Here is a 257,912-nt window from a genome sequence, read left to right as displayed (position 1 = left end):
TTCCACCTTCTGGTAGAAAGCTCATTTTTATCTACAACCTGGGCCTCTCCACAGAAATCCAGGCTTGTATAGCCAATGCCGACCCAACATCTCCACTGGGGCATCTAACAGGCACCTCGGTGTGAATGTGTCTGAAACCAAACCCTACGTCTCCAGCTGTTCCTGCCTCACTGTGCCTCAACTCAAGTATTGCTCTGCCAGTAATACAGTTCTCCAATCAAAACCAAAGAGTGGTTCTTGAGTCCTCGTTTTTTCTCATGCCCACGTGCAAACCCTCAGCAAATGCAGACAGTTACACCAAATGTAACCCAAAGCCACCCACTTCTCACTAACTTCACTGTTCTTCCTCCCACCTCCCAAGAATCCAGGCCTTCATTATTTCTTACTTGTGGAAGGAACAACTGCAGAAGCCTCCTCCCTGGACTTGCCACTTCCACTTTTGCCCCTACGTGGAGCAGCCAGAGGGAGCCTTTAAAAAAATATACATCTGATAAACCCTCCAGTGGCTTCCCATTAAATTAAAATTAAATACAAAGCCCTTGGTCTGCAAGGTCCTACGTAAGCTACATCCCACCTGGCTCTCCTTGGGTATCATCTCCTGCCATTCTCCCCTTCTCTTACTCCCTCTGCCACCTGATCGTCCGCCTGTTCCTTGATAATGCCCACAAGACCCCACCCCAGGGCCTTTGTACTTACTGTTCCCTCAGATATTGCCTGGCCACTACCTTACTTTGTTCATTTCACAGCTCAAAAGTCACCTCTTAAGAGACCTTCCCTGCCTGTCCTAATAAAAATCACATCCCCCGGCATTCTCTATCTCCTCACCCTGCTTCATGTTCCTCATTGCCCTTTCAGCTATGGTGTATTTTATTCATATGTATATTTCTTTTATTGCCTGTTCCTTTCACTTGAATGCAGTCCCCACAAGGGCAGGGATATTTGTCTGTTTTCTTCCCTGGGATATCTAGGGTTGCCAAGTTTAGCAAATACAAATACAGGATACCCAGTTAAATTTGAATTTTAGACAATGAATGATTTTCTTAGTAGAAGTATGTCCAAAATAGTATGTGGGACAGACATAAACTAAGAAGTTTTTCACTATTTACCTGAAATTCAAATTTAAGTGGACATCCTGTATTTTTATCTGGCAACCCCAGCTGTATCCCCAGATCCTAGACTGGTACTCAGTACATGGTAGGTTCTCACTAAAAAGCAGCTGAAGGAATGAATGGAAGAATGGCGCCCAACAGAGCTTCTACTTGAGAGATCAATCAGTGAATAAAACTGCACCACTAGGAGAACCCAAAGTCCCTTCTTTGCTCAGCTTAATGGGACTCAACAGGGATGTCCTGAAATTTAGCAGTGTTTTGTAGCCTTGGCAGCCCAGCCTCTAGCCTGGTTCCAATACCTGTAGTTATTTGTAGAGAAATAACATGTCATCTGACTCAATGGCTTCAGGGAAATTCTACCTGCACATGTTGCTTAAAAAGAAAAAGAGCCTGGTACAGTGGTGCACACCTGTAGTTCCAGCTACCTGGAGACTGAGATGGAAGGATCGCTCAAGCCCATGAGTTTGAGACTGCAATGCGTGACAATTGCACCCGTGAAAACCACAGCACTTCAGCCTAGGCAACACAGAAAGACCTCATCTCCAAAACAAGGAGTGAGAGACAGAAAGAAAAAAGACTATTATAAAACACAATGTTCTGTTACAGAAAATATGTAAATAGGTTCTTGAGGTTTTTTGGGTTGTTTATTTGTTTGTTTGTTTGAGATGGTGTTTCGCTCTTGTTGCCCAGGCTGGAGTGCAACGGTGCAATCTCAGCTCACTGCAACTTCTGCCTCCCAGGTTCAAGCGATTCTCCTGCCTCAGCCTCCCGAATAGCTGGGATTATAGGCATGTGCCACCACACCCAGCTCATTTGAGTTCTTTATAACAAGGCTGGTACATTTGAACCCCTTCCACCCCTTCCAGGCTTACTTTCCTGCTGAAGGTCAATGGCATGAAGACATAAATGTTTGACCAAGCCTGGAGTGATCTTGTGATACGTTAAAGAACAACCCAGAGCTGGGAGGCCCAGGATCCAAACTGAGTTCTTCGTCTAACTCTGTGACCTTTAAGCAAGATACCTTCAGTGCCTCAGTTTCTCCATCTGTAAAATGGGTGGAGATGAATTAGATAATACCTGAGTTACCATTTCAGCTCTAAAATTCAAGGATTGTTCAACAAGGAAAACCAAGCTTATCTGAGTAGCATCTGGGGCTCGCCTCATGGGATGTGACATGCAGAGTCACACAGCACTCCGCACCTGGAACAGCCTGTGCTTAGAAGGAGCCTGCACTTGGTTGAATGCTCTGCTGTTGACATTTTTTAAATTCTGAATACTTTTTGAACAAGAGGCGATGCATTTTCATTTTGCACAATGCCCTGAAAATTATGCAGCTGGCTCTGATAGTGTACAGATGCTCCTCAACTTATGGTGGGTGATATCCTGATATATCCACGATAAACTGAAAATATCGTTGGGTTGAAAATGCATTTAGGCAGGGCATGGTGGCTTATGTCTATAATCCCAGCACTTTGGGAGGCTGAGGCAGGAGGATGGCCTGAGGCCAGGAGTTTGAGACCAGCCTAGGCAACATAGGAAGATCCTGTCTCTATGAAAAATAAAAATACATTAGCTGGGCTCCCATTTGAGCCCAGGAGCTTGAGGCTGCAGTGAGCCATGATCACACCACTGCATTCCAACAGAGTAAGACCCCATGTCTAAAAAATAATAATAACAGGCCAAGCACAGTGGCTCATGCGTGCCTGTAATCCCAGCACTTTGGGAGGCCAAGGTGGGTGGATCAGGAGTTCGAGACCAGCCTGGCCAATGTGGTGAAACCAGTCTCTACTAAAAATACAAAAATTAGCCAGGCATGGTGGCAGGCACCTGTAATTCCAGCTACTTGGGAGGCTGAGGGAGGAGAATCGCTTGAACCTGGGAGGTGGAGGTTGCAGTGAGCCGAGATCGTGCCATTGTACTCCAGCCTGGGTGACAAGAGCGAAACTCCATCTCAAAAAATAATAACAATAATAATAATAATAAATATAAAGAAAATGCATTTAATATGCTTAACCTACTGAACACCATAGCTTAGTCTAGCCTACCTTAAATATGCTCAGAACATTTACAGTCACCTACACAACTGATTTTGGGCAAAATCACCCAACACAAAGACTACTTTATAATGAGGTGTTGAATATCTCCTGTAATTTGTTGAATACTATACCGAAAGAGAAAAACAGAATGGTTTATGGGTACCCAAAGTACAGTTTCTACTGAACTCATATTGCTTTCACACCATCGTAAAGAAAACCTAAGTCAAACATCATAAGTCAAGGACCATCTGTATAACACATAGGTCACAAATGTTCATCATGAACTCCATGTCCTAACAATCTCCCATTATAATAAAACACTGCTTATAAAAGGCAGGCATTGAAACGTTTTAAGTCGGATTCAAAAAGTGGGACCATTCTTTACCAGACTCCAGAAACAATCTCCCTTCAACGGAAGCATTCCCTGGGACTCATGATCACTCTAGTGTTAATATATAACTTATACACAGATGCATTTGACTCCAGCAAGGCTGGCATTAGGGTGAGACAAGAGAGGTAAAATGAAAGAGGGCACCAAAAACTAAGTAATTAAATTATATCTTCACACCATGTTTTAAAACATCAAAATGAATGCAAAAAAAAAAAAAAATCCTTGCTGAACAAGCTATTATAATTTTAATAAAGACAGGGTCAGTAACAGTCCATGTGAGCCACGCTGCACCCTAAGGCCAAAGGGAAAATGAATAATGTTGATGTTGTCTTTATTTAACATTTTTATTTATTTATTTTTTTGAGACAGGCTCCCACTCAGTCACCCAGGATGGAGTGCAGTATGGCTCACTGCAGCTTCAACTTCCCCAGCTCAGATGATCCGTTCACTTCAGCCTCCTAGCAGCTGGGGCTACAGGCTCCTGCCACCATGCCCTGCTATTTTTTTTTTTTTTTTTTTTTTTGGAGAGACAAGGTCTCACTATGTTGCCTAGGTTGGTCTGCAACTCCTGGGCTCAAGCTACCACATCTGGCCTTTTTAAAAAAAGTTTATCATGGAGTTTTGGCATTAATTTTGTTTTAAAAATATTATATTAGGTCGGGCATGGTGGCTTACGCCTGTAATCCCAGCACTTTGGGAGGCCAAGGTGGGCAGATCATGAGGTCAGCAAATCAAGACCATCCTGGCTAACATGGTGATAACCCTGTCTCTACTAAAAATACAAAAAATTAGCCGGGCATGGTGGCGGGCACCTGTAGTCCCACCTACTCAGGAGGCTGAGACAGGAGAATGGCATGAACCTGGGAGGCGGAGCTTGCAGTGAGCTGAGATCACGCCACTGCACTCCAGCCTGGGCGACAGAGCAAGGCTCCACCTCAAAAAAATAAAAAATTATATTAAAATATGGTTCATCCTGGGCTCACGCCTGTAATCCAAGCATTTTGGGAGGCCAAGGTGGGAGGATCACTTGAGCCCAGGAGTTCAAGACCAGCCTGGGCAACATAGTGACACCCCATCTTTATGAAGCTGAAACAGGAGGATAGCTTGAGCCCAGGAGATCAATGCTGCAGTGAGCCATGTTCGTGCCACTGCACTCCAGCCCAGGTGACAGAGCAAGTACCTGTCTCAAATATATATACATTTCATATACGTATGTGTGTTTGTGTGTGTGTGTGTGTATATATATATGTATATATATAGTTCATCCTGATTACTGAATTTCTTGCCTTTTGCTCCCCCAAATGCCTCATTGGCTTCCTTATGCTCTTGCAAAGCCATTTTTAGGGATGAGCTCCTTATAGATTGAGAAAACAAGACAGTTTCAAACCTGACTTGCACTCCAATCTATCATCTCCTACAGAGTCTTTTAAAGCCCGAAGAGGACTTCTCTGTTGTGAGAAAACTATTTTCCATGAGGGGATTGCAGCAAAAGGCCTTTAGTTGAATATGCCACCCTCCCACTGGGCAGGCACTGATGGGCATCGGTACCTCGTAAGACAGCAGGGTTCTACTACAAGCCAGCACCCAAATCAACATGTGGACTGTAGGAAGATGCCCCATCTGACAGCAGGAGAAGTCACAGGTCTGCAGGAGCTCCGCCAAGTCCATCCTGCAGGCAGATTATGTTTGGCCTGCCCAGTAATTTCTTTTTAATCTGAACTAACATTTTTTTTTTATTTTATATTAAGTTCTGGGATACATGTGCAGGACGTGCAGGTTTGTTACATAGGTAAACATGTGTCATGGTGGTTTGCTGCACCCATCAACCCATCACCTAGGTACTAAGCCCCACATGCATTTGCTATTTATCCTGATGCTCTCCCTCCCGCACCTTCCCAGCAAGGCCCCAGTGCGTGTTGTTCCCCTCCCTGTGTCTATGTCGAACTAACATTTTTAAATTGGGAGATTTCACATAAAAATCCAAATTTCCAACTTCTAAAAAAAAAAAAGGCAGGCAGATCCGACCACTCCAGGCCTGCATTCCCGTATGGACCAATTGGCTGGAGGTGAGTAGAGGCTGTTCCCCGGGGACGTCCCCCTCAGTTTGCCCCAGCCCCCACCTGGCTGCCTTATTCATTTGTGCCACCTGCCGGGAGCCTGTGAGCTTGAGCACCCAGGCTGCAGGTTCTTGATTCCTTCCACCTGGTCCCTGCACAACCACTTTGCCCTGGTTTTGTTTCTCCTCTTTGTTCCTTGCTTTCTAGCACATTCTCCTCTGTCTTGGGTAACAGTGTTTAGAAGGAGGGCAGGCATGCCGGGTGCGGTGGCTCACGCCTATAATCCCAGCACTTTGGGAGGCCAAGGCAGGTGGATCACGAGGTCAGGAGATCGAGACCATCCTGGCTTAAATGGTGAAATCCCGTCTCTACTAAAAATACAAAAAATTAGCCGGGCATGGTGGCAGGTGCCTGTAGTCCCAGCTACTCGGGAGGCTGAGGCAGGAGAATGGCATGATCCGAGATCACGCCACTGGACTCCAGCCTGGGCGACAGAGCGAGACTCCATCTCAAAAAAAAAAAAAAAGGAGGGCAGGCTCAGTAAACCTGCCTCCCCCTTAAACGACGGTCCTTGATCTTAACTGAACAGGAAATGCCGCCATCCCTCTGACAGGGAGGCTCCATCTTCTACTAAGGTAGAACCTCAAGGGGCAGGGTGGGTAGGGCTGGTTAGTTAGGAGATCGAGTGTTGGTTAATATCTGCCCATCCCCACAATCATTTCTCACTCAATGTACCTGTCACCCTCGGCCCACTGTTCCCCCTCGGTCACCCAGGCTGTCTTCCCCTGTATGCCCCAAGATCATTTCTCTCTCCATTCTCTTCCCTGCCATATTCTTTGCAGACTCAAATATCTGTGCCGATTTTCTAATCTTTGAAGTCAGGGAGTGATGAGGACAAGCTGGCTGACTCAGAGGTACCCATCATCAGCTCCCATCCGCACGAACAAACCCCGGAGCACACAGCCCCACCGCTTCCAAAAAAGCACAGGACATCGGCTGTTCTCTCCCTCTTTCGCTTCTCCATCAACACAATCACTAGACCTCACCTAAGCTCATAGCCACTTAGCTTGTAAATGACTTCCTATGAGTATGTCTCCCCCAACTTCACAAAAACATCTCTATCTGACTTTCAAATGCAAACGGGCATGTCTCATAGACGTTGGATTTTTCTCCCCAGCACCTCGCCAGGAGCTCTGCGTCTGTTAGACTCTCCACAAGCACCTCTGGACTCACTGGCTCAGTGATTGAAGTGGGTAATCAGGACCCTACAGAAAAGACCCCAGAGGCTTGGTAGAAAGTGGATTTGTCCCTATCAGGAACTCCTGAAAGTTATTGAGCTAGAAGAAAGAAATAAATTGAATTTAAAACAATAGTAAAAATGGAAGCTAACAGGAACTGACCAGTTCGTCTTTGCTGAGAGCTTCACAGACACGATTTCATTTCAACCTTAAAGTACCCTCATGTGTAAGAATTACTAATAGCCCACTTTTCAGTTAAGGAAATGAGGGCGTACAGCAGGTTGTGATGTGACTTGAGAAGTCACACGTGCACCATGAAAATGGTTTTGTCTCGCACGAGTCTGATACTCATTACTGAGTCATGCTATTCCTGGGTGATTAGCTAAGGGTGGATTTGCCGAGGGACATTTTTGGATCAAGATGAAACCCTGAAAAGTCTCATGACTGCCGGTGATAGTGGAGGGTGGAGGAAGAGCTGACGAGGGGAATCCAGGCGGGGCTGAAAAGAAAGCACGTCTGAAGCGGTTTGAATATTCACAGGATTGATGGCATCTACCCCTGGGTACCAAAGCCAGGGACCATCCCTGTGGAACCCTGGGGCTCGAGGGAACACAGTTTGAGAACCCTAAAGGAGAAAGCTCTATGGACTGGGAGGCACTGCTTCTGAGCACCTCTCCTGCCCCACACTGGCCCCAGCCATCTTCATCTCCTGCCTGAGCCACTGCAGCAGCCTCCTGTCTGCCTGCCTGGCATTCACTCTTACCTGGCTAGAGGCTGGTCTCCCCTTAATGGACAGTATGACCATTTGAAAAGATTCGTTAGACCACACACCACTGCTGCTGAACATTCCCCCAGGGGCTCCTGATTACCCCAGGAATGAACTTCAGACTCCTTACAAGATCCTATGTGGGCCGGGTGTGGTGGCTCACATCTGTAATCCCAGCACTTTGGGAGGCCAAGGCGGGCAGATCATGAGGTCAGGAGATCGAGACCATCCTGGCAAACACAGTGAAATCCTGTTTCTACTAAAAATACAAAAAATTAGCCGGGCACGGTGGTGGGCACCTGTAGTCCCAGGTATTCGGGAGGCTGAGGCAGGAGAATGGCGTAAACTCAGGAGGCAGAGCTTACAGTGAGCTGAGATTGCGCTACTGCACTCCAGCCTGGGCAACAGAGCAAGACTCCATCTCAAAAAAAAAAAAAAGATCCTATGTGATCCTGTCCTGCAATCTTGTCTCCATCATGCTCCTCCTGCCCTTCTGGTCCAGCCCCACTGGGCTCCTTGCTGTTCACTGAGCGTCCCAAGCACATGCCTCTCTTCAGGGCCTTTGCGTGTATCGCTCATTCTGCCTGGAATGCTCTTCCTCCAGATATCTTACAGGCAGATTCCTCACCATTCAGGGGTCAACCAAAAAAAGATAATCACCTTAGAGAGGGAGGGCCATCCAGCCTGAATGAGGAATCCTACTCTTGTGGATTGAATCATCCCTCCCCACCCTACCAAAAAAATATATTCAAGTCCTAAGTCTAGATCCTGTGAATTGGAACTTATTTGGAAATAGTGTCTTTGCAGGTGTAATCAAGTTCAGATGAGGTCATGCTAGACCTAAAGGGGTCCAGGCCAATGATGGCTGCCCCCGTGAGAAGAGGAATCAACGCACATGCACTCCGGAAGAAGGTCACATGAAGGCAGAGGCAGAGATGGGAGTGACACAGCCACAGGCCACAGAAGGCCAAGGGTCTCCAGGAGCCACGGGAAGCTGGGAGAGACAAACAAGGGTTTCCTCCTAGAGCCTTCAGAGAGAGCATGGCCCTATGACACCTTGATTCAAACCTCTGGCCTCTAGAACTATGAGAGAATAAATGTGTATTGTTTAAAGCCATTCAATTTGTGACCATTTGTTACAGCAGCCACTGGAAACTAATACACCCACCCACTCACCAGACACATACACACCCCAAGTCATTTGCAACCCCATTCTCCTTTTAACAATGACAGTGGCCTTTTGACTTCCTTTGGTCCCTGGTCCTTAATGGCATCTGAAGTCATCCTGGCTATTTCCTGGCAAGCCTCATGAGGGCACACTCTGTATCTGCCTCGTTCACCGCTGAATCCCCAGCATCTCGGAAAGTACCTGGCACATGATAGGTCCCTAAACATCTTGATGAAAACACATTAAATGGTCAAGGGGGCAACTAAGAGGAGATGGAAATTGGGCTGGGCCTTCAAGAAAGATGTGAAGAAAAGGAGAGAAACCCAGATAGGAAGCCTCGCTCAAGCACAGACAAAGAGAGGGACCAAGAGTGCCCATGAGGACGAGTAAGAGCACAGGAAAAGGCCAGCATAGAAAGCAGCGATTTTGCCGGAGGTCGGAGCCCTGGAGTGTCAGGAGGAAAGAAACACCCAGCTGGGCTTCAGCCACCCAGAGAAGCTCCGAGGAAAGGAGCCCTGGATAGGTCCATTGTGATAGAGAGCCAGAGGGAGGGGATGGGGGCTGCTAGGAGTCATTGCGTGGTGCAGAAAGTCAAGCAGGAAGGGAAGAGATTCCCCTGACTCCAGACTTTGTGGCAGGCTGGCTCCTTTAGGGGGCTGGGGCCTTCCTCTTCAGCTCATCTTGGCTGAATAGTCCTGCTGCAGGAAGCAGTAAAGACTGGACCGTGGAGCCCTTAAAAACGAAGCTTTTGGCATCAGCCGGGCCTAGGGCTGCCCCATGAAATGCCTTGACCACTCCCCGTGTTCTCTAAAAGGAGGGTCCTATTCTATACCAAGCTCTCAGGGTTTTTTGGGTGTGTGTGAGAATCCAATGAGATAATATCTGTAAAGTGGCTGGCCTTAGGGTACACGTCCAATAGGGAAAAGATGATAGCCCTATTATTATTATTCAGCATTACAGTCAGGGAGCGACAGGGTTTGAATCCAAGCTCCACCCCTCGCTAGGGCTGCTACCCTGGCGAGTGACTCTATCTCCCTGTACAAAATGGGGAGGACTGGAGAGAGGATGCTTGAGGTGGCACATGAAAGGCCTTGGCATGGTGCCTGACACACGACTGACCCTCAGTGAGTGGTGGCTGCTGTCATTGTCATTGTCATTTGTGGCTTGTTGCTGTTATTGGGGGCTTATTTATTCCAGAAAACAAGAGGAATGTGAGTACCTGTTGGATGGCCCAGGAGAAATCCTACTGAGGTCACCAGCTCCAGCTGGGACAATGTGGAAGTCAAAGGTCACTATCATTGTTAAAAGGAAGCAGAAGAGAGTGAGACACAATGAGAGTGCGGTCCTTCAGCTTGTCCGAATGCTGTGGTCTTAACAAGCCGCAGAACTTCTCCTGTGCTGCACTCATTCCTAACTCATTCATCCATCCATTTAACCAAAAGAATCACTGAGCACCTACTAAGTGCCAGGCACTCTCCTAGCACTGAGGATATGGTGGTGATCATAGGTGTGGCTTCTGGTTCCTGGAGTTCAAATCTGTTGGAGGACATGGATAAATAGTGAGACAATTACCATCAGTGTGATTAGTACCAGGATGCAGGCAGGACAGGACAGAGGCCAGCAGAGCCCAGAGGAGGTTTCCCATCCAGGCTGGGCTGTCAGAGATTCTCAAATTCCTGTTCTAGCAAAGGAACAAAAACAGGAACCTGGCCGGCCATGGTGGCTCATGCCTCTAAACTCAGCACTTTGGGAGGCCAAGATGAACTTGAACCCAGGAATTCAAGACCAGCCTGGGAATCATAGGAAGACCCCATCTCTACAAACAATTTAAAAAGTCAGCCAGGTATGGTGGTGCACACCTTCAGTCCCAGCTACCCAGCAGGCTGAGGTGGGAAGATTGCTTGAGCCCAGGAGGTCAAGGCTACAGTGAGCCATGATCGCACCACGGCACTCCATCCTGGGCAACAGTGTGAGACCCTGTCTCAAAAATAAAAAAAATAGAAACTTGACTGGCTTCTTCCAGTCAGGAAGTCTAAATAATCAGTCATGTACATATTAAGTGTGAGTTATCCAATGAGAAAACACATGAGAAAGTATTTAGTAATTGGATTTAGGCATTGGTTTTTTGTGGGGGGAGAGGTGAGGTAAATGTTGAAATAATAAATTATACCATAGTAATGACAGCAATTATTTTTTGAATGGGTATCTTCAGGATTATACTGTTTATTAAAGGATTGAGAACTTCCATAGATTATTTGCTGTTTCCCCTGCTTCCTACCACCCTCCAAACAATTCAGCAAATAAATAGTTAAAGCCTGGCCCAGCAGAGAAGTGTCTAGGGACCCTGCTCCTATGGTTCTGATTGGTTTATATCTGGTTGTTACATTTATTAAATATTATTCCGGGTAATATTAATATCACTCATAACATGGGGAAACTGAGGCACAAGTGAAGTGACTCATACAAGTGGCCAATATTTGAACCTCTGATTCAGACCTCAAGCTGTTAGCCTCTTGAATAGTAGCAATGTTACCTGGGCCCCAGTGGAGACTCACAGAAATAGGAGACCCAATCCCTGGCCTCAGGGGGCTTGTAATCAAGCCAAAGAAAGTTCTTAATAAAGTTAATCAGGGGAGTGTCTGGTGAACGTGTGATTCTCTCTGGAGTCTGAGAAGAGAGGCTTGCAAGCTGGAGGGGCTTCCTGGACGAAGGGCCACCTGGGTAGCAAGGGAAAGACTAGCCAGGAGGAGGGGTCCCTGGGAGGGGCTCTCAGTACAGAAAGCAGCATGGGCTTTGGAGCTGCCACACTGGCTGGCTGAGGACTTTCTTCTTCTACCAAGAATGGAAGCCTTGTGCTCTCATTTCCCCGAGGGAAGTCAAAGCAAGGAGCCCTCACTAAGGCACAAATCAGCTGCTGCCTCAGTTTCACCATCTCTAGCAATAAGACTTGTACCCTCTACATCCTCCCATATGTCTCTTTCCCTTCCAGCATATGTCAGGGAACAACGTGGTATTGGGGAAAGATCCCAGAACCAGGATCTGGTCCCACCTCGGTCACCTCATCTGTCAAATGGTATAAAAAATTATGATGATGTTATTGAGCTTCAGAGACAGCAGAGCATATGGTGAAGAGCCTGGGTTCAAATAAAGGCTCTACCAGTTTCTTCCTGGGTAACACTTGGCCCGTTGCCACACATCTCTGTGCCCAACCCCTCCTCCAGGAAGGAGACCATGATTGCAGTACTTATAATCTACAGTGTTATAACAATTAAAAGGCTTAATGCTTGAAGAGCACTTAGCCCCTTGCCCTACTCCAGTCAATGATAAATTTATGTTTGCTGTCACCATCTAGGGCAGGAATTGAGCACTCACTGTGTGCCAGGCACTGTGCTTCTTATCTGCTATGTGACCTTGGGCAAAGCTGGGTCTCACTATCCTCAACTGTCAGACCATACCATTTGGTGTGTATTTACTGCATGTTAAGCACAGAGCTGAGCGTTTTACATGCATCATTTCATACGATGCTCTTGACAATCCGATGAAGTTGATACTATCATTATTCCTTTTTGCAAATGAGAAAATTGAGGCTTCACAAGCCAAGATCTTAACCCTATCTGTGTCATTATAAAGTTCCAGTAAGTTTAAAAGTACTTTGGAAAGTAGAAAGTACTGCATCTCTTCAAAGAATGTTTACTGTCAAATCCAGTTTCTCCACAGCATCAGTTATTGTTTTGCATCTTTAATATAACAGGATTTGCAGCTAATATTTATGGAGCATTGACTACGAGCAAGTCACCATTTTCGGTGCCTTATCTGTTTTGCCTCATTGAATCTCATAACAACACTGGAAGACAGACATAATTATTGGCTCCATTTTACAGATGAGAAAAGTGTGGCACAGAGAAGTTAAGTCACTTGCCCAAGATCACACAGTTGTGATGCGGCCAAGCAGAAATTCTAATGCAAGCAGAAGGCAGGGAGTCTGGGTTCGGGAGAGAACAAAGCTCACCCTGGGTTTGTTTATTCCTGAAATACTTTCCATCATCTCACTTCAGATAAAACTGAACACACCTCTTTCAGATCTTCAGTTGTTCGCAGGGCCAATGCTGCTTTCTGTGCAGAAACTTTGGAATTTTTTTGAATGCAAATATTTCTCTTCTCTATTTAATGACCCCACCCATTGGGTGGGATATTGGGCTTTCCCTCAAGAGACCACTGTGCAGGGCATAGTGGGAGCATTTGGATCAGCCTGTGTCGAGCCAGCTGTCTCCGATGCCTGGAACTGCATTCTATGTGCCCAGTTGCCTTGGCAGACCAAGTGTGGTTCGCCTGGAACAATCTGGTGCCCTTGTCTCCCACATGTACACACACACGCACACTGGTGTGCACACACCCACAATCCCTGCACGCATGAGCATGGGCTGGGGAGGGTAGCTATTGAACATGCACACACAAAATACACACACTTTGAAACAGCAGAACTAGTTCACACACCTGGGGCACAGAGTTAGCAGCCTCAATAAAATTCGAGGCTTGTGTTAGATCACTCAGTAAAACAGAAGCCCAGTTTCTCCTCCAAGTTCTCTCTCTCTCTCTCTTTCCAAATAGAGCTAAATTTGGCATTAGGCTGACCTCCACCCCCACCACGAGAACATCAAACACCCGGTTTCAGTATTTATGACAGTAAAAACCCTTTCTCGCCCTTAATATATCTGCTGTCTGTCTGAGAGCACTGCTTTTACAGATGATACGATATCAGTAAATATTTTTTTGCCATTATGTCATAGGCTTGACCACTAGCAGAGGACAGGATAAACTGGTACCGGTGAAAACGTTCGAAGTCCTGGCAGGGTCTTGCTTTTAAAAGCGCAGCTCAGCTAAAAATATGTGTCATTGAGGTCTGCCGTGGCAAAGCACACCGTTTACCTAACCCAAGGCATTTGGCTTCAATCTAGTTAAAAAAAAAGAAAAAGAAAAAGAAAAAGAAAAAGAAAAAGAAAGAAAGAAAGAAAGAAAGAAAGAAAGAAAGAAAGAAAGAAAGAAAGAAGGGAGGGAGGGAGGGAGGGAGGGAAGGAAGAAAGAAAGAAAGAAAGAAAGAAAGAAAGAAAGAAAGAAAGAAAGAAAGAGAGAAAGAGCGAGCCTCTCAGGTTTATTTACTGAAACTGTCACTTCTTCCCCCCGCTCCACCCCCCGAACTTTAATCAGCCACGCAAAGCACAAAACCTACATTCAACTCCGATTTTATGACACGAGGCTAACTCCTCCTCCGCGAATTTATTTCACTTAACTCTGGAAGCCCTTCCCACTTGGCAGCCAGGCCCCGCAGCCCCCAACACAGTGCTCCCCTCTGAAAAACACAACGCTTTGCCCATTTCCACTTTTAAAGACCGATTCGTTATTGTGGAGCCAAAGCCCCCTCGCAATCCCGACCAGATGGGATATTTTCATATCTTATGTTCCTTATAGTAAACCCCCTCCCATAAGATCCAAGCGGTGTGATACCAGGACTAAATCCAAGGGAAGGGGGAAAGAAGCAGAAACAGGGAAAGTACAGTGTAATCAGATCCCCAAACAAACCGATGGTACATTGCACTTTAAAGGGGTAGCTGGAGGGCTCTATCCAGCAGGCACATCAAAAAAAGGGGAAGAAAATGGTTTAAATGTCCCAGAGCATCCGCTGCTTCTGTAACTGTTAGAAAGCAAAGTCTTCCTTACTATACTTGCTGTATAGTAAAATGCCAAGCCTGTTCTCTTAAAAGAAAAAAAAGTAATAATAATAATACTGCAGCGTTATGGCATTTGCTGTCAAAAGCCGAGTGCTGAAACGGTTAAACAGCCAGCGGTTAGTAGCGAGAATCCCTCCCGGTGTCCCGTGGAGGGGAAAATCCTCCCGACAGACTGGCCTAGGGAATCCCGGCCCGGGACACTTCCCTGCCCCCGCGCAAAGTTGTCCAAAGTCGCCTTCCCAAGTGTCCCTTCCCTGGCCGGGGCGCGGGCGCCCCTCCGCGGGCCACGCTACCTGTGCGCCTAGGGCGAGCGGGGTCCCCAGGCCTCCCGCACCGACCTCTGCCGGGAGCTGAAAGTGCTGCCCGGGAAGGGAGAAGCAGGAAAGGGCCGGGAGGAGCGAGCGGAAAAGGCTGGAAGGGATCGAGAGTCAGTTACCTTGGTCCACAGACCCCATGATGCGGAGGGGATGGCAGTGCCCCAGTCTGAACGCAGCCTCTCTCTGCATCTGGAGGGGACGGGGGCTTGGCGCGTGTTTGGAAAGGGGGATCTGTTTGTATCGACCAGCAGCCGAGGGGACGCCGTCTTCTCTACCGCGTGCCCGCGGGGCTGCCCTGGCCGAGGAGCCTCAGAGCGACCCGGGAGCTGCGCGCCTCCCGGCTCCCGGCTCGGCGGAGTCGGCGCGGCTCCGCGATCCGGCTTACTCCAGAGGCAACGCGACTTCCTTCCCCGCGCTCCGTGTTTATAGGCTTTCAATGCAGTAAAATAACGGGATTCCCTCACTGTTTCCTCCTGTTTATCCAGCGCCATGGAAACCACTGGATCCCGTCCATCTCCAAAACTAAGGGCTTTCCTGCAAACTTCACACTCAGGAATCCATGACGTCGCCTCCTCCGCGGCCAGCCAGCTCCGTGGCTCCTTCGGCCGCCAGCACAAGTCCCTGATTGTTCGGGAGAAAAGTCTGGGAGAGGGAGCGAAGCGGGCGACGGCGAGAAGAAGGGGGTGGGGGCGTGCAAGTGTCCAAGTCAGCCCTGCAGGAGCTCCAGGCGGCTGTTTGCAAGGAGTGCCCAGCCACCGCCTTCCCTGGCCCGTGGCAGTTTTTCATAAATCAAGCCCGAGACTCCCAAGCCCCCCATTTGCCAAGCGGGCGCCTCTTGGAGAAAGCTGCCCAGGGTTCAAACCAACACCCCAAGTTGTCCAAGCTCCTGGACGTTTGCCCAGGGGCCCTTCCCAGTCCCTCACGGCCTCTGGCTGCCCAGATTTTTGTGTGTTCAAGGATGGTGGGGAGGAGGAAGAGGAGAAGGAGGAGGAAGGAAAAGAAATAAATAACGGTGCCTTGTGTCAACTCTCCAACTTCGAGAATTTTTTTTCAAAGAGTTTATTTTTAGATTCATTTAGAAAATCCAAGGTTTCCAGTGATGCTCAGAGGCTCCAGAAATAATGAAATGGCCAAAGAGAAGCTGAAACCAGGCAACCCATGTGTTTACACATGCTCTGAATAAACAGGAAAATAAAGAGAAAGGATATCATGAACTTTGCACAGTGTCCAGAAGAAAGTCCTTGCAATGCCACGCATGGTTAACAGCAATAGGCCACGAGACCCCCAGAAGGTCCATGGGGAGGGGGAGAGGGAGAGGCGCAGCGGTCAAGATGCCTTTTCTGGACTTGGACTAGGTCTGCCTCTTCACCTGCCTGCAGGGTGGGAAATTCTGAGCCCAAAGATAAAGCTGGCTTTGAAAATGGACTTCAGATACTGTTGTGAGCTCTGATAAAATTGTGGATAGCAACCAAGGCTGGTGACTCATCACATACAACCGCCCCCCCCCCCCCACTCTCACAGAGAGACTTGAACTTAAAGAGGCATTGAGAGGCAGCTGGCTCCATCCGTGGGACCACTCTGTTTTCCAGTACTGGCCCACAATAGCTTCACTGGGCAGCTCGCAGACATAACCACTCCTGCTGGAGATAGATGCTGGCCCACAGAGACCAACTGGAACTGGGCCTGAGAAAGCCCCACCCCCAGCCCCGCCCAGGGGACTCTCTTCAAGCCTGCCGCAACCAGGGTGGCCTCCAGCAGGACAGTCTAAGTAATGCTGTTCCGCAGAGGGCAGCCATTATCTGTCCACCTACTGTGTGCCAAGGAATTCAAGGTAAGGAAGTCTCATTGACTCTAGAGTAACTCAACAATCGTGGCGCCACCAGATTTCTTGCAACCACCCTGCAAGGAGGAGATCCTCTCCCCCACTTTCCAAAAGGGAAACTGAGGCACATAGACGGCAGGTGGCTTGCCTGTTGATTTACTTGGCAAATTCTGGGGTGCAGCCTTTAAGGGCGTAGAGAGGATTCTTTTCAGTGGAGCCTATTGAGGAAGACTCATTCCCTGAGGCCTCTTTCGCCAACCATCTGAAGAAAGAACAGGATGACCAACCGTCCTGGTTTGCCTGGGACTGAGGGGGCTCCTAGAATGTAAGACTCAGTTTTAAAGCTGAGAAGGTTCCGGGCAACTTGGGACAGGTTGGTCATCCCAGGCATGAATGAAACTCAACTTCCTTTTGCCACTATCCAGACACCAAGGAAGCCTGCTAACCATTGTCTTCTGCAGACAGTTACTACACTTAGTAACGCTATGAACGGCAACCCCTCACTTAGTACCTACTAGGTGCCAGGCCCTGAGCTAGAGTCATCTATAAATTCCCACTCGCAATCCCACTGCAAAGTAATAGACTAAAGCTGAAAGGGGTTAGCCCTGTGCCATCCAATATGGCAGCCACTAGCCACATGTGGCTATTAAAATATTAAATAATTAACAAATAAAATGTAGGTGTCAGCTCTTCAGTTGCACAAGCCATATGTCAAGTGCTCAAAAGCCCACATGTGACTGGTGGCTACCAAATTGGACAGCACAGAACAGAATGTTTCCATCAGCGTAGAATGTCCTCTTGGGCAGTAGTGGGTTAGACAACCTGAGAGGCCATTTAAAGCTCAGCCTCTGCAGTCAGATGCTTGCCTTTGCCATGGCATCACTCACCCCACTCTGTAAAATGGGGACACTAGGAATACCCTGCTTAAAGACTTGCTATAAGGATTCAATGAGTTTCTTTAATTGAAGTGCTAAGAACAGTAAAGCATATAACAAATCCTAAAAAAAAAATTTTTTTAAAGAAAACCTTCCCACAGTCAAGAAATGAGTAGTGATGAAGCCAGGAGTAGGATTATTGGACTCGGCATTCATGCCCTTCGTCTCCAGGGCTCCCTACAACTGCCATGTCCAGAGCATCAGACAAGCTTGGCAAGGTCTGTTTCCTTTCACCCTCCCATTGAGCTTGATGCTGTGAGCCCCATTTACAGATGAGCAAACTGAGGCTCTACGAGTTGATGTGCACACAGCCAGTAAATGGACGGCCCAGAGTTGAACCCAGCTCTGTTTGGCAACAAAGCCTGTGTTCTTGGCACCATATCCCCTGCCTCCCAGAATCCTCCCTTGGTACCGAGGTTTTAGAGGCCAGAAGCGAGAAAGGAAACCGGCTTGCTGGGCCCTCCTCTGGCGGACTCATTATCGGGGATAAATTTAGACCCAGTCCCACCCAACTCAGGCCTCTGAGGCGATTCCCCAACTCCACAGGTGCCCAGAGCTGCTGAGCAGGGGATGTCTTTGGAACTCAACAGAATCAGCATTAGCCACATTTTTATAGAGCCCACTCTTTGTCACGGTTAAGCGTTTTTCCCTTTTAAAGCACATTAATACTACAAGGGCTGGAGCTGGGGCAGTTGCAGCTGAGTCACCTAATTTGCCCTTCTGGGCTGCAGCTTTCGGCTTCTTAGTTTTGCCGTTCTTTGGTTCCTCAGACAATTTCTTTCCTCTCCCAGTGCCAGGGCAAGAAATATTTTGTCCTTTTGAACTGAACCACCCACTGTTTTTCACTTCTCTCGAGCACTCTCCCTTTTTTAAGGGATGCTCCAAGGGGGGTGGGTGGGGAGCTTCCGCCCACTAAATTATCCACGAAAACTCCCAAAAATAGAGGCTCTCAGCTGGGGTGGGAATGCACCAGCAAGTAAGGAAAAAGCAAAAGAGAAACCGAATCAAAGCAAATAGAAGGCGTCCAGGTGGCCGTAGGGGGAATGGTCCAGGGAGGCTGCAGAGACATCTGGGTTGGAGGAGACCTTGAATCACTGGGGAAGTCTTTTATTAGATTCTCTTCCCTCCGACAGCCTCATAAATCAGAAACACAGGTATTTCTGCTGAGACACCACTTAAGTGATGCTGCCCCAAACAACTGATTCAACACCAGGGTTATTTAAAAGGACTAGGGCAGCTTAGGTGAGGGCCCTTCTCTGCATCGCTCAAGCGTCATCTCTGTGCCAATCGGTCCCCTTGACTGTCAACCCCTTCCTGGCTGAAATGTAGATGGCAGTTGAGAATTGTTCTAGATTTCTACATGTCTCATACATAGAAAGTAGGACCAACGCAGGTGTCTGAAAGGTTTATTGACCTACCTAGAATAACAGTGAACATTTATAGAGCAATTGCTATATGGTAGGCATTAACTCATTAAATCCTGCCGACAACTTTATGATGATCATTTTCCAGAGGAGAAAACTACAGCACAGAGAGGTTGTGCAGCTTTCCCAAGGTTGCACAGCCAGTAAGTGGCAGAGGTGGGATTGGAACCCCAGTCACCTGGCTCTCGGGTGTTTTCTCAATTGCTCCGAAAAGCTCCCTATCAAATATCTGTTTGCCAGGCTTATTCCATGGGCACGGCTCAGGCTAAGTGGTGGGGATGGGGTGAGGACACAATTAGAAGTCATAGCCCTTGCCTTCTACTTGGTTGACAAGGACACCACAAGGCCGGACCAGCAGGAGTGATCAACAGCAGCAAGAGGAACGTGCACTGGAAATGCTGGAGGTATTCACGGAGGGTGGTCAGTGCATCCTGGTGAGCTCTGACCAGGGGTCTCCACCCTCCCAGCTGCCTCAGCCAGGAATCTGGTGGTTGCCATTCCTGAACATCCTCCCCTTCCATTGCCACATCTTACAGATAGATCTCCCAGCTCTGAACACCTTCCCTCGGAAAAATCTCTCAAATTCACTCGTGGCCATTAAAATTTTAAATAATTGCAGGGCGTGATGACTCACGCCTATAATCCCAGCACTTTGGGAGGCTGAGCCAGGAGGATCACTTGAGTTCAGGAGTTCGAGACCAGCCTGGCCAACATGGTGAAACCCCGTCACTACTAAAAATACAATTAGCTGGGCATGGTGGCAGGCGCCTGTAATCCCAGCTACTTGGATGTCTGAGGCAGGAGAATCACTTGAACCCAGGAGGTGGAGGTTGCAGTGAGCCGAGATTGCATCACTGCACTCCAACATGAGTGATGGAGCAAAAAAATTTAAAAATAAAAATAAATAAATAAAATGTTAAATAATTAACAATTAGATAAAATGTAAGTGTCAGTTCTTCAGTTGCACAAGCCATATGTCAAGTGCTCAAAAGCCCACATGTGGCTGGTGGCTACCAAACTGGACAGCACAGAACAGAACATTTCCATCACCGTGGAAGGTTCTCTTGGGCAGCCCTGGGTTAGACAACTTGAGAGGCCAGTTTCTCAGAGCGACTGAGAAAACACTTGAGAGCCAGGTGGCTGAGGTTCTAATCTCTGCCACTTACCGGCTGTGCAACCTTGGGAAAGCTGCACAACCTCTCTGTGCTGCAGTTTCCTCCTCTATAAAATGATCATCCTAAGATTGTTGGGAGGATTTAATGAGTTAATGTCTATCACATAGCAATTGCTCTATAAATGTTCATTGTTATTCTAGGTAGGTCACTTCTCTTCCTCTCCACAATACCAGCCTTGCCAGGACCCCCATCAACCTCTCTCTCCTGGTGACTCTTCAGCCTCTTCGCCTCCGCTTCTCTCCTGTTCCTTCCCTGAGGTCTATTCTTTCCTGCACAACCAGTGAGATATTTTCTCAGCTTTCGAATCTAAAGGGGACATGTGACCATGTCATCCTCCACTGAATCACGATTACCTTGTGGGTAAAGTTCAAAATCCCGTATGTGACCAATGACCTATAAAATCTAATCTACCTTCTTTAGTCTCACCACCACTCACCTCTTACACCCTTCAACTCCACACCCCTGCCTACTGAAACAGCACACCACCCCGTGCCAATTCTCCCTGTTCTTCCTCACTTCCAGGCTTTCCACCAGTCTGTTCTCTCTCTCCTCCTATCCTCAAGCTCCTCTCTGTGCTTGGGTAATTCTAGTGGCCTCCCAATCTTGCCTTGGATAATATTTCTTAGGGAGAAGTCTCAGCTTCCTCATCTATAAAATGGAGCTACATCTACTTCTTACAGAGTGATATGGTTTGGCTGTGTCCCCATCCAAATCTCATCTTGAATTCCCATGTGTTGTGGGAGAGAACTGGTGGGAGATAATTGAATCAAGGGGGCAGGTCTTTCCCGTGTTGTTCTCGTGATAGTGAATACATCTCATGAGACCTGATGGTATTATAAGAGGGAGTTTTCCTGCCCAATCTCTCTCTTTGCCTGCTGCCATCCATGTAAGACGTGACTTGCTCCTCCTTGCCTTCCACCATGATTATGAGGCTTCCCCAGCCACATGGAACTCTAAGTCCAATTAAACCTCTTTCTTTTGTAAATTGCCCAGTCTTGGGTATGTCCTCATCAGCAGCATGAAAACGGACTAACACAGGGAGACATGAGCATCTGAGAGGCCAGTGTATCTAATGAAGCACTAAGCACAGTGCCCAGTACACAGCAGGTGCTCAATAATGGTAGCTACAGTTACTATCATCTTGCCACTACAAACACCTGTCATGCTTTATCACCCAGCTCAGAAGTGCCCTATCCCTCTTAGAATAAAATTCAATTCCTCACCAAGGCTGATGTAGCCAGCCTCTAGAAGGTCCTAGTGGCACCCACCTTGGTGTTCCTGCTCCTGGGCCATGCCCTCCTAAACGGGCAACACAAGGCTACTGCAGAAATGAGATGTGTGACTTCCAAGTCTAGGTCATAAAAGATGTGTGGCTTCTGCACTGCTGTCTTGGATTACCCTCCTTGGGGGAAGCTGGCTGCCGTGTTGTGAGGACACACAGGCAGCCTTTTGGAGAGGCCCATGTAGTAAGAAACTGAGGCCTCCTGCCCACAACCAGCATTTCAGTCAACCCTTCAGATGACTGCAGCCACAGCCAATGGCTTGACTCAGGAAAAACCCTGAACCACCCAACTAATCTGTTCCTGAGCCACAGAAACTATGAGACGATAAATACTTGCTCGTTTAAGCCACAGTGTTCAGGGGGAAGCAACAGAAAACGAATGCAACGGCCTCTGAGGTCCGGCCCTACCCACCTGTCTGGTCTCCCATCTACTCCCCATGAGCCAGACACCTCCTGGCTTTTGTGCTTCCTTCCCTTTGGCCTGGGACCCTTTGTCCCTAGATGTCTATGGCTGGCTTCTTCCATCTTCTCAGCCTCAGTTGAAATGCCATCCTGTGAATGCATTCTTCCATGACCCTCACCTCTGAAATAGGCTCCTCTGCCCTGAAGCTCAACCCCACCCCACAAATCTCAGTCCCAACGCCCTGTCATATTTCTTTATAGCATTTATCACTTACCACAAATAAATTACATATTCATTTGTGTATTCTATGTCTCCTTTGCCTCCCAACTAAAATATCAACTCTACGAAGGCAGGAACTTTGTTTTATTCCCTGCTGTGTCCTCAGCACCTAGAATGATGCCTGGCATATGGTCGGACCTCAAAAATGTTTGTCGAGTGAACAACACAATATGAAATTGTCTCATCTGTTTGTTTACTTGGTTATGACTCATCTCCCCACTAGACTAGGAAAATAGGGCCATGTCTGTCTTACTCGGGACTTGGCATGGTGTCTGGAACGGGTGGTACTCAGTCAATTATCCTATCTAGCATCTGTGACGGACACAGGAACTAACTCATTTGGGTCTCACAACAACTCTCTAAGATGAAGGCCACTATTATCCCCATTTTGCAGGAGGGGCAGGGGAAACTGAGGCACAGAGGCCCAAGGTCAGCAAATAGTAAGCGACAGAGTGTGAACGTGGAGAGTGGCAGCCTGGCTCCAGAGCCAGACTCCCAGGTCCTGTCTATGTTTGGTGAATGAATGAATGAAACGCACAACCATGATGGTCTGGCCACCTGCTCAGCCTGCTGGGGAGAACCCTCGCTCCGTCACATGGCCAAGGAGGTGGGTGAGGTGTTCAGCTGGGGTTGGCAGAGGAGAAGGAACGGGGCGGTGGCTGGCAGCTGGGGAGGCCTTCCCCATCTCCTAGCAATGGAAAGGTTCACCTCATCCGGAAAGAACTCCCAGTTCCATGGTTGTGGCAGGGAGTGAGGTGTCTCCTCAGCCTGGTTTGTTTCAAAATACATTGTCTTGCTTTTAATAGCCTCCCTGATCAGCTCTTGGAGGTTCTCATGACTGACTGTTCCCAAAATAATACCCGGCGCCGCTTTTTCCAACTCAGAAGTGCTGAATCTTGCTACCTCCCAATCAGCCACTGGCTGCTGCAAAGAACTGTGGTAATCCCAGGGTCCCCCAAGACAGAATGTAACCCAACAGGGAGGTTTCTGAGGCATTTGGAGAGAACCCCGATGTTCCTCGGCAGCTCACAGGGCTGCTGACAGCAAGTTTCCGGTGACAGCCTGCCCATCCACGGGGCTCCCTCGCTGCTCCCAGCTGCTGAACTGAGATGTGACAGTGGCCAGCGGCAGCCCTAGGAACGCCCTGGCCCTCAGAGATGCAGAAGATTTTCCTAGAAGCTGGAGAGCTGACGTGGAGTGAGAGGGAATTGGCTTTTGGCCCTAGAGGCTGCGATCAGCTTGGCTTGTCTTTCTCACTCTGTGGGTAGAAGAAGGGGGGCGGTATCTCGTTTGCGGTTTTTTGAGAGTGAACCTTGAAACATCAAGCATCTCTCCTATGAAAGGAAAGGACTGAAGTACCTATAGCTAGACTTTTTTTTCTTATATTTTAAAAATCAGATGGGCTATCTTCTTCCTTTGGGTATTCATTCAACAGACATTGTCATGTACCTAAAATATTCTAAGCACTTGGGATGCAGCTGCGAGCAAAACAGATGCAGGTGCTGCCCTACAAGGCTTTCAGTCTAGCGGAGAAACTGAGAGGAAACACACAAATATAGACAACACAGTTGAGTGGTGACGTGTGCCAAGAAAAACACATAAAGGAGAGCAGGAAGATATGGAGGGCTGGGGAAAGAAGCCTGTTTTAGTCAGGGTGGTCTGGAAGACTTCAAAGAAGAGGTGACACTGAGGAGAACTGAATGGCTTCAGGGAGCTGGCCATGCAGACAGCTGAGAAAATGCATTGCAAGCTGCGAGAACAGGACGTGCAAAGGCCCTGAGGCAGTATCCTGTAAAATAGGGAGCCTGCCATCACCAGAAATATTCATTTTTTTCATGCATTTTACAAGTTTTCTGGGCACCTGCCATGTGGCCCTGAACTTGATGCTGAGGATACAGAGAGAAAACAAGACAGAAATTAATGTCTTCAGGGAGTTCATGTAGTCGGGGCGAGAGAGGTCAACTGACAGTACAAAACAGTGGGCAAGTGCAAGGACGGAGGAGGCTTGGGAGCCGGGAAACACGTGGGAGGGCACAAAACCTGGTCATGTTGGGGTGTTGGGGTAGGCCTTCAAGAGCAGTGACATCTAAACAGAGTCAATCCATAATCATAGTCGCTAAAATTTGAGTATTCACATTGCACTTTGTCCTATTCCAAGTGCTTGACATGTGTATTGGTCTGTTTTCATTAGACATACCCAAGACTGGGTAATTTATAAAGGAAAGAGATTTAATTGACCTCACAGTTTCACATGGCTGGGAGGCCTCAGGAAACTTACAATCATGGCAGAAGGGGAAGCAAACATGTCCTTCTTCATAGGGCAGCAGCAAGGAGAAGTGCTGAGCAAAAGGGAGAAAAACCCCTTATAAAACCATCAGATCTCGTGAGAACTCACTCACTATCACAAGAACAGCATGAGGGTAACCAATTCCACGATTCAATTACCTCCCACTGGATCCCTCCCATGACACGTGGGGATTATGGAAACTACAATTCAAGGTGAGATTTGGGTGAGGACACAACCAAACCATATCAACATGTATTAACTCGTCTAATCCTCCTAGCCTTTGAAAATTCAAATATTTCCCCTTTTCACAGATGACAAGAGAGGCCAAATGACTTCCCCTAGGCCACATAGTGGAAGAGCTGGAAATCAAACCTTTAAAGAGGTGGGACATATTTTCCGCTTTCCCTTCTCTCCTTCCTGCTAAAATATGGATTTGATGGTAAGAGCTTGAGCAGCCATCATGGGCCATGAGGTAGAAACTGTGTTAAGGAAGACAGAGCTGACAGAAGGAGTTCAGGTCCCTAATGACCAGGAAGCCTCCATAGCAACCCTAGATCTCCACCCACATTCTTCTTGAGAAAGAAATAAATATCTAACTTATTTAAGCCATTACCATCTAGGGATCTTTAGTACAACAGCTAAACCTGTGCCCTAACCAATATGGATTTTAAAAATAATGAAGAACCATCGAGTATGGGGATTCTGAGTGACACGAACAGATATGCACTTTAGAAAGATGGCCATAGCTGAAGTTGAGTCAGGCTCGGCCAGGCACAGTGGCTCACGCCTGTAATCCCAGCACTTTGGGAGGCCAAGGCGGGCAGATCATGAGGTCAGGGGTTTGAGACAAGCCTGGCCAACATGATGAAACCCCATCTCTACTGAAAATACAAAAATTAGCCAGGTGTGGTGGCAGGCACCTGTAATCCCGGCTACTCGAGAGGCTAAGGCAGGAGAATCGCTTGAACACAAGAGGCAGAGGTTGCGGTGAGCCTAGACTGTGCCATTGCACTCCAGCCTGGGGGACGGAGCAAGACTCCATCTTAAAAAAAAAGAGTCAGGCTCCAAGGCCAGCTGGTCTCTGTTCAGATCCCAGCTCTGCTTCTCCCTAGCTGGGTGGCCTTTGGCAGGTTACTTAACTTCTCTGTGCCTGGGTTTCCTCGTGTACAAAATGAAAGTAATATTACCCATTGGAGAGCTGTTGTGAGGATTAAATGAGTTAGCACATGGAATGGTGCTTAAAATAGCACCTGGCACATACTAAGAACCTTAGGCTCTGTGGGTGCCTGGGACCACAGCAAGCCCAGAAAGATGTCTAAGGAGTTCCAAGCCTTCATTAGCACTCAGAGGAAACAGGCCATGAGGGAGAACATGTGGATGGAGCAGTGACCCAGGAATAAAGCCAATGGGCCCTGAGGAGCTGTATCCAGAGTGGGGCATAAGCTGGTAATGGGCCATGTTGCAGAAAACCACCTCAGCACAGTCCAGCCCAGGAAGCCGTGCCTGGGAGCCCCACATGGAAACGGGGCGGTTGCTCTGCCAGGAGAAGCGTGCTGCACTTTTCCCCCCCGTGGGCTCCCTGGAAGATAAGAAGGCCAAGCTTCCTGAGGATATGCTCTGAACCCTCCTGCTGGCTCCTCTGGGCTTGTCAAAATATTTCTTTGTGGAGCCATCCCTGTTTTTCCATTAATAAAAGTATTTTTGGGCTCCCAGCAACAATGAGTGAGTGTTACAAAAGAGGTTGGGCCTTCCAAGGTAAACAGAGCTCATCCCCAACCTCAGCCGGTGGCTCTGGGCCACTGAGCAGGGGAGTGGTTGTTCTTATTCTGGAGCTGTCTGTGCTCTGAGCCCTGATTTGGCACAGGGAGAGCAGGTTCTAGGATGGGCTGCCCTATCCACAGCAGAGGGCCCTGCCAGTGCTCTTCAGGGTCCCCTGGGGTTGCATTGCCAGGGTATGCTGCATCCATCTTCCCTCTAGTTGATTGGTCAGTCAGTCAACACACATCTGTTGAGGTCCTGCTCTGGGCCCAGCACCACACAGAAAAGACACAGTTTTCCACCCTGTTGCAGGGCAACAGATGTGGGAGCAGGTGAACCCACAGGTGCCATGGTAGATGTCTCCCTGGAGACAAGCCAGGGCAGAGGGGAGAGAAGCACCTAGTGCAGCAGTGATCACTATGGGCTCTGAGTTCAAACTGGGATCTACCACCCACGGGCCATGGGACTATAGGCAAGTGACTCAACCTTTCAGGGAGCAAGTCTCCTCATCTGCAAAGTGGCAATACTAAGTAAGTTAATATAAGAAACATGCTTAGAATAAAACTGTACACAATGCAGAAGTGTTAGCTATTAAATCATGGTCAAGAAATCAATATTTGTTGAATGAATGAATGCATGAATGAGGAAGTAGATGGATGGATGGATGAATGGATGGAGTCAATGTGTCAGTAACTATTAGTAATCTCTTGCTGCATAATACATCAGTCCAAAACTTAGTGCCTTGATGCAATCATAAACATGTATCATCTCTCATTATTTCAATGAGTCAGAAATACGAGAGCTGCTTAGTTGGGCTCTGGGTTCTTCATTGTGTTGAAGTCAAGATGTCAGCCAGGGCTGCAGTCATCTGAAGGTTGGACTGGGGCTGAAGAATCCACTTCCAAAGTGGCTCCCTTTCATGGCTGTCAAGTTAGTGCTGGCTATAAGCAGGAGGCCTCAGTTCCTCCCCATGTGGGCCTCTCCTCAGGACCGCTTGAGTGTGCTAACAACATGGCAGCTGGCTTCTCCCAGAGTGAGTGATTGAAGAGAAAGGGAAGCAGCAGAACCAGAAGCTGTGACCAGTGGTCAGTTTTACCACATCCTATTCCTTAGACGCAAGTCATTAAGTCCAGCCCACATTCAAAGGCAAAGGAATTGGCCTTTATCTTTGCCCTTTGAAGAGTGGAGTGTCAAAAAAAACTTACTAGTTTAATCATGACAGTGACCAAATAGATCCCCCAAACAGATCACAAAGGCCTCAAATACTAGCTTCCCCAGACCAAAGGAGTACGCACTGTAGGAATCCATTTATTCAAAACTTTGGAACAGTCCAAATCAATTTGCAAGACAGCAGTCAAGTCAATAGTTGGTTAGGTCGGGGAAGGAGGGATCAATTGCAAAAGGCAACGGAGATGTTCTGTATTTTGACTGGGACGATGGTCAAAACTGATTGAACTGTACCTTTAAAATATGCATTTCATTGTATGTGAACTGTAATTTATTAAAGTTTATTTTTAAAAATACCAGGTTCCTGACTTTGAGTAAACCATTCCTATAATTTCTTTGGTCTAGGTCAGAGATTGACAAATTTTTACCAGATCTGGTCCATTGACTGTTTCTGTAAATAAAGTTTTATTGAAACACAACCACTCACATTTATTTACAGATTGTCTATGGCTGTTTTCACACTATAATGGCAGAGTGACACAATTGAGTACAGCATATGGCCTGCAAAGCTGAAAATATTTACTATCTGGGTCTTTTACAAAAAAAATGTTTGCTGGCCGGGCGCTGTGGCTCATGCCTGTAATCCCAGCACTTTGGGAGGCCAAGGTGGGTGGATCACGAGGTCAGGAGATCGAGACCATCATGGCCAACATGGTGAAACCCCGTCTCTACTAAAAATACAAAAATTAGCTCGGCGTGGTGGCGTGCGCCTGTAGTCTCAGCTACCTGGGAGGCTAAGGCAGGAGAATTGCTTGAACCCGGGAGGCAGAGGTTGCAGTGAGCCAAGATCATGCCACTGCACTCCAGGCTGGGTGACAGGGTGAGACACTGTCTAAAAAAAAAAAAAAAAAAAAAAAAAAAAATTTGCTGACCCCAGCTCTAGAGGGAAAACTAGGAGAGTTTAATGCTACTTTAGATGCATCCATTTTCAGGGCCAAATATACGCCAATTTGTCAATCTTTTTACCCTAAAACTGTAGCAGCCCTCAGCTCATGTGTGTGCACAGCAACTTCTCCCAGTAGCAGACAGATGTGGGAAGATCCAAGTTCTCCCAGAAGATCTCACGACTTGGCTGCATTTGGGAACTGTTTGACATTTCCTTAGAAGTGCTTTCTACAGCCCACTTCTTAGTGTCTGGGACCCCTGCCTGAGCTGGTGAATCAAGAACTCGGCCCACGGAGCGGGAGACACGGGCAGCACTTTCGGGGGAGTGTCTACATTTCATTAATTATGTTTATCTACATTCAGTTCTTTTCCTTCTTCCCTTTCTTCCTTCCTTCTTTTTTTCTTTCCTTCTCCAAAGACACATCGGTCCACCAGGTTGGCTGTGTGGGTCAGATTCTCTCAAAGTGATTCTGTTTCATGGTGTTGACTCAATTTGTAGTCAGGCTGGCAGTATAAAATTGCATCTCAATCAGCTTTAAGAACAAAACTTAAAAACCAAAATGGGAACTACAAATGAAAGGCCGCAGGGAGGGCAACTGTCTGCCACTAGCGTCTCCCATTAAAGCTAAAAAGTCAGAGCATGAAACAGCAGGAGAAAGACCGTCTCAGGGTTTCAGTCCCAGAAGACCCTAAACCCAGACTGGAGAGGAGGGGCCTGGGGGTGAGCCTGCTAGGGGGATCCGCCCTGCAGGAAGGCCCCTGTCAATAGTTACTGTCTTTGCCCCACCCCTTCCCCCTTCTTCTGGAAATAGTGCCCCAATATTTACTTTGAGGTCAGACCTTTCTGACTCTCAGTTTGTGCAGTTGGAGAGGGGCTGACTCTCTCAGCTCTTGGGATGGGCACATGACCCAAGTCCTCCTAATCAGCGTCAGGGTGATGGGCTCAGGTCAATGAGAATAAGCCTGTAGTTTGAACTGCTAGGAAAGCAAATGTCTTTCACGCAGACGTTCTCTCTCTTTCCTGCTGAGATGTGAGGATGTAGATCTGCAACTGCTCTCCACCAGCTTGCTGCACTGCGTTCTATACCGCAAGATGTCACAGGAGAAGATGGAGCCAGGAGATGGAAAGAGATTAGGTGCTGCTGACAACATTTGAGCCCCTGAATCCAGCCATCCCTGAAGCTAGAGGAAACTCCACATAGCTTCTCACATATATAAAAACATTTCTTCCTCACTTAAGCCATTTTGAATTGGATATTCTGTCACTTGCAACATCTCCTATTTCATCCACAGGAGTTTGAGATCTGGAGACCTGGAGAATCGGAGCCCCAGCTGCTGGTTACTGGCAGTAGCACTTTACTGCCATGAAGAAAGCCAGGCAACGCAGAGGGGAGCAAACCAAGGGAAATGCAGAGAAATAGAACCAGAGCCTCTTTGATCACGCAATTCCTGAAGCCCACTTTTCCCCTAAAGTTCCCGAGAGTGAGGAGATACAGTTCCCCAAGGTTAAAGCCAGTTTGAGTCAGGTTTTGTATTACTTGTGGCCAAAAGAGTCTCAAGTGACACATTCGGTCTTCTTCCATGTAACACAGAGATAATCACACTTATCTCAAATAGTGGCTCTGAGGAATAGAGACCAGATGTGCAAAGGCTCCCGCCCAGAGCCTAACAGACAGAGCAGGGGCTCCACAGATGCATTCCCACTGCTTCTCTGACTTATTTTCTCCCCAATCCTCACTGCTGGTCTGGTGCAGGGCAGGCTGAAGGCCATGTCATTGCTGATTCAGGCCGGGTAGGACAAGGCCTCAAGGTACAGTGGTCACTGGTCCCACAGATGGAATCAAGTGCGATACCTTTCTGCAAAGACAGGGCAGTCCAGGGGCAACCAGAGCTGGGGCTTCACCCAGTCCTCCCAGTAGTGCATGTCAGTTGACTCCCCTTCTGGTAACACAGTGCCCCCATTTCTCTCTGGCAGTCCACTCCTTCCTACCTCTGTACACTTGGAGGGGGCTTCATCCCCAGTTTAAAGTTGAGTCATGTGACCAAGGTGTAAGTCAATCAGCCTATCACATTTCCCCTGACCACTGGTGATTGGTTCAGGGAAGAGCACATGACCCAGGCAGGGCTAGTGTTACCCAGGAGTCTCTGCTGGGCTCTAGATAGAAGCTCAGTCTTTCCTGCTGGAAATGCAAGGGGAAGAAGAATGTGGCTGTCATGGAAGCAGGAGAGGACAGGTAGGGGAGAGTCAGTACAGCAGAGGTGAAACCAAACCCTATCCACGTTGTCTGAACTCCTGAATCCAACCAAGTCTGGGGTCTACCCTGGAACTTTTCAATAAGAAATTCCTTTTCATTACTTAGACCAGTTGGTGAAGTTGCCAAGGTTAGCAAATAAAAATCCAGGCTTCGGGTTAAATTTGAATTTCAGATGAACAACAATATTTTAGTATATGTGTGTCCCATGCAACATTTGGGACCTACTTACGCTAAAAAAATTATTCATTGTTTAGCTGAAATTCAAATTTAACTGGGTATCCTGTGTTGTATGCAGCAACCGAGTTCGGGCCAGGTTTCTGATTCTTTGAATGCAAGAGAGTCTGAACTGAGGCCCAGTCCCACCCTCTTCAACAAGGGCACAGAAGTGCTACTCCCCCTGCCGCACTTCACAGAACAGGACCCCCCACTGCCCAACCACAGGGGTTAGCCTCGGCCACTCCATCAGCCTCCTTTGTACCTCATTTCTCCTGCTAACAAGGGTGCTACCCATGGCAGTAAAGAACCGTGGCCACAATTCCTACTGGGGATGCCTACTGTGTGTGAAGGGCTAACCTGTACCCTTTCACCTCCTCCCCACAGCACTATTCTAAGAAGCAGGCAAACTACAGTCCTCATCTTATAGATGAGTAAAGAAGCTCAGAGGCTCTGTGACCCACCCAGGGTCCCATAGCTAGTAAGAGGTAGGGCTATGTTTGATACCAAGCCCAGGTTCTAGGAATGACACTTCCAAGCCGGAGGGGATAGGGAAGGAGCTGCCTCTCCACGGAAGAAGGATCCTTCTGAGGAAGCCCTGTGGCCGCCCTCTGGATAGAGGCAGGAGGCCTGGGGAGGTCTGAGTCACTGTGGTGTGGCTAGAGAGGAGGGGTGCTGGGATCAGCAGAAAACCTAGCAGACTCTCTCCCTTAGAGATTTAAAAGGACTGGGCCCAGGGAAAGGGGAAGGACATTGGCCAAGCCATCCTCAGACAGCCTGGAGAGCAGAGGAAGCCGGCAGCTGGCGGGTCACCTGGAGGCAGGTGCCTCACCTCCTGCTTCTCACCTCCTTGTCCTTTCCCGGGCTCCTCTCCTGAAGGCCTGCTCACTCTCGACTTCTGTTTTGCTATTTTGCTTTGTTTTTTGTTGTTTTTTTTTTTTTTTTAAAAAAAGTTCCTTTGTTGTTACCACTTAAAACAATAAATAAATAAAGCAAACCAACAAAGCAGACATCTGGAAAGCTTTGTGGAAAATGGCATCTCGTTCAGAGGACCCGCCCTCCCTGGAGTCAGAACACAAGTGCCCACGGGACTCTCAACTGGCCCCCGAATGCTCTCAGAGAAGTGAGCCCCCCTCACCGTTCTCCTACCAAATCCCTGTCTTCCCCTGGGGGTCATGGCCTTCCCAAACACCACCACCTCCATGGGCATGGCTCTCAGCTCCCATCCTACATCCTGACCAAGCTCCTGAGCCTCCCTGACTTGCGCCCAGCACATCCCCGACCCCACTCCATCATTTTCTCTCCCACTTGGGTCTCTCTTTTTCATTCTGGCAGCCATGCCCCATCTTGGACTTATGTCTCATTTCTGACCCATCACAAAAACCTCTGTTCCCCTCATTCACCTCTTCTCCTTCCACTCCACCAGACCCTTCACCCCACCACTGCTAAAGTATCTTTTCAAAGTACAGCTCAGATCATAATACCACTTTCCTCTGCTCAACAACCTTCTAGGCCAATGAAGTGGCTCACGCCTGTAATCCCAGCACTTTGGGAGGCTGAGGCGAGTGGGTCACTTGAGGTCAGGAGTTCAAAACCAGCTTGACCAACATGGTGAAACCTCAGCTCTACTAAAAATATAAAAATTAGCTGAAGCGTGGTGGCGCACACCTGTGGTCCTGATTACTCGGGAGGCTGAAGCAGGAGAATTACTTGAACCTGGGAGGTGGAGGTTCCAGTGAGCTGAGATCACGTCACTGCACTCCAGCCTTGGCAACAGAGTGAGACTGGTCTCAAAAAACAAAACAAAAAAAAAAACCTATGGCTTCCTAGTGTCTCCTGAAATAAATACCAGCAGCTCCTCACTGTGATGTTAAACCTTCCTGCAATGGATGTCTTTTGTTTGTATTTTTCTAGTGTTCCTTTTTTCTTCTTTTGGTAACTCCACCCTTGGTGGTTTTCTTGAGGGTCAGGGAATCGCATCTCCCTAACTTTGAGTCCAAGTGTTTTAGGGTCTACCCACAATCCCAGGTCCCAGAGGAGGTTGTGTGACCCAGGCTGGGCCATTGAGTGTGCAGCATTCCCCTGAACAAGGAGTTGGTTCAGGGTTGGCTACATGACCCAGGTCAGGCCAACCACAGCCAACCACAGCCAACCCTAGGTCTTTGGCTAGAATGGAGAATGAGGGGCTCTCTCTGTGTTGGTGTCACCAGGCTGAGAAGGTCAGGAGCTGATGAGGGCCATCAAGCCACCACAAGGGGAGAGTCGAGGGGAAGCAAAGCTGTAAGATCAAGAAAGAACTGGTATTTAAAACATCTTTAAGTTCCTGCATACAGCTGTGCCTGAAGCCAGTCGACCCACCCTATTTTTTTTAGGTTTAAACTAGTTTGAGATGAGTTTCTGTCACTGGCAGCCAAAGGCATTGTAATGAATATAGTCTCCAATCATGGGTTCCGACTTCCTCTTCTAGCTTTACTCTATTTTCCTACGTGTGTCAGTGCTTCTGAGAAAGTGGTCTCTTGAACAGCCAGTGAAACATATCCCACATCTCAGCCTCTGTGCCTTTGGTCCTGCTGCTTCCTTGACCTGAAATACCCTCTTCTTTGTAAATACTGCTTTACAAAGCTCTAATCCTCCTTTAGGGCCTTTCTCAAGCTGGTCTCTTCCATGAGAATGTCATCGCTGTCATTTTTTACTTTCTGTCCCCATAATGCTCTCCAAGAACTTACTGCCCTTCCTTGAATCCTGGTCATTTGTATATCTCCTTTCCCTTCTCCGAGTTAGGGACTCAGACGACAAGGAGATATTATTGTTCAGCTCTTCCTAAGCACAACGCATGCATGGAACAGAAACTCAGGAAAAGCATCTCTGTGCTCATGGCCAGCCTGGTGAAGCCTCCCAGGACCCACTCACCTGAGACCTTAATTTTGGGTCAGATTTTCTGCCTGCCTGCTTCACATTCATTATCCCATCTTTTCATACCAGTACCCCAATTTTCCTTTGTAGGACCACTCCATCTCCATCTTCAATTTTTTTCCATCACCCTTTCCTGGTATCCATCCTCATTCTTAAGACTTAGGTAGAGGCCGGGCGTGGTCGCTCACGCTTGTAATTCCAGCACTTTGGGAGGCCGAGGCGGGCAGATCACGAGGTCAGGAGATAGAGACCACAGTGAAACCCTGTCTCTACTAAAAATACAAAAAAATTAGCCGGGCGTGGTGGTGGGTGCCTGTAGTCCCAGCTACTCGGAGAGGCTGAGGCAGGAGAATGGCGTGAACCTGGGAGGCGGAGCTTGCAGTGAGCCGAGATCACGCCACTGCACTCCAGCCTGGGCGACAGAGTGAGACTCCGTCTCAAAAAAAAAAAAAAAAGACTTAGGTAGAGCCCTTCCCTCCCTCTCTCTGGCTCCACAGATGCCACGTGACCCAGACCTGGCCAACCAGGGCACTGCACACTCCTAACCCCAGTGATTGTCTCAGGTTTGGACATGTGATCAAGGCCAGAGATTCAAACATAGAACTTTTGCTGGAACCATTGAGAAGGGGACACTCTGTTGAATGGGATCAGAAAACTAGGGGGATGTGCGCCTGGGCTGCTGGAGCCAGCAGGAAAAGAAGTTCTGCCTGAGGGAAAAAAAAAAAAAAAAAAGCAAACATAAAGCAAAACAGAGCCAGGACCTAGAGGCAGATGCTTCATATCATTTGCATCCTAGATCCAGCCATGTCTGAAGCCAGTCCTACGCTGTACTTTTAGATACATGAGTGAATAATTCCTAATGGATTGGGCTTCTGTCATCTGCAACCATGAGTCTCAACTGATACAAGGTCCAAATCTTTCTCCCCTTCCTTATTCCTAATCCAGAGCATATCAGGTGGTCTTTAGTTAGTGATCCGCTGACTAAGGGCAGGACTTGCTCTCTGCCTTGTCACTGATCCTTTTCCCTCCACTGCACACCCCAACTCTTACTCTAGTTAAGACCTACCCATCCTTCCAGTCTCGGCTTAACTGTTACTCCCAGAAAGACCTTTCCTGACACTCGCAGAAAAAAATTGATCTCCCCCTAACACCTGAGCCTCAAAACACCCCGGGTTTTCTTTCTCACAGTTGATGATTCCATAATTGTTGGAGAAATTAAGTTTTCTATATCTGCCTCCTCCCAAACCTGCAAACTTCACCAACCATACATAGTCTCATTTGCTTCTATATTTTCAGGGCCCAGCAGAGCCTGACATAGTAGGTGCTCAGTAAATGGCTACTGAATTAATAAATGTACTGACACAACTCAGGAATCAAAGAATATGTCTCCCAGGTTTCTCAACTTGAATAAAGATGGTAGAACCACGTCTCTTACTAGTACCTGGTCCATTGATGGAGGGTTCCAGGAGAACCAGCCGTGGGAGGGCTTGAAGAGAAATTGCCTCTTTGTGCAACTCCACAGAGGTATTAGCATATTGAACTTGATCAGAAAGTCCAGCACAACTTGCGATTCATTACTGGAGACCTTAGCCACGCCCTGAAGCAAATGTCAAATTTCACACATTTAATGAACTCCATACTTGAAATATGTGGCCTGTAAAATCTGATTTACACTGCTGTTAAAATCCTCAGTGCCTAAAAAGGAAAGTGAAAAGTATGTATTTGTGCTAAGAGAAGGGGCTTTTTTTTTCCAAGACATTAATTCACTCCAAGGCATATAAATGTTCCCTAAAGCATCATTTCAATTGCAATATTTCTTTCAGCACCTCAAATTTAGTTACCAACTTTTAAGAAGAGGGGCTGTGTTAGGTTACACACGAATGGAAAACTGCCACCATGTAATTGTCAATTCTCTGGAAGGTAAGCTGAGTTGACAGCTGAGATGGGGACAGCCCCGAAACAGGCAGAGCAGAGCTTACCTGGCACTATAATTAAGACCTGCCTTAAGTCAACACCGACGCGGCCACGGTGCCTGGCAAGATGAATTTCTTTTTTCAATTCAGCCACAACTTTATTTATTTATTGGATGCTAACACCTGGTATTTCTTTCGTCTGGAAGTTCGCGGCTTGCTTTGGCACGTCTTAGGTTCAGTACCGCGGGGTGGCTGAGCTACCTGACGGGGTGACAGGGGGCCTCCCTCTGAGGTGATCCATGGAGCAGAGGCAACACAAACCAACTTCCAAGGACATAGTCTAGACCGAAAAGGACACCTTGACCCTCGTTTTCAAGCTTTACTGGCTAGGAGAATTCCGTCCACAGAACCTGCTATCCTTGACAGCGCAAAGCATAGCCGATCATGCGTGCTGGGCACACAGTCATCCCATCCCGGCTTGCTTCCAGAAAACTAGGGTTTGACTCTGATTGGTCTTTATCCATTTCCTTCTCACCAGTGATTGATCTAGGGGTGGGCGTGTAACCAGTGCTGACCAATGAGATGTGAGAGAATTTCCAGGAAACTCTTTCAAAGCTGATCAAAAGAGACGGCCTAGAAGAGAGCATCCTCATTTTTCTAAAGTTCCACTGGAGATACTGAGAGTTACCCTGGTGTGGAACTCAGTGCCTGCATTGGACAAAGTAGAAACTGAAGCTTATAGAGAAGTGATAGTCTTCACCACAGCGAGTCCAGTGGCAACGCCAACATTATTACTGTAGTGGACATGTGTTACTCTTTGACCACCAAACATCTAAGTCACCCTTTCTCCTGGGGAAAACAAAAACAATCTCTCTGGGGAATTACTTCCTCCCCATGGCAGGCAGTCTTGGAGGAACTGTCAATCAAAATACCCTGCCGTGTAACCCAAACTTGGCCCATCAGATTCTCACACGAGGATGTTGACCCTTGAGTGATGCAAGATGGGAGTGATGTGGTGGGGGTGGCGGGATGAAAAACCTGCAGGTGATAAAACAGGCTGCAGGGACCTGGTTGCACAGCATATTAGCTCCTGGTACCTCCCATCTTCGGCATGCCCTCATTCTTGTTCATAGCCAGAGCTCCAGTCCGTGAGCCACTCCACATCCTGGCAATAAATTTCCCCTCCCCGTTTCTTGGCTGAACTTTGCCAGTTCTAACTTTCGTTGTGTGGAACCACAGAACTGTAACCAATACGGAACAATAAGTTGATTGTGACCACGCCAGGCACATCACATACATCACATTTATTTTTCTTTCACAATATCAATTATGGAGTGGGCACACATGCACACAGACATGTGCCCATTTTACAGATGAAAAGTCTCAGGGTCAGACTGCAACATTTGCCCAGTATTTCATAGTTAACAAATTGCCAACCCTGGAATTTAACTGTATCTTGTTTTGCTTATCTGTGAGATGAGTTTAATTCCATTTAGCCTGCAAGGTTAGAGTGAGGATGCAAGAAAATACAGGTCCAAGTGCCTGGTACACACTCTCATTTGGAACTTCCATGGCTCTCAGAACTGTCTTTTTGAGAGGCTTTTCCTAGGCCCATGGGAGATTCTCTCAGGAGCTCAAAGAGCTTTCTCATGGATTGACTCACCAAAAGCCCCATCCCTGAACTTGGAGAAAGAAACAATCATACTTGGGGTAACAGTGTGGTCTGGAGTATGAACCATATCCTTGATGTCTCTGGCTATGGGAATCCACGATCCCGGGATCTGGAGTCTCTCAACGTGACATATAGTAGGCCCGCTCTGCACACTTATCTCCGAAGGTCAGAGGGTAGCTTGCTGCCTGGCATGGTGGGGACCGACTCAGGGTACATAGAAGCCTTCCTACTAGGCAACAATACCCATTTCCTGCCACTCTTCAGCACTGGCTGCCATTGCTCTTCTTCCTGTTCCTGAAAACTCTGAACCCTTCCTGCCCCAGGGCAATTTGCACATGCTGTTTTCTCTGCCTGGAACACTGCTCCTTGCATCTATGAATCCTGGATCCTCTCATCTTTCAGATTTCAGCTCAAAAGCCAACTCCTCAAGGAGGCCCTCCATGACCACCAAGTCTAAAAATAGCCTCACATACCCTCCCCACTCCCAACCCCCAACCTCTACCCTGATTGGTCTCCCGGATGGCATCCTGACTTAACTTTATGATAATATTCATCACTGTGCAATGAATTACCATATTTGTTTATTCATTTATTCATTTCACGTCTATTGAACACTCACCATAGGGCCCATCTTTTTCTAGGCATTCAGAATAGCAAATGAGTCAAAGTCCCTGTCCTCACAGAACTCACATTTTAGTGACCAAGACTGAGGCTAAGCACCTGAGGACAAGTAGAGCAAGCCAGGGGCTAGGAAGTGACAGGGCTACAAGTCCAGTGGGAGGAGGTCAAGGAAACCCTTTTTTTTTTTTTTTTTTTTTGAGACGGAGTCTTGCTCTGTACCCCAGGCTGGAGTGCAGTGGCGCGATCTCGGCTCACTGCAAGCTCTGCCTCCCGGGTTCACACCATTCTCCTGCCTCAGCTTCCCAAGTAGCTGGAACTACAGGTGCCCGCCACCACGCCTGGCTAATTTTTTGTATTTTTTAGTAGAGACGGGGTTTCACCGTGTTAGCCAGGATTGTCTCAATCTCCTGACCTCGTGATCCACCCGCCTTGGCCTCCCAAAGTGGAAAACCTCTTTAAGAAGGTACAACTAAACGACAACCTGAAGGAGGCCTGTTTATTTCTCCACTGCCTAATATAGACACTCCACTCAGTAAGAAAGCAGGACCCATGAACATCTAGATCATCACATCCCCAGTGCCTGGAAGCTGCCTAGTATCCAGTAGGTACTCAATAAATATGCATGCAATGGCTGTCTACTGGTGCTTCCAGACAGTGCTGGGCTCCTCCCGTCCCCCAGGGTGACGACATCTCCACAGTGACTCATGGTTCAAGGCCTCTACCCCATTCTGAGGTTGGCTCTGCTCTTAATTAGAAGGTGGGAACAGCCACAATGACAGCAGCTAGGGAATGTGGCAATTCCCTGGGAAGTGCTATGTCAGGGATGGAGGTGAGGATGGCCCTTGGGAATGATGGGATTCAGATAAATAGAGCATTCATTTGTCATCTGCGTTGGCATTTCTCAACCTCCTGTGACATGCCATAAAAGAATGCAGCTTGCTGGAGAGAAGGGAGGCTGTTGCTTTCACCAGGAGGCTTGAAGTTGAATTGGATTATAGCTTAAAAGAGGCAGCTGCCTCTAAGTCTGCAGACCTGAGCACCAATCCTGGCTCCACCTCTTACAAATTGTGTGACTTTGAACAAGTCACCACAGCTCTTACATCCTCATCTATAGAAAAGACAATGAAGGCCGGGCACGGTGACTCACGCCTGTAATCCCAGCACTTTGGGAGGCTGAAGCGGGCGGATCACGAAGTCAGGAGATCGAGACCATCCTGGCCAACATGGTGAAACCCCATCTCTACTAAAAATACAAAAATTATCTGCGCATGGTGACGTATGCCTGCAGTCCCAGCTACTTGGGAGGCTGAGGCAGGAGAATCGCTTGAACCCGGGAGGCGAAGGTAGCAGTGAGCCGAGATTGCACCACTGCACTCCAGCCTGGGTGACAGAGCAAGACTCCGTTTCAAAAAAAAAAAAAAAAAAGGAGGAAAAGATAATGAAAATATCCCTCTTTGAAACGATTCTGTAGGTAAAGCATTTTGCCTATATCCATAGCTGCTGTTGAACCAAGACTCCACAAACCAGACTATGAAGTGATTTGATGCAAATTAAACCACAATGACATGACAGAACACACCCACCAGAAAGGCTAAAATTAAAAATATTAACAATAACGACAATGAAAAGGCAAGCTATAAATGGGGCAGGGGAATATGCAAATCACTTATCCAACAATATATATAGTCAGAATATATTTTTAAAAACTCTCAAAACTCAAAAGTAAGAAAACAATCTAATTCTTACAAATGAGCAAAAGACGTGAACATTTCACCAAAGAAGAAAAGTGGATGGCAAACAAGCACATGAAAAGATGTTCAATATTATCAACTGTTAGGGAAATGATATTTAAAACCATGGTGAGATACCACTGCAGGTCTGTTAGAATGGCTAGATCAACACTGACAATGCTAAGCGCAGACAAGGATGTAGAACTGGAACTCTCATACAAATGCAAAAATGGTATAGCCACGCTGGAAAATGGGTTGGCAGGGTTTTAACACCTTTACTGAGATATAAGTTACATGCCACAAAATTCATTCATTTAAAGTATACAATTCAATGGTTTTTAGTAAATTTACAGACTTGTGCAACCATCACCCCCAAAAGAAACTGCCAGACTGTTTTCTAAAGCAAGCAAACCATTTTACATTCCCACCAGCAGTGCGCGAAGGTTCTGATTTTTCCACATCCCCTCGAACACTGACCGTGTCCTTTTAATTATAACCATCCTAATAAGGATAAAGTAGTATCTCACTTTTAGTTTGTTGGCAGTTTCTCATAAAGTGAATCAGACACTTTCTCCATGATCCCAGTAGGGGTTCCATGGGCGCAAACCTATGCAAAAATGTATCATTATGCATTTCATATTAGCCTACTAGATACACGTTGCTGTATGTATTCTATACTTATTTCTTTTTAAACAAACAGACAACAGGAGAAGAAAAACTAAGAGATTCAGGGAAAATTAAGATGGAGGAAATAAGGAATGCAAAAAAAGAAAGGAAGAATAAAATAAAAAGAAATAATGTGTCTGGCCAGAGAGTGCCTAGTGAGATCACAGCTACTGCTCTCACAAGAGGGTCAGTTCACATCTCGTACCTGTTCACTCACCTCTGGCACCCATTTAACTTTAAGTGTATGGTGGCCAGGCACGGTGGCTCGTGCCCTAATTCCAGCACTTTGGGAGGCCATGGCGGGTGGATCACTTGAGTCCAGGAGTTCCAGATCAGCCTGGCCAATATGGCGAAACTCTGTCTCTACTAAAAAATGCAAAAAAAAAAATTAGCAGGGTGTGGTGGCAAGCACCTGTAATCACAGCTACCTGGGAGGCTGAGGCACAAGAATCACTTGAATCTGGGAAGGAGAGGTTGCAGTGAGCCGAGATAGCACCGCTGCACTCCAGCCAGGGTGACAGAGTGAGACTCTGTATACCAAAAAAAAAAATAGTATATAGTAAGTAAATGAAGTAATTTAAGGTGAAGTTTCCTTAGAATCCCACGTCTTTCCCCTGTCTAGTGTAGAAACTGCTGTTTGCCCACCTCCTTTTCCCCTCCTGCCTCAGAAACAAAACCTCGCTTTTCGTCAGCGTTCTCGTTAGACAGCTACAGTTCCCAGCCTCTTTGCAAGCCAGGTGTGGTCATGTGGTCATTTGCCCAAGATGTCAGCACAAGTAATGTATGGGAACTCTGGGTAGTCTCCCTCAAAGGACAGGGCTCCCTCTCTTTGCTCCTTCCTGCTGGCCAGACTTCAGGCATGAAGGAGGATAAGGGCAGCAGCCTTAGGACGGGACAGTGCAGAGCTGAAGAAGCCTTGGTTCCCAATGACAATCCAGGCCAGCATACCTCTCCTGGACCTCCTAACCCCAGTCTTCTTTGATGTGAGAGAGAAAGCACTTCATATCTTATTTAAACTATGTTGTTTGAGAGTTTTCTGCTATAACAGATGTTTTTTTCTCACAGATACATCCTCTGTCAAAATTCAACCACAAAATTCGATCATTTAAGGTGCTACGTGGGCCTGGGTCAACCTCACCCTCTCTCGGTGTTGTTTTTCTCATCTACAAAATGGAGATAATGACACCTGCCTCACGAAATTGTGAGGTCTAGGTGGGAAAGTACTCTGCAGCTGTAAAAAGCCATCAAAAGGCAAGAGTCATTTTGTTCAGTCAGGTTCCTGAATCTTCCAGAATGCACTTTTTTTTTTTTTTTTTTGAGACGGAGTCTCGCTCTGTCGCCAGGCTGGAGTGCAGCGGTGTGATCTCCACTCACTGCAACTTCCACCTCCCAGGTTCAAGCGATTTCCCTGCCTCCGCCTCCCGAGTAGCTGGGACTACAGGCAAGTGCCACCACACCCAGCCAATTTTTTGTATTTTAGTAGAGACAGGGTTTCACCATGTTGGCCAGGATGGTCTTGATCTCCTGACCTCATGATCCGCCCGCCTCAGCCTCCCAAAGTGCTGGGATTACAGGCATGAGCCACCGTGCCCGGCCCAGAATCCACTCTTAAAACTCAAGAACTTAGTGCCAATGAACTGTACACTTAAAAAATAGCTGAAATGCTGGAATGAAATACAGGCTGAAATGCTCACGCCTGTAATCCCAGCACTTTGGGAGGCTGAAGCGAGCAGATCACCTGAGGTCAGGAATTCCAGACCAGCCTGGCCAACATGGTGAAACCTCATCTCTACTAAAAGTACAAAAATTAGCCGGGTGTGGTGGCGCATGCCTGTAGTCCCAGCTACTTGGGAGGCTGAGGCAGGAGAATCGCTTGAACCCAGGAGGTGGATGTTGCAGTGAGCTGGGATCGCACCACTGCACTCCAGCCTGGGCGACACAGCAAGACTCCGTCTCAAAAACCAAAACAATCAAACAAACAAAAAATAGTTGAAATGGCCTGTAATCCTAGCACTTTAGGAGGCCAGGGCAAGAGGATTACTTGAGGTCAGGAGTTCAAGACCAGCCTAGGCAACATAGCAAGACCCCATCTCAACAACAACAAAAAAAAATTAAAAAATTAGCCGGGCACAGTGGCTTGGGCCTGTAGTCCCAGTTAATAGGGGTCCTGAGGCAGGAAGATCACTTAAGCCTAGGAGTTCAAGGTTACAGTGAGCTATGATTGTGCCACTTTACTCCAGCCTGGGCAACAGAGCAAGATCCCATCACACACACAAAAAAGTTTAAAATAATAAATTGTATGCTATGTATATTTTACCAGAATTATTTTAAAAACCAACTCAAATGTCACAAAGGTTTACTGAGCCCTAACCATGGGCCAACCGCCTCGCTTGCTAAGGATAAGCCAGTTCCTCTCAAGCTGCACCTCTAGATCCTATGAGCAGAAGCCAGTAGTGAAGCGCCCCCTACCCACCCACGTGGGCACCAGCCACCCCCTCCCCCTCAATTCTCTCATGCCTTGTGTTTTTTTAATTGAATTTTAAGTTCTGGGATACATGTGCAGGATGTGCAAGTTTGTTTCATAAGTAAACGTGTGCCATGGTGGTTTGCTGCACCTATCAACCCATCACCTAGGTATTAAGCCCCGCATACCTTAGCTATATTTTTTTAACACAAGTAAATTCTGCTTTCTATTAATAAATTTGTTTTAATGTAAAAAGAGAAGTTTTTAATGATTGGCCAATTCTATGACTTTCATTCTCCCTTCCAGATCCCTGAGTACATGGATTCTTGAGGAGTCCCTTTGCCTTCTCCTTTGTCTGTATGTACCCTGCCCCATGAGGGGTACGTTCTCCAGTCAAGGATGCCCAGGCCAGCCCAGCATACTGGAGGCACGTTCACCTCCAACTGAGAACCACGGCTGGGGCCACAGGACCCTGGGCAAGTTTGCAAATCCCTGAAAGGTACACAGAGAGATTCAAGGTCGAGGCCGGGTGCAGTGGCTCACACCTGTAATCCCAGCACTTTGGGAGGCCGAGGCAGATGGATCACCTGAGGTCAGGCAATCGAGACCAGCCTGGCCAACATGGTGAAACCTCATCTCTACTAAATATACAAAAATTAGCCAGATATGGTGGCACGCACCTGTAGTTCCACCTATTCGGGAGGCTGAGGCACAAGAATCTCTAAACCCGGGAGGCAGAGGTTGCAGTGAGCCAAGATCTCGCTACTGCACACCAGCCTGGGCATCGGGACTACAGAGTGAGACTCTGTCTCAAAAAAAAAAAAAAAAAAGATTCAAGGTTGGATATTGCCTCTCCCCCAAACTTTGAAATCTTCTAAGAACTCTAGCCAGCCAGGTGACTGCAATGTTTGGGGGAAACAGTAGCATAAACCCATTCTGATGAAGGGCTTTTGAGCTTGGAGGGAGACCAGGCCTCCCTCCATCATCAGCAGCCTCGAGTGATAATGACAGCTACTGTTTCTATATCTGCACTGCTTCCAATGCCATCAGCCTCATGGCAGATCCTCACAAATGGGGTTCCTGCTCCAAAATACAGGCAAGGAATGGGAGGTCAGAATTTAAGGAATTGGCCCCATCTCACTCACCAGTAAGTGGGGAAACTGGTGTTCAAACCAAGTCTGTGTCCATCCCAGCAAGGTCCACGCCACATTGTCTCCAACTCCAGCACAGCCCCCTGGAATGGCTCTGATTCATTTCCACTCCCAGCCCACTCAGCGCCCAGAAGAAAGGCAGTGCTTTCTCTTGAGGTCTTCCACAAGCGTGAGCAGAGGCCATTTTAGAGCAAAAGCCTCCACATCTGCATAAGCCTGGCTCTCAGATTTTTTTCTGGCCTGATTTTCACTAATTCTGTTGGTGATGAGCTGCCTAATAAAATTATGCTAAGTTATGTGCATAAAGAGTAGCATCTTAAACTCTAATTATTGGCCACATCTTTGAAGAATTCCTGTGCAATTTCCAGGGTAATCAACTCACCTCTTTCTTTGGGCCTGATTAGCTGTTTGGGCCAATTTAAGCCCCCACCCCCAGTCCTACTCGAATCAACGGGGTTCTGGATGTCGTTAGCTACTCCAATTGCCTTTTTAAAAATCTGTTTCATATAAAAGGACAAATGAGAATGAATATTTGGCCATCTTTAAGACACTAACTACATTCTTTTCCACAGCCTGTTCTCGTTATTCTTTCTTCAGGAGGAATTTGAACACAGCCTGGGCTCCCGCAGTTCATGACTGCAAAACGCTTCGCCTTCAAAATTTGACCCAAGTGGGCATATTCGGGAAATGTGGTAGCTTTGAAGAACATGAGCCAGTTAAGTTTTCTCTACCTATTCTTCCTCCGCACTCACCTCCCAGTTCTAGGCAGCTGGTTTATGCAGCCTGCTTTCCAGGACTCTCGAAGGAACAGGCACCTCTGCCAAAAGCACCCCAGGCTACAGGGCTGAACAGAGACCCTTCGTATTATTCACTGGAAAAAGCAAGAGGAAACTTCATTCAAGGACTGGCTTCTTCTCTCCTTTATTTACTAGTGTGGTTATGTCAATAAAGTCATGCAGAACCACTGGGTATGGGAGTGGGTTGGTTCCAATGGAAAGGGTTTCACCTGAGCCTCCTCGGATATTGACGCAGAAATGAGAACAGGTGGGAAAGGGTCGGTGAGGCGGGGTAGAAGAGAAGGAGTGAAAACGGCCCTCGGACGTGGTTCAGTGTAGAGGGCTAACTTTAATAACGTTTGCTTGTTCTGCGACAGACTCCTTAGTCTGAATGCCAAGGTCTGCAGGCCCCTCCCTATCTCCCTGACCTCATCTCCTCCATGCCCCACCCCCTCGGTCTCAGCACCCCAGCCCTGTGCCCCTCCAACCCGCCCAGCCTTTCCTACCCCAGGGCCTTTGCACACACTGCAACCACAGTGTCACTTCCCCAGCTCTCTCTGAATGACACTCTGCCTTTGCAAATTTGCCCAGGGTCCTGTGGCCTCAGCCATTGTTCAAAGTTAGAAATGAACCTCCCTCCAGTATGCTAGGCTAGCCTGGGCATCCCTGACTAAAGAACATACCCCTCATGGGGCAGCCCAAGGAGAAAGCAAAGGGACTCCCCAAGAATCCATTGACTGGCCGGGCACGGTGGCTCACGCCTGCAATTCCAGCACTTTGGGAGGCCAAGGCAGGCAGATCACTTGAGATCAGGAGTTTGAGACCAGCCTGGCCAACATGGTGAAACCCCGCCTCTACTAAAAATACCAAAATTAGCCAGGTGTGGTGGCACGCGCCTGTAATCCCAGCTACTCGGGAGGTTGAGGCAGGAGAACTGCTTGAACCTGGCAGGCGGAGGTTGCAGCGACCCAAGATCGTGCCACTGCACTCCAGCCTGGGTGACAGCGCAAGACTCTGTCTCAAAAAAAAAAAAAAAAAAAAGGAATCCATTTACTTGGGGATCTTGGAGAATATAATAGAATTGGCCAATCATTAAAAACTTTTTTTACATTAAATCCACTAATAGAATAGAAGGCAGAATTTCCTTGAGATAAAAAATAAATAAACCACAAGGCATGAGAGAATTGAGGGGGAGGGTGTGGCTGGCACCGACGTGGATGGGTTGGGGGGCTTCACTACCAGCTTCTGCTCTTACAGGGTCCAGAGGTGCACAGCACCCTCCTTCTCATCCTGCAGCCCTCTGCTCCAGTGGGCCCATCTCTGACTCCCAGCACTTTCCCCACCTTTATTCTTACCTGGTTGTCACCCTCTGCCTAACCCTTAGGCTGCTTTATCTTAGGAAGCTTTCTCTCCACCTGATGTTAGTCTTTATCTGTTTGTCTTTCACACACATACACACACACACAAAGTGTAATCACTATGAGGGCAGACACTATGCTTGTCTTGTCCTCTGCCACGCCTCCAGCCCCAAGAACGGTGCCTAACACATAGGAAGTGCTCAGTAAATATTTGATCAATGAAGGAATAAAAATGTCAGCATATTCTGCACATCTACCCATCCCCCAACACTTTTTCCATTTCTTCTAGACTCTGCAATCTTTCTCAAAGGAAATAAAAAATAGTCCTGGGCTTATCTGGACCTGACCTGATCAAAGAAAAAAAAAATGCATTTCTTTTAAATCTCTTGAAAACAAACAGCACAGGCTTAGAACACCAAGTTCTTAATGTGAGCAAACAGAACCTGCTGGCTGAATTCTAAGAAATGAGCCCTGGCTTGGTATCAAGAATAGGTTGTGGGGCTGATGACTTCATATGTGACTCAGTTACCCCAAATTTTAGGGGGAATCCGTTTCAAAATCAAAACGTCAACATGGAAAGTGGAGGGTGGCTTTGTTTGGGCATTCCTGCAAGAAGGCAGGCTTTCTGAAAAGATGCTATGTTGTAGATAACTCATCCACAAAGCGGGGCAGGAGGGATGGGGAGAAACCCCAGGATTGGGTGTATTTCTCGGCTAAGGCTTTGGATGCAAACTGATCCGGGAATGCGTGATCCTCCAAAAATCCACCAGCCCCCAAAGTGCTTGAGTTACCCCTCCAACCACAGCCACATGGAAAATGAAATTAAATCCCATGGAAAGATTTGACTTTTTTAACATTATGCAATGTTTGGGTGAAAAAAGGGGGGTGGGGAGAGGGAGATCAGAAAAAAAACTCATCTTTTTCCCAGAGTTTAGCAGAGCTATTTCTAGCTTTTAATGATACATTTCACCATCACTTCATGGGTAGTTTTCAGAGGCGCGAAGGCGGGACCGGTTCTGTTATGTAACCCATTTAAAGTAGGAAATTAGCAAGTCCTGAATGAATTCTGTCACTGTGCTCCCACTTCTGGAAAATTTGGAGCGACTACAGTTCTATTTTGAGGTGAGCAAATCCATCATTTATAGACCTCCTCACAAATACCGCAGGGCTTCATGTCACCCTGAAAAGTTTCATAACAAAAACACTAAAAGTACTTGGGGTGTTGGTACATTTCGTCTCAAAACCTTATTAGACTGAACAGTGAATTGGCAAAGCTTCCTACTTGCCAATTATTCAAAAATGCAAATATCCAAGAGCAAATAAATATTCATCTCTCACCCTCCCTGCTCTTTTTTTCCTTTTTTTTTTTTTTTTTTAAACTAAGTCCAGCAAAATATTCTGGTCAACAACATGAAAAGAAACGTCTGTTTTTCACGGAGCCTCTGGCCATGAAATAAATTCTGAAGCTATGAAAGCACCGTCTTGAAACTCAGGGCAGTTGGGCACGTGGGGTCCAGCTGGTTGTGGAAAACAGGAAACAGCAATGTCTTTCAGTCCTCAAGTTCCCCCTAGCGGCTCGGGCGGAGGAGTGTCCGCACATGGACGGAATTTCACTGCAGGCAAATGCAGAGGCTTAAGGTCGTGCAGGGCTAGCACACGTTTAAGGAAAAGCATGGTCCGTCCCTACCTTTACCAGCACATACCTTCCTTTTGCCGCTGTCATGAGAAAACACAACTAAGTTACAATTATCTTTCTAATCTATATACTGAGGATGGTCCTTTCCATTGAGAACCAAAAAGAGGGAACCACACTGCAGCTCACACTGCAGACAGCTACTAATTAACACCATTTGGTATAGTATTTGGTATAGTAGGCGGAGGCATAACTTGCCTCCTGAGACACACGAGCTTGTACCTCTGGGCCCTTTTACAAATACAGACAAATGGTACAGCTGACATGTGCCAATTAAATTAGGGTTTCTCTGGCTGGGCGCAGGGTCTCATGCCTGTAATCCCAGCACTTTGGGAGGCCGAGGCGGGCGGATCACCTGAGGCCTGGAGTTTGAGACCAGCCTGGCCAACATGGTGAAACCCCGTCTCTACTAAAGATACAAAACTTAACTGGGCGTGGTGGCAGGCCCAGCTACTCAGAAGGCTGAGGCAGGAGAATCGCCTGAACCTGGGAGGTGGAGGTTGCAGTGAGCCAAGATTGCACCACTGCATTGCAGCCTGGATAACAGGGCAAGACTCCACCTCAAAAAAAAAATAATTAGGGTTTCTCAATGTTGGCACTTTTGACACTTTGGGCCCTGTCGTGGGGGCCACCCTGTGAATCACAGAGCGTTCAGCAGCATCCCTCGCCTGTGGCACTCCTCTTCCCCGAGTTGTAACAACTGAAAAGGTCTTCATACCGCCACTTGTCCCCCAAGGGACAAAAATCACCCGATTGATTTCAACTACTTCCTACACAAAAGCTTTTTTTTTTTTTTTTTGAGATGGAGTCTTGCTCTGTCGCCCAGGCAGGAGTGCAGTGGCACAATCACGACTCACTGCAGCCTCGACCTCTGAGGCTCAGGTGATTGTTCCGCCTCAGCTTCCCAAGTCGCTGGGGCCACAGGCTTGAACCAGTACACCCAGCTCGTTTTCTTGTATTTTTTGTACATGAGTTTTGCCATGTTACCCAGGCTGGTCTCAAACTCCGGGCTCACGCAATCCTCCTGCCTTGGTCTCTCAAAGCTGGGATTACAGGTGTGAGCCACTGCGCCAGGCCTTAAAATTTTTTCTGCCTAAAACTTAACTGACTGTTCCTAAATGTTCCTAAATGTTCCATCCCTTGATTAAAAAAAAAAAAAAAAAAAGATTCCAGTCATCAAGGACCATGTATAGAAATACAATATGAAGCTTATGGTTTTCATCTTATTTTCCATTTATATCTATCACCTTTTGAAATTCTGACACATCTGGGATGGACAATAGTACAAAATAATAAATAACATGCATTGATTTGGGGTTTTTTTGCCAAAATAAAAATAATTTTTTGAACTGGAGTTTTCTTTACATGAAATAAAGAGAAATAAAGAGAAAATAGGAACATTATAATAAAAAGTCCTCATTTTGACACCAGAATTCATGTTTCTGTACAAATTAAAATAATCCCCCAAGGCAGAACGTACACAAGCTTTATTGGGCAACAGCAACGAGCCACGCTGGCAAACAATGAAAGTAGAGTCGCTCAGAAACACGAAAGATCACATGTGTGTCATCACAGCATCAAGAATTTAAATCATCTGGAAGTTCCTGCTAAATTAAAGCATACTGTGCCAGAGCTCCTCTCTAATCAAAAAACGCTGTCCTGGTGAAAATTTGCAATGAGGATTACAGAGAGGGAGTTCACTAATGAGGAAATCACAGACTCTTACATGAGTTTACAGTTAACCCCACTGCAACAAAATAATAAATTAGCCATAATTTGTTTTTTTGCAAATACCATGCCCCCCACCTGACCCCACAAACACAACAGTCACTGACATGGCCCAGCTATATTAACATACTGCGCCTCAAACCATGCTGTGGCGGAGAAGACAGATTCACGGGTAATGACGCTTTGGCCTGAGAAGATGCTTCGGAGCTCCAGGTGGAGAAGCTGCTCACGCTGCAGGATGCTTTGCAGTTTCATTCAAAAACATATTTTTTTCCAAGAAGAACTGAACATAATTCATGGGAATATTTTAAGTATATATAAGCGGCAAAAAAAAAGCTGTACATTAAAAGAAGGGAGAGAAATAAAATCCGTTTTATTTACAAAGCTCTTTGTATATTTTTTTTAAATGAAAACAAAGCTGGGAGTGATAGAATTTTAATGCAATGAAAACCAAATAATTCTTCAAAAAACTTTAGATGATATCATTCTCTCGCTCTTTCTTACACACACACACACACACACACACACACACACACACCCCACACACTTCAAACATACAGAAAAGGTTAAAGATAAAAATAGCTGATAGGTGTTTAAGTAGGATGGAGCAGAAGAATGTACATGTCCCATTTGCAATTTTGGCAAAGGTTTAAAATGTTGCCCTAAAGGCATGCACGCATGCCCAGCCAACCCCAGTAAAAACAAGACAAAGTACAAAAAGAAAAGTCTGGCAGAGGGTGGGGGAGGCATTAGCATATCAATTTCCAGTGAGCACAAAATTCAAAATACATTAAAAAGTAGCATGGCTTACATTTTCAGCAGAGAAGAAACTGAGGAAATGTTCATAAAGAGACAATGATTTTTAAGATTTACTGTCGCAAAAAAAAAAAAAGGGTTTCACTCCAGGGGAGCGGAACTGGGATGGGAATTTTACAATGCTAGTTCCAGCACGTGGTCTACTGGCCCCAAGGGCTGGAAACGGGAGGTCTGCTCCAACTTTAAGATGCTCCCTGGGATGCCTTCCAAGCAGCTGGAGTTAGTGCCACCTGTCTCACCTGGCACCACAGGCAACACACATGTGCACACGCATGCTTTCAAAATGAGGATCAAAACTGTCCCATATAAGAAATTACTCAAGATGGAGAAATTAGTCTGGTGATTTTCTTAGAGAGAAAAAAAAGAGACAAAAAGGAAGGGGGGCGGGGAAGAAACCAAATAGATCCTGCTGCCCCCTGTCACACAACCATCATCAAAAGACATATGAACAAGAATAAAATAGTAATAGAAGTTCTTACTCTGGCAGAAATAGCTAGTGTTGTCAGAGGGCGCAGGGAGCTGTGAGTTTTGCTTTCAGGAAAAGTGTTCAAACAGTGCTGACTGTGTACCTCAAGGCCCTCTGACCTCAAATTAAATTGGCTGTCAAAGATTTAAGGCCCATGGAGCTCCCAGGTGAGAGTGTCAATGGCGCTTTATGTAAGTTCTTTCCAGATTGATGAACCAAGAAAAAGGTCAACTGAATCCTTACGCTTAAGGTTTGCAAACTCAGGAGAGTTTCTTGTACAGTAACTCTAGTTTCTTGTTTGCTTATTTCTTTGTCTTCCCCACCACAACTAAGATGATCTCCGAGAAGTGCCCAGGCGCCCCCCTGGGGTTCTCTGCTGGGCTTACAGTCCGATTGTGCAGGTAAACATTGCGTCCTCTCACCGGACTGCATCGCGCTGCCTTTGCATCTCCGGTGTTTTGAGAAGCACGGTGTGTGCATTCCTAGGTGCTCCGGGACCGTCCAGTGAATGGCATCAGCCAGCTGCCCACGGATGGGATGGGCCAACGACGTGGTAGTTTGCACTTGAGTTTTGGTCCTTCTCACCCTTGACCGCCTCCGCCCCAGTGCGGCTGAGACAACAGAGTAAAAAGGTTTGTGGAGAACACTGACGAGTACCTTCCACTTCCAGCTATGGCTTCTTCAGCCCCTCCTGGGAGCATTCTCCCTTGAAGATGTCAACCAGCATCTTAAGTGTTGGCTTTAAAAGTCAACTTGTGCACCTCAATCAAAATTGAGAATTAAGGAAAAGGCCAGGGAGACCATCTTCATTCTGCTTCTGCTGGAAACCTCGAAAACTTCCAATGAGGCTCCCACATGCCCTGCCTGCAGGATCCAGCATCCCGAATCTCCTAGCAAAGCCAGGTACAGGGTTTGCAAAGTCTAAATGGGACTATCTTAAGACTTCCCAGCGTTACAGAGCCAGGTTCAGCATCTGCAAACTCTAAACGGGACTATCTTAAGACTTCCCAGTGTTACAGACTGACTTCCAAGAAAACAGAGGCTTAAAAACTTCCAGCACAACTTTCTCCTCCACCTTTGAAAACACAGAAACTCACTCAATGAAGACGTCAGATTTGCTCAATCTTTCTGAAATTTTTGGACAAAGATCCTATCCTTAACTACTCATTCAACACATCTTTTCTGCCGACCTTTTCCCTCTGGCAGAAATGGCTGAATCAGATAGAGAAAAGAATCGTAAGACAAAATAGATGTGGTGTCAACAGCCAATTTATCAGTACCTGCAACGTAAAGTCATTCTAGAACGTTTTAAAAGGGCAACACAAAATACAAAAGCTTATCAAGAGTGTTCCAAAGGCAAGGGACTAACTGATCCTCGTGTCTCCAGCTCTCCAAGAGCAGGAGTTAGTAGGCATCAGAAACCAGGCTGTAATGTACATCTCTGAAGCACACAGAAGTAGCGCCAGGTGGAGGGTTTGAAGGATATGTACTCATCAAGAAGTAAATGCAAATCCAAGATCCCAACCACACTTGGCTCTTAAAGCTCCACCAACTTAACCCTTATGGCATGCATATGTGGCTTCTGCAAGAAGTGACTTGAAAACCCAAGAATGCCTTGCTCTACCACGTCCAGCGACTGCAAACTCCCTTCCTCTGAAACAAGCAGCCACAGCTTTTTAAGACACATGCACGCGTGTAGTCCACCCTGGGAGGGGAGAAATCTTCACCACTGGCTGCCTTTCAGCAAGTTCCCCTTGAAATCTGCCGGCAGTGGAACAGATCCCAGATCCCAAAGCTGCAGCTTGGGCGTCCTCCCACCAGGGGTTCCTTGTTCTGAAAGCTGCCACCAATGTTGTTCTGAAAGATGCCTCTGCCTTTGTGGGGTCATCTTCCATTATGCCTCCTAACAGGAAACAGGCTTCTATGGAAGAGAAGAGTCCCAGCCCCCTGACCTTTCCGCTTTGGTCTTGGAGGATCTGAGTCACATCTGCCATGTTGTCTAAAGAATTAGTTGAGTCTCTTATCACACTGTCGACACATTTAGGGGCCATTCAGTGGCACGTTTCCTGCTAAAACAACTCTGCTGAAAATGTCTGAGGTCGTTCTCAAACAGCCACTGGCTTTGTAATTGTTACCAGGTCCCAATAAAGCGGGATCACACCTCTGAAATTCTTTTACGAGGTGGCAGGTGAAGTTAACTCACGCACTAGGGATGCTGAATCAGATCAAGGATAACGGATTGGATTTAGGACACTCTCTCTCCCTCTCCTCTCATTTACTGGTTACGATCTCAGGAATCCAGTGTAACCTGGATAAGCAGGGCTGGCTGGAGACGATACTGAGCATTTCTGAATGGAGATTATTGGGTGGATAACTTTTTACCAGATGTCACTGTTTTTTCCTCCCAAACCGACACCAAGAGCTTTCTATTTTTCTGACACCTCTTTGTAAGAGCAAGAAAGACATAAAGAGTACATACACATTAGGACTGTTAAAAAAAAAAAAAAAAAAAAAAAAAACATAACACAAGCCTTCTACAACCTTCAGCTACACAGAAACTTTTATCATGTGACAACAAAATTCAAGTCATAAGGAAGCTCGCACAGTGACCCATATAAATCTCCCAGCTGAGCCACCAGCTTTAACTTATTCACATTCACCCAAACATGAAGAAGAGGGGTTCAGATAGGCCCAGATGGGTCTCTTTTAGGACCCTCCCTCCTGTTGATGCAGTGTTAGGACCCTGTTTAGGCGCGGAGCCTCTCTTCCCATTAAAACTGCACGTGTTAGCAATTACTGCAAAATCCACAGGTGGCGGTTAATATAAATGGAACTTGAGCTCTGTCCATCAGGGAAGCGCCGAGACCAGGGCCCCCTCCAGCGAGCGCACAGCCTACGATGTGAGCTTTGAGTAGCTGGGGGGAGAGAACCGTCTTCGCAGGTACTTGAGGACATAGAGGGGGAGGCAGCTGACCAGAGTGATGACGGAGACTTTCCACAAGAATGACAAGGTGGCGATGAAGTACACATCTGCAAGCAAACGGGAAGACAGCAGTGAGCAGGCGGTAATATTCCGGAAGGCGCATGCGGTCCAGAAACAGGGGCCACAACTATCAAAGGGAAAGTCATCTTCCATCACAAACCCACAGCCTCCTGGCATTGGCTCTCTTCCTCCATGGACTGTAAGGGAAGGTGCCATGGCTAACAGCACACAGCGCTGCCAGCTTGATTTTCCTCGCTCTCTTTTCTGTAGCTTCCTGATAGTGAAATGCTACTTTCAACACCCAGGAGAAGAAAACTATGGGGGCCACCAGATGCGGTGGCTCATGCCTTAATCCCAACACTCTGGGAGGCCAAGGTGGGCAGAAGACTTGAACCCAGGAGTTTGAGACCAGCCTGGGCAACACAGCAAAACCCCACCTTTACAAAAAATACAAAAATTAGCCAGGCATGGTGGTGCATGCCTATAGTCCTAGCTATTCAGGAGGCTGAGGTGGGAGGATCATTTGAGCCCGGGGAGCTTGAGGCTGCAGAGCTTGAGACAAGATTGCACCACTGCACTCCACCCTGGGCAACAGAGTAAGACACTGTCTCAAAAAAAAAGAGAAAAAAGAAGGAAAGAAAATTACAGGGGAAGAAAACAGAGATGCTTTTGATTTGGTGTTGTCTAACAGTTGAAGCGTCTAAGTCCCGGCCACTGGCGAGCGGAAAGTGACATTCAAATGCACCCTCTGCTTCCAGTGATGGTCACAGAAAGCCATGGGATGAATCTGGGTCATGGTGCAAAGTGTTCAGACCCCCTTGTCAGACAAAGGCTTAAGCTGACTCTCAGGGCCTCTGATGGAAGGTGGGGGGGCGGGCATACTGCCTTTCCTGCTGCAGGATTATAAACCCGGTTATGAGGTTTTCTTAAGAGAGGAGTGACAATTTGTGGCTTTCAATATAGCAGAAGCCAGAATAAGCCCCTTCCCCACTTTCTGAGCACAGGATGCTGAAATGCAGCTGGCACTGAGGCAGCACCTACTAAGTGCCAGGCCCAAGGCTCAACCCACCCTGTGGTTTTCCTACACCTCTGACCCGGTCCTGTGGTGTGTCCCTATCAAAAACAAGCTGAGCTTCCTGAGCAGGGGCCACATCTCTGTGACCACCTCAGGCCAAGCCTTTGAGCACATAGTAGGTCTCACAAAACGCTTTCTAGAGACTAGTGACGAGGGTGAAACTGCTTTAAAACTCCACTTTTCACAGGGATGCTCCTTTAGTTCCTGCAGCGCACAGTAAATGCTCACAAATCCTTTCTAGAAACCGGGGTCGCAACTGTGAAACCTTTACTTTTCAGGGGATGTTTCTTTTACCTTGACTAAAACCTTTTTTTTTTTTTGAGATGGAGTCTCACTCTGTCACCCAGGCTGGAGTGCAGTGGCACAATCTCGGCTCACTGCAAGCTCCGCCTCCCGGGTTCACGCCATTCTCCTGCCTCAGCCTCTCTGAGTAGCTGGGACTACAGGCGCCCGCCACCACGCCCGGCTAATTTTTTGTATTTTTAGTAAAGACGTGGTTTCACCGTGGTCTCTATCTCCTGACCTCGTGATCCGCCCGCCTCGGCCTCCCAAAGTGCTGGGATTACAAGCGTGAGCCACCGCGCCCAGCCGACTAAAACCTTCTTAAGGAGCTTTGGAAGCTGGCAAAAGAGCCGCGATCAAAGATGCTTCCAGGGTAAGGTCGAGTTTCTCTGCCTTTTTCTCGTTATTGCCCCTTAAGGAACACTTTTAGACTTTTCTTCTTCTCCTAATCGACCACCTCCATGAAATGTTAATGTCACAGGTATACTGTGTATCTGTTTATAATATTATATATACATCTCCTTTATATGTAAAAGATTAGGGTTTGTTCACACCCCACCAAAGACCAATGTTTGTTCCCCAGGTGGTGGGGGCCACATCACCCCCACTGAGAAAGCCTGGGGCAAAGGAGCAAGGGATGGGCCATTGCTAGAGAGCCTGGGCCCTGCAGGCTTCCCATGGAGGATGGGGTGTGAGGGGATCGTCATAACTGAAAGTTTCCCCCAGAGAAAGTCTATCTGCAATCTTGAACACACATGAGTTTCTTAGCAGAGAAGCAGCCTCCGGGCCCTGCTCCCTCAGCTGATAAAGGAGAAACAGTATCACTCTGAGGGTTTTTTGTTTAAATAACACAGACAGAAAAGTAAATGCTTCTACTGAGGAGGAAAGAGGTGTGAAGAGGGCTGTCTGCTGCACCAGCTAACCTTTGAGGATGACCCCTGGCCCTGAGGTTCCAAAGCCATGCGGCTTGAGTTTGCTCCGTGTGGGGGAAACCAAGATTAGAGTTCAGAATCTATCCACAGCACAACACAGAAAATGCTGGGTCATCTGAACAGTGCCCGTGATGCAAGTTCTAGTTGAACTAGAAACAGGTTTCTAGACAGGAATTAAAGCCCGTGTCAGCACCCGATGGGGTCCGTAGCACAGCATGGGGTCATCTTGGTGGCCCTGCAGGGACTTGTGGCTCAATCAATTGGGAAGAAATTAACTGATATGGCAAAGCAAGTGAGGTCAGCATGGAAGAGTGATGAAGCCAGGCTTGTCCATCTAGAGACAGTGGCTGATGCTGGACAAGCCCAAGAGTACCTGGAATCACTACTGAGGTCAGAGACATCTGCCGCCACCCCACCTTAGGATGCAGCCGACACTCCCCCATCTCTACATTCCCATAACATTTTTTATTATTTATTTATTTATTTATTTATTTAGAAATGGAGTCTTACTCTGTTGCCCAGGCTGGAGTGCAGTGGCGTGATCTCAGCGCACTGCAACCTTTGCCTCCCCGGTTCAGGCGATTCTTCTGCCTCAGCCACCCAAGTAGCTGGGACTACAGGTGTGTGCCATCACGCCCTGCTGATTTTTGTATTTTTAGTAGAGATGGGGTTTCACCATGTTGGCCAGACCGGTCTCAAACTCCTGACCTCGTGATCCACCCGCCTCAGCCTCCCAAAGTGCTGGGATTACAGGTGTGAACCACCGTGCCCGGCCTCCATAACATTTTTTATTTGGGGTGTGCCTGGGCGTCTGCACCTCACCCCGTTTTTCTCTCTTGGTAACTTTGATCACATCTGATACTCCTGTGCTCACACTCACTTATGTGTGTTTATCGTGTGTTCTCAACGAGAAGGGCAGCTCCCTGGCGAGCCCGTCCACCTCACCTGCCACCATAATCCTGGCACACGGTAGGTGCTCCCACGTCTACGGAATTGGCGAGTACCTTCAGCACTTGGTTTGCTGTGCGGAGCAGCAGATTTTATTCTGAGATCCCTGGAGTCCCTCAGGAGCTCTATCAGGACACAGCAGCAAGGCAGAGCTGCATGGGCAAAGTTCTGGGGCTCGGCACCTCCCAGCACTGCCACTTTACCATCACAAGTCCCCTTTTACCAGCTTCATAGGTTGAACTTCAGATTAAGATTTCATGGGAACAAAAAGATTTTGTGGCCCAAAAAAGGCGATAGAGCAAGACTCCGACTCAGAAGAAAAGAAAAACACTGTCTACTGCAATCACGCCCTCTGTCCTCAATTTCACACCCTGAAGCACAACTACCACCTGTCCCTGGAGAACACCTGGAAGAAAACGCGGACAGCTGACAGGGAAGGACTGCTGGAGGAGGAAGAGCCCAGGCCGAACACTGGGAGACCCCCTTCCCCCATACGGCAGTGAGAGACCTCTGGGCCAGATTCACTGGGGGTGACGGACGGGGTTTAAGCATTCAGGGGTCTTACCGATGAACTCGTGTAAGAACACCAGGGAGGCGATGTAGCAGGCCAGGCTGAGCAGCTCGGCCACTGTCATGAGCCAGTGCCAGGTCTGGATGGTCAGCGCCACCATGAGCAGCTCGGTGAGGATCAGCGAGGTGAAGGAGATGGCCACGATGTGCACGAACTCCGACTCAAACAGCAGCAGCGCCCCGTACATGATGGTGCTCCCTGCAAACGCCAGAGAAGAGTGTTCCCCTCACCCTCCCTGCGAAAGCCGTGCCCTGCTCACCTACACCTGGCTCCTTTCCGCATTTTTCATTTAGACATTTTTCATTTAGACATTTCATTTAGACCTCCACTGCCCAGGGTCTCACTCTGTTTCTATATATTATAAAAAATACATTTTATAAGTATATAAAATCTATTATGTGTACTGCAAAACATACATAAAAATAGAAATACTAAACAAGAGAATTCTGGGCATGGTGGCTTTGCCCTGTGTCTCAAAAATATATAAATAAATAAATATATATATATATATATGTAAATTTAAGAGAGTTAGAAAAAGTAAATACAAACAGAAGTTTTGCTATTTTCTTCTTATATTCCAATAGGTCATCTTACAAAGCCTCCACAGTCTGGGAGACCCCCTCTGGAGGCCACTGAGGTAAACATGTTTTTCCAAAACTACGACTTGACCTGACTCTCAGAAAAGGTTTCAGAACATCCCAGAAAGCATCCACTTTTTGCCTCGTGAGTGGAGCAGCCCCGCAGGCTTTGATTACTGTCCGCTGCCTTCCTCTGGCTTCACTACCTCATTTCTCACACAGCAGCACTGCGCATGTCTGATGTTCAAGTCCTTATACAGGGTGAGCATGCTCTCCCCTGGGTCCCACTGCCACCCTCCTTCCTGCTATTTCAGATTCGTTTCTTCTCTTCTTGTTCTACAGGCAAGAAGGGGACACCCTGAGTCAGTGCCAGAGCATAAGACAAACAGGTGTCTCCACTCATCCTTACCTTGATAGATGCTAATCAAAACCCATATTAAGAATGTCTTGTAGGACAACGGCCGTCCCTGAATGAGAGACAGAGAAAGGTTAGAGCCGGTTTCGTGGGGGGCTCACGCAGCATGCCATCAGCATTCATGTTATTCTCCCGCTAACTAGATAAGGCAACCCATCTGTCTTCAAAAAAGTGGTTCACACACATCTGAACACATTGGAGGAATTATTTCTTTAAAAAAAAGAACTGGCCAGGTGCGGTGGCTCACACCTGTAATCCCAGCACTTTGGAAGGCTGAAGCAAGTGGATCACTTGAGGTCAGGAGTTCGAGACCAGCCTGGCCAACATGGTGAAACCTCTTTACTAAAAATACAAAAATTAGCCAGGCATGGTGGTGCACACCTGTAATCCCAGCTACTTGGGAGGCTGAAGCAGGAGAATCGCTTGAACCCAGGAGATGGACATCGTACGTTGTAGTGAGCCGAGATCGAGCCACTACTCTCCAGCCTGGGTGACAGAGTGCGAATTAGTCTCAAAAAAAAAAAAAAAAAAAAAAGAATTAACATTAAAATTAACATTAAATGGGAATAAATCTTCCCTTGGGTAAAAAACCCTTGAAGACAAATAAAATTATACACATGCCTAGGCACACGCCACCACACACACTTTTTGGAAGTGTACACAAGAACATCTCTGGGAGCAAACGTAAGTTGCAGCTGCAAAGTGGAACTGTCACGGACTTTTTGAAAGTCGTGAGTTGGTTTGTTTTCAGTTTATCTATTACTGTACTCTTTCACGTTCTTTATACCAGTGAATATATTACTGCTTTAAGAAAAAATGTAAACTCCCACACCTTCCCCCCAAAAGTAAGAAAGCTACCAGTTCAAGTGTGTTCAAATCAGAAATGGAGGGTCTGTGTGAAATAAATTCAAAGAAACAAAGCAGGGAGGGAGGGAAGGAAGGGCAAAGGAAAGGAGGACGGGAGGAAGGAAGGACTGAGAAGCTAACAGAACCTTGAGAAGATCCTTGTAGAGCTCAGGATACAGCATGGCAACTTCCGATTTGACATCTTTGTCCAGGACCAGAGAAAACACAGGAAACATGGTGTAAATTGTGGAGTACCTGGGAGAGAAAACCACCATCAGTAAGACCTGGCTGACGCAATAGGAGCTATGTGCTGTGCCAGCCTCCAGCACCCAAGTCCCAACCATGCCTCTAACAAATATTTACTGCTTGTCTATCATGCTCCAGGGCTGGCTGTAAGCACCAGAAACCCAAGAGGAAAAATGGACAAAAATGTCTGCCTTTAAGAGCTTTCATCCTGGTCAGCAAGTCAATAAACAAATAACTTAGGTAAACTCTATGTATGTTAGAGAAGTGCTAAAGAGAAAAATATAATGGGGTAGAGGAAATAAGACATACGTGTGTGTGTGTGTGTGTGTGTGAGTGTGTGTGTAGGGGGTGATGGTACAATTTTAGAGGCTGAGGAACAGAACATTTGAGTGAACACCCATAAAAGGTGAGGGCCAGCCAAGCCAATCCCAGGAGGAAGAGCATTCCAGGGAGAAGGAACCACCAGTGCAAAGGCACTGAGGCGGGAGTGGCTGTCATGTCTGAAGAACAGCCATAAGGCCAGTGGGGCTGGGGCTGAGGGTGACGGAAGAGGAAATGAGGACCCACGGGGAAGATGGGACCAGACCACGGAAGGTCGCACGGCGCACGGCTCAGGGAACCCCTGACTATATTCTGTAATGTTCTTGTACTCTTCCAGAACCCGACAAAAGACAGCCCGCTTTTCCAGTTAGAAGCAGGCAGAATTCTAGTGCCTCCTCTCAGGCTGAACTCCTCAGCCAACACAGTAGGATGGAAAGCGGACTCTGTGAGACTCTCCAGAGCGCAGCTGACCTTCCTGCGCCCTCCGTCTCCTCATAACCAGGAGTGGCCTCAGCTGCGTGTGTTTCTATCTAGGGCACTCGGTAACCAAACTCCACCTACCTGGGTGATTCAGAGACTGAGCACATTCTCTGAAAAGGTCAGAAGGATCATCCTGAAGTTCCAGGTCAGTAATGGGGGTGGGTTTGCGGGCTGCAAAGGCCCAAGTGACACCATCTCTGTCACTGTGGCACAGCAGTCAAGCTCTGTTACTTGCACATCCCCAAGGCAGTGGACTCTGGCCCTCCTTGGAGCTCCAAAGATGGGACTTCTACTGGGCTCAGTTCAGGCCAGGAGGGCATTTTTCAGATCCCCCACCCCTTTTTATTAAGACCCCAGTGAAATCACCAAGTCTGCAAACCTTCCACCTTGCTCTCCTCAATCAACTGATAACCCTGGAGTATTTTTTCAAGACCAGGTACAAATGGCAAAGTGCAACACACCACACACATCTCCAACTCCACTTCCTCCATCTGGTTAAGGGCTTAACAGCTCAAAAAATTCAAGGAGGTTCTAAACCATGGTGCTGTGCCTGCATTCGCTGGGCCTGGGAATCCAATGTGGCTTGGGAACCCAAGAATTTTTCCACCATGTTTCTTCTCTCTGCTGCTGCATTTGAAGAAGGTTTTGTAAACAATTAATTCCTTGGCAGGATTTCCTTACCCAATGATGAGGAATCCTTGATAGAGAGGGACGGAGGCAAAGTAAAACACGGAGGAAAAGACAGCCTGTGCCAAGGAGAGAGGAGGATGTCACCAAAAGTCATGACAAAATCCCTTACATTTACAGAATAAAAATAACACCTGATACTTACATAACACTCACCCACGCCGGCATTGCTGTAAGGTACTTTACATGGATTTGCTCATTTCATTCTCACAACATCAACAACCCTACGAAGTAGGTACGATTCTCATCATCCTCATTATGCAAAGCAGAAAGTGAGGCACAGAGAGGGTACGTGGCTTGCCCAAGCCCACACAGTTCCTAAGCGGCAAATCTAGGAATCATTCCCGGGTGGGGTGATGTATTACAGCTCCAGGGTCTACTCAGCCTGTTGTGAACATTTATTAAGTTCCAGGACCCAGGAATGCTTTGCACATGAGCACAGCTGATCTCCAGAGCAGCCCACAGGATCAAGTCCTACTATCACCCACACTTTACAGAAGGGGAGGCTAAGCAGGTAAACAGCCCTGCAGGACTCAAGCCCAGCTGTGGCCACAGAGCGCACACTTCTAAACAGCTCGGAATCCCCACCTCTGTAGGCACGCACACTGCTAACCAAGCTGCCGGAGGTATGGAAACACATACGGAAAAAGAGCCTCTGAAGTGTCTACGGGGCCTGGGATGGCAGAGAAGGCTTCACTTCTTATATTACATGTTTCGGTATTTGGGGAAATTTTTGAAAAGAGCATGGTGACAGATTATTTTTGCAATTAGACAAACGCAATGAAGATATTTACAAACCCTCGTGGAAATGTCTGCTTCCTGCTTTGGAAAATATTAGCTGCTGGTAATGATGAATAGGCTGGGGAGATCCAATCAGGCTTGAAGCTCTGTTAGCTCCGTCTCTGGACCTCTATGGGCTAACAGAGGAAACATGGTCTCCAAGCTGGTATCTATTCGTATAAAGCTGAAGGAAGGCCAGAGACAAACACTGCCTGAAAGCTTTTAGAAAGCAGAAGAAAGCAAGGCAGAGATACCCTAGTCATTAGAAATAGCATCAGACCAGGGCTAGCTCCCCAGAGCACCTTCAATGGACATAGAGAGAAAGCAAGTGAGAAACACGTGTTTTCTTGGCACAGAGCTCATAGCGCAGGTGCTTCTGAGCGCCACGGCCACAGGAGGCCCCAGTTCACCCTGGCTGCGCCAGAAAAGCCACTTTTCCAGTGACTTTTCACCCAGGCTGTGCCGCTGCTTAGGAAGGATGGTTGTAAAAATGTCAAGAATCTGTTGTTTATTTTCCAAACCAGTATCAGGAGCCCCTTCCTCTAAAAGGGTCATCCTAACCATAAAGTCTTCATCTCAACAACAGCACTTTGGGAAAAATAAAAACACTGTGTTCTCTGACAGACTCATGTCCCGGTGCAATTCTAACTGGGACTTCCCCTTGGCCATTTTCAGCACAGTGGACAGGGGTTAAAGGCATTTTTTTTTTTTTTTTTTTTTTTTTTTTTTTTTTTTTTTTGAGACGGAGTCTCACTCTGTCGCCCAGGCTGGAGTGCAGTGGCGCAATCTCGGCTCACTGCAAGCTCCGCCTCCCGGGTTCACGCCATTGTCCTGCCTCAGCCTCTCCGAGTAGCTGGGACTACAGGCGCCCGCCACCACGCCCGGCTAATTTTTTGTATTTTTAGTAGAGACGGGGTTTCACCGTGGTCTCGATCTCCTGACCTCGTGATCCGCCCGCCTTGGCCTCCCAAAGTGCTGGGATTACAAGCGTGAGCCACCGCGCCCGGCTGGCATTTTCTTTAGCACAAAGAACAATGCCTCATCCTGGAATTCTTTTTCTACATCAATGTTAACGGTAACATCCAGTTTTTGAAGAAGTCAGCTCATCCCGGCCAGCTTTTGTGTGTGTCCAAGGATGGGCTAATTAATCTCCCAGTGATTAAAACCACAGCATTACCCCGTTCAATTGGTGAGTTAACATAGAAGTACAGATGTGGTCTGGTGAACCACAGCAGCTGTTTGGGTTTAGATCATTTTGATGAAAGTCACTTTAAGGCTCCCCTACTCACAATTGCAATAGACATTTAAAACATAAAATCACCCCCAAAAAACTGGGGTGTAGCCAGTGGATGGTGAATTCTCATGTACCCAAAGCAGCACTACCTGATACATTGTACAAGGCAGACCGCCTTTCAAGTATGATTAAACATTCTCACAAATTAAAATATCACCTGATGTTTACATATTACCTTGTTTCACTCCTACTAATCATGGTAAGGATGCCTTGGCACTGATGCCTTAAAAACTTCTCTGTTTTTCGCAGTGGCCCTGTCCGAGGGCAAGGAGGGTCTCATCATCCCCGTTTTACAGGTGGGAAGACTGAGGCCTAGAGTAGTAAAGTCATTTGCTCAAGGTCTCACAGACCGTTAGTGGTATGGCCAGAAGGAGACGTGAGTTCCAGGATCTACTGCGCCTACATTCTCACCACTCAACTGGGAGCATTTTCACCTCAGTGCTCAAAAAGGAAGATCAATCAATAGCTTTTCAACACCAAAAATATTTTCCTTCCCTCCTTTGGCCTCCTTTCTACTCCACACTTAATAGCTACAGACTGATGGCAAATTTTGTTGTTGTTGTTGTTTTTGAGATGGAGTCTCACTCTGTTGCCCAGGCTGGAGGGCAGTGGCACAATCTCAGCTCACTGCAACCTCCACTTCCCAGGTTCAAGTGATTCTCGTGCCTCAGCCTCCCAAGTAGCTGGGAGTATAGGTGCATGCCACCACGTCCAGCTAATTTTTGTATTTTTAGTAGAGACAGGGTTTCACCATGTTGACCAGACTGGTCTCGAACTCCTGGCCTGAAGCAATCCGCCCACCTCGGCCTCCCAATGTGCTGGGATTACAGGCATGAGCCACTGCGCCTGGCTTATGATGACAGATTTTGAAGAAGTTTGTGAGAGAGAAGGTGGGAAAATATATACTCTAGAATCCTTTTATGAAAAAGCAAGATGGGAACAAGATGTTAACTTCCAAGGGTATCCGTGATCATAATAACTAAACTCATTTCCCCCACTGAGCTCTGCTGGGAGACAGAACCGTGATGCCGAGTCAACCTCAGTGCCAGGTGTCATGCTGACCCCTGCAAGTGGACACGGTCCCAGGCCCTCCAATGACAAGTCTATCAAGAAGGATACTCAGATTGTGACTGCAGGCTTTGAGGTCCACCTGCCTAAGCTGACTGAATCCCCGCGGGACACTGCAATTTCTCATCCATACTCAGCCTCAGCCTCCCCATCCGTAAAATGGACTCAGGCCATTGTGAGGCTTATGTGAGACACTGCATTGTGAACACTTAGCCTGATGCCTAGGGTACAGGAAGCACACAAGCAAAGTATGTTCTTCTTTAGTGGTTGTTCTCTGATGGCCCTTACCTCTGCAAAAGGTGAAAAACCAGGGCCTGAATAGTCATTCAGCATTTAACTCTGCGTCTTTCACTCCAGCAAACAAATTATAACAACCTACCCACAATTAAAATAACTCATGTACACTCCACTTGCCCCATGCCAGGCACTGGATGTCACCACTGCTAACGCACACATCCTCACCACATGGCAGGAATGACCAGCACCGCTTAACAGGGGAGGAATCTTGAGCACCAAGAAGTTCAGGGACTGGCTCAAGGTCTATCAGCTGGAATGCAGCCAGGTGGGGGATTTAAACTGGCCAGGTAGGGGTGACAGCTCCAAAGCATAATCTAATTCCCAGGCTTTTGCCATGATAATTATATAGCCATATGCACCCGTGCAGAGGGACCAGCTGCCCACTCACCTACATGGTACAGCCACATGTACATGTGCAGAGGGACCAGCTGCCCACACACCTACATGGTATAGCCACATGTACATGTGCAGAGGGGCCAGCTGTCCACTCACCTGCATGGTGCTGATACAGAGGCTCCTGTGAATCACGAACTGGCTGAGGGCGGCTGACCGCTTGTAGCTGTTCCGGCCGTGCACCATAAGCAACCGGCCAAGATGCTTAAATTGAGTGATGGAGAAGTCTGCAGCCAACGAAGCCTGTTTTCCTTCCTAAAATCCAATAAAATTAGGCACCGTCAGAAGCACAAGAGGTCAGGGCAAACACATTTTCTTTCACTGAAAAAGCAAGACATTGTAAGGAGATCTTTGAAGAACTTCAAGGAAGAAATTCTTTGGTTTCAAGCTATACGCAGTTGGTGGTCCAAGTCTAAATTTGATTTTAAAAGGGGAGTTTATTTAAATAAAAACCAATCTGAATTGCATACAGTTATAATTTGGAGGTCAAGTGGATCTAATATTAAGCCTTGGGAGTTCAGCCCACCCCATAAGTAGCAAAGAATCATTTAAAGATAGATATTTTAAAACATTCAGTTCCCTTCAGAGCTAATTAAACATGAGGCAAAAACCCAGAGTTACTAACAATATTAGACAGGATACTCCTGAATACACAGCTCTGCACACTCACAGAAGTGGGAATAACTTGCAGTGCAACCATATAATGGAATTCTCTCATTCTGTATTTTTTAATTTTTATTTTTTCTTGAGACTGGGTCCCACTCTGTCACGCAGGCTGGAGTGCAGTGGTATGATCTCAGCTTACAGCAACTTCTGCCTCCCAGGTTCAAGCGATCCTCCCACCTCAGCCTCCCGAGCAGCTGGGAGCACAGACACGCACCAACACACCTGACTAATTTAGTTATTTTTGGTAGAGATGGGGTCTCTCCACGTTGCCGAGTTTGGTCTCGAACTCCTGAGCTCAAGCCATCCGCCCACCTTAGCCTCCCAAAGTGCTGGGGTTCCAGGCATGAGCAGCTGCACCTGGGCGAATTCTCTCATTTTAAAAGGCAGTGACAGCCAACAATAAAGGGACAGAGGGACATGAGAGCCTCTGGATGTGACGCAACAGGAAAAACACCAATTCCCTTTGTACGGTGCTCATGCCAAACCAGAATCGGAACCGAATCAATCTGACGGGTTGAAGGACTGCGTGCCGTGAGACACTCCACAACTGTCCTGAATGCTTCAAAAATGTCACTGACATGAAAAACAAAACACCCTCTAACCAAACAAAAAGAGAGAAAAGCGTTCTACAATAAAGAAGATCAGAAACACGAGGACATGCTAATAAATGTGATTTGCGATCCTTCCTGGAGCTTTTATTATTTAAGCTGTGAAGACACTCAGAGGACAGATGGGGGAATTTGAGCATGAATATTATACAGTACCATTATATCAATGTTACACGGGGTTGAGCATGAATATTATATAGTACCATTGTATCAATGTTACATGAGGTGGGGGTGGGGGTGGGGGCGGGCGGGGCGTGGTTATGATGTTACTTTCTTTGTGTGAGAGAATGTCCTTGTTCTAAAGAGATCCAGCTGAAATATTTAGGGGTAACATTACAGACAATTTACTTTCTACTGATTCAAAGAAAGAAAGATAATGTAGCAAATAGTAACAACTGGCCAAAGTGAAGCGTAGATGGATGCTCACTGTTCTATTTCAACTTTTCCATTGTTGTATTTCAACTTTTGACATTTTTCAAAATAAAAAGGTAGAGTCAGAGTAAGAAGTGATGGCTCTGTATGCTCTCATGTAGGAACAAATCCATGATGTAACAGATTTAAGCAAGCTGCATAACAAAATGTACAGTGTGTTTTCAATTTTAAAAAATACATGAAAATTATATATATACACATACATGTGTAAGATATGTGTATAGATAGCAAATATATACACACTCATAACCAGTAATATACACACAGAAAAAATGTTGAGAATAACCAGTGTTACTCATTTGATGCAGTTACCTAAAAGATGCGTTTTACTTCTAGATTCTTTTATTTTATGTTATATGTATTTTCTAGACAGTCTCAATCTGTCACCCAGAGTGCAGTGGCACAATCTCCGCTCACTGCAACCTCTGCCTCCTAGGTTCAAGCAATTCTCCTGCCTCAGCCTCCCGAGTAGCTAGAATTACAGGCACCCACTGCCATGCCTGGCTAATTTTTGTATTTTTAGTAGAGACAGCCAGGCTGGTCTTGAACTCCTGACCTCAGGTAATTTGCCCACCTTGGCCTCCCAGTGTGCTGGGATTACAGGTGTGAGCCACTGAACCTGGCCTAGATTATTTTAATTTTTTATAGTGAGCACTATTACTTTTATATCCCAAGAAACAAAGGAATCAGAATACCATTTTTAATTGAAGGGAAAATGCTTTAATTTTTATAAGAACTGGTAGAGAATTCCATTAAACTCAAAAACATGCTTCTTAAAAACTGTATTCAGGGAATCTATACAGACTTCTGATATATCTCATTCAAAAATCATTTCACTCTGCAACTTCAAATCATCATCATCTTGCTGAGAACCAGAGAACCAGAAAGGGTGGGAAAGAGGGGGAAAAAAAGCCCTATGGGTCAGCCAAAGTCATGAAGCTATGCAACAGGATGGACAGGGAGCATCTCTGCTGCTCCCTCCGGGCCTTGGCACTCCTATACTTCACACACACTTCTTTTCTTTTTTTTTTTTTTTTGAGATGGAGTTTTGCTCTTTCACCTAGGCAAGAGTACAGTGGCTCAATCTCGATTCACTACAACCTCCACCTCCGGGGTTCAAGTGATTCTCCTGCCTCAGCCTCCTGAGTAGCTGGGATTACAGGCATGTGCCATCACATCTCGCTAATTTTTGTATTTTTAGTAGAGATGGGGTTTCACCATGTTTGCCAGGCTGGTCTCGAACTCCTGAGCTCAAGTGATCCTGCCGCCTCAGCCTCCCAAACTGCTGGGATTACAGGCATGAGCCACCACTTCCGGCCCTTCACGCACAGTCCTAACAAACTCGGTGACCCATCTTCTTGCCTCTTGTCATTTAGAGGTCACAAATTAGGGCCGAGTAAACTATAAGAGGCAAGCGCACAATTGGCAAGGGGAAAAAGACAGAAAAAATATTTCCTAACATACCAACTTTTAAAAATTATACCTGCCAAGGCCTTTTGGTGAGAAGTGAACCAAGCCACACTCTTCCATAGCGCCCAAGAGATTAGCACAGAGCAGGATAACTAAGGCTTTTACTGACAATGCTGCCTGTCCCAGAGAAGTCTGAAGTATACTTACCAGACCCTAAGAATATAGAGAAACTTTTTTTTTTTTTTTTTGAGACGGACTCTTGTTCTGTTGCCCAGGCTGGAGTGCAGTGGCACAATCTCGGCTTACTGCAACCTCTGCCACCCGGGTTTAAGTAATTCTCCTATCTCAGCCTCTCAAGTAGCTGTGATTACAGGCACTCACCACCATGCCCAGCTAATTTTTGTATTTTCAGTAGAGACAGGGTTTCTCTAAGTTGGCCAGGCTGGCCTCAAACTCCTGACCTCAAGTGATCCACCTGCCTCAGCCTCCCAAAGTGCTGGGATTACAGGCGTGAGCCACCACACCCGGCCTAGAAACACTTTTTCTTTTTTTAAATTCAGGTCTTGGCAAACAAAAAGCCAACATTCATCTGTCTGTAAGATGTAGCAATACAGACCTCTATCTTCCCGGTGACACGAGGTAACTATGACACATGGTTCCTTATGTTTTATCATTCTTTATCTGGAATTTCCAGAAGGCTTAAAGCTGTGTCTTTGAGGGAAAAAGAACCAAGAAACTACAGCAAGTGGAGCCGAGCAGAGGGAAACACTCTCACCTTTCCTTCCACTCCTACGCCGCAGTCAGATTCCTGAATCATGCTGACGTCATTGCCTCCGTCCCCTGTGAGCCACATAGACCAGAGAGAAAAGATGTTTCATTCTTACCTTAAACAAGAACGTATGCTTGTCTTTACTGCACTCTCGTCTTTCACGGAGCGCTTGCTGAGTGCCTGGCCTGCCCTGTCCATTCCATCTCTCCAACCCCTTGCACTACCAAGATCCTGTTTCACAGGCAGAGTGGCTGAGTGTCAGAGAGCCCAGGCAGCTTGCCGAGGGTCCCGGCACTGAGCAGCAGCAGTGGGACTGTGTCCACATAGGCAGTTACTACCACCTGTCCTCCTCGGAGGCTGGGATACCCCAGGATTACCATCAGCAGCAACTTGTGGTGCTCTTACTGGACGCTTTCCATGCAGCGTGGCAAGCACATTTTAAAGGTGATCCTTTTTAGGCTGAGCACAGCGGCTCATGACTGTAATCCCAGCACTTTGGGAGGCCGAGGCGGGCAGATCACCTGAGGTCAGGAGTTCGAGACCAGCCTGGCCAACATGGAGAAACCTCGTCTCTACTAAAAATACAAAAATTAGCCACACATGGTGGCACGCGCCTGTAGTCCCAGCTACTTGGGAGGCTGAGGCAGGAGAATCACTTGAACCCGGGAGGCGGAGGTTGCAATGAGCTGAGATTGTGTCACTGCACTCCAGCTGCCCAGCGACAGAGTGTGACTCCGTCTTTAAAAAAAAAAAAAAAAAAAAAACAGTGACCCCTTTTAGTCTTCGTGACACCATTTAAGGAAGCCACAATTATTATTCCCATTCTACCAAAAGCAAACTGAGGCTCAGACAGGTGAAAGAAGCCACCTGGGGCACCCACTGGGAAAAGCCAGTGGAAAGATTTGAACCCAGATCCAACCCCACAGTGTGTGGTCTCCACCCCCTGGACGGCTGCACTCTTGAGCCACTGGCAAAGGAGTAGAGGCCTGGCACATGCTTATCTGCTCTCCAAGGGAAATATTAAAAATAATAACAAAAAGAGCCAAAGTCTGCGAGGTGGAGAAAAATCATGACCTGAACAAAGGGGCCTGGGGAATTTGAAGAACGAGCAGCAGTGTCCAAATATCCTTAGGGAAAGGGAGCCTGGCGCACCGGCAGGCCAGGGCCAGCGGCACAGCCTGAGCCTCGCCTACCTACTGCACAGGTGAGCTTGCCCGTGCGCTCCTGAAGCAGGCGCACGATCTGGGCCTTCTGGGTGGGGGCACAGCGGCAGCAGACTACGGCCGGGCACTGGCAGGCCAGCTCCATGAACTCGTACTCATAGTACTTGAGGCAAACCTGCAGGGTGGAGGGAGGGGTGGTGCGTTGGTGGAGGTCGCTGCCCAGCCTGCAGTGCCCCTGCTGAAGCCAGATAAGCCCCAGGCTGCTGGGAGGACTGGCTCTCAGGGGTCCCCAAGCTCACCTCCAGGGAGTCTCCCGAGATGACCAGGGCACAATCATGCTTCCTGCGGAAGGCATTCAGCTCGAGGTGAGCCTCCCCGCGGTTGGTCACCTGGAAGGGAACAGAGATGGAGAAGGAGGCATTGCTCTCCAGAGATGATAGAACAATAAACAGTGGCTTCCAGGAGCCCACATGAAGACAACGGCCACCCCAGCCAGGGGTCCCTCCCCTCCCCTGCCACCAGAGGTAGCACCAAATGGAATCCTATTGGTTATGATTCTGCAGGAATCAAGAGAGCCCATGTGCCAACCACCACATACAATTTCCCCCAGGACTAAAAATGCCTGTACTGGCCGAGCGCAGTGACTCACGTCTGTAATCCCAGCACTTTGGGAGGCTGAAGCGGGCAGATCACTTGAAGTCAGGAGTTTGAGACCAGCCTTGCTAACATAGTGAAACCCACTCTCTACTAAAAATAGAAAATTAGCCAGGCGTGGTGGTGGGCGCCTGTAATTCCAGCTACTTGGGAGGCTGAGGCAGGAGAATCACTTGAACCCAGGAGGCAGAGGCTGCAGTGAGCCGAGATCATGCCACTGCACTGGCAGCCTGGGCAACAGAGCAAGACTCGTCTTTAAAAAAAAAAAAAAAAAAAAAAAAAAGGCCGGGCGCAGTGGCTTACGCCTGTAATCTCAGCACTTTGGGTGGTCGAGGTGGGCTGATCACCTGAGGTCAGGAGTTCAAGACCAGCCTGACCCACATGGAGAAACCCCATCTCTACTAAAAATACAAAATTAGCCAGGCTTGGTGGTGCATGCCTATAATCCCAGCTACTTGGGAAGGCTGAGGCAGGAGAATCGCTTGAACCTGGGAGGTGGAGGTTGTGGTGAGCCGAGATCACGCCATTGCACTCCAGCCCGGGCAACAAGAGCAAAACTCTGTCTCAAAAAAAAAAGCCTGTACTTTCATTTTAAGCCAGGCATTGGACTACACACTCACAGGATTTTTCTCATTTATTTCTCACAACGGCTCTATGAGGTGCCAAAAAGAAGACAGCTCTATTTTGCACCTAAGGAAACTGAAGCATGGTGACATTTGCTAGCCTGACTAAAGGCACATGGCTAGTATGCTGTAGCACAGGTATGCAGAGCCAGGCACCTAGCAGGGGCTGGGCCACTTTTCTGTAAAGGACCAGATGTTAACTATTGTAGGCTTTGAGGACCACATGGTCTCCATCACAACCACTCAGCTCTGCCGTTGTAATCCAAAAGCAGTCGTACACCATACGCAAACGAGCGGGTCTGTCTACACTCCAATAAAACAAAATACCTGCTGTTTAGAAAAACAGGTGGCTAGCACATAGGTCATTAGTTTGTAATCCCTGAATTCTAGAACAGGCAGTCAATTCTCATTATTCATAGTAGCTACGTTTTCTAAAGTCACTGTGAACATTGAATTAGCAAATACTAAACCATCACCTGTAAGGGAAATACAGGGTTAGGTTTTTGCCCCTGGTCGCAATATCTTCACAAATATATAACCTTATTTTATGTGTGTTTCTAAACACCTGGATTCATTAACACTGAACTCACAGCCACCAGTGCTGTAACTCATGCCTGAAGGAAGCTCATCTAACACACGCATTTTCTCCATAAGTCACATCAACAGCCTCCCTGCACTTAGGAACATGAGCCAACAAAGAAGTGCTGTGCTGGGGCCATTTTAAACGACAAACTGCCAACAAAAAGCACAAAAATGCGAAAAACCTGATACTTAATGGACTGCAAAAAGGACACTTGTTCGTCACATGAGGCTGAAAGAAGGAGGGAGTGTGTGGCCTTGTTCAACCTCAGGTGGGAATGTATGTCTCAGGCAGCTAAAGTTTTAAGCCACTCTAGGCCGGGTGCAGTGGCTCACGCCTGTAATCGCAGCACTTTGGGAGGCTGAAGTGGGAGGATCACCTGAGGTCAGGGGTTCGAGACCAGCCTGGCCAACATGGTGAAACCCTGTCTCTACTAAAAATACAAAAATTAGCCAGGCCTGGTGGCAGGCGCCTGTAATCCCAGCTACTTGGGAGGCTGAGGCAGGAGAATTGCTTGAACCCCGGAGGTGGAGGTTGCAGTGAGCCGAGATTTCACCACTGCACTCCAGCCTGGGTGATAAGAGCAAGGCCCCATCTCCAAAAATATATATATATATATTTAAGCCACTCTACGTATGACCGTGAAAATATCAAGAGTAATGACTTGGAGGTCACAGATAAATTTTGGGAGGAGGAGAATTCACCAAGAATCTGTGAATGATGAGAACTGACTATACCTGCCTCTACACAACACTATGCTATTTCAAAAACCCCTGGATTTTTTGAAGCTTCTGTGTGCTATGGACCAAAGGCAGGGGTGAGGGGGAGACCCCCAAACATCTAGAGACCCTCCAGTTGTTTGCCACTGTGGCTCTGGTTTCAAATCAGTGGGATTACTATATCCTGCCCCAAAGAGGACCCGGTCCCCCCACCTCCCCAGTGCAATAAAGCCTAGCATAGTCCTCACTGGTAGCAGTTCCTGATGTGCGCATCATCTCCGTCAATGCCTGCCACAAGGGCGGGCGATTTCTCATTTGCCCATCCAATTCACCTCCTTCAAAAGGCTCCTCAATGGTCCTAAATGCTTCCCCGCTCAGGAGGGCAGATAGACAAGCATCTGTGGCCTGGAATTTCTTTCTTATCCAAGGACTTGACTTTCAGCGGTTCAGTGATATCCCAGGAATCCCATGCGTAATTTCATGTGTATGAGTGGGTCTGCATCTTTCGGGCGGAGTGCCTGACTTTCATCAGCTTCTCAAAGGGACCATGACCCCCAAAAGGTTAAGAGCACGGCATTAGCGCAGGACTAGAAGGAGGTGCTCCTAAACCACTACTGGAAGGAACTCTCCAGCCGGCGCCGGGGTCATTCATCATCCCATCCAAAGCAACCGTGGTTGATGCTCCCCACCCTAGGTGCTGCCCCCACCCTTCTTAAGGGGCCCACTCGAAGTTAGGAGGTTATAAGACAAACTGAACATCACCCCCACATGGCCCTAACACAGAGGACAGTTTACCAGCCGAAAAACGTGGATGTCTTGGTTTCTGGTCACCAGATGTGCATTCTTCGCTGTGCATGTAGCTGTCTCCAGCTTGTCCCCTGTCAGCATCCAAACCTGAAATCATGGCATGACAGAGGTCCTGTTTATTCGTTTTTGAGGCCGGCCTGTCATCTGCAACAGCTGAGTTTCCAAGAACATGGAGCTGAACTTGGTATGTTCCGTTTACCTCCTGCCGACTCGTGCTGTCCCCAACACAACACAGCAAGCGCCCTGGCCGAAGGGCTCTGGGACTCCAAGCAACCACTGCTGGTAGCGGCAAAAACTGGCAGATGCTTCTAGAAAGGGCCATTTGGCCACACACTACAGGAGGTACTATGAAGCTCGGTCCTTGGACCGCATAATTCCCCTTCTGAGGATTTTTCTTAAAGTGATAAATATCCTAAAAGAAGGGAAAGGCTGTACAAGTGAGGGGGCACTTCTCTGTCCTACAGGAAACACTCATTTTTGACGCTGTGGACTTTCTATGTAGTTGGATGGGCAAGACAGACCCTCCTGGAGTTTAACTCAGCTTATAAAACGCTGACCGTAAATGAGTCGGGTTCTTCCTTATCGTGCATTAGGTCACACTGCATTTCTCTGCTGTGGGCTCAGAGAGGGGAGATGACTTGCCCCAAACCGCACAGCTACCTCTTGTCCTAACCAGGCCCAGAATCCGGGTCTTCAGAGTCCTCATGGAATGTGCTTCCTGCTCTGTGATTTTACCTCATTAACCCTTTTGTTCTCTTTGTTCTCTTTGCTCCCAGCTGGGAGCAGTCTTGGGGCTATCGGTCAAAGAAAATCTGGATAGTAGGGAAAGTATAGGAAAGAAGATCACGACAAATGTCTCCCGAGTGTCCACTACGTGCCCAGCACCCACACTGAGCTCCCTGTTACTTTCATGACAGCTTCTGGAGGCTGGAAATGGAAGCACTAAGAGCTTCAGTCATTTGCCAAGGGTCACAGAAGAAATAAAGGGAGATGTAGGATGGGGACCCAGGCAGTGAGACGGGCAGAAGGAAGGCACTGGGCACCTCTCAGGGCTGAGCCTCCTGGGCCCTCTCCCCTAGCTGGGTCTGTTTTCCCTCAATATCCCGCCTGTCCTAAAAATAATGTTCTTTTTGGTGAGCCTCACTTAGTCATAGTTCTCAGGGTTTGATGTAAGAGAACAAACACTGGGGAAGGAATTGGGAAGTTCAAGTTCCAGAAAAGCATGAAAAGAACGATCAGGTGCACGACGTGGCTAATGTCCCATGCTGGGATGAAGGGAAGGTACTACAGGAAGGGTCCAAGACCCCAGCTCCAGTCCCGGCTCTGCTGCTTCTCATGTGAGAACCTGGGGAATGGAGACGCCTCACTCGGCCTCAGTTTCTACATCCATACGAGGGGCTGACTTAGAAAATATCCTGTGCAGCCAGGCGTGGTGGCTCACGCCTGTAATCCCAACACTTTGGGAGGCCGAGGTGGGTGGATCACTTGAGGTCAGGAGTTCGAGACCAGCCTGACCAACATGGAGAAACCCCATCTCTACTAAATATACAAAATTATCCAGGTATGGTGGCACATACCTATAATCCCAGCTACTTGGGAGGCTGAGGCAGAAGAATCTCTTGAACCCAGGAGGTGGAGATTGCAGTGAACAGAGATCACACCACTACACTATACACCAGCCTGGGTGACAGAGCGAAACTCTGTCTCAAAAAAAAAGAGAAAAGAAAAGAAAATTTCCTGTGCAAGATCGTATTTTAGACTTTAATTACCAACTAACCTGCCCCATCCCAGGCACTCCCCTCCTCCTCTCATCTAACAGGAAACTAGAAAGGTAAGTCACATGCACACTCTGAGAATAAAATATCTCGTCTTGGGATAACACAGTTTTGAGAAGGAGAAAAACCCCAGGACAAAGATGGAAGTAGAAAATGGAAACTCCAGAAGTCTTAGGAATGGCCAGGGCCCAACTGCAGACCCCACGATGAAGCAGAAATGGGCCTCCAGCAGCCAGACTTCCAGAAGCAAGGTCCCATTGGTGATTTCCTTATGATGAACCAGGCCTGTGAGCTAAATGCAAGCGACAGAATTGGATTTACAAGGAAACAGGCACGCAGGGGTGGGAGTCCCCAGTGGGCCTGAATGTCGCCTGGCGTCTAACCTGTCCTCCTGCCATGGCCCTGCTGAAAGGACAGGCCCCAGGATGCAGCAGAGAGCCACTTTGGAGTGGAGGCCGGTGGCAGGCACACGTCTCCAGGAGCTCCAGGCCAATGAGTTTGTTTGTTCACACCTCCCTTGGTCCACTGAGGACCACGTCCTCACGCGCCCTCTGCTGGCCTCTCCAGATTCAACTCCTAGTATTTTTTTTGGGCCGCCACTAGTAGAGTGCAAAATGCTAATACAACAGTGTGATGGCGCTGGCGGTCACTCTGCTGGGTGGTCACTCACTCACTCGGCCACACGGCAGACAGACCGGCGTGCCTATCACTCAACTAGAATTTAATCAGCAGCCATGCACGCTGGACACTGCTCGGCCTTGAGCACCAGGAAGCCCAGTGGAGTCAGGGGAGTCATCAGTACAGTAAAGGCAAACGCTACACAAGATGTCTTCCAAAATCAGGGCTGGAGGGCCAGGCACAGTGGCTCACACCTGTAATCCTAGCACTTCGGAGGCCGAGATGGACAGATCACCTGAGGTCAGGAGTTCAAAACCAGCCTGGCCAACATGGGGAAACCCACTATCTACAAAAATATAAAAATCAGCCAGGCGTGGTGGTACGTGCCTGTAATCCCAGCTACTAGGGAGACTGAGGCACAAGAATCGCTGGAATCCAGGAAGCAGAGGTTGCAGTTAACCAAGATCGTGCCACTGCATTCTAGCCTGGGCGACACAGCGAGACTCCTTCTCAAAAAAAAAAAAAAAAATCAGGGTTGGAGGGGCAGAAACAGTGGCTGTGGCCCATTGCAGATAAGGCACTCCTGGTCTCCTCTGCTGCTCCTCCCACCCTTTCCCCCTCTGATCTCCCTGCACTGCTGAGGGATAACTGGCATTGCCCTGGAGTGCCCTTCCCTGAGGCCAGCCTGCCCTACCTTGATGCCAGCGTTCCTCAGGGTCTCCAGCGTGGGCCGCACGTCTGCCTGCAGCTGGTCCTCCACACCCGTCAGGCACAGCAGTTCCATCTCCATCTCCAGGCTCTCGATCACCGTGGCCACTTTGAGGGAGCGGTCGTGCACACTCAGCTTGGCCTGGACGTAGCGGGCCTGGGACACACCAGCAGATGCAGTCACTGCTTAGGGTGAGGAGAGGCCAGGCTGACTGGCCAGTGCCAAGAGTGGAAGGGCCACGCCCGATCCCCACCACACAGGGTGGGGGACCCCAGCAGGTGCGCTGGACCCCACAGGGGTGACATAGGCTTCTGGCTTCCTCACAAGTCCTCCATGTAGACACTGCACAGACCTGAGTCCCACCCAACACTCTACACTCACCTGCTGGGAGACTTCCAGCAAGTCACTTAACCTCTCCGAGCCGTGGCCACGAAATGGCAATAACAGCACCAACCTCATTGGGTTGTCTCAGGGACGGACACAACCAAGATCTCAAAAAAACAGTAAGTTCTCCCATACGCAACATGCACTTTGTAAACCAAACTGTGGGTCACCAGGTTTTCTAAAGACCAAGTCGAGCTTCTGAAGACCATCAACCCAAACTTCCGCTTCTTCTCTTTATCATGTTAGCAAAAACCTGGAGGAAAACCAGTCATCTCCTAATGGGCCCGCTCGAAGCACATGCTTTTAAAATTAAAAGGCAGGTAGCATTTATCAGGGCTAGAACGCTTGTTAAATAATGGCTTACAAAGAACTCAAATATATTAAAGAGAGATCCAGGCAGTTTCCCCGCGTGGAGCAGGGCAGGGCCCCACGAAGCGTGTCCCGCCTCCCTCCCTTGCATTCCTGCACGCTGGCTTTAAGCCAGGCACCAGAGACACGGCCGTAAACAAGACGAGGACCCTCCCCTCAGGGAACACACCATCTATGGGATGGGATGACAATAAACAAGTCAATAATCTGGTTCAACCCCAACATTTTTACAGCTTAAAGAAATTAGGGAGGCCGGGTGTGGTGGCTCACGCCTGTAACCCTAGCACTCTGGAAGGCCGAGGTGGGCAGATCACCTGAGGTCAGGAGTTGGAGACCAGCCTGGCCAGCATGGCAAAACTGCCTCTACTAAAAATATAAAAATTATCCAGGCATGGTGGTACATGCCTGTAATCCCAGCTACTTGGGGGGTTGAGGGAGGAGAATCACTTGAACCCAGGAGGCGGAGGTTGCAGTGAGCAGAGATCGTGCCATTGGCACTACAGTCTGGGCAACAAGAATAAAACTCTGTCTCAAAAAAAAAAGGAAAAGAAATTAGGGAGCCGAACCAGGTGCAGCGGCTCACACTTGTAATCCCAGCTACAAGGTGGCTGAGGGCAGGAGGATGGCTTGAGGCCAGGAGTTTGAGACCAGCCTGGGCAGCATAGTGAGACCCTGTCTCAAAATAAGTGTGCAAAAAAAAGAGAAAAGAAATTAGGGCTCCAAGAGAATGATTTATGCCAAATTTTCCTGAAGGCATACCATGTGCCAAGGACTATCTTTAACTATTAAGGATATAAGAATAAACCAGGCCAGACGCAGTGGCTCACACCTGTAATCCCTGCACTTTGGGAGGCCGAGGCAGGTGGATCACCTGAGGTCAGGAGTTCGAGACCAGCCTGGCCAACATGGTGAAACCCTGTCTCTACTAAAACTACAAAAATTAGCCAGGCATGGTGGTGGGCAACTGTAATCCCAGCTACTCTGGAGGCTGAGGCAGAAGGATCCCTTGAACCTGGGAGGTGGAGGTTGCAGTGAGCCAAGATCACACCACTGTACTCCAGCCTGGGTGACAAGAGCAAAACTCTGTCTCAAAAAAAAAAAACAAGAAGAACAAACCAGACTTGTAAAGTCCCTGCCTTCAAAAATATTTTATTCCCAAAAGGAGATGGATAAGATGAATGTTAAAAAAAAAATATGAACAGGGTCAAGTTTATATTTTTCTGGCCTCTCCAGATTCAACTCCTAGACATATTTTTTGGCCCCAAATGGTAGCACGCAATGATAGTGACAAGTGCAATGAGAAAAGTGAAATGGTGTGATGGATGGAAAGTGAGAAGGAGCCTTAGACAAGTGGTCCAGGAAGACTTCTTGGAGGACATGGCTTTTGAGCTGAGACCCAAAAGAAGCGAGGGAATGGGCCATGGGGCTCTGTGGGTGAAGAGAGTTCCGGGCAGACAGAACAGCCAGTGCAAAGGACTTCAACAACAGTGAACCCGGTGTGCCCAGAAACGACATCAGAATGGCTCGCACAGGATGAGGGATGGTGGAAGGAGTGACTGGGAGGCAGGCAGGGCTGCAAAGGTAATGGAAAGGTCCCAAAACAACTTACTTCAAAGTCCTGATACTGCTCCTCTGCAAGAGACTTCTTTGCCACCACAAGCACCCGCAGCCCTTCTCGGGCCATGTTGCCACACTGAAAAACAGGCCACAGTCAGAGTGGGAGCGGTGCTGAGAGCTCCTGACTTCACTGGGGAAGGACCAGTGCCCAAGTGGATGTGCCCCTCCCACAGGGACAGAGAAAATGGCAAATCGCAAAGTTGCTTTCCCCTACGGCAATCCTCCCTGGAGCAAGCTTTCTACAGGGGAGGTTGCAGAGAGGCAGCCGGTGAGCCAAACACGGCCCACACACAGGTCGTCTTCGACTAGCACATATATGTTTCCAAATTTAAGTCAACATTGTGTGGTCTCACACACGAATCTGGATTGCTGAATGGGTGGAAAAACTGAGCATCTGACAAAACCAGATGCATTTTCCCAAATAACCACAATCAATGATGGCTGAGGAGCGGTGGCCTCCGCGTGTTCCCAGGAAGTGGAGGTGTCAAGTGAAGAACACTCCAGCACGTTTTACACGCAAAGTGCAACTCTGCTCAAAATCACAACCTGTTTGTTCATTTGCATTAACTGCCAGGCCCCTGTAGGCATTTGAGTTTGCAATCCTCAAACGGAGAATCTAATGCAAAATGTAAATTCCCCACCTAGAGCTAAGAGATGGGACAAAAATGGCCTGAAAAGCCTGAGCACTGCCTCCCTCCTGTTGCTGGCCAACTGTCCATGTCACAAACTGGATTGCGCAGCCTCTGATGTGGCCCCCACAGACCCCACCTCCTGCAACTCACATTCTGGTATAATCGCCTACCCTTTGAGTGTGTGCTGGACCTAGTGACTTGTCCCTAACAAACAGAATGGGCGAGAGTGAGGGGATGTCACATCTGAGATCAGGTTAGTAAAGACAGTGAATTCCATCTTGTTTGCCCTCTCCTGTTCCATGGCCTGCTCTCTTTGATGAAGCCAGTTGCCAGGCCGTGAGTGGCCCTATGGGAGAGGCCCACCTGCAAGGAATAGAGGGCGGCCTCTGGCCAACGGTCAGCAAGAACCTGAGACCCTTAGTTCAACAGTCCAAAAGGAGCTGAATGCAGCCCACAACAACTGAGTTTGCTCACAAGTGGATCCTGCCCCAGTCAAGTCTTGAGATGAGACCATAGCCCCAGCCAACATCTGAATTATGGCCAGTGGGAGGCCCTCAAGAAGAGGATGCAGTTCGGCCACACCAGGATCCCTGACTCACAGAAACCATTATATATTAAATGGGTGCTGCTTTAAGCAGCTACATTTCAGGGTGGTTTGTTACACAGCCACCAATAACGAATACAGAGACCCACCTTACCATGCAAGGGGCTGCCTCTGCAAAACATGCTTCCAAGGCCTGCTTACCTCTTCCTCCAACCAGTCATTGTACTGCACAATGCCAGCCATGACCACATCTGCTCCCTTCATGTAAAACGTAATTTCTCCAGTTGATTCATCCTAGAGAGGGAGGCCGGAAGGAATGAGAAACTGAAAGGAACACCCTCTTTCAGCTGCAAAGCCCGCTTCCCATGACAGACAGTGTACAAAGTGCACTTAACAGACACCAATGTTTTTTCACTTGGCTGAAGATGAAAATCGAGAAGGGGCCTCATTTAGGGGCAAAGGCTACAGAAAGTAAAAGGAAAACTCAAAGCACTTGGAAGATTTTCAATGATGAAAGCAAGATCAAATGGATTTAAGACCTTTGTTTCGGAAGTTATTATTATTTCAACTGGAATAGACTCACATGCTATGATTTTAGATTTACACTTGGGACTGCAGATATCATCAAACTGTGGTCCACTGAAAGAATAGGGAAGATAAGGACTAGAACAGGGAGTCTCAACCTCGTCACTGTGAACATTTGGGGCCGGATAACTCTTTGCTCTGCGAGGCACCTCCTGTGCACTGTACAATGTTGAGCAGCATCCCTGGCCCCTACGCACTAGATGCCAGTCATACCCTCCATGGTGACAACCAGAATGTCTCTAGACTTTAGCAAATGTCTCCTGGGGGCAAACTGACTGTCTCAGCTAAGAATAATTCCAGATCCCTATGTCTAACTAAGGACTTGCCTAGAGATCCAATTACCCAGAGTTTCAGTTCACCCTGACCAGATTTTGTGGGTAGTGGGTAGCACCATGGCACAGGCATCAAATGCTTGGGCCAAGTACCAGTTTCTAGTTGTGTGCAGCTGGACAAGCTACTCCTCTTCCCTAAACGTCAGTTTTCTCACCTGTAAAACAGGAATCAAGCATGTAGCACAGAGACTGATGCACAAAAAGGGCCCCTCAGTGGTATAACTGCTGCTGGGATGAGAGTGACTTCCCAAGTCCCCCAGCCATACTGTACGTAGAGAACAAGGTTCAGCCCAGTACTCTCAACAGGGCAATGTGGCCCTCCAGGAGACATGTGGCAATGTCTGGAGACACTCTAGGTGTCACAACACAGGCAATGTCCTACTAGCATCTGACGGGTGGAGGCCAGGGGTGCTGCTCACCCTCCTACATCACACAGGACGCCCCCAACCACCACCAGGAATTCCTCCAGCCCTAAAAGTCAACAGTGCTGAGACTGAGAAGTCCTGGCTTTGAGGAATGGATGGCGCAGCCACAGATCCTTCCCCCATTTTCCCCCAGTGATTCGTGTCGCTGGGAGGTGGGAGGCAGTAAAGATAGGCGAGAAAATTGAGCATGGCCATCAATACCTTGTGCCTAAATTTTGCTACTCCAGGAAGCGCAGAATAAATGCCCAGGAAGTCTTCATTGAATATGGAACCGTGGAGACAAAAGTGACTGCATCTCAAGCTGGGTGTGGTGGCTCATGCCTGTAATCCCAACACTTTGGGAGGCTCAGGTGGGTAGATCACCTGAGGTCAGGAGTTCGAGACCAGCCTAGCCAACATGGTGAGACCCTGTCTCTACTAAAAATACAAAATTAGCTGGGCGTGGTGGTGCATGCCTGTAATCCCAGCTACTCAGGAGGCAAGGCTGGAGAATCACTTAAACCTGGGAGGCGGAGGTTGCAATGAGCTGAGATTGCACCATTGCACTCCAACCTGGGCAACAAGAGCGAAACTCCGTCTCAAAAAAAAAAGTGACTGCATCTCAGGTGCAAATGCGCCATGCTGACTTCTGATTAGCCCGTGAACACCCCCCCCGATTCCTACTTAATTCACCGTCCTTCACGTAAGAACATGTCAACCTCGATGTTATCGCACAAATTACAGGCGATGACACATACAGCTTTCTTGCCTCTCCTGGAAGGTGCCCGTAATTGTCCTGCTGGGGCACGCGGACCCTTTCCCTGTGGTATAAGCCCTGGGTCTAGGGAGTAACAGTGTGGAGATCCACCTGTTTTCCTGCCGCCCAAAACTACACTTCTGTCTGTTCAGCTCCCCCAAAAACCACACTTCCATCTGTAAGTTTCCCCTTTAGTGACAAACTGGATTTGCCTGCCTTGTTCTTTGGTTTCAGGCTCCTTTGGAGGCCACTTTGTCTATGCAGCCCTTTCAGGGAACAGAAATATCCAAAATCAGATTAGTGGTAGAGTTTCCTCTTTTAAAATAACTTTCAAATGCCCCTTAATCACCGACAATCTTTTAGAACAACATGCTGACTCATAAGAGCACCCCCAGGCCAAGACAGGCACCCACGTTTAAAAGCGTTCAACTGCACACTTTATCTCTGATAGACTGCGGCTATGCCTGCTCTTGACGCAGGCCAAAGAGAGCTGTGGGGTCTGCACATTAAAGCATCAGAGGTTTTATTTTTTCCTTCCCCCCAACAACCAAAGGGTGCTCAACAACATGGCTGTAGGAAATGATGCTCCCAGCCCAGCTTCCTCACTAAGAAAAGGGCTCGGGCGAGTTCACAAGTTCTGTCCAATATAAATACCGCATCAACGATCCCCTCCCATGAGTCACTTCCTCCCACGGAGTTCATCACAAGTTTATTTCGTTCCCATATTATGGCAAGATTACGCCATAAATTTACAGAGATCGGCCGGCTGTGTGGCATTGTTTGGGGGCCTCATCTTTTCCCACTGTGGTCTGCATCTGGCACCTGCTCAAAGGCCTCTTTTAGTCCAGCAATGACAGCGCTATGATGATCTACAGCCACGATCGAAACCCGTGGCTCCACGTGGGAAGGGGGAGAAGGCATTGGAACATCTTGTACGCCACAAAAACAAAATGGGGACACAACCTTCCTGCAAAAAGACAGCACACGAGTCCTTCTCCAACCTTGCCTGATTTCTTAAGAGACAGAGATTCACACAAGGAAATGGCCTTGCTTTGTGGGTGCACGAAGGTGCCATCTCGCACTGTGCATGTGCTCACATGTGTTTAAAAAAGAGACAGGGGAGACCCAAACTGGGGCTGTCCACAGTCACTAAACCAAGTCAAGAGAAGTTTTCTTTTTTTTCTTATTCTTTTTTCTTTTTCTTTATTTTTTTGAGACAAGGTCTTGCTGTGTTGCCCAGGCTACAGCGCAATGGCACAATCATGGCTCACTACAGCCTCGACCTCCTGGACTCAAGTGACCTCACCCTGGACCTCCTGACCTCAACCTTCCCAGTAGCTGGGACTACAGGTGTGCACCACCATGCCCAGCTAATTTTTTTTGCTTTTTATAGAGATGAAGTCTGGCAATGATGCCCAGGCTGGACTGAAATTCGTGGGCTCAAGTGATCCTCCTGCCTTGGCCTCCCAAAGTATTACAGGCGGGAGCCACCGTACAAAGCCTAGAAGAGGTTTTACAACTGAACTAAAACTTCCTCACATCAGTTAATTGGACAGTCATTTGCATACAGCATTTGGGTTATATGAACACATCATAACAGGGTTTCTCAGGCCCTTCCTCATGGTGGGGGCTGTCCTGTGCATTGCAGGATGCTGAGCGGCATCCCTGCTCTCCACCTGTGAGATGCCAGTAGCACTCTCAGCCTCTGGCTGTGACAACCACAAAGGTTGCCAGACATTCTCAAATGCCCCCAGGATGAGAACCACCACATTAGAGGAGTGTGGTGAGGTTTGTGCCAAGGGGAGAACTAGTCCAAAAGCCCCAGAGGCCCAGTTCCACCCACCCAATCAAAGATAAAGAGGTCAGAAAATGAGAAAAAATAGCAAAATAATACTTATTTCATTAAAGACAACCTCACCAAGATGGACATTCACAGCACTATTTTTAGTAGTCAAAACTGAGAAACAAGCTAGGCGCAGTGGCTCATACCTGTAATTCCAGCACTTTGGGGGGCCGAGGCTGGTGGATCACCTGAGGTCAGGAGTTCGAGACCAGCCTGCCCAACATGGTGAAACCCTGTCTCTACTAAAAAATGCAAAAATGAGTCGGGCGTGGTGGCAGGCGCCTGTAATCCCAGCTACTCAGGAGGCTGAGGCAGCAGAATCACTTGAACACAGGAGGCGGAGGTTGCAGTGAGCCGAGATTGCACCACTGCACTCCAGCCTGGATGACAGAGTGAGACTCCGTCTCAAAAAAAACTGAAATTGAGAAACAGCCTAAGCAGCCAAAAAACAAGTTAATGAATGAAATAGTGGCACATTCTTTCAACAGAACACTGCACATGCATTAAAAATCACTAAAATCAGATTTTAATAATATGAGAAAATTCTCATCGTATACATATAGTTCAATGAGGGAGGAAGTTTAGGAAGCCTTCTATGGAGTTCAGTGCTAATTTTATGAAAATGTGTGTGGATATTAACACTCAGATATGCTTAGAAAAGAGACTGAAAAGAAATCCCTTGAAAAGGTAAAAGGTCTTTTGGGGGGTGAAAATAGAGATGAACTGGTCAGGCACGGTGGCTCATGCCAGTAATCCCAGTACTTAGGGAAGCTGAAGCGGGAGGACTGCTTGAGGCCAGAAGTTTGAGACCAGCCTGTGCAACATAGAAAGACTTTGGCTCTACAAAAAAATTTAAAACTTAGCTGGGCGTGGCAGTGCATAGCTGTAGTCCCAGCTACTTAAGAGGCAGAGGCAGGAGGATCCCTTGAGTCCAGCAGGTCAAGGCTGCAGTGAGCCATGTTCATACCGCTGCACTCCAGCCTAGGTAACAGAGTGAGACTCTGTCTTGAGAAAGAAAGAAAAGAAGAGAAAAGAAAAAAGGGAGGGAGGAGAAAGAAAGAAAAGAAGAGAAGAGAAAGAACAGAAGAAGGGAAAGAGGGAGAGGGAGAGAAACAGAGGGAAGGAAGAAAGCATGGGAGGGAGGGAGAGAGGGAGGGCAGTTTTAATCCCCCTCTTTACTTGTAACTTTTTGTTCTAAATGCCTTAACTGTAAATGTTTTTTAATAACCTGGGAAGGGGGGCATGCCAGGTTAAAACAAAAACAGATCTGCCCATCTGACAGCATCACAGACTCTAAGCACAGAGTCCCTGCTCTTCCTGCTGGAAGACACATGAGCCACATCTCAAAAAAATATAACACGTCCTTCACAACTAGATGAAGCATGGCGTATGCCGTTCACTTATTCTAGGATGGCTGATATTAGGGACTGTTCAATGATGAGTCAACCCTCAAATGACCTTAGCAGAGCCCACGGCCCTATATCTTGAAAAAATTCAGGCTGGAACAAAATTAAAGTAATTCCATAGGAGATAATGACACTCATTCCCCAGGAAACACCCCACCCACAGGATCTATGCTGCTGCTCCCAGACCACAGATGTTCTTGACATCAGATGCACACTCAAGATACGGTTTAGAAGCCATGGATCCAGCCAGGTGTGGACCAGTGGGAAAAGCAGCAGCTGTGTGGGAGAGAAAGCTCCCTCTCCACCCAAGAGTTGCCAAGGACACAGGTCCTGCAGAGTCTGAAAGAACCTACCGGTCGGCCTTTGGACATAAAAATCCCCTAACGCAGGGCCGAGTGTGGTGGCTCACTTCTGTATCCCAGCACTTTGGGAGGCCGAGGCAGGCAGATCACGAGGTCGGGAGTTCGAGACCAGCCTGGCCAACATGGAGAAACCTCATCTCTACTAAAAATACAAAATTAGCCGGGCATGGTGGCACATGCCTGTAATCCTAGCTACTCGGGAGGCTGGGGCAGAAGAATCGCTTGAACCCAGGAGGCAAAGGTTGCAGTGAGCTGAGATCACGCCATTGCACTCCAGTCTGGGCAACAAAAGCGAAACTCCGTCTCAAAAAAAAAAAAAAAAAAATCCCCTAACGTGTGACGTTTCAAAGCATATTCATGGTGTGCGTCTCTGGTTCCTCAACACAAGAGCTCAGTGCCACCTCCATCTCCTCCTGGGCAGAAGTCTTGAAAGTGGCTCGCAATGCCCCCCATCTCCTGGTACTCATGCCGTGCGTCAGCCACCCCCCTGGAGTGGAGCTGGGCCTAGTGACTTGCTTCTGATAACAGCATGAGGCTGACGTGAGGGGAGGTCACCTCTGACAGTGGGTGACAGAAGACTGTGACTGCCATCTCATTCACTCTCACCTGCTCACTCTGAAGAGGTAGCTGACAGGGGAGCTGACTACAGGGAGGCCCTCGTGGGAAGGCACTGAGGGTGGCCTCTGGCCAACAGCCAGGAAAGAAGTAAGGCCCTCAGTCCAACAACCCACCCAGAGCCAAACTTTGCCAACAACACTGACGTCTGTATGTGGATCCTACCACCATAGAATCTTAGACCCCTTGACCCCAGGCTGTGAGAGACCCTGAGCCAGAGGACCCAGCCAAGCCTGCCACAGAAATTGTCCTGGCCACAGAAACTATCAGATAGCAAGTAGAAAATAGAGCCCCCAGTTAGGTGTGGTGGCTCATGCCTGTAATCCCAGCACTTTGGGAGGCCGAGACGGGAGGATCATTTGAGCCCAGGAGTTTGAGATCAGCCTGGGCAATATGGTGAGATCCCATCTTCACCAAACAATAAGAATTAGCAGAGCATGGTGGTGTGCACCTGTAGTCCCAACTACTTGGGAGGCTGAGGCAGGAAGGTTGCTTGAGCCTGGGAGGTCGAGGCTGCAGTGAGCCGTGATTATGCCACTGCACTCCACCCTAGGCAACAGAGCAAGACAGACAGATGGACGGACAGATGGAAGGAAGGAAGGAAGGAAGGAAGGAAGGAAGGAAGGAAGGAAAAAGAGAAGAGAAGAGAAAAGAGAAAAGAAAAGAAGGAAGGAAACAGAGAAGGGGAGGAGGAAGGAAGGAAGCAAGGAAGAAAGGAAGGAAGGGAGGCAGGGAGAGAACAAGGAAGGAAGGAGGAAGGGATGGAGGGAGGAAGGGAGGGGAGGGGAGAGGAGGGGAGAAGGAGAGAGAAGGAAGGGAGGGGAGGGGATGGGAGGGGAGGGGAGGGGATGGGAGGGGAGGGGAGGGGATGGGAGGGGAGGGGAGAAGGAGAGAGAAGGAAGGGAGGGGAGGGGATGGGAGGGGAGGGGAGGGGATGGGAGGGGAGGGGAGGGGATGGGAGGGGAGGGGAGAAGGAGAGAGAAGGAAGGGAGGGGAGGGAAGGTGACGGGAGGGGAGAGGAGAGGAGGAACTTCCTTACTCCAGGGAAACACATTTTCTGGAGTAAGGGAATGCATCTCCTTGTAAGAAAGACCCCAATGGATGTCTAAGACCACGAATAATACTGACCCCATATACACTATGTTTTTTCTTACACATACATACCTATGATAAAGTTTAATTTCTGAATTAGGCACAGTAAGAAATTAACAACAATAACTTATAACAAAATCGAACAATTATAATATGCTGTAATAAAAGTAAATAAGACTTGCTTGAACACAAGCACTGCAATACCACAACAGCCAATCTGAGGGTTCCTGAGTGACTAGCAAGCAGGCAGGTAGATGGCGTGAGTACGCTAGACAGAGATGATTCACGTCCGGGAGGATGGAGTGGGATGGCATGAAATTCGTCACACTACTCACAATGGCACACAACTTAAAACTTATGAATTATTTCCGGAATTTTCCATTTCATATTTTTAGACTGCAGTTGACCATGGGTAACTGAACCTGCAGATAAGTGGGGATTACCATAACGCTGTTTTAAGCCACTAAATGTGGGGCAATCTGTTATGAAGCAATACATAGTTAATATCCTACCCTAACATTACCGTGGGTCCTTTGTCAGCTTTTCGATGTCCCTCTCGTCACACCCCTGCCCTAACCCCCAAATCCTGGGGTAGAGAGCTGGGAGCTGGAAGCCAGGCAGCCTGGAGTGAGTTCCAGCCCCACTAACTCCAGCTGTGTGAACTTGGACAGGTTTCCCAGCCCCCACCCCCAATTCTAGCTGTGTGAACTTGGACAGGTTTCCCAGCCCCCTCAGTTTCAGCTGTGTGAACTTGAACGGTTTCTGAGCCTCCTTCCACTTCAATTTTCTCCTCTGCCAAACATCAGTCCTAACGGTACCTATCTCACATGGTTATGTATTAAATGAGTTACTTTATGCAAATCACTTAGAACAGCCTCTGGCACACAGTAAGCCCCTGGGCGGGGTAATCCCAACACTTTGGGAGGCCAAAGTGGGCAGATCGCTTGAGTTCACGAGTTCCAGACAAGCCTCGCCAACATGGCAAAACCCCGTCTCTACTAATAATACAAAAAATTAGCCGGGCATGGCGGCACACGCCTGTAATCCCAGCTACTCAGGAGGCTGAGGCAAGAGAATTGCTTGAACTTGGGAGGTGGAGGTTGCAGTGAGCTGAGATGGCACCGCTGTACTCCAGGCTGGGTGACAGAGTGAAACTGTGTCTCAAAAAATAAATAAATGTTACCTGTCATTCCTGTCATTCTTCTTACTACTACTGCTGCTAGCGGCTACTACCATTTCTACTACTACCCCGGAGCTGCCCACGGCACTAAAGCTACACAGTAAATGATCAAGGAGAAGAGTGGTGAGAAGCTAGGAGGGTGAGAAAAAACTGAGTTGTTTATTTTAAGTATCTTATTTGATAACTTCCCTAACATTAAAAAAAAAAAAAAAGACAACTGGCTATCACTGTTGAATCCTGCTCACTTCGGCACTGACTGTGAGTCTACCGTGTGCCAGGCAGGAAAGCTAGGCACAGGAGACACGGGAGAACCAAAAGGATCCTGGCCCCTGTTCTAACCCACAGGGAGAAAAGACAGGTGGTGACAAGCAAACTCTCAGGAAATCAAGAATTTCAGTGTGATGAATGCTATGGAAGAAGAACGAGATGCTCTAAGAGGTGGTCTGAAGTTAAGGAACCTGTAAGGCTGAAGGAGAAGTTGACAAGCCAAGCCTTAACTGAAAATACTCCACCAGCAGGCAGGGAGCAGGGCCACGAGCCCAGCAACCTACGTTATCAATTTCTACTTCTACTAATGCACGCTATTTTTTTTATTTCCAAAGGTTTTTGGGGAACACGTGGTGTTTGGTTATATGAGTAAGTTTTTTAATGGTGATGTATGAAATTTTCGTGCACCCATCACCTGAGCAGTATATACTGAACCCAACTTGTAGTCTTTTATCCCTCACCCTCCTCCCACCCTTTCAGCCCCCTGACTCGCCAAAGTCCATTGTATTATTCTTAAGCCTTTGCATTCTCATAGCTTAGCTCCCTCTTATGAGTGAGAACATACGACATTTGGCTTTCCATTCCTGAGTTATTTCACTTAGATAATAGTCCCCAATCCCATCCAGTTTGCAGCGAATGCCATTAATTCATTCCTTTTTATGGCTAAGTAGCATTTCATCATCATATATATATATAATAGTTCCTTTATCCACTTGTTGACTGATGAGTATTTGGGCTGGTTCCATATTTTTGCAATTGCAAATTGTGCTTTTATAAAAATGCATGTGCAAGTATCTCTTTCCTCCATGAAGCATGAAACACGTGGATAGATCAGGGTGGAGAGGATTCTCATTTGTTAAGGAAAAAAAAAAAAGTACAGAAAAGATGAAAGCGCCTTATTCCAAAGATTCTTAAGATCTGAAGCAGAGTTTTCTCCAACCAAGCTAAATAATGTGAAGAACTACCCCATTCCAAAATAGGTGTGGGATTGAACCAAGTACTTTGTATTTTTAAAGCTCCTTTGGAAAAATCAGATGATCATGCAGACTTCAGAACAACCAGGCCAAGTGGCATATGAATACCAGATTTTCCAGGCTCCCCAGGATGGAAAGTGTGATCTCCATGGGTAAAAAGAGAAAATAGAGGAATGGGCACAGTGGCTCACACCAGTAATTCCAGCACTTTGGGAGTCCCAGGCAGGAGAATCGGTTGATGCCAGGAGTTTGAGACCAGCCTGGGCAACACAGTGAAACCCTGTATCTATAAAAAATTAAAAAATTAGTCAGCCATGGTTTTGCAAGCCTGTAGTCCTAGCTACTCGGGAGGCTGAGGTGGGAGGATTCTTATGAATAAATTCTTTTAATAAGAATTTAAAAATTAAAAATTTTTAAAACAGCGAATAGAAAAACAACATATCAAATCAAATCAGACTCTTCAGACTGGCAAAATTTTTTAACACGCCCGGCCACAAGGCTTTCTTTTGGAGTGATGAAAATGTTTTGAAACATGAGGGAAGCGGTGGCTGGGCAACACTGTGAATGGACTAAATGCCACTGAATTTTTCACTTTAAAATGATTATATTATGTGAATTTCACCTCAATAAAAAATATATATTTAATATTAAACAAAATGGAATGAGAGATGTATTACCAAGAAATCCCCAATGGATGTTCTCTTTAACTTTCACTCCAGAACCAGGGATACCATAAGCTGATCACAGTTACGGGGTGTGTCCAATCAATGAACTAATTTCCTTTCTGCTTAGGGAATTATATTCCCTCGTTAGTGTGGGTGACAGATATCACAGTAAAGAGGGTTAGAAAGAATGTCAACCCACAGGGACACACGCAGCACACCTGGGGTTCTTAACCACTTTAAGCCATGAATAAACACGACTCACCCGCACGATGATGCCCATACGTTTGCTTTCATAGGTGAAAGGGAAGATCTGCAGGATGGTGAAGTTCAGGATCTGGTCGCCAGGGGTCCTCAGCTGCATGGAAGACTGGTCTCGGCCCACCAGGGTTAAGCCCACGCTTTCGGTCCACTGTACCAGGGCCACCTAAACATAACACGGGGTCGAAGGTCAGATGCACAGCCGAGAATCTGGGTTCACAGGCTGTGCCATGAACACAAAGGCAGAAGGGGGCTCAGAGACAGGGGAATCACAGTAGTCAACTGCCCTTAGGGACACCGAGTGCTCTGTGCTGGCCCACGACAGTGTCTGTTCCTCTGCGTCTGAGGGCTCCCACACTGACAGCTGCCCCTCTAAAAGGCACAATGCATCTTTTCTAGGCTCAGAGCAGGCTGCACACCGGAGGCATGGTGGAAAGAGACGGCACAGGATTAAGAGTGATTCCAACTGGGTGCAGTGGCTCAGGCCTATAATCCCAGCAGTTTGGGAGGCCGAGATGGGTTGATCACCTGAGGTCAGGAGTTCAAGACCAGCCTGGCCAATACGGTGAAACCCCGTCTTTATTAAAAATACAAAAATTAGCCAGGCATGGTGGCGGACACCTGTAATCCCAGCTATTCAGGAGGCTGAGGCTGGAGAATCGCTTGAACCCAGGAGGTGGAGATGTAGTGAGCTGAGATCACGCCATTGCACTCCAGCCTGGGTGACATAGTGGACTGTGTCCCCGTCCCCCCTCCCTCTGAGAAAAAGAGTGATTGGCACAATTACGGATCACTCCTGGAAGAATCTGCAACAAGCTAAACAACAAAAAAAGAAGGAAGAGAATGCTGACTGACACAGCCCTTCACCTTCAGGCTCTCCTTCCAGCCTCACGCACCGCACTGGGGGAGCATCTTCAGTGGTTCTCAACTGGGTGATTCTGTCCCCCAGGGGACCTGCGGCAACATCTGGGGGAATTTGTACTTGTCACAACTGGAAGGAGGTAACGCTGGTATCCAGTGGGCAGAGGCCAGGGATGCTACAAAACATCCCGTAACGCACAGGACAGACCCCACCAGAGAATGATCTGGCCCCAAATGTCAATAGTGCTGAGTGCTGAGGTGGAGAACACGGATCCACACGGAAGAGGAAGCCGAGGCTCAGAGCAGTTAATGAAGCTGCCCAAGGTGACAGCGCTGGCATGTGGCAAAGCTAGGCCAGGCTGTCACCTGGATCTGCCTGGTATAAAGTTCCACAGCACACACTCTTCCCTTCCAGGAGGCGTCGCACGGGTGTCGAGTCAGAATATTCTCATGGCCTTAGCCAGACGTACTCAGCATACGGTCAAAGGCATGAGGGTTGCAAACTCCAAGACAGGGGCCAGAGTGTTGATGCAAACAGCAAAGAGGGCTGAGTAGGGGCTGTGGCAAGCAGGAGCCCAGCCCCAGCCAAAGGGGCTGCTGCCACTATACACACAGGTGGCGGTTTCTGCCCTGCAGGGACGAGGGCCAGGGTGGATGGAGCTTCCAGTTTCTCATGAAAAAACAGAAGTTTAGACTTCTCCCCGAGACGGCCTAACTTTTAAATGGAAGCAATTGGCCAAGTGCTGTGACTCACACTTTTAATCCCAGCACTTGGGGAGGCTGACTCAGGAGGATCACTCGAGCCCAGGAGTTTGAGACAAGCCTAGGTAACACAAGGAGACCCCATCTCTAAAAAACATTTTTTTTAATTATTAGGGTGGTGGCTCATGCCTGTAATCCCAGAACTTTGGGAGGCTGAGGCAGGCAGATCACCTGAGGTCAGGAGTTCGAGACCAGCCTGGCCAACATGGTGAAATCCAGTCTCTACTAAAAATACAAAAATTAGCCGGAGGTGGTGGCATGTGCCTGTAATCCCAGCTACTCAGGAGGCTGAGGGAGGAGAATCTCTTGAACCTGGAAGGTAGAAGTTGCAGTGAGTAGAGATCACGCCACCCCACTCCAGCCTGGGCAACAGAGCAAGACTGTATCTCAAAAGAAAAAATTATTAGGGTGGGGTGGTGCATGTCTGTCGTCTCAGTTACTCAAGAGGTTGAGGTGGGAGGATCACGATCTGGGAGGTGGAGGCTACAGTGAGCCATAATGGTGCCACAGTACTCCCACCTGGACAACCAAGTAAGACCCTGTCTCAAAAAAATAATAATAGAGCCAGGTGCCGTGGCTCACACCTGTAATCTCAGCACTTTGGGAGGCTGAGGTGAGTGGATCACCTGAGGTCAGGAGTTCGAGACCAGCCTGGCCAACATAGTGAAACCCCATCTCTACTAAAAAAAATACAAAAAATAAGCTGGGTGTGGTGGCAGGCTCCTGTAATCCCAGCTACTAGGGAGGCTGAGGTAGGAGAATCACTTGAACCCAGGAGGCAGAGGTTGCAGTGAGCCGAGATCGCGCCATTGCACTCCAGCCTGGGCAACAAGAGCGAAACTCCATCTCAAAAAAAAAAAAAAAAAAAAAGAAGAAGATAACCAAACACTTCCAGTGGAGGTGACGCCTCCCAAGTACCCCTCTCCCTATCACCTACCCGCAACCCCTGTCAACACCCTCCTAAAACCTGCCTCCCCTACTCCCCCTAAAGGTTAAGCTTTATGAGAGGAAAGTGGGAGGGCCTTCCTTTTCTTCTTTCTTGATTTTTTGTAGACACTGTACCTTTGGACTTGGATGGGAATAAAGTGACAGCTTGTTTGGCATTGAAGTTGGAAGCCCTCCTGTATTCCTTTCCTGTTGTTGCTGTACCAAATTACTGTGCATCTGTTTTTTGTTTTGTTTGTTTTGTTTTGTTTTCGTGATGGAGTCTCACTCTGTCACCCAGGCTGGAGTGCAGTGGTGCGATCTTGGCTCATTGCAACCTCCACCTCCCGGGTTCAAGCAATTCTCCTGCGTCAGCCTCCCAAATAGCTGGGATTACAGGCACCTGCCACCACATCCGCCTAATTTTTGTAATTTTAATAGAGATGGGATTTCACCATGTTGGCCAGATTGGTCTCAAACTCCTGATCTCAAGTGATCCACTTGCTTCAACCTCCCAAAGTGCTGGGATTACAGGCGTGGGCCACCGCACTGGCCAGCATCTGTTTTAAAATGAAACAAATAGATTTTCTTACAGTTCTATAGATCGGGGTGGACACGGGACGAGGGTCTTACTGAGACAGGATCAAGGTCGCTTGACCACCATTGCTGCGTTGCTGCTGAGGCTCTAGGGGAGCACCTGTAGTCCCAGCTACTGGAGAGGCTGAGATGGGAAGATTGATTGAGCCTGGGAGGCAGAGGCTACAGTAAACCGAGACCATGCCACTGCATTCTAGCCTGGGTGACAGAGTGAGACACTGTCTCAAAAAAAAAAAAAAAACCTAGGGTTCCTCTTGAGTTCCCTCCCGTTCCTTTTACCAAGAGACCTCTGCAGAAGCCACAAGGCAAAGGTATGTAGCTCTCCACCCCCAGTCCTTTCTTTCTCTGGAACCCCTGGATGTCATCTTGGCTGACCTGCTATACCCGGAAGAAGAGATCAAGCTGGAGCTCAAAACTGGGGTTCCAGTCCCCGCTCTGCCACCAGACCCCAGCCCCCACAGGCCTCTGCAAAATAAAGATCTTGGAGTAGATGACTATTTCTCATTTCTGCTCCAGCTCTGAAAATGCATCTTTATGCATCCTTAGTCTACTATGCTCAGATATCGAATTCAGCTTCTGTTGCTTCTATTAACTAAATTTACATTAGCAAGAAATTATTTTTCAAGACTCTCCTTTATTTAAGTTCAAGTCATAATGAGTCAGCCAGCACTAACTAGCTTTGAGCTTTGACCAATGGAAGAAACTATCATACTGACCTCTACCTTTCAAAGAAAGGATCAATCAAGTAGTGGGTTTTTCTGTTTTTTTGTGTGTTTTTTTAGTATTAGTTTTTGGCTACTGGCCTGCCTAAGTCTTTGAAAACTCATTCACTTAGTTATTTGTTTAATTTAATGGCTGTGCTATAGACAATGTTTATGTCCCCTAAAATTCATATGTTGAAACCTAATCCCCAATGTGATAGCAGTTGGAGATGGGGCCTCTGGGAGGTGATTAAGTCCTGGGGGTAGGTTTCCTCATGAGTGGATGAGTGCCTTTATAAAAGAAACCACAGAGAGCTCCCTCGCTCCTTCTGCCGTGAGAGACGGAGTGAAAAGAGGGCCTTTTATCAGCCAGGAAACAGGCTCTCACCAGACACCAAATCTGCCAGTATGCTGATACAAGACTTCTCAGCTTCCAGAACTAGGAGAAATAACTTCTGTTGTTTACAAGACACCCAGTTGATGGTATTTTGTTATAGCAGACCATGTTATAGCAGGCCAAACAGACTAAGACACTCTTTCAATATAGCCCTGTTTTGTCTGCTAACAATCGTCTTCCAAAGTTTAAAATTAACAAATCAGTAATGATTCACATATATAAAATCATACCGGCCGGGCGCAGTAGCTCATGTCTGTAATCCCAGCACTTTGGGAGGCCAATGCAGGAGGATCACCTGAGGTCAGGATCACCAGTCTGGTCAACATAGTGAAACCCCATCTCTACAAAAATACAAAAATTAGCCAGGCATGATGGCGGGTGCCTGTAATCCCAGCTACTCGGGAGGCTGAGGCAGGAGAATCGCATGAACCCCAGAGGCAGCGGTTGCAGTGAGCTAGGATGGCGCCACTGCACTTCAGCCTGGGCAACAGAACAAGACTCCACCTCAAAAATAAATAAATAAATAAATAAAAATAAGAAAAAAAAATCATCCCATCTGTCTATGTAAAAAAGCTCGGGTGCACTGTAAAAATGTTTATAGAGTGATACACATGGAAAGAATTACTTCTAGCTTTTACTTCTAGATTTTTTTTTTTTTTTTTTTTTTTTTTTTTTTGAGATCGAGTCTCACTCTGTTGCCCAGGCTGGAGTACAGTGGCGCGATCTCCACTCACTGCAAACTCCACCTCCTGGGTTCATGCCATTCTCCTGCCTCAGCCTCCTGAATAGCTGGTGCCCGCCACCACACCCAGCTAATTTTTTTTTTTTTTTGTATTTTTAGTAGAGACAGGTTTCACCGTGTTAGTCAGGATGGTCTCGATCTCCTGACCTCGTGATCTGCCCACCTTGGCCTCCCAAAGTGCTGGGATTACAGGCGTGGGCCATGGCGCCCGGCCACTTCTAGCTTTCTATACCACTGAAATGTTTCAAACATGTATATGCATTTCTTTTACGTTTAACTTTAATTAAATAAACATCCCAATACAATTCAAATATTACAAATACCTAGTTATGTACAAGCTAAAAAGCCTGACTAAATTTATATCCTTCCTTATATACCTATTTAGTAATAAAGTAAAAAAAAAAATTATTCTTCAGGTACTTTCAAACACTTATGGAAATGATTTTTTTATTCCTATTCTCAAGCAGCTATTACTTCGCCTGTTAATTGCCCTGAAAAGATGTGAAAAGTCTGTGATACTGGGCTTCCAGGAGATACACTAATTCCCCAAAAGCCTGCTCTTAACTTCAATCGAGAAAAAACCTGTAACTCCAGAACCAGAAGTGGCTTCCAGGGCTGGGCAGCAGAATCGGCCAGCCCAGCATGCCCAGCTACAGACCCCACAGGTCCATGTTAGTGGAAACGTTGAATAACTATAACCTGAAATGATCAGAAATGACAAACGCTTTTGAGGAAAGATCAATTACAGCTGTATGTAAACATCTTTTAGCCTTGCTTTCTTCTAGAGCAAGCTTCTCAGTGGAGCTTAGGAGCCTACGACAACTATTATCTGTAGCTCTTCCCCACCCCTGGGATCCACCATCCTAATCAAAACCTCTGCAGGGTCTGGCGAGGTGGCTCACACCTGTAATCCCAGCACTTTGGGAAGCCAAGGTGGGCAGATCACCTGAGGTCAGGAGTTTCAGACCAGCCTGGCCAACATGATGAAACCCTGTCTCTACTAAAGATACAAAAATTAGCTGGGCATGGTGGCAGGCACCTATAATCCCAGCTTCTCAGGAGGCTGAGGCAGGAGAATCGCTTGAACCCAGGAGGCAGCGGTTGCAGAAAGCCGAGATTGCACCACTGCATTCCATCCTGGGCGACAAAGAAAGACTGTCTCAAAAACAAAACAAAACAAGGATGTTCTCAGTCTCTTTGGGAGCTGATTCCAACAGGATCTGAGCACTGTAGGAAGTCTTTCCTTCTCCTCTTCCACTCTCCTCCACTTTAAGTCAGTGTTAATTTAAAGCTACTTTCTAACAGGACACATAACATCCCCCAGAGTCCTACTCAGGGAAGACCAGTTTAGAAGTGGGGTACTCACTAACACCTCTCAATTGTGGGCCAAACATCTGGGGAGTGAGCTAACTGCATTCCCTCCCAAAACACAGTGATATACAACAAGGTTACTTTAGTTAACATTATGGCTTCTTTTCAAGGAAATCACCCCTTATCACACAAGATAGAGGATTTCAGGGGCTTGCGTCTCACTGCTGTTAACAGCCTGAGTTAGGGTCTCAATAACTGCAGGTCAGGCCAGCAGCAGAAAACGCAACCTCGTTAAGGTAGATGAATGAACAGATACATTAGACACGAGCTGGATAAAATGCTGGAAAGGTAGAAAGGGCGGGGAGGGGATCCTGTCTCAGGAGTCTGTTGTGTTTTCTCCTTTGGATGACAAGAAACCGAAGGGGCAGAGCCCACACCTTTCCCTTCCTCAAATGCCCATGTGAGAGACTCACGTCAGAAACCATCCGTGAAAGGGCTTTTTCATCATTTCTTGGTCAGCAATAAACCACCTGTGACAAGTTTTTAAAGTTTTCTCTTTGTACCTGGGATGCTGTGCTTGGGAAATAAGCCAGATCACGTTCAGCAGCCTTGAATTCTTGTCAAAAGCAGGATACATACCAATCATCAGAGCACGTATGATACGAGGCGGGAATGTGACATCTGATAAAAGGGGTTATTTGGTAGCATTCAATAAGATAAATACTCAAGCTCACAAAGAGTCACTGGTCAGCCCTAATCCAGCCTTTCAAAATTATAAATCTATCCACAGACACACGGTTTTCTTCACTCAATACGAAAATACATTCAAATCCACCAGGCAGTGGTTGCAGGTTCAAATGCCGACAGGGGTTGGGAGACGAGCAGACAGGAGTAGGGCAGGGCCATGTGGGGTCAAAAGAAAACTGAGGCAGCAGCCGCCCAGCTTGGCCAACCACTGCCAGGTAGAAGTTGAGCCCACTATTTCCAGACCTGATCTTTCTTGAGAAAAACTAATTTTGATATAAAATCAAGTGATTTTTAAATATTGCTTCAAATTTTTTTTTTTAACATAGCATGAAACAAACAAAACACAGCCTGCTAGGAATCAGCGGAAGAGACAGTGGCATAAAAGGTCACTTCTTGCCGGGCGCAGTGGCTCACGCCTGTAATCCCAACACCTTGGGAGGCTGAAGTGGGCAGATCACCTGAGGTATGGAGCTCAAGATCAGCCTGGCCAACATAGTGAAAACCCATCTCCGCTAAAAGAAAAGTACAAAAAATTCGCTGGGCCGGTGGGTGCCTGTAATCCCAGCTACTCGGGAGGCTGAGGCAGCGGAATTGCTTGAACCCAGGAGGCAGAGGTTGCAGTGAGCTGAGATCACACCACTGCACTCCAGCCTGGGCAACAGAGCAAGACTCCGTCTCAAATAAATAAATAAATAAATAGTCACTTCTTGATCCAAATGTCTTGTACTTGAAATTGAACTTCCTATCACTTGACTGATAAAAATAAATACTTAAGAAGAAAGAACAGCATCATCTTCCTAAAATGTGATCATTAAGAAATGACTATAGACCAGGCACGGTGGCTCATGCCTGTAATCCCAGCACTTTGTGGGGCCAAGGATGGTGGATCACTTGAGGGAAGGAGTTCAAGACCAGCCTAGCCAACATGGTGAAACCGCGTCTCTACTAAAAATACAAAAAAAAATTAGCCAGGCGTGGTGGCACACGCCTGTAATCCTAGCTACTTGGGAGGCTGAGGCAGGAGAATCACTTAAACCCGGGAGGCGGAGGTTGCAGTGAGCTGAGATTATGGCACTGCACTCCAGCCTGGGCAACAGGGCAAGACTTCATCTCAAAACAAACAAATAAACTAAAAATACAAAATTAGCCAGGCATGGTGGCATATGCCTATAGTCCCAGCTACCCAGGAGGCTAAGGCAGGAGAATAGCTGGAACCCAGGAGGCGGAGGTTGCAGTGAGCCAAGATTGCACCATTGCACTCCAGCCTGGGTGACAGAGCGAGACTCTGTCTCAAAAAAGAAAAAGAAAAAAAAAAAGGAATGAGTATATATTAACTCTATTCTGAGCCAACACTAATATCACACGGGACAGAGCTTTTGCCTCTATGGCCCATGGATAAGCTAACACCAAGGGAGGCACATCTGACAGTTTCCTACAGTGCCTGTAACACACTGTCCAGCCCTGCTCAAACAGCCCCTGCTGTCTTCTTCTGAACAACTACAATCCTGTTTTGAGACCCCACTTCGGTGGTTAATCAGTAACACGGATGGAAGAATTCCCCTATAGTTCCTGACCTCTGTTCTTTGACCTTACCCCTTGGGTCCAAGGTCATGGCAACGTGGTGGTAAAACTCCAACACCCTCCTAAATCTTTCTGCTTCACACTCCGAGCTCATTCGTGTACACGTCTGAATGCTGTCATTGTCTGGACCTGAGGCTGAGGCTCAGGCTATGCCCAGGCATTGAGGGGAACTGCATACATCTTATGGTTCACCAAGAATGTGCTCATAAAAAAACAAACCAACCAACCTCGTAGCCGCAGAAGGACCGTGAGATTGCCTGTCCTCCCTGGCGCCATGTACTTGAGCTCTCTGGCAGTTTTTACACTCACGTTCAGCAACAAGGTTAAGACGAAGCAAAAGGAGACAAATGGGACCTTTTACACACATGGTTAAAGATATGCAGAGAGAACATGGAAGGCAATGCACCGTGGCATGATTTATGATAGCCAAAAGGGAGAAACCTCCTAAGTGGTAAGCTTAGGAGATAGAACAAATACTCTGTGGTGTACGTAGGCAGAAGAATATTGTATAGCCATTAAAAATCCTCTTATTGGCCCAGTGCAGTGCTTATGCCTGTAATTCCAGCACTCTGGGAGGCTGAGGCAGGACAACTGCTTGAGTTCTGGAGTTTGAGATTGGCCTGGGTGACATAGCAAGACCCCCATTGCTACAGTAAAATACAAAAATTATCCAGGTGTGGTGGTGTGTGCCTCTCATCCCAGCTACTTGGGAGGCTGAGGCGAGAGGACCGCTTGAGGCCAGGAAGTCAAGGCTGCAGTGAGCCAAGACTGCACCACTATATTCCAGCCTGGGCAATACAGCAAGATCCTATCTCAAAAAAATAAGCAAAACACATTAAAAAAGAAAAATTCTGTGACTTGCAGCAACATAGATGGAACTGAAAGTTGTTAAGTGAAACATGCTCATTTTAATTTTCCTTTCTAAGGGATGAATCCCACTGAGGTGGGTGGTAAAGGCAAGATACTCAGAAGATAGGCTGCCAGGGTCTGGCAGAAAAAGGCTTATTTTCACCAAGCTCGGAAGCTTCCCCAGATGAGAAAAGAGGTAAGAGACCAAAAAATAAAAATAAAAAATAAAAATTCCACTGCACTTGGGAGATGCAGAGTGTCTGAACATTACCTCCAAACAGGGGACCCTGTTTGGCTAAAAATAGCCAGAGACTGTGGAACTTCATCCAGTATCAGCCCTGAGTCTCCCAAACACAGGCATCTTCACTCTCTGGAGTGCTTCAGGAGTTTACAACGCACTTTCAAGCCATCATCCCCTGGGGAGGAACGTGGTATTGTGGGTTGCAAGTCCAGACTCTAGGCGTGGGCTGTCTGGTTTTAATCTTGCCAGCTATGTGACCATGGGAACTTTCCTTAGCCAGCTTACACTTCATCTGCAAAATGGGCACAATTGTTGTGACTCTATCATAAGAGGGGCTCATAGCCCAGGGCCTGGCACAGAGCAGGTATTCAATAGGTGGTCATTTCTCACTGCCATCAGTACCACTGTTATCACCATTACTACCTCATCTTTAGCAAGGACCTGTGAGGTCAATGGCCCTAGCCCCTCTTTACCTTTGAGGAGGCTCAGGTGCAGTAATCATTTGCTTAAAATCGCACAGCTAGGCCAGGTGTGGTAGCTCACACCTGTAGTCCCAGCACTGTGGGAGACCAAGGCAGGCAGATCATTTGAGGTCAAGAGTTCGAGACCAGCCTGGCCAACATGGTGAAACCCCGTCTCTACTAAAAATACAAAATCAGCCGGGCATGGTGGCGGGTGCCTGTAGTCCCAGCTATTTGGGAGGTGAAGCAGGACAATCACTTGAACCTGGGAGGTGGAGGTTGCAGTAAGCCAAGATTGCACCACAGCACTCCAGCCTGGGTAGCAGAGCGAGAATCTGTCTCAAAAAAAAAAAAAAAAAAAAAAAAATCACACAGCTGATTGAATTGAAAGTTACAAGTTAAACATGGCCAGCAATTGCACTGCAGAAGCAGGGAAGGCCAATGTGATGCCCTAACCTTCCATGAAAGTTAATGGACAGGGTCTTGAAATACAGACATGCGTTTATGCCATCGGGAGGCTACAGGAACCCACAGCAGATGTTTCAGTAAAACTCAGCCCTCCGCTGAGGTCACAGTACAATGATATTCCATGTCCTGGCACACTTGTAAAAACTGAGCTACTAAAAGCAAGGTACAAAGCTGCATCTATAGTTTACAGTTGTGCTTTTAAATTTTAAAAAATATTTCAATAGGCTGGGCGCGGTGGCTCATGCCTGTAATCCCAGCACTTTGGGAGGCCGAGGTGGGTGGGTCACTTGAGGTCAGGAGTTCGAGACCAGCCTGGCCAATATGGTGAAACCCCGCCTCTACTAAAAATATAAAAATTCGCTGGGCATGGTGGTGTGCACCTGTAGTCCCAGCTGCTCGGGAGGCCGAGGCAGGAGAATCGCTTGAACCCAGGAGATGGAGGTTGCAGTGAGCCGAGATCATGCCACTGCACTCCAGTCTGGGTGACAGAGTGAGACTGTGTCTCAAAAAAAAAAAATCTTATATATATATAAAATATACACATTTATATATATAATGTATAAATATATATATATAAATGAAGGGTGAGGGTAATTCTAATAAATGCAAAGAATTATCTCTGCAAGGATACTCAGATATTAATAACAGTGGGTGCCTCAGAGGAAGGGGCCTGGGAGAATGGAAGTCAGGGAAGGAGAGACGGGCTTCTCACCCTGTGCCACGAGCATGTGCTAGCCATGCAGACACTCTGCATGTTACCCAGAACTGCTGATTCATTGCTCTGGAATTATTCAGCTATTCAAGGCAGGGCGAAATACAGCAAGCAGCTTTCATTCATACACACATATGTGCATCCATGTGCACACACATACTCACATGGCGCATGGGCAAATACATCACACATACACACACACACAGACACATATATATCTGCACACAAGCATAAGTCCTACAGAAATGTGAAAGTCATATGACTTTCTTTTTTTTTTTAATTTTTTTTTTAGACAGTCTCGCTCTGTTGCCCAGGCTCAAGTGTAGTGGTGCAATCTCAGAAAGCCATATGACTTTCTAAAGGAAGTTGCTAATTCACCCACCTTCCTGTTCAATTATATGTACTACAGCATGATTCTGTACTGGTCCTCTCTCTACCTCTCTCTCTCTCTCTCTCTCTCTCTCTCTCTCTCTCTCTCTCTATATATATATATATATATATTATATATACGTATATATATAATATACATATATACGTATATATATACACATATATACATATATACATATATATACACACAAAGTAAATATTATTTTATGTATTTATATATTGTCAATATTTATTTACATAATATATATAATATATATTATTTACATAATATGTTTATATAACACATATTTATATAATATATATTATTTACATAATATAGGTTTACATAACATATATTTATATAATATGTAAATATTTACATATTATATAAATATAAATGTGCATGTCTTATATAAATACACATAAAATAAATATATATATTTAAATATGCACACATTTAGAAAGAGTCTGAGAAAATCTATACCAGAACATAAACAGTAGTAGTTATCGCCAGGTGGTAAGAATCACAGGTTATTTTTTATCTTCTTTTTGATTCTATAATTTCTCCCTTTTCTGTAGTGAGGACATTAGTACTTGTGATTTTAAAAGCTTTTTTGGCCAGGCGTGGTGGCTCACGCTTGTAATCCTAGCACTTTGGGAAGCCGAGGTGGGTGGATCATTTGAGATTAGGAGTTCGAGACCAGCCTGGCCAACATGGTGAAACCCTGTCTCCTCTAAAAATACAAAAATTAACCAGGCGTGGTGGTGGGCACCTGTAGCCCCAGCTACTCAGGAGGCTGAGGCAGGAGAACGGTTTGAACCCAGGAGGCGGAGGTTGCAGTGAGCCAAGATCACACTACTGCACTCCAGCCTGGGCGACAGAGCAAGACTCTGTCTCAAAACGCCTGGCCAAAAAAAAAAAAAAAAGTTTTTTAAATATGAAAGAATTCATGGAAAAGACAAGCGAATGAGCCATGGACAGAGCTGATACTAGCTGCTTACAGGACAGCACCTCCTGGCTCACACCAAGAAACAAAGGCTTGGAAAGTTGCATTACCACCACGGCCCCCACTCCCACTCCCCTCCACCCCCCACCCCCCACCACCCACTCTCGACGCTGTGGAACATCCTGGAAATGGTGGGATGCTGTCAGGGCTGAGGCCTGCTCGCTCCAGCATCTGAGCAGCGCTCCGCTTCTCCGGGTCCGATTGTATCTATTTCATTTCCTCCGTGAGTTACTGTACGGTGGCAGGGAGGGCCCAGCGCCCCCAGGCTGTAATCAATAGCTGAATAAAGACACTTCAAGGTTCCCCAACTGGAATGTGCACAGGAAACAAATTCAGGAAATCCTGCTTTCTGTTACAGGAAATGAATCCTACGCCAACTGGTAGAAATTACTCCAGCAGCATCCAAGTAAAATGCATACTGGTTTCTATACGTGTTCCATAAACTGACCTTGCCTAGGCTAGCAATGTTTTATTGATATTGAATTTCAAAGGCACGATTCTAGAGCCAGCCAAGTCTATGTGGAATCCTACAGGGACTTGGAAACAGTACGGCTTTCTGAAAGATTTCACCTGAACTAGATTTAGCCTTCTTTGAGCCTCATGAGGCATTTATATAAACCTATTTGTATTTGGCAGTAGGCAGCCTCTGAAGTAGTTTAGAACGCTGATCAGGAAGACATTAACAATGACTATACCTTTAGTAAGATTATGGGTTACTTTTTACTTTTCTGATCAATGCATTCATGTGTTCTACTATAGACATAAAATAACTATGCAATACAAAATAATAAAAGTTGTTAAAAAAAAAAAAAAAAAACACAGCAAGGCTGGGCGCGGTGGCTCACGCCTGTAATCCCAACACTTTGGGAGGCTGAGGTGGGCGGATCACGAGGTCAGGAGATCGAGACCATCCTAGCTAACACGGTGAAACCCCGTCTCTACTAAAAATACAAAAAAATTAGCCGGGCGTGGCAGCGTGTGCTTGTAGTCCCAGCTGCTGGGGAGACTGAGGCAGAAGACTGTCATGAACCTGGGAGGCGAAGCTTGCAGTGAGCCAAGATCACGCCACTGCACTCCAGCCTCCAGCCTGGGTGACAGAGCAAGACTCCGTCTCAAAAAAAAAAAAAAAAAAACACAGCAAAAAGGTAACACTGGCCTCTGAAGACACCAAAGGCCAAAGGAAAGTAGTTTTTTTTTTTCTCAATCATGATTCAGAATCTTAGAAAAACAAGACAAATCTGAATTCAAGTGCAATTCATCCACAGAAGAGATAAATTACCATTAACTTTGAGAAAAAGGGGCCAAGAAGTGCAAAGCATTCCATGAAAGATTTACCCTCATGGAAAAATCTTTGCACACCCCTAAAACAAATACACCAAAGTCCAGTGGGAGCAGAGGAGTGGGCGACAGGCATTAAACCTCCAGAGATGCCAACAGGAGCATCAGGGGCCTCAGGCAGGACTTGCTTCTCAGATCGTCAGCATCTGGAGCTTGCTCAAATTTGAATTCCGCCGGGTATGGTGGTTATGCCTGTAATCCCAGCACTTTAGGAGGCTGAGGGCAGGCAGATCACTTAAACTCAGGAGTTTGAGACCAGCCTGGCTAACATGGTGAAAACCCTGTCTCTACTAAAAATATAGAAATTAGCCAGGCATGGTGGCACACTTCTGTAATCCCAACTGCTTGGGAAGCTGAGGCACGAGAATCGCTTGAACCCAGAAGGTGGAGGTTGCAGTGAGCCGAGATCATACCACTGCACTCCAGCCTGGGCGACAGAACAAGAGAAAAAAAAAAAAAAAAAAAAAGGGTCACGCCTGTAGTCCCAGCACTATGGGAGGCCAAAGGATCACTTGAGGTCAGGAGCTCAAATAAAATAAATTTAAATTCCATCAAATACCCACAGGTTACTGGTTCCCAGTCCATAGCTACCAAAAATATGGCCCTCTCTGACGTCGCTATTCCACAGTATCATTCCCAAAGGGAAAAACAGACTAAACCTGCCAAGCCACAGAAAGAAGAAATGATGATAAACCTGAAATTGTCACTTAACTATGGCGCAAGTCCAAGTAGATCAGGGCAATCACCCAAACCTACCCTCCCTCCCCCTCTCTCTTTCTGCACACAATTCCCATCTCAGAAGCTGGCTGGGGGGTGCAACATTTTTCACTCCTAAAAAGCCTGGTTCAAATGTCAATGGTCACGGATGAACTGGGTTTTATAGCTTGAGCTGTTCCACAAACACCCTGCAGGCTGGAAGGAGGAGTCTCCCAGGTGACAAATTCCACCGCCTAAAAAAGGGAGAAAGAAGCACCAGGACACAGAAGATGATACTCAAGCGTTCTTTCATTTGTGAACTTTCGGAAAGATTTTCATTGTGCCATCCCCCAACCACCAGGAACCACAGGCTTACTGATACTTGCAAATTGGTCCAGAACTTTAAGAGCCCCATTCTTCCTAAAATGGATTAAAAAAAAATTGGGATTCCTCCCAATGTTGGTAGAAGAGTTAAATGGTTAAAAAAAAAAAAAAATTCTGGGAAGCACTCTGGCCATAGTTACCATGAGCCTTATAATCATTTAAAGCCGGGCATGGTGGCACACGCCCGTAGTCCTGACTACTCAGGAGGCTGAGGTGGGAGGATGGCTCGTGCCCAGGAGTTCAAGGCTGCAGTGAGCCATGATTGCACCTATCAAGAGCTGCTGCACTACTCCAGCCTGGGCAACATAGCGAGACCCCATCTCTAAAAAAAAAATACTCATTCAATTTGACCCACAAGATATACTGACTGCCTACTTGGGGCCTCACAACAGCCCCACTGTGGGGGTTCCATGGCATAGATCTGGAGGCACAGCAAGCGTAAGTAACTGCCCAAGTGTGGAGCTGGATCCGGGGAGTGAGTCACACACTATAACTGTGTCACACAAGCCTCCTCCCTAGGGGCCTGGGGCTGTCTTGTTAGCACTAATATCACAGCGTTAGTCTACTCAAAAGTATCTCTTGAATTCATAAACCCAATCACACCACTTCTAGAATTATAAGGTGTAAGGATGTTCATTGCAAAATGCTTATAAATATCATTGCTAAAAATTAGGAATGACCTAAGTTCCTACAGTATGAGAAGTTCCAATTATGAGAATAGTTAGGATATTAGGGCACATGCATAGGTAGCAATTCTTAAAGAATGTTTTTAATAATATTCAAGATGACTAGAAAACAGAAATGATAAAATAGTAAGTGAAAAAAGGATACGAACTATATCAATAGGAAAATTCACGTTTTAAAAAGTAAATTAAAAGATATTGAAAGGTAGCCAGGCGCTGTGGCTCACACCTAAAATCCCAGCACTGTGGGAGATGGAGCTGGGAAGATCGCGCCACTGCACTCCAACCTGGGTGACAGAGCAAAACAAAAACAAACAAACAACACCTCAACAACAAAAAGAAAAATAGACAAAGTAAAAATGGGTAAAGGATATGGACAGACATTTTTCCAAAGAAGATAAACAAATGGCCAATAAGCATACGAAAAGATGCTCAACGTTAGGAGCCATCCGGAAAACACAAATCAAAACCACAATGAGATACCGCTCCACACTGACTAGAACGTCCAGAATCCAAAGAACTGACAGTAACAAGTATTGACCAAGATGTGGAGAAACGGAAACTGCCATACGTTGCTGGTAGATACGTAAAATAGTGCAGCCACTTTTGGAAAACAGACAGACAGTTCTTCAAAAGGTTAACTACAGAGTCACCATATGACATTGCCAACCCACTCCTAGGTATATACCCAAGAGAAACAGAAATCTACACCCACTCAAAATACTTGTACAAAATTGTCCATAGCAGCATTATCTACATAAACAAAAAAAAACCCAAATGTGCATTAACTGACGAATGGATATCCATAAACAGATTATTATTCAGTTATAAAAAGGAATGAAGCACTGATGCATGAATATGCATGGATGAATCTTGAAAACATTATGCTAAGTGAAAAGAGGCCAATCACAAAAGGCCACCTATTGTATGGTTCCAGTTGTTTGGAGTGTCTGTCATAGGCAAATCTATAGAGGTAGAAAGTGGATTAGTGGGTGCTTTAGGGCTGGAGGAATTAGGAAGAGAAGGGAGAACAGCAGGAAAGTGGGTATAGAATTTCCTTTGGGGTGATAAAAATATCCTAATTTGATTGTGATGATGGTTGCAAAAAAAAAAAAAAATCCCAAAATATACTAACTATACTAAGAAGCCATACTCACCAACGCAGTGGCTCACGCCTGTAATCCCAACACTGTGGGAGGCCAAGGCGGATGGATCACCTGAGGTCAGGAGTTCGAGACCAGCCTGGCCAATATGGTTAAACCCCATCTCTATTAAAAATACAAAAAATTAGCCGGGCATGGTGGTGGGCGCCTGTAATCCCAGCTATTCAGGAGGCTGAGGCAGGAGAATCGCTCGAACCCCGGAGGGGGAGGTTGTAGTGAGCCGAGATCACGCCACTGCACTCCAGCCTGGGCGACAGAGTGAGACTGTATCTCGGGAAAAAAAAATAAAATAAAAAAGTCATACTTTAAATGAGTAGGCTGTATGGAATGTGGAGTTTATCTTAACTAAGATCTTAATTATTTACGTCTTTTTTAAAGTATGTGGTTTAAATGGGACCTTGTGCCCTGTTATGCTGGCCTTTTGAGTTACAAAACAAAATCTCTAACTTTCCTAATTCAGGCTATACCTCAAGTCCAAGGCTATTCTTTTTAGAGGAAGAGCGGTTCATTCTTGTATTTGAAAATGTGTCTCCAGCAGCCCTGCACCATCCTGGCTCCTGTCTGCCCCGACACACTGCTTCCTTAGAAAACACCTAATTCCAGCACAGAGAAAACAAGCAGGGCCTCCCAGGCCTTGCCGCACCTGCCCAGGTTTACCTCATCGGGACTGGATGCCTGGTACACGCGGCAGGAGTCTTCGTACTGCTTCTCGGCCTCAGCCTGATCGGTCACACCGTTGGACTCATACACAGGAGTCACGTTGTGGCAGAGCGCGATGGCCTTCACAGCTTCGTGCACGCGGCTGCTCATGGTCCGCCGGACCTTGGTGGTGAGCGTCGGGCCCTTCTGAGCCGGTGGCTCCTGGGATTGCTGCAGGAAGGAGAAATGAACACGGAAGATGACCAGAGGCAGGAATGATTTGGAGAGTGTGGAAGAACAGCCGTGCAGCTATTGCTTTTCTTCTACTGTTCCAACACACAGAACTCTTAGGTATATCTACAATAATGTTGCAAATAAATGACATGCAATTTTCAGGGTTTGTCATTTATGCTCGGCAAAAAAAAAAGAAAGAAAGAAAAATAAACAGAGGAAAAAATTAACAATTTAATGAACGAGAATGATTCTACCTGCAGACTGAGTGAATCTATCTTCCCTGGGGTGGTGTCAGGGGCTTTTGACAGAATGAGGACCCCACTGCACTGAAAGGGATCCCGGTAGTTCAGAGCAGGGCTTCCCCACTTGGGTACTCCTATGTTGGGGGACATTATATAGGGTGTTCAGCAGCATCCCTGTCCTCCAGCCACCAGATGCGCTGGATGCCAGCAGCACTCCCCTAATTGTGACAAGAAATGTCACCAAATGTCCAATAGAGGCCAAAATCACCCTCGGCTTAGAACCACTGTTTAAGCTCACAATCTTCTTGGTTTACAACAGAAGGCAACAACCTCATAGGGTACCCTATGCAAGTAACAACCATCAACAACATGCAACCCAGGGCAGTCCAGCGAGGGGTCAGGAACAGCCAGAGGAAACCCCGGCCGGATGGGACTCACTGCAAAACGGCACCTGGCCCTCCACTGAAGCTAGACTTTCAGGTGTAATGGTAACTGTGCTCAAGTTTTGCCTTGCAGGCTGACTTTAGACCCCAGCTCTTGCCTGAGAGGCAGCTCCATGGCATACAACTGGCCTTCTCCACCCCTTCCTTTACAACTGGCAACACAGCTCAGCCTCTGAAGGGCCAGGAATGGGTTAAGTCTTGGAAAAATGGTTTTGAGCAACATGGTAAAAAGAGCACTGAAGGGTAACCAAAGCTGAGCCTTATGCTTGGATGGGTGGTAAGCAGCTAGGAGACCTGCAGCAAGTGGTGCCTGTTCCCTGAGCCTGTTTCCTGTCAATGAGAGGAGTGAACTAGAGATGGTTTTCAATCCATGCTCCACACTGAGCCCCAGGAATCCTGAGAAACCCGCTCAGCACCACCAACTGCAGCAGGATGGGAGATGCAGCCTGCAGCTCCATTCCTGTCACACATCAGGTGCCACCTATGCTTTTTTTTTTTTTTGAGACATGAGTCTCACTCTGTCACCCAGGCTGGAGTGCAGTGGCGTGATCTCAGCTCACTGCAATCTCCGCCTCCTGGGTTCAAGTGATTCTCCTGCCTCCGCCTCCCAAGTAGCTGGCATTACAGACGCCCGCCACCAAGCCCTGCTAATTCTTGTATTTTTAGTAGAGCTGGGGTTTCACCATGTTGGCCAGGCTGGTCTCGAACTCCTGACCTCAAGCGATCCGCCCGCCTCGGCCTCCCAAAGTGCTGGGATTACAGGTGTGAGCCACCGTGCCTGGCCCCCACCTAGGCTTCCTTTGAAGAAAGGGTTCTACTACTTTAGAATATAATGAAAATTAAGACCACTGGGGAGAAAAAGGTACTTGTTAACAATCTACAGCTCATTGTTCAACACAAGCCAAATGCCCTCGCATCTGATCAGCACCTGCCTGCATCTCCAGCTGTCCCTCATGCCATCTTCCTCCTGTTCCCTCTGCTCCAGCCATGCTGGTCTTTCTGTTCTTTGGGCACTGCCAAGCTTCTTCCTGCCTGAGGGCTTCTGCACTTGCCGTGCCCTCTGCCTGGAACCCCATCTGCCAGCTCACTGCAGGGCTGGCTTGCTCAGTCTCATCATTCAGGCCTCAATTCAACTTTACCTCCTCAAAGAGGCTCTTCCTGGCCCCACCAAATCATGGCACTCCACTTGCCTTCCCATTGCAAGTCACATTTCGGCAACAACCTGTGTGTTACTCTCTTCATTGTCTAAATTGGCCTATTTACCTGACGGTTCCCTCTCATTAGACCATAGAAACAGAAGGCTCACCTCAGTTAGTTACTCATCACTGTATTCCTAGTACCCAGGGCAGTGTCTGTTATGCAATAGATATTTGCTGAACAATTAAATTAATAACTTAATATTCCCAAGGTGGTGGTAGGGAGTCCTCAATTGACATGAATTTTTTTTCATTTTCAAGAAGAAACAACTATGAAATGAACATCAGTTTCAGATTTTAAATCACAGATTTAGATAAAGGGTCACCTACAACAGTCTTATTGAATCCACAGCTAACTGAATCGTGGAGGCTAGAAATGTGTATGGAGTTACCAGATTCTACATTCTATTAAAAACATATTTATCCAACAGGAGAGAAGTGATCTGATCCTTTAAAATGAGTCGCACTTTACACTCATGACACCCGATTGCCCAAAATAGAGAACAGATGGGTTACAAGAAACAAGAAAATGACTTTCATTTAATTTTTTAATACTATTTTTAGTAGTAGCACTAGACTCCTCAGGTAATTAGACAATTACTAAATTATTCTGGTCACTGCGGGGACACAGTGCTCTGGCTTCCTGCTCTGTTAACCTCTGGTGTCAGCAGCACACGAGTTTCACTTCCAGGCCAAAGGGCACTGCATGGTAACAATAATTAGAGTAATGAATCAGAACTCCGGCTTAAATGAATCACTATTTGCCGAGTGCTTTTAATTATAAAGAATTTAACTCTAAAATTATACAGAAAAGATTTACAGAAAGGTTCTCTATTGGAGAGACTAAATCGAGAACTTTTTTTTTTCAATTCTATAATTTACGTTCTAGCCACGAACACGTGTCTTCATTTCTGTCCGCATTCCTCAGCACCTGGACCAAATTGTTATTTAACATTAGGTGCAATAACAAGACCTTTGACAAAGTAATTACTGTGGTTGGCAAGTTTCAGTAACCATGGATTTAAACGAAAAGCTGTACTGAGGGGCATCCTTCATGAACTTCTGGATTTTGTAAAGCAATCTGCTTTCATATCTACAAAAGTCAAATGCTTCCACTAATATTTCAAACATGGGATAACACAGAGCCACGGGATTTTGTATTACAGGTGAAACAATTCCCAAGCAAGGCAAAAAGAGAATCACAGATGGTCAGATGTTCACAAAGGCCTCACTCAGGAGACCATCTGACAATGAATGAATTGGAAGACAACTATGATAGCCTGACCAACATCACAGGCCACAGGTTCAATGCCTCCACCCACATATCTTTCTCTCTTAAATTAATATTTTCCCACCTTTCCTACTAAAATGTTCCAGGAAGGAGAGGAAATACTCATCAGTGCTGAAACTGCTTCTTTTAATTGTTAAAGTCTTATTTGCACACCAAATGGTCATGCGCATACATCCTTAAGGCACTGAAACTGACCAGGGGCTGTGTTTGGATGATGCCTGTCTTAGGCCTGGTCTTCAAACATCCTCACATTCCCCATATGGAAGAGTTTCACATTGTACAGTGTTTATCTCTAACCTCCTCCCCATAGGCCCTTTAACCTACACACATTTCTTCTTACTTAAAAAATACCAGGGGAAAACAAAAACAGATGTGGCATCCACAGAGGCAGGTTATGACTCTTTTTGCCCTGGGGAAAAACCACTGGTCCCCTTATGGAGGGAGGGAGGGCAGAACAGCTCCACACGAGGTCAGAAGTGACTTCAGAACCAAGCACAGGTCACTACTGGGAGAGGAATTAAGATCTCCAAATACAAAGGGCCCTGACTTGGGCCCCTGGGCGAGTGTCTCGAATCCTATAAAGCCCCTGAGACATTTATAGCATCCCAGCCAATAAATGAGATATCAAGGCAGGGAAAATAGGCTTCCCTTTCCCATTAGTAATCCACGGCTAGGGCCATTTCCCGACAAGAACTCCAGCCTGTTATTACAGAAAAAATTAATACAAAAATTAAACGTTGAGTCACCAGGAATGCCAATTTTCTTTCCAAATGCAGTTAAAACTTCACCACATATGGGCATTCATACTATTAATGGATATTAGGAATGGGTTGCAACTGAAATGCACTTTTTTTTTTTTTTGATACAGTGTCTCACTCTGTTGCCCAGGCTGGAGTGAAGTGGCATGATCACAGCTCACTGTAGCCTCAACCTTCTGGGCTTAAGTAATCCTCCCACCTCAGCCTCCCAAATACTAGGACCACAGGCGAGCACCACCATGCCCAGCTTTTTTTTTTTTTTTTTTTTTTTTGGTAGAGACAAGGTCTCCCTCTATTGCCTCGGCCTCCCAAAGTGCTGGGATTATAGGTGTGAGCCACTGCGCCCAGCCAGAAATACACTATTAAAGATAAAGAATTTTTGTTATGATAACCCTAACTAACCTGCCACCTCAAAAAAGCTCAGAGCTGATGACTCATTCACCTCAAAGGGCCACCATCAAAGAGACAAGCTCAGAGCTACTACCTCCAAATGAATCAGCTGAGCTACAAGCTGATTAAGCGACTGAGTAAATCCAGTGTTTACTGTTTTAGAGCAGACATCATCATGCAACACAAAGTCAATAAATTTCAATGTACCCATATATCACCATCATTTTCAACTTGGATGATTTTGCCCCTCATTTGGTCATGTCTGGAGACATAATTGGTTGTCACACAACTGTGAGGGGACAGGGATGCTATAGAAATCTGCAGCATGCTGCTTAACCTCCTACAAGGCACAGGACAGCCTCCCATGACAAAGAATAATCCAGCCCCAATACGTCAATAATGAGAAGCCTGACAGCCACTGAAACTATAAATCCAGGGCTAGAACCAGGGTGAGTTAGGGCAACTGAACTGTGCTAGCACAAGGTTGGATCTTGCCTTCATTTAAAATTTCAATATTCCGTTCTTCATGAATGTTTTGCACTTGAGTTTTTAAAATATTGCACTGCGCCGGGTGCAGTGGCTCACACCTGTAATCCCAGCACTTTGGGGGAAGACGAGTGGATCACCTGAGGTCGGAAGCTCGAGACCAGCCTGACCAACAGAGTGAAACCCATCTCTACTAAAAATACAAAAATTAGCAGGGCATGGTGGCAGGTGCCTGTAATCCCAGCTACCCGGGAGGCTGAGGCAGGAGAATTGCTTGAACCTGGGAGGCGGAGGTTGCAGTGAGCTGAGATCACGCCACTGCACTCCAGCCTGGTTAACAGAGCAAGACTCTGTCTCAAAAAAAAAAAAAAAAAAAAATTTTTTTCACCAAAATATGATTTGCTTTATTTATTTATTTTTTTTTTTGGCACCCGGTTAAATTTGCTATGTGAGTTCCTCACTTGTCTTACTCTAGTCTGGACTGTGTTATGAAACCATTAAAAACCTTGACATGAGTGAAAAGAAGGAAGTTAAATAGTGTTATTCTGGCAGTGGTTCTTAACCAGGAAGGCTTCTAAGAATAACCAATAAAGATTTTTTAAAATATACACGCCGGGCACAGTGGCTCACACCTGTAATCCCAGCACTTTGGGAGGCTGAGGCGGACGGATCACCTGAGGTCAGGCGTTCGAGATCAGCCTGGCCAACATGGTGAAACGCCGACTCTACTAAAAATACAAAAATTAGCTGGGCGTGGTGGCAGGCACCTATAATCCCAGCTACTTAGGAAGCTGAGGCAGGAGAATTGCTTGAACCCATGAGGCAGAGAGGCTGCAGTAAGCCAAGATCACACCACTGCACTCCAGCCTTGGCAACAAGATCAAAAACTCCGTCTCAAAAAAAAAAGATTTTTAAAATATACATACTTAAGATCCAGACCCAAAGAATGCAGTAGAGCCCAGGCATATATTTATATTTTTTTAACTTTACAGGCAATTCTGGTGGTCAACTCTAGTTAAAAAAGAAAGGAATATGATGGGTTCTCATTGAAAAGAAAACAGAAACAGAGAAATAAAGAACACATCTATCCAGACACACAAAGGCAGAGGATTTGGCATTTTATCCACCCAAGTGTTAATACTGGTGACTGCTGAATGATATGAATACAGGCGAATTCAATGTTTTGTCTTTGTGCTTGGTCGTTTTTTCTGCAAAAAAACTTTCATAAATACCAGAAAGTTTTTTGAATGAGTAAAAAATGAAGTAGGCTCCATGTCCCAGAGAAAACCACACTGACAAAAAAAAATTCTTCCTCAAGAGAATATAAACTCGGTGGCTCACGCCTGTAATCCCAACACTTTGGGAGGCCAAGGCGGGTGGATCACTTGAGGTCAGGAGTTCGAGACCAGCCTGGCTAACATGGCGAAATCCTGTCTCTACTAAAAATTGAAAAATTAGGCCAGGTGTGGTGGCTCACGCCTGTAATCCCAGCACTTTGGGAGGCCGAGGCGGGCGGATCACAAGGCCAGGAGATCAAGACCATCCTGGCTAACATGGTGAAACCCCGTCTCTACTAAAAATACAAAAAATTAACTGGGCGTGGTGGCGGGCGCCTGTAGTCCCAGCTACTTGGGAGGCTGAGGCAGGAGAACGGCATGAACCCGGGAGGTGGAGCTTGCAGTGAGCAGAGATGGCACCACCGCATTCCAGCCTGGGAAACAGAGTGAGACTTCGTCTCAAAAAAAAAAAAGAGAACATAAATTGAAGTTTGTATCTGTTTTCTGTGGATGCAGAAAGTAAGAAGAACGCTCTCTGGCAGTCAGTACTGATGTACTGAGTGCATCCTGTGCATATATGTTGTGTGTACAAAAATAAATCACAAACTCACACGCTCATAAAAAAAACAACTCAGTAAATGAAAAATGACAGTTCACAGACCAAAGTATATGGAATAATCCCAATTACGGTTTGAGACTGTCTTGCTCTGTCACCTGGGCTGGGTGCAGTGGTACAATCTCAGCTCACTGCAACCTCTACCTCCTGGGTTCAAGCAAGTCTCCTGCCTCAGCCTCCAGAGTAGCTGGGATTACAGGCGCCCGCCACCACGTCCGGCTACATTTTGGTGTTTTTTTGTTTGTTTGTTTGTTTGAGACAGAGTCTTGCTCTGTTGCCCAGGCTGGAGGGCAGTGGCGCAAGCTCGGCTCACTACAACCTCCACCTCCCGGTTCATGCGATTCTCCTGCCTCAGCCTCCCACGTAGCTGTGACTACAGGCGCGTGCCACCACGCCCAGCTAAGTTTTTGTATTTTCTTTAGTAGAGACAGGGTTTCACAACGTTAACCAGGATGGGCTCAATCTCCTGACCTTGTGATCCACCCGCCTCGGCCTCCCAAAGTGCTGGAATTGCAGGCGTGAGCCACCACACCTGGCCTAATTTTTCCATTTTTAGTAGAGACAAGATTTCGCCATGTTAGCCAGGCTGGTCTCGAACTCCTGACCTCAAGTGATCCGCCTACCTTGGCCTCCCAAAATGCTGTGATTACAGGTATGGGCCACTGAGCCCGGCCCAAATATGGTTTAAAATATGAATTTATGTGTACAAAGCAGGCTAGAGAAACAGGCAGACGTGCTGGCCACGTGTCTCTGGCGCAGGGCACCACAAGGCTCCCATTTCCTGTAGTCCTTCATGTTTTCCTCAGATGCATCTATTAACAAGAATTCAAGATATTTCCACTTGCTGGGAAGAGTAAAATAAACTACCACAAGCTCTAGGTAATACAGACTAGTTGTCTTGAAACATTTTGATCATGTAACATATTGGGAAAAGTTTTTCTTTTTTCTTTTTTTGTGAGACGGAGTTTTGCTCTTGTCGCCCAGGCTGAAGTACAATGGCACGATCTCGGCTCACTGCAACCTCTGCCTCCCAGGTTCAAGTGATTCTCCTGCCTCAGCCTCCCAAGTAGCTGGGATTACAGGTATGCACCACCATGCCTGGCTAATTTTGTATTTTTAATAGAGACAGGGTTTCTCCATGTTGGGTCAGGCTGGTCTCAAACTCCCGATCTCAGGTGATCTGCCCACCTCGGCCTCCCAAAGTGCTGGAATTACAGGCATGAGCTACCATGCCCAGCGGGAAAAGTTTTTCAAGTACCTTCCATCTATATATATTGATCTTTGTATAAATATTGTATTGTACTACCGAATATTACAAAACAAGAAAAAAAATTCTAAAATCCTCTGATAAAAATGAAAAACAGAGCTGGCTGCAGTGGCTCATGCCTGTAATTCCAGCACTTTGAGAGGCTGGGGTAGGCTAATTGCTGGAGCCCAGGAGTTTGAGACCAGCCTGGGCAAATGGTAACACCCCCTCTCTCTACAAAAAATACAAAAATTAGCCAGGTATGGTGACGCATGCCTGTGGTCCCAGCTATTTGGGAGGCTGGGGTGGGAGGATCACCTGAGCCTGGGGGGTCAAGGCTACAGTGAGCTGTGATGGCACCACTGCACTGTAGCCTGGGTAAGAGAGTAAGACTCTGTCTCAAAAAAATAAAAATAAAAATAAATAAGAAAACAAAATGAAAAACAGCATTTCTCACACAATTAGCTAATATCTCAAAATAACATATACTCGGGATAAGGAGCACTGAGAATTATAGATTTAAACTTAAATTTCTTTTTTTTTTCCTTTTGAGAGGAGTCTCACTCTGTCACCCAGGTTGGAGTACAGTGGCGCGATCTCGGCTCACTTCAACTTCCGCCTGCTGGGTTCAAGCTATTCTCCTGCCTCAGCCTCCTGAGTAGCTGGGATTACAGGTGCCCGCCACCACCCCCAGCTAATTTTTTTTTTTTTTTTTGTATTTTTAGTAGAGACGGGGTTTCACCATGTTGGTCAGGCTGGTCTCAAACTCCTGATCTCGTGATCTGCCCACCTCGGCCTCCCAAAGTGCTGGGATTACAGGCGTGAGCCACCGCACCCAGCCTAAACTTAAATTTCAAATCGTCATACCTGTTATTCAGCTACAAAGAGGAATAAAGTACATACACCTGCTACAACCAGGAAGAACCTTGCAAACACTCTGCTAAATGGAAGACTGGCCAGACACAAAAGGTCACATATTGTTTGATTCTATTTATAGGCAATGTTCAGAATAGGCAAATCCAGAGACAGAAAGTAGACTGACAGCTGGGGGGATACAGCAGGGGGGTTGGGAGCTCAAGGGATGTGGGCTTTCTTTTTAGGGGTGATAAAAATGTTCTAAAATTAGACAGTACCAATGTTTGCACAGTATTGTGAACATATTAAAAACTACAGAATCATATGCTTAAAAGAGCAAATTTTATGGTTTTTAAATTGTATCTCCTTGTTCCATTAAAAGTACTAGTAAATGGCCAGACATGGTGGTTCAAGCCTGTAATCCCAGCACTTTGGGAGGCCGAGGCAGGCGGATCTTCTGAAATCAGGAGTTCAAGGCCAGCCTGGCCAACATGGTGAAACCCCGTCTCTACCAAAAATACAAAAAAAAATTAGCCAGGTGTGTTGGCACATGCCTGTGATTCCAGCTACTCGGGAGGCTGAGGCAGGAGAATCTCTTGAACCCGGGAGGCAGAGTTTGCGGTGAGCCAAGATAGCACCACTACACTCCAGTATGGGGCAATGGAGTGAGACTTCGTCTCAAAAAAAAAAAAAAAGTACCAGTAAATGAATAACCCCGGTGAAAAATCATCACAAGTCCTTGGCTGGTTATAGTTTTCTCTCCTAATGTGTTGGCCATTTTCTTACTGTTTACTTGGCCTTGTATTAATAATCTGAAGCTTTCCTGCAGCAATCTTTTCAAACCACCTGCTCTCTTTATGAGGCCAGTTTAGTTCAACCACATCCTTAGAACGAGTCACCTGGACACTCATAAACTGCGGCCCTACATTTCAACTCTGGGAAAATAAACAACTGTGGAATTCCAGCCCCTTCCGCAGGACACCTCAAGGACCGGACCTGACGAGTACCTGTCTGATACGTGGAGTGAGGGCCCCTGGGTCAACCTCAATAGTATTAGTAAGATTTTAATTTTGCATTAATTTTGGAGATGAAACTGAAATGTAAAGAGGCGCTTCCTGTACCCCAGTGGGTCATCTTGCAAACTCTTCCTTGGAGTCCACAGGTTTAGATACCCATGCTCTGAAAAGGGATGAACCTCAGTTTCACAGCAGCTGTTCTCCAACGCTACTGTAGTCTGGAAACACCTGGTTCACCTGTTAAAACTGCAGGTCTGGGCACCACTTCTTGTGCTCCTGACTCTGGCCCAAGTGATCTAGCCCAGGGGTTCCAAAGGCTGTACTTTAAGAAACACTGGGCCGGGCATGGTGACTCACGTCTGTAATCCCAGCACTTTGGGAAGCCAAGGCGGACGGATCACCTGAGGTCAAGAGTTTGAGACCAGCCAGGCCAACATGGTGAAACCTCGTCTCTATTAAAAATACAAAAATTAACTGGGCGTAGTGGCAGGTGCCTGTAATCCCAGGTACTAGGAAGGCTGAGGCAGAGAACTGCTTGAACCCGGGAGGTGGAGGTTGCAGTGAGCCGAGATCGCACCCCTGCACCTCAGCCTGGGCGACAGAGTGAGACTGTGTCTCAAAAAAAAAAAAAAAAAGAAAGAAAAGAAAGAAAGAAAAAGAAGAAAGAACCACTAGTATAAGAACCCCTTACGAAGCTCTAAGGTGGGAGGAGTGACTGCAATGGGAGCAGGGGTGGTGGGCATATTCTAAGATCAGATATTTGGGATGGTTCCACAGCTGTAAATTTACTAAAAGTCACCACAGTGTGTATTCAACATGGCTGAACTTTCAGGTATGTAAATCATCCCTCAATAAAACTGGTTTTAAAAAAGCATGCAAAAGCTTCCATATGTCCCATCACACATGTGTTCCTGTGTTTATGCCAGGATTTTTAGACATCATGAGAGAAAGATGCACACACCCTCACTTGGGTAGATCTGTACTGGAATTCTGAGCTCACCCCAGCTTCGCACAGCTAACCCTAACCCCACAACACACAGCTATGTGAGACTCAAGGCCGGGATGGGCAAATTGATTTATGAGCTTCCCCTAAGGAAGGAGTATGAGGTGGGGTTCACGGTAAGAAGTGTGGTTTTCTGAGTTTCAACACTTTACAAAGAGTGTTATCTGTGCTAAGCCAAAAATGAACCATAAAAGCTAAAATACACAAATATCCTGAGATGGGACGGCTTCCGCACACAACAGGAGCTCTTAAAAATACCAGCAACATGGCATGGGTGTAACTCCCACCGGATGCACACACCGCCACCTATGAAGCTGTCTAATATAATCATCAAGAGTCAGCACGGCCGAGAGGGGGCTGGGAGCGATACAGACATGTAGCTGGGTGCTGATATACATGACAATCCAATCAATGAGCCCCACAAGAAGGAGCCTGGTGGGCATTTGGGGTTGGTGGCTCCGAAGGAAAGGTCTAATTTAAGACACAGAAATGAGGCAGCTCACCCTGCCTGGAAGGCTGAACCACGGGAAAGGGGAAGGGATGAAGACCAAGGCTAGATCCCACTGGGAAGTCTCAGACTCCACCATGGAGATGATGGTACCGAGAGGCTCCTGAGAGGAGGGCAAGAGGGAAAGCCAGGCAGCTTTCCTGTGCAGGGGGTCACGGCAGACAGGTGAGGGAGGGGGTCACCTTGCTGAGTGAGTGAGAAGCGGTGAAGACAAAAGGCCAAAGGTGGCTGGGTGCAGTGGCTCATGCCTGAAATCTCAACACTTTGGGAAGCCTTTGGGAGGTGAGGGGATCACTTGAGCCCAGGAGTTCAAGTCCAACCTGGGCAACACAGTGAGACCTCATCTCTATAAAAAATAAACCAAATTAGCCAGGTGTGGTGGTGCATACCCAGTGCACACTTGTAGTCCCAGCTACTTGGGAGGCTGAGACGGGAGGATCGTTTGAGCCCAGAAGTTTGAGACTGCAGTGAGTTGTGATTGCACCACTGCACTCCAGCCTGGCTGACAGAGTGAGACCCTGCTACAAAAGAAGGAAGGGAGGCAGGGAGGGGAGGGGAGGGGAGGGGAGGGGAAGTGAGAAGGAGGGGAGGGGAGGGGAGGGAGGGGAAGGGAAGGAAGGGAAGAAAGGGAGAAGAAAAAAAGGAAAGAAAAAGGCCGAAGGGGTGATCTAGTGATCAGGTGGGAGCAGGTACTGGAGAAGGGGCAGTGGCTGTCAGTTGGGGTGATGAGGGTACCAGGATGGAAGGCGTGGTGTGCACTGAGACAAGGAGCCCTGGGAGAGAATAGGTTTAGGGGATGAGGGAAGAAAGAAAGTCAGGAGGGGTCCCAGGTACAGCACCCTTATGAACCACATGCAGCAATGCCAAACATTCAGCTACGTTATAATCCAAAGCTCCAGGTCAGGCCTAGAGATGGAAATGGAGACAGAGCCATCAGCATCCATGCAGCGATGGAAGCAGGGGGAGGGGCCAACCAGGGAGCAACATAACAGAGTCCAGCATCGAGCCCTAGAGACACCAACCCCAAATCACCATGCAGAGGAAGACAGTCAAAGAGACAGGAAGGAAACGGGGGCTGTGCGGCGCATCCTCCCGTCCAGGGAAGCTCCTCGTGATCTCTTAATAGTGCTAAACTACGTCTTTGAAAAAGGTCCACAGATCCATTTGGAGACCAGCCACGACGCCTTCCCGTGGAGCCTGGAACAGCAACAAGGGCTTTGTTGCTGGTTGTAGATGATAACATGAACTGTGTCAAGTCAGCTGTTCTAACTTAACATCTACTCCCACTGTCACACTGTCCCCTGCTCTGCCATTTTCAGGAGACAGCCTGGAAATCCAGCCCACTGACAAATGTTCCAGAAAACTAAATGTCCATTATGACCATATCAAGAAGTATTCAGGGATTCTGCCTTTAACCTGTATACAGAGATAATTCATTCATATTTATTACTGGTCTTCTGACTATGGGAATGTTCTCTATTTCGACGAATTTAAGCAAAATATGACCTCCTTATTCTCGTTATCTCCAAACAAGTGCTGCAACATGGAGCTGGTCTAATGTGGTCTGGCTCAGCCTTGGATGTGCCTCAGAATTGGCAAGGGGTGTGTTTGTCTTACTTTTAAAACCCAAAGCCACGCCCTGCCCTAAGTCTTAATGAGTAAGAATCTCCAGGGTATCAAGCCCAAATAAACGTCTCTTGTTTTTGTTCTGTTTTATTTTGAAATACCACCAACAATTCTGACACACAGCCAAGATGGGGACCCACCGGTCTAACACTTTAGGAATATTAGGATATTTGCCAGTAGTACTTTCTCTGAAAAGTGACTGGTTTTGGGAAACTTGGTAGGAAAAATAAAGGTAGGAACAGATAAACTGCAAGTCATCTCTGACGAACTAATTTCTTCCTCATGATTGTTGAGTTGAATGTAGATGAGAAACTAAAGGTAATCAATAACGTCATGATGATTTCACAAGCAGACCATTTGTTATTGGTGTTCTGGCTCGTAGCCAGGGAAAGGGAAAACATCAACATGGTCGTAAACTTGAAGTATAATCAACCAGCAGGTTCCTTCTGGTTCTATTTATTGGGCATGTAACTTTCTCACAGGTTTTTCCTAATGTCCATCAGCACTTCAGCGGAGCAGATTAGCCCTGAAGATGGGGAAGACGGGGAAGGACCCCAACTGCAATTTTATTCAAAGTGTAAAGGAAGTGTGGGTGTCATGGGTATAGAAGGGAGGTATTGGGGAGTGACTGCTGATGGGCAGAGGGCTTCTTTTTGGGGTAAACATAAAATCAGTTGCAGTGACAGTTGCTCAACTCTGAATATGCTTAAAAAAAAAACAATGAATTGTACTCTTGAAATGGGTGAATTGTACGGTATTGTGAATTATATCTCAATATAGCTGTTAAAAAAAAATGTCAAGGAATTGTTTTGGGTGTTGAAACGGAAGGCTTTACCTGGGTGTAAATGCTGAAGATGTGGCTTTGTACTTCATCCATTGAGTCGAGGCCGTAGGCTACTGTTCCGAGATGGAGCCGTTTGAAAATCATCTCATTCTGGGTAAGAGTGCCTAAAACACGAGACAAATGAGTGGCTGGCCTGTCTCTCAGGATGTTTGTTATTATTAACAATAATGACAGTTGCCATCTTTGGAGAGTTTGCTGTATGTCACACACTGCGGTCAGTACTGTCCCTGCTGGGGTAGACACCTGCAGCGTTTTGCCTGCCTAGAATCCCATTCCCCTTTTGAAAATGGCTTCCTAGCTTTCCCAGGGGAAATTAACCACACCATGCCCATTCCATAAGGTGGCCCAAGAGGATTGTCAATCAGGGGCCTGGCCCATTCCGTTGGCCAAGAGAGTGACAAATGACATACACTAGAGCAATGAGATTCTATCTTGAAGGATTCTGACCCTTGAGTAGAAAGATACATCCCTAAATGGCAGAGCCCTACAGAGACCACCTGGAGGGTCCTAATGCTGACTTGTCCAGAACTTTCCTGGTTGCTCTCCTTCCAGAAACCTCATTTTTCTCTGATTTGGTGAGCCGCCCAGGATCTTTGCATTAGCTTCCCTTCTACCCCGTGGACATTAAGTGGTAGAGATGAGGCTTAAACCAGATCTTCCCACTCCCAATCCTTGCTCTTCACCACTCTGATAGTCTAATGCCTGGACAGGCATTAAGTTGTGTAGCAGTATCAGGGTGTGGTCAGAGATCAGGCCCGACTGCCTGAGTTAAAGCTTGCTTCGGCTACTATGCGCCCGTGACAAGTCACTTACCCTCTCTGGGCCACATTTCCTCATCTGCGGAAGGGGGACAGAAACACTACCTAACTCACAAGGTTCGGGTGAGGACTGAAGGAGTGACCGCACTGAAACTCCCCAGAATTGTATTCTGCACAAAATTCACCCTCAGTAAGGGTTTGCTGCTGTTATCATCATCTTCATCACCAAAGAATCTTCATCAAAAGATGAAGAGAATAAAATAGCAGCAACACGCATCTCTCATATGTCCAGAGAGCCCAAGAGTTTCAGCCAAAGCCCTCAAGCATCTTCTCTCACCGGGAATCCTGTGCAGGTCCCAGAAAGCAGCTCACCTGTCTTGTCTGTGAGTAAGTACGAAATCCTGCCCAGCTGCTCGGGAATCGTGCTGGAGCGAACCACGGTCCCGGGGATTTTCGAGTCCCTTCGAATCACCCAGCTGTACACGATCTTGCCCATGTCCAGGTTCACACGCAAGCTAGTCACAAAACCAGAGCAAACAGGGTAACAGGACAGATGTAAGGCTCCTTGTATCTTTATACAAACATGGACTCTAAACACATTTGTGCTATCGCATCTAGACTCACTCCCTGCAGAAGCACACTGCCGGAGCTGAACGCACAGACTCAGCAAGGGTCAGCACCACCGTCAAGTCACACACGGAACAAATCCATTATTGTCACAAAGCTCATGTTATGGACTGAAGTCACTTAAAATACAGAAAGGGTAGTGGTTTCCATCTCACCTTTTAGAAAAATTACTGATCCCTTAAGCTAATATATTTTTGATGCTATATTTTTTAAATTGTGGTAAAATATACATAACAGGAAATTTACCATTCTATAGTACTGAGCACATTCACATTGTTATCAGCCATCGGCATCATCCACCTCCGTAATTCTTTCATCTGCCCAAAGTGAAATTCCACACCCATTCAACAATAACACCCCATCCCCCACCAACCCTAGCCCCAGCAGCCCCTGGCAACCAGCACTCTACTTACGTTTGACTACCTTTTTTTTTTTTTTTGAGATGAAGTCTCACTCTGTTGTTCAGGCTGGAGTGCAGCGGTGCTATTTCAGCTCACTACAACCTTTGCCTCCCGGGTTCAAGCGATTCTCGCACGTCAGCCTCCAGAGTAGATGGGATTACAGGCGTGTGCCAACCACGCCCAGCTAATTTTTTGTATTTTTAGTAGAGATGGGGTTTCACACCATGTTGCCCAGGCTGGTCTCAAACTCCTGGGCCCAAGAGATCCACCCACCTTGGCCTCCCAAAGTGCTAGGACTACAGACATGAGCCACCGCGCCCAGCTGGAATTTAAGTACCTTAGACACTGCATGTAAGTTGAATCATACACTTTTTCTGGCTTTTTGGGGGGCTTATTTTTCTGGCTTATTTTGCTTAGCATAACGTTCTTAAGGTTCACCCACACTGTAAGGTGCATTAGAATTTCCTTCCTTTTGAAGGCTGAAGAGTATTCCATTGTATGTATTATATTCATTTTGAAATTTAATTTTATTGCAAAAGTAAATAGAAGTCTTCACAATAATTCATCATCCTATAAACTAATCAAATTGCTTGCCATTTTACTGGCTAGCCCTGGGCCAAATGAAGAGTCGACTCACCAATTTTTAATCATGTTACAGGTAGAACTTTGAAGGTTACCACGTCACTTAGATTGAATACTTGTTTTGCTAGCAGTCAAGTCACTAAAGTGGATGTATTTATCCTCTGAATCCACCATCCAGAGCACGCTGACTTGGGCACAATCCCCCTGTCCTTGTCACACTGTTTTACACAAAACCACAATCTCTGTCCCCAGAAAAAGACAAATTCTCACCAAGATGATCTAAATATGCAAAATAGCAAGACAGAATATAAGATAATATATCAAGTATAAGAGAGAGTATAAGCACTGAAAGTTTCAGGGAAAAAGATACGCAGTTTAATATTTACTAATTATTATGAGGAAAAAGTAGAAGCAAACAGAACAATATGGGAAAAAGTAGATTGCTAACCCACATCACAGAGAAGCTCTAAAAAACGATGGGACACACATACAAGTGATGTGAAAGGTTATTCAAAACACACTGCTCCAATTTTTTTGTAAAGGCAGATTTCAGTAGACCAAACTCCCCTTTTTCTAAAATCAAAAGCACTCTAGACAAAAGTATATCCCAAAGTATTAACAATGATTATCACTTGGTAGTGAGAGCAGAGATGAGTTATATTTTATTCTTTTGCTAATACTGGCCTTCATTTTTTTCTACTATGAAAATCTATTATTTATATCACTTTAAAAATCCAGGCCAGGCGCAGTAGCTCACGCCTGTAACCCCAGCACTTTGGGAAGCTGAGGCGGGTGGATCACTTGAGGTCAGGAGTTCCAGACCAGCCTGGCCAACATGGTGAAACCCCATCTCTACTAAAAATACAAAAATTAGCCAGGCGTGGTGGCAGGAGCCTGTAATTCCAGCTACTCGGGAGGCTGAGGCAGGAGAATTGCTTGAACCCAGGAGGTGGAGGGTGCAGTGAGCTGAGATCGCACCACTGCACTCCAGCCTGGGTGACAGAGCAAGACTCTATCTCAAAAATAAATAAATAAATAAATAACCATATTTACTCAACCTCCAAATCAGGTAGGTAAACGATTGGCATGTGCCACCAAGCTTTCATTACACATCTACAGCAGACACTGCTGTCAATCCCAACACCATTTCCCTTTGAGCCCAGATGCAGGCTTAGAATCCTTCTCAACACAGCAGCCCCAACAGCCACTATCAACCTTGCAGAGCTGGCTGATGACAGGAGCTCTCAATGGCATCCCTAGCATAGGAAGGCAAGGCAAGGAAAGATCTCTGATTCAAGAAAGGATGGCTTGTGGCGGAATGTGATCTTCTGGTGCTAGAGCCTCAGTGTGGTTCACACTCCTGACTCTGATTGCTCTTGGTCCTCACTCTACAAAGAGATCTGCTCCTTCTAAAAGCCGATGGGCGCAGTGGCTCACACCTATAATCCCAGTACTTTGGGAGGCTGAGTCAGGCAGATCACCTGAGGTCAGGAGTTCAAGACAAGCCTGGCGAACATGGTGAAACGCCATCTCTACTAAAAATACAAAAATTAGCCAGGCGTGATGGTGCATGCCTGTAATCCCAGCTACTTAGGAGGCTGAGACAGGAGAATCACTCGAACCTGGGAGGTGGAGGCTGCAGTGAGCCAAGATCGCGCCACTGCCCTCCAGCCTGGGCGACAAGAGCAAAACTCCATCTCAAAAAATAGTAGTAATAAAAGCCTCAGAACCATCATCTTTGAATGAGTAAAGAGAAGAAGACGTCACGGCAGCCAAACTCAAGCTCGTCACCTGCTTACCTAATGGGAATGATGTTGGAAAACAAGAGGAGGAAGCGGATGATCTGCAGGTACCAACGACCTGCAAAGTGCTGAAGGGCAACCATGACCAGCGAGACGACCACCAGGGCACCAAAGAGGATCTTGGTGAGGCAGTTCACTTCTAAGTCGAACAGGCCGATCTGTGGGACGAAGCACAAACCAGGGCTTGAGATTAGCTGGTGCAACTCACAGCCTGCGGGAAAGCTGGTCCTTCCCCTGCAAACACCTCTACCCCAAGTAAGACAGTGGGATCCATCGATTCTCATATCTTTGGTCTAAGAACACTGTGCTTCCATGGGCTGGAGTTCATAACAGGCATCCAAGGGAACTCAAAGAATTCTGAAAATTCAAAAAAATGTTTACAACTAAAGAAGATTTACACTTGGAAATGTATCAGCGAGTTACTGCTGTGCTGGCTGGGATGCGCACTGCATAGCCTCCACCACCCTGCAGAGTGCCCTTGGCCTTGTAAAATGACTCAGATCCTAAACTCTTAGCACTGTACCCAACACCAACTCGGTAGTGCCTGAAAGTCTGGGGCGCACACCAGTGGTGGCACCTGATTTTTGGGTGGTGCATTAATGGACATTATTTTATTATTTATTTAGAGGTGGAGTCTCGCTTTGTCACCCAGGCTGGAGTGCAAGGGCACAATCTTGGCTCACACCTCCTGGGTTCAAGCGATTCTCCTACCTCAGCCTCCCGATAAGCTGGGATTATGGCGCCTGCCACTACACCCAGCTAATTTTTGTATTTTTAGTAGAGACGGGGTTTCACCATGTTGGCCAAGCTGGTCTCAACTCCTGGCCTCAGGTGATCCACCTGCCTCGGCCTCCCAAAGTGCTGAGATTACAGGTGTGAGCCACCGTGCCCGGCCCTGGACATTATTATTTTAATAATAATACATTTATTTCCATGTATATAGTCTTTTAAAAAGTTGCAGATCATATCCATAACTTCATAGAAATATACCCCAGGATAAGGCTAAAACATTAAACAAACAATTTTATAGTTGTAATGATGGCTGTAACGTCTAATGGTGGAGCAACCATGACTGAAGTTTAGGAGACACAGCATGTCTTCCTGCTACTGACAAAAGACATTATTCTGTAATGTTCTGACTCTTAAAAATTGGAGGAGGGGTAAGCTGGGACGGCAGGTCACGGTTTGAATCACATGGGCCTGCCCTGTCCTCACTGTGTAGCCTGGACAGGGCACGGTGCTTCCTGAAGCCGTTTCTCACAGATAAAGGAAGCACCACACTCACAGGGCTGTTATGAGGATGAAACGAGATGCATGTGAAGGGTGAAACACAAGGCGTGCAAACGGTACGTGCTCCATAGTTTAACCTAAAAGCACAAATGGCTCATGCCTGTAATCTCAACTTTGGGAGGCCGAGGCGGGAGGATCACTTGAGGTCTGGAGCTTGAGACCAGCCTGGCCAACATAGTGAAACCCCATCTCTACTAAAAATACAAAAATTAGCCAGGCATGGTGGTACATGCCTATAGTCCCAGCTACTCAGGAGGTGGAGTTGGGAGGATCGCTTGAGCCCAGGAGGCAGAGGTTACAGTGAGCCAAAATGGAGCCACTGTATTCCTGCCTGAGCAACAAAGCGAGACCCTGTTTCAAAAAAAAAAAAAAAAAAAGGCACAAAAAATGTCATATATCCACAAACATGTGACTACATATTTATGTACTGTATTATATATGTGTATGTATACGTATTTATGTGTATACACACACACATGCATATGCATAAAAAGATAATATGTCTGTATAAATATCACTCTTAGGTGTTCCTATTTTAATATCTCGTTACTCACCCACCAGAACCAACCAGCCCACAGCTGGTCAATGCACCCCATGACCTCATACACACCTTACTTCGGGGATTTGAGGTATTCATGACACTCCGGAGTTCTCTGCCAGTGTAAAGAACAACACCCACCACAGTACCTAAAGTGGAAAAAAAAAAAAAAGAAATATTAATACAGACAGGCAGGCTTGCAAATAGAAGAGTCTGATCCTCTTGAGAGACTGGGTTCTTTTCTTCCTTTTTTTTTTTTTTTTTTGAAACAGAGTCTCGCCCTGTTGCCCAGGCTGGAGTCTGGAGTGCAGTGGTACAACATGGGCTCACTGAAAGCCTCCCACCAGGTTCAAGCGATTCTCCTGCCTTAGCCTCCCGAATAACTGGGATTACAGGCGTGCACCACCATGCCTGGCTAACTTTTGGTTTGGTTTTGTTTTGAGACCGAGTTTTACTCTTGTTGCCCAGGCTGGAGTGCAATGGCACAATCTTGGCTCACTGCAACCTCTACCTCCCTGGTTCAAGCGATTCTCCTGCCTCAGCCTCCCGAGGAGCTTGGATTACAGGCACCTGACACCACACCTGGCTAGTTTTTGTATTTTTAGTAGAGATGGGGTTTCACCATGTTGGCCAGGCTGGTCTTGAACTCTTGACTTCAACTGATCCATCCGCCTCGGCCTCCCAAAGTGCTGGGATTACAGGCATGAGCCACTGTGTCCAGCCTCAGTTTTTGTATTTTTAGTTGAGATGGGGTTTCACCATGTTGACCAGGCTGGTCTTGAACTCCTGACTTCAACTGATCCATCTGCCTCAGCCTCCCAAAGTTCTGGGATTACAGGCGTGAGCCACCACACCCAGTCTCTCTCTCTCTTTTTTTTTTTTTTTTTTTTGAGAGAGGGTCTTACTCTGTTGCCCAGGCTAGAGTGCAGTGGCACAATCATATTAATAGCTCACTGCAGCCTCAACATCCTGGGCTCAAGCGATCCTCCCACTTCAGCCTCCCGAGTAGCTGGGACCACAGGCACATGCCACCATGCTTGGCTAATTTTTGTGTTTTTTTTGTAGAAATGAGGTCTCACTATGTTGCCCAGGCTGGTCTTGAATTCCTGGATTCAAGTGATCCTCCCACCTTGGCCTCTCAAAGTGCTTGGATTACAGGCATGAGCCACCTCGCCCGACCCAACAGCTACACTGTGAGAACATCAGAGGTTTTACATTAGGGCCAAACCAATGAACTGTGGCTACACTGACCAAAAGAACAGCCACTGACCACTGAAAACCCTTTAAGTTTAAATTCGGTTAAATTAAATACAGCGCCCACCCTCCCTAGCCCTATTTCATGGCCACATGAGCTAGTAGCTACCTCATGGAACAGTGAAGACCCAGAGCCTTCTCCTTTTACCGCAAAACTTGTACTGGTGAATGCTGGTCTACGGGGCCCAGCGGCTTCTAACGGAAGGAGGCTGGGGAAAGGGATGGCTTGCTGTTTGTGCCCCTGGTCATACAGGCTTCCAGAGGTGCCTACAACATTCCTACCTTCATTAACTATTATGGAAACTTGGAAACAGATGCTTCTTTTTAGAGCACATTCTTGGTGCTAAGCCTGATCCCTTTCAGTCTAACTTGCCCATTTGGGGGATGTCTGTCCCAAGGACAACTCTTTCCTAAGAACTCCCCCACCCCTTCTGTCCCCCAGGCACAATAAGAAAAGACATCAATCCTTCGAAAGTCAATAATTTACTCAAGAAATAAACATGGCCAGTGAACAAGAGGAAAATGCTCAATCTAGTAAATAATCAAAAAATCCAAAATAAACGATTTTTAATCCCAATTAGATTGGCAAAAGTTCAAAAAACTGAGAACAACCAGGGTTAGCCAATAGTGGGGAAAGCAAATCCTGTGGTACACACTGCTGGCAGACATGCACACTGGTGTGATATATTTTGGAGAGAAATTTTGCAGTATCTGTCAAAATTTTACTTCTCTCCCCTTCTCAGTGTGTGCCAAGAAAATCAACACAGCAGGAAAGATAGAGAATAAAGAAGGAAACCAAGAAACACGGCAGACAAGAGTGAGCGGCGCTAGGCTGAAAGTCAAGTCAAGCGGAGAAACAGACAGGACCGGGTGGTGGGGGGTGGTGGGGGCAGGCAGTTTGTACTGTCTCCATTCACGTCATCTGAGCCGAAACTTGGAACACGAAGGAGCCAGCCCTGCCAAGCTCTCAGGGAAGATCCCAGGAATACAAGCAATTTGGTCTCTGCTGGAAAGAGAAAACACCTCCTTCTCTGTGCTCTCTCCCACTAACTCTCAGGAATGCCACCGTCAGGAGATACAAAAATCCAAAGAGGCTGAAGCATATCTGCGGTAAAGAGCCCGCCCCCAAATGCAGCGCTGGGACGTCTTAAACAAAGAGCCCTAGGAGGAGGTGCTGAAGTCCTTCCAGGGTCTAACACACTCAGCCAGGCAAACAATGTTCTCCAGCACAATGCAGTTCCCTTCCAGGGAGGCTCCCGGCAGATGGCAGGCCCGGGAGAGCTTGCAGTGGCTTCTCGGCAGATGGCAGGCTCCTGTGAACACAGGCAGTCCCTCCCTTCAGGCCCCTGTCACCACAGCAGATGGCTGGACAGTGGGAACTGAGCCTGGGCTGAGCTTGGAATGACCACACAACCGCTGCATCCACTCCTACGCAGATGCAGCTCAGCCTCAATCCCCAGAGCCCAGGGTTAGAGAGGGCCGCAGTAACAAGGAGGACCCCAAAGGGAGTGTCCCCCACACCTGGCCTGGCCAACCTTGATGCCATCAAATGCTGCTGAAAATAGCCTTTCCCATCCCCTGCCTTCTTGTGCTCAGGACACAGACTCTGCCTCCACAAGATCCAAACCCCAGCCTCATCCTCAGAGAGGCCACCACCCGGAGAGGACGCACACACCAGATGCGCGTTGGCTTGGTCTGCATGGTGCTTTCAAGGTTCTGAGTAACTGGCCACTTTTAAATTCAGGAGCTTGCCTAAAAAAAAAAAAAAAAAAAAAAAATGAGGCCAGGCATGGTGACTCACGCCTGTAATCCCATCACACTTTGGGAGGCCGAGGCAGGCGGATCACCTGAGGTCAGGAGTTTGAGACCAGCCTGGCCAACGTGGTGAAACCCCGTCTCTACCAAAAATATAAAATCAGCCGGGCGTGGTGGCTCATGCCTGTAATCCCAGCTACTTGGGAGGCTGAGGCAGGAGAATTGCTTGAACCCGGGAGGCGGAGGTTGCAGTGAGCCGAGATCATGCCACTGCACTCCAGCCTGGGTGACGGAGTGAGACTCTGTCTAGAAAAAAAAAATTAAAAAAATTCTAAAAGAAGAGATCTCTGGCTTTTCCTAGAAGAGTGGAAGATCTGATGACACTGAGTCCACATTCCTCATGCTACACCCAGGGAGTGCTGAGGAACAACCACCTCTTAGACAGGCACGTGCTCTGAGCTCACCATGGTCCCCATCCGCCACTAGCCACTCCTTTAAATCCCCTGCCCAATTTGTAACTGTTGACCCGAAAGTATCCACCCCCAGGCCTCTGATCCCCTCCTTCCCCTGCTGTCACCTCTGCAGCCCCTCCTTGCTCTCAAGGTTCTCTTCACTCCCACCCTCTGCAGCCTGCAGGCCACGCAGCCCTTTCCATTCTCCCAGCCAGTGTCCATCTGGTTTCTCCAAAAGGCCAAGAGGTCACGGTCAGGCATTTCACGGAGTTCTAACTGACTCTCTGGAACAGTGTGGTGCTGCCTGGGGTCAGAGCTATTCTGTGACCCCTTTGTTCCTCATCCACAAGAAAATAAATGCTGAACCTGAGAATCAGCGTTTGGAAATTTTTCTAGCAAATAAATATTGCTGCAATATTCGAGCATGTGATGAGAGTAGTCGTCTCATCAAATGGGGTATAGACCATGGAGGCACTATCAAACTATTGTTGGGCCGGGCACGGTGATTCACGCCTGTATTCCCAGCACTTTGGAAGGCTGAGGCGGGTGGATCACTTGAGGTCAGAAGTTCGACACCAGCCTGGCCAACATGGTGAAACCCCGTCTCCACTAAAAATATAAAAATTATACAGGCGTGGTGATGGGCACCTGCAATCCCAGCTACTGGGGAGGCCGACGCAGAAGAATAGCTTGAACCCAGGAAGTGGAGGTTGCAGTGAGCCGAGATCGCATCACTGCACTCCAGGCTGAACGACAGAGTGAGACTCTGTATTTTAAAAAAAAAAAAAAAAAAAAAAAAAAACTTGTGGCAAGGTGCACATAGTGTGGCTGCATATTACTCATGCACAGAGACAGGACCACAAATTGATCTTCTACACATTAGGGGGAAAACCCAACAAACCAGTCCCTCTCCACTAAAAGTTTGAGAACAACTGGGCTAGAGCACAGTTCTTCTCACCTTCTAAGAGGTTCCTCAACCTGGGCGCTGTAACATCCAAGCCACCTTCTCTGCCAAGTCCCTGGTCCTCCTCCATCCCTTCCCTTATCCGTCACTCTTGTGCTGCCTCAGCCTTGCAACCCTGCACTGGCTATCATGGCAACCACATCTTCTGCAGATTAATGCCAGCTGATGCAGCCGGACCTCAGCACGCCTGGCAAGCTTTTTTTATTTTTTTTAAACTTCCAACAGATAACAGCAGACCTGTTATCTGTTATCTGTAACCAAGAGGCAGGAGTTACATCCTATAGAGAACACAGAAGTGAAAACTCACATAATTAAGATGACTTTTGCTGGTTGTTCTTGCGTTGAGAACTAGAAGGAAATGGCTTGTGTTTACATTAGAATCAGAGGGCAATTAGATGTCTACTCAGTGAGACACAGGGGAAACTGAGGCCAATTAAGGAAGCAGTCAATGCCCAGCTGCTCATATTGACGCTAAATCATACACCCACTAAGAGGCAGGGCAGGCAATGCCATCAGATCACTGCTGTGCTCTCTTTCCCCTACCCACCCCTCAAAATAACCAAGCACACAGAGAGTATCCTTAACTCCACAAGGCAACTCCCATGAACTGTCTGAAATATCTTTCCTCTTCAAGATGCCAGTTTGCCTTCCTCTCTCCTCCTCCCAGGAGACGACCTCTTCAAGGCGTGTGACCTTGAACAAGTTGCTTAGCCTGAGACTCGGTGCCTCATCCCATTAAATGTCCTCATGTAATGTTATGAGACCACATCAAGAGAATGGCAGCAAAACACTTCATCAATTAAAAGTAACTGATAAGTGAAGACTTAATTAGTATTGCCCATCTCTGAGATTAAGACTGACAAGCCCTTCCAACATTGCTCCTGCCACCTCAGATTTCTCTGCACTTGCAGCTTAATTGTTTTCCTTTTTACTGGTTTCAGAGGAAATACATAAAACTCTCTCTCATTTCCTCTATAGCCCATCCTAAATTTCTTTTTTTTTTTTTTTTTTTTTCTTTTTTTTTGAGGAGTCTCCATCTGACGCCCAGGCTGGAGTGCAGTGGTGCAATTTCGGCTCATTGCAACCTCTGCCTCCCAGGTTCAAGCAATTCTCCTGCCTCAGCCTCCCAAGTAGCTGGGAGTGTAGCACTACCACACCCAGCTAATTTTTGTATTTTTAGTAGAGATGTGGTTTCACCGTGTTGGTCAGGCTGCTCTCAAACTCCTGACCTCAAGTGATCCACTCGCCTCAGCTTCCCAAAGTGCTGGGATTACAGGTGTGAGCCACCCCGCCGCCCAGCCTCCATCCTAAACTTCTAATAAACTATAAATCCCCTGTTATGGGCACATGCATCTGTCTCCTAAGGCACTACCACAGCACTGGGACAGGCAATGGACCTCAGCACAGAACAGGTGCGCTCTTGCTGCATGAAAAGGAGGAAGGAAGGAGAGAAGAAAATCACCAGAATGAAAAACAAACACGCATATGAAAATGCATTTATTACTGAAATGCTAACATTTTCAGTAGCCAAGGTGGTGGTTACCCTTGGGCGGGTGTGAGGGAGCTAGAAGGGAGTAGAGGGGGCTTCTTCGGGGGTGGGGGATGATAATATCCTGTTTCTTGATCTGGGTGCTAGTCACACAAATGCGTTACCTGTGTCAAAATCCATCAAGCACGGGGTGGAAGGAGGGTGAGGATCAGAAAACACTACCTATTGGGTACTATGCTTACTGCCCGGGTGACAATACCATCTGTACAGTAAACCCCCACAGCATGCAATTTACCCGTGTAACAAACCTGCACATGTACCCCCAAACCTAAAATAAAAGTTGGAAAGAAAAAAACATAAATCCACCATGCATTATGTTTAGGATTTTCTGTGTATGTACTATCCCCCCTTCCACAAAAGGTTTAGAAAAGAAGAAGAAATGGTGAACTGTCCACAAAAAATGAAGTATATCCTATTCACGTGGCTGTCTAGTAAGGAGACGGGCACATGACAGGCAGTCATGAATTTCCAGCCCTGCCTGCACCAGATGCAACAGGACATGACAACTTTAACCTCATCTTGTTCTCATTGCCTTTAACGCCTCTCTATTCCACCCAAAGAGACAAGCATTTGACACAGACATCATCTACTCTAAAGTGTGGTGCTTTTCATTGTATCCTTCTTTTTTTTTTTTTTTTTTTTTTTTTTTTTTTTTTTTTTTTGAGACAGAGTTTCCCTCTTCTGGCCCAGGCTTGGGGTGCAATGGCGCAATCTTGGCTCACTGCAACTTCTGCCTCCCGGGTTCAAGTGATTCTCCTGCCTCAGCCTCCTGAGTAGCTAAGATTATAGGCACGTGCCACCACACCCAGCTAATTTTTTGTATTTTTAGTAGAAACGGGGTTTTACCATGTTGGCCAGGCTGGTCTTGAACTCCTGACCTCAGGTGATCCAGCCACACTGGCCTCCCAAAGTGCTGGGATTACACACCTGAGTCAACCGCATTCAAGACCAGCCTGACCAACATGGTAAAACCTCATATTTGCTAAAAATACAAAAAATTAGCCAGGCATGGTGGTGCACGCCTGTAATCCCAGCTACTCAGAAGGCTGAGGCAGGAGAATCGCTTGAACCCAGCAGGCGGAGGTTGCAGTGAGCAGAGATCATGCCATTGCCCTCCAGCCTGGGGGACAAGAGCGAAACTTTGTCTCAAAAAAATAATAAATAGGGTCTTTCTCTGTCACCCAAACTGGAGCACACTGGTGATCACAGCTGATTGCAGCCTTGACCTCCAAGCTCAAGCAGTCCTCCCACCTCAGCTTCCTGTATAGCTAGGACCCAAGGCACACAACACCTGGATGGTTGTTTGTTTGTTTGTTTTTATTTATTTTTTTTTTTTGAGACGGAGTCTCGCTCTGTCGCCCAGGCTGGAGTGCAGTGGCGTGATCTCGGCTCACTGCAGCCTCCGCCTCCCGGGTTCAAGCGATTCTCCTGCCTCAGCCTCCTGAGTAGCTGGGATTACAGGCACCCACCACCATGCCCGGCTAATTATTATTATGTGTGTGTGTGTGTGTATTTTTAGTAGAGACGGGATTCACCATGTTAGCCAGGATGGTCTCAATCTCCTGACATTGTGATCCGCCCGCCTCGGCCTCCCAAAGTGCTGGGATTACAGGCGTGAGCCACTGCACCTGGCCATGTGTTTATTTTTCGTAGAGATGGGTTTTCACTATGTTGCCTAGGCTGGTCTCAAACTCCTGGACTCAAGCGATCCTCCTGCCTTGGTCTCCCAAAGTGCTAGGATTACAGACGTGAGCTACTGCGTCCAGCCTCATTTTGCACTTTCATCCCCCCATAAGGCTGCTTGTTCACACGGGGCCAGAAACACAGACTGGGCCTAAGGGTCTGGAGCCTGGAGTCTGACCTGAGGTAATATTCCCTTGCCAGTTAGTTCTCCTAACTCTATTCCTTAAAGCAAGTATTTTAATATAAGACTATATAAACACTCCAAATATTTTTATTATCTTAGAGCAGGGAAAATTTTCTTAGCATGACACAAAAAACAGAAACCATAAAGAAACAAAAGATCCCAGCCTGGGAAACACGGCAAAACCCTGTCTCTACAAAAAATCCAAAAACTTAGCCAGGCGTGGTGAGGTGCGCCTATAGTCCCAGCTACTCAGGAGGCTGAGGTGGGAGAATCATTTGAACCCGGGAGGTCGAGGCTGCAGTGAGCCCTGATCATGTCTCTGCACAACAACCTGGGTGACAGATCAAGACCCTGTCTTGAAAAGAAAAAAGATCAATAGGTCTGACTAGATAAAAACTGCAAACTTTAGTTCCAAAATACGAATGAGATCAAGTGAAACAGTCATTGCAATTAAGGCAACAAATAAAAGATTAATATTCTTATGACATAAACAATTCTTACAAATTATTTTTTAAAAACCAACCCAGAAGCAGAAACAATGGGCACAGGACACAAACTGGTCATTCACACACATATTTAAGAAAATACAGGCCAGGCGCAGTGGCTCACGCCTGTAATCCCAGCACTTTGGGAGGCTGAGACGGGCGAATCACGAGGTCAGGAGATCGAGACCATCCTGGCTAACATGGTGAAACCCCGTCTCTACTAAAAATACAAAAAAATTAGCCAGGCGTGGTGGCAGGCGCCTGTAGTCCCAGCTACTCGGGAGGCTGAGGCAGGAGAATGGTGTGAACCCAGGAGGCGGAGCTTGCAGTGAGCTGAGATCGCGCCACTGCCCTCTAGCCCAGGCGACTGAGCGAGACTCTGTCTCCAAAAAAAAAAAAAAAAATTAAAAAAAAAAGAAAATACAAATAAATAGTAAACATAAAGGAAGATGTCTGCACGAATAATTTTTCTAAAGGCAAATCAATATGCTAAAATTTATCCAATGTCTATCACATGGCCAAAAATTAAACAGCCAAACACACTGCTGGCTAGGTACACATATAAGTTAAGATTATCAGGAGCATGAAGTAAAAGAGGCAAGTTTCCTGGGTGAATCAAAACATAAAATGTATATAGCCTCCAACAGTAATCCTGTTTTTATGAAAACATAGGCACACATCTGTAATCCCAGCACTTTAAGAGGCTGAGGCGGGTGGATCATGAGGTCAGGAGTTTGAGACCAGCCTGGACAACATGATGAAACCTCAACTCTACTAAAAATACAGAAAAAATTAGCTGAGCGTGGTGGCAGGCCCCTATAATCCCAGCTACTCAGGAGGCTGAGGCAGGAGAATAACTTGAACCCAGGAAGGTGGAGGCTGCAGTGAGCCGAGATCACAACACTGCACTCTAGCCTGGGAAACAAGAACGAGACTCCATCTCAAAAAAAAAAAAAAGAAAAAGAAAAGAAACAGACACGAAAAAATGCTCATCATCCCTGGCCATCACAGAAATGCAAATCAAAACCACAATGAGATACCATCTCACACCAATTAGAATGGTGATCATTAAAAACTCAGGAAACAACAGGTGCCGGAGAGGATGTGCAGAAATAGGAACACTTTTAAACTATTGGTGGGACTGTAAACTAGTTCAACCATTGTGGAAGACAGTGTGGTGATTCCTCAAGGATCTAGAACTAGAAATACCATTTGACCCAGCCATCCCATTACTGGGTATATACCAAAGGATTATAAATCATGCTGCTATAAAGACACATGCACACGTATGTTTATTGTGGCACTATTCACAATAGCAAAGACTTGGAACCAACCCAAATGTCCATCGATGATAGACTGGATCAAGAAAATGAATAGAATACTATGCACAGAATACTATGCAGCCATAAAAAAGGATGAGTTCATGTCCTTTGTAGGGACATGGATGAAGCTGGAAACCATCATTCTCAGCAAACTATTGCAAGGAAAGAAAACCAAACACCGCATGTTCTCACTCATAGGTGAGAACTGAACAATGAGAACACTTGGACACAGGGTGGGGAACATCACACACCAGGGCCTGTCGTGGGGTGTGGGGAGGGGGGAGGGACAGCATTAGGAGATTCACCTAATGTAAATGACAAGTTAATGGGCGCAGCACACAAACATGGCACATGTATACTTATGCAACAAACCTGCATGTTGTGCACATGTACCCTTACAATTAAAGTATAATTTTAAAAAAAAGAAAATGTAGGCAATAATTTTAAATTTCTATATGGCAAAAGAAAATAAAGCCCATCACAAACAAAAACAAAAAACAAACAAAAAACTGAAAAAATATTTATAACCCACAACAAGTGAAAGTTTGATATTCTTTCCTCTATAAAGCATTCTAACAAAGTAATGAGAAAAAGAAGAACCACAAAGGAAAGTAGATAGACCAGAATATTAAGAATTAGCTGACAGGTAAAAAGACATTCAACTATATTTGCAATTAAATCAAAATTAAAACAGTAGCCTGTGTGCGGTGGCTCATGCCTGTAACCCCAGCACTTTGGGAGGCCAAGGCAGGTGGATCACCTGAGGTCAGGAGTTCCAGACGAGCCTGGCCAACATGGTGAAATCCCGTCTTTACTAAAAATACAAAAATTAGCTAAGAGTGGTTGCACACACCTGTAATCCCAGCTGCTGGAGAGGCTGAGGCAGGAGAATCACTTGAACCTGGGAGGCAGAGGTTGCAGTGAGCCAAGATGGTACCACTGCACTCCAGCCTGGGCAACAGAGAGAGACTCTGTCTTTTTTTTTTTTTTTTTTAAAGCCAACCAGTAACTTACAAAGAAACAAAACAGACAGATGCAAATATGACCACCTGCCAGGTAATCTAGAAAATTCAAACTGAATGAGATAATTATTTTTCAGTCAAATTATCAAAGAATAAAAAGAGTAATTATTTGCTAATAAATGACTTGAAAGCAGGAAAAAATTGGTTCAGGTGACATGGGTGGAAAGTGGCGAGGAGGGGCAGGATGTGAACATCTGCATGCTGCATGCCCTGGGTGGCTGTGCCCAGGCGTGGCCCAGGCATGACCTTGCAGGATTTCTCACTCTTTAGTCATCGGACTGAGAGACGTTCCAAAGTATGATGAAAATAAAGGCAGGCAGTGGAAATGAAATGTGGCCAAAAAAACCTCAAGGGAGAGTGCACCTCTGCCTATTTGTATTAAGTAATGCACGTGTGGATGGTGACACATGGTACTCTGGGGATAGTTTGTGCTGCTTCATTCCCTCTCCTTGCCACACAGGATCCTAATCGAGTGTCTACTACTGTACTAGAGAGCGACAAGGAAGGAAAAGGCAAGGTGGTTTACACCTATGATCCCAGCATTTTGGCTGAAGCAGAAGGATCACTTGAGTCTGAGAGTTTGAGACCAGGCTGGGCAAGAGTGAGACCCCCATCTCTAAAAAAGTATTTAAAAATTAGCTGGGCATGGTGGCACACACTTGTAGTCCCAGCTGTTTGGGAGGCTGAGGCAGGAAGATTGGACCCTGTCTCAAAAAAAAAAAAGAACGAATGAATGAATGAAAGAGAGAAGCAACCAGCAGAGGAAAATGGCTTGATGGTGGAGAGTGGAGAACACTATGTTTGAAGAGAGGAAAAAAAAATTGATTCCTCTAATAGTAAAGATAGAAAGTCACCAGCAGTAGAATTATAATACTAATTATACTATTAAGTTAATGATATCACAAAATGTAAGAAAATGATGGCTACATATTAAGTTCAGTTTCAGCAGCAAAATGCCTAGGTTCAAGTTCCAACTCTGCCTTTTACCTGCTGTGTGACCTCGGAGCAAGTTACTTAACCTCACTCAGCCTCAGTTCTATCATCTGCAGAATGGGCATAATATGAATAATAGTATCTACCCTCATGGTGCCGTTAGGAGGGTTAAGTGCAGTGTGTAACACACATAAGCACCCACCACAGGGCCTGACACATGGGCTGCATGCCGCTGATGTTAACCACTGCTATCGGGGGTCATATTCAGCCCATGTAGTCCTGATCAGTGTCATCCCAGCACTGAAAGACACCAATGGGCCGGACACAATGGCTCACGTCTGTAATCCCAGTACTTAGGGAAGCTGAGGTGGGTGGATCACTTGAGGTCAGAAGTTTGAGACCAGCCTGGCCAACATGGTGAAACCCCATCTCCACTAAAATTACAAAAATCAGCCAGCATGCTGGTGCGGGCCTATAATCCCAGCTACTTGGGAGACTGAGACACAAGAATCACTTGAACCCGGCGAGCAGAGGTTACAGTGAGCCAAGATTGTGCCACTGTACTCCAGCCTAGGCAACAGAGTAAGATCTTGTCTCAAAAAAAGAAAAAAAAAAGAGAAAAAGAAAAAGAAAGGCACCAATATCCACTTCCTCTTGGTGTTTAAACACAGAAGATCCAGCTCAAGCCCATACCCTTTCCTAGGTCCCCAGTGCCGGCAGTCCCAGCGCAACATACCCTACAAACACAACCTCCAGCCAGAACATCCAGGCTGCCTCCCCCTCTGGTACAGATTAGAATGTCAATCTGAAGAGGCAATTAGAGCTATTCCCAGCGTGGATGCTGCAGAAAGGTCCACAGGCCACGCCGGCTTCTCCTCCAGGCGTCTCTAAGTGTCTGAGCTGCAATTAGATGTCAGTTTAATTCCCTGGAGGTGTCGGAACAAGTGGAAAATGCCATTTGACCGAGCACTCATTTTTCCCACTGACAGATGATTATTCTAATTACAAAAGGATTTTCTTTCCTTTTCAAATTGCTACCACATTCCTCAAAATGGTGCCTCACCTGATGCGACCACGGTGCCAGCCCACAGCGTGTTCTCTATGCTCAGGCTCTCGCTGATCGGGGGGTCGCTGTCTTCCTGGAAAAGACCAAACAGACACACGTTCACCCCCCAAGGCTTCCCCAGAATCCACAGGCTGCTTCTAGCCTGGTCCGCTTGAGATAGAAAGAGAGGCTGCCCCGGATGAAACTGGAGGCCCAGTTTGGAAGCCGACGGCTCCACCATGAGGGCAGGGCCGAGTTCTTCCACTACTGCCCTTGGGGTTTTCATCTCCCACAGAAATACGTCAAAAAGTTGGCCTGTGATTTAAGAAGCGCGGGCCTCTTAGCACTGAAAAATGTTTTACGAGGTAAGAATCAAAACGTAAAAGCAAACCAATCAGGCTGTTTGCAGGCCAGCTTTGTTTGTGGCTTATAGAAAGAGAATGTGGACAATGTAATGTGGGTTCTAGAAACCTGTTGATCCATATTCCTAAAATGATTTTTTTTTTGAGATGGAGTCTCGCTCTGCCCCCCAGGCTGGAGTGCAGTGGTGTGATCTTGGCCCACTGCAACCTCCACCTCCCAGGTTCAAGCAATTCTCCTGACCTCAGGAGATCTGCTCACCTCAGCCTCCCAAAGTGCTGGGATTACAGGTGTGAGCCACCATGCCAGGCCTCCTAAAACAAATTAAATCCAAATTTAATTTCTCTTCTGAAAGGTCTGGAAGTGGCTTAAAAATTATGAAAATGGCAGATAGGATTTGTATGAATAAAAGAGGACAAAGTCAGGTGCAGTGGCTCACACCTGTAATCCCAGCACTTTGGGAGGTCAAGGTGGGTGGATCACTTGAGGTCAAGAGTTCAAGACTAGCCTGGCCAACATGGTGAAACCCCGTCTCTACTAAAAATACAAAAAATTAGCCAGGCGTGGTGATGCACACCTGTAATCCCAGCTACTCAGGAAGCTGAGGCAGGAGAATCACTTGAACCCAGGAGGCAGAGGTTCCAATGAGCCGAGATCGCACCACTGCACTCCAGCCTAGGCGACAGAAGGAGACTGTCTCAAAAATAAATAAATAAATAAATAAATAAATAAATAAATAAATAAATAAATAAAAAGGCCAGGCGCGGTGGCTCATGCCTATAATCCCAGCACTTTGGGAGGCCGAGGCGGGCGGATCACAAGGTCAGGGGATTGAGACCATCCTGGCTAACACGGTGAAAATCCGTCTCTACTAAAAATACAAAAAATTAGCCGGGCATGGTGGCGGGCACCTGTAGTCCCAGCTACTTGGGAGGTTGAGGCAGGAGAATGGCGTGAACCCGGGAGGCGGAGCTTGCAGTGAGCCGAGATCGCGCCGCTGCACTCCAGCCTGGGCGACAGAGCGAGACTCCATCTCAAAAAAAAACAACAGAGGACACAGATCCATCTGAAGGACAGAGAAAGAAAAACTCTTTCAGATGCCACGTGAATTACAGCAAATGCTTGCTCTAAGTTGTCAGGTCATTCAAGCTGTTCCAAGGCTGGAAGAAAATTCCAGTTGTGTCGACCTCACTGAGAAACAATACGCTGGCTTTCAAGGTGGTGCCTTCTTTATGTCCCTACCCGGCATAAAACTACTTCCTGACAAAGAACTGTCAGTACTTCTCGGCCTTTGTCCCTTACGCACTCCCGGTGACAGGATCCCATGTGAAGGAAGTTCACTTACTCGGGTAAAAGTTCCCACGAAGTTGTGAATGTCAATATTTGGCTCTTCTGCATACACATATGATCGAATCTGAAGGAGGTCCTGTTCAACAGAAGTCACATTTGGGAGTCAAAGTCAGTTCACAATGCAAGACTTAAGGAGGCATCCACTATGTTTCCAAAGCAACTATATTTCCCACACACAGCAAATGGCCCCTCAAAATTACAGGGAAGGTGGAAAGAAGAGGAAAGTCCTCTGCTAAGTAAGCTTAGGAGTCGCTGCATACAGTGTCTCCAGGCACCCTCAGAGACTCTACAGTGAAGACCGTTGTTTCTCTGTTTACTCAGCCCTTTCCAGACTTGATGAGGTGATGCTACACACCTATGAATATCCTGGAAAGTGGCAGATTCTCCTCTGCTAAATTCTGGCTCGCAAGACTTGTTTGTACCATTGAAAATACTCATTCAGGCCAGGTGCAGTGGCTCATGCCTGTAATCCCAGCACTTTGGGAGGCCGAAGTGGGTGAATCACTTGAGGCCAGGAGTTTGAGACCAGCATGGCCAACATGTTGAAACCCTGTCTCTACTAAAAGTACAAAAAAATTAGCCGGGCATGGTGTTGTGTGCCTGTAATCGCAGCTACTCAGGAGGCTGAGGCAGGAGAATCGCTTGAACCCGGGAGGTGGACGTTGCAGTAAGCTGAGATCGTGCCACTGCACTCCAGCCTGGGTGACAGAGCGAGACTCCGTCTCAAAAAAGAAAAGAAAATACTCATTCAACAAATGGTTACTGGGCATCTACTCTGTATAAACCTCTGGAAAGAGCTGAAAAAGGTAAGAACGCCTCCCACCCATAAGGATGGCTGCTATCAAAACAAAAACAAAAACAAGTGTGATGAAGATGTGGAGAATCTGGAGGCCTTATGCATTGTTGCTGGGAACGTAAGATGGTGCAGCAGCTATGGAAACAGCACTTCCTCAAAAAATTAATCAGAAAACTACCATATAATCCAGCAATTCCACCTCTGGGTATATACCCAAAAGAACTGAAAGCAGGGACTTGAAGTGATCATCTGCCCACCCATGTACGTAGCAGCATTATTCACAATAGCCAAGAAGTGGAAGCAACTCAAACAAGCATCAGTGGATGAATGGATAAACAAAGTGTGGTCTGTCCATACAATGGAATATTACTCAGCCTTAAAAAGGAAGAAGTTCTGACACATGCTACAATACGGATGAACCTTGAAGACATTATGCTAAGTGAAATAAACCAGTCACAAAAAGACAAAAACTAGGTGATTCCACTTATAGGAGGAACTTAGAGTAGTTTAATTCATAGAGACAGAAAACAGAAAGATGCTTGCCAGGGGCTGGGCCGAGGGGGGAATGAAGTTACTGCTTAATGAGTCCAGAGTTCCAGTTTTGAAAGATGAAAAAAGTTCCGAAGATGAACACGGCTGATGCCTGCACGACAAGGTCAATGTACTTCATGCCACTGAACTGTACACTTAAAAACGGTTACGATGGTAGATTTTATGTTATGTGTCTTTTAGCGCAATTTTTTAAAAAGCAAACAAGAAGTCAACCTTAGGTGATAAGAAAGCCCAAAAGTGAAAGATCTGGCAAAAACCACATTTCAAAGCAGCATATGTGAAGGGGCGTAAGACAGGTACAGTCAGGGGGAGCAGCAGTCACTGTTAGAACAGTGAGTTTCTAACTACTGGCTAGGAGCCCCTGGGGACTTGTAGCAGCCACCATCATGTGAAGTGGGGCCGGAGGGGGAGCGTGGGGTCCTGGAGAGCCCCTGGGAGGTGGTGGCTCATGCCTGTAACCCCAGCACTTTGGGAGGCTGAGGCGGGTGGATCAATTGAGGCCAGGAGTTTGAAACCAGCCTGGCCAACACAGTGAAACCATGTCTCTACTAAAAATACAAATATTAGCCGGGTGTGGTGGCAGGTGCCTGTAATCCCAGCTACTCGGGAGGCTGAGGCAGGAAAATTGCTTGAACCCAGGAGGTGGAGGTTGCAGTGGGCCAAGATCATGCCACTGCACTCCAGCCTGGGTGACAGAGCAAGATTCCGTCTCATAAGTCAATAAATAATAAAATAAAATTCCCGGTTTAAAATTAACAGTAATAATGGTGTTATTTCACTTTTTATTAGCCATGAAAAATCATTCATAGGGTGGCTACATTTCTTGTTATGTCAATCCCGCCAAGCCATGGAACTTTCCTCCTCCCTCAGGGGACACAGTAAGGAGTGGCTTCGATCCATGTGACGTGAGCACAGGGGAAGCTTCCAGACCACAGTGGGGCATGCCACTCACCGGGCACTTAAGTTACACATGGCCAACTACTGCGGCCATCCTCTCAGCCAGGGCCTGAGCCCCATCATACACACTGGGGATACGGCAGAGAATACAACAGGCAGAACCCACCCGCAGGGACGCTGCCTGGAAGTGAGTGAAGCGGGGATGCAGGGAGAGGTGGGCAGAAAGAGCCTCTCCGATAAGGAGACTCGTGAGCAAAAGCTCAGTGGAGTGTGGAGATGCCCCGCCAGGCAGACTCGCCAGGGATCGGAGGGCTCCCAGTGGAGGAAATGGCAACAGTAAACACCCAGAGACAGAATGACAGATATGACAGGCTGGCAGGCAGAGGACAGAGGGCCAGGCACTGAGGTCGGAGCCTCAGCAGAGAGACAAATGGCAAGGAGCTGAAGACGACAGCAAGCACCGCAGAACTGATTCTCAGTAAGATGAGAAATCTTTGGAGGGTTGTTTTTTTTTTATTTTATGGTTATTACTTTTATTAGATACAGGTCTCACTATGCTGCCCAGGCTGGAGTGCAGTTGCTATTCCCAGGCACAATCATGGCTCACTGCAGCCTCAAACCCGCAGGCTTAAGCAATCCTCCCGACCCAGCCTCTTGAAGAGCGGGGACTACAGGTGCATGCCGCTGAGCCTGGCCTACCTTCGTAGGTTTTGAGCAGAGGAGTGACATGCTCTGGCTTACCTTTTCCATTTTGGTGAGGCCCCTTGGCAAGGCTCCTTATGGTTTTCAGCTTCCCAAGGGAGAGCCCACTCCCTGCACTCGGGGTCTGCTTTGGCCACGTCAGGGAAGCCAGCTAGTCCCAGGGGCTCTCCAGGACCCCACGCTCCCCCACCGGCCCCACTTCACAGTTGCCATCCCATGCCTGGCCAAGGTATCTGAGTTTGAGAACCCTGTTAAGACAGGTTGCCCACATGGGCTTCTGCAGAGAAAGCTACTCACGGCGGCCGTGGGGAGCCTCTGCGTGCAGGCCACGGGAAGCCGCAACTTCCAGTCCGTCTCCCCATCCAGCTGATCCGTCCGCAAGAAGCATGACCCTGTGGAAGGAAGTCGGGTGCCATCACCTGCACCTCAAGCACCCTTCCCTCGGCAGCTCTGGGCAGCGTCTGCTCCGGTCCTCGTAAAAACAGCCAACCAATGGCCAGCGACCACAAGGGAAAATACATATCCTATCTCCCACTTCTTCCATAATAAGCTCCGGGGTCAGAAAGCTCAGAGTTCAAATCCTCACTCCGCCACTCTCTCTGAGTGGGATCCCCAGCTAGTTTATTGGACTTGTCAAGCTTCAGTGTCTGTAAAATGTGGAGAAATATAGACTTCGCAAGCTTAAAGATTCAATGGGGAGACAGAACGGGGACGAGCACAGGGTGACCAGCATTCCGAGCCGTCTGGCCAGGCATCACCAGCACCTTCTCAGGACCCAAACCACCTGAGTGCAGGTCCAAGCTCTGCCATGTAATAGCTTTGTGCCCTGAGAGTTGCCTATCCTCTCTGAGCCTCAGTTTCCTCGTGTGTAAAAGTGGAGATAGGAACAGCACTGACCCTGTAGAGATGTTGTGACAATTAAAGAGCTAATTCGTGCACAGAGTTCAGAACAGGACTGATCAATCCAGGCAAGCACTAGGTCACTATGGGCTGGCACATTTCAGAGGTGTATCTTTCAGTCTGACATACAGATCCATGCAAGTAGTCAGCTGTACACTCTATCAGATACAGAACATACCCCATTCACTGACACTGCAGTTCAGTCTTTAAGAACTATTAACGTAGAACACTCATAATTTTGGTTTGTGTTTTTTTTTTTTTTTTTTCAAGAAAAAAAGAGCATGTCAGGGGCCCTACTCCATAATGCTCTGTTTTCACTAAATAGGACACAAGAACTAATTTAAAGACAAAGCTGCAGTTTTTCAAAGGCTGTTTTAATCTAGTGCCTTTTACCTCCTGTCCTGATTACATATTAGTATAAAATTTTACTTGTACTTTAATTCTATTCATAATGAAATACATTGCAGCATCCTCAAAGGAATACGAATGTAAATTTTTCACGTGTTCAAAAACCTCTGATCATGCCAGATAAGAGAAAAACAGCCTCATTTCCTCAGAACAGCTTAAATAACAAAAATTAAAACTACAGCCATTTTGGCCAGGCATGGTGGCTCACACCTGTAATTCCAGCTCTTTGGAAGGCCGATGGATCACTTGAGGTCAGGAGTTCGAGACCAGCCTGGCCAACACGGTGAAACCCCGTCTCCACTAAAAATACAAAAATTAGCCAGGCATGGTGGTGCATGGCAGGCTGAGGCAGGAGAATGGCTTGAACCCAGGAGGCAGAGGTTGAGGTAAGCCGAGATCGTACCACTACACCCGGTCTCAAGGAAAAAAAAAAAAAAAAAAGCTAAGGAAATTTTAGTAGACTGATAGGGTGGGCAGACAATAGCAGCTGCCACCCTAGGGAACAACTGCAAGGAGTTAAGGGCCTTGTAGGAGACTTCAGAGATTCCCACCCCGCAAACTCAGGCTACAATAAATAAATCAATAGGTGCTATGGGCAAGGTCCCCCGACTCATGAACAAAGGGCAGAAAAGATGCCCACCTCTCCCCAGTTTCTGTACTGCCCCCACTCATGACACATCTGCTGGTATCAGCTTAGAAAAGAGAGGACTTCTGTTTACTTCTACGTGGTAGAGACACTTCCTCGTCCCAACTCCTGAGGTTGAGCTTAACACAGCCGGGAGAGGAAATCCAAAGCCACTGTATGCGTGACTTTACCAGCTGTGAGTCAGCCGGTGTTCCACAAACTGTATTTTTTAATGATCGATCTATTGACTTTTAAAACACCAACAACACTGTTTAAAAAGAATGGTCTATTTAAAAAGATGCTTTTGATTTGCCTCCATGGCTCCAAAATGATAATCTACTTTGTGACATTTTCAAATGATTATTTTGCCAAATTACCACTGAAAGGTTAATGGTTATTTTCCAAATTGATCTCAGATGTTTACCGTTTTTTTCTGATGTCCTCAGGAAGATCATGTCAGCAGGGACCCGCTGGTTCTGTGTTATGAAAAGAAAGACTGTTACTGTGAATGAATGACCATGTGCTGGGCGGTGGGGAGGGGGGTTTCCGCCCCCACCCCCAACCCCTCAGTGGGTTGGGGCAGCGGGGGACTGAAACAGCCTCTTTTACGTTTCTGCCTTTGTCAAAGACAGATTTGGGGATTTATTTTGTTTTGAATCTGAAAAATCTTGCACACTGCTGCTACTTTACTAATCCCCTATCAAAATCTTATCTTGGAAAGGGAGCTTCTAGTTTTCTGGCACATTCAACCATTACCTCCCAAAATCCCAAAAGCCTGCCTCCCCAGCTGGCTCTCTTCCAGGCTGTCTGCTGAGACTCAAGACAGACCCTCCGCTCATGCTTTCTGCTTCTACCAACTTCCCAGCTTCATGTTTGGCTTTTAGTGGATTTTAATAAGGAAGGAAAGTAGTAAGAAGCAACAAAAGCCATTCCCAAAAAAACTGGGGGGGTGCGGGGAGCCAGTAGCCCCCATTTAATTATGAACAGAAAAGTATGTGATAACATAGAGAGGGGTTGTGTGGTTCTTCTGAGCTGCCACCCAAAAGAGTTTCATTTTACCTTAAAGCAGCTTTGAGTTCTTAGATTTAATCCTTTTAAAAGAGCATAGCTCAATTTCTACAGAAACAAGTTAAGACACAACCCTTTTCTAATCAAATATTATTCCAGCCTCTCCAGAGCCACCCCCCAAAATCCAATACCTTTCAAATATACACACTAGAAAAAGATACGAGTGTTTGCTAAAGTAACAAACATACTGACATGGCTATTTTTTAAAATGTATTTTTGGTCTTTTTACTGTTCTCAGGTTACACTTAACCCCTGCTCCCCATAAAATAATAGGCAAGCACAATGGTTAAGTCAGGAAATGCAAGCTAAAATGGCTCGAAAGGTAAATTAGATAAATATTTTAAGTGTCTATGTAGTAAGCAGACTTCTAGGAAAGATTTTATGATATTTTTTATCCCAAAATAATAAGCACATCGAACAGGAAATCAAAACTTGTACTTGTGTTTGTAAGCAGGATTTCTGGCTAACCAACACATATAAACCTTGAAAAAATATTTGTGTGTGTGTGTGTGTGTGTGTCTGTCTGTCTCACAGGAAAGAGATTTTTCTCCCCAGGCAAAGTTTTTGGATAGAATCCCAAAAGGCAACATTCACTTCGTCTACCAGATACACAAATGACACGTTAGGACCCATGAAGTGGTATCCACACACAAGCTTCCAGATTCTGCTCACCTTCTCAACGATGATAAGGTCTCCAACTTGGATGTTAGAACTCTTCACCTTCACTGTGCCTGCAAAGCAACAGGTTCAAGATACATCACCATCTTAATTCATTTCAATTCAACATGTCTTTACAGAGTGCCCAGCCTGCAAACACACAATACACCCAGAAGTACATGCTCCCACCCACGGCTGCCAGCGACTCCAGAACCATTATTTCCTGCCTCTCCAGGAAAGGGCTCAACCGCTGCAGAGGCCGTTGCAGAAATAAATGCCCACTTCACAGGGCACTGGAATAACTTGAGCCCTTCATGAAAGATCATTTATTTGCCTTCAGAGTGACTTAGATGGAAAGTACTGGGGGAAAAAAGTCTTAATTTTCAACACCACTTAACAGTGAGTTAGATGCAAAGCACTGGGGGAAAAAAGTCTTAATTTTCAATATCACCAAAAAGAAAGAAGCTAACTAATTCCAAATGACTGATGTACTTTTTAATTTACAATTGCTACATGCTTTGATTTATAGGATTATGATCAGACTATATAATTTTTGCTGGATGTTTAAACAGTAAAAGCTAACATTAAATGCTAATTCCGTGCTCAGCACTGTACAGATTTTGATGGTTTCATTTAATCTTCACAATAGCCCTCAGTAAAAGGTAGTTCCATCTCCAGCTTTCAGACAAGGAAAGGAGACTCAGGATGTCCCACCTTCCCCCAGAGTCTCAGAGTTAGAACAGGCCAGTGCTAGGATTCACACCTGCATCTGACTCCACAGTACAGAATAAAAGCAGTGAGTTCCATTCAACCCAAAAAACATGACTGGGCCAGGCACAGTGGTTCACATCTGTAGTCCCAGGACTTTGGAAGGCCGAAGCAGGCAGATGGCCTGAACCCAGGCGTTCCAAACCAGCCTGGCCAAATATCAAAACCCTGTCTCTACCAAAAATATAAAAATTAGCTGGATGTGATGGCACATGCCTGTAGTCCCGGCTATTCGAGAGGCTGAGGTGTGGGAGGATTGCTTGTGCCCAGGAGATAGAGGCTGCAGTGAGCCGTGATCATGTCGCTCTGGCCTGGGCAGCAGTGAGACCCTGTCTCAAGAGCCAGACAGTATTTACTGAACGCCTGCTGTATGCCAGGCATTCTAAGGGCTGGGGATACGTGAAACTCAATTCCAGTGGAGGAGAGGAGACAATAAAATAATGGATGAAAGGGGTTGGAGAATCAGAGGGGTGGCTGTCAACAAACTCTCTGTGGGAGAGTTGAGGCCAGAATTAGACAGACGAAGGACACTGTGTTTACCAGTAACAGAAGAAAAGCACCCTGAGATGTGAGAAAGTGGGACAGGTGAATAGCTAACAGCATGCACACGGCCAGAGGCTAGAACTCCTTCAGCAAGACGTGAAGCATCAGGAAAGCAGGGAACAGCAAGAGATGGAAGTGGAAGGGGCCAGTTGGGGCCAGGTAGCCCCACACCCTGTGAGTGAGCCCAGAGAGGAAGAGAGAATTTACTCTGGTGATAGGTGAAATTCACATACGGGAGCAACACCGCAAAATCTTTATGATGCTGCTATCTTGTAACAAGCCCATGTAACTTACAAATGTTCAGCTAAGAGAGAGATAAAAAGTAATTATAGGCCGGGCACCATGGTAGCTCACGTCTGTAATCCCAGCACTTTGGGAGGCCGAGGCAGGTAGATCACCTGAGGTCAGGAGTTCAAGACCAGCCTGGCCAACATGGTGAAATCCTGTCTCTACTAAAAATACAAAACTTAGCCAGGCATGGTGGCGGGCATGTTTAATCTCAGCTACTGAGGCAGGAGAATCGCTTGAACCCAGGAGGTGGAGGTTGCAGTGAGCCAAGATCTCACCCTTGCACTCCAGCCTAGGCGACACAAGCAAAACTCCATCTCAAAAAAAAAAAAAAGAACTTAAAGACTTAAAGACACGAAATAATATAAGTGCACAACTCTAGATTTTTTAGTGTCTCACATATTTTACATTTTAACATAATTTGATATCATTTTTTTTTAAGTATTTCACTACCATTGAGATTTTTCAGAACATTCCAGTGTTTTCCTATTGAAACAACTCTCTTTAATCGGTTCCATAAGGTTTGTTTTTAACTAATTTTTGTATGTCGTTAAATCTTGTCATTAAACAGTAAGTAGAACTGGCATCACACTACTGACTTCTTTTTTTTTTTTCTTTTTTAGACGGAGTCTCGCTCTGTCACCCAGGCTGGAGTGCAGTGGCATGATCTCGGCTCACTGCAACCTCCACCTCCTGGATTCAAGCGATTCTTCTGCCTCAGCCTCCCAAGTAGCTGGGACTACAGGCGCCCACTACCACGACTGGCTAATTTTTGTAGTTTTAGTAGAGACAGGGTTTCACCATATTGGCCAGGCTGTTCTCGAACTCCTGACCTCGTGATCCACCCGCCTCAGCCTCCCAAAGTGCTGGGATTACAGGCATGAGCCACCGCACCTGGCCAACACTACTGACTTCTAGAAAGCACTCAACTAACAATGGCGAGCTGAACTCACCCTCGATTGCCGGTAAGACTTCTGGACTCTCCTAGTGTGAGTATTTCACCCTACTAAGGGAGCATCTAGCACCTAATGGTACCTCGTTTTCATAAAATGTGATGCTAAACTCAATCCAATGACCGGAGCCCTGGCCTGCTAGAGAGAGATCCACTGCCCTCCTTTCATTACATCTTGGACTTTGGTCAATACATTTAGAGAGACTGGAGAACATCCAATTAGATGATTAGAAATGGGTAAAGACGCCGGACGCGGTGACTCACATGTGTAATCTCGGCACTTTGGGAGGCTGAGACAGGTGGACCACTTGAGCCTATTAGTTCAAGACCAGCCTAGGCAACATGGCAAGACCCTGTCTCTATAACAAACAAAAAATTAGCCAGGTGTGGTGATGTGCACCTGTAGTCCCAGCTATTCGGGAGACTGAGGTGGGAGGAATGCTTGAGCCCAGGCGACCAAGGCTGCTGTGAGCCGAGATTGTGCCACTGCACTGCAGCGTGGGCAAAAGAACAAGACCCTGCCTCAAAAAAGAGAGAGAGAGAGAGAGAGAGAGAAAGAGAGCGCCAGGTGTGGTGGCTCACACCTGTAATCCCAACACTTTGGGAGGCCGAGGCAGGCAGATCACCTGAGGTCAGGAGTTTGAGACCAGCCTGACCAACATGGAGAAACTCCGTCTCTACTAAAAATACAAAATTAGCCGGATGTGGTGGCACACGCCTGTAATCCCAGCTACTCAGGAGGCTGAAGCAGGAGAATCGCTTGAACCCGGGAGGCGGAGGTTGCAGTGAGCCCAGTTCGCACCATTGCACTCCAACGTGGGCAACAAGAGCGAAACTCCATCTCAAAAAAAAGAAAAAAGAGAGGGAGCAAAAGAAAGAGAGAAATGGGTAAAGAGAGGGTCTAATTGGCAGAACGATTCATGGCCTGAACCACTCTTCTTGCTCCACTAGGGGGCAAAAGGAAAAATAGACACAGACACGTCGTTTTTCTGGGAGCTCAAGAAGGTATTACTTGAAGGAAGACCGTAAATTCAACGTGGCCCTCAGCGCCAATGAACTTTTCCTTCACCTGAGCTTGCCCCAACTTTCCCAAACATAAATTTACACATTGTCTTTGGTTTTATTACTAAAATTTATGCTGCTGGCCTGGCCCAAGTGATCACACCTGGGTTCAGATCTTCAAGCTCTAGTTACAGGTTCCCTCTTAAAATCTAACTCATAGAAGAGCATATGTTTTCATTCTTATTAAATAATAATCGCCTATGTACGTGTGTACATTAGCAGGACAGAGGACAAAATCAGGGAGATTTCACTAAAAGGATCGGCAGGGCTTTCTCTGGCACATATATTTTCCAAATTTTTCACATGAATTGTTTTTCCATTAAGCACAAGGTTGTTTTCCTACTAAGAAAAAAATAATAATTAAAATTAGCTCAAATTTTTAAGCGACCAGACCCAGATTTTTCCCTTCTGCAAGTGAGTCCTGATTTATGATCCATTCATTTGAACTCTGCCTCTCTCTGTCCATCTGTTCTGCCTCAACAAAAACCCCTTTAATCCTCTGTGTTTGCAGAGCAGTTTCTGAGTAACCCCAGCAGGGCCAATCCTTCATGCAAACACACCTACTGTACCCAACTGTCCGTCAGCCAACAGGGCTCTTGCTCCATCTCTAAGGGAGGAAGCAGAAGCCACACCATCATGAGGTCACTTGGGATTTTTAGCCACGGTCATTCATTAGCATTTTAGTGTTTTGGGGGGATGAGCCTCAGATCTGCAGCATGAACAAACACAGATTCCCAGACTCTCCCCTTCTGTTGAGCCACTAGAGTGCTGTCAATTTGGACTTCTTGCCCCATGTTGCCTTTTCTTTTGGTGATCAAAAACATGTAGTTTGGCTGGGCACAGTGGCTCCCAATCCTAGCACTTTGGAAGGCCGAGGTGGGTGGATTGCTTGAGCCCAGGAGTTTGAGACCAGCCTGGGCAGCATGGCAAAACCCTGTCTCTATTTTTAAAAAAAGTTAAATTAGGCCAGGCGCGGTGGCTCACACCTATAATCCCAGCACTTTGGGAGGCCGAGGCGGGTGGATCATGAGGTCAGGCGTTCGAGATCAGCCTGGGCAACATAGTGAAACCCCGTCTCTACTAAAAATATAAAAAATTAGCCGGGAGTGGTGGCAGGTGCCTGTAATCCCAGCTACTTGGGAGGCTGAGGCAGGAGAATCGCTTGAACCTGCAAAGGCGGAGGTTGCAGTGAGCCAAGACCATGCCACAGCCCGGGCGACAGTGTGAGACTCCATCTCAAAAAAAAAAAAATAATTAAATATCTATAGATACATAGTTTGGGCCTTCATGTTGGGCATGGTGTGTGTGCGTGTGTGTGTGTGTGTGTGTGTGTGCATGTAATGAGAGAAAATACAAACAAAACCAGAAATGAAAAGGAGAAAAAGCAGCAAGAAGAAAAGAGATAAAAAAGCAGATACTGTTATTTACATTCCCATATTTACTGGGAGTTTTCCACCAGCCAGGCCCTAGGCTTGGCTGTCAGTATTTGACTAAAACGTCCCTCTCTAAGGAACTCTCAAGTTGGTAGGGAGAAAGAGGGAGAGAAAAGAGAGACCAAAGTTAGAAGTGAGGAATCACTGGGTATTCAGTGGTCAGAACTGACTCCCAGAATGAAAAAATTGGTAAGGGTGTGGAAAGGGCTCAAAACACATGATTTCTAACCTCACAGCAACCACTGTTCTGAGTCTTCTACAAACATTGTTGCAAAAAAGGGGAAGAACAAGATAGGGAGAAGTAACCTGACAGAAAGGTTCTTGTCTTCCTAAGAAAGTAACAGGAGAAAGAAAAAATAGCACATTGATAGCAATTATTACCAATCTCAAAAAAGGGCAGGAACTCTCCCTACGGTTGATCTGACAGGAAAGAAAATGCCCTCCCAACAGGCCTCTGGCAGGCACACTTCCCAAGTGCTCCTTGGTATTTTGTTGTTGTTGTTGTTTTGTTTTGGTCTCATCTTCCCCAGAGACTCCTAAGATGGAAAAAGGACCAATATACAGAGCTCCCAGCTTGGGTGATGCTTCACTGTTAATGTCTTAAAATTCTTGGTCAGTTTTGTGTTTTTTTAAACTCAAGATCTAACCACCTGATCTTAATACTTTTTGAACAATCCCACCTCCCATCGCAATTTTCATTTTTCACTGGGTCCCACAAATTATGTAGCTGGTCCAGAAGGGAAGTAAAAACACCCAATAATATCTTCTTTATAAAGTGCACAGGAAAACCTGGCCCTGTCCTAAGAACCGAGGCCACAGAACTCAACTTTTCCTGTAACACCCCATCTCCAATATCGAGGCTCTTAAGATTTTAAACGCATTTGCAGAAATTCTACAAAAGGTAAGAGATTTTTGCAAAAGTTAAGCGGAAAATTCTCTGTCTGCCACATCCTAAATCATTAAAAGTCTTCTAATAAATCTATCCCTTTCAGCTTTCGCCACTTCACCCAAGTCGTCTCTCAATCAGAGTTTATAATGGGGAACAAACTTCCAATTATTAGAGCTGTTTATTTCTGTAGCGATGGACCCCCAAGCCTTTCATAAGCAAAGCTACTGAGCCCAAACCATGCCTTTCATGGATGACAGCTTCAGAATAAGAGCAGTTTGTCTACATTGCAGGGAGAAACCAGATGTTTCCCTTGAGTCGAAACAAGCAAATGACAATTCAGTCAAACTGCAGAATAGCCTACCAAAAAAATTTTTTTAATAAATTCCAGGGCAGTAGTATGTGTGGGCCTATTTTTTGAACCTGAACACCTCCAACTATACTTGTATTTTTCATTGTTCATGCAGGACATTGATTGCTTTTGTAGATCTAACAACAATCTCCATGCACTAACCCTGGTTAATGTATTACTCTTTAACTCACACTCTAATCTCACTGTGACAGTGATGAGTTGTAAATTCTGCTTCATGTGTACATTTCCTGGGGTTGACATTAAAACGCCTCTGCAGACCCAGCAGAGTTCAGAGGTTTAAAGTTGAAATTTTCATATTCAAATAGAGTTGTCTACATTCCCCAAAGCCAAAGAAAAGACTGTTATTTGAAAACAGGCAAAGAGTTGAAAGGATTATTATAAATAATCACTGCCACTTCCTGGGGCTTTTGTTTAAATAGTGGGAACTTTAAAAAAAAAGGCTGCAGTTTAAATGTAACAAGTTTATACCCCACAGTGGCTTTTAAAATAAATATATAAAATGGTCTTGCCAGTTTATGGTGCCTAGAAATGATGAAGTAGACAAACACCCTTACGGGGGAAAATAAATACCTTTTGGGAATAACAGTGCAATTTGCAAGTTTGAGTTTTTGGTGTGTTTTTTTTTTTTTTTTTTTAATCAATAGATCAGTTCACCAATGACTTGTACTAAAATGAAATTGAGTACTTTGAAAGGAAAATCTGAACTCTGTGGATCTTAAATAACTTTATATCTGGGCCGGGCGCGGTGGCTCAGGCCTGTAATCCCAGCACTTTGGGAGGCTGAGGCAGGCAGATCACCTGTGGTCGGGAGTTCAAGACCAGCCTGACTGACATGGAGAAACACCATCTCTACTAAAAATACAAAATTAGCTGGGCATGGTGGCGCATGCCTGTAATCCCAGCCACTCGGGAGGCTGAGGCAGGAGAATCGCTTGAACCTGGGAGGCAGAGGTTGTGGTGAGCCGAGATCGCGCCATTGCACTCTAGCCTGGGCAACAAGAGCGAAACTCCATCTCAAAAAAAAAACAAAAAACAAAAAACAAAAAAAAAAACGACTTTATTATCTGTACCAGGCAGTATGAAAAAGTATTCAGCAAAATCTGTTATAAATAAGACTCACTCGTACCTGCTGATGCTCTGAATCTTAGACAAGGGAAATTTGGGAAGGGAATTCTTTGCTCACTGAATTGTCTTTGAGGTCCTTAGTGAAGGATCTTTGCAGCAGTTTTGCTGCAGCAACATTGAAAAGTCTATCAATACCATTCTCTTCTTTAAAAAAATCATAATGTATATCTTAGTGTTCTCCATGTCTGGACAGAGTTTATACTTTGAAACATAAGTAGTACTTGTGCTTAGGAATATAGAGTTTCAATTTAGTTAATTATTAGCTAAACAATTCCCCATTAATGAATGTACCTTCCCTACATTATTATACCTTCTGATTAACCCCAATGACATACAACTCCAAAAAAGAAAAAGGTGCATTCTTAGGTCTTGAAATTTAAGTCACATTAATTGCAATCCTAGATAATGGTACAACATGGGTTTTGTACTACACTGAAAAAATTGTTGTCTTTTGTTACTCAAGAGATCCTTGAGGTTACAGGTGATTCTGTAAATGAGAAAGAGTGAGCAGAGAGCATCACTGAACTATCTAGAAAGAACTGGAAAAGGAAAGATATCAGCTCGATTTTTTATACCACATACGTAGGAGAAGGCTGAAGATACGCAAAAGAGCATAGACCTTTGGCTTATGACTTATGGTCAGCCTGCCCAGATGTCCCCAGCAGGAAAGAAGCATCAGCAATTGTGTTAATTATGCCTCTGTTTGCACTTCTTTCAAGGCTAATTGTCCGCTTGCTTCATTTAGCCCTTGATTAGAAGTTAGTCTGGGAAAGCATTCCTGGTATGAACACCCATGGAATTCATCTTGTGAAAATGCAAATCCCATTTCCCTCACCACCTGTGGTAATCAAGGCAACCCCCCACCCCCATTAAACTTTTGGTTTGGGGAAGGCAAGTATAAAGAGAAATAATTCCTTCACTAATTATTCTTTTCCAATCCAACCCAATTCTCTTGAGTAACAAAACTAAGTTTTGCTGGGTCTCCTGCATCTCCAGGATCTTCTCCTTTCTGGCTTTATTTCCAATGCCACTGAATGCTATTAATTTAGGAAGACAGCTCTATAATTAAAACTATAAAAACTCATAAAGGTCTAAGAACTGCTCTTAAGTCTCTGATGTTTAAATGTGAATTTTTAAGTAGGAGGAAAGGGATGCTTGTTTATCCAAAAGCACTACCCCCTGTGGTTTTCAACAGTTTGTCCATCTGACAAGGAGGAGGCTAGATTGATAGGTTTCTTTGGACTCAGAGATGTGTTTTAAAATGACTCAAATCTTAAAAGCACCTCTGCAGCATATGTATTAAGGCTGAACACTGTAGCAATTGTTGAGATATTATATGCAAAAGTGCTGAGCTCAGCTCCTGGCACATAGTAGGTACCTTGACTTAAAGGCTAAGGTTTTACACGCAAACAAGCCTGAGTTCACATCCCAGCTCTGCCCTTTGCTAGCTCATCATCCCAGACAGGATGTTTTTCCTCTCTTTTGTTATAGAGGCCTCAGCCATGAACCTACCAATGAGTGAGAGAAAGAAATTTTTTCCTTCCCTACATCCACACCCATAAAAGCTACCTTCACAGGGCTATCTAGAAGACTACAGACTAGGCTGGGCACATTGGCTCATGCCTGTAATCCCAACACTTTGGGAAGCCAAGGCAGGAGGATCACTTGAGCCCAGGAGTTCGAGACCAGCCTGGGCAACTTCATCTCTACAAAGAATTAAAAAGTTAGCCAGGTATAGTGACTTGCAACTATGGTCCCAGTTACTTGGGAGGCTGAGGTGGGAGAATCACTTAAGCCTGGACAGTAGAGACTGCAGTGAACTGTGACTGTGCCACTGTACTCCAGCCTGGGTGACAGAGTGAGATCCCATTTCAAAAATAAAGAACGAAAAGAAACTACAGACTAAACCTTATCTAGCACCTGGCTAGCTGATGGCAGGTAGCCTTTCTTCATTTTTTCTCCTGCTTCCTAATTTGAACAGCAGTTTTTCAAACAGCTCAGTGACACCTTTTTCCTATAGCATGCCTGTACTGTATATGAATTCTCGAAACACAGAATCAACCCTTCCATAGCCTCAGGTTCTCACTGGCCTGTGTGGTCTTTTCTGGAGAGGCTCAGGAAACTTAGCCTAATTGGGAACAGCAAGCTGGTGTTGGAACCTGGGGTTCTGTAGCCTGCCACCCCAGCCGTCACAGGCTGCAGCTTTGCATTCGACTTGATGCTCTTTTTGGAGAACTCTTTACCAGGGCATGCCATCTGGGTCCTGGCCTGAGTTCCATGTTCAGGAGGGTCCCGTACTTGGTTTAATGCCCTGCTGTTGCCATCTTGAGATTCTTAATAATTTCTGAATAAGGGTCCCACATGTTCATTTGGGGACCCATAAGGTCCCACAAATCATGTAGCCAGTCCTGCTCTCTTCCCTCCTGTAAAACTCAAGATGAAGGTCACCTCTTCTGGAAAGACATCACCAGATTCTCTCTGATGGACTCCCATCACCCCTGGCTCATACCTCCATTAATCCACCCACTGACACTTAAGAAATGCCTGCTTCAATACCATCCACACTGGCCTCTCTCCACAATGCCAAGTCCCAAGGCACAGTGCTGAGCTCTTCCCATGCAAGGGCTTCACTTACAGCAGCCCTCTCAGGTAGGTGCTACTATTTTCCCTGATGTAGATTCATTTACTGAGAACTTAAAGGATCTACCCAGGGGGAGGCAGGACTCCTGAACCCTGGCAGAGCAAGTTTGGAGCCACTACTTTCAACTCCTGGGAACGATGCTCAGAACTGAGAATGCAGCGGCCAGAAAGGGGACATCCCTTATGAGGATCACCACACTCATTCCACTTTTTGTAATCATCTGTCTACAGGCCTGAACACCTCACTGGATTATAACTTCCTGGGACCCCAGGCTCTCACGCTCATCTCTGTGATGCAGAAACCTAGCATAGACTTGGTACATGATGAAGTCTCAACTGTGTGCGTGCGTGTGTGTGTGTGTGTGTGTGTGGCGTGTATTTTAGAGATGGAGTCTGGCTCTGTCCCCCAGCCTAGAGTACGGTGATGTGATCATGGCTCACTGCAGTGTTCAACTCCTGGCCTCAAGCAATCCTCCTACCTCAGCCTCCCAAAGTGCTGGCATTACAGGCATGAGCCACTGTGCCCAACCAAATATTTCCTAAAATAATGACTAAAAGGTCATTTCCATGTGGATAGCTAATTTGATTACCAAAGTACTTCAAATACATCTTACTAAGCCATGGCAGTTGTATCAAAAATTAATCCAATTGATGTTGTTCGAGATACACCTTGGCTGGGCACAGTGGCTCACACCTGTATTCCCAGCACTTTAGGAGGGTGAGGCGGGTGGATTACTTGAGCTCAGGAGTTCGAAACCAGCCTGGGCAACATAGCAAAACCCCATCTCTACGATTTAAAAAAAAAAACAAAATGATATACCTTGATTGAAATAAGATTATCTAAAATATTGAAAACTAAAACAAAGCAACAATGTCATCCATTTTTCCTCCCAATAATGAGTTCCTATTAATGAGGATTTTAATTCAGCTGTATAAAATTACTGGCCTGGTGTGGTGGCTCACACCTGTAATCCCAGACCTTTGGGAGGCCAAGGTGGGCGGGTCACTTGAGCCTAGGAGCTCGAGACCAGCCTGGCCAATATGGCGAAACCTCATCTCTATTAAAAATACAAAAATTAGCTGGACATGGTGGCGCACACCCGTAATCCCAGCTACTTGGATGGCTGAGGCAGGAAGAACTGCTTGAATCCAGGAGGTGGAGGTTGCAGTGAGCTGAGATCACACTACTGCACTCTAGCCTGGGCGACACAGCAAGACTCCGTCTCAATAAATAAACAAATAAATAAGTAAATAAATCTAGTTTTGAGGCCACATCCAACAAATACAAATGGGGGGACAGGATACAAAGTAACTGCCTTGAAACCAGCCTGTCCTCTTGGAAATGTCAAGATCATGAAAGACAAAGAAAACCGAGGAGCTCTGCCAGGCTAGAGGAGACCAAGAAGAGAGGACAACTAAATATAACTGACAAACCTGGTCTGTTCCTGAACTAAGAAAAAAACGCTATCAAAGGGCATTTTAGGGACAAATGGCAAAGTTTTTAAAAGGATTGTAAATTAGATTAATAGCAATATACTGATGCTCAATTTATTTGATTTTGGTAATCGTACGTAACTGTGTTATATAAGATAAACGTCCTTTAAGGAATTAAGCACTTAAGTATTTAGGCACAAAAGGGAATGATGTCTGCAACTTGTCTCTAATGACCCCAGATATACCTATATGTATATGGACATGGAGGGAAACAAAGTATTAAAAAGCAACTGTGGCCAGGCGCAGTGGCTCACACCTGTAATCCCAATACTTTGGGAGGCTGAGGTGGGCGGACTGCCTGAGGTCAGCGGTTCAAGACCAGCCTGGCTAACATAGTGAAACCCCGTCTCTACTAAAAATACAAAAATTAGCAGGGTGTGGTGGTGCACACCTGTAATCCCAGCTACTCGGGAGACTCAGGCAGGAGAATCGCTTCAACCCGGGAGGCAGAGGTTGCAATGAGCCGAGATCGCGCCATTGCATTCCAGCCTGCGCGAGGGGGTTCGGTGGGGAAGAAAAAAAGCAACTGTGCAGCCTGGGCAACATGGCAACCCCATCTCTACAAACAAAAAATAGAAATTTAGCAGGGCGTGGTGGTGTGCACCTGTAGTCCCAACTACTCGGAGGCTGAAGTGAGAAGACTGCTTGAGCCTGGAAGGCGGAGGTTGCAGTGAGTCCAGATCCCACCACTGCACTCCAGCCCGGGTGACACAGTGAGACCCTGTTTCTAAATAAATAAACAACTGTGGTGAAATGTCACAATTCATGAATCTGGGTTAAGGGCATATTGGAATTCTCCATACAATTCTTGCGAATTCTTTGCTTGTTAGGAATTATTGCAAAAACAAATTTTAAAATTTAACTATAATAATACAAGTACTGCTATTATTAATCATCACAAAAGGATGTACCATGGCCTATAATCTAGTGATCAAGGCATTCTGACTCCTGGACATTTTCACCCCACAAAATACTGTTGAAAAGAACATTTTAAGACTTCATGTGAGGCTGGGTGCAGTGGCTCACACCTGTAATCCCAGCACTTTGGGAGGCTGAGGCAGGTGGATCACCTGAGGTCAGGAGTTCGAGACCAGCCTGGCCAACATGGTGAAACCCCGTCTCTACTAAAAATACAAAAAAATTAGCCAGGGGTGGTGGCATGCGCCTATAATCCCAGCTACTCAGCAGGCTGAGGCAAGAGAATCGCTTAAACCCAGGAGGTGGAGGTTGCAGTGAGCGGAGATCGCGACATTGCACTCCAGCTTGGGCAACAAGAGCGAAACTGTCTGAAAAAAAAAAAAAAAAAAAAAGACTTCATATGATAGAAAGAAAACAGTCCATCATGAATATACTCATACATACTTATTTCATTTTGCTTTGGAACTTACTAAGTGAAGATGGTGAAATTTTGCTCAAGGAAATATTATGAAGGGATTCGACAGGAAAGTCAAAAAAAGGCTTATTTTTCTCCCTCTTCCCTGCAATCTCCCAGTTTAGGTTTGCTACTCTGGCCCTCCCCCCAAAGCGTATCAAATAACTAAACTCCCCTCGATCACTTTCCAAGCTGACAGTTTCTTCAGTGTTTTCTTGAGCTTTCACAACAAACTGCAGCGCTAGGGTCTGGGTTAATATTCACAACTGTGTTCTGTTTTCCCTACAGTGGCATTGGCATGACAATGGACACCAGGGGCCACAAAGGGAGACCCACAAAGGAAGACAAGTTTTTAACGCTGGAGCCATCTGCCAATTCTCCTTAGGATCTTTTCAAGAGCCGAGTGAAGTTAAAGCAAGAGCTGGGAAGGGGTGTGCAGTGGAGGGCAGAGAAATCATTCACGGGAAAAGCAATTGCAATATGAAAAGAACCAAAGGAGGGTCGAAGCCCGGATGGATGAATGAATGGAATCCGAAGGCCTCTTCTCTTGAGCTCTAAAGAGATCCACCGCACTCTCTCCGATGGGGCTTTTGTTGGTTGCCAAGCATTTTAAATGTTATAGTAAGAATATGTTATTAAGGGAGGATTTAATATACACGAACCACACACAAAAAAAGCCCTCCAGAAGGGTCTTCTGACTACTCACGCAGAAAGCCCAAACCACCTGCCTCTGCAAAGATTACACTGATTCTTTTTCTTTTGGTAGCAACATGTCCTAAATACAGTAGTTTAGCATGAATAAAGCATTTCTTTACCAACTCTAAATTCCCCCTTCTCCCAGAGACGTGCATATTTTTAAGACCACCAACCATGACAATGTATTCAAATACACTAAAACAAAGTATTTTCATACCCTTGGGAAATAAAATTAAAATCTGCATTTTTTTAGCCCAAAACATACACCTCTGACATTTTTCCCAAAAGGAAAACTCTACTGAAAACCCCGAAGGAACCGTGAATGGACTGCTTCCTTGGAAGCATAAAGCACTTAACAGCAGTTCAGACCCTGGCTCAGGTGCTAAGTCCCTTGGCATCTAACCATCTTATCTCTTTCCAAATTCTCAATTTCCTGAAGGCAAGGCATAGCCTTTATTCCCCTCCACCTCTTTAAACAGCATTAATCCCTGAATGGGATCAGTCATCTTAGGGGACAATCGAATAGACTTTCCTTGGCCAGATTAGCAAACCTTAGGTAACATTCTCTTATTTCTGAATGCAACCTTACAGTAAATCTATTGTAGGCAGAAACAGACGTCAACGCTGGCTGGGTTGTTTTGTGGCTTTTCCACCGTGTGTTTGAGTGGGTTTTTAAGTTCTAGCATCTAAAATGCACATATCTTGCAAGAGGGGGGTGGTCAGTGATTAAAGCTTTTTCGTATCCCTGGGAAATGTTATTAAAATTTCAATTTCAATTTTTTTTTTTTTTTTGAGATGGAGTTTCCCTCTTGTCACCCTGGCTGGAGTGCAATGGCGTGATCTTGGCTCGCTGCAGCCTCTGCCTCCCAGGTTCAAGTGAGTCTCCTGCCTCAGCCTCCGGAGCAGCTGGGATTACAGATGTATGCAACCATGTCCGGCTAATTTTTGTATTTGTAGTAGAGACAGGGTTTCCACCATGTTGGCCAGGCTGGTCTTTTTTTTTTTTTTGAGATGGAGTCTCACTCTGTCGCTCAGGCTGGAGTGCAGTGGCACGGTCTCAGCTCACTGCAACCTCTGCCTCCCAGGTTCACGCCATTCTCCTGCCTCAGCCTCCCAAGTAGCTGGGACTATAGGCGCCCGCCACCATGCCCAGCTAATTTTTTTTGTATTTTTAGTAGAGACAGGGTTTCACCATGTTAGCCAGGATGGTCTCGATTTCTGGACCTTGTGATCTGCCCACCTCGGCCTCCCAAAATGCTGGGATTACAGGCGTGAGCCACTGTACTGGGCCAAAATTTCAATTTTTTGTTTTTGAGCCCAAAACATACAACACAACTGGTCATTTATTTTTGGATCAGACTCCATGCTCTCCAGGCCTCAATTTCCAGGATTTATAAAATGACTTCAAAGAAATCTTCATGGATGCAGTTATTTACCTAAATCAGTTGCCCTTCTAAAAACTAAAGTAGCAACAGTTTAATCACTGCCGAAAGAGTATCTTTGAAAACGGTTTGCAGCCTCCCATGTGAACAGCAGGGGCGCCCTCCTTCCCTCTTCAGCCAGGCGGCAGAAAGGGAAAGGGATTAGCCAGCCGGGATGCCAGCACACAAAATGTAATTCCAGATTGATGACACATAAGTTATTTGACAAGACCAACACCAAGAGGCCTGTGGATGCTGCCAGGGCCCGGTGGGACCCCGTCAACCTGTCATCCAGGGCAGATGGAGGCCTCCCTGGTGCTGGAGTAACCAAGCGACTGTTCCGCCACGTGGCATTCCCACACCCGCGGCCCGGGCCTTGAACTCTTCTCCCCTGACTGTCAGCGGCCCATGATTGAGCTGCAACCCTGTGGCCCAGGAGCCAGAAGGCTGACCTCGTGCTGTGAGCCGGCTGTAGACCTGGGAGTTGACTTCCTTGTCCCGCACATAGCATCGGATCTCCTCCACCGCCTCACGGATGACAGTGACGGCCAGCACGAAGCCCTGCAGAGACAGACGACAGTGAGTCTTGCTTAAGGCAGTGAGCCCTGCTGCAACCAACCATCCCCTCCTGGTGCCAGGGGCAGAAAAGGCGAGAGGCCACTTGGGAGGGCAGGGGGGCACGACCTGTGAGTTATTCCAAATGCACACGCTGCTGCAAGCCCCCCTGTCTGAATCTGTCTTAGGGAACACGCACTCCCAAACACAACCTGAAGAAACACTACCCTAGACAAACACTCGCTGCCACACACGCACAAGGACGTCCATATTCACCATCTCAGGGTGAGGGTGACACACACAGGAACACTCAAACTGTCCCTCCACAAGCAAGCGATGGTGACCGCTAACACTGTCTCTCACCCGCCATGTGCTGGGCACTATTGGAAGTGCACTTCATCCTCGCAACAACCCTGAGATGTGCTCCTATAACTGAGATCCCCATGCAGATGAGGAAACTGAGGCGCAGATGAGGAAACTGAGGCACAGAGAGGCTGAGTAATCTTGCCCAAAGACATAAAGCTACTAAGTGATAAATGGGAACTGAAATGTAGGAAATCTTAATCTTTACTGCCGCTGTATCTAGAGAAACTTAGGTTGATGGAGCCAGTAAAAGGGACCACCAGGGAACAGTTAAAAAGAATAAGAAACATGCATTGCATTCACAGAGCCAAGTGGAAAAAATCAATGTTTCAGGACATAACACTGCAACCCCATTCATATAAATAGCAACAAAGATTCTATACAATTAAATGTTTTCCAATTTCCTTAACTACAGGTTAGATTTCTCTGCCGGGAAGGAGACTAGAATCAGGATAGGGAGGGGACTGAAAGGAGCTTCAGCCTATCTGTAATGTTTTCAGCTTTTTGTTTTGTTTGTTGGAGTCTCACTCTGTCACCAGGCTGGAGTGCAGTGGCTCGATCTCAGCTCACTGCATCCTCCAGCTCCCGGGTTCAAGCGATTCTCCTGCCTCAGCCTCTCGAGTAGCTGGGACTATAGGCGTGCACCACCACGCCCAGCTAATTTTTGTCTTTTTAGTAGAGATGGGGTTTCACCATATTGGCCAGGATGGTCTCGATCTCTTGACCTCGTGATCCACCCGCCTCGGCCTCCCAAAGTGCTGGGATTACAGGGGTTTTTTGTTTGTTTTGAGATAGAGTCTCGCTCTGTCACCCAGGCTGGAGTACAGTAGCATGACCTTGGCTCACTGCAATCTCCACCTCCCGGGCTCAAGAGATCCTCCTGCCTCAGCCTCCGGAGTAGCTGGGACCACAGGCGTGTGCGACCATGCCTGGCTAGTTTTTGTATTTTTGGTAGAGATGGTTTGTTGTTGTTGTTGTTGTTGTTGTTGTTATTGTTGCTGTTGTTACAGAGTCTCACTCTGTCGCCCAGGATGGAGTGCAGTGGTGCCATCTCGGCTCACTGCAACCTCCGCCTCCTGGGCTCAAGCAATTCTCTTGCCTCAGCCTCCCCAGTAGCTGGTATTACAGGTACCCACCACCATGCCCAGCTAATTTTTGTATTTTTACTAGAGACAGGGTTTCACCATGTTGGCCAGGCTGGTCTCGAACTCCTGACCTCAGGTGATCCACCTGCCTCGGCCTCCCAAAGTGCTGGGATTACAGGTGTGAGCCACCATGCCCAGCAGAGATGGGTTTTTGCCATGTTGCCCAGGCTGGTCTTAAACTCCTGAGCTCACGCAATTCACCCACCTCAGCCTCTCAAAATGCTGGGATTACAGGCATGGGCCACCGCGCCCCCGCTGTTTTAAGTTTTTATAAGGAAACTCTATTAAAGTATTAAGTTTTTATAAGGGAACTCTATTAAAGTATTAAAGTAGAAACTAATAAAAATTTAAAACTTCCCCAACTTTCCTCTGAGTTGGGAACCCCAACTCATAAAATCTGGTTGGGTGGAGGGAGTCACCCATAGCAGAATCTACTTCCAATCTAGATTTTTTTCCTCTTGTAATCAGTAAAGCCAAAATCAGTCATTCATTTTACTTATGTGCTTACAGTCATTCATTTTCCTTGTCATTCCTCCCCCATCCCCTTTTAAAGCTTGCCAGGACAGTTATTTTTTAAATACAGTCAGCATAACCACCCAAGGGTTAGCAGTTGTGGTTCTTGGAGAATTTCACTTTCATACTGTTTACCCTGTAAAATATATTAACTTCGATTCAAAGGACTTTAAATCTCTTATGTAAATCTATCCAGAGATGTGCTGCTTTGTGAAACTCCTCCCAACGCCCATACATCTTTACAATCAAAGGATTACTCCTGTTTCCAATCAGATGTAAAGTACACACTGCAGCCAAAAGAAACTGGTACATTTCAGAATCAAAGCATAACCAGACCACATAGGGAGTGAGAGAAAACCTGTTCTCCGAGGAGCACGGACCCGGTGTGCAGGGCTGCCCCCTCCACCATGCTATTTTGTTGTTCTGTGCCAAGACCCAAGTTGTTGTTGTTGTTTGTTTTTTCAAATGTTCCAGTTTCAACGTTTCTCTGTGTGGGCCTGGCTAAATCCCATTGATGTTCATGGAAAGTGTATGCTCATACAAAGACAGGAGCCACTTACTAACCTCCCTGCTGCAAATAAATACCACCTCCTAAATTATCATGTCTCCCACCACATACACACACACAGTTCTCATTAATCCTAGGGGCCACGCCATGCCTTAGCATTTTTATTAGAGACAGGGTTTCACCATGTTGGCCAGGCTGGTGAAACTGCTTTACAAAGAGATGCAAATGTAGTCCAGAAATAAATTCCAACCATCCAATTTAGGAGGTCCTTAATATCCATTCACAGATATTTAGAAAGAAGCTTTAATGGGCAGGGGAAGGGGGGCTGTTGAAGGAGGCAGCTGTCGGAGCTGGTGAAGAATCATAGGCAGTGACAACTCATAGACAAGCAACTCTGAAAGTGCAAGCCTCTTTTGTCAAGTTGTGCCTCAAAAATAAATTTACTAAAGCAAAGCTAATCTATGGGAGATAGAAATCAGAAAAGCAGTTGCCTGGTGTGCTGGGGGCGGGTGGGGTGATAGGAACAGGCACTGGGGAACTTCCTGGGGTGATGGAAATGTTCCATATCTTGATTGAGGTGGTATTTATGTGGGGGCTGACAAATGTCAAAACTCAATGAATTGAAAACTGAAGATCTGTGTATTTTATGGTATACAGATTATATCTCAATAACAAAAATACCCTACATTTATTTGGTCATCATATGATGTTATAGATTATTTCTGCTCTCCTGAGTTACTTCTTCCCTAACATATTAGTACCAAGAAAAAAATTATTAAAAGCTAAAACATGGCTGGGTGTGGTGGCTCACACCTATAATCCCAGCATTTGGGAAGGCTGAGGTGAGAAGATTGCTTGAGCCCAGGAGTTCGAGACCAGCCTGGGCAACATGGGGAGACCCCATCTTTACAAAAATTACAAAAAGAATTAGCCAGTTTCTACAAAAGAAAATAGAAACCTGAAACTGAAAAAAAAAAAAAAAAATTAGCCAGGCATGGTGGCTCGTGCTGTGGTCCAGCTACTCAGGAGGCTGAGGCAGGAGGATTGTCTGAGCCCAGGAGGCAGAGGTTGTTGCAGTGAGCAGAGATCGAGCTACTACACTCCAGCCTGGGCAACAGAATGAGACCCTGTCTCGGGGGAGAAAAATTAAAACTTAATCTGAACAATGAAAAACATGTCATTAGTGGCAGAATTCAAAAATTAAAATCAGAATGTTTCCTGAGAATTCTATGCAGCCACATGAAGCATTTTTACTTGGAGTAATTCATTTAAACCTCCCAACAAACCAAGGCAGCAGAAAGGATCATTCCTTTTTACAGATGACAAAACTGAGGCTCAGAAAAGTAGCCTTGGTTCAAATTACACGACTTCTTAGAGTGCAATTAAGAGCTAAACCCGGTTAGCCGTCGTGGCTCACACCTGTAATCCCAGTACTTCAGGAGGCCGAGGTGGGTGGATCACCTGAGGTCAGGAGTTCGAGATCAGCCTAGCCAACATGGTGAAACCCCCGTCTCTATTAAAAATACAAAAATTAGCCAGGTGCGGTGGGCACCTGTAATCCCAGCTCCTCGGGAGGCTGAGGCAGGAGAATCGCTTGAACCTGAAAGGCGGAAGTTACAGTGAGCTGAGATCTCACCACTGCACTCCAGCCTGGGCGACAGAGCAAGACTCTGTCTCAAAAAAAAAAAAAAAAAAAAAGAGCTAAACCCAAACCCCTTGGCTCCACAGCCCTCATTCAGAACCGCTGCACTTAAGAGCTGGGTTTGAAATGAGGCAACTTTCAGAGTGGTTAGAAGTCAAAATGTCTTCTAGCCAAGAACTGAAAATTGACCCTCTACATAAAAATCTATTAGGGAAATCAGCGATGGTCACCTAGAAGTAGATGCTGTCTCATTTGTTTTTCACCCGAAAACCTTTTTTCTCTAGTTCTTGGAAAGAGAAGCAAAAATACAAGACAAATATCCCTCAACTTAGCCATCACAGGAAAAGCTGACTAAAAAGGGCCTACAACGTGGAGACCGACTGCTAGAGGCGCCAAAACCTAGAAACAAGCTATTAACCTGCCTGGCTTCTATCTTAAGCTATAGTCAAAGGGAAAACAGGCCAGTCAGGAGACAGCAGAGGTGGGGGGTAGGGGCAGAGAAGGCCTCAGTGGAAATAAATTTTTAAAAATTTATTGGGAGGCCGGGGAAGGCAGATCACAAGGTCAGGAGTTCGAGACCTGGCCAACATGGTGAAACCCCGTATCTACTAAAAATGCAAAACTTAGCCAGGCATGGTGGCGCATGCCTGTAATCCCAGCTACTTGGGGGGCTGAGGCAGGAGAATCACTTGAACCCGGGAGGTGGAGGCTGCAGTGAGCCGAGATCATGCCATTGCACTCCAGCCTGGGTGACAGAGCGAGACTCCATCTCAAAAAAAAAAAAAGAAGAAAAGGAAAAATGTATGCCAAACATGGCTAAGGTCTCCTCCTAACATGCATGCCAATTATAGTGTAAATGAGGCTGCAGGGCTGCTCATGTCTGTACCCCCAGGAGCTGCTCACATGTGGAATTCTACTGCAGCTGGAGCAATGGATAAGGGGAGGCGGCAGAGACCAGACTGCACATCATGCTTGAGATACAAAAGGCAGGGAGACGGAGAGAGACACATGGCTGCCTTCGAGGACACCTTGGAATCCCAAATCTATAAAACATGCATCTGCAGAATATATATGGTTTAATGGATGTTACAGTGTACATAAAATACATGCATAAGTAAGAAGGCACTGGAAGGAAACACATCAGAATCATAAATGGGATATTTTAGGGTAGTAGCTACACAGGTGATTTTCATGTGTGTGGGGTTTTTTTTTGTTTTGGTGCTTTAAATATTTCTCCAATATCATGCGATCTTTTCTATTTGAAAAAAGAACAGTGAAGAGGAGCAGCTTTGGAGGGGTGGGGGGCAGAGAGAATGGCAGGATCTGGCTTTTAAGATAATTCAATAGATGTGGCTTGAGTTGAGCGCTCACACCTGTAATCTCAGCACTTTGGGACGCCAAGGTGGGCAGATCACATGAGGCCAGGAGTTCGAGACCAGCATGGCCAACATGGTGAAACCTCGTCTCTAAAACTACAAAAATTAGCCAGGTGTGGTGGCGCACATCTGTAATCCCAGCTACTCGGGAGGCAGAGGCAGGAGAATCACTTGAGCCTGGGAAGCAGAGGTTGCAGTGAGCCGAGATTGCGCCACTGCACTCCAGCCTGGGCAACAGAGCAAGACTCCATCTCAAAAAAAAAAAAAAAAAAGAGGCCGGGCGCAGTAGCTCATGCCTGTAATCCCAGCACTTTAGGAGGCCGAGGCAGGTGGATCACGAGGTCAGGAGTTCGAGACCAGCCTGACCAACATGGTGAAACCCCATCTCTACAAAAACTACAAAAATTAGCCGGGCTTAGTGGCGCACACCTGTAATTCCAGCTACTCAGGAGGCTGAGGCAGGAGAATCACCTGAACCCGGGAGTCAGAGGTTGCAGTGAGCTGAGATTGCACCACTGCACTCCAGTCTGGGCGACAGAGTGAGACTCTGTCTCAAAAAAAAAAAAAAAAGAGAGAGAGAGATGTGGCTTGAGAGATGGGGTCTGGAGCATTCCTTGCTGGGGGCCAGGGAGGGGCCTCCTGAGCCCAGAAGCACAGGAGTGAGGTAATATGAAAGTCCCTCACCTTCAACAAGAGCAGAGAGGACAAGGGACAGCCTGAACATACAGACCATGAGGAAAAGGAATGGGTCCAATTCACATACTGCTTTAAATTGTTTTTAATGAGTTGTTGATATTTAAAAATCAAGAGAAAAATACACTAAAAATTTTTTAAAATGATTCAGAACTATGTGTATCTTGTTTTTTTCCTAAAAAGAAGAAACATGGGCCAGGCGCAGTGGCTCACGCCTGTAATCCCAACACTTTGGGAGGCCGAGGTGGGCAGATCAAGAGGTCAAGAGATCGAGACCATACTGGCCAACATGGTGAAACCCCGTCTCTACTAAAAATATAAAAATTAGCTGGGCGTGGTGGCACACACCTGTAGTCCCAGCTACTTGGGAGGCTGAGGCAGGAGAATCGCTCGAACCTGGGAGGCAGAGGTTGCAGTGAGCCAAGATCGCACCACTGCACTCCAGCCCGGCAACAGATCAAGATTCTATCTCAAAAAAAAAAAAAAAAGAAGAAGAAGAAGAAACAGGCTGGGCATAGTGGCTCACGCCTATAATCCCAATACTTTGGAAGGCCAAGGCGAGAGGATCACTTAAGGTCAGGAGTTTGAGACCAGCCTGGCCAAAAATAGTGAAACCCCCATCTCTACTAAAAATACAAAAATTAACTGGGAGTGATGGCACACGTCTGTAATCCCAGCTACTCAGGAGACTGAGGTAGGAGAATCACTTGAACCCAAGAGGCAGAGGTTGTGGTGAGCCCAGATCATGCCACTGCACTCCAGCCTGAGTGACAGTGAGTGAGACTCTCAATGAATCAATCAATAAAAAGAAAGTTGTAAGAATTTTTATTCATTGTACTTGTTTGTTCATAAAGCAACTCTGGAGGGAAGGACAAGAAATGAAAGTATTTGGGAAGCAAAACTAGATGGAAGTAGATTCTTCAAAAGGGACATTTGTATATTTCTTGAGTCATGTGAATGTACTACCTTTCAAATAACCACACTTTAAAAAGATAATAAAAGGCAATATGATAAATGATATTTTATATACATTGTAGACAAACTTTGTTAAAGTAACTTATGGTTTGATTTTTATATAAGTATATAGTAAACAGTTATGAAACTAAAAAACTGAAATGAAGTTAGAGTATTTCATATAAAACGACAGAGTTTGTAACTCTTGGGTCTGGCAACTCCTGCTCCCTGTTTGTACCTGACTGGGCAGAGTAGCCGACAGGAGCTTCTCATTCTCTCAGGGCTTTATTGCACCAGCCCAGTTTATAAGGTAAATCCAACAGTTTCCTAGGCCTAGCGCAGTGGCTCACACCTGTCATCCCAGCACTTTGGGAGGTCAAGGTGGGCAGATCACTTGAGGTCAGGAGTTCGAGAGCAGCGTGGCCACCATGGTGAAACCTCATCTCTACTAAAAATAAAAAATTAGCCGGGCGTGGTAGTGGGTGCCTGTAATCCCAGTTACTCAGGGGGCTGAGGCATGAGAATCGCTTGAACCCGGGAGGTGACGGCTACAGTGAGCCGATGTCGCGCCACTGCACTCCAATCTAGGCGACAGAGCGAGACTCTGTCGCACGAAAAGCAAAAACAAAAACAGTTTCCTGATGATCACAATATCAGTGCTTAAAGGCGCAGGCACCACCTGGCACTTGGTTAAGCATGCCACCTGACACAGGCAGGAATGTCTGTTATCAGAGGGGGAGGGATGCTTGGATGAAGGGCCTCTCTAGCTCTCAGGATGCTACTTCACCCCAAAATGACTCGGAGCAGAAAAGAACTATTCTCGTCATTCCAGAAGCACCTGCATTGCTTGTGTGGAAGAAATGACCTCCCTTCCTCTTCTCAGGGCAAGAGCTGTTGGTCACTTGTCTGATGACATGGCACGTACGGCGTATGCACACCCACTCCCTGGTCCCTGAGCATCTGGCTTCCTCCGCTCCACAAGCACCTCTACACCAAATCCTTATCATCCCTCACCTGCTGCCAACAGCAAAAAGGTTTACTGTTTTTGTTTCTTTAAGGACAGCCTAAATCTTTTTCATGTTTACAACTTTCTCTTAGTCAAAAAAATTTTATAAGTTGGGCGTGTCGGCTCACATCTGTAATCGTAGCACCTTGGAAGGCCAAGGTAGGTGGATTCCTGAGCCCAGGAGTTGGAGATGAGTCTGTGCCACATAATGAGATCCCATCTCTACATAAAACTTTAAAATTAGCCAAGAGCATCATTCTTCACAGAATTAGAAAAAACAATTCTTGGGCCAGGCGCGGTGGCTCATGCCTGTAATCCCAGCACTTTGGGAGGCCAAGGTGGGTGGATCACAAGGTCAGGAGATCGAGAGCATCCTGGCTAACACAGGTGAAACCCCATCTCTACTAAAAATACAAAAAAATTAGCCAGGCATGGTGGCAAGCACCTGTAGTCCCAGCTACTCGGGAGGCTGAGGCAGGAGAATGGCATGAACCTGGGAGGTGGAGCTTATAGTGAGCCAAGATCACATCACTGCACTCCAGCCTGGGTGACAGAGCGAGACTCCATCTCAAAAAAAAAAAAAAGAAAAGAAAAAAAAGATGGCCGGGCGCAGTGGCTCACACTTGTAATCCGAGCACTTTGGGAGGCCGAGGTGGGCGGATCACGAGGTCAGGAGATCGAGACCACGGTGAAACCCCATCTCTACTAAAAATACAAAAAATTAGCTGGGCGTAGTGGCGGTCACCTGTAGTCCCAGATACTCGGAGAGGCTGAGGCAGGAGAATGGCGTGAACCCGGGAGGCGGAGCTTGCAGTGAGACGAGATTGCGCCACTGCACTCCAGCCTGGGCGACAGAGCAAGACTCCGTCTCAAAAACAAGAAAAAAAAGAAAAAACAATTCTAAAATTCATATGGAACCATGGAACCAAAAAAGAGCCTGCATAGTGAAAGCAAGACTAAGCAAAAAGAACAAATCTAGAGGTATCACATTACCTGATTTCAAACTATCCTATAAGGCCATAGTCACCAAAACAGCATGGTACTGGCATCAAAACAGCATGGTACTGGCATAAAAACAGGCACATAGACCAATGGAACAGAACAGAGAACCCAGAAATAAACCCAAATACTTATAGCCGACTGCTCTTCAACAAAACAAACAAAAACATAAAGTGGGGGAAAGACCCCCTTTTCTACAAATGGTGCTGGGATAACTGGCTAGCCACATGTAGGAGAATGAAATTGGATCCTCATCTCTCATCTTATACAAAAAATCAACTCAAGATGGATTAAGGACTTAAATCTAAGTACTGAAACTATAAAAATTCTAGAAGATAACATTGGAAAAACCCTCCTAGACATTGGCTTAGGCAAGGATTTCATGACCAAGAACCCAAAAGCAAATGCAATAAAAACAAAGATAAATAGTTGAGAATTAACTAAACTAAAGAGCTTTTACACGGCAAGAGGAACAGTCAGCAGAGTAAACAGACAACCCACAGAGTGGGAGAAAATCTTCACAATCTATACATCTGACAAAGGACTAACATCCACAATCTACAAAGAACTCAAAGAAATGAGTAAGAAAAAAACAAACAATCCCATCAAAAAGTGGACTAAGGACATGAATAGACAATTCTCAAAAGAAGATATACAAATGGCCAGCAAACATATGAAAAAATGCTCAACATCACTAATGATCAGGGAAATGCAAATCAAAACAACAACGCGGTACCACCTTACTCCTGCAAGAATGGCCATAATCTAAAAATCAAAAAACAGTAGATGTTGGCATGGATGCAGCGAACAGGGAACACTTCTACACTGCTGGTGGGAATGTAAATACAACCACTATGGAAAACAGTGTGGAGATTCCTTAAAGAACTAAAAGTAGAAGTACCATTGATCCAGCAATCCCACTACTGGGTTCTAACCAGAGGAAAAGAAGTCATTACACAAAAAAGATACTTACACACACAGGTTTATAGTGGCACAATTCACAATTGCAAAATCGTGGAACCAACCCAAGTAGCTGGGATTACAGGTGTCCGCCACCATGCCCAGCTAATTTTTTGTATTTTTAGTAGAGATTGATGCCCATCAATCGACGAGTGGATAAACTGTGGTATACATATTCAATGGACTACTCCTCACCCATAAAAAGGAATGAATTAACAGCATTTGCAGTGACCTGGATGAGACTGGAGACGATTATTCGAAGTGAAGTAACTCAGGAATGGAAAACCAAACATTATATGTTTTCACTAATATGTGGGAGCTAAGCTATGAGGACACAAAGGCATAAGAATGATGCAATGGATTTTGGGGACATGGGGGAAAGAGTGGGCAGGGAGGCAAGGGATAAAACACAACAAATAGGGTGCAGTATATACTCCTCGGGTGATGAGTGCGCCAAAATCTCACAAATCACCAAGGAACTTACTCATGTAACAACATACCACCTGTACCCCAATAACCTATAGGAAAAAAATGAATTAAAAAAAAAATTATCCAGGCATGGTGGCATGCGCCTGTAGTTCCAGCCACACAGGGGGCTGAGGCAGTTGGATTCCTTTAGCACAGGAATTCAAGGCTGCAGTGAACTATGACTGCACACTGCACTACAGCCTGGGCAAAAGCAAATTCTTTTTTTTTTTTTTTTTTTGAGACAGAGTCTTGTTCTGTTGACCACGCTGGAGTACAGTGGCGCTCACTGCCACCTCCGCCTCTCGGATTCAAGCGATTCTTCTGCCTCAGCCTCCTGAGTAGCTGGGACTACCGGTGCATGCCACCACGCCCAGCTAATTTTTGTATTTTTAATAGAGATGGGGTTTCAACATGTTGGCCAGGATGCTCTTGATCTCTTGACCTCTTGATCCACTCATCTCAACCTCTCAAAGTGCTGGAATTACAGGTGTGAGCCACCGCGCCCGGCCTAAAAGCAAATTCTTTAATTAAAAATAAAAATAGAGCCAGGTGTGGTGTCTCACACCTATAATCCCAGCACTTTGGGAGGCCGAGGTGGGCGGATCACGAGGTCAGGAGATCGAGACCACGGTGAAACCCCGTCTCTACTAAAAATACAAAAAATTAGCCGGGCATGGTGGCGGGTGCCTGTAGTCCCAGCTACTCGGAGAGGCTGAGGCAGGAGAATGGTGTGACCCCGGGAGGCGGAGCTTGCAGTGAGCCGAGATCGCACCACTGCACTCCAGCCTGGGTGACAGAGCGAAACTCTGTCTCAAAAAAAAAAAAAAAAAAAAATACTAAATGTATCTGGGATACCCCATCTGTCCTACGACCTTATTCTGTTACCTTCAGAGCACTTTTCACAATTTGTAACAATTTCGTTTATTGGTTTATCGTCTGTTCCCTCTGAATGTCAGCCCCGTAGGGCAGAAATATTTGTCTACTCTGTTCATTGCTGCACCCCCAGAACCCAGCACAGGGCCTGGCACACAGCAGGTGCTCAACCACCACCTGCCAAATCAACAGAGAAAGAAAAAGAGGCGAGGGAAGGAATAGAGGGGCTACTCGGTTCTGCTACACATCACATGCACAAAAGCACAGATTCTGCTACTTTTCCAGCCCCTCACACTCAAATACTCTACATTGGATAAAAAGAAAATGTGATCTCACAAAACAATTCAAATACAAGGTGAGCATCCCTGATGCAGAATGCTTGGGAGCCGAAGTGTTTGAGATTGCAGATGTTTTCGGACTGGGGGACACCTGCGACATCCTTACCAGTTGAGCATCTCGAATCCGAAAATCTGAAATCCAAAATGCTCCAGTGAGCATTTCCTTTGAGTCCCATGTTAGTGCTCAACAAGTTTTAGATTTCAGATTTATTTATTTGGAATTTTTTGTTTGTTTTTGTTTTTGTTTTGAGACAGGTCTCTCCGTCACCCAGGCTGGAGTGCAGATGTCAACTTACTGCAACCTCTGCCTCTCAGGTTCAAGCGATTCTCCTGCCTCTCAGCCTCCCAAGTAGTTGGGACTACAGGCGTGTGCCACCACACCCCGCTAATTTTTATATTTTTAGTAGAGATGGTTTTCACCATGTTGCCCAGGCTCGTCTCAAACTCCTGGCCTCAGGCAATCCTCCCACCTCGTCCTCCCAAAGTGCTAGAACTACAGGCATAAGCCACTGTGCCTGGCCAGATTTTAAAGCATTTGAGATTTTGGATTTGGGATGCTCAACCTGTAATATAATCCATGAGGACGGGGAATTTGTCTTTCTCATTTGCCACTGTGTTCCCAGAGTCTAGACTTGTGCCATATACAATAAACATACAATAAATCCTTGTTGAGATAATACAAGACCCAACAGCTAAATGAATAAATGAATGGCGCAAGCTTTGCTATAGTTTGATCCAGGTGGTATATGAAATGGACCTTCAACATTAAAATCTCAGAGACTCCCAATGTGTTGGCCTAAAGGCATCCTTTCCCTTACAAGGCCACCATCCCATTCCAGATGCCTGAGTGAGAGAAACAAAGAACTTTCTGTTTCCAAACCTCTAAGGTTACTGAACAAACAATGCCGATTAACTTACCAGGGGAACCCAGTAGGTATAGAGTGCACCAAGTCTCATTTCGGGAACAAACTGAGAGCAGGCAAGAAGTAAGAAATAGAGGTTGAAAAAGTATTTGAACTGGTTGAACAGCACCTGGAGTGGAGGGAGACAACAGAGAAAGACACTCAGGGCTTGTCTGATGAGATCTGGAACATTTGGTAGGAAATGAACAACATTTAAAAACATTCCTGCAGCCAGGCGTGGTGGTTCATGCCTATAATCCCAGAACTTTGGGAGGCCGAGGCGGGCGGATCACCTGAGGTCAGGAGTTCGAGACCAGCCTGACCAACATGGCGAAACCCTGTCACTACTAAAAATACAAAAATTAGCCAGGCGTGGTGGCAGGCACCTATAATCCCAGCTACTTAGGAGGCTGAGGCAGGAGAATTGCTTGAACCCAGGAGGAGGAAGTTGTGGTGAGCCAAGATCGCACCATTGCACTCCAGCCTGGGCAACAAGAGCGAAACTCTGTCTCAAAAAAAAAAAAAAACTCCTGCTTTAGAATACAATTTACACAATACCTTTCACACAGTTTAAACACTTCCATATGTTGTTTAGAAAAACATACATGGGTAATAAAAGTATCATTTGTAAAAGAAAGAGTATATAATGATATACATGGAAATTGTAAACACCAAATTAAGAAGAGTAGTTACTTCCTGGGGAAGGGGTAAAATCTAACATGGAGGGGCACACAGGGGCATCAACTATGTTACGTGTGTTTCGGGGTTTGGTTTGGTTTTTTGAGACTAGGTCTCGCTCTGTCACCCAGGCTGGAGTCCAGTGGCGTGATCGTAGCTCAATGCAGCCTCGAACTCCTGGGCTCAGGCAATCCTCCTGTCACAGCCTCCCAAGTAGCTGAAACCACAAGCATGCACCACCATGCCCAGCTAAATTTTTTGCTATTTGTAGAGACAGGGTCTCCCTATGTTGCCCAGGCTGGTCTTGAACTCCTGGGCTCAAGCGATCCTCCCACTTTAGCCTCCCAAAGTGTTGGGATTACAGACCTGAGCCACTGTGTCCAGACTGTGTTTTTTGTTTTTTTTTTTTTTGAGACAGAGTCTTGCTCTGTTGTTTAGGAGGAGGTTTTTGTGGAAAATGCTTATGCTATAAGGTTGAGTGCAAAAAGAAAGATAAAAAGTTATGTCCAGCCAGGCGCAGAGGCTCACACCCGTAATCCCAGCACTTTGGGAGGCCGAGGCAGGCGGATCACGAGGTCAGGAGATCAAGACCATCCTGCCCAACAAGGTGAAACCCGATCTCTACAAAAATACAAAAAATTAGCCAGGCACCTGTAGGCTACTCAGGAGGCTGAAGCAAGAGAATCGCTTGAACACAAGAGGCAGACATTGCAGTGAGCTGAGATCGCGCCACTACACTCCAGCCTGGGTGACATAGCAAAACTCCATCTCGAAAAAAAAAAGTTATGTCCACAACATGTCCAGACGCGGTGGTACACGCCTGTAATCCTAGCACTTTGGGAGGCCGAGGTGGGCAGATTGCTTGAGCTCAGGAGTTCAAGACCAGCCATGGCAACATGGTAAAACCCCATCGCTACAAAAAATACAAATATTAGCCAAGAGTGGTGGCATGCACCTGTAGTCCCAGCTACTCAACAGGCTGAAGTAGGAGGATCAATTGTGCCCAGGAGGCGGAGATAGTAGTGAGCCGAGATCACGTCACTGCACTCCCACCTGGGTGACAGTGAATCCCCCATCTCAAAAAATAAAAAGTGAAACCCCATCTCAAAAAATAAAATAAAATAAAAAATAATTTTTAAAAAGTTACATGGCCACGCGCAGTGGCTCACGCCTGTAATCCCAACACTTTGGGAAGCCAAGGCGGATGGATCACAAGGTCAGGAGTTCAAGACCAGACTGACCAACATGGTGAAACCCCGTATCTACTAAAAAATAAAAAACGTAGCCAGATGTGGTGGCACGTGCCTGTAATCTCAGCTACTCAGGAGGCTGAGGCAGGAGAATCGCTTAAACCTGGGAGGTGGAGGTTGCAGTGAGCCGAGATCACGCCATTGTGCACCAGCCTGGGCAACTGAGGGAGACTCTGTCTCAAAAAAATAAATGTTATATCCACAATATGACCTCAACTCCATAAAATAACACAGTCAAATCCTCCCCTGGGGAGCAGCTGGGTGCTAGTGTGGTTCTGACCACTGGCATGCACCCGAGAGTCAGACTGAGACCACATGACTAGTTTGGGCCAATAGGTAATGAATGGAAGTACTGTGTCTCCTTGAAGCTAAGGCAGCTAAGAGCCATTGGTGCCTCTTGCACCACCCTGGTGACTTTGGTGACCACATATTCCAGGTGGCATAGCCAGGAAATGGAGGAGCGTGGCCCAGTCTGCATCAGACTTTCCATGAATGAGAATAAACCTATTCCTCACTTAAGGTACTGAGAGTTGGGGGGAGTTGAGGAAACTGGCAATGAATATAGTCAAAATCACCCTTAAAAACATTCATGGCTGGGGGCGTTGGCTCATGCCTATAATCCCAGCACTTTGGGAGGCCAAGGTGGGTGGATCACCTGAGGTCAGGAGTTTGAGACCAGCCTGGCCAACATGGTGAAACCCCATCTCTACTAAAAATACAAAAAATTAGCCGGGCGTGGTGGTGGGTGCCTGTGATCCCAGCTACTTGGGAGGCTGAGGCAGGAGAATTGCTTGAACCCGGGAGGCAGAGGTTGCAGTGAGCCAAGATGGCTCACGTGCTCCAGCCTGGGCGACAGAGCGAGACTCCATCCCAAAAAAAAAAAAATTCAAATTGCTGTTTGGGAGGCTGAGAGAGGAGCATGGCCTGTGCCCAGGAGTCTGAGGCTGCAATAAGCTCTGATCATGCCACTGCACTCCAGCCCAGGCAAGAGAGTGAGATCTGGTCTCTAAAAAAAATTCCAATTGACCTTGAACTCGACTATATAATAGATTTGTGCCTCTGTACTATCACTCAATATCTAACACTGCCATTATGTTCCTTTCTGCATTGGAGCTGATTGCTACTGCTGCTTCTCAAAGTCAACTGGTGTGTGTTTGGAGGCTGTGCTGGATAAAAATAGATATTTAATTTATGTGCATATTGGGGGAAAGGTTTGCTGAGTACACGTCCACAGATTTGTGTAAGTTAATGTGGAAGTGTTATGCCACCAGAAACATTTATTATTAGCAAAAATATTAATGAAAATTCTCTCTATAGATGGTAAGATTAAAATGCATCTTTATTTTTTCTCCTCTAAGCTATTATCTCCCAACTTGCCAATATTGACTACATGTGTCATGATGGGGGGAAATTTAAGCACTGCTGACATTCTTTTCTGCTGTTTTGGTCATAATGCTAGGTCCCCAGAATGTCTTTTTCATTCTTAGGCTTAGCACACCAAATACATGTGACGTTACTCTAACTGAGCAGGTAGGGTCACATAGCCTTGCAGACAGAAGGCTGGTGCCCCCTCCACCCCACCCCACCTCCACCCCACCACTACCCAGTGCTGAACCCAGGGAAGATGAACAACCAGGGACTAAGGTGGCACAGAAAAGTCACCGACATCTGCCACAGGGAACTCAGTCTTTTAAGACTGTACCGGCGGGCAAGGTGGCTCACATCTGTAATCCCAGCACTTTGGGAAGCTGAAGTGGGCGGATCACCTGATATCAGGAATTCAAGACCAGCCTGGCCAACATGGTGAAACCCTATCTCTACTAAAAATACAAAAATTAGCCAGGCGTGGTGGCACATGCCTATAATCCCAGCTACTCGGGAGGCTGAGGCAGGAGAATCGCTTGAACTCAGGAGGCGGAGGTTGCAGTGAGCCAAGATTGCGCCACTGCACTCCAGCCTGGGCAACAGAGTGAGACCCTGTCTAAAAAATAACATGACATGACACAACATGACATAACATCTGTACCAATGCATGCATTTGTGATGCAAAAAAGGAAAGAACACGGTCCCTGCCTGCACGTACCCCAGGAAGAAAGGTGAAGAAATTGTACTTCTGATTGTTGATGACATTTCGAGGATACCTCTGGTCTCTCTTCTCGGGGTGCCCCAGCCAGACAGTGCGGGGCCTGGCCTCCCCTCCACCGCAGCATCTCAGCCACTCGCAGCACCTGTGGGAAGGAAAGACCCACGCATCAAGGCCATGCCCACGCATCGAGGCTGTGCTCATGTCTGCCCACTCTTCACAGAATGCTTTTCTCTACAGCATCTTCTCTGGCTCAGGACCACAGCCATATTTGAGGCTTCATCTTTCAGTGAAACAAGAAAACAGAGCAGAAGCTCCCATGAAGCTGTGGTCCAAACAAAAGATGCTTCGTCCCGGCCAGGCGCAGTGGCTCACGCCTGTAATCCCAGCACTTTGGGAGGCCGAGGTGGGTGGATCGCAAGGTCAAGAGATCGAGACCATCCTGGCTGGCATGGTGAAATCCCATCTGTACTAAAAACACAAAATTAGCCGGGCATGGTGGCACGCGCCTGTAATCCCAGCTACTCAGGAGGCTGAGGGAGGAGAATTGCTTGAGACTGAGAGGTGGAGGTCGCAGTGAGCCAAGATCGCACCACTGCACTCCAGCCTGGCAAAAGAGTGAGACTTCGTCTCAAAAAATAAATAAATAAGTAAATAAAAAGATGCTTTGTCCCCAATCCCAAATTATTTACAGTCATGCATTGTTAAGCGACAGGGATATGCTCTAAGAAATGCATTAGGCCGTTTCGGCACTGTGGGAACATTCTAGAGTGACTTACACAACCTGGATGCTATCACCTGCTATGCACTAGGCTGGATGGTACAGCCTATTATTCCTCAGCTACAAACCTGCACAGCATGAGACTGTACTGAATAAGACAGGCAGTGGTAGCACAACGGTAAGTACTTGTGTCTCTAAACATATCTACATATAGAAAAAATACAGAAAAAATACAGTATTCTAATCTAATGGGGCCACTGTTATATATGTGGTCTGTGGTTGGTTGATATGTCATTATGTGGCACAGACTGTGTTCCAAAAACTAGGATTTGGCCAGCCATGATGGTTTATGCCTGTAATCCCAACACTTTGGGAGGCCAAGGCGGGAGGATCATTTGGGGCCAGGAGTTTGACACCAGCCTGGGCAACAAAGTGAGACTCTCATCTCTGATAAAAATTAATTTTTTTAGCCAGGCACAGTGGCTCATGCCTGTAATCCCAGCACTTTGGGAGGCCGAGGCAGGTGGATCATGAGGTCAGGAGTTCGAGATCAGCCTCATCTCGATGGCGAAATCCCGTCTCTGCTGCAAATACAAAAATTAGCTGGGCATGGTGGCAGGCGCCTATAATCCCAGCTACTCAGGAGGCTGAGGCAGGAGAATCACTTGAACCCAGTAGGCGGAGGTTGCAGTGAGCTATTGCCACTGCACTCCAGCCTGGGCGACAGAGCGAGACTCTGTCTCAAATAAATAAATAAATAAATAAAATAATAATTTTTTAAAGGTAGGCTTTATTTTAGAATAAAAGGATTTAAGAAAATAAATATATCACAATAAGTACTATTATTACATCTATGCGTCATAGATAAGAGAGAAGCTTGGGCCAGGCGAGGTGGCTCACGCCTGTAATCCCAGCACTTTGGGAGGCCGAGGCAGGCGGAGTACCTGAGGCCAGGAGTTCAAGACCAGCCTGGCCAACATGGTGAAACCCCGTCTCTACTAGAATTACAAAAATTAGCCGGGTGTGGTGGCAGACGCCTATAATCCCAGCTACCTGGGAGGCTGAGGCAGGAGAACAGCTTGAACCTGGGAGGCGGAGGTTGCAGTGAGCCAAGATCATGCCACTGCACTCCAGCCTGGGTGACAGAGGGAGACTCCATCTCCAAAAAAAAAAAAAAGAGAAGCTTGGAACAGCTAAAGCACCCAAGTTTGCAGAGACGTAAGAAATAGCTGGGTCTGGCCTTGAACTGTGTCAGCCTTATTCCAAAGCCTAGTGTCTTTTCCCCACCCCATGCTGTCACAGCTGCTGGTTCCACCAAGATTGCTATATAAAGGAAAAGGGGGAGCGGGGGAATCTCCTCTCCACCCCCAGCTTTCCTTTTCAGCAACACATTAGAGGAGCAAGCCACAAAGATGATGTCTCAGAGCTTGATATAACCTGGAGAGAAGCCAGCACACCAGCTGTCGGCAGAACGACCCCAAGGGCGCCCCCAACATGGTTTTCCCAACAGGGCAGCTCATTGGTGCCAACATCAGCACCCCACTCCCAGGTCACCCTCCCACGAGGCAAAGGAACACCAAGGAATCTGGGCTGCTCTGGCAAAACGAGGTGCTCTGAGGACCCCAAAAAGGGCAGCTTGTCCTTCAGGAGAGCTTTATTAAATAAGGCATTCTGAGAAGTGCAAGTTCCCAAAAAACTGCAACAAAAACATCCCTCGCTGGACCGCTCACCTCACTGCCCCAGCACTCAAAGGCTGAGGCAAGGTCCCAGCCCTGCCAGCCCCCTGGGATGTCGCCAGCTGAGGTGAAACCAACAACTCACATATTACTCATCCACCACAGACCTTCCTTCTTCCCACAGAGCAGGTCCTGGTGGGTGCTGGGGTACAGAGCTAAGAAAACACAGCCTCTGTCCATCAGGACCTTAAAGATGAGCGAGCCAGCAGGCTGCCTGCTCAGATGCTCAAAATTTCCATGATGAAACATAATGCTCTTTCTTAAAAATAGCATCCTCATTCCAGTAAGCCAGCATTCACGGTGGAGTGTGGCTCTGCTAAGGTTTCACTTCTAGTAACTCATTCTTTTTGGCCCCTTTCTAAGTTGTCCAAAAGCCAGAGACACACACAGAAGCCTCAAGGAGTCCAACCACTCTCCCCACTCCTGTTCCCAAGTGCAAATCGCCCATGCTGGCCATCAGTGGACACTCACTGAATACATTTTGAATGAATAGAGGAAGCAAAGAGGGAGGGGGAGAGGAAAGGGATGGGAGAAAAAGGGGGAGGGGGAGAGGAGGGAAGGAAGATTCATTTGACAGAAAGCACATCACTGTATTTGCAGGAACCTTACTGGATGGTGAAGACTGACTCCTCTATGAGCCAGTAATTCTCTCCTTATCCTATAATAATCTAGTAATGACTGTTTTCATAGTTGTACAGTTCTAATGAAAGATGAAAAATGAATTTAAGAGAATCACAAACTGTCAGGTTGACTGTTTACACAAAATTTTTGTTCTGTTTTGTTTTAGCAGAAGTTTCCACACATCAAGCATCCAGTTACAGTTATGCTATTTATTAATTACTTAGCCTATCACCTTTGTGCATATGCACAAAGTACAGTCACTCACTGCACTGTGGGAGCAAGAGATTGAAAACAAATCTAACCATTTGTTTCAGTCCCTTCCTGCTACTATAACAAAATACCTTAGACTATGTGATTTACAAACAAGGAAATGTATTGCCCATAGTTCTGGAGGCTGCAAAGTCCAAGGTGGAGACACCAGTAGATTCAGTATCTGGTGAGGCCCATTCCTCATGCCTTTTTTTTTTTTTTTTTTTCCAGACAGAGTCTGATTCTGTCGCCCAGGCTGGAGAGCAGTGGCGCTATCTCCACTCACTGCAACCTCCGCCTACTGGGTTCAAGCCATTCTCCTGCCTTAGCCTCCTGAGTAGCTGGGATTACAGGCATGCGCCACCATGCCCGGCTAATTTTTGTATTTTTAAGTAGACACAGGGTTTCACCATGTTGGTCAGACTGGTCTTGAACTCCTGACCTCGTGATCCGCCTGCCTTGGCCTCCCAAAGTGCTGAGATTACAGGCGTGAGCCACCGCACCTGGCCTTTTTTTTTTTTTTTAATTTTTTTTTTTAATTAAAAAATCACTCTATTACCCAGGCAGGAGTACAGTGGTACAATCACAGCTCACTGCAGCCTCAAACTCCTGGGCTGAAGCAATCCTCTTACCTTAGCCTCCCAAGTATATGGGACTAAAGGCATGTGCCACCATGCCTGGCTAATTTTTTAATATTTTGTAGAGTCAGGGTCTCGCTATGGTGTCCAGGGTGGTCTCAAACACCTGGCCTCAAGCCGTCCTCCCACCTTTACCTCCCAAAGTGCTGGGGTTACAAGTTGTGCCACCATGCCTGGCCCCTCATGTCATTTTTTTTTCTTGAGATGGGGTCTCACTCTGTTGCCCATGATGGAGTGTAGTGGCATGATCTCAGCTTGTTGCAGCCTCAACCTTCCAAGCTCAACCAATCCTCCCACCTCTCAGCCTCCCAAGTAGCTGGGACTATAGGCATGCACAATCACACCTGGCTAATTTTTGTTTTTTTTTTTTTTTTTTTTTGCAGAGACGGGGTTTCACCATGTAGCCCAGGCTGGTCTCAAATTCCTGGGCTCAAGTGATCTGCCCACCTCATCTTCCAAAGTGTTGGGATTACAGGTGTGAGCCACTGTACTCAGCCCCTCCTGCCTCTTTTATAAGGAATTCATGAGGATTCTGCCTTCGTGACCCAATCACCTCCTAAATGCCCCACTTTATACAACTATCACACTTAGGGGGAAGGGATACATTCAGACCATAACACTATTCATCAAAAGAAGACTGGTTAAATAAACAGGGATAAGCCATCAATGAAATTCCTAACCCCCTCTAAAGCATAAGGTCCTCTTCCGGTTCCAGCCACTTCGGGAGCTGCGGGTTCCGGTGCAGGCATGTCCAAGTTCACATACAACCACACACAACCAGTCCCGAAAATGGAACAGAAATGGCATCAAGAAATCCCAGTCCACGTGTATCCCATTTTTGGTTTTTTTTAGAAGAAATTAAAAAAAAAAAGAAAAAGAAATCCCAGTCACAAAGATACGACTTTCTTAAGTGGGTGAACCCCAAGTTCCTGAGGAACAAGAAGTGCATGAAGAAGATGCAGGCCAACACCACCAAGGCCATGAGTGCACACGCTGAGGCTATCAAGACCCTTGTAACGTCCAGTGAGGTTGAGCCCAAGATCTCAAAGGGTATTGGCAGCAAAATTCATCGACTTGCCTACACTGCCCACTCCAAACTTGGGCCGCATGCTCATGCCCGCACTGCTAAGGGTCTTAGGCTGTGCTGGCCAAAGGCCAAGGATCAAACCAAGGCCCAGATTGCAGCTCCAGCTTCAGTTCCAGCTCAGGCTCTCAAAAGTGCCCAGGCCCCTAAAAGGCTTCAGAGTAGAGATCTCCGTCTGCAAACATGAGGACAGAAGGATTGGTATGACCTCTGGGCTGCCGTCTGCATGGGGTTGGTATCTTCCTGTGCTATTTGTACAAATAAGCCTGAGGCAGGGGGAAACAAAAAAAAAGAATAAAATAGAGCTGTGTGCACAAAATGACCCAATCTGCAAAATACACAAAACTGAAAAGCAAGGGGCTAAAAGATGTGTGTAGGATGCTCTTCTTTGCATGAAAGCAAGAGGACACACATGCAGGGAGATGCTTGCATGAGCACAGACAATCTCCATGACAAGCTGATAACACTGGCTCCCTTTCAGGAGGAAGGAGTAGGGAGAACTTTTCCTGTATATTCTTTTAGTAAGATTTGCATTTTTTACATTCTACACATATTGTCTACGGGACTAAATGTTTCTGCAGCTAAATTCATAATAGTAAGCATTCTTTTATTAAGTGCTTACCTGGTACAAAGTACTATCCTAGGTCCTTTGGGACCAAACATTGGAACAGAATCTTTGCCTTCTCCTTCCTCACAATCTCATTGCAAAACTGGAGTGTTTGGCACAGGATAAAGTAAGAACTTTGTGTTACCTGAGCCAAAGGCCCATCTCATTAAACCAATTTGATTGTTACCATATTCATTCAGTTTTTACCTGCACTGAATATAACTTACATCTTTTAATACAGGACTTATTTGACTTTCAAGTCAATAGTATTTCAAGTCAATATATACTGAACACTTAGTAACAACAACAAGGCAAGTAATAGCAGCTTCCTTTTTGTCACTCCTCCATTCCCAAAGTGTGCCCTGAGTGTCTGCACAGTGGCCAGCCCTCGCCTAGGCACCGGGCATTCAGCAGCGAACAGGACAGACAAGGTCCTCCTCCTACGGACCTTGTAGCCTAGTGGAGGGAGACAGCAAACAACTTCCAAAGAAAATAAGGCCTGCGGCCAGAGAGTGAATGGGGAAGGGGTGTGGCTCCGGGAGTGGGTGGCCAGGGAGGTGAGGGGACAGTTTAGCTGAGTGCCAAGAAGTAGCTGCCATGCACCCATACAAGGAAGTGCAATCCAGGCAGATGGAACTGCAAAGGCAAAGATCCGGAGGTGGGAGGCAGCCTGGCACTCACGAAGCATGCAAAGATTGGCTGCGGCAAAAATGCACCCATCACGGGGAGAAGGTAAGACAAGGAAGGAGGAGATGGGGGGCGGACAACACAGGGCTCTGTCACCAGGCCAAGGAGTCTAGATGTTACTCCATACGCAGTGGGGATCATTTGAAGGTTATAAGCAGGAGAGTGGCATGATCTCATTTATAGTTTTAAAAGGTCCCCCAGGCCACTGGTCAGAGAAAACACGGCGGTGAGCAAGAGCTGAAGCAGATAATGGGTATAGGGTTTCTTTTTTTATGGGAATGAAATGTTCTCCCATTGTAGTGATAGCTACACAACTCTACAAATACACTAAAACTTGCTGAATTGTACACTTTAAATAGGTGAATTATAAGGTATGTGAGTTATGTCTCAATGAAACTGTTATATTAACAACAACAAAAAAGCAGAAACAGGAAATATTTATGAGGCTGGTGCCATCATCCAGGCAAGACTATAGAGCAGTCCAGACTAGGGGGGTGGCAGCGAGGGAGTGAGGAGTAGGGTTCTAGGGTACAGACTCTCGATATGTTATAGATGTAGAAATGCACAATCTCTAAAATGTCAAACATGAAAAAGAAACGCACTGTCTCATTTAATGTTCACAGCAATCCTACAAGGTACTAGCACCATTCCCATTGCTACAGTGGATAAAGTGAGCCCCAGAGGACTCAGTGACCTGACCAAGATCATCTGCTACATCCACTCTCTCTCCTACTAAGGGGTGGAAGCAGGAACGGAGCCCAGGTCTGTCTGATCCAGACCCTGGGCTAAGAGCTCTCTGCATCCTGCACCACCATGAACAGCCTCACCTGCACAATTCTTTCACAGCACTACTTTTTTCCCAGTCTCTCGGCTCATAAATTGGAAAGGTCTTTGGGGACCATCAAGAGTGACTGTTCGGTCCATGCAGGAGCTCTCTTGCCCCGTACCCATTCACCTTTGAGCCACTTATCAATTTACTCCCTCTCAGTGCCAACGTCACCCTTGAATACCTGCTCTGCCACAACGGACAGAGTTCCTTCATGCCTCTCTCCCTTATGAATTATTTCCTTTGCTAATTACACAGATTACTAATCCACCATGTCACTGTTTGCACAAGTGTGGGGCCCAACATCTATATATACATTTAGCCCTACCAAAAGTAGTAACCCCAGTTGGACTAAGAAGCGTATTCACAAAAAAAGAACACAAAAGATACTACTCACAGTATTATTGCTGGGGAGTGAAAAAAGAGAGTTGTTGGATGAATGAAGTCACTTGACTTGTACTTTTTGCTGTACACACTTCTGCATATTTTAATTGCTTATGAACATGTATTACACTTTTCAATATTGATTTTAAAGATGATATTAACTAAGCAAAAAACTAAGCAGAGGTACTGTGGTCCTAAACTTTTGAGCTTGTATGCTTCAAGGACTCATACTAGGGGATACAAAATCAAACACCTCCACGGGACAGGCAGGTAAAATAAGTAAGCGAAAGAGCCAGGTGTGGTGGCACAGAACTAGATCCCATCCATATGCTACACTCTATATCCTAAGTATCTATAATCCCAGATACTCAGGAGACTGAAGTATCACTTCACTTGAGCCCAGGAGTTTGAATCCAACCTGGGCAACATAGCAAGACTCAGCCTCTAAAAAACTATATATTTAAATTATTATTATTATTGAGACAGAGTCTCTCTCTGTTGCCCAGGCTGGAGTGCAGTGGTGCGATCTTGGCTCACTGAAACCTCCGCCTCCTGGGTTCAAGCGATTCTCCTGCCTCAGCCTCCCAAGTAGCTGGGATTACAGGCACCCACCACCACGCCCAGCTAATTTTTTGTATTTTTAGTACAGACAGGGTTTCACCATGTTGGTCAGGCTGGTCTCAAACTCCTGACCTCAGGTGATCCACCCACCCGTGACCTCCCAAAGTACTGGGATTACAGGCGCAAACCACGGTGCCTGGCCTAAAAACTTTTTTTAAAAAAAAAAGCAAATTGAACTGCATATAGATTGGGGCAAGTAGGGCAGCACAAGCTCCATCGAAAGTGTATGCCTCTCGGCCGGGCACGGTGACTCACGCCTGTAATCCCAGTACTTTGGGAGGCCGAGGCAAGCAGATTACCTGAGGTCAGGAGTTCACGACCAGCCTTGCCAACGTGGTGAAACCCTGTCTCTACTAAAAATACAAAAGTTAGCTGGGCATTGTGGCGCATGACACACCTGTAGTCCCAGCTACTCGGGAGGATTGAGGCAGGAGAATCTCTTGAACCCGGGATGCGGAGGTTGCAGTGAGCAGAGATCACACCACTGCACCACAGTCTGGGTGACAGAGCAAGGCTCTGCCTCAAAAATAAAATAAAATAAAATAAAATAAAAATAAATAAAAAACAAAGTGTATGCCTCTCTCCTTTACAGTGCTCCAGTGTTAAGCTTTCTCAGTAGAGAATGCTGGAGGGAGGCTGGGCGCGGTGGCTCACGCCTGTAATCCCAGCCCTTTGGGAGGCCAAGGCGGGTGGATCACTTGAGGTCAGGAGTTCGACACCAGCCTGGCCGACATGGAGAAACCCCGCCTCCAATAAAACTACAAAAATTAAACAAGCGTGGTGGCAGGTGCCTGTAGGCCTGAGTCCCACCTATTCGGGAGGCTGAGACAAGAGAATCGCTTGAACCTGGGAGGCGGAGGTTGCAGTGAGCTGAGATCACACCACTGTACTCCACCCTGGGTGACAGAGCAACACTCTGGAGGGATGTGGGTGAACCACCAGCTATGACTCAACAGCCCCACCTGCACTTGGAAGGTTGCTTCCCCCTTTCCCCATAGGTGCAGACCAGCTCTGGCCCCACAAGCCCAACTTTCTTGCCATCCAACAGCCTGGACCCCATTGTCCCCAACCAGGTCTGAAACCCTGGCCCCAGAGAAGGGCCCCTTCCAAGTATGTCCTTTCTTAGGTCTACTCCCTGTCCTAGGTTGCCATAGAGTTTTCTTCTATCCTACACATACTCTTTTTTTTTTTTTTTTTTTTTTGAGATGGAGTCTTGCTCTGTCACCCATGCTAGAGTGCAGGTGGCACAATCTCGGCTCACTGCAAGCTCCGCCTCCCAGGTTCACGCCATTCTCCTCCCTCAGCCTCCTGAGTAGGTGGGACTACAGGCACCCGCCACAAGGCCCAGCTAATTTTTTGTATTTTTTTAGTAGAGACAGGGTTTCACCTTGTTAGCCAGGATGGTCTCGATCTCCCGACCTCACTTACACTTACTCTTTAATCATGGTTTTAAAAGTCAATTTCCTCCATCTTCTTTCCGCGGGGTTTAGCTGAGCCCAACCCCATCTCTGAATTTCAGGCATGATGAGCACAGGCTCCAGGCTTAGCCAGGGAGAGCCCTGGATGTTCTGGACATGGTGACAGGCTTGAGAAGGGACAGTGAGACCCCTGGCTGGGATTTTGCTAGAAATACTTGGAAAGACATGCTCTTCTCCCTGGGGTTGCTAAGGTAGCAGAAAACATGCCTGGGCAGGGGACAGACACCCTGTTCCCATTTAGGGACTAGTCGGCCTGAAAATGAAGCCCCCAAGGAGGACAGCAGAGACAAGAAGTTCCCGACAGTCTTGAGAGACTGCAAAGATTCACCCACCCCTGGACTCTCAGTCTCAGAGTCAATAAAACAGCTTTCGTTACATTTTACTTTGCTCAAGCCAATTTACTTTGTTTCATTTTTATTTATTTATTTAGAGACGGGGTCTCACTCTGTCACCCAGGCTGCAGTGCAGTGGTGAGATCATAGCCCTCCGGAGCCTCAACCTCCTGGACTCAAGCAATCCTCCCACCTCAGCCTCCCGAGTAGCTGGGCTACAGGCATGCACCACCACACCTGGCATATTTTATAATTTTTTGTAGAGTCGGGGGTCTCCCTACATAGCCCAGGCTGGTCTCAAACTCCTGGGCTAAAGCGATCTGCCCACCTTAGCCTCCCAAAGTGCTGGGGTTACAGGTATGAGCCACCATGCCCCAGCCAACCCAAACTAATTTTAGTTGGGAGTCTGTTAGCCACTATCTAAAATCTTTTAAGACTCTGTCTGGAATCTACAGGCGCAGTGGCTCACGCCTGTATTCCCAGCACTTTGGGAGGTCAAGGTGGGTGGATTACCTGAGGTCAGGAGTTCAAGACCAGTCTGACCAACATAGTGAAACCCCGTCTCTACAAAAAATACAAAAAATTAGGCTGGGCACGGTGGCTCACGCCTGTAATCCCAGCACTTTGGGAGGCCAAGGGAGGTGGATCACCTGAGGTCGGGAGTTCGAGACCAGCCTAACCAACGTGAAGAAACCCCCGCCTCTACTAAAAATACAAAATTAGATGGGCGTGGTGGCGCGTGCCTGTAATTCAAGCTACTTGGAAGGCTGAGGCAGGAGAATTGCTTGAACCCAGGAGACAGAGGTTGTGGTGAGCCAAGACCGTGCCATTGTACTCCAGCATGGGCAACAAGAGTGAGACTCCATCTCAAAAAAAAAAAAAAAAAATTAGCCGGGCGTGGTGGAGGGCACCTGTAATCCCAGCTACCCTGGAGACTGAGGCAGAAGAATCGCTTGAACCCAGGAGGTGGAGGTTGCAGTGAGCCAAGACTGCGCCATTGCACTCCAGCCTGGGCGACAAGAGCAAAACCTTGTCTCAAAAAAATAAATAAATAAAAAGATTTTTGTCTGCCACACGGCTGGGCCATGTGTAAAGACACATTCCTGTTGGTTTTATGTGTCTTCAATTCTAATGGGTTTTGTGTTGCTGTTTTTTGAGACAAGGTCTCATTCTGTTACCCAGGCAGGACTGTGGTGACACCATCATGGCTCAGTGCAGCCTCCTTTTCCCCAGGCTCAAGTGATCCTCTTGCCTCAGCCTCCCACGTGGCTGGGACTACAGGTGTGTACTACCACGCCCAGATAATTTTTTTTTTTTTTTTTTTTTTTTTTTTTAGTAGAGACAGTCTCACTACGTTGCCCAGGCTGGTCTCCAACTAATGGGCTCAAGCAATCCTCCCAGCTCAGTCTCTCAAAGTGCTGGGATTACAGATGTGAGCCACAATACCCGGCCCCAATTCTAATGTTTGTTTTTTTTTGTTTTTTTTGTTTGTTTGTTTGTTTTGAGACGGAGTCTTGCTCTGTCGCCCAGGCTGGAGTGCAGTGGCGCAGTCTCAGCTCACTGCAAGCTCCGCCTCCCAGGTTCATGCCATTCTCTTGCCTCAGCCTCTCCGAGTAGCTGGGGCTACAGGTGCCCGCCACCATGCCCGGCTAATTTTTTGTATTTTTAGTAGAGACGGGGTTTCACTGTGGTCTCAATCTCCTGACCTCGTGATCCGCCCACCTCAGCCTCCCCAAGTGCTGGGATTACAAGCGTGAGCCACCGCGCCCGGCCTCCAATTCTAATGTTTAAAGAGTACAGTCTACACCTTAAAGCTTGCATTTTATCATCCTGTCCTCACTACTCTGACTTCTTTAGAGTTGTGCTGTCCACCTTGGCGGCTTCTACCACATGTGGCTATTTTAAGTTTCAATTAATTAAAATGATTCAAGTCCTCCTTTTCCCTGGCCACACTGAGTGCTCCATAGCTACATGTGACCACTAACTACGGACTAGACTGTGCAGACACAGAACATTCCATCATGGCTGAGAGTTCTACTGGGCAGCACTGCTGGAGAGCATCCCTTTCAAGACACCTTCCACCTTACTCTTGAACTGATGTCAATGGCAAAGGACGCACACATGAACGTTAGTAAGTGAGGCCGGGCGCGGTGGCTCACGCTTGTAATCCCAGCACTTTGGGAGGCCGAGGCGGGTGGATCACGAGGTCAGGAGATCGAGACCACGGTGAAACCCCGTCTCTACTAAAAATGCAAAAAATTAGCTGGGAGTGGTGGCGGGCGCCTGTAGTCCCAGCTACTCGGAGAGGCTGAGGCAGGAGAATGGCGTGACCCCGGGAGGCGGAGCTTGCAGTGAGCCGAGATCGCACCACTGCACTCCAGCCTGGGTGCCTGGGTGATAGAGCGAGACTCCGTCTCAAAAAAAAAGAACAAAAAAAAAAACACATTAGTAAGTGGACCTCACAGGCCAGGCACAGTGGCTCACACCTGTAATCCCAGCACTTTGGGAGGCCAAGGCAGGCGGATCACGAGGTCAGGAGATCGAGACCATCTGACCAACATGGAGAAACCCCGTCTCTACTAAAAATACAAAATTAGCCAGGCGTGGTGGCGCATGCCTGTAACCCCAGCTACTCGGGGGGCTGACGCAGGAGAATCACTCAAACCTGGGAGGCTGAGGTTGCAGTGAGCCGAGATCACACCAGTGCACTCTAGCCTGGACAACAAGAGCAAAACTCCGTCTCTCAAAAAAAAAAAAAAATTTAAAAAAAAAAAGTAAGCGGACCTCACAATGGAGGGAAACTTGCCTGAACAGAGTTTCCCAAACGTCAGCCATTTTCACACACACATGGGATTTCTATGATCTCCAAATACCTCTAGCTTCTACCTACACAATTTTGTCTAAATTTGATCACCTTACATCAGTGGTTCTCAACTACAGGCAATTTTGCACCCCCAGGGTGGGTATCTGGCAATATCTGGAGACGCTGTTGGCTGTCACAACTCCAAGATGCTACTCTCATCTAGTGGGTGGAGGCAGCCAGGGATGCTGCGAGGCACCTTACAATGTACAGACAACCTCCACAACAGAGAAGTATCCAGCCCAAAACGCCACTTGTACCCAGTTGAGAACTCCTGCTCTAGGTTTTATATATAAACTATTTGTTTAAAATGGATTCACCCCATTTACATAAATGTATTTTAAATGATAGCCTCTGGCCAGGCATGGCTCACACCTGTCATCCCAACACTTTGAGAGGCCGAGGCGGGAAGATCGCTTGAGTTCAGGAGTTGGAGACCAGCCCGAGCAACACAGTGAGACCTCATCTCTACTAAAATTCAAAAATAATTAGCCAGGCATGGTGGACATGCCTATAGTCTCAGCTACTTGGGGGGCTAAGGACGGAGGATTGCTTGAGCCCGGGAAGTCGAGGCTGCAGTGAGCCCTGATCATGCCGCTGTACTCCAGTCTAGGGGACAGAGCAAGACACTGTCTCAAAAAAAAAAAAAAAAAAAAAGATAACCACATGCCATTACCATAACTAGAAACCAGTATCACTTGCCATAAATAGAAGATAAATAACAAAACCAGCACAATGAAAAGCAAAGTGTGTTACTCCACTCCAGCTGGCTGCTGCAGCTGGCAGTGCCTCTGAGCCAGAAGCCTACCCTGCTGCTCCTCCTCCTTTTCTTTTTTTTTTTTTTTTTTGAGACAGAGTCTTGCTCCGTCACCCAGGCTGGAGTGCAGTGGCGCAATCTCAGCTCACTGCAACCTTCGCCTCCTGGGTTCAAGCAATTCTTGTGCCTCAGCCACCCAAGCAGCTGGGATTACACGTGTGCACCACCACGCCCGGCTAACTTTTGTATTTTTAGTAGAGATGGGGGTTTCACCATGTTAGCCAGGCTGGTCTCAAACACCTGACCTACAGTGATCCACCGCCTCAGCCTCCCAAAGTGCTGGGATTATAGGCATGAGCCACCGCACCTGGCCCCTCCTTTCTTTATTGCTGAGAAATTAGCAAGTGTTTGGTGTTAGAAAGTGGGCCCTGACAGGGCCATAAATATTGAAGGGAAATTGAAAAATAAATAAGGGTCTTGCTAAATGTCTCAATGTGATTCAGTTCCTGCCCATGAATTCCTTAAATTTATCACTGCAGCACCCAGAACCATTGCCTGCCCAACATTTTGGAACTGTTGTCCCACAGTAGAAACCTTGAGCTTGGTGGCAAATTTACTACAAGTGACCAAATTCCCCCACATCTGTCCAAACAAGAGAAGTGACAGCCAGCCTCCCTACTGAGGAGCAGATTTATACATGCAGCTCTCTCTTCCTGGGGAAGCTGCAGCCACACCCTGTGTGTCGCATGTAAGGACTTCAGCTCCCTGGCGCCCCACGGTTCCAGAGGAGCAGTGGCCCGAAGCTGTGTTGTGGCAGCTGTCACCTTGGTGTTGTGGGTGCTGCTGTTGTTCCTTAACACCAAACTGAAACTGGACTGTCTGACACTGCCATGACAAATAAACTTCCATCCCACATTCCAGACAGGCTGGGGAGATGGGCGGCAAGACCGAATCCTTTTTTTTTTTTTTTTTTTTGACAGAGTCTCACTCTGTCGCCCAGGCTGGAGTGCGGTGGCAGGATCTCGGCTCACTGCAACCTCTGCCTCCCAGATTCAAGCGATTCTACTCCCTCGGCCTCCCAAGTAGCTGGGATAACAGGCGTGCACCACCATGCCAGGCTAATTTTTGTATTTTTAGTAGAGATGGGGTTTCACCATATTGGTTAGGCTGGTCTTGAACTCCTGACCTCATGATTCGCCCGCCTCGGTCTCCCAAAGTGCTGGGATTATAGGGATGAGCCACCGCGCCTGGCCCAAATCCTTTAAGAGTAAGAAATTAGGCCGGGGGCGGTGGCTCACGCCTGTAATTCCAGTACTTTGGGAGGCCAAGGTGGGTGGATCACGAGGTCAAAAGATCGAGACCATCCTGGCCAACATGGCAAAACCCCGTCTCTACTAAAAATACAAAAATTAGCCAGATGCGGTGGCAAACACCTGTAGTCCCAGCTACTCAGGAAGCTGAAACAGGAGAATCGCTTGAACCCCGCAGGTGGAAGTTGCAGTGAGCCGAGATTCTGGCACTGCACTCCAGCCTCGGTGACAGAGTAAGACTCCATCTCAAAAAAAAAAAAAAAAAAAAGTTATTTCTCTTATGCTATTTTTCCAGATAAAAAAGAAAAATATGGCTTGTAATCCCAGCACTCTGGGAGGCCGAGGCGGGCGGATCACGAGGTCAGGAGATTGAGACCACGGTGAAACCCCGTCTCTACTAAAAATACAAAAAAATTAGCTGGGCGTGGTGGCAGGCGCCTGTAGTCCCAGCTACTCAGAGAGGCTGAGGCAGGAGAATGGCGTGAACCCGGGAGGCGGAGCTTGCAGTGAGCCGAGATTGCACCACTGCACTCCAGCCTGGGCGACAGAGCGAGACTCCGTCTCAAAAAAAAAAAAAAAAAAAAGGAAAATATGAAATAACTTTCTCACCCATTGATAACGGTCATTCAACTAGGTTAAAGTGTAAGTTTAGAAATAACTTAGTTTACACTGCTTCCTGCTTAGACCATTTATTTATTATTTTATTTATTTATTTATTTATTTTTTGAGACAGTTTCTCACTCTGTCACCCAGGCTGGAATGCAGTGGCCCAATCTCGGTTCACTGTAACCTCTGCCTCCCAGGCTCAAGTGATCCTCCCACCTCAGCCTCCCGAGTAGCTGGGACTACAGGCCTGCACCACCACAGCCAGCTAATTTTTGTAATTTTAGTAGAGATGGGGTTTCACCATGTTGGCCAGGCTGGTTTCAAACTCCTGACCTCAGGTGATACACCCGCCTCAGTCTCCCAAAGTAAATTACAAGCATGAGCCACTGCGCCCAGCCTAGACCATTTATATAAAAGAAAAACAAAATGGATTTTCTTAGGATTTGACTCTAAGACAAATAAAGGTTTTAACAGCAGATAAAACAGCAGACCAGATGTGCTATGGTTTCATACAATCTGGCTGAAATGCAAGGGAAAAGCAAATATTAGAGGAGCAGAGCCAAGGGAACAATGTTTCTGAAAAAGGTAACTAACAAGCAGTTGGCCTCCACAGAAACCATCATGTCTGCTAGGAGTTCCCCTATAATCAGTAAGCACTGCGCAAATATTTGCTGAATTGTCTGCATGACACACCAACCTTCCAGGAAGTTACAGGGTCCAGGAAAGAACAGTCTCAGCATTAACGCTGGGCAGATCCAAGAAGAACATAAAGAAAAATTAAAAGTAGCCGGATATGGTGGCTCATGCCTGTAATCCCAGTGCTTTGGGAGGCCGAGGCGGGAGAATCACTTGAGGTCAGGAGTTCGAGACCAGCCTGGCCAACATGACAAAACCTTGTCTCTACTAAAAATACAAAAATTAGCTGGGCATGGGCCAGGTGCGGTGGCTCACTCCTGTAATCCCGGCACTTTGGGAGGCCGAGGCGGGTGGATCAAGAGGTCAGGAGATCAAGACCATTCTGGCCAACATGGTGAAACCCCGCCGTCTCTACTAAAAATACAAAAATTAGCCAGGTCTGGCTGTAGTCCCAGCTACTCGGGAGGCTGAGGCAGGAGAATTGCTTGAACCCGAGAGGCAGAGGCTGCAGTGAGCCGAGATCGCGCCACTGCACTCTAGCCTGGACGACAGAGCGAGACTCCGTCTAAAAAAAAAAAAATTAGCTGGGCATGGTGGCAGGTGCCTATAGTCCCAGCTATTGGGGAGACTGAGGCAGGAGAATTGCTTGAACCCAGAAGGAGGAAGTTGTAGTGAGCCAATATTCTGCCACGGCACTCCAGACTGGGTGACAGAGTGAGACTCTGTCTCAGGAAAAAAAAAAAAAAAAGGAAAAAAATTAAAAGCAGTATGAATTAGTCAACAGCACTGGTTCTCAATAGCAGGGTGGGGTGATTTTGCCCCCTGCAGACACTTGGCAATGTCTAGGGATGTGTTTAATTGTCACAACTGCAGGGAAGTGGGGTACTACTGGCATGTAGTGGGTAGAGGCCAGGGATGCTGCTAAACATCCTACAATGCCCAGGAGACCCCCACCAGAGAGGGTAATCTGGCCCCAAATGTCAATAGTCTTGCAGTGGAGAGCCCTGCTCTGGAGCAGCTCTGCCCACTAGGTTTCTGTGATGATGGAACCATTCTATACTGCACCATCCAGCACAGTAGCCACCAGCCACATGTGGCTGCTGAGTACCCAAAATGTGACATTTAAAGTTTATTTCAATACCTGAAGGAATATACATCATTCTACCATAAAGACACATGCACACAAATGTTCACTGCAGCACTACTCACAAAGCAAAGACATGGAATCAACCTAAATGACCATCAAAGACAGACTGGATAAAGAAAATGCGGTACATATGCACATGGAATACTACGCAGCCATAAAAAAGAAAAAGATTGTGTCTTTTGCAGGACATGGATGGAGCTGGAGGCTATTATCCTTAGCACATTAACACAGGAAAAGAAAGTCAAATACCAGCTGGGCGCAGCGGCTCATGCCTATAATCCCAGCACTTTGGGAGGCTGAGGCGGGTGGATCATGAGGTCAGGAGATCGAGACCATCCTGGCTAACACAGTGAAACCCCGTCTCTACTAAAAATACAAAAAAATTAGCCAGGCGTGGTGGCAGGCGCCTGTAGTCCCAGCTACTCAGGAGGCTGAGGCAAGAGAATGGTGTGAACCCGGGAGGCGGAGCTTGCAGTGAGCCAAGATGGCGCCACTGCACTCCAGCCTGGGCGACAAGGCAAGACTCCGTCTCAAAAAAAAAAAAAAAAGAAAGTCAAATACCACATGTTCTTACTTATAAGTAGGAGCTAAGTGATAAGAACTTACAAGCACAAAGAAGGGAACAAGAGACACTGGGGTCTATCTGCAGGTAGAGGGTGGGAGGAGGAGGGAAAAGAGCAGAAAAGATAACTATTGGGCACTGGGCTTAATACCTGGGTACAGCAAACCCCCATGACATGAGTTTACTGATGTAACAAATCTTTATATGTACCCCTGAACCTAAAATAAAAGTTTTTAAATTTTTTTATTTCATTCACTTAATTGATTGAAATAGCCATGTAGTACCATTATGGATAGCAGTTGTTAAGAGGGCAGTTAGGAGTGGAAGGAGGCTGGGCATGGTGGCTCACATCCCCGAACTTTGGGAAGCCGAGGCAGACGGATCACCTGAGGTCAGGAGTTCAGGACCAGCCTGGCCAACATAGCTAAACTCTGTCTCTACTACAAATACAAAAATGAGTCACGGCTGGGCATGGTGGCTCACGCCTGTAATCCTAACACTTTGGGAGGCCGAGACAGGCGGATCACAAGGTCAGGAGATTGAAACCATCCTAGCTAACACAGTGAAACCTCGTCTCTACTAAAAATACAAAAAATGGGGTGGGCATGGTGGCGGGCACCTGTAGTCCCAGCTACTCAGGAGGCTGAGGAAGGAGAATTGCTTGAACCCAGAAGGTGGAGGTTGCAGCGAGCCAACATCACGCCACTGCACTCCAGCCTGGGCAACACAGCGAGACTCCGTCTCAAAAAACAAAAACAAAAATCAGTCGGGCGTGGTGGCGCGTGCCTGTAATCCCAGCTACTCCAGAGGCTGAGGCAGGAGAATGGCTTGAACTCAGGAGGCGGAGGTTGCAGTGAGCCAAGGTAGTGCCATTGCACTCCAGCCTGGGCGACAGAGCGAGACTCCGTCTCAAAAAAAAGAGAAAAGAAAAAGGAGTGGAAGGAAAGGTATGAAGGGAAACTTTTGCTCTTCCTTCTAAATACATCTAAGGTCTAGGGTTTTTTTGTTGTTGTTTGTTTGTTTGTTTTCCTTTTTAACTAGGAGAATACAAAACCTAAGTCAGGAAGGATGCAAAGAAAGAAGTGAAGTCTGAAGTCTGAACACATCCCTGCCACAGAAATGCTACTGTCTGGAGGAGAAATGGGAATATATCAATCAGCTCATGAGAAAAGCCAAGTCAATGTGGCAGCTTCTCTTTAAATGTAAAGCTCAGGTCCTCTGACCCAGCAAGTCCTGCCAGAGGGAGGTAGGGAGCGATCTTACACAAATATTGGTCATATTGGAGATGCACGAGGATGTTCACAGCGGCAATAGACAGGGCAACGCCCCGGAAATGACAGAGGCACCCCCTTGCAATGGATTTATACCAATTGCAAGAAGGAAGTAGAGACATATACACTCCAGGGCAAGATCCAGGCGGTTAAGTGGGAAGAAAAAAAGAAGGCAAGAAATATGTAATTTATTATTTTGTATTTTAATACCAAAATATGTGTTAATATAAGCCTAGGAAAAAGCACTGAGGAACAAACACCTCCTCCGCCCCATGAGTGTTACCACGGGTGCTTCCAGCAAATAGGCAGTCAGGGATGGTGGGACTGTCACCTTTCCCTGTTTCTCCAGCCCTAAGTCTTTCCCTGTGGGTATTCTGCTGCTCAGCAGGCCTGACTCCTCTTATAGAAGTATGACTCGCATGTCAACCCACTCCCACAATGATCCTACAGCTATCAGACTCAAGTCCAAGGCTCTGACCTCCTCACCGTTTCATCTCTGCTATCCCATTACCAACCCACCCTCCTGCAGCCAAGGCAGGCATGCCCTGGAACCCCCCGGAACCCTATGCTCTCATCTTCCCCCACCATTCCATTTCTATCTAACTACCCAACATGTCTGTAAGACCCACTCACACCAGACATCCTCCTGCAAGCCTGTCCCTTTATCTTCTATCTATCCTTCCAAACCCAACTCTGTGCTCTTCACAAAGAGAGGAGGAAGCAGTTCTGGGCTCTCTTAGACTTTACTGGTCTGTTTCTCTCTAGACCAGGACTGGCGAACTCAAACCTACAGGGGCCCAGGAAGCCACATAAAAAAATACATAGGCCAGGTGCAGTGGCTCACGCCTGTAATCCCAACACTTTGAAAGGCTGAGGCAGGAAGATCACTTACAACCAGAAGTGCGAGACCAGCTTGGGCTACATAGTGAGATCCCATCTCTATTTATTTTTAAAAAATGGAAGAAGAAGAAAAGAAGAAAGAAGGAGGTAGAGAAGGAAAGAAAGAAGAGAGGAGGGAGGAGGGAGGAGGAGAAAAAATAATGAATGAAAATAAACACAGGGTCCAGTGGGATGGGGCACACCTCCAGTCCAGTTCGTACACAAGCCTAGACCATCTGATTCCTCAAGACAAAGATATTCTGAAGAGCAAATATTCAGTTATAAAATGTTGGCAACTGATCCAATTTTTAAATATTATACAAAACTAAAACCACACCAAGGTACCATTTTTTTACGACCAAAATCAAAAATCTTAATAATGGCAAGGATGGACAAACAGGCGCTGTCACTGCCAGCAAGGATCTAAGTCAGCATCACCTCAGGGAGGACATTTTGACGATGCTATCAAAATTACAAATGTACATTCACTTCAGCCATTCCCCTTCCAGATATTCCATACAGTCTAACATGGGCACAAAGACTTGTGTGACATTGCTAGTAATAGTAAACCATTAGAAAAAATAAATATAACTGACCAAGCTCAGTGGCTCATGCCTATAATCCCAGCACTTTGGAAGCCCAGGTTCACTTGAGGCCAGTTCAAGACCAGCCTGGGTGACAGCACCTCTAAAGATAGGTAGATAGATAGATAGATAGATAGATAGACAGACAGACAGATAGATAAAATGGAGAAATAATCTAAATGACCATCAGTGGTAGACTGGCTAAACAAACTACAGTACTATTCAATTTAATACTACAAAGGCATTAAGATAATGATCAAAGGCCAGGTGCAATGGTGTGTGCCTGCAGTCCCAGCTATTTGGGAACGCTGAGGCAGGAGAATCACTTGAACCCAGGAGTCTGAGACAGCCTAGGCAACATAGCCCCCACATCTCAAATAAGTAAATAAATAAATAATTTCAAAAAGGGAATGAAGAAGGTTGTTATATACTGACACGGAATGAGCTCAGAATTTTTCTTTGTTTTTTTTTTCTTTTTTGAGATGGAGTCTCATTCTGTTGCCCAGGCTGGAGTGCAGTGGTGCGATCTCGGCTCACTGCAACCTCCACCTCCCAGGTTCAAGCGATTCTTCTGCCTCCTCAGCCTCCCAAGTAGCTGGGATTACAGGTGCCCACCACCATGCCCGGTTAAGTTTGGTATTTGTAGTAGAGACAGTTTCACCATGTTGACCAGGCTGGTCTCAAACTCCTGACCCCAGGTGATCCGCCCACCTTGGTCTCCCAAAGTGCTGGGATTACAGGCGTGAACCACTGCCAGCCAGAATGTACTGTTAAGTGAACAATACATGTACTGTATAGGGTATATTAATAATAGAATAAAAAAGAAAAATCTATGTCTATTTATCTATATAAAAATGCATGGTTTTTTTGATAAATGCTTAAAAATTTCTAGAACAATACAGAAGAACATGGTAAGACTGGCTGCCTGGGGAAGGGTACAGGGTAGCTGACTAGAGAGAGTGGAAGGGAAACTGACTTTGCAATGGCTACACCTCTGTACCTTTTAAGTACTAAACCATGTGACTCTGACTCAGTACACTTTTTTCTAATTTAAAAATAAAATAGGCCGGGTGCAGTGGCTCATCCTGTAATCCCAGCACTTTTGGGAGAAAGGCAGATGGCCTGAGCTCAGGAGTTTGAGACCAGCCTGGGCAACATGGTGAAACCCTGTCTCTACTTAAAAAAAAAAAAAATCCAATAAAATTAGCTGGGCATAGTGGTGAGCACCTGAGGCAGAAGAATTGCTTGAACCCAGGAGGTGGAGCTTGCAGTGAGCCGAGATCGCACCACTTGCACTCCAGCCTGGGTGACAGAGCAAGACTCCGTCTCCAAAATAAATAAAAATAATAATAAAATAATAAAGCTCACCCTGCTGCCCAAACAGCACACAGCTCTGTCTGCAGCCTCTGATCTTGCCATGAGCTTGTAGGTCAGAGACCAGATACCATTCACCTCCTCCAGGCCTGGCACACAAAGGTGCTCCATCACTAAGCGTAGGCTGATGACTCATTCTCCTGGGCCCTTTCACATGCCCCAGTGCCCAGCACTCCTCCCTCACCTCATGCATTTGTGTTTACCCAAGACACTCGGTCATAGGTTCTAACACAGGCCTGGGCCACAGAGCCTGGCTGGCAACCCCACACAGCATGAGCCCACAAAATTCCAGAAAACAGGACAGAATCCAGTGGAAGGCAATTTCCTAGACACCAAAGCAGTAAGCAAAAACATGAGTAAGTGCTGAGTGTGTGCCAAGCGCTGTGGCAAAGCCCTCAAGGCGAATGACTTACCTTGCTCCTCCCAACTGTCCTACAGTCAGGGGCTTCTATCCTCGCCCTCTTGTAGATGAGGACACTGCACCTCAGAGGGTCTTGCAGCCCGTAAGGGGCAGAGCCAGGATGTGAGTCCGGCAGGCTGATCCTGGAGCCAGCCCTCTTAGCTAGAGTCTGGCAATCTTATCTCGTTGTAGAATCTGAGAGCCACCTCTGAATTGTCTAGATGGCAACGCAGGGAGGAATCCAAATGGCAGGAACCCAGCAGGGACACACCAAGGGTCCCCACTGGTACTACCAAGCGTCCCCACTGGTACTACCAAGCCCACCTGCCTCCTCCCTCCAACCCTGCTATGGCGGCTGGCACTGCTATGGGAGCGTCCATGAGCAACACACATTGGGGTCTAAGAGCTCTACGTCCAACAAGAGGCAGGAGGCTGGACGTGGCTCCTTCCTTGCAGCCATGGGTCATGCAGATAAAGAAGGGAAGGAAGGAGGGAGGGGCATCAGGAAGGAAGAATTCTCTTTTTCTGTGCAGATGAGGATTCCATTGTTTATCCTCCTTCTGGCTCCAAAGCTCAACATGTACCCTCACTGAAGCCCATTGTGGGCCCTGCCACCACTTACATCCCCAATGAATTAAGAATGCAAAACTCTTGAGATTTTCTAATGTTTCTGGGTTTTTGTTTTTTTTTTTTTTTGGAGACAGCGTCACACTCCATCCCACACTGGAGTGCAGTGGCGCGATCATGGCTCACTGCAGCCTCAAACCCCTGGACTCAAGGGATCCTCCCACTTCAGCCTCCCAAGTAGCTGAGACCACAGACACGCAATACCATGCCCAGCTAATTTTTTATTTTTCTTGGTAGAGATGGAGTCTTCCTATGTTGCCCAGGCTGGTCTCGAACTCCTGGGCTTAAGAGATCCTCCCACCTCCGCCTCTCAAAATGCTGGGATACAGGCGGGAGCCACCATGCCCTGTTGCTCCTATTCTTTTTTGTTTTTGTTTGTTTTTTGGGTTTTTTTGTTTGTTTTGTTTTGTTTTGAGACGGAGTCTCGCTCTCCCCCAGGCTGGAGTGCAGTGGCGCAATCTCCGCTCACTGCAAGCTCCGCCTCCTGGGTTCACGCCATTCTCCTGTCTCAACCTCCTGAGTAGCTGGGACTACAGGCACCCGCCACCACGCCCGGCTAATTTTTTTGTATTTTTAGTAGAGACGGGGTTTCACCATGTTAGCTAGGATGGTCTCAATCTCCTGACCTCGTGATCCACTCGCCTCAGCCTCCCAAAGTGCTGGGATTACAGGCGTGAGCCACCGCGCCCGGCTGCTCCTATTCTTTATTCACTCACTCATTTAATCAAGCGGCCAGTATTTACTGAGCACCTTCTAGATGCCAGCCTTTATGCTAAGCACTGGGACTCTCACAAGACAAACGAGGGCACTGCTCTCACAGAGCCTACATTTTGTAGGTGGGCAAGGTAGGAACAAAAAAAAAAAAAAAAACAAGGAAAAAATATATATGCCACTCAGCGGTAGGTGGCTCCTACAGAGGGAATGGTCTGGAAAGACGTCCCAAAGAGACAACTGAGCTGAGACTTGGGAGACAAGAGACAGCAGCTTACGAGCTGTGGGACCCTGGGCTAGTTAGTTAACCCTGCTAAGCCTCCGTTTCCTGGAAAATAGAACAATGACAGTACCTAGTATTGGACGATGCCATTAAGACAATCCACTTAAAATACCTAAGACAGTGATGCTGGCACCCAAGAAACCAATGGAGTTTAACAAAATTCTTACAAGAAAAACTACTGTGTGTCACTAGAATGGAAGCCCTACACTGTCAGGGATTTCTGTTGCACGTGTTGACCGCTATATCCCTAATATTAAAACTGCCAGAGACAGAGTAAGTGCTCAGGAAATATTTATGGAGTGAATGAACAGATGAATCGACAGTAGCTATTTTTAGTCTTCATGCTGTAAACCTCTGTTAACTTTTCTGTGACTGTGTAGAGATCTGGATGCCCTCTCAAACAGCCAGCAATTCTCTGAAACACACAAAAACAAGGCCAAGATTCTTAAGCACTGGTTTTCTGTGGCATCACACACAAAACTGCATTTTTGAGTGCTTCTTTGTTGGTCAGGCTTATCCGATCCCAGTTAGGTGACTTCTCAGGCTCAGGGCAGGAGTCAGTGCCTCTCTCTACTTTCTCTTTGTTTGCTTTAGGAAGGGCCAGGATTCAGAATGAAAACATTACTTGTGGCCGGGTACAGTGGCTCATGCCTGTAATCTCAGCAGTTTGGGAGGCCGAGGTGGGTGGATCACCTGAGGCTGGGAGTTCGAGGCCAGCCTGGCCAACATGGTCAAACCCTGTCTCTATTAAAAATACAAAAATAGCTGGGTGTGGTTATGCACGCCTGTAATCCCAGCTACTTGGGAGGCTGAGGCAGGACAATCACTTGAACCTGGGAGGCAGAATTTGCAGTGAGCCGAGATGGTGCCATTACACTCCAGCTTGGGCAACAAGAGCCAGACTCTGTCTCCAAAAAAAAAAAAAAAGAAAGAAAGAAAAGAAAAAGAAAACAGTACTTGTAAAGTGAAAATAAAATACAAATCAACTTGTGAGAACATAAGGCACTGGTTAAGTACATCAGAGATGCCTATTCAAAGAAATATTATGCTAGGCCGGGCGCGGTGGCTCACGCTTGTAATCCCAGCACTTTGGGAGGCCGAGGCGGGCGGATCACGAGGTCAGGAGATCGAGACCACGGTGAAACCCCGTCTCTACTAAAAATACAAAAAAATTAGCCGGGCGTGGTGGCGGGCGCCTGTAGTCCCAGCTACTTGGAGAGGCTGAGGCAGGAGAATGGCGTGAACCCGGGAGGCGGAGCTTGCAGTGAGCCGAGATTGCGCCGCTGCACTCCAGCCTGGGCGACAGAGCGAGACTCCGTCTCAAAAAAAAAAAAAAAAAAAAAAAGAAATATTATGCTGTCATTCAAAATGTCATTTGCATATGGCGAAACCCCGTCTCTATTAAAAACACAAAAATTAGCCAGACATGGTGATGTGCGCCTACAGTCCTAGCTACTTGGGAGGCGGAGGCAGGAGAATCACTTGAACTCGGAAGGCAGAGGTTGCAGTGAGCCGAAATCATGCCACTGCACTCCAGCCTGGGCAACTGAGTGAGACTCCGTCTCAAAAAAAACAAAACAAAACAAAACAAAAACCCATGTGCTACATGGTTCCTACTCATAAAACAATGTACACACAGAAACAAACAGGAAGAAAACGTCATCTGCTAAAAGGTTTGTGCTCATTGTGATTGTCTCTGAAGGAAAAATAACATAATACCAGCATTTCCTTTATCAGTTTTCTCTGTTCTCTCATTTTTCTTTTTTCTTTTTTTTTTAATGAGACTGAGCCTCGCTCTGTCACCCAGGCTAGAGTGCAGTGGCGCGATCTTGACTCACTGCAACCTCCGCCTCCCGGGTTCAAGCAATTCTCCTGACTCAGCCTCCCAAGTAGCTGGGATTACAGGCACGTGCCACCATGCCCAGCTAATTTTTGTATTTTTTTTTTTTTTTTTTTTTTTTTTTTAGTAGAGAGAGGTTTTCACCATGTTGGACAGGCTGGACTCGAACTCCTGACTTCAGGTGTTCCACCCACCTCAGCCTCCCAAAGCGCTGGGTTACAGGCACGAGCCACCATGCCCGGCCTGTTCTCTAATTTTTGTTACATAGATGTGTACTCATTTTTCAATTAGAGGAAAACAAAGGTTAGACTTTTTCACTGTTCCCCTTATAACATAAACTATTCAAGAAGAGTGTGCTTGGCCAGGCACTGGAGCCTGGAGCCCCACAGGAGGACAGGCCACCCTGACGTGACAATTTAAGCTCAGTGTTCTCATGACTCGGCTAACCTGTATGTCTAAAACTCAATCTCAGATAAAGAAAAGGAAGCCAAGGCTGGGCGTAATGGCTCACACCTGTAGTCCCAACACTTTGGGAGGCCAAGGCAGGTGGATCACCTGAGGTCGGGAGTTCAAGACCAGCCTGACCAACATGGAGAAACCCCCGTCTCTACTAAAAATACAAAAAATTAGCCGGGCCTGGTGGTGCATGCCTGTAATCCCAGCTACATGGGAGGCTGAGGCAGGAGAATCGCTTGAACCCAGGAGGCGGAGGTTACGGTGAGCTGAGATTGCGCCATTGCACTCTAGCATGGGCAACAAGAGCAAAACTCCATCTCAAAAAAAAAAAAAAGAATAAATATCTTAGGTCGGGCATGGTGGCACAGGCCTGTATTCCCAGCACTTTGAGAGACCAAAAGTGGGCAAATCACCTGAGGTCAGGGGTTTGAGACCAGCCTGGCCAACATGGCTAAACCCCGTCTCTACTAAAAATCCAAAAAAATCACTGGGCATGGTGGTGCACACCTGTAATCCCAGCTAGTTGGAAGGCTGAGGCATGAGAATTGCTTGAACCCAGAAGGCAAAGCTTGCAGTGAGCCAAGATCACACCACTGCATTCCATCCTGGGCAACAGAGTGAGACACTGTCTCGATAAATAAATAAATAAGACAGGCATGGTGGCCCATGCCTGTAATCCCAGCACTTTGGGAGGCCGAGGTGAATCACTTGAGATCAGGAGTTTGAGACCAGCCTGTCCAACATGGTGAAACCCCATCCCTACTAAAAAAAATACAAAAATTAGCCGGGTATGGTGGCACACACCTGTAACCCCAACTACTCACTAGGCAGAGGCAGAAGAATCTCTTGCACCCAGGAGCCAGAGGCTACAGTGAGCCGAGATTGCACCACCGCACTCCAGCCTGGGCAAAAGAGTGAGACACTGTCTCAAAAAATAAAAAATAAATAAATAAATGTATTGGCTGGGCGTGGTGGCTCATGCCTGTAATCCCAGCACTTTGGGAGGCCAAGGCTGGCAGATCACAAGGTCAAGAGTTCAAGAACAGCCTGACCAAAATGGTAAAACCCCATCTCCACTAAAAATACAAAAATTAGCCAGCGTGGTGCCGCGGGCCTGTAATCCCAGCTACTCAGGAAGCTGAGGCAGGAGAATCGCTTGAACCCAGGAGGCGGAGGTTGCAGTGAGCTGAGATTGCGCCTCTGCACTCCAGCCTGGGTGAAAGAACAAGACTCCATCTCAATTTAAAAAAAAAAATTTCTTGTAATACCATTATACTCCCATCAGAATGGCTGAAACGAAAGGTGACGGACAATACCAAGTGTTGGTGAGGACATGGAACAACTGACCAGCTTGGTGGAAGTATAAATTAGTACAATTGCTTTGGAAATTTATCATTTTCTTCTAAAGCTAAACACAAATATACCCTAAGGCCCAGCAAAGCCACATAATACATACTGAATGATGTGTTCAAGAATGTTCATAGTGGCTGGGCGTGGTGGCTCACGCCTGTAATCCCAGCACTTTGGGAGGCCAAGGCAGGCAGGTCACGAGATCAAGACCATCCTGGCTAACATAGTGAAACCTCGTCTCTATGAAAAATACAAAAAATTAGCCAGGCGTGGTGGTGGGCACCTGTAGTCCCAGCTACTCTGGAGGCTGAGGCAGGAGAATGGCGTGAACCTGGGAGGCGGGGCTTGCAGTGAGCCGAGATCGCACCACTGCACTCCAGCCTGGGCGACAGAGCAAGACTCTATCTCAAAAAAAGAAAAAAAATGTTCATAGCTGCACTATTCATGACATTAATTTCAAATAAAAGCTTAATAACACTAAGAGATACCACACATGCCAAAATGGCAATAAATGAGATGCTTCCTACATTAGTTTCCTTGGGCTGCCATAATAAAATATCATAGACTGGATGGCTTAAACAACAGAAACTTATTTTCTCACAGTCCTGGAGGCTAGAAATCCAAGAACAAGGTGTCAGCAGGGTTGGTTTCTCCTGAGGCCTCTCTCCTTGGCTTGTAGACGGCCACCTTCCCCCTGTGTCCTCACACTGTCTTTTCACTGGTGTCTCTGTCTTTTTTTTTTTCTTTCTTTCTTTTTGAGACGGAATCTCGCTCTGTCGCCCAGGCTGGAGTGCAAGGGCGTCATCTTGGCTCACTGCAACCTCCACTTCCTGGGTTAAAGCAATTCTCCTGCCTCGGCCTTCCTAGTAGCTGAGAGTACAGGCGCATGCCACCACACCCGGCTAATTTTTGTAATTTTAGTACAGATGGAGTAGCAACACGTTGGCCAGGCTGGTCTTGAACTCCTGACCTCAGGTGATCCACCTGCCTCAGCCTCCTAAAGTTCTGGGATTACAGGTGTGAGCCACCGTGCCTAGCCTCTCTTTCTGTCTTAATCTCCTCCTATAAGGTCACCGGGCAGAATGGAAAAGGCCCATCCTAATGGCTTCATTTTATATTGATCACCTCTTTAAAGGCCCCCTGTCTCCAAATTCAGTCACATTCTGAGGTGCTGGGGGTTCCAGCTTCAAACATGTGAATTTGGGGAGGGGTGGGGGATCCACATCTGCAACATTTCCCAAATGTTCTAACAGCACAAAGCTTCCTTAATTACTAAATCAGAAAGCTGACCTCATAGCAAGAACAATAGTCCAGACAATATGAATTTCTCATCCAACAGATGTCTTGAGTTTTGTTTTTGGGTTTTTTTTTTTGGAAAAAAAAGGATAAGACACCTTAAAAGGACTATGGCCACTCAGTGAATATCAGTTTCCTTAGTCCAGTGGCTCTGAGGGCCATTCACCCCCCAGAGGACACTTGGCAATGTCTGGAGACATTCTTTTTTTTTTTTTTACAGCCCAGAGGTCCTTTAATTTTTTTTTTTAACACCTATTATGCCATGAATTCATAGGGAATAGGTTCCAGCAGCTCAGGCTCCTTCCCATTGGTTCTCACAAAGTGTGCTTCTCTGGGTGGAGCAGGCTGGCGCTTTAGTTGAACCCAGGTACCTTTCTCTTTGGCTTCTTTCTTTTTCTGATCATTTTCCTTCACGCGTTTCAGGAAGCTATCTCGGCTCTTAGAGTGCTTAATGCGCTCAATACGCACATTAATTCTCTTGGCAAGAATCTTGCCCTTAACTTGTTTGTTTACAACAATGCCAACAGCATGCTGGGTAACACTGCAGACTCTTCCAGTTTTGCCATGGTAACACTTGTGGGGCATTCCTTTTTGAACAGTACCCATACCCTTGATGTCTACAATATCACCTTTCTTATAGATTCGCATATACGTGGCCAAAGGAACAACTCCATGTTTTCTAAAAGGCCTAGAGAATATATATCGGGTGCCTCTCCTCTTTCCCTTTGTGTTTGTCATTTTGGTGAATTACTGGAAGATGGCAGTTCCGGCCGAAAGGCAGGAGACATTCTTGATTGTCACAAGGTGGGGAGGGGATGGCACTGGCATCTAGTGGGCAGAGGCCAGGGATGCTGCTAAACATCCTACAATGCCCAGGACAGCCTCCATAACAGGGAATCATCAAACCCAAAATATTGGCCAGGCATGGCGTATTTTTAGTAGAGACAGGGTTTCACCATGTTGGCCAGGTTGGTCTTGAACTCCTGACCTTAAGTGAGCCACACACCTCGGCCTCCCAAAGTGCTGGGATTACAAGCATGAGCCACCAAGCCTGGCCCCAAGCCTGACTTTATCTCATCACTGCAAACTGCCCACGGCATGTGGGAGATCTTGCCAGGCCCATGTTAGGAGCAGGGCACTGTTGACACTACAAACTGATTCTTCCTTGGAGACCGCCGCCAACAGGCTTTTCCTTGGCATTTGCTAAATGCCACAGAGATTTAATTGGGGCGAAGGAAGAGCATCCGGCCCAGTCCACCTTTCCAACTCTCACCAGAAGCCTTTCCCTGCTCACACGAGGCCTCTTCCAACTGTCTTCCCCCAGAGTTTCTGCAAATTCTGTTTAGACAAAAATAAAAGCAGGGCCAGGCACAGTGGCTGGCGCCTGTAGACCCAGCACTTTGATAGGCCGAGGTTGGCAGACTGCTTTAGCTCAAGAGTTTGAAACCAGCCTGAGCAACATGAAGAAATCCCATCTCTATAAAAAATACAAAAATTAGACAGGCACGGTGGTGCATGTTTGTAATCCCAGCTACTGGGGAGGCTGCAGCAGTAGGATTGCTTGAACCCAGGAGGCTGAGGTTGCAGTGAGATCGCACCCACTGTACTCTAGCCCGAGCAATAGAGTAAGAGTACGTCTCAAAAAAAAAAAAGAAAGGTTTTAAATGTATAAGCACAACCAACTATCCTATTTCTTTCCCCTTGTAGCAGTAACATTATGTGTTTAGACTGTGCCATTTCAGCATGGGCCACTACTTCCTAAATGTCAGGCATGACTTGGGGTATCTACATATCTCAGGAACTTTTACAGACTTCATGGTTTTAAATTGACTGCCTTTTATTTAAATTCTAAAAGGAAACTTCCTGCCATGACTACAACAAGAAAGCAAGTATCATTTGGTACAAACAGAAGGGCTCACAAAAATAATTGCTAACCTTTCATACATGTATTAATCTTTCAAACTCACACAAATTAGAGAAAACAGATACTAGTTATTAAAATCAGAATCATTCTAAATGTCATCAATAAAAATGTTACAACTAGTCTTTTTCTTTCCAAATTAAACCAAAGTCACCACCTTCATGAGTGACCCTGAAGACACGTCCCATCTCCCCCCACTTCAAAGGCAGTCATAAAATACAGCCAGCCCTTATCACTGACTTTCAACATTTCCATCTGGGTAAAGACACTAAAATAACATTCTGTTCTGAGAAGTAAGGGACAAAAGTCCAAAGATGGCTGGTTCAATGCCTTGCCTCCTTTTTCCAACTTGTTGCATGCAAGGCAGAGGTCAAGGTCAAAGGGTGCCCCCATCTCCTTGCGGACTGGACTACAGGGACCTCCTCTCGCCAGCCAGCTGTAGAGTAGGTAGAAAGAGCCCTTTTGGGCCAGGCGCAGCGGCTTATGCTTGTAAGCCAAGGCAGGCGGATCATGAGGTCGAGAGTTCGAGACCAGCCTGACGAACATGGTGAAACCCCGTCTCTACTAAAAATACAAAAATTAGCCAGCCATGGTGGCCTGCACCTGTAATCCCAGCTACTCAGGAGGCTGAGGCAGGAGAATCGCTTGAACTCAGGAGGCGGACGTTGCAGTGAGCCGAGATCATACCACTGCACTCCAGCCTGAGCAACAGAATGAGACTCTGTCTCAAAAAAGAAAAGAAAGAGCCCTTCTGCAGGGAAGCCCGGCAGGCACGGCGCCCATGTCCACACTCCATCCTTCAGAGTCCCTCTGTGGGTTTGCAACAACACATCTTCTGGTCTCCATGTGGGCAGAGAGCAGCTAGTCTGGTTTTGGTCAGCACAAGGCAGAGCAAGGGAGGACCTCTGTAACTGAAGGGGATGGCGCAAGTACAGCTGGGCGCTGGCACAGGACAGAGAGCACAGCCCCTTGGGCTGCTGCCAAGGCTTGCTCCACTGTTCTCATCTCACGGGGGCAAAGAGCTGTTGGTGCAACTCTCTACTCCAGTCCAGAGAGGGGAAGGTCGGTGGCCAAGGAGGGGGGTGTCTCTGGGTTTCACCCACCAGCACAATCCCCTCCCTCAAAACATACCCCTAATATGCTTGATACCTAATACTCCCTCCACCACATCAAAGAAAGGATGTTAAAATGTACATACACGGCCGGGTGCAGTGGCTCATGCCTGTAATCCCAGCACTTTGGGAGGCCGAGGCGGGCGGATCGCCTGAGGTCAGGAGTTCGAGACCAGCATGGCCAACGGGGCAAAACTCTGTCTCTACTAAAACCACAAAAATTAGCTAGGCGTGGTGGCGGGTGCCTGTAATCCCAGGTACTCAGGAGGCTGAGGCAAGAGAATTGCTTGAACCTCGGAAGCAGAGGCTGCAGTGAGCCGAGATCGCACCACTGCACTCCAGCCTGGGCGACAAGAACAAGACTATGTCACAAAAATAATAATAATAATAATAAATAAAAAATAAAATAAAATGTACACACACCCCTACATGCCACATATCTAATACTACCTCCACTTTGTCAAAGGAAGGACACTGAAACACACACCCACCCCACTATATACAATTGATCCTCATAATTTATAATTTCTGTATTTGCAAATTCACCAAATCCCTCAAACTTGTAATCCCAAATCAACAGCTGCAGCCCCTTCACAGTCACTCATGGATGTGTGCAGTGTGGCCAAAATGGTGAGTTGCTCCTCCCTGCCCCGCCCCCAGACACACACATTCCCAGCTGAAGTCACACAGGCTTCTCATTGCAGCTCTCACACTACAAATAAGAGTCATTTTTGTGGCCTCTTACTGCCACGATTTGTGCATTTTTGTGCTTTTCCTTGATGGTTTTGCAGTTTAAAATGGCCCCTCAGCACAGTGCAGGTGCACTAACTAGTATTTCTAAGCACAGGAAGGCTGGGATGTGCCACGTGGAAAAAATACATGTGTCAAATAAGCTGCCTCCAGGCGTGAGTTAGAGTTGTTGCCTGTGAGTTCGATGTTAATGAATCAATAATGTACATTAAATATGGGGTCTTTAAAAAACAGAAACACACCTAAAACGAGGTTCTTCATCTATCAGTCAACAAAAATAATGTGACCAGAGCCTCTCAGGAACCTAACCCCATATTTCCCCTAAGAGCAATGGTTCAGTATTCGAAAATTCAGTGCTCACAATGACTTAAATAAAGAATGTAAGTCCTGGGCAGGGCACAGTGGCTCATGTCTGTAATCCCAGCACTTTGTGAGGCCAAGGCAGGCGGATCACCTGGGATCAGGAGTTCGAGACTAGCCTGGCTAACATGGCGAAACCCCATCTCTACTAAAAATATAAAAATTAGCCAGGCATACTGGTAGGCAGGTGTAATCCCAGCTACTCAGGAGGCTGAGGCAGGAGAATCACTTGAACTGGGAGGTGGAGGTTGCAGTGAGCCAAGATCACGCCATTGCACTCCAGCCTGGGCGACAGAGCAAGACTCCATCTCAAAAAAAAAAAAAAAAATGCCAGGTGCAGTGGCTCACGCCTGTAATCCCAACACTTTGGGAGGCCGAGGCAGGCAGATCACAAAGTCTAGAGATCAAGACCATCCTGGCCAACATGGTGAAACCCTGTCTCTACTAAAAATACAAAAATTAGCTGGGCGTGGTGGCGCAGGCCTGTAGTAGTCCCAGCTACTTGGGAGGCTGAAGCAGAGAATTGCTTAAACCCAGGAGGCGGAGGTTGCAGTGAGCTGAGATTGCACCACTGCACTCCAGCCTGAGTGACAGAGTGAGACTCCGTCTCAAAAAAAAAAAAAAACAAGAATGTAAGTCCTGAGAATAATAAGAGTCCTACCTAACACCACCTCCATCACATCAAAGAGAAAGGGCATTTTTGTTTCCTTATCAGTAAAGCAAGAATAAAAAAAAAATACCAACATCAAAGGGCCATCGTGCAGCATGAAAGAGGAAACATGAGTTCAGAGCCAAAACACTGCAGGTCCTAAATAAATATTCATCTTTTTCCTCCACTGTCAGATAATGAGTCACATAAACATGCTGACGTAAGCTCTACGCTCTCAGGCAAAATGTAGGACCTCTGAAATGCCTCTGATGCCTCCACCCAGGTGGCGGGCTTCCTGTCTAGGCTCCAGTCCCCTCCGCGGGATGGAAAGAGGAGCACGACAATCTGTTCCCAGGGTCTGCAGCACACATCGGTGTGTGACAGCTTCTCCTCGTTGCTCTAACAAATTAGCACAACTTTGGCCAGGCACGTGGCTCACGCCTGTAATCCCAGCACTTCGGGAGGCCAAGCAGGGCGGATCACGAGATCAGGAGATCCAGACCATCCTGGCTAACATGGTGAAACCCCGTCTCTAATAAAAATACAAAAAATTAGCCGAGCATGGTGACGGGCGCCTGTAGTCCCAGCTACTCGGGAGGCCGAGGCAGGAGAATGACGTGAACCCGGGAGGCGGAGCTTGCAGTGAGCCAAGGTTGCACCACTGCACTCCAGCCTGGGCGACAGAGAGAGACTCTGCCTCAAAAAAAAAAAAAAAAAATTAGCACAACTTGAGTGGTTTAAAACAATGCAAGTTTATTACCCTACAGTTAGGTCCGAAGTCCAAAAATGGGCCTCATGGGTCTAAAATCAAGGAAGGTGTAAGCAGGGCTGTGCTCCTTCTGGAGGCTCCAACGGAGAGTCTGTTTCCTTACCTTTTCCAACTTCTAGAGTCCCCTGTATTCCTTGGCTCATGGCTCCTTCCCTCTTCAAGCCAGCAGTGCAGCCTCTCCCAATCTTTCTCTTATGCCGACACTCACTCTCCTGCCTGTCTTTCGCTTTTAAGGACCCTGTGATAACAGTGGGCCGGGCCGGGGTCAGTGGCTCATGCCTGTAATCTCGGCATTTTGGGAGGACAAGGCGGGCAGATAACTTGAGGTCAGGAGTTCGAGGCCAGCTTGGCCAATATGGTGAAACCCCGTCTCTACCAAAAATACAAAAATTAGGCCAGGCTTGGTGGCTCATGTCTGTAATCCCAGCACTTAGGGAGGCCGAGGGGGGCAGATCATGAGGTCAAGAGATCGAGACCATCCCGGTCAACATGGTGAAACCCCATCTCTACTAAAAATACAAACAATTAGCTGAGCGTGGTGACATGCGCCTATAGTCCCAGCTACTCGGGAGTCTGGGGCAGGAGAACTGCTTGAACCGGGAGGCAGAGGTTACAGTGAGCCGAGATGACACCACTGCACTCCAGCCTGGTGACACAGTAAGACTGCGTCTCAAAAAAAAAAAAAAAAAAAATACAAAAATTAGCTGGGCATGGCGGCGGGCGCCTGTAATCCCAGTTACGTGGGAGGCTGATGCATGAGAATCGCCTGAACCCAGGAGGTAGAAGTTGCAGTGAGCTGAGAACATGCCGCTGCACTCCAGCCTAGGCGACAAGAGCAAGACCCTGTCTAAAAACAAAACAAAAAAAAAGATTTAAGGTGATATATCCACACATGGCTTTTTTTTTTTTTTTTTTTTGAGACAGGGTCTCACTCTGTTGCCCAGGCTGGAGTGCAGTTGTACGATCAGGGCTTACTGCCACCTAGATCTCCTGGGCTCAAGCACTCCTCCCACCTCAGCCTCCCAAGTAGCTGGGACCACAGGCTCAAGCCACCATGCCTGGCTTTTTTTATTATTATTTGTATTTTTTGTAGAGACGGGGTTTCACTATGTTGCCCAGGCTGCTCTTGAACTCCGGGACTCAAGCAATCCTCCTGCCTCGGTCTCCCAAAGCCCTGGGATTACAGGTGTGAGCCACCGAGCCCAACTGGAATTCTATTACACAATACAAAGAAACTTCAAAAACTTCATGCTAAATTAAAGCAGCCAGATACAAAAGCAACACGTGGTGTAATGCCACTGATAGACAATTTCCAGAAAGGGCAAACCTATGGAATCAGAAAGCGGATCACTGGCTGCCTGGGACTGGGGCAAGGGCAGGGATGAACTGCAGATGGGCTGGAGGAGACTTTCAGAGGTGATGGAAATGTTCAAAACCCATGCCGGAGTGATGGTTGTGTAACTCTATACATTTGGTTTTTTTTAAATCAATGGTTTACATATTTTTTTTTTTTTTGAGACGGAGTCTCACTCTGTCACCCAGGCTAGAGTGCAGTGGTGTGATCTCAGCTCACTGCCAGCTCTGCCTCCCGGGTTCATGCCATTCTCCTGCCTTAGCCTCCTGAGTAGCTGGGACTACAGGCACCCGCCACCACACCTGGTTAATGTTTTGTATTTTTAGTAGAGACAGGGTTTCACTGTGTTAGAAAGGATGGTCTGGATCTCCTGACCTCGTGATCCGCCTGCCTTGGCCTCCCAAAGTGCTGGGATTACAGGCATGAGCCACCGCGCCTGGCCAGTTTACATACTTTCAATAGATGTATGCTATATAAATTGTACTTCAATAAAGCTGTTCAAAAAATTGTGGTAGACAACGTACCTATTCAGCTCTTCTTTCTCAATCTGATTCATATTCAAAACTTCCTAGTCCCCCAAATCCAAATATATCAAGCATCAAAGCATCCTCATCCAATGTGGCCACAAAATGTAGATTGCTACAACGAGGCAAAGTCTTGGGCCACCTGGGACCTAAGCTCCCATCCTTGCCACATCACACCAGGGCCTCAACATACCTGGACAGAATGCTCTACATAGTTATTCATTTTCCTAAATTTGATCAGGAAAAAGCAGTGAAATTCATAATATTTCTAAATTTCTCATAAAAGGCCCCTCCTCTCAAAGAAGCACACTGCAGACCCCAACGGTAAACCTCATGCAAACACCTAATGATCACCATTAGCCCTAGTAAACACCTAAGGCATATTGAGCACTTATTCTCCTAAACTTTACATAGACTAAAAAAACTCTATGAGATACATAATTATTGTTATTCCCATTTTACAGATGAAACAACTGAGACTCAGAAAGGTAAAGTTATTTTCCCAAGATCACACAGCTAGTAAGCAGCAGAGCCTGGGTGTGAACCCAGCTCCTCAATGGACTCCTGCGTCCTGGCTCCTAACAAATAATCCCTGCCATTTCACCACAAGAGGAGCTCCATTCAGCTATAAGCAACATGATGTCATAAAATGGTTTCCAGCAATGGAGGTGAAATGCCTTGTTTCCTAACTGCACCATTTCAAAAGTTTTCTCAACATCAGGATGTGGTAACTTTCTCAAGAAAGAAAAGAACTTTGAAGCCAGGGGATTCCCCCAAAAATAAGCTGCATGTCTTCGCAACATTCACTGAGTGACCCCAGAAATAACTGCATTCTGTCCCCTACGACATGTGGCATCGTTTTTGGTTTTTTTAACCACAAATCTTCCAACCATTCCACAGCTTTATTGCCTAGAACCATTAGGTGAAATGGGTGGATCCGGTTCAAAACTGCCTCCTCTCACTTACAACCTGCAAGACCATGAACACATTAATATCAGTGAATCTTTGTTTCTCTGTCAATAAAAATGGGAGAATTTTTTTTTTCTTTTTTTTTTTTGAGATGGAGTCTTGCTTCTTCACCCAGGCTGGACTGCAGTGGTGTAATCCTGGCTCACCGCAACCTCCACCTCCTGGATTCAAGCAATTCTCCTGCCTCAGCCTCCCCAGTAGCTGGGATTACAGGCATCACCACCACGCCTGGCTAATTTTTGTATTTTTAGCAGAGACGGGGTTTCACCATGTTGGCCAGGCTGGTCTCGAACTCCTGACCTCAAGTGATCCGCCCGCCTTGGCCTCCCAAAGTGCTGGGATTACAGGCCTTGAACCACCACACCCGGCCCCTAAAATAGGAGAATTAACTCCAAAAACTCACATGGTTGTTGTAAGGATTAAAACAGCCCTATTTATCTCAAGTGTCCAGCAGACAGCCTGACCCATTACGTATTACTTTCTTCTTCCTTTAACCACCCACCCACTTTAGCCCTCACGCTGCCATCCCCCAGCCCCCAGTTCTATTTCAGGAAGCTCCTCCATCTCTCTGTGCTTCTCAAGAGTTTCTAAACTTCAGGATTCCCACCTTGATGTTGCTACTCCTGAAAATGCAGATTATATACAAGAGCATTTACGCAAATGCACAGCAACCCTGATACACGATTTGAATCCAAATCCATGTCACTGTTTAAGAAATAGATTGGCCAAGCACAGTGGCTCACATCTGTAATCACAGCACTTTGGTAGGCCAAGCTGGGCGGACCACCTGAGGTAAGGAGTTCAAGACCAGCCTGACCAACATGGAGAAACCCCATCTCTACTAAAAATACAAAATTAGCCGGGCATGGTGGCGCATGCCTGTAATCCCAGCTACTCAGGAGGCTGATTGAAGGAGAATCGCTTGAACCTGGAAGGCGGAAGTTGCAGTGAGCCGAGATCGTGCCAGCCTTGGCAACAAGAGCGAAACTCCATCTCAAAAAAAAAAAAAAAAAAAAAAACAGAAATAGATTAGTTCCACGCCAAGCACGGTGGCTCACGCCTGTAATCCCAGCACTTTGGGAGGCCAAGGCAGGTGGATCACCTGAGGTCAGGAATTCAAGACCAGCCTGGCCAACATGGTGAAACAACTGTCTCTATTAAAAATACAAAGATTAGCCGGGCGTGGTAGTGGGCGCCTGTAACCCCAGCTACTTGGGAAGCTGAGGCAGAAGAATCACTTGAACCCAGGAAGCAGAAGTTGCAGTGAGCCAAGACTAAGCCATTGCACTCCAGGCAACGAGAGTGAAACTACACCGTCTCAAAAAAAAAGATCAGTTCTAAAGCTGGCAAGTTCTAAAGGAGCTGTGATGCTCCATTCCAACACAAACTAGAAAACTTACTTTTAAATAAAATTATCTGCACCACTCCCTCTGGGTCTCTATATGAACGGCTCATGTTTCTATCACGCTAATGATCACTTTTGAACAATATTTGCATTTTTCTTTCATGTACTGACTCAAAAGTTCTCAACTCTGACTGCATATTAAAATCATCAGGGGAGCTTAGAAAAATATATAGATAGATACCCAGGTCCCACCCTAAATTCTTATTTCAAAGGTCTAGAATGGATCAGAAAAGGGTAGTTAAGTTTCCCTGGTGATTGCAATGCACAGCCAGGGTCAGGACACCCACACCTGTTGGGCAGGTCTTCTTTAATTCATCCTTGCATCCCCATCAGCTGGAGTGGCTCTTACACATAGTAAGCGTCTCATAATTGCTCCTGGCACAAATTAATAACCACTGGATTTTAGACTCCACTGATTATATTAATTCATTACAATATTTACTGAGGGTGTACGATGTACCAGGCACTGTTCCAGGCATAGTGTTCAAGTCAATTGTCATCATTAAAACGACGGAGGCCGGGCGCAGTGGCTCTTGCCTGTAATCCCAGCACTCTGGGAGGCCAAGGCTGACGGATCACCTGAGGTTGGGAGTTCAAGACCAGCCTGGCCAACATGGCACAACCTCGTCTCTACTAAAAAGACAAAATTAGCCTGGGGTGGTGGCAGGCGCCTGTAGTCCCAGCTACTTGGGAGGCTGACAGGAGAATCGCTTGAACCTGGGAGCGGAGGTTGTTCACACCGCTGCACTCCAGCCTGGGCAACAAGAGCGAAACTCTGTCTCCAAAACAAACAAAAAACAAACAAAAAAAACACCAACGCAACCGACTACTTCCAGGAGGCTGAGGTGGAAGGATTCTTTGAGGCCAAGAGTTTTGAGAACAGCCTGAGCAACATAGCAAGGCCGTCCCCTCCCACTCCCCCGTTTAAAAAAATAATAAAATAGCCCGGCGAGGTGACTCACGCCTGTAATCCCAGCACTTTGGGAGGCCGAGGTGGGTGGATCACAAGGTCAGGAGTTCAAGACGAGCCTGGCCAAGATGGTGAAATCCCCGTCTCTACTAAAAATACAAAAATTGGGCGTAGTGTCGGGCACCTGTAATCCCAGCTACTTGGGAGGTTGAGGCAGAGAATTGCTTGAACCGGGGAGGCGGAGGTTGCAGTGAGCCGAGATCTCGCCACAGCACTCCAGCGTGGGCAACAGTGAGACTCCGTCTCAATAATAATAATAATAATAAACGCAAAACAGAGAAGGGAGGAGTGAGGGAACTATCTTTGGGTCAGACAATCCGGAGTTCAATCTCCATTTTGCAGTCTTCCCTACAGCCCTTAACCTCCGTAACCTCCAGTTTCCTTCTCTGGGTAGTATCAGTGAGGCCTCTTCATCGGAGGATTCAGGAAGCCAGGGACAAAGACCCCACAAAATGGCCGCCAGCACCATTCTTTTTTTTTAAATTCCACTGACACCTGGTGAAGCCACCCTTATGGTTCACTCCACCCGCTGCGTCTCCTGTTCCGAGCAACTGACGCTGCAATAAGCGGCCGCCACCGGGAAGTGCCCAGAGAAGACCAGACACCCGAGGAAGGGCGGAGCAGAGCGGCCGCAGGCCCCGCCCAATACCGCGCTCAGCCTCCCCCGGGCTCCAGCCTCACCTGCTCGGCCTGTGGAAATGCACATCTCCAGGCCCCGCCCCCCAGAACTGATTGGCGGGTCTAGGCGGGGGCCGGGAAATCCGCATTTGCACCAGCGCCCACCCCCGTCCTTCCCACCCCCGCCCCTCACGCCCAGGTAAGTCTATGGCAGGCGATGCGAGAGGCCCGCAAACCTCAACGGGTCACGCTGCCATCCTCCGAACAGGAAGACGGCGAGGCGCAAAATACCAACCCGTCCCCTCTTCCCAAATGCGGGAAAACCCTCGACTGTTCCGCGCCTAAGCTGCCCTCAGGGTCTCCTACTGTGGGAAGGGCACAGCAGGTGGCAGCCCCTGTCCCAGCTGTGGGATTCCTTCCCCCAAATTGTGGGGGGAGAACACAAGGGGTAGTGTCACCAAGCGGCCAGTAGGAGCCCCTCCCACCCTCCTGCGACTGCTGGTTCGGGTCCACCCGGGGCGGAGGGGGAAGGGGCCACCGGAGAGCAGGTGGTCTCGGCGCAGCCTCCTGGGGCTGGGACCCAGGGGCGCTGATGGGGTACCCCGCGGCGTAGGCCGTGCCCCGCTAAAAGCTGAGCATATCTGAGCTCCCAAGTAATGCTCCAAGCGCAGAGCTCGGTGTGACACTGACCAAATCGTTACCTCAGATATTAATTACGGGCAGATATTAATTACGGAACAATAAAACGGTGAGAAAGCACGGCTGATCCGAATTCCCCGAGTGTGTAAACAGCGCTGGGGCGGGCCCGGCTTCTCGGGGTTTCTAAAGGAAGGTGGGCAAGGAGGCCCAGGCAACCGGGCGCTCGAACCCCAAAGGGCCGGCATCAGGCTAGGTGCCGCCCGGGGCTGAAGCGCAGGGACCCCCTCCCCACCTCCCCAGCCCTGCCCCGGGCTCATGGCGCCGGGAGCGGCGCGCGGCCAACCTGTCAGGCCCGGCCAGGCTGGCCCGAGCGCCGGGCTCCGGGAGGCGCGGACAAAGGAAAACGCGGGCCCGGGCCCACTCACCCGGCGCGAGGCCTGCTGTCCATCCGCTTCTTCTGGCGCACCGGCTGCAGCGGGATGTTGTCCGTCATGTCGGCGGCGCCGCCTGCCTTGGCCGCCGCGCCCCCCGCGCCGCCTGGGCCGCCGCCCGGTCCGGCCTCCGCGCCGCCGCCCGCCGGCGCCGCGCCGCCCCGGGGGAGGAGGCGGCGGCAGCGGGCGGGCCGGGCCCGCAGCGAGGGGGCGAGCTCGCGAGCGCCGGGCCACGCGCGGAGCCGCCCGCGCGGCCCGACCGACGGACACGGGCGCACCATGGGCCCGAGCTCCGCGCTGCGCCCGCTCGCTCCGCGCCGCGCCTGCCACGGGGGGCGGCCGGGCCGTGTCCGCGCCGCCGCGACCGCTGCAGTGTCCCCGCCCCCGGCCCGCGCCGCGCGCCCCCCACGCGCGCCCACCCGGCCACGCGCCCCCCGCCCACGCCCGCCGTGCGCGCACCCTGCCGCCGCACCCCCCGCAAAATCCTACATTCACAATCACATCCCAGCCCTACACACGCGCGCTGTGACACTCATCCCCACCAACATCTGACATGCACAATCACAGGGGCACCCGGTCACGCTCACCCCATCAGTCAGTCATTCTCACTCACTCTTGCACCAACGTGCATATTCACGCCCAGGCCCTACACACATACACCTGCCACTGCTCACTGCCTGCAACATCCAACATTCACAATCACATGTGAGTCCTGCACACACACATAACACGCTCACCCTCCTGTTGGTCACCATCATCCATGCACCCAGTTTCTCAAGCCTCACACCCACTTGCCCGCAGAAATCACAGTCACACAGGGACCCTCAGCTTGTCAGACTCCTTCACCCTCTGACCTTCACCATCCTCACCCTCATTCTCTATCTGGATTCTGGGAACTCACCATGACACACACGCACCTGCCTCTTTCATCCAAACACCCTTCAATAATCTGAACACCCTCATTCTCACACCAGCCACTTTCTTGGGCTTGCACATGGGCCCTACTCTCAGGCCTCAGTCACCCTGCATTACCTGTCACTGTGATTCACGGTCTCACACACACACCTATCTCCACCGCAGCCCACATCCACACTCACTTCCACACCCTCCCACACAGTGTCTAGGACCCATGAACTTTTCAAAGGCCTGATAAAGTTATGAGAGCAGGAAAAAAAAAAAAAACAGTGGGAAGGAACAAAGTGAGAGAGTTTAAAAATCAATATGTAACTAAAGAGCCTGAAAATGTAATACCACGTAAACTAAAGCTGACTTTTACATAGTTATATCTAATGACCGATCATGTTGGACGCCGTTTCTTTTTTCTTTTTGAAACAGAATCTCCCTCTGTCGCCCAGGCTGGAGTGCAGTGGCAAAATCTCAGCTCACTGCAACCTCCGCCTCCCAGGTTCAAGCAATTCTCCTGCCTCAGCCACCCGGGTAGCTGGGTTATAGATGTGCCTGGCTAATTTTTGTATTTTTAGTAGAGATGGGGTTTCACCATGTTAGCCAGACTGGTCTCGAGCTCCTGGCCTCATGTGATCTGTCCACCTCAGCCTCCCAAAGTGCTGGGCTCTTCCTTGGCATTTGCTAAATGCCATAGAGATCTAATTGGGACGAAGGAAGAGCATCCGGCCCAGTCCACCTTTCCAACTCTCACCAGAAGCCTTTCCCTGCTCCCATGGGCCACTGCGCTTGGCCCTTTTCTGTTGTTTTATTTTTTTGTTTTTTTAACGTAGTGCTAACTGCCAGCAAGTGGATGCCTTTTGTGTTTGCTATCATACAGGATGGAGCCACCAAATATCCCAGTGTCTGAGGCGGATCTCAAACCAAGAAGTGTGACTTATCTCATGCCTCAGAGAAGTTCCTCAAGAAAAGAAGCATGTCATTAGTAATTGCTGCATTGCACCTTTGGAGAGGAAATAGCATTCTCCAGCCAACAGGCCTGGTGTGCCTTGCTTCCTGCTGTCTCTTCTACATCTAAAATGATGCTTCATACATAGCATGGCACAAGTTGGCACTCAATAAAGGCTTCTTGCGTGGAAGAAGCGTAAACACCCTGACACACCAATTATGGCATCAGTGTGGGTCACACCATCTCCCATCTGCTTTGCTAGACATCCCCCTTTCAAACTCCACACCCTCTTCTCAACCCCACTACTACACAGGGTACAAGAGAAGACCGAGGAGGCCGGGCGCGGTGGCTCACACCTGTAATCTTGACACTTTGGGAGGCCTAGGTGGGCGGATCACTTGAGGTCAGGCATTCAAGATCAGCCTGGCCAACATGGTGAAACCCCATCTCTACTAAAATACAAAAATACAAAAATATTTAAAAATCACCCGGGCGTGGCCGGGCGCAGTGGCTCACGCCTGTAATCCCAGCACTTTGAGAGGCCAATGCAGGCAGATCACGAGGTCAGGAGTTGGAGACCAGCCTGGCCAACATAGTGAAACCCTGTCTCTACTAAAAATACAAAAACTTAGCCAGGCATGGTGGCAGGCACTGGTAATCTCAGCTACTCAGGAGGTTGAGGCAGGAGAATTGCTTGAATCCGGGAGGCGGAGGTTGCAGTAAGCCGAGATAATGCCATTGCACTCCAGCCCAGGCAACAGTGCGAGACTCCGTTTCAAAAAAAAAAATTAAAAGTCCTACTTCTATGATATGAATATTCACAGTTTTCCCTAATTCAAGAATGAATACAAGAGCATTATCAATGATCATCCCTGAAAGATTCCAGGTAGGTTTTTAAAATACAATTTAATTAGCAGGATTTTTTGTTTTAGTAGTTTTCAATTTATAGAAAACGTAAGCAATTAGCACAGAGAGTTTCATATGTCCCCATCCTATATCCATGTCCCCAGTCATGGGGACAGTTTCCCTTATTAACATTTTGTGGTACATCCAGGTGGATCTTAAATATTTCATTGTTTTTGTTTTGTCAATACTCTCTACTTTTTCTCTAGCAAAACGTGTTGCTTTTGCAATAATTTTTTCTTTAAATAAGTTTTTAAAAGATGAAGGAGCCCACTGTTAACCTTCAAAGGTACTAACACTCTCATATGGAAAGAGAGGGGGAAATTGTAGGTGGTTTTTTTTGTTTGGTTTTTTGCCTTTTTACTTTCCAAATTTTATTTATTTATTTATTTATTTTTTTGAGATGGAGCCTCACTCTGTCGCCCAGGCTGGAGTACAGTGGCACAATCTCGGCTCACTGCAAGCTCCTCCTCCCGGGTTCACGCCATTCTCCTGCCTCAGCCTCCCGAGTAGCTGGGACTATAGGCGCCCACCACCATGCCTGGCTAATTTTTTGTATTTTTAGTAAGGACGGGGTTTCACCGTGTTAGCCAGGATGGTCTCGATCACCTGACCTCGTGATCCACCCACCTAGGCCTCCCAAAGTGCTGGGATTACAGGCGTGAGCCACTGCGCCTGGCCTTTACTTTCCAAATTTTCTTTAGTACACTTTTATAATCAGAGGAGAAAATACATTTTTAAAAAAACTCCTTTTTGTTTTCATTTTTATTATTTTTTGAGACAGCATCTCACTCTGCTGCCCAGGCTGGAGTGCAGTGGCGTGATCTCAGCTCACTGCAACCTCCGCCTCCCAGGTTCAAGCGATTCTCCCGCCTCAGCCTCCTGAGTAACTGGGACTACAGGCACACACCAACATGACCGGCTAATTTTTGTATTTTTAGTAGAGAAGAGGTTTCACCATGTTAGCCAGGCTGGTCTCAAAGTCCTGACCTCAGGTGATCCACCTGCCTCGCCTTCCTAAGTGCTGGGATTATAGGCATGAGCCACTGTGCCTGGCCGCTTTTATTTTAAGAGAGAGTCTTGCTCTGTTGTAGCTGGGACTACAGGTATGCACTGCATGCCAGGCTAATTTATTGTATTTTTTGTAGAGACAAGGTTTCACTATGTTGCCTAGGCTGGTCTTGACCTCCTGGGCTCAAGCCATCCTCCTGCCTTGACCTCTTAGTGTCCTGGGATTACAGGTGTGAGCCACTGCACCAGGCCAAAACTCCTTTTCAGCAAGATAATCCCTCAGGAAGGGACGCACCTGCAGGGTTAGATCTCATCTTGAGAGAGAATCAGATGCCTGCTTGGGAGAAGCGAGACACCCAAGGGATCACCAGAGCGGTGCCAGGGTCTGGGAGAGGGGCAAGGCTGGGGGAAGTGATGAGATGTGAGAGGTTAATCTGAGGCCCCCTTCTGAGGATACAGCACCCCTCTTCCTGACACAGCACTACCTTCTGCCCAGGAATAGTCACCTCATGGTTCTGCTTCCTCAGGAAAAACCCCTTGACAATCCTCTCCATCCAATAGGCCCTGGGTACAGTGCACCCCTGACTCCTAGGTACATGGAGTGGAAAGGTCCTGGAGGGATAAGCCAATCTAGTCTGACTTCTACTTTCCAGAAATCAGAGAGACTGTGGCCCACAGAGGTCATGTCACATGCCTCTATGTCACATGCCATCCATGACTGATGGATGGCCAGCTGGAGCCGGAATATACCTTGAAACTCTCATCTTGGTCCACCGTGAAGCCTTATGTTCATAGACCTCCAAGGCCACTCCTGCTTTATTATTTATTTGTTTGTTTGTTTGTTTGTTTGGAGACGGAGTCTCACTCTGTTGCCCAGGCTGAAGTGCAGTGGCATGATCTCATCTCACTACAAGCTCCAACTCCCAGGTTCAAGCAATTCTCCCACCTCGGCCTCCCAAGTAGCTGGGATTACAGGCGCACACCACTACACCCGGCTAATTTTTGTATTTTTAGTTGAGACGGGTTTTTGCCATGATGGCCAGCCTGGTCTCGAGCTCCTGGCCTCAGGTAATCCACCCGCCTCAGCCTCCCAGAGTGCTGGGATTACAGGTGTGAGCCACTGCGCCCTGCCCCACTGCTACTTTGGACCTGCTGTGAAGGAGTGTTTGGTGGTAAGTGGGCAAGAAGTCAAGGGTAAGGGCAGTGATGAGAGATGGAGGAGGCAGGGGAAATGGGAATAAACAATAAATATGCTTTGGGTAAACTCAGGCTGAGAATGAGAAAATAAGATCCTTTTAGCGCCTACAATTCTCTCTCCATGAATTCTCTCTGAATAAACATTCTAGGTATCCCCCAAAGCAGTTTCCCTACTTTGGCACTATTGACATTTGGGCTGAATATTTATCATGGGGGACTGTGCTATGCATTATAGGAAATTTAGCAGCACTCTCGGTTGCTACCCACTAAATGTCAGTAGCTGCCTCACACCAGCTGTGACAACCACAAATGTTTTCAGACATTGTGAAATGTCCCCTGGGGAGACAAAGTTGTCCCTAGTTAAGAGCCACTGGGCTAGAATGTGATGTTAAATCATTTTAAAATCTCTAATAAGACTGTGTATGTGTGTGTGTGTGTGTCTTTTTTTTTTTTGAGACAGAGTCTCCCTCTGTCACCTGGGCTGGAGTGCAGTGGCACCATCTTGGCTCACTGCAACCTTCGCTTCCCGGGTTCAAGTGATTCTCCTGTCTCAGTGCCCCGAGTAGCTGGGATAACAGGTGTGTGCCTCCAAGCCCGGCAAATTTTTGTATTTTTAGTAGAGATGGGGTTTCACCGTGTTGGCAAGGCTGCTCTTGGACTTCTGGCCTCAAGTGATCCTCCCGCCTTGGCCTCCCAAAGTGCTGAGATTACAAGCCTGGTGTGAGCCACTATGCCCAGCCAACTGTGTCTCTCTCTAGCACTTACCAATCCAATCCTTTCCCAGCCCTTTGATTTTTGTTTTTTTGGGAAAGAAAAAGAACGTCTTAGGTTGAGAACTTTCCATAAACAACAATATCTAGCTAAAATTTAATAATATTCTGGGCTGTGTGTGTATTTTTGAGATAGTTGGCCAGGCACGGTGGCTCACGCCTGTAATCCCAGCACTTTGGGAGGCCGAGGCGGGCAGATCACGAGGTCAGGAGATCGAGACCATCCTGGCTAACACAGTGAAACCCCGTCTCTACTAAAAATACAAAAAATTAGCTGGGCATGGTGGTGGGCACCTGTAGTCCCAGCTACTCAGAAGGCTGAGGCAGGAGAATGGCGTGAACCTGGGAGGCGGAGCTTGCAGTGAGCCGAGATCGTGCCACTGCACTCCAGCCTGGGCGACACAGCAAGACTCGGTCTGAGATAGTCTTGCTCTGTCCCGCCCAGGCTAGAGTGCAGTAGCGCGATCATGGCTCACTGCAACCTTGGCCGCCCATGCTCAAACTATCCTCCCACCTCAGTCCCCCAGGAAGCTGGAACTACAGGCATTCACCACCATGCCCAACTAATTTCTGAAATTTTTTTGTAGAGACTGGGTTTTGCCATGTTGCCCAGGCTGGTCTCAAACTCCTGAGCGCAAATGAGCCTCCTGTGTCAGCCTCCCAAAGTGCTGGGATTAGAGGCGTGAGCCACTACATCCAAAAATATTCTGTTTTTACCTCCAAAAAGGGCACTAAGAAGGCTAGGGGGAAAAAAATCAACAGATGTCCAATCATTCCGTCAAGCAGTCTTCACTAAACACCTATAATGGTCTATGCATAGAGGGTACAGTCAGACGCAGCCCGTTTCAAGGAGATGACATCCTAGTGAAGGTCGTTAAAAACTTTGAAAGCATCGGCCAGGAGCAGTGGCTCACACCTGTAATCCTGGCACTTTGGGAGGCCGAGGGGGGCAGATCACCTGAGGTCGAGAGTTCAAGACCAGCCTGACCAACATGGAGAAACCCCGTCTCTACTAAAAATACAAAATTAGCCGAGCGTGGAGGCGCATGCCTATAATCCCAGCTACTGGGGAGGCTGAGGCAGGAGAATTGCTTGAACCCAGGAGGCAGAGGTTGTGGTGAGCCAAGATTGCGCCACTGCACTCCAGCCTGGGCAACAAGAGCAAAACTCTGTCTCAAAAAAAAAAAAAAAAAAAAAAAAAAGGCCGGGCGCGGTGGCTCACACTTGTAATCCTAGCACTTTGGGAGGCCGAGGCGGGCGGATCACGAGGTCAGGAGATCGAGACCACGGTGAAACCCCGTCTCTACTAAAAATACAAAAAATTTAGCCGGGCATGGTGGCGGGCGCCTGTAGTCCCAGCTACTCGGAGAGGCTGAGGCAGGAGAATGGCATGAACCCAGGAGGCGGAGCTTGCAGTGAGCCGAGATTGCGCCACTGCACTCCAGCCTGGGCGACAGAGCGAGACTCCATCTCAAAAAAAAAAAAAAAAAAATTGAAAGCATCAAAAAGATGACTTGATAGCTTGCCTTAACATACCCTTCCAGGTTCCCTGTGTCTTTCATCGTCCTTGAGCTATTTTACAACTCTATAAATTGTAGAAAACTGATAATTATGCAAATGATTCTTGTCCATAGAAATGCAAATGTATTTTGCCAGTGGAATGCAGTTATTGCCTGTGGATATTGATCATGTTTTGCATCTGTTTTTAAGTTCTTTTCACCATTCCTAATTGCCAGCAATTTAGGAGCTCATTTTAAATTCTCCTCTGAATCAACTGTAAATTTGTGGTTTTTTTTGTTTTTGTTTTGTTTTGTTTTTTTCTTTTTTTTTTTTTTTTTTGAGACGGAGTCTATCTCTGTCGCCCAGGCTGGAGTGCAGTGGCGCGATCTCGGCTCACTGCAAGCTCCGCCTCCCGGGTTCACGCCATTCTCCTGCCTAAGCCTCTCCAAGTAGCTGGGACTACAGGCGCCCGCCACCACACCCGGCTAAATTTTTTGTATTTTTAGTAGAGACGGGGTTTCACCGTGGTCTCGATCTTCTGACCTCGTGATTCGCCCGCCTCGGCCTCCCAAAGTGCTGGGATTACAAGCGTGAGCCACCGCGCCCGGCCTATAAATTTGTTAATAATTCTTTGATGTGTGTTCATTTTATACAGGCATACCTGACAGATATTGTGGGTTTGGCTCCAGATGAAAAAAGAAAACAACTTTTATCTCAGGAATGCAAGTGTTTTTAAATTATCAGGCCCAGAGAGACATTAAAATGAAGCAGCAATCACGTTTTACTCCCTCCTTTGAGCTATGTATTCATCTCCTGAAACTGCTCGTTACTGCCACAAGTAGCTAGAAATTAACCTAATAATGCTGCACCAGACACTATAACCCACACTCCATAGGTTAACAATGTATAGTCAATTACTAATCAATATTATTTCTGTAAACCAGTGAGAATTTCTGATGATCAAGTTTTTATCAGCCCACTCCCTGTCCGCTATTTTCCCCTTTAAAAACTTTAGGAGGCCGAGGAATTAGGATTCCTTGACCGTCTGTACAAAAAATAAAAGAATTAGCTAGGCCATGGTGACACGCGCCTTTAATGCCGGCTACTTGGAAAGCTAAGGTGGAAGGATTGCTTGAGTCTAGGAGGCTGAGGCTATAGTGAGCCATGATTGTGCCACTGCACTCCAGACTGGGTGACAGAGCGAAACCTTGTCAAATAAATAAATAGGCCAGACTCAGTGGCTCATGCCTGTAATCCCAGCACTTTGGGAGGCCAAGATGACAGGATCACTTGAGCCTGAGAGTTCAAGACCTGCTTGGGCAATATAGTGAGGCCTTGTCTCTACAAAAAATACAAAAATTAGCTGGGCACGGTGGTACACGCCTGTAGTCTCAGCTACTCAGGAGACTGAGGTGGGCAGATTGCTTGAGCCTAGGAGGTTGAGGTTGCAGCGAGCCATGTTCGCATCACTGCACTCCAGCCTGGGTGACAGGGTCTTGCTCTGTCACCCAGGCTGGAGGGCAGTGATCAATCAATCAGTCAATCAACCAATCTGTTGGTAACAAAAGCCATACAGAAGTCATATCCAAGGTTACTTGGGGCTGAGTCTTCCAAGCAGCTGTCCTCACTTTGGCTCAAGTAAACTCTAAATTGTATTTTGGGCCTCAGCCTCTTCCTTTTAGATCAACACAGACCACAATGATAAAGCAAATATTGCAATAAAGCAAGTCACATGACTTTGGTTTCCCAATGTATATAAAAGCTACGTTTACACTGTATCCTGTTAAGTGTGTAATGGCATTATATCTAAAAAACAACGTACAGGCCGGCCACGGTGGCTAATGCCTATAATCCCAGCACTTTGGGAGGCTGAGGCAGGTGAATCATGAGGTCAGGACTTCGAGACCAGCCTGGCCATCATGGTGAAACCCCATCTCTACTAAAAATACAAAAAATTAGCTGGGCGTAGTGGCAGGCACCTGTAATCCCAGCTATTCGGGAGGCTGAGGCAGGAGAATTGCTTGAACCCGAGAGGCGGAGGTTGCAGTAAGCCGAGATCGCGCCACTGTACTCCAGCCTGGGCGACAGAGTGAGACTCCATCTCAGGAAAAACAAAAAACAAACCAAAAAAAAAATGTACATACCTTAGTAATAAATTGCTTTATTGTTAAAGATGTTGATGAGCTTCTGAGCCTTCTGGAGTTGTAATCCTTTTGCCCATGAAGGATCTTACCTTGATGGTGATGGCTGTTCACTGATCAGGGTGGTGGTTGCTGAAGGTTGGGATGACTATGCCACTTTCTTAAAAATAAGACAACAATGATGTTGGCTATATTGATTCTTTTTTTCTTCTTCTTCTTCTTTTTTTTTTTTTTTGAGACGGAGTCTTGCTCTGTCACCCAGGCTGGAGTGCAGTGGAATGATCTTGGCTCAATGCAAGCTCCACCTCCTGGGTTCACGCCATTCTCCTGCCTTAGCCTCCCGAGTAGCTGGGACTACAGGCGCCCGCCAACACGCCCGGCTAATTTTTTGTATTTTTAGTAGAGACGGGGTTTCACCGTGTTAGCCAGGACGGTCTCGATCTCCTGACCTCGTGATCCGCCCGCCTCGGCCTCCCAAAGTGCTGGGATTACAGGCTTGAGCCACCGCTCCTGGCCTTATATTGATTCTTTATCTGAGATTTCTCTGTAACTTGTGATACTGTTTGAAAATATTTTACCCACAACAGGCTGGGCGCAGTGGCTCACGCCTGTAAGCCCAGCACTTTGGGAGGCCGAGGCGGGTGGATCATGAGGTCAGGAGATCGAGACTATCCTGGCTAACACGGTGAAATCTCGTCTCTACTAAAAATACAAAAAAAATTAGTCGGGCGTGGTGGCGGACGCCTGTAGTCCCAGCTACTTGGGAAACTGAGGCAGAAGAACCACTTGAACACGGGAGGCAGAGGTTGCAGTGAGCTGAGATTGCGCCACTGCACTCCAGCCTGGGTGACAGAGTGAGACTCCGTCTCAATCTCAAAAAACACTTTCTTTGCTCATCTGTAAGAAGCAGTTCTTTATTCATTCAAGTTTTCTCCTAAGATTGCCACCATTCAGTCACATCTTCAAGCTTCACTGCTAATTCCAGCTATCTTGCTCTCTCCATCACATCTGCAGTTACTTCCTCCGCTGAATTTTCTTGTTTGTAAAGACAGGATTTCACTGTGTTGACTGGGTTGGTCTTGAACTCCTGGCTCTCAAGCCATCCTCCTCGGCCTCCCAAAGTGCTGGGATTACAGGCATAAGCCATGGTGCCTGGCTCCTTCACTGAAGTCCTGAACCCATCAAAGTCATCCATGAGGGTTGGAAGCCACTTCTTCGAAACTCCTGTTTATGTTGATATTTTGACCTTCTCCCATGAATTACCAATGTTATTAACAACATCGAGAATGGTGAATCCTTTCCAGGAGGTTTTCACTTTACTTTGCCCAGACCCATCAGAGAAATAACAAACTACGGCAGCTTACAAAATGTAGTATTTCTTAAATAGTAAGACCTGGAAGTTGAAACTCTCAGAGGCATTTGAACCAGAGTCATTCCATCTTGAATAGGAGCTGGGGAAAATAAGGCTGAGACCTACTGGGCTGCATTCCCAGGAGGTTAAGGCATTCTTAGTCACAGGATGAGATACGAGGTCAGCACAAGATACAGGTCATAAAGACCTTGCTGATAAAACAGGTTGCAGTAAAGAAGCCAGCTAAAACCCACCAAAACCAAGATGGCAACAAGAGTGACCTCTGGTTGTCCTCATTGCTACACTCCCAGCAGCACCATGACAGTTTACAAATGCCATGGCAACATCAGGAAGTTACCCTATATGGTCTAAAAAGGGGAGGCATGAACAATCCACCCCTTGTTTAGCATATCATCAAGAAATAACCATAAAAATGGGCAACCAGCAACCCTCAGGGCTGCTCTGTCTATGGACTAACCATTCTTTTATTCCTTTACTTTCCTAATAAACTTGCTTTCACTTTATGGACTCATCCTGAATTCTTTCTTACGTGAGATCCAAGAAACCTCTCTTAGAGTCTGGATCCAGACCCCTTACCAGTAACAAAACCACTCCTTGATCCAGACTACAAAATGAATGTTGTATTAACAGGCATGAGAAACAGTATTAATCTCAGTATTAATCTCCTTGTACATTTCCATCAGAGCTCTTGACAGATGCATTAGATGCATTGTTTTTTTGTTTTTTGAGACAGGAGTCTTCCTCTGTCACCCAGGCTGGAGTGCAGTGGCGTGATCTCAGCTCACTGCAACCTCCGCCTCCCAGGTTCAAGCAATTCTCCTGCCTCAGCCTCCTGAGTAGCTGGGATTACAGGTGCCCACCACCACGCCCAGCTAATTTTTGTATTTTTAGTAGAGACAGGGTTTCACCATGTTGGTCAGGCTGGTCTCGAACCCCTGACCTCGTGATCCACCTGCCTCGGCCTCCCAAAGTGCTGGGATTACAGACATGAGCCACCGCGCCTGGCCTAGATGCATTGTTAATGAGCAGCAGTAATTTTTGAAAGAAATCTTTTTTTTATTTTTCTGTGCAGTAGGTCTCAACAGTGGGCTTAAAATATTAAATCATGTGATAAACAGATATGCTAAACTGGGCATGGTGGCTCACACTTGTAATCCCAAAATTTTGGAAGGCCAAGGCGGGTGGATCACTTCAGGTAAGGCGTTTGAGACCAGCCTGATCAATATGGTAAAACCCCATCTCTACTAAAAATACAAAAGGCAGCGGGTGCCTGTAATCCCAGCTACTCAGGAGGCTAAGGTAAGAGAATCACTTGAACCCAGGAGACAGAGGTTGCAGTGAACTGAGATTGTGCCACTGCACGCCAGCCTGAGTGACAGAGACTCCATCTGAAAACAAAAACGAGATATGCCATCATCCAGGCTTTGTTATTCCATTTCCAGAGCACATGCAGAGTAGAAATAGCATCATTCTTAAAGGCCCTAAGATTTTTAGAATGGTAAATGAGCATTGCTTTAGCTTAATGTCACCACCTGCATTAGCCCCTAACAAGAGTCACCCTGTCCTTTGAAGCAAGGTGTTCTTTCCTTTCTAGCTATGAAAGTCCTAGATGGCATCTTCTTCCAATAGAAGACTGTCTTGTCTACTTTGAAAATCTGTTGTTTAGTGTAGCTACTGTAGTTATTGTAGCTAGATCTTCTGGATAACTTGCTGTAGCTTCTACAACAGCATTTACTGCCTTACCTTGCCTTCTTTTTTGTTTTATTTGAGACGGAGTTTCGCTCTTTTTGCCCAGGCTACAGTGCAATGGCACAATCTTGGTTCACCACAACCTCCACCTCCCGGGTTCAAGAGATTCTCCTGCCTCAGCCTCCCGAGTAGCTGGGATTACAAGCATGCGCCTCCACACCCAGCTACTTTTGTATTTTTTAGTAGAGATGGATTTTTCTCCATGATCATCAGGCTAGTCTTGAACTCCCGACCTCAGGTGATCTGCCCCCCTCAGCCTCCCAAAGTGTCAGGATTACAGGTTTGAGCCACCACGCCCAGCTGCATTTTTATATTAGGAAGATGTGTTCTTGGGCCTGGTGCGGTGGCTCATGCCTGTAATCTCAGCACTTTGGGAGGCCAAGGCGGGTGGATGATCTGAGGTTGGGAGTTCGAGACCATCCTGACCAACATGGTGAAACTCCGTCTCTACTAAAAATACAAAAATTAACTGGGTGTGGTGGTGTGCGCCTGTAATCCCAGCTACTCGGGAGGCTGAGGCAGGAGAATCACTTCAACGTGGGAGGCAGACCTTAAAAAATTAAGCGGTACTTAATTTTTTTTTCTTTTGAGACAGAGTCTCACTCTATCGCTAAGGCTGGAGTGCAGTGGCATGAACTTGGTTCACTGCAATCTCCACCTCCCAGGTTCAAGCGATTCTCTTGTCTCAGTCTCCTGAGTAGCTGGGATTACAGTCGCAATGCTGCCATGACCAGCTGCTTTTTTGCATTTTAGTAGGGACGGGGTTTCACTGTGTTGCCCAGGCTGGTCTCGAGCTCCTGAGCTCAGGTAATTCGTCCACCTCGGCCTCCCAAAGTGCTAGGATTACAGGTGTGAGCCACTGCGCCTGGCCTGTAAACAAATTTAAACAGAGAAAAGGTACAGTAAAAATTAGTATTACAGGCCGGGCGCGGTGGCTCACGCTTGTAATCCCAGCACTTTGGGAGGCCGAGGCAGGCGGATCACGAGGTCAGGAGATCGAGACCACGGTGAAACCCCGTCTCTACTAAAAATATAAAAAAATCAGCCGGGCGTGGTGGCAGGCGCCTGTAGTCCCAGCTACTTGGAGAGGCTGAGGCAGGAGAATGGTGTGAACCCGGGAGGCGGAGCTTGCAGTGAGCCGAGATCGCGCCACTGCACTCCAGCCTGGGTGGCAGAGCGAGACTCCGCCTCAAAAAAAAAAAAAAAAAATTAGTATTACAATCTTATGGGACCATTGTTGTATATGCGGTCAGTAACTGACAAAACCAAGGTATGGCCACACTATGAGGGCATAATCTACCTGCATAGGTACGATCACAATCTACCCTTTAGAACTGACTTCAAAGATTAAGGCCGAGAGGAATGGTGCACACCTACACACACTACACACTATTACGGAAAGCAGCACACACACACAAAGACAATGATAATCTTTTCCCCAGCTATCCCAAGCAGGAAGTTACCCTGGAAGTGAACTCAAGTAGAAGAAAAGAAATACCACAAAGGCAATCAAAAACAAAATAAAAAAGTTCACGGGGCCAGGCACAGTGGCTCATGCCTGTAATCCCAGCACTCTGGGAGGCCAAGGCCAGTGGATCATTTGAGGCCAACCTGGGGAACGTGAGGAGACCATCTCTGCAAAAAAAAAAAAAATTAGCTGGGAATGATGGTGTGTGCCTGCTACTCCACAGGCTGAGGTGGAAGGATCACTTGAGTCCAGGAGCTCAAGGCCAGTCAGCTGTGATCATGCCACTACACTGTAGCCTGAGTGACAGGGACGTTTATGGGTAAACATCAGCAGTGTTGTCAATAGATGATTAGACATCATTGTTACATAACTGCAGGTATTTTAAAAGGATTAGCTGGAATGGGGTTTTACCTTAGAAAGATGTCTGAAATATGAGAGGGGAGAAAAAAGGCTGGGCAAGGTGGCTCATGCCTGTAATCCCAGCACTTTGGGAGGCCGAGGTGGATGGATCAATTGAAGTCAGGAGTTCAAGACCAGCCTGGCCAACATGCTGAAACCCCATCTCTACTCAAAATACAAAAATTAGCCAGGTGTGGTGGCAGGCACCTATAATCCCAAGTAAGGAGGCTGAGGCAGAATCGCTTGAACCTGGGAGGCGGAGGATGCAGTACGCCAAGATCGAGCCACTGCACTCCCTTGAGCCTGGGAGGTCAAGGCTGCAGTAAGCTGAAATCATACCACTGCACTCCCAGCCTGGATGACAGAGTGAGACCCTGTCTTAAAAAAAGAAAAAAGGCCGGGTATGGTGGCTCACTCCTGTAATCCCAGAACTTAGGGAGACCAAGGTGGGCGGGTCACCTAAGGTCGGGAGTTTGAGACCAGCCTTACCAATATAGTGAAACCCCGTCTCTGTTAAAAATACAAAATTAGCCGAGTATGGTGGTGCATGCCTGTAATCCCAGCTACTCGGGAGGCCGAGGCAGGAGAATTGCTTGAACCCGGGAGGCGAAGGTTACAATGAGCCGAGATCATGCCATTGCACTCCAGCCTGTGCAACAAGAGGGAAACTGTCAAAAAAAAAAAAAAAAAAAGTGAGGCAAGTATGGACATAACCAGGTGTGCATCTTTTTGACTCTAGAAACAAGAGTGTCACAAGGCAGCTGGAAGTGATTGTCAAGTAAAGATTCTCAGGTATAGAGCAGAAAGTACCAGAAAAACTTATATACACCTGGGTGAGAAAAAAAAAACATTCAAAATTTATTTTCCAACAGACAGACAGCATCAGCAGGTACAACTACAGGGGTTTCTCCACAGATCATACATTCACAAGGCATTATTAGCTCAACAGTGAGAAAGCCACTGGTGTGTTTTCTGTAACAATATCCACTTCACAGTGTAAACAGGTACTATTATCGTGTTCACTTACAATTCCAGAAGGAAAGGCACAACTTGGCAAAAAAAAAAAAAAAAAAAAGAGGGGGGCGGAATCCTAAAGTCAGGTGCAACGATGAAGAGACAACACTTTGGCTAATTGTCTTGGATGCATATTTCCGTCAGGACCTTCCACATAGAGGGGAAAGACTTTTCTCCCAGGAGTTTTTTTCTTTCTTGTTAAACCTTTCTTGTTAAACCAAGAGCAATGTTTCATTTGCTCAATATCACATTTACAAAGGAAACTACAAAAAAAAAAGGCATCACAAAATCATCTTGAACGTTCACCTCTTCCAACCAATACATCAACTCTTAGGTTTTAGACAGGGCCTGGGAATACTTCAGCGGTCTTAAAATAGGAAAATAGACACTATGGCTACAAAAAATAAAAAATAAATGAGGTAGATAAATTAAAGCTTTCACACCCAGGACATGCCTGTTCTAACTTCGTAGCCTTCATGAAATATTCAGCAAGAAAACAAAACAAAACAATCTTCATAATTACTTGGCATAAGTCGCACCAAGGAAATTCAACAAAAACAATCAGTATGTGAACCTGTGATGGGAAACACGCCCTTCCACAAGTTTCTTCTCGAGCATGAAAACCCAGTTCTTCAATAGAGTAGGCACTGGCAAACTAAGTCACCTGAGATTCCCCGCTCAGGTGCCCACCTCTTCTGGGGTTTGGGAAGAGGAAGGCATCCAAGAGGTGTGGGGAAAACATTGGCACTCTCGGGGCTCCAACTGAACTGTATTTAAATAAGCAGCAACACACACATTGACTCCCTAAGGACTAACATAAGTCCATTTGAGGGCCTCCTACTTAAGGTTCTAAGGTTGAAGCAATTTTATAATTCTACAACCCTAGTTTTTTGTTGTTCCTTTTTTAAGTACATTCAAAAAAAAAAAACAAACGATAAGATGGGGACAGGGTTGGGGCATATAAAACAGGTCCCTAAAGAGATGACAGACCTTGTCCTTTTACCCGTGTCCAGTTACCAGTAAGTATACAGTACCCCTCTCCCCTCAATGAGGCTGTGTAGTTGTCTTTTCCACTGTTGTTCAGTAAGTTCCAGCGATTCTACCTTGAAATAGGTAACAGTCTTTGGAAAAAGTCATTCTAGGTTGTACAAAGGTTCTACGTATACGTCTGTTACAAGTAACAAAGCTACTTTGCAAGACCCGCTTCTTTCCAAAATTAGAAAAAAAAAAAAAAAGTGCCAGGCGTGGTAGCTCACACCTGTAATCCCAGCACTTTGGGAGGCCAAGGCGGGTGGATCATGAGGTCAGGAGTTCGAGACCAGCCTGACCAACATGGTGAAACCCCATCTCTACTCAAAATACAAAATTAGCCGGGCGTGGTGGCACCTGCCTGTAATCCCAACTACTCTGGAGGCTAAGGCAGGAGAATCACTTGAACCCGGAAGGGGGAGGTTGCAGTGAGCCGAGATCATGTCACTGCACTCCAGCCTGGGTGATGGAGCAAGACTCCATCTCAAAAAAAAAAAAAAAAAGAGTCTGTATTTGTTTTGGTATGAATTTTTTTTTTATTTTTTCAACTTTTTGCAAAGCAGCATTGCAACAATCGTGATTGTAGGACTTGCCTGAGGTTGTGGTCACAACCATCGTAAACATCATTTGCATATCAGTAAGAAAAAGAAAACAGGAGGAGATGAGTTCTTACAAAACAAAGCAGATTCTAGAGATTTCACTGTGTCTGCATTGCTCCTTCCATGCTCAAGTTCTCCCTTAGCTTAGCTGACCGCAATCTTGTTTTCTTCCAGGAAGTGAGGAAACTGGTGTTTGGGAACGCCCTCAGTAGCACTTGGTTTTTCCACATCTGCACTGATACCCGACTGGGAGCCATCCATCTTGGAGACAGTGGCATTATTCACGACGGAGGTGGCCCCCAAGGAAACCGGGAGGGTAGGAACCCCTCCACTCTGGATCACAGAGATTTCATTGGTCTTCACGGCCAGACCCCCATTGAGCATGCTGGTGTACTGGTTCCACACAACAGGGTCCACGTTCACCGAAGGGGCCAGTATTTCCTTGGGAAAGATTTCTGAGACTCTTTTTCCGTCCGTACCTAACAGAGCCATGGTGTTCTCGATGGCCAACTTCCTTCCACGGCGGGCTGAGTTATTGTTCGCCCCGTGTGTCATGTAGTGAACCTACGGGAACAGGATAGAAAGGTTTTTACCAAAATAGAGATTTGAAGCTCACTGGCAAGCCAAGAATCAATCTGCATATGGATTTTATTCTACCCAGTGTTTTGTTTTTTTGTTTTTTTTTTTTTTTTGAGACGGAGTCTCGCTCTGTCGCCCAGGCTGGAGTGCAGTGGCGCAATCTTGGCTCACTGTAAGCTCCGCCTCCCAGGTTCACGCCATTCTCCTGCCTCAGCCTCTCCGAGTAGCTGGGACTACAGGCGCCCGCCACCACGCCCGGCTAATTTTTTGTATTTTTAGTAGAGACGGGGTTTCACCGTGGTCTCGATCTCCTGACCTCGTGATCCGCCCACCTCGGCCTCCCAAAGTGCTGGGATTACAAGCCTGAGCCACCGCGCCCGGCCTCTACCCAGTGTTTTAACATATAGATGATCCTTGACTTACAGTGGGGTTATGCCTGGATAAACTCATTGAAAGTAGAAAATATTCTTAGTCTAAAATGCATTTAATACACCTAACCAGCCAAACATCATAGCTCAGTTTAGCCTACCTCAAACACGCTCAGAACATTTGCATTAGCTTACAGTTAGGCAAAATCATCTAACGCAAAGCCTATTTTATTTTATACACGAGCATTGAAATAGCTCATGTAGGCCAGGCACAGTGGCTCACGCCTGTAATCCCAGCACTTTGGGAGGCCGAGGTGGGCAGATCACTTGAGGTCAGGAGTTCAAGGCCAGCTCGGCCAACATGGTGAAACCCTGTCTACTAAAAATACAAAAAGTAGCCAGGCATGGTGGCACATGCCTATAATCCCAGCTGCTCGGGAGGCTAAGGCACGAGAATCGCTTGAACCTGGGAGGCGGAGGTTGCAGTGAGCCAAGATCGTGCCACTGCACTCCAGCCTGGGTGACAAAGGAAGACTCTGTCTCAAAAAAAAAAAAAAAAAAAAAATTAGCTCATAGCTCATGTGATTGAATACTGTACTAAAAGTGAGAAACAAAATGGTTCTATGGGTACTCAAAGTCTGATCTCTACTGAATGCCTATCACTTTTGTATCATTGTAAATCAAACCATCTTAAGTCAGGGACTATCTGCACTTTATATTTAGAAAATCAGATTTCTTGTATCACCTAACCAATATTCCTCCCCAGAGCAACCAAGATGGGGCTTATAGTCTCCAACTGTCTATGCTCCACCAATCATGTGTGTACCTATGTGAAAACCTACTATATGCTGGGCATTGATCCAAGTGCCAGGGTTAACTTTTTTTTGAGTCTTTTTTTTTTTTTGAGACAGAGTCTCGCTCTGTCGCCCAGGCTGGAGTGCAGTGGCGCAATCTCGGCTGACTGCAACCTCTGCGTCCCGGGTTCAAGCGATTCTCCTGCCTCAGCCTCCCGAATAGCTGGGACTACAGGCACGCGCCACCATGCCCAGCTAATTTTTGTATTTTTAGTAAAGATGAGGTTTCACCATGTTGGCCAGGATGGTGTCAATCTCATGACCTCATGATCTGCCTGCCTTGGCCTCCCAAAGTGCTGGAATTACAGGCGTCAGCCACCTCATCTGGCCTTTGTTTTTTTTTTTTGAGTCTTAATCTGTCACCCAGGCTACAGTGCAGTGGCACGGCTCACTGCAGCCTCAACCTCAAGCGACCCATCCACCTCAGTTTACTGAGTACCTGGGACTACAGGTGAACACCACCATGCCCAGCTAATTTTTTTTTTTTTTTTTTTTTTGAGACGGAGCCACCGCATCTGGCCAGCTAATTTATTTTTATTTGTAGAGACTGGATCTCCTTATGTTGCTCAAGCTAGTCTCGAACTCCTGGCCTCAAGCGATCCTCCCACCTTGTCCTCCCAAAGTGCTGGGATTACATGCATGAGCCACTGCACCCAGCCTAGAGTTAACATTTTTAAAATGCACAAACCTACACAGGTAATAAAACTGTAGAGTGCACAACATGCACACCTGAGTACAAGTAAAATGGGAAAATCTGAATGTTGATTGTAACAATGTCAGTATCTTGATTATGCTACAATGTTGATACTACAGTTTTGCAAAGTGCTACCAATGCAGAAAACTGGGCAAAGCATACAAGGATGTCTCTGTATTACTTTTCAAAAGTCCAGTGAAAATCTATACTTATTTAAGTAAAAATTTCAGTTAAAAACAATTTGTGGGCAGGGCACAGTGGCTCACGCCTGTAATCCCATTACTTTGGGAGGCCGAGGCGGGCAAGATCACCTGAGGTCAGGAGTTTGAGACGAGCCTGGCCAACATGGTGAAACCCCATCTCTACTAAAAATACAAACATTAGCTGGGTATGGTGGCATGTGCCTAAAGTCCCGGCTACTCAGGAGGCTGAGGCAGGAGAATTGCTTGAACCCAGGAGGCGGAGGTTGCAGTGAGTCAAGATTGCGCCACTGCACTCCAGCCTGGGCAACAAGAGCAAAACTGTCCCAGAAAAAAACAAACAAAACAAAACAAAACAAATTTGGGGCAGGACACAGTGGCTCACACCTATAATCCCAGGACTTTGGGAGGCCAGAGCAGGCAGATCACCTGAGGTCAGGAGTTCGAGATCAGCCTGGCCAACATTGTGAAACCCCGACTCTACTAAAAATATGTAAAAATTAGCCGGGCATAGCCGGGCGTGGTGGCTCACGCCTGTAATCTCAGCACTTTGGGAGGCCAAGGTGGGCAGATCACGAGGTCAGGAGATCGAGACCATCCTGGCTAACATGGTGAAACCCCATCTCTACTAAAAGCACAAAAAATTAGCCGGGCGTGGTGGCAGGGGCCTATAGTCCCAGCTACTCAGGAGGCTGAGGCAGGAGAATGGCATGAACTCAGGAGGCGGAGCTTGCAGTGAGCCGAGATCGCGCCACTGCACTCTAGCCTGGGTGACAGAGCGAGACTCCGTCTCAAAAAAAAAAAAAAAAAAAAAAAATTAGCCGGGCATGATGGTGGGTGCCTGTAATTCCAGCTACTCGGGAGGCTGAGGCAGGAGAATTGCTTGAACCCGGGAGGCAGAAGTTAGAATGAGCAGAGATTGCACCATTGCACTCCAGCCTGGGTGACAAAGCAAAACGACCATTCCCTGATGTGGTTGACATCTAAATATAGAGAACATCAATGTCTCTAATAATTGTTACAGAGAAAAATGTATCTGGCTGGGAAAGCTACAGAAGGCCATGGTGGGAATAGGATGCTATTTAATCTAGGGTGGAAGGCAAGGCTTCTGCTGAAGGGATCTTACTAGCACCTGGCTGCTTTCCTTAATTTTATTTTTCCTGCCTGGCTTTGAAGTTTTGAAATCCTTTTCAGCTTCTTTTTTTTTGTTTATATAAATTTAATTTTTGTAGAGATGGCATCTTGCTATGTTGCCCAGGCTGGTCTTCAACTCCTGGGGTCAAGTGATCCTCCCACCACCACCTCCCAAAGTGCTGGGAGTACAGGCATGAGCCACTGCGCCTGGCCCTTTTCAGCTTCTTAAGAGTTTAAAACTCTTAAGAAACAGGCTCTTACTCTCTTGCCCAGGCTGGAGTGCAGTGGTGTGATCACAGCTCACAGCAGCCTCGACCTCCCAGGTTCAAGCGATCCTCCCACTTCAGCCTCCCAAGTAGCTGGGCCTACAGGCGCATGCCACCACGCCCATCTAATTTTTATTTTGTAGTGACAGGGTCTCCTTATGTTACCCAGGCTGGTCTCAAACTCCTGGGCTCGAGCAATCCACCTGCCTTGGCCTCTCAAAGTGCTCAGATTATGGGTGTTGAGCCACTGCGCCCAGGTAGTATTTCTAATTTTTAAAATGTAAACATTTTAATTTTTTTTTGAGACAAGGTCTCACTCCGTTTTCTATGCTGGAGTGCAGTGGCATGATCACAGATCACTGCAGACTTGATCTCTCAGGCTCAAGTGGTCTTCCCACTTCAGCCTCCCAATTAGCGGGGACCCAGGCATGCAACACCACGCCTAACTAATTTTTTGTTTTTGTTTTTGTAAAGATGTTGTCTCCCTATGTTGCCAGGCTGGTCTCAAACTCCTGGACTTGGCCGGGCACGGTGGCTCACGCCTGTAATCCCAACACTTTGGGAGGCCGAGGCGGGCGGATCACAAGGTCGGGAGATCGAGACCAGGTGAAACCCCGTCTCTACTAAAAATACAAAAAAATTAGCCGGGCATGGTGGCAGGTGCCTGTAGCCCCAGCTACTCAGGAGGCTGAGGCGGGAGAATGGTGTGAACCCAGGAGGCGGAGTTTGCAGTGAGCTTGAGCTTGAGATCGCGCCACTGCACTCCAGCCTGGGCGACAGTGAGACTCCGTCTCAAAAAAAAAAAAAAAAAAAAACAAACTCCTGGCCTCAAGCAATCCTCCTACCTCGGCCTCCCAAAGGAGGAATGGAAGGAATGAAGAACTCATCATGGCTTGTGCCAATAAGAAGACACTCGGCACCTAGCCCCCATCCTGCTGAAAGCCCACACAAACCCACCTTTAAGTTGCCTTTGGTGGTAAAAGCTCGCCCACAAATGTTGCACACAAAAGGCTTCTCTCCAGTGTGAGTCCGCTCGTGGATCTGAAGAGCGCTAGCAGATGAGAAGTTCTTCCCACACCGTGTGCAGCCATGTTGCTTGGCCTGTCGGCGCGGCTGGGCTACTAACAAAGGGGTCATCCCTGGGGACAATGTTGAGGGTCCCACAAACGTGCCAGGAACTTCAACCTTGACATAAGTCGGCTGGGCTCGGATAAACGTGGAAGGGAGACTGCTCCGACCTAGTACACAGAGGGGAAAAAAGCCAGACCTTTATCATCCAACCTTCATTCTTTCTCTTCAAAGCAAAAGAGATCTTTAAAGATAACTGCCTGCTAGTTTGAGAGTCTGGAGCTGGCTTTGTAAGTAATTAACACCTTCCTTTGAATTGTTTATCTGCACAAAGAACAAAGCTTCAAATGCTTGGGAAAAGGTATCACTTTGGGTTTTTTTTTTAAAGGTATGGGCAACGTATAAACACGTATGTAATTTAAGTTCAAATTTCTGCATAAGAAACTACCTTTAAAGCATATGCCCAGACACCATCTTTCTTTGATTCTTTGATACAGCTTTTCCCTTATTTTACCATTAATGACATCAACAAACCTCTCAATAGATACGTGCATTTAAAATGGGTTCATCTTTCCCTGCTTCAAGAGTGGCTAATTTGTGAACATTACATCAGGCAGTGGGGCCTCAGAGTCAGGGAACCACGGCTTATTTCAGTGGTCAAAAAGCAGTGGCCACTTCCTCAAACATACTCTTAAGACACCCATATACAGAATCATAGTGTGGAGAAACAAAAAGAAAAAAACTGTAACAAAATAGAAAGACTACCCACCCCTATGTCCCAAGGGGCTCAAAGATAAAAATAAAAACCAACAAAAAAGGTATGCTGTCCATACCCATTTTGCATTAACCACCATAAATTAAAAGCATGTTCGTTACTAGGATAGAGGCAGTTACTATTGCCCTCTACCCATAAGTAGAGAAAAGCTAATTGCCCTATAGAAGGGGCTGCTTCAAGTCATACTCTCCATTTGTAAAGTTCAACCCAGGTTCCTTTTTGATGACCTTGAGCCCAAAATGGACATAAGTTAAATCCAAAGCTCTATCACCTTCCATCTCAGTGCGGCTGTTCTCGGAGCTCTCTGCTTTGCTCCCAGCATCGGGAGACTTTGACTTGATGCTTTCGGCTTGACTATTGGCCGGGGAGAGTGCCTGGAAGGATGTGGTTTCCAGGATGTCTGGGCTTCGGCTCTGATACTCCTGGTCTCCCATCAGCGAGGATGAGTCGTTGGTCAAGCCGTCGCTCTCCACGGAACCGTTTTCTCTGCTGCCCTGGCGCTGCAGGTTAAAAGGGGCAGGACCCACTTTCCCTGGGGCATCTAAGGAAGCCATCATGGCAAACCCTAGCGTGGGTGATGCCGAGTGGATGCTGGGAAGAGGCGTGGGGACCTTGGAGGAGCTGCTGGGAGCCTCCTGGGAGCTGACTTCCTCTACATCGATGCTTTCGATGACATCATCGTGGCAGACAGCGCCGGTGCTACCGTTCTCACCCACCGTCATTGGCTCAGAACCCGTAAAGTCACAGGGATTCTCTGGCAGGGGCGTGTTGGGAATCTGACCGCCCATGTGCATCCGAATATGTTGCTGCAGCATCACGGCATTAGTGAACTTCTTCTGGCAGATGGGGCACGAATGCTGCGTCTTAATGGACGTGTTGGTTCGGTGAACCCCGAGGTGTGTCTTCAGGTTACCTTTGGTAGAAAAGGCTCGGCCACAGATCTTACACTGGAACGGTCTCTCCCCGGTGTGGGTACGATAATGCATCTTGAGGGAGCTCTGGCAGCTTAAGACTCGGTGGCAAATGAGACATTCGTTGGGATCAGTGGTGGCCTTGTCAATGTTCTCCACCAGCTGCTGCAATTTCAGGGTCTCTGACCCTGGCTCAGGGGTCCCACTCCCTTGGAAGCCACCAGCCCTTGGGGAATTATGGTTTGGTCCCACCCCAGGGAGTGTGGGTCCACCCTCACTTTCTGGAGAAGGCCCAGGCTGCAGGTCACCGGGCAAGGGGCCACCCGTGAGGTCCTTGGGATTAGTCCCCGAAGAAAGATTCTGAGGTAGCCCTACAGAGGTGGTTACAAGGACAGGTTTGCTGTCTAAAGAAAGACTCGGTTCATCTACGGGGTCAGGTACAGAGAGTGCATAGGGGATGCCATTGCCGGCCGCCACTTTGTCCTGGAACTCGGCAAACAGCTGGGGGTTTGCCTTCACCTGGGGATGTCGGTGAAAGTGCACCTTGAGGTTGCCCTTGGTGGTGAAGCGATGACCACAAACAGAGCACACGAAGGGTCTCTCTCCAGTGTGGGAGCGGAGGTGGATCTGCAAGGAGCTATCAGTCCCAAAAACCTTGCTACAGTACTTACACTTGTGCTTGTAGAGGACCGCGTCATCTTTGGGTTTGACATCCACCGCGGAGATGTTCGGTGGCTTCCCCTTCCCTTTCTTAGATGTGTCTAGCGCCACAGCGGAGAAAGGGCTCTGGAAGAGCACCGAGCCCGGGGCCTGAGGAAGCAAAGCGCTCGGGAGGCGGGACATGACGTTCGGGAGCACCCGGGTCCCATCCGGCTTCAGAGCGAATGGTGCCAGCCCTGGGGACAGGGAGCTGGTGGCAGAGGGGATGTTGGCATGAGGTAGCTTGGCTTGTTTCAAGGCATCCAGAGACAGACCTTGGCTTCCAGCTTTCTGGCTGAGCAAAGCCACAGCTGCAGAAACCTGCTGAGACATGTGGCTGCCCAAGGTCTTCAGAGTGTCAGCCCCTGCCCCGCTCGAGTGGAGGGCGTGGGAGGCCCACATGTTCACCTGGATGCGGATCTGCTCGGTGAGCTGGATCTGCTGTAGCTGCTGCTGCTGCAGACACAAGATCTGCTCGAGGACCCATGGGATGCTGTTGGCACCAGGCACAGGGGCGGGGAGTGCATCCGCGCTCCGCTGATTCACCGCCACCTTGGTGCCCCGTAGTGCCTGCAAGGTCACGTTAGTGTTGGCCACTTTGCCTTTGGCTAAATAGCTTATGTCCTGGGGGGTGGATGGCAGGGCTGTCTCTGTCTTTAGGTACACCACAGACTCCGCACCCGGCTTCTCCTTCATGTCCTCTGAGCTGCCGCCATTCTCCCTGTGACCATCCTTACTGCTGGGACTGGCGGGCTGGTGGCTCAGTACAGCTCCGGAGAAGTCTTCTGAAGGCACCGGCCCCTCGCTGTCATTCATGATGAGGACAGGTGGATTTTTAGTGCAATTTTTCTTATGTTCTAGGAACTCAGAGATGCTGAAGAACTCCGCACAGCATTTCTCACAGACGTGCGTCTCCTCCCGACGAAGCCGCTTTACTGTGGCTTCGTCCTCACTCGCCACCTCGTCATTCCCTGGGTGGTTCACTGGAGCACCTGCAACAAGACAGAAAAAGCTAAGGACTCTGCCCAAGTAAAAGATGTGGGGGGAGTCGGGCACAGTGGCTCCCGTCTATAATCCCAGCACTTTGGGAAGCCGAGGCGGGCAGATCACCTGAGGTTGGGAATTCGAGACCAGTCTGGCCAACATGGTGAGACCCTGTCTCTACTAAAAACACAAAAATTAGCTGGGCATGGTGGTGGGCTCCTGTAGTCCCAGCTACTCGGGAGGCTGAGGCTCAAGAATTGCTTGAACCCAGGAGGCAGAGGTTGCAGTGAGCCGAGATCCCGCCATTGCACTCCAGCCTGGGCGACGGAGCGAGACTCCGTCTCAAAAAAAAAAAAAAAAAAGGCTGATCCCTGAATTTCTTTTGTAACTGGGGCTTATTTACTTTAGGGTTAGTGCCAGCCTACACATTGCAACTCCAAACTTGGGACTGTGTTTTAGCCAGATGCTGGGGTCCTTCACAAGACGCCTGGAAGTCTCTCGAAGCTACTTCATTGTTCTCACCTCCCCACTGTCCTCTCAGGTATACCCCATCATCCAGATATCAATGGAGCTTGGGGCCACAGGACAAAGACAGGCATATCTCAGACCCAGCAGCTGAGCCTATGAATCTAAACCACACAAGACATTCACACAAGCATACAATGATCTAGGTTTTTTTGTTTGTTTTTTCAGAAATGTTCACAGCAGCAAAGAAGTAAATTTTGGCCCACCCACCCACAGTGTAAGAAGTATGCAGAATTTCTGTATGCCACAGAAATTAAGTGAAAGAAATGGGTTGCGCAACAATATGTACAACATGACCATTTTGCTTAAAACAAAACCTGTGTTTGAAATGTACAAATGTGGCTGGGTGCAGTGGCTCGTACCAGTCATCCCAGCACTTTGAGGCCACTTTTGAGAGGCCAGGAGTTTGAAACCAGCAACACAGTGAGACCCCGTCTCTACAAAAAAATAAGAAGATAGAAATAGCTGAGCATGGTGGCATCCATGTATAGTTCAAGCTACTCAGGAGGCTGAGGCAGGAGAATCGCTTGAGCCTGGGAAGTCAAGCCACTCCAGCCTGGGTGACAGAGTGAGACCCTGTCTAGAAAAAAAAAAAAAAAAAAAAAGTATAAATGCACAAGGAAAAGGCCAGGAAGGGCTGGAGAGCAATCTTGGCTCACTATAACCTCCGCCTCCTGGATTCAAGCTATTCTCATGCCTCAGTCTCCCGAGTAGCTGGCTAATTTTTGTATTTTTAGTAGAGATGAGGTTTCTGGCCAGGCTGGTCTCGAACTCCTGGGTGCAAGTGATCTGTCTGCCTCAGCCTCCCAAAATGCTGGGATTACAGGCATGAGCCACCATGCCCGGCCAAAGCCATGGACTTTTGACAGCACAGTCCACCAACTGGTTTCCAGGAAGGGCTGATCTTGAAGCATGGCCTTAACAAGCTGATTTAATCTTTACTTATTTCAGACTGGGTCACAATATGAAGTCTTGCAAGGTATGTGTAGGCTGGGGGTGGGTCAGGGGAAGAGATAACAGCCATGGGCAGGTCTGGCCTGCCAGAGTTAAGAAAGCTAGCCAGGGCCAACCTAGTCTTGCCCATCAATAACAGGTAGTTATTGATAGGCAAGTGGGCGCACCCCTAAGAATGCCTACTGAGCACGCATAATCGCGAGATGACAACCTTGTGAATAGATGATTAGATGATTAGATAGATGCCTGGATTTACTGATTCAACCAGGACTGCTGAGAACAATGCCTTACAATAAAACAATATAATGCCTCTCATTCCACAATACTTACCTCCTACTGTGTGCAAAGCAGGGGTTGGGGACCCAATGATGAAAAGATGAGCCCCATTATCTTCCTGTAATTCAGATTATGTACCCACAGATGCCCATATTGTAATCATTCAATCCTATTAATTATCAGCTCCATTTAAAGATGAGAAAAAGGCTGGGCGTGGTGGCTCACACCTGTGATCCCAGCACTTTGGGAGGCCGAGAGTTCGAAACTAGCCTGACCAACATGGTGAAACTCCATCTCTACTAAAAATACAAACTTAGCCCAGCGTGGTGGCGCATGCCTGTAATCCCAGCTACTCAGGAGGCTGAGGCAGGAGAATCGCTTGAACCCGGGAGGCGGAGGTTGCAGTGAGCTGAGATTGCGCCATTGTACTACAGCCTGGGTAACAAAAGCAAAACCCCATCTTAAAAAATAAATAAATAAATAATGAAAAAATAAAGACGTGAAAAACAGAGACTCTGACAAATAATGTCACTCGTGCAACATAACAAGTTATTGACAGATAACTTTTGAGCACTTACTTTGTATGTGCCAGGTATGATTCTAAACAATTTGTTATATTCACAACTCTGAAACAGAAACTATTACCCTATTTGACAGAAGGGGAAACTGAGACACAGAGGACATGAACTTGCCCAAGGTAACATGTTAAGTAAACTGCAGAGCCAGTATTAAACCCCAGACATGCAGTTCCCACACCCTCTATTGGAACCCTTCATTTGTACCCTTCTGATCATGTTCTGTGAAGACTGCAACTCTCTTTCCTCTCACAGAGACCTTAGGGTGGGACAGGAAAACCGGGGAAGTTGCCTTGGTTAGGAAGGGGTGGGAGTCGACCACCCATTCCTGTCTTATTTCTAGGACTTCCAGCAGTTGCTTTGAAAGTGTTAGGATGCAGTGCGATGCTGCTACTTCCAGGTAGAGTTCCAGTAGCAGGCACCAGCACAAACTCTCCTTTCTTAAGGCCCCAATACTGCTGCGAATCTGCCTCATTTCAATGATCCAGATAAAAATGCTCCTCAATTCCCAGAACCCTGGCAACTATTTATCTGGGAACCACCAAATCTCAGATAAATAGTATCTATCTGTATGATTTCCCAAGACTGGAAACCAGCACTAGTGGGAGTGCAAGGTGGCACAATCTTTCTAGAAAAGCAATTTTGACAATTATGTGTCAAAAATGCTAAGAAGTGAAACTTTTTAAAACAGTTTCTCTTGTTAGGGAAGGAAATACGAAATACACACTGCTGGTAGGAGTGTATAAGATGGATACAGCTCTTTAGGTGAGTCATCTGGCAACATCTTCATTTTAGTACAATTTTCCTTTGACCCAGCAATTCCTGCTTTAGGAATTTCCTCGATGTACTTGCAGCATTTCTCATGTTAACAAACAGCAACAAAATGGATGCACCTTGGTCCATCAGTAAGATTTTGGTTAAATAAATTAGGGTGCAGAAAAGGCGAATGCTTTATAGCCTCCAGAAATAAAGGAGACCAAGGCTGGGCACAGTGGCTCACACCTGTAATCCCAGCACTTTGGGAGGCTGAGGCGGGTGGATCACCTGAGTTCAGGAGTTTGAGACCAGCCTGGCCAACATGGTGAAACTCTGTCTCTACTAAAAATAGAAAAATTAGCCAGGTGTGATGGTGTGTGCATCGCTGTAATCCCAGCTACTCGGGAGGCTGAGGTGGAAGAATTGCTTGAACCCAGGAGGTGGAGGTTGCAGTGAGCTGAGATTGCGCAGCTGCACTCCAGCCTGGGCAACAGAACAAGACTGTCTCAAAAAAAAAAAGAAAAGAAAAAAACTTGAATAAAGCCCATGCAAAAACACTAACCACTCCATACTACTTTTTAGAGGCCAAAGCTAACCACCACCAACCTCTCCAAGCAAGAACAAAAACATACTTCATACTTTTACACCTTAAGGCAAGCTCGTCCAACCCAGGCCCAGGCCAGCTTTGAATTCAGCCCAACACAAATTCATAAACTTTCTTAAAACGTGAGATAGTTTTACAATTTGTTTTAAGCTCATCAGCTATCATTAGTGTCTGTGTCTTTTATGTGTGGCCCAAGATGATAATTCTTCCAATGTGGGCCAGGGAAGCCAAAAGATTAGACACCCTTGCCTGAAGTCACTTACCTTCATAGCCACATAATCAAACAAGCTCCTTTGTTTCCATTTTGCAGATGTGGAAAACAGTCTCAGAACTAAGTGGCTCAAGATGACATACTGCTTGCTAGTCAGAATATAGAGGTGACTTAACTACTATTTAACAGCATTAAAATTAGTGGCCCAATTCATAATGGTTTCTTCTAGAGCAGAGTTTCTCCCCTCTATGGGAGAAACTTTTTCATTTTGCCCCTCTAAGGAGGTTTTTAAGTTATTTTTCCCTAATAGCTACCCCCTTATAAAGTTCTAATATCACAAACATATTATATACATTTATGTCCTTTGGAAGGCCACAAACCATTGTAATATCAATAAAATGTTTTCATCCCATTGGTGAAAATATCACTTGATTGAAAATGCATGTTCTATTTAACACAGGCATTTTTAAACAGGGGGTCTATGAAATTAGGTAAGAAAAAAATACTAATTTTCACTAGGCTGAACTAAAATTCAACATTTCGTTCAATGATGAATATAAGGAACATACCACAGTGGTATTAATAGAACTTGTGACTTTGTCATCAGTGGAGACCACAGATATTTTCATATAGTGTTACAAGTTGTTATGACTTGGAAATTCTTGTTATCTGACGGGCTACTAGATCTTGTTATTTATTGTATTAATAAAGTAGCTGATATTACTAAGTTAAAAATGTTTTCATTTTTGATGGCTGTATTTCAATGCCATTTATTTCCTTGGTCGTCTAAGTATTTTATACATTATGTTGTGAAGGGATCTATGGCACAAAAAAGGTTAAGCTCCCTCCCCTAAAAGGATCCGCAGTTCCCAAGAGTGATTTACAGCCTGAATACCAGCTTGCCTTTGCTGTATACACAAGCTTGCCTCTTCTGTAGCCTCCACCAGCAACATCCCACTTGAGTCTTAAAACAGCAGCAGCTCTGTTTGCTTGTGCAGTAAAAAGTGCTTCTACATCCAGGCCACCACCGGTAAATACCGAAACTGTATTTGCCAAGGAGTAAGAAGATTCTATTATGAACAATTGCTGGGCATGCTTAAGTTAACCCAAAAGGAAAAAAAAGCAAAATTCAGAGGGATTACACAGCAACTAGTTCTTCCATTTCTCCACCCCACCCCCACCCCGAATTTTAGGAATGTTATCTTGCAGCATCTAGTTATCCAATAAGTTGGAAGAATGCAGTAAACCCAGCAGGGGTCTTAGATTCAATCACTGCCAAATGGATAGAGAATACTCTATTGTATAGGAAGAAAGTTCATCTACTAGTGGCCGAATTCTGGAGACACTGAAATGCTTAAAAAGTAAAACCTGTATATCTTGATAAAAGCATTATGACTCAAGCTTATCTTTTTCTCATTCCTACATTTAAAGAACGACAATGAGTAGATTATCTAAAGCACACAACATCTTCTACCCTCCCCCACCCCAGGATAATTGCTTACCAAAAAACAAAAGGAAATTATGTGCCTTCTTAAGTATTTAACCAGTTGAAAGAAAACTGCCTCTTTATAGCAGTTTAATTGTAGCAGTCAAAAAGCCTTCAACTCAATTCATAGAAGGCAAATAAGACTTTGAGTTTCCACCTAATTAAGATCTAAAAAAGGCAAAGTTTCAAACAGCCTTGAACCAAAATTCAGGGATGCTGCTGGACAGGAAAAAAACAGTAGTAAACGGCTCAAAGAAAGTTTCATAGGCGCTAAGGCGTGTGACCTCTCTTTGCTTCCAAGGTTAGGGAAGTGTCCCACTCCTCCCCAACTAGAGATCCGGCAAGTTTGCAAACTCCATGAGGGCAGGGGTTTTTGTCGCCTGTCTCCAGAGCCCCCCTGAACAAAACCTGACACAGTATATTTGTTGGGGCGGGGGTGGGGGGGATGGTGGTGACTGGCGATGCAGTTCTTATCTGGATTTAGTGGCTTTTAAAAATGTTTAGACATTTTAAAAAATAGTCAAAAGTACTGTAGGCTAAAGGTGATGAGGAAGACAGAACTTCTGGAACTCTTTTCGCCATCCATTTTTCCAGGGTAGTACAAGCCAGAGAAGCTGACCAAACTCCAACATTGTTTTATTTCTGGGACCTCTTCATCTAAACCGTGTGAAGGCACATCCCAACATTTAAGATGGCAGAGGAGACGCCACCAAACCCAACCAGCCAAGCACCAATCATGGCTCCCTTGTCGAACATGCCAAAAAGAAAATCTCATCACATCACCAAATGACCTAAGCCTATTTAAAAAAAAACAACAAAAACAAAACAAAACAAAAAAACCAGTTCCTTGGACTCTGGGGGAGGCAAGACAAGACACCATGGGCCATCAAGCAGGACAAGACACCACGGGCAAAGCCATTTCAAAACAGGTGCTGCAATTTAAAATGAGTAAAAATATGACTATCAATTTCGGTCTTTAATATCTTGAATTAAAGATAGCGCACTCGAGTCCCCAGCCTGGTGTCTGGCAGGCAGCACACTGCCGTTTCTCTAGATTGCCTCAACTGGCACCATCTTGACACAATAAACACGAATAAAAACATTTTGGTATTTTGAACAAAATTAAGACTGATCACATTCCCAATTCATAGTAGCCCTTCTATAGTTGAAATTATCTAAACAGGGCATTTTATCACCGCTATATAGAGGAGGAACCCAAAAACTCAGGGGAAAAAAAAAAAAAAAAAAAAAAAAAACAGAAAACCCCACCAAGCTGGCTTCAAGGTTACACAGCTGAAAGTCACACAGCCACACTGGAACACGGATCCCATTCTAAAATCTGACTTCCCAGGCATCAACCTAACACTTCACATTTTAAAAAAGGAAATGCTGACTGCCTTCTGCCTCCCAAGATGGTTCCCCAACCCACAGCCCAGGAGGAAGCTCACTAACAGCAGCACGAATGACAAAATATCATTTGCTTCTGCACTGCACATTTTTATTCAACAAAAGGAGCTGTTTGGCAAATTGTAGCTTCTCTCCCTATGGGAAACCCAGATGAAGGCTAACGTAGAAAGTTGACCTGAAACGTTAACTAACGTCAAAATCCTTCTAAGCCAGCGTAGGTCATTTTGGTGAGTAATTGGAAATAAGAAGTTATTTGAAACTTGGGAATCCTAATCGTTGATGTTTGTAATCCAGTTTAGCACAAAGGGCATTTGAAACTCTTTTGAGAAAATGCTAATTTTTCCTGTATGTAGTGTTAGCCCCGCGACCACCTGCAGATTTTTTGATCTGCTAATTGATCGCCAGACGTCATTTTCCTCCCTCAAAAACTGCATTCTCGAATGGCTTTGCAAAATAAGACCAGCTCAATCTGCATTCTAAAAAATCATGTGAGACATATATATACATCTAAGTTAGATATATATGTCTAAATTATATACCTAACATATATAATTTTAGGCAGCTCAAATGCAAACAACCCAAACGCAGCCATTAAAAACGCACTGCTTGGGAAAACAACCTTCTGTCCCAAGGAGGCAATTGGAGGCTCTGCAAACACATTCTAGCCGCCAGGAGTTATTACCAAGAATTCCAGACTTGGCAAAGAACAGCAGGCACAGACGGCGATCAAGCAGGCGACCGGCACGAATCCCCTGGGGTACTCATCCTTGGCCCAGCCCAGCACTCTCCATTCACCCCACAACCCGTCCCACCCACCAGGTGTGAGCCAGTACCTGCGAAGGGACCCCGCCTCCCAGCAAAGGGCTAGGCTTCAAGCTGGGCCTCCAGGGGGCGTCCGCGCGCAAGCCGGGTGGGCTGTCCGCGACAACCCTGGTGATCAATAGCCAACTCCCCTCCCTCCCAAATCGCAGTGGCAGCGCACGGCCAGGCCTGAGGTTTTAGCTCAGCTCTGGTTGACTCTGATTCCAAACTCCAACCATCGTTAATTTCAGAAGCCCTCTCGTAACTAGCTTCCCTCCCGAAAGATGCCAAACACCAAAGCCCCACGTGTGTGCGCCCACCCAAAATGAAGGGGGAAGGGGAGGTCAGCGTAGGACCAGGGGAGGGGTCAGAGCCAGGAGCTCGCCCCTCCTCTCCGGAGGAAGCAGGCGGGCTGAGGGTTAACCCTTTTGTTCCAGGTGGGCCAGGCCACGAAGCCTTCACGCTCCCCTCAACCCCCACCCCACCCCGCCCCCAACCAAGGCACAAAGAGAGTCCCTCCAGGCGCCTGGGACCTCGGGTGCGCGCTGCGCTGACCACCCGGCGCCCCGAAAACGCCCAGCCATCCCCTCCGTCAAGCCGATCCTTTTAATTTGCCCTGGAAAAATGTTAAACGGGGAATTCTATTGACATATTATAAACTTGGGAAATGTATTACATTCAGTCTCCAACAAAAAGGGGGGGATACAGAAGCCAAAAAGTGGCGACCGTCTTCTCGGGAAACCCCGGGTATCAGAGATGGGCTCTGAGAGTCCTCCGGGGTTGCCGCGCACACCCGTCTGCTGCAGGGAAATTAGAAAGCAGGCGGGGAGCGGAGCGACGAACAAGGCCGGAGAGGAGGCTACAAATCCCCCCTCCCCCCACGCGCACGCTAAAAACTTATCAGGCGACAATTTGGCGGGCCAGGATGGAGACGAGATAGTGGGAAACCGCCTCACTCCTAAAACCTCCGCGGTGAAGTGATGAAGTGGGAACAGAGTTGGCCCCGCCGTTCCCGGCGAGGCTGGGGTCCCGAACTCCCCTCGATCCGGGAAACGCTGGCCGCGGAAGCGTGGGCCAGGTCAGCCGCGGGAGTTCGCTCTGGCCCCCCACCTCTCCCCTTTCACACCCGAGCGCAAATGTGGAAAGCCGAGCGCTCCAGAAAAGCCACGCAAAATGGGAGGCCGGTGCACCCCAGCGGGGCTGCCGCGCGCCCGCCACCCCGGCCACTGGGGGCTCGCACCCTCGGGCTTGCCGCGGTTATTTTTAGGAAGTCGGAAATCAAAGATGGCTGGAGGTCAGGCCCCGAAAGGTTAGGGCGAAGATCGGCAGGCGGCGCAGCCCGGGCAGAAAAGGCGAAAACCAGAAAAGAAAAAAATTTTAAAGGGAAACATTGAGCCCTCCTCCCCCACCTCTCTGGGCCCTCCAATCCCCTGCGCAGCGCGGGTGGCCCGCACCCCAGCTCCTGAGGGTGGGGAGAGGTCGCGCCCCCTCCCCCCACTTGGCCCGGGAGGGGCGCGTGCAACAGATCTTCCTCCTCCGGGAGGTCTTCCAGGGGTGCGCCCCTCCTCCAGCCTCCAAGAAAAGCCCCCAGGGGCTATTGGAGAGGGTGGGGATCCCCCGGGGTTCTTTCTTTTGAGAGCGACGCGAGGGAGGGGGAC

At 46.9% G+C, this 257,912-nt stretch overlaps 3 protein-coding genes across 4 annotated transcripts in view; all 3 read right to left on the bottom strand.

Moving 5' to 3' along the window:
- Positions 1-49,182: 49,182 nt before the first annotated feature.
- Positions 49,183-223,305, bottom strand: ATP9A (ATPase phospholipid transporting 9A (putative)). Its single transcript, XM_055266582.2, has 28 exons — positions 223,118-223,305; positions 181,720-181,864; positions 177,725-177,838; positions 164,866-164,974; positions 149,376-149,434; positions 148,060-148,111; positions 146,000-146,094; positions 142,751-142,831; positions 141,064-141,139; positions 128,470-128,546; positions 126,567-126,727; positions 123,530-123,672; positions 122,391-122,503; positions 108,387-108,599; positions 90,740-90,901; positions 80,197-80,289; positions 78,812-78,895; positions 76,435-76,605; positions 73,336-73,434; positions 70,264-70,353; positions 69,995-70,139; positions 68,808-68,872; positions 65,016-65,171; positions 61,079-61,143; positions 59,497-59,605; positions 58,499-58,556; positions 57,506-57,709; positions 49,183-53,750 (listed from the first exon to the last, which is right to left on the bottom strand). The coding sequence occupies exons 1-28, from the start codon at positions 223,183-223,185 to the stop codon at positions 53,614-53,616; spliced, it is 3,144 nt and encodes a 1,047-aa protein (XP_055122557.2). The 5' UTR covers positions 223,186-223,305; the 3' UTR covers positions 49,183-53,613.
- Positions 210,879-211,431, bottom strand: LOC129474821 (large ribosomal subunit protein eL21-like). The gene has a single exon (XM_055266591.2). It carries the CDS (start codon positions 211,388-211,390, stop codon positions 210,908-210,910), a length of 483 nt encoding a protein of 160 aa, XP_055122566.2. The 5' UTR covers positions 211,391-211,431; the 3' UTR covers positions 210,879-210,907.
- A 15,014-nt stretch (positions 223,306-238,319) lies between the features above and the next one.
- The window catches only part of SALL4 (spalt like transcription factor 4), a 20,204-nt gene continuing 611 nt past the window's right edge, over positions 238,320-257,912 (bottom strand). Inside the window, exons 2-4 of one of the 2 annotated variants that reach the window (XM_055266583.2) lie at positions 246,337-248,667; positions 245,180-245,460; positions 238,320-240,691 (exon numbers count right to left, since the gene is read on the bottom strand). In XM_055266583.2, coding sequence (XP_055122558.2) covers positions 240,272-240,691; positions 245,180-245,460; positions 246,337-248,667 — 3,032 coding nt within the window. In that variant the 3' untranslated portion in view covers positions 238,320-240,271. The remainder of the gene's footprint in view (positions 240,692-245,179; positions 245,461-246,336; positions 248,668-257,912) is intronic. The other variant, XM_055266584.2, reaches the window with a different exon arrangement.

This window comes from Symphalangus syndactylus, chromosome 24, assembly GCF_028878055.3.
Source record: "Symphalangus syndactylus isolate Jambi chromosome 24, NHGRI_mSymSyn1-v2.1_pri, whole genome shotgun sequence".
NCBI classification, from domain to species: Eukaryota; Metazoa; Chordata; class Mammalia; order Primates; family Hylobatidae; genus Symphalangus; species Symphalangus syndactylus.
Note: the sequence above shows the minus strand (reverse complement) of the source record. Positions and strands in the feature narration are given on the sequence as shown.

Bases quoted from the DNA above. Each gene is read 5' to 3' on its own strand.
- ATP9A (XM_055266582.2), bottom strand. From the start codon at position 223,185: ATGACGGACAACATCCCGCTGCAGCCGGTGCGCCAGAAGAAGCGGATG. The intron at 123,673-126,566 runs GTAAGCAGGTGA...TTTTGTGACTAG, and splicing joins TCCAACATCATTCCCATTAG to CTTGCGTGTGAACCTGGACA. The intron at 65,172-68,807 runs GTGAGAGTGTTT...ATTGGATTTTAG, and splicing joins GCGTAGGAGTGGAAGGAAAG to GAAGGAAAACAGGCTTCGTT.
- LOC129474821 (XM_055266591.2), bottom strand. From the start codon at position 211,390: ATGACAAACACAAAGGGAAAGAGGAGAGGCACCCGATATATATTCTCT.